Below are 285,170 nucleotides of genomic sequence, written 5' to 3' on the forward strand. Positions count from 1 at the left end.
CATTGGTGGCTTTCGAAGTCCTCCTTGGATAGTAGCTTCAGCAGGTTGTTCTGGAACCTCGTAGTAGTTGTGGAACTGTCCCTGACTCTTGCTCCAACTCTTACAAAAATCTTGTAACCCGTGCCCCTGGGTCACAACCATGTGTGCTCCATACTATGAGATTGCTCATTTTGTACTGAACACTGAGAACCCCAAGGCAGAGCTGACAGGAGGGAGGCCAGGTCAAGGAGGGTACGGGTATGCTTTGCTTCAGTAAATGGAGGGGAAGTGGAAGACACGGGCAAGGCATGGTTGGCAATAAGAAAATCTAGTAGGTCAGCTGGTCCTGACAGGAAAGCGAGTCCTTTATTGGAGAAAAATGGGCAACGAATAAAGTCCACAATGTATCCTGCACACAAAAAGCAACTGACAAGTTTTTGAATCCATTCATTTTTCTGATTGCTTAATAAAAAACCTCGTTTGTAAAAAATAACGCTAAACATTTCATAGATAACTTTATTCCACTACTAGTTCTGCCTTGCCCTGGCCGGGGGGTAATCACTCTTGATAAAAAAAAAAAAAAGTTTGCTTTGTAGGAGAGCAGTAAAGCAAACCTACAGAAAGATGTAAGTAAAAGAGGACTGGGGAGCTTGGAGTACTTCAGGCAGCAAGCAGTCTCCGGAGAATCCGAATTGCAGAATGAAAAGCTGACCCACACACTGGGGAATTCGGCTCTTTGTATTCGTATTTGGGCTAGAGGCAAAGGGGCAGCCTAAAGCCAACTGAGGTTTCTATCTGGAATAAAGGTCATCCTATTCATTAAACCAAAGAAATAGGTGCCTCCCCACCAGCTTGATAGCCTAGCAGCTGAAGTCCTCACCTTGAACATGCCAGGATCCCATATGGGCACCTGGTTCTAATCCTGGCAGCTTCCTATCCAGCTCCCTGCCTGTGGCCCAAAACTTTGGGATCCTGCTCCCGTGTGGGAGACCCGGAAGAAGTTCCTGGCTCCTGACTTTGGAACAGCTCAGCTCCAGCCATTGCAGCTGCTTGGAGAGTGAATCATCGGAAGGAAGATCTTCCTCTCTGTCTCTCCTTCTCTCTGTATATCTGCCTTTCTAATAAAAATAAATAAATCTTTAAAAAAAAGAAGAAAAATAGATGGGAGCCATGAACTTGAGGGTGGGGGAGGAGTAATGAACTTGAGTTAGGAAACATGGAAGGTTGTAACAGCTCGCAAAGCTGGAGGAGCTACTAGATGAAACTGAAAGCCACCAGGGTAGTTAAACATGGATGTGGCAGTGCTACCTGGAGTATGGGCCAGAACCCCAGCTGGGTGAGGAGGAGTTGGTACCTGTCCAGGAAGTCCCCTTGGGTATAGAAGAGCTCAGTACAGGAACAGAACAGGGCACGGGGTGGGGGGAGAGATACCCCCCGTGTCTGCAGGAATTCCATGTGGCTAGTCAGATGCCCTGCACAGGTGAGGACTGACCAGTATGGGACTGGGAATGCCTTACAGAACAGAGTTGTTTATTATCACACATGTGGAACCCCCAAAGTCGGGGCTGAGGGTAGGGGAGGAATGGAGGAGAGCTCAGCAGGGCTATAGTGCAGGAAATAGGGAGGCAGGCCTTGTGGAAGTGGGCAGGCCCACAGCACAACGGCATGGAGAGAAAGCACGCTCATGGGTACCGGAGGCTCATCCTGGTATGGAGAGCAGGAGTGGTTTGGGCAGCTCCTGACAGTAGCCCAGAGGGCCAGCGGCACGCCGCACTGAGCCCCGCCTTGCTGAATCTCATGGTCATAGATATAGGTCAAGCAGCCATCTTAAACTCTGTCTTCCTGCTCCCTGTATATCTGACTTTGCAATAAAAAAAATAAATAAATCTTTTAAAAATATATATGTGGAAACTTCTACGCTTTGGGGTTCCATGTTATAGCAAAGCAGGTTAAGCTCACCAGTTCCAGTTCTGGCTACATCACTTCCAGATCAGCTCTCTGCTTAAGTGTTTTGAAGAGCAATAGGGCCCAGCGCAGTGGTGGCCTAGTGTGGCTAAAGTCCTCACCTTGAACATGTCAGGATCCCATATGGGTGCCTGTTCTAATCCCAGCAGCCGCGCTTCCCACGCAGCTCCCTGCTTGTGGCCTGGGAAAGCAGTGGAGGATGGCCCAAAGCCTTGAGACCCTGTACCCGCGTGGGAGACCCGGAAGAGGCTCCTCCTGGCTCCTTGGCTTCGGATCAGCTCAGCTCTGGCTATTATGGTCACTTGGGGAGTGAACCAGTGTATGGAAGATCTTTCTCTCTGTCTCTGCTGCTTTCTATATCTGACTTTGCAATAAAAAAAAAAAAAAATCTAAAACAAAACAAAACAGAAAAGCAACAGAAGATGGCCGAAATGCTTGGGCCTCTGCACCCACATGGGAAGCCCTAGTAGATTTACTTCTGACTTCCACCTTGCTCAGTCTCACCTTTTGCAGCACATGAAAGATTATCTCTGCCCACCTCCTCCTCTTGCCAGCCCACACCCAAATTCTTTGTAACTCTGCCTTTCAAATACATACTTTTTTTCAAGAAAAGAAACCTTTGTGCTTCTGGGTTTTCTACTCCTTCAGTAAATCTCATTGTAATGCGCTTCCTATCTGGGTCAACTTGGACCCATCGCCTGCTCAACATTGTTCTGTTGTGTCAAAATCAACCTGAGGGCTCAGGCAATGCAACAGTTGGCTAATCCTCTCCCTACAAGGGCTGGGATCCCATATGGGCACCAATTCATGTTCTGCCTGCCCCGCTTCCCATGCAGCTCCCTGCTTGTGGCCTGGGAAAGCAGCTGAGGATGGCCCAAAGCCTTGGGACCCTGTACCTGCATGGGAGACTTGGAGGAAGGTTTTAGCTTTAGTCTGGCCTGGGCCTGGCCACTGTGATTACTTGGGGAGTAAAGCAGCATATGGAAAATATGGACTTTCTGTGTGTGTATGTAGCTTTGCCTCTTCAAACTAATAATAATAATAATAATAAAGAAATGGCTCTCCTTGTGGGGAGAGGTGTACTGGCTGTGAGGGAGAAATGGCAGCTTTGCTCCAAGTATTGGCACAGTATAGGCTGCTGTTTAGACTTCGCGTCATTATAGCCTGAAGCAATACCTCCAACAGGAAAAAGCACAACAGACCCAATTCAGCCTATGCATGCAGTGGCCAGCACAACCACACAGGAACCATTTCAAGTGACCAAAATCCCCAAAATTGATACTACAATCTCTCATGTACTTACCCTAAAGGCAGACTTGTAGAAATATTTTAGCTTGGGCCCAATGCAGTGACCTAGTGTCTAAATCCTCACCTTGTACCCACCAGGATCCCATATAGACGCCAGTTCATGTCCTGGCTGCTCCACTTCCCATCCAGCTCCCTGCCTGTGGCCTGGGAAATTAGTTGAGGATGGTCCATAGCCTTGGGACCCTGCACCCGCATGGGAGACCTGGAAGAAGCTCCTGGCTTCAGATTGGTTCAGCTCAGGCCATTGAGCAACTTGGGTAGTGAACCAGCAGATGGAAGAACTTATTTTGTATTTTCTTTCTGTATATCTACCTTTCCAATCAAAATAAATATTTCAATACAAACAAAAAACATGAAAATGGGCTCAACACAATAGCTTAATGGCTAAAGTCCTCTCTCTTTGTATACCCCGAATTCCATATTGGCGCCGGTTCATGTCCCAGCTGCTCCACTTCCCATACAGCTCCCTGCTTGTGGCCTGGAAAAGCAGTCAAGGATGGTCCAAAGCCTTGAGACCCTGCACCTGCGTGGGAGACTCCTGACTCCTGTCTTCAGATCAGCTCGGATCTGGCCATTGCAGCCACTTGGGGAGTGAATCAGTGGACAAAAGATTTTTCTCTCTGTTTCTCCTCCTCTCTGTATATCTGACTTTTCGATAATGAATAAATAAATCTTTTAAAAAAATGAAACCCTGAAATTGATCAAGCCTCTACAGTTAGCAGTGTTCGGTAGCAACCCAATCTCAGCCATATGCGTGAGTCCAAGTTCTCTAGTATCTACATTTAAAAGAGATGTATAATTAACTTCTATGATAGTTTGTCTCAACTCAGTATATCCAAAGTATTACCATTTTGACACACAATCAATATAAGATGTTATTAATGAGATACATTTCGCTTCTTGTGGTGTTAAGATTTGGCAAATCCTGCTGCAATTTTGTATTTAACAGCACTTATCCACATGAACTGACCACAATTTCAAGTGCTCTACAGTCATGTGTGGTTACTGGTTGCCATGCCACCTACTTACCAATTGACAGGAAATATACAGGGAATGGAGAACATACTAGAATAGAGGGCAAGCATTTGGCACAAGTCAGACCCTTACGAGGCTCTGTAAGATGTTTGCCTTACTTTCTTCAACAAATAAAGTGTAAGGAGATAAAAAGATGTAGGTGAATCCTGAGGCTAAAAGACACTCGGGACAGTCACCAATAATTGCAATGGGCACACCAGAGTCCAATTTGAAAGACAATTAAAAAAAATCATGAAAACCAGGAGAAACAGGAATCCTTAATATATATTATTTCAGTCCTTGTCTTTTTAGCAATACATGCTGGGGAGGGGTGGGGAGAATCCCAGCACCTATGAAACTGTGTCACATAATACAATATAATTAATGAATTTAAAATAAAATTTAAAAAAAAAATGAAATAGTTATTGAATAAAGAAAAGATATCCAGGGGAAAGAGAAGATGGAGCCATAGACAAAGCCAACCTCATCATCAGTTTATAACTTAAAGCTTAGTTATTTTATTATTAGAGAGGCCGAGAAATTGAAAGGCAGAGCATTCCCATCTGCCAGCTCACCTCCCACATACCAGGTGCTGAGCCAGGGCGGAAGTCCATCCAGGAAGCCAATGAGTGGAGCCATCGCTGCTGCCTGCCAGGGTGTGCGAGGGCAGGAGGCTGGAGTCAGGGGCTGGAGACGGGATTTCAAATGAGGTCAGCCGCTGCCGCCTTCTTCTTCTTCTTCTTCTTTTAAGGTTTATCTTATTTTTTATTGGAAAGTTAGATATACAGAGAGCAGGAGAGACAGAAAGGAAAATCTTCCGTCCGCTAAGTTACTCTCCAAGTGGCCGCACTGGCCCCAGCTGAGCCAATCCGAAGCCAGGAGCCAGGAGCTTCCTTGGGGTCACCCATACGGGTGCAGGGTCTCCAGGCTTTGATCCTTCCTCAACTGCTTTCCCAGGCCACAAGCAGGGAGCTGGGTGGGAAGCAGGGCTGCCGGGATCAGAACCAGCACCCATATGGGATCCTGGCTCGTACAAGGCGAGGACTTTAGCCACTAGGCTACCACACTGGGCCCCAGGGTCAGCCTTCTTAACCATGGGGTCAAATATTCATCATCAAGTTTATAATTTTGGAAATGAGTGATGAACTCTTCTCTGTCTCTCTGTGTGTTAGCTTGCGATTTTCCACAATGAAAAGTTAACTTTTTGAAATTAAATGTTAGCAACCGTCCCGTGGGCTGTTGTGAGTATTGAATACACTCATATGGGCAGACTGAGCAGCCCAGGCTCAACAGATAGTATACAGTAAAAAACGGCTTAGAACCTCCTTTAAAAAACAGACAAACAAAAATTCTCTACTTAATAAAAACAAACAAAACAAAACAAAAAACGAAATGAAAATGCTGAGAAGAACCTGTCCCTTTACACACAATTTTTAAGCTCCTACTTTCAAGTTCCTTCTCATCTCTGCCACTTGGTTGGTTCCTAGGGGAAACTGCGAGGAGCGAGCATGGTGAATGCCCTCAGTGCCAGAGGCCCGAGTGTGCAGGAACCAGGTGTTTCTGGCTGTATCTGGCTTTTTACCGGATCCTACACATGCTTAAGTACTTCCTAAAATCCCAAGTAAATATAAACGGAGGAATAAGGGCAAATACTGAACTTGAATTTAACAAGAACAAACAGAACCACATGATCCTAAAGGCATCACCAACTTAGAAGCAGCAGGAGCCTGATTTGACAGGAGCGTTGGATGCAGTCAGCAACACGACCCTTGGGACAATCGCATCTCCCATCACGGGGCTTGCTCTGCTTCCAAACTTCTCCTCCTGCCTTCCAGCTTCCTGCCGATCCCAGAATGTTGGGAGGCAGCAGGTGCTGGTTCAAGGATCGTGATGCCTGGATGGAGCTCCCACATCCTTCCTTCGGCTGGGCTCAGCCACTGCTATTAGAGGTGCTGCAGGCATTTGGAGAACAAACCATGGGATGGAAGAACTCTCTCATTCTCCTTCCTCCCTGTCCCCCTGTTTTTCAGCATTTCAAATTAAACAAAAATAAATCAAAAAGCAAAACTTTACCTCAAATACGTGTTTTAATATCTTAAAAACAAAATTTGTCCTGGGCCCAGCGTGGTAGCCTAGCAGCCAAAGTTCTTAATCTTGCACCTGCTGGGATCCCATATGGGCACTGATTCTAACCTTGTGGCCCCCTGCTTCCCATCCAGTTCCCTGCATGTGGCCTGGGAAAGCAGTGGGGACAGCTTGGGACTTTGTACCCGCCTGGGAGACCTGGAAGAGGCTCCTGGATTTAGATCAGCTCGGCTCTGGTCCTGGCTGCCGCTTGGGGAGTGAATCAACAGATGGAAGATCTTCCTCTGTCTCTCTTCTCTGTATCTCTGACTTTCCAATAAAAATAGATAAATTTTAAAAAAAATAAATTATCCTGGGACTGGGCATGGTAGCTTAGTGATTAAATCCTTGCCTTGCATCCAAGGAATTCTATATGGGCTCCAGTTTGTGTCCCAGATACGCCATTTCCCTTCCAGCTCCCTGCTTGTGGCCTGGGAAAGCAGAGAAGGATGACTCAAAACCTTGGGACCCTTACTTGCATGGGAGACCTGGAAGAAGCTCCTAGCTTCTGGCTTTGGATCGGCTTAACTTCAGCTGTTGTGGCCACTTGGGGGTCAACCAAAGGATGGAAGATTCTTCTCACTGTCTCTTCTTCTTTCTGTGGATCTGCCTTTCTAACAAAAACAAATCTTTTTTTTTTTTTTAAAGATTTAGTTATTTTAAAAAATTTTTTAAAGATTTATATATTTTTATTGCAAAGTCAGATATACAGAGAGGAGGAGAAACAGAGAGGAACATCTTTTGTCCGATGATTCACTCCCCAAGTGACCGCAATGTCCGGTGCTGTGCCGATCCGAAGCCAGGAGCCAGGAACTTCCTCCAGGTCTCCCACATGAGTGCAGGGTTCCAAGGCTTTGGGCCATTCCTCAACTGCTTTCCCAGGCCACAAGCAGGGAGCTGGATTAGAAGCAGGGCAGCCGGGATTAGAACTGCCGTCCATATGGGATCCCAGCGCGTTCAAGGTGAGGACTTTTAGCTGCTAGGCCACCGCACTAGGTCCAAAAGATTTGTTCATTTTTATTGCAAAGTCAGATATATATAGAGAGAGAGTAAGAGAGAGAAAAACATCTTACGCCCACTGGTTCACTCCCCAAATGGCCATGATGGTCGAAGCTGAGCTGATCCAAAAGCCAGGAACTTCTTTCGGATCTCCCATGTGGATACAGAGTCCCAAGGCTTTGGGCTGTTCACTGTTTCCCAAGCTACAAGCAGGGAGCTGGATGGGAAGTGGAGGAGCCGGGACACAAACCAGTGCCCACACGGGATCCCAGTGTTTACAAAGGGAAAGATTAGGCACTTGAGCCATTGCACCAGGCTCTATTTGTAGTTTTTCATCATGCAGCTTTCCACTGACTTTTTGAAGACCATTGATACAAAGCAGACGCTTACTGAATGATCAAAGCGTCATGTATGCCACCTGTGCGACCGAGCGGTCCTTCAGATGCCACAATGCAGATCTTCATGAAGACCCTGACAGGCAACACCATTATGCTTGAGGTGGAGCCCAGCGACACCTTCAAAACCATTTTTCAAGGCGAAGATCCAGGACGAAGAGGGCATCCCCCCGGACCAGCAGCGTCTGATCCTTGCCGACAAGCAGTTGGAGGATGACCGCACTTAACATCCAGAGAGAGTCCACGCTGCACCTGGTGCTCCGCCTGCGGGGTGGCATCATCGAGCCGTCCCTGTGCCAGCTGCTCCAGAAGTACAACTGTGACAAGATGATCTGCCGCAAGTGCTACCCCCGCCTGCACCCGCGCACCATCAACCGCCGCAAGAAATGCGGCCACACCACCAACCTGTGCCCCAAGGAGGCCAAATAAGGCACTACCTCCTGGGGGGCTCCCGCACCCCTCAGCCTCAATGAAGTTTCCTTTGGTTGACCTGAGCAACAAAAAAAAAAAAAAAAAGAAAAAAGAAAAAGAAAAAGTCACGTGTTTACACAAAGAATACTATTTGGCAATAGAAAGAAGGATGAGGTTCTGGCACTGTGGCCTAGCGGCTAAAGTCCTCACCTTGAAGGTGCCAGAATCCCATATGGGCACTGGTTCTAATCCCGGCAGCCCCGCTTCCCATCCAGCTCCCTGCTTGTGGCCTGGGAAAGCAGTCGAGGACGGCCCAAAGCTTTGGGATCCTGCACCAGCATGGGAGACCTGGAGGAAGAGGCTCTGGGTTCCTGGCTTCAGGATTGGCACAGCACCGACCGTGGCGGTCACTTGGGGAGTGAATCGTGGGACGGAAGATCTTCCTCTCTATCTCTCCTCCTCTCTGTATATCTGACCTTGCAATAAAAAATAAGTAAATCTTTAAAAAAAAAAAAAAAGGAAAGAAAGATAAAACACTGACTCACTGTGCCACAGGGCTGGGCAGGGGGTGATGGAAGCGGGAAACTTGAAATCACTGCTACGGACAGAAAGGCAGCCCAAAAGACCACAGGTTGTGTTTCTGTCTTTAAAACAAACAGACATAAAAAATTATTTGTTTATTTGAAAATCAGAGTTACAGAGAAAGGGAGAGACAGAGAAATCTTCTATCTGCCGCTGGTAATAATGACCAAGGCTTGCTTGGTCAGGTGGAAGCAAAGGAGCTAGGAGCCTCTTCTGGGTCTCCCACACACATAGGGGATGCGTATAATCAGCTTCCCCTGCTTTCCAAGACACATCAGCAGGGAGCTGGATCAGAAGTGGAAAACCCGGGACTCAGATCTGCCCCCATTTGGAATGGAAGGTCAGCAATTAAGGCGGTAGCCTTACCCATCAAGCCACAGCACTAGCCTCATGTGATTCTTTTTATATGAATGATCCAAAACAGGCAAACCTATCCAAGCAGACAGTGGCTCGGTGGTTGCCTGGGACTGGGGAGGGAGGAAAGGGAACAGGGGTTCCAAGGTTTCTAGGGAAATGATGAATGTGTTCTCGAATTGATTGTGGAGACGGTTGCACGAAGCTATGAGTAGACTGAAACCGTTTAAATGCACGGTCTAAATGAGCGGATTTTATGATATGTGAATTATGTCCCAATAAAGATTTTTAAAGGGAACTGCATTTCTCAAAGCAGGAACATTTAGCTTGCTTGTGAGTCTGCAGGTTGAACAGGCCTCCCTGGGGACAGCCCACCTATGCTCCACTGAGCTGACTTGAGGGCTGCAGCTGGAATCTTCTGGGTGTTCCTCTCCCTGCCTGGCTGGTGGCTGACGCTGGCTGCAGGTTGAGATCAGCGGGGATCCCTTCACTGGGCATGTGCAGTAGAGTGCTCTTTCCCTGCATAGCAAGATGTGATGGCTTGGTTCCAAGTGCGAGCATCCCTTGAGCAAGGAGTGGGAAGCGGCACCAACCCAGAAGACCCAGTTCTGGTCCTGACCTCCCTTTCAAAGTCTCACATTGTCACTTTTACTGCCCTTGGCTTTTGGAAGCTGGGAACTGAGGTCAGCCCACATTCGCCAAGTGATGAATGAGTGGGTACCTCTTGTGGGAAGAGTGTCTGAGCACTGGTAGACAAGTTTGCAAAAACACGCTATACCCTTCTTTCCCGACATTTGCCACTCCCGGCAGGAGCAGGCCAGTGTGTGCTGTGCATGAGTGTGAGCAAGGGGCATGGCTCCTACACACACCATCTGCATTTGTGTCTGTCAGTCTCTCTCTTGGGTGTTTCCAGAGGGCTGCAGGGATGGTGCTGAACCACCCAGCATAAGCCTTTGTCTAAAGGGGCTGATGGAGCTGGGTGGGTCGGAGAACCTGGTTTTGGATCCTAGCTTTTGTTCCCTAGCCCAGCTTCCAGCTAATATAGATAGCAGGTGGCTGCTCAGCGAGTTGAGTCCCCGCATCTACTTGAGGGATTCAGATGGATGCTCTGCTGTTGTGTCCATTTAGGGAATAAGCCAACACATAGAAGATTCTCTCTCTCTCTTTCCCCATGCTTTTGCCTCTCAGATAAATAAAACACAACAAGTCAAAAAAATTTTTAGTACCAGGGCCAGAGCGTGTTCTAGACAGCCTGTTGCTGCAATGGCACACCTGATCGCCAGGTCTTCGGTTTTGCCAGAACAGTAAGTAGGAGCCAGCAAACTGGATTTGGAAGTAAACTTGCATAATTGCCCTTGACACTGATCAGATGATAGGTGGGATCAAACAAAAGCAGGGGCAAACAAGGCAAAGGTGGGAAGCCACGGAGTTGTTCACACGTATGATGATAAGGAACGGAAGAAGCTTCCTGTTCTCCGAGGGCCTGTTCACACCCTCTGTGTTTGGACAGAGAAACCTCTGTCCAAAAGTGCCCCCTAGATTTGGTGTGCATTGGGTTTTCTTTATTTCTGATAAATTAAGTAAATTCAGTACAGAAAATGAGTTTAATAGTTTTTAAAAATTTTTATTGAAAAGTCACATTTGCAAAGAGAAGGAGAGACAGAGAAAGATTTGTTCGCTGGCACTCCCCAAGTGGACACAATGGCCAGAGCTGAGCCGATCCGAAGTCAGGAACCAGGAGCTTCTTCCGGGTCTCCCATGCAGATGCAGGGTTCCCAGACTTTGAGGCATCCCCTACTGCTTTCCCAGGCTACAAGCAGGAAGCTGAAACTTGTTGTTGTTGTTAAGACTTACTTTTTAAACTGGAAGATGGAGAAATTCACACGTCACACACACATAAACACTCATGGAGAGACAAATACTCTTCCAGCTACTGTTTGTTCACTCCCCAAATGCCCTAGGCTAGAGTGAAACCAAGAGCCAGGAACTCCAACCAGCTCTCCCCGACGGGGAGCAGGAAGCCAAGTACCAAGGTCACCAGCCATTGCTGGCCAGATGCATTCGCAGGAGGCTAGATGGGAAATGGAGCCTCTGGTTCAGAATTGGCACTCCGGTGACAGGGAATTGCTGGTGTCTCAGCCCTTTGGGCCACAATGGCCGCACCCTGAGCATTTTTCATTGTATGAATAAACCATCCATCAAACAGGGTTTCTGCTGATATACCTTCAGTCTTCTCTTTCTATGCATGTGTCTGGGATTTTGTTGTTTTTTTCATCTCGCCTGGGTATTTCCTAATTAGCTTTTTAAACTTATTATACCATGAGTATTTTTCTACATCCATAAAGATGCTTCTCTGTCTTTAATTTCTAGACTTAACATGACATTTTACTGCACAAGGGTTTATTTCAACAACACCCCGCTTTACCAGTCAAGAATAGCTTTGGATTTGAGAGCCAAAAACCAAAACATGAACAGCAACCATCAACACAGTAACAGCAACAAAACATGAATTAAATAAGTGGCCTAAATAATTTACAAGTTGAGGCCTCATTCATTCTGGGGAAGTCTGGAGGGAAGCAGGGCAGTGCTCATGTGGCAAGCGTACCACTTCAGGGAAGCAGACAAATACACCAGTTCAGGGAAGAGGATAAAAATACCACTTCAGGGAAGTGGGTAAGTATACCATTTCAGGGAACTGGGTAAGTACATCATTTCAGGGAAACAGATAAGTATATCAATTCAGGGAAGCGGACTCCATTGATCTCTGTCTTTCTCAATGCACATGAGTTTTTGTCTCAAGATCCAACAGAGGTACTGAAAGTCTGGCCATCCTACCCACATCCCAGACCACAGGGAGAAAGAAAAGGCCAAAAAGCAATAGCTGTTTCCTTTAATACTTCCTAACAGGTTCTCTCCATCAGCTCCATGCATGGTCCATTGAGCATAACTGAACAATATGTCTTGGCTAGCTGCAAAGGAGCCTGGGAAATACAGTCTTTATGTTCTATCTCCTGTGCTTACAGAAATCCTCATGACCCAACAGTAATCTCATCATTTACCATGGAAAAGAATAAAGAATCAGCACCATTTACACTGGCTGATTCCATATTTCAGGTGGGGAAACAGGGCTGGAGAAGTGCCTGCAATTTTTTTTTAAACTTTGCATATTTTTATTGCAAAGTCAGATATATAGAGAGGAGGAGAAACAGAGAGGAAGATCTTCCGTCCGATGATTCACTCCCCAAGTGACTGCAATGGCCGGTGCTGAGCCACTCCAAAGCCAGGAGCCAGGAACTTTCTCCAGGTCTCCCACGCGGGTACAGGGTCCCAAGGCTTTGGGCTGCCATTGACTGCTTTCCCAGGCCACAAACAGGGAGCTGGATTAGAAGCAGAGCAACTGGGATTAGAACCAGCACCCATAGGAGATCCTGTTGTTTCTACACTTGATCTTAGCCTAAAGAAGCAATGATCCTGTTGTTTCTAAGGAGAGGACTAGCTAACTGAGCTGCGGCACTGGGCCCCAGGCCGTAAGCAGGGAACTGGAAAGGAAGTGGAGCAGCCGGGATACAAACTGGTGCCCATATGGGATCCTAGGTCTTGTACGGGGAGGATTAACCAATTGGACAACTGTATCAGACCCCAAAATTAAATAAATCTCTCTCTTTTTTTAAATTTGAAATTAGATATACAGACAGGAGCAGAGACAGAGAGGAAGATCTTCCATACACTGGTTCACTCCCCAAGTGACCACAATAGCCAGAGCTGAGCCTATTTGAAGACAGGAGCCAGGAGTCTCCTGCAGGTCTCCCATGCGGGTGCAGGGTCCCAAGGTTTTGGGCTGTCCTCAACTGCTTTCCCAGGCCACAAGCAGGGAGCTGGATGGGAAGTGGAGCTGCTGGGATTAGAACAGGCACCCACATGCGACCCTGGCTTGTGCAAGGTGAGAACTTTACCCTTAGGCTACTGCGCTAGGCCCAAAATAAATATTTTTTTTTAAAAAGTAACTGTGATGGATTGAAATGTGTTACCTATGCTCACTTGTATTATGAGTTATGATGAGAGAGTGAACACACCACTTGGCATGTTTCAGGGTCCCTAGGAACACTAATGGGAAAGTCAAGTAGGACGAGCCATTCAAGGAGGAGGCACTTCATCGTGCAGACACCAAAAAGAAACACAGAACAGTACCACTGGGCACTTCTCTAAGGAACAATGCGTCTCATGGTAGCTGTCGAAACCACCAACATCACAAAAACAGGCTTATTATTGTTATTATTATTTGAAGGTGCATTTATCCAAAGTACAGAGTAACAAAAAGGGAGGGGGGAAGAAGAGAGAGAGAGAGATCTTCTGTCCACTGGTTCATTTTCCAAATGGGTGCCAAGCCAAGAGGTCAGAACTCCATCCAGGTCTTTCATGCAAGTGCAGGGGCCCGGACACTTGGGCCATTTTGCATTGCCTTCTCCTAGGCCAAAGGTGAGAAGCTGGACTGGAAGAGGAGCATCCAGGACTCAAACCAGTGCTCATATGGGAAGCTGACACTGCAGGTTGTGGCTTACTCTACTACACCACAAGGCCAGTCCCAGGGAGACAACTTCTTGATTGTATAGCTTGACCAAAAAGAGAAAACTGGAATCCAAGTCTGGGGGAGCTCCTTACTCTGTATCCCAGTTTTAAAAGAAATACAGTGGTCAGAGAAACATTAGTCACCTCCACGGGGAATGCAAACAGCAAAACTCAGATTCTGTAAGTCTCGATAAGTGATGTGGTGTCTTGCACACACCACCTCCTGGTCATAAATTTGCCTTTTCAGGTTGGTGTTAGGATGTCAGTCTCTGAACCCTGTGTCCTGTGCTGACGTATGTGGCCCTTCCCATCGTGTCTTCGGTCCGTCAGCATCACTGTCTGGAGCCAGCAGGCCGACTAGAAAAGTGACATCCCTGTAACCCAGAACCGAGGTGATGGCTATGTGGTTCAGCAGGAGTTCCCCACCTTCTGGACTCAAAAATGGCCTTCCCTTAGGTCCTGTAGGCGCCCACAGATCTGATCTTTTCACATTGCTCTTCTAGAAATCTCTGCCTTCCCTCAGATTCTTTCCTTTCCCTGACGACCTCTCACTTTTAGCAGTGCCCTGTGCAAACCCTCCCCTCGTCCAGCAACATCTCTACCCACCAGCCCTGCCCTCTTGACTTTGCTTCTAGATTTTTTTCACTGGGCCTAGTTTTACTGGCTGGGCCTGGGTTCTCGATTCACTGGTGCAGCCCCAAACCGAAGTAGCACATGAAGGCCTTAAGTACCATCATCTTGCAAGGGAAAGGTGTGCCTAGGGGCAGGCTGGTGGGGTGGCAAAGATGGAGGTCTGCTTAGGTGTGGTCCTATCTTGACAAGGAGTTGGGTGGCTGGGGACGGTGGGGTGGTAACAAGTGTTTCATTCTAACCTTGACTCTCTGGAACCTTGGAGTGGTCCCGTGTCCACACATTTAGCCACATCTCCTCCGACCTGCAGCACCGGCCTCCTCCTGCCTGTGACCTGGGTGATACTTGGCAACTCCAATCAGAGACATCCTCTGCTTTTTCAGCTGAAGTTCATAGTCAGACATAGCGCCTTCCCCTCCCTGACTGTCAAAGTACCCCAACTCCATTTGCCAACCCCCCGAACCACACATGCCACACAGCCCTGTCTCTGAGGACTACTGATCAGCCACCGCATCAGATGGTGGCTGGCCCAAACCTTACTTCTCAGTGGCCTCAAGTGCTCATTCGCACAGCCCTGCCTCCTGCCAGCTATTTTGTCTGATTCTCCCTGGCCCTGAGCCTTCTGCATGCTCCTCTCTCCTCTTGGAGCTGAGGCCTCGCACACATCCCTGCCTCTGCTCACAGCCCTTCCAGAATCTCTGTTCAATGGTACAGCTCCAAACCGTGGTGGGTTAGGGCTGGCTGCTTGATGCAACCATGAAAATGATGCGTATACACTTGCTTCTTGTGACAACTTGCCTGGCTTTGAGGTCTGGCTCCTCTTTGGATCCCAGCTCCCTACTCAAGCACATCTGGGAAAGCGACAGAAGATGGCACAAATGCTGGGACCCCTGCCACCCAAGTGACATGACCCTTGCCACCCAAGTGGGAGACCCAGATGACCTGCATGGAGTTCCAGGCTCCTGCCTTTGCCCTGGCCCAGACATCTGTATCTCTCGCTCTCTCTCTCTGCCTTTCAAATAAAAATAAATAAATCCTTTAAAAGCAAATAAGGTAAAATTTAAGCCACTGGCACAAACCTAGGCTGAAAACGAAGCTTGTAGAGGTCCCGGATCAGCAGTCTGTTGGCTTCTTGCCCTTCCTCTCATTGAGCCACAGGCTCACTACTTGGTTGCACCCTGGGGCATTCCAAGTTCTTGTGGAGAGCACCCCACTTCCGCTCAGCCCTCTGCACACGTTGCTGCCTTGGGTGAGGATGCGGCCTGACCCACCCTGAGTTCCTTAATGATGGGTTTAAAGGAGGGAGACAATCCCATTTCTCAACCCTGGGTCACTGGCTCTCCACTGGCCACTTTGTAACCGGGCAACCTACCTGGAGGAATGCCTATTGTCTGGGTGAAATGACAAGATCTCCTTGTGGCTGGTTGTGGCGCCTGATTTTTTTTTTTTTTTTTTTTTTTTTTTTTTGAGTGCACTTGCTGCTTTAGTACCAGGGTAGACTCAAGACAGCTAAGCCCTGGCTAAACACGTGTGGCGACATCTCTGTCCCTGCCAACAGAGAAAAGTAGTCAGGGGACACTATTGCCTCAGGGAGGTCTTGGGTGCCTAGGTCTTCGCTGCTGCCTCAGAACTTGCATGCTAGGTCAGCTATTCCAGGGTCTTCCTGCAGAACTGAGGTATTATCCCACATCCTCAAGACAGTAAGGCTTTTGACCCAGAAGCTTTAGTTCCTCTGTGCTGGCGTTTGGCACAGTGGTTAACAAAGACACCCTCTAAGGTGCCCACCTCCCATGCCAGGGTGCTGTAGCTCCAGCTCCCTGCGAATGTGCACCCTGGGACACAGCAGGTGACGGATGGCTCAAATGCTTGGACTCTTGCCACCCACATGGGAGACTCCAGCGAAGTTCCAGGCTCCTGGCTTTAGCCTGGCCCAGCCCTGGTTTGATCATTTTTTTTTCTTTTTTTAAAAAAAGATTTATTTATTTTTATTGGAAAGACAGATATAGAGAGAGGAGAGACAGAGGAAGATCTTCCATACACTGGTTCACTCCACAAGTGACCGCAATGGCCGGTGCTGCGCCGATCCGAAGCCAGGAGTCAGGAACTTCTTCCAGGTCTCCCACATGGGTGCAGAGTCCCAAGGCTTTGGGCTGTCTTCGACTGCTTTCCCAGGCCACAAGCAGGGAGCTGGATGGGAAGTGGAGATGCCGGGATTAGAACCGGCGGCGCCCCAATGGAATCCTGGCGAGGACTTTAGCTGCTAGGCTGCCAGGCCTCCTGGTTTGGTCTTTAAGGATTGAAGCAGCAGGTAGAGGATCTCTCTCATTCTCTTTCTCTCTGACCCTTTCAAATAAAAGGAAAATGAATAAATAAAAAGATGTAGGAAGACAGTAGGACACTTTCTGCTGTGTACATCCGCTCACTGGTGGCTAGGACATCTCCTTTGCTTCCTGCAGCCAGTTTCCGCTGTTGTTCGTGCTGACAGCCTTCCCGCCCTCCACAAGCTCACCCCGGTTCTTCCTGCTCCCTGTTTTCTATCATTTTAATCGGGCAATCTGCAGAGCACACCCGGCCTTCTCTGGCAAGCTGCAGCACCACAGCCAATACATAAATAAGAAAAGAAGCTTGCCATATCCAGGTGCACATGGAGGATATGGCAGTATGCTGGAGCCTGCAGGGGACACCTGGTACCACAACAGAGGACAGAGGACAGAACAAATCAATCAACTACCCCAGCCAAGAGTTGGCAGTGAATACCTGGGCAAACAGAGACTCTGAGGTGGACTACGTCAATCAGTGGAGTCTGGAGAGATTTCGTTGTGATTGGAGTGGCAAGATCAGCAGCAATACAGAACTGCTGAACTATCAAAACCACTTGCGCAGGACCCTCGGAGCATGCCCGCCCCCGGAACCCTGGGATGGGTGGGAGGCTGGGTGTGGCTTCTCCCCTTATCTCTCCCCCTCCCCCCAGATACAGGAAGGAAAAAGAGAATGTGAAAACAATGGTCTCATCCACTTTCCTGTAGCCCTTGACCCTTCGCACCCTAATCAAGGCTGTAAAAATTATCAAAAAGAAAATTTATACAATTTAAAAAAGAAGAAGCAGCTTGCATTTTGTTGCTTGGCTTTGAACCAGCTAGCAAGGTATGACACCTCTTGCACTGGAAGGGGCTGATTCTCTTTTTTGGGTTCTTGTTTTTTCAAACATTTCTTTTATTTACTTCAAAGGCAGAGAGACAAACACACACAATCACACACACAATCACACACACACACACACACACACACACAGAGGGAGAGAGAGAGAGCGAGAGAGAGATTTTCCATCTATTGGTTCACAGCTTAGGTCTGAGCCAGGCTGAAGCCAGGAGTTAAGGAGCCATGTGGGTGTCCCACATGAGTACACGAGCCCAAGCACTTGGTATATCTTTTTTTTTTTTTTTTTTTTTTACTTTCCCAAGCGCATTAGCAAGAAGCTGGATTAGAGGGGAGCACCTGGGACTTGAATCGGACTCAAATCAGAGTGTGAGATGCTGGAGGCTTAACCTGCAATCACAGTGTTGGCCTATCTTTCTTTTTTTTCTTTTCTCTCTCTCTTTTTTAACTCCATGAAAGAACATCAAACACTGCATAACTCGGGCTTGGGATCACTTCGCGTCCTTGTCGAATTTACACATAGCCGCGAGACCCGACCGCACCTCTTTGTCAGACAGGATGAGGGCGGTGGCAGAGCCATCCTTGTGCAGGGTGATTTTTCACTGCCTGTGTAACAAAGTGTAAACAGGCCAAGGCTGGGAATTCTGCGGGCATCTGGCCCCCTGCAGCTAAGTGGCTCACACCCCATATCAGAGAAGCTGCCTTAGATGCCAAGCCCTGCTCTGAGTTGCAGCTTCCTGCTGCTGCTGCAGACCCCAGGAGGGCATGATGGGAGCTCAAGTATTTGAGCCCCTGCCACCTATGTGAGAGACGTGGATTGACTTCCAGGCTCTCAGCTCCCAGCTGCCTGGGCTTTGTGGATATCCGGGGAGTGAACCAGTTGATTGGAATTTTCCTATCTATCTCTCAAACAACAGTAGAAATCTATCAATAGGGGCAGGCATGATGGCTTGACTGGTTAGTCCTCCCCCTCCAAGTGCTGGCACTGGTTCATGTCCTGGCTACTCCACTTCCCATCCAGCTCCCTGGCTGTGGCCTGGAAAAGTAGTGGAGAATGGCCCACATCCTTGAGACCGTACACTCATATGGGAGACTCAGAAGAAGCTCCTGGTTCCTGCTCAGCTCATGTCTGGCCATTGAGGACGTTTGGGGAGTGAACCAACCGGCAGATGCATGCCCCAGGAGCTGAAGGCCAGGTTCATTTTCAAAGACACTGAGAGAAATGCTTTGGAAGCAGCTGCTTTTGGCAAAGCCAGTTAAGCTTCCACCAATTCCATTTCTGGCTACTCCACTTCCCATGCACTCCCTGTTAATGTGCCTGGGAAAGCAGTTTGGGCCCCTGCACCCATGTGGGAGATGTGGAAGAAACTCCTGGCTCAGCTCAGCTCTGGCCATGGCAGTCATTTGTGGAGTGAATAAGCAGACAGAAGATCTCTCTGTCTCTCCTCCTCTGTGGAATTCTGCCTTTCAAATAAAAATGTAAAAATAATAATAAAATAAATAAGTAGTAAGACACAAATAATTAAAGAGCGTATGATCAAACGCACATTTAAACTCAGAGTTGGAGTCCAATCAGGGTCCTCCTTAAAAGGAAACTAGGCTAGAGACATGGCTACCCACACAGGATTGCTGCGGGAACGGGGAGGCAATTAAGTGAGGTCATACATTGCTTCACGGTCCCTGCTAAATCCGCCATGGCTGCTGCGTGGTCGCCACGACTCCCAGGGACCCACCTGCTACTACTTCAACAGGCTGTCCCTGCTGGGTGACCGGCTGGTTAAATGGCAGTGCCACCTTCTTCCCAGCTGCCCAGGCTTGACAGGGCTGGGGGTGAGGGATGGGGAGTGGGGTGGCAAGGGGGGCCTCATCCTCTGCCACAGACACTGTGCCGCCTTGCTGTCGGCCTCCGCCTCTGCTTCTGTTGCCTGGACGCCCCCTGTGCGCATGCTCCCTCTTCCGATCCCTGCTCTGTGCTCTTCACAGGCGAAACCCCTCCTGCTCTCAACTCTTCCTAGAGCAGGGAGGGGAGCTTACTTCTGCCAGGGGCCATGGGGCTATTTATAACACCATCCGCGGGCCACACAGCATCATTGACTGAAAAATCAGCCTGCTCTAGATGGATGGAATTTCAAGTCCCACCAGCTGTTGCCTTGGCAGGGCCAGACCTATTGATTTCCTGGGCCTTATAAGGCCAAGAACTTGGCCTCCTGTCACCAACATGGGAGAATGAGATGGAGTTCCTGGGTGCTGGCTTCAACCTCACCCAGTCCAGGCCATTGTGGTCATTTGGGGAGTAAACCAGCAGATGCAAGCTATCTCCCTTTCTCTGTGTTGCTTCTTCTCTCTGTAACTCTTTCAAATAATATTTTTTTGAAAGATTTATTCATTTTTATTGCAAAGATAGGTTTATAGAGAGAAGGAGAAACAGAAAGATCCTCCATTGGCTGGTTCACTCCCAAACAGACACGATGGCCAGAGCTAAGCCAGCCCAAAACCAGGAGTTTCTTCCGGATTTCCCACACAGGTGCAGGGTCCCAAGGCTTTGGCCAGTCCTTGACTACTTTTCCAGGCCTCAGGCAGGGAGCTGGATGGGAAATGGAGCAGCCGGGACACAAACTGGCACACATATGGGATGCTGGTGCTTGTAGGTAGAGAATTAGCCAGTTGAGCCATCGCACGGGCCCTCATTCATTGATCTGTCTGCCTATCTATCTATCTATTTATCTATCAAGTGGGATCACAGGAAGCTTTTTCCCAGGTTCCTGCAGCACTGTTTTGGGGTCTGTGGCTAGCATGTGAGCAGTCTGCGTTCAGATCCACAGCGTGGAGAGCCCAGGAAATGGCCCAGAAGATGTGATTCACATGCTCCCAAGGAATCCCACAGTCATTTGGGCCAACCGGTCTGAGACCTCTGACATTGCCCGCAACAGAGGGGGAGTATCTCACTCTGTTCTAAGCTACAGGTTCAAGTGCAAAAGAACTGATAGTTGCTATTGTTAGCCACTCAACGTTGCTGTAATTTGTTACATATCACAGATAGCCACAATGCTCATGGATGAGCAAAGACGCTTTAATTCCCAATTAAATAAAAAGATCTAGCAGCAGGGCTACGAAACACCATCATTTTGGATTAGGGATGGAATCTGTACATGGAGCTGTCTGCCTGCGCTGTAACATGAGGTGAAAACAGCTGTGACTTTGACTGGTGACAAAGGCTTCCAACGTTGGAATTGTTGCCTGTGTATGGTGATAGGAAATCTAAACTGCAGTTCCAGTTTAATGCGAAGAAAAGGAAAAATGGTTCGCATCCATATTGCTGAGTCCCATAAAATCTGCCTTGGCATCCCAAAGGGCGAAGTCCAATTTCATAGAGAAAACGGGGCATTCCTCTGATGACTGTGCTTTTTCCTTTTTCCTTCCTCCCTCCCTCCCTCCCTCCCTCCCTCCCTCCCTCCCTCCCTTCCTTCCTCCCTCCCTCCCTCCCTCCCTCCCTTCCTTCCTTCCTTCCTCCCTCCCTCCCTTCCTTCTTCTCTCCCTCCCTCTCTCTTTCTTTTTTCTCTCCCTCTCTTCCTTCCTTCCTTCCTTCCTTTTCTTTTCTTTTTCTTTCTTTCCACTTATTTATTTACATTGTAAAGGCAGATCTCCAGAGGCACTCCCCAAGTGGCCGCAGTGGCCAGAGCTGAGCCGATCTGAGGCCAGCACTGTCATTGCCCACTACTATTTTTGTCATTGTTTTCGTCAGTTAGTGAGCACTTTTCACAGTGAGTTGTGTCCGCATTTTATTTACTATTGATTTCAAAGGCAGATGTGCACACATGTGTGCATGCACACAAAAAGGTTGTGAAAGATTTTTCCATCTGCTGGTTCACTTCCCAAATGCTTGACACAGATGGGTCTGGGCCAGTCAGAACCCTGGAATCCAGAACTCTCTGTGGGTCTCCCATGAAGGTGTCAGGGACCAAAGCACTGCCTCTCAGAGTGTGTGTATGATAGCAAGCAGTTGGTATTGTGAGAGGTGGAACAGAGACTCAAACCCAATTATTTGTATTCCAATATGGGTTGGGGTGTGTGCAGCACTACCTGCCAACCTCTTTCATATGCAGGACTTTCCCCATGTAGGCTCACAGCAAGGAGTGGAACTAAATCTTCTGCATTAAAAGATGATCTACTTACCTCTTTGGTGGAGGGGAGTCTTAGCCCCATCACGTTGTCCCTGCTCTTCTTGGGGCAGGAAGCAGCCTGAGTCATTTAGGTCACACTCCACATGTTTCATCATTTCGGTTGTTGAAAAACACCAGGGCAGATAGAAAAGAAGCCAATTTATCTTTGAGCAATACTTTCGGGCATACCTATAGGAGATTCACTCCTCCAGAATTTAATCATCCCAGTCTCATTCTTTACATTTTTTTGGTAGCTTCTTGTAGGGGATGAGAGTGTGTTTTGTTTCGTTTTGACTCTGCCCCCAAGCATGGTTCCTCTCTGTAAGTTAAAATGCTAATGAATTCTTACAAAGATCTGACTTTCCGCTGTAAAGTGATCAAAAGAACTATTTAAAACTGCTTTACTGCTTCTGCTATTCTGTCATTACTGTTCCTGCTGGAGACTTGATTTGGCTATTTACTTTCACTCTTCCCTCGGTTTCCCCACAATATCACGTAGCTTGTTCTACGTGGCTTCCAGAAAACCAGATGCGTTTCTTGGGAGGCTGTGAGAGGGTCAGCCATCCCCTCAGACCAACAAAAGTCTGCATTCCTTTGTTGGCCTGTCTTAGAGCTCTGTACCGGGTACAAGATCGACTCGTTTATGAGTTATCTATTGTTGCCTAGTTAATCAACCCACAATCCAGGGGCTTGAAACAGAAGATTTGTTGTCCGAGTTGATCTGAATAGTGGTGGCTCAGGGTTTTTCGGAGGGTCTGGCCACCAGGCTGGCTGTGGCCACAAGGCCCTGGGAGCTCTGACCCTGCGAGTGTGGGAGACCTCAGTTCTTTGACACAGAGCTCTTTGCCATGGCGCTGTGGGAAGGCTCCAGGCCATAGCAACCAGCTTCCTCCAGATTAGCAAGGAGGAAGCCGCAATGCCTTTAGCTGCTTTATAATAAATGTCACATAGCGTCACTTTTGTCATTTGAAGTGAGTCAAGAAGTCCAACCCACCAACCCACAACTTGGGAAAGGAAAATTCGGTTCCACCTTTCCAAGGGAGGAGTGTCTTAGACTTTGGGGTCTTATTTAAATGCATGAGCGCAGGCAGTAAATGGCTTAGTTGCATCCAGTCAAGAGCTGTGGCCACAGGGTGGGTGCTGCTCAGTTTCCTTTCCGCCAATTATTGGAGAGAGAGGAGGTTCAAGTGAATCAAACAAGAATTTATCTTGAGGGCCCGGAGTGGTAGCCTAGAGGTTAAAGTTCTTGCCTTGCACGTACTGGGATCCCATATGGGCACCTGTTCACATGGGATACAGGATGCTTGATTTCCCCTCCAGCTCCCTGCTTGTAGTCTGGGAAAGCAGTTAAGAACGGCACAAAGCCTTGGGACCCTGTACTTGCATGAGATACCCAGAAGAAGCTCATGGCTCCTGACTTGGGAATCGGTTCAGCTCCGGCCATTGTGGCCACTTAGGGAGTGAACCAGCGGATGGAAGAGCTTTCAGGTTTATATTTTTAAAAAAAAGTTCAAGAAAAATGAGTGGTATAAAAAAAGAGAGAGAGAACTTTATCTGAATTGTATGAACTCAAGGTCAAGGAAAAACATTCCACCCCAAAGGGCATGGCATTGAATCTTTGGTTGTCATAGCAATTACAAATAGGATAAAAGGACTCCACTGGTCATCTGAGGCAGACGGTCCTCTTCTTGGAGATTTGCAGGCCTCCTATCCAAGGTTCCAGTTCCCAACTGGCTGCAAATATCTTCTATAGGGAGCCACAAACCATTGGCCAACAGGAAAGGATCAGTTTGAAAAGCAGGTCGACTCCTAACTCTCACGCTAATGGACAATGACCATGTGCCAGCCATTTTATTTAATCCATTAACTAAGTGGAAGCATGTCCCAAGAACAGATGGGCTTCTAGATCAAGGAGTATGGAAAGGTATTTGCAAGCAGAAGTGAATGGCTTTGGGGGACAGGGTGGGTGGGTAGGATCACTCCTAATAGCGGTGATTTGATTCTACCAGGCAAGAAGTTTTCCCCATCCTTGCTATCTACACTCACAGAGGTGCAAAATAGCTTGGGTAAAGACACAGCCTTCCCTCCCTGGGGGTTCAGTCTTCTCCCTGTCCCAACATTCCACTGGAAAAAATAATAGTGATCTCTTTTGCTTACTCCAAAGCCTTACATTTTTTCCTTGGCTCAAGTAACCTCAACTCCCCTGAGGTGGCAAAAATGTGTTCTTAAGAGGGTGTCCTTTTAACCTTGGGAAGGAGGAGAATTGCATATGGAGCTGATGCAATGAGGCAAGGTACTGCTGCGTATTCACGGAACAGTCTGGGAATGGGATGTAATGTCTAGTGTTTATGAAAACTTGTGGGGGGTGGGTACTAGAGAATCTGATAGGCTATTCAGGATTGCGTGATGGACTGGCGATTTTAACGTAAAAGGAATGAGAATTTGACTTCAACCCAGGGTTGCTGGGTTGAAGACAATTGGATATTCAATATATTTACGGATGTAATGATTCAACTTACACGTTTAGGTCCCTGCTAAGGTCTTGTTCACTAGGACCATAAATTTGTCAAATCAGCCATCTGAGTATTTAAAAAGAAAATAAAAATAGATTATATATACATATAGTGTTTAGTAAAGTGTAACTAAATTTATTTAGTATACTCTGATGTCCTCAAATTTTAGGTAAAAAATGACCAAGTTGGGGCAGGTGTTTGGACAGTGGATGAGGCTCCCAGCTCTGCTCCCCATTCTAGCTTCCTGGGAAACAGTCGATGAGTTCCAGTAGCTGGATCCCTGTCACCCATGTGGGAGGCTTGGATGGACCTCCCAATGTTTTGCTTCATCTTGGCTGAGCACTGGCTGGTATTTAAGGAGTAAGTCAGAACATTTATACCAAAGAAGCATTTTTCTCTCAAATCAATCAGATTTTTTAAAAAAGATTTATTTTTGTTGCAAAGTCATATATATAGAGAGAGGAGGAGAGACAGAGAGAAATATCTTCCATCTGATGATTCATTCCACAAGTGACCGCAATGGCTGGTGCTGCATCGATCCGAAGCCAGGAGTCAGGAACTTCCTCCAGGTCTCCCACATGGGTGCTGAATCGCAAGGCTTTGGGCTGTCCTAGGCTGCTTTCCCAGGCCACAAGCAGGGAGCTGGATGGGAAGCATGGCTGCCGGGATTAGAACCGGTGCCCATATGGGATCCCGATGAGTTTAAGGCAAGGAGTTTAGCCGCTAGGCCACTGTGCTGGGCTCAGATTAAAGAAAAAAACCAAAAACTAAAAAACCAAAAAACAAAGCCAATGTTAACAAATTAAAGACTTGTAGGAGCTAGATTTTTAAAATCTGGAACTTTAATAAATGAATAGTAACTTAAAATCCACCATGTGGATGATGTTATCCATATATACGCACACAAAGTTACAGGGATACTAACTTGCTTCCGTTGTTGGGAGGAAGGGCATGTGTGAGAAAGTCAAAGTGGATGAGGGGTGTGAAGCAAGCAATAAAGTCATATATATACATATATTTTAAAGATGTGTTTGTTTATTTCTTTTTGGAAAGGGAGATTTACACAGAGAAGGAGAGACACAGAGAAAGCTCTCTTATCCACTGGCTCACTGCCCAAATGACCACAATGGCTGGAGTTGAGCTAATCTGAAACCAGGAGCAGGGTCCTAAGGCTTTGAGTCATCCTGTACTGCTTTCCCAGGCCACAAGCAGGGAGCTGGACGGGAAGTGGAGCCGCCGGGATTAGAACCAGTGCTCATACGGGAACCTGGCTCATGCAAGGAGATGATTCAGTCACTGAGCCATTACACTGGGTCCCCATGTAAATGATGTATGTAGTGGTGATCCAGTTGTGTGGTAGTGCACCTGGAAAGGCACCTGAAGCTGGCCAAAGTGCTTGGAGTCCTGCTACCGATCGTGGGAGACCCAAATGAAGCTCCTTCTCTTGGCTTTAGCCAGGCTAAGCCCTGACTATTGTGGGCATTTGGGGACATGAAACAGTGGAAGGAAGAGTTCTCTGTTTCCCTCTCTCTCTGTCACTCTGCCTTTCAAATCAGTCAATGAACCTCAAAATAAAATGATGTGTATAATCGTTCTAAAACAATAGCCCCCCCTAGTTCTTTGGCATGTTTCCTTTTTAGCAGTGGAATAGAGCCATCTGTGTCCTGCCCTTGACTTTGAACTGGGTAACAGTTTTGACCAGAGGAGTACGGCTTAGGGGCTTAATACCTGTAGTCAGGCCTAGGAGGTCTCACTCAGTATTTACAATCCTAACTCTTGTTGAAACCAGCATAGGCCCAAAACAGGCTTTGGGGAGTGTTTAAACTGAACGAAGAAGATTGCCCCAAATCTGCTTCAAGTCTCACGCCCGAAGTAACTGGCAGGCTCCTCTCTTGGCATGCTGGGATCTCTCCTGGGATGCTGGCTTTTGGCACCCGGCCACTATGCTGTGAGGAAGCCCAAGCCACCCTGGGGAGAGGCCTGCATGGAGAAGAAATGCGGCCAGCTCCTATTTGCCAGGCACGTGTGTGACCTATTGGAAAGTTGAGTCCCCAGCTGACAGAGCGTGGAGTTGAGATGTGTTGTCCCGGCTCATAGTGCACTCTCTTTTATAGACAGATCTGCCATCAGCTGGTTTATTCTCCACACATGGAGCTGATGCAGGCTGAAGTGAGGAGCCCAGAACTCCATCCATGTCTCCCATGTGGGTAGCAGGAGCCCAAGGGTCAGGGCCATCCTCTGCTGCTTTCCCAGGTGCCTTAGCAGGGACCTGTATCAGTCCCTAGGCCCATAAGGGATGCTGCTGGCATTGTAGGCAGTGGCTTTACTAGCTGTGCTGCAATGTCGGCCCCATACTGCAGATTCTTGAGCAAAAATAAGATTATTGCCATTTTAGACCACTAAGTTTTGGGGTGGCTTTATACAGTGATAACTAACCCAGTTAAGGGTTTCCCTTAGGCCTAGCAAAGTCCACAAGCTTTAACTGTACAGCCTGATACGTTTTTTACTTATATATAAAACCATATAACCATTTACCAGGTGAGCTGTAGAATATTCGTTAAATCAAAAATTCCTCTCAAATTATGGTCTGAGCTCCTGAAACTCTTAAGTCAGTCCATGGCTAAGGGCAGCTCAACAGTCCCCCTCCTCCCCAGCAATGTTTCCAAACATAACCGATTTAGAAACACTGTCTTCAGCACCCATGGAGAAAATAAAAAACAGGCTCCAATGGGGAGGCCAGAAAAGCACAGGGAGGTTCCAATGGAAGACAAGCTGACTTCAGTCCAGAATTTCTGGGGAAGCAGATCAGCCGGAGCAGGAGCCCGTCTGCTCTTAAATCTTCCGTCCGCAAAGCCGCCTCGTAAAACCCAAGTGCATACAGGACAGACTGCTGTCCTAGTACTTTCCCATCAGGCCCGGGAGTCCTAATGCCTGTTTCCCGCAGCCCTCAACCCGGTCCAAAGTTACAAAAGGAACCAAAAAGGCTTGGAGAGGAATCCTCAGCTGGGTAAAGGAGACCCCCCCCCCAAAAAAAAACCTGCTTGGCCAACTGCTTTATTTCCAACTGCGGGCTGATTTCCATTAATCACACTTGGCCCTAATTACCCTGGAGCAGCCGGTCTTCCTCTGGCTTCCAGCAGGAATTTGAAGGGGCTCCTGACAAAAGTAGGTCCCGGAGGCCAAACAATAGTGCAGGCTCCAGGAAAAAGGCGGGGTGAGAAGGTGGCCGCCTCCAGTCCTCCCCTTCCGGGAGCCCCAAGTTCCAGGCGGCCTATTTATCTCCCCAGGTAGGAACCCGAGTTCCTCCACTAAATAGATTTTCCTTTTGTTGTCACATTAATTTGCAACTCATTAATAGTGACAGAAGTGAGGTACTGAACTGATGTCATTTGCATATTCATGAGTGACTTATTATTAAACAAATAAGATTTCCCTATCTTCGCGAGCACCCAAAGTAAGGCTGAACAGTGCATTACACCGGGCCCGATGCTTTATTCTCTCTTTAATATGTTAATAGATGCAGTTGATTTCTTTAAGTAAATACGCATCTATAAAACAACACGTACTTTCTAAAAAAGAAATCATTTAAATAATAATCTATTAGCAAAGTTGGCAACAATTTAAGAACAGCCCATTAATACCAACGCGTGGGAATCAATTTGCGAATTTTAACTCGGGTGGGTGATGGGTTGTGGACGACCGAGAGGGACCTGCGACAGAGTGTGTGCGTGCTTAAAAAAAAAAAAGCCAAAACATTTTAATGAGTTTCCGCAGACGAGCCCTGGGCTGCTTGGCGTCGTTCAGGTGCTGCTCCCAGGAGCTGCAACCTGCGCGTCTTCTCCCAGTTCAGCGTTTTTTTCCTGGCGTCAGCTGGGGACTGGAGTGGTGGGTTGAAAGCAGGCCTGAGCGCCACTATCTCACCCCGCCGCCTCCTCCATAGCGGCTCCCCAGTAACACCGGGTTGAGCAGAGTGGGGGTGGGGCGCAGCCCGGTGTCCCCGGCAGAATCACCCCCCATCCCCACGAGGCTGAGACTGCTGTCCTGCCCTGGTGGCCCGCCACTTCCCCGGCTCCCTCCCCCCGCCCCCCCCAGCTCCGGCACGGGTTTCAGCGCAGCCGGTTCTTTCCAGCCGGGGTCAGGGTGGGCTCCGCCCGCGGCGGCTCGGAGCGCGGGGCCAACCGCGCACCCTTATCTCGGCCGAGTCAGACACTCGCCGCGCGGAATCTGTTGACATTTACTATTGTTCGCAGGAGTCCGGAGCGCGGGGTGGGGGCGGGCGGCCGGGCCGAGGCGAGGCGAGGCGAGGGAGGGCGGCGAGTGTGGGGCCTGCGGTTGGTCCGGGTGACTCTGTGTGTGTGTGTGTGTGTGTGTGAGAGAGAGAGATCACGAAGTGGGGGAGGGGCTGCCTTCACGGAAAATAAAAGTGGCCGGCGGGCCCGGAAGCCTCCAAGCCGACTCACCGGCCCGCGCCGGGAATTGAGGTGCTGGTGGTGATGGGGGCAGGAAGGAAGATGGGGCAGCCGGCGGTGGGGTCCTTGGGTGGGGGTGGGGTCGGCTCCAGCCGCAAGGCCCCCGGTGACCCGTAGGACACAAGTGCATTTGTGCCGAGCCGTGGCGGGGATTAAAGTGCCATACGGCCCGGGAGAGGGGGGCGAGGCGGGTGGAAAACAACTCCCCGCGCGCACAAAGCGCGCATTGTTCCAGCCACCTCCATTATGCCGCGCTGCAGCCAAGAGCCCGTTTCGCAACTGCCCTCTCGACGCGCGCGCGCGCTCTCGTGCACGCGCGCGCGTACACACGAGTTTGCCCTGGCGCAGGCCGGGGGTGGGTGCGCTACGCCGGGACTAGGAGGGGCCGCCGGGGAGGAGAGTGTGGAGGGGCGGGCTGTCTCGCAGGCGTCTTTTTCAGTTCCGATACGTGTCTATTCAAGGGCTGGGCTTTTTCTTCTCCCTAATCTTTTCCGTGGCACTTTTCCGTTTCTCTGGTTCCTGGGGCCTGACCCGAGTACATACGAGAGCCCGGAGCTTACCCGGGGACAGGCGGCGATGGTGGGGTTGGGTGGTGGTCTGGAGTGGGGTGCACTATTGGCCCCATGTCACTCGCGGATCACAGCCTGGGGCGCGCACAGCGCTTGCCTTCCAAGCTGAGGACACGTGCGCGGGAGAAACGGGGGAAAGCCGACCGCCTTCCCAGGAGAGGCTCCCGGAGCGCCCCCATCCCCCTCACGAGGCTCTCGGACACTCCCGGACTTTCCCAGGCCGGGAGAGGGAGCTGCGGAATCCCGTGTGTCGGCCTCCCTGGCCCGCCCGCCCGTGCGTGCCAAGTGGGCCAGCTCGGCCACCCCCACCCTACCAGGGAGGCCAGGGCCCTGTCTTCCGCCCTCTGCGGCCTTCACTGCACTGGCTAGGCGCCCCGAGAGGAATTTAAAGCTTGCCAGCCTTTTAGGAGCCTCTTCTCTCCAGGGAGCAAAGCTCGGGGGAGAGGGGGACCCGGGCCAGCCCCCCTTCCCCCTTCGCCGCCTCCCGCTGCGCCCTCCTGGTGGGCAGGTGAGGGGCAAGAGAGGCCGAGCGCTGCGAGCTAGCGCGGTCTGGTTTCCTTTACGTTTACAAGCTATAAATAAACTTCCCCTTGGGCGGATGCGCGCCGAGTCCAAGGGCGGCTTCCCGCCGAATCGGCCGGGTGGTTTACGAGCTGGGCCGGGAGCTGGTCTGCGCGCGGCTGGAGTCCTGGGTGGGGCGCTGGCTCTGCTTGAGCGCAGAGGTCGGCCAGGACTGGCCGAGTGACCCTCCTCTCTCCCGCGGGGCCGGGGCGCCTCTGCCCCGAGGCCTGCGGGTGGGGCTGGGTGATTTATGAGCCGTCACCCCACCCCGCCCCTCCCGTTTCACTTGTTTTCCTCGTCTCCAGCTCAAACCCAGCGCTGCAAAGCCTCGGCCCCAGCCTTCGCCAGTGACGATTTGGCAATTTCGGGCTGCTAAACGCGGGCCCCGGCCCCGGCTGCGCGCGTGTGCGCACGGCACGAGTGAGGCCCTTCGGGATTTTTCACTCCCTGCGCCCTCCCCTACGCGGGGCGAGATGAGGCTGGGTAGTCCGGGGGCGGCTTTGGCCCGGAGGGCCTGGGAGGAAGGGCTGGCCTCACGGCTCCGGAAACCGCGGGCCTGCCGGGTGGATCCCTGACCCTCAAGGTCACGGGGCGCGGGGAAACCGCCGGCTCACAGCGGAGCCTAGGCCACCGCGCCGTTCGAGATCCAGCCGCAAGGTTGCACAAGGCCCGTGCCTGGGTGTGCAGTTCGGTGAGGTCTCGATAGAAGACTTAGCGTGGAGACCGCCGCCACAGAGACAGTTTTGCTGGGCCTCAGCACGCACACTACTGAGCGCTGGAGGCCTGGCCTCCTGAGTCTCCAGCGCGCGCACACGTGTGTGTGTGTGTGTTGGGGGGTAGTGTTCGTGTATGGGCCTACCGCAACAGGAAAAAGGTTGACTCTGACAGCGGCCACATTCGCTTCCCCCTGAGACTTGGAAGGCCAGAAAGGAGAAGCGAGGCGTCCCGCGGGCGAGACAGCCTGGCCTTCCGTGGGCCTTTCCCGGGGGCAGGCTCCAGAGCCTGCGTCCCCCTTCCCTCCCCTCTTGGCGACCCGCCGGCCGCAGGGCCTCGCAGGCCTGCTCTTCGCTCTTCGGGCGGCTGTTTGTTTAACCCTCAACCTCTCCGCAGCAGCTGCGGGCAGAGGGGGGGATTCTTGGTGGCTCTAATCCTGGGGCTGGACCCCAAGTGGGGGTATCCGGAAGCGTCTCTCCTGCCACCCCGCCCCCTGCACCTGCGGTGTGTGTGTGTGGTGGGGGGAAATAAGAGGTGCCCGAGTGAAGTGGCGCTGCCACCTAGACGGGTGTAAGAGCTGTCAGGGGTCGGCCGGAGGGGGAGCCTTGGCAAGATCCCCATTGTTCCCCGGAGGCTAGGAAGCTGACTCACTCGGAACGGAGAACGTCGCCGCGCAGCGCTTTCTCGGCAGCCTTTACCCGAGTTCTTTATTTAGACAGGCTTTATTTACAGTACACATGTTTTCAGGCTCGTTATTCTGAGGCGGGAATGGAAACTGGGCAAAGCCGTTTCCCCGTGTGCCTGATGGATCGGAAGGGGCTGAGGCGCAGCCGAGTCACCGATCCTACTACCCCAGCTGCCCCGTGTTCCCTAAGTGAGACGCCGTGGCCGAGAAGGCTGCAAGGCACCGGTGGTAGAGGGGGCCCGCAGCCAACAGGGGAGGGGGAACACACCCAGGGAATCACCTCCCTTCCGGGCCCCCACGTGCCCCGCTCCCATTCCACAGGTTTGGAGAGGGTGAGAGCCGCCAGGATGAGCAGTTGAGTATGCCAAGTGACTCCATTTCCTGGTCTTCCTCGGCGGGCGGGTCGTGCATGCCTCCAGGGTTCCCCGTGGTCTTGGTATCTTGGGACTCTGGAAGGTCTTGTCTGGCTGCCAGAGCCCCAGACCCCGCCAGGCCAGGCCGTAGTCAGCAGGCTTTTGGCAGTGGCTCAGTCCGTGGGGGTGGTCCGGTTAGGGACTGCAGGAAATTGTCTGAGCTAGATTAAATATTTTACCAAACCTTCGGGGGGCCTACGGTTGACTTGAAGCTGGCAATGTTAAACCAAACAAAAGTTAACGACTTCTCTCTCCTGACTTGGGAGGTGTAGTTCAGAGAAAACTGGGGCCTGTGGCAATCTTTAGAGGAAGCACGTTTTAATGGCGTTTCCTCTCATTTTTCTTCACATCGTTCTCCCTGCTGCTGACACAATCCAGTAGCCTCTCTAGGATTGAGGTGGTACTAAGGGACGCAGTGGGGTTCCTGCTTGAGGAGGGCAGCAACAGCCTTGAGTTCCCCCCAAGCCTTAGCCTTCAGCTGACTTGTAACCCCAGTTTGTGGGATGCGTGGCTCCTGGAAAAGGCCCCGGGATAGCCCTTTGCGGGGGGGGGGGGTGTTTGTGAAAGGTGTATAGTTAGAAGCGAGTGCACAGGGAGCCAGTGCCTGTGCATCCTAAGCAGAAAAACTGCCTCCTCCCAGGGGGGCGGGGCAGTGCAGTCCCGGGCCCTCAGAGGAGTTGGGGGTGGGGGGCAAAATTGGGCCTACAGTGGAGGATGGGGCCCCTGGAGAAGACCAGCTAAAGGAAACCAGGAGAAGGAGGCCCGGTCACCAGGAGCTGGCGCAGCCGATGGGGTGGGGCCGGCCTGCGAACCTGCAGCCGGCTTGGAGTGGTCAGCATTAGTGTTCGGCGTGGCGTGGCTGAGACAGGACTTTCCCAGGGAAAGCAAGATCTTTGCTTCTAAGTTCCAAGAGACTGAACGCAGATACACTCATTTTAGAGCCAGCTCAGGCTCATCCAGGGTTTGCGTCCTGGGTAAGGGGTTCCAGGCAGTGCAGGCCACGTGTCAGCCTTGTTAAGTTGGGGAGGGGGGAGGGGTTGGACAGGGAAGGGGTGTGCCCCAGAGGCAGCCAAGAGGCAGTCCGCTATTAGAGGGTGAGGTGGAGAAGGTGCAGCCTTAGCTTTGGCGCTGCAAAGTATTGTTTGAGCCTGCACCCAGCGCTTCTCCAGCCGGGCTAATTCTCCACGTGTCCAATTTTCGTGTTTGGGAAAAAAAAAAAAGCAGCAGCACAGAAACAAAACCATATGACAGGACGGGCTGCAAACCTTGAACAATCCAGAGGGTGGGGGAGGTGGCGGCTGGGAAGGAGGAGGAGGGTAAATTATGCGCGTGGGGTGGGGGGGCGGGGCGGCGCACTACACAAAGTTTCGGCGATTTCCTACCCGATCTCACCTCCCAGCGAGCTCATCTGATGCTGTTCCAAAGTGCCTGAAACGATTCTGCAGCCCCGGCGCTCGCGGGAGTGTGGAATTACAGTCTGCAGGCGCTGCCGCGGGAGGCGACTCGTCGAGCCCGGGAGTGGCGGAGGCGCAGCGAGACAACCCACCCCCCAGCCCCGGTCTGCCGCGAATCACCGCGGCCCCACGCCCTCACCCGACCTCGAGGGGATGGGTCGGTGCACCTTAGGGTGGGGAGGGGTGCAGGGTTTCTTCCAGAAAACCCAGAATAGCCAGCCTACCTCTGGGGGGGGGCGACGCCTCCAGCCCCCTCTCCCTCCAACTGCCCCCCCGCCAGACCCATTTTCTTTCAAAAGAACCCCCAAGAATCTAGGGGAGGATCCGTTTCCAGCTCCCTGTGCCCTGTCAGCGTTCTCTGAACCCACCAGGCGCCTTGGGCCTGGCCTCTGCTCGGTCCCCATCCTCGCTTCCGCCTGTGCACGAGTCGGTGGCTGACGGCCCGGAGCTTTGTTCTCCCGCTTCTCTCTAAGTCAGCCCGGTCTGCACACTTCTGCGACCTCCTCTCCTCTCCGCCCACCCCATCCTCGCTCCACAACCGCGCACACAAACAACGCGACTCCTAATCTCATTAGCATAGGCCTGGGTCCGGGTGGCTGCTAGGCTCCCCCGAGCGCCAGGGCGCAGGGCTCTTCTTCGCTGTGAGCCGGCGTGCCTCCCCTCCGGCCCCGCACCATGCACGCTCAGGAGTGGGGGTCGGGTGGGGGTGGGGACAGGCGGTATTGGTTTCGGGGCCGCGGCCAGGGAAGGGGAGGCCGCCTGGGGCGGGGGGAGCGGCGGGAGGAAGGCCCCTCCCAGCGCCCAGTTGCCGTGGTCCCCGGAGCAGATGGCAACTTTGTCTCCTGGTGTGCGCGCAGCGACTTTCAACACATTCAAAAGGCAGCGCTCAGGCTGTCGGGGAAGCCTCGCTGACATTCAGAACCGATTAAAGACCCGAGACGGTGCCAGGCGCAGTGGAGAGTCATGAATTAATCATGGGGGTTACCGATATCTGAGGCTCCCCAGGGCAAACCCTCTATTATTAAGTAGCCCCCACTGCCCATTCTTGACTCACACTCCCGGCTCTCCTCCCCCTCCTCCCCCCCCACCGCAAAGGAGTAGGCGTGGTGTCTTTTTGCGCAGTCCCAATTAACAGCCACCCGGTAATGTGAAAAATGTTTGCCCTGCCACCCTTGGTGAGGGCTCTGGCCGGGCCTCCTCGGCCTGCCAGAGGCTCGGAGCCAAAAGCTCGGGGTCTGGGACAGCCTCCGGGGAGAGGTGATCTGGGAAGAGGGGTGATGGTACTGGAGGAAGGCTTGCCTCCAGCCGGTAAGGCCCAAGGGCTGGCTCACTCTGACCTGACCAGGCTGGAGGCCCTGGCTAGTGGGCCATGCCAGGGGCCACCCACAGCTGGGAACAGATCCTGGGTCTTGGGGGCAGCAGCAGGCTCGTGGTTTCGCCTTGTGCCTCTGGCGATGTTCCAGACTTGCAAAAAACGTGTGTGAAAGCCAGTGTAGCCTCCCCTCCAGCCTTCTCCAAGCTCGGTTTCCTAAGAGATCATCCGACTGGAAACCTAGGTCCGAAGCAGGCCTGAGTAACCCGAAATGACCTGCACCCTTGGGGACCCAAGCACCCAATCCTGAGACTCGCAGACTGCGCGAATTGTTAAATCCCTGCATACCGTTCTAGTTTCCCCTATTTATTGTGCAGGCCTGCCTGGCCACAGATTTCTGCAAGACGGAGCAGTCTTCGAGTTTCTCCTGCTTCCAGAGGGGCCATAAAAAACAGATGGTCTCATTAGGAACAATTTATGCATATATATTTCGAAGAGTTCAGCAGAGCCGGGGTAGGTTTGCAGCCCCTGCGTCAGGCAGGAGCGAAATATCACCACTTGCAAATGTTTCCAGTTTGCAAAATAATGGCCTATCCAAAGTAGCTAAGCAACGAATTACTCAAACACTAGAAGGTTAGATGCCAATATTATCACATTCGTCCTGTTCCTTAAACCCTTCTCCTCCGCGGTCATTGGATTTCCGAGGGAGGCTTGCAGGCCTCACACCCCTCCGCCCGCGGCTTCCTTTCAATGACTATTTCCAATCTCCAAGTCAAATCACTTATTAATTATAGAGGCAACTCGAGCGAACCCAATTACCCGTAGGCAGACCTTCCCAGATGGGAAGTCTGTCTTGCACGACTCCCACGGTGGCCCAATTTCTGGGAGGTTTCTCCTGCGTTCGATTTTCTTTTTTCTACCCTCTATTGGTCAATGGTTGGTCAGCGGTCCCGAACATTTCCTCTCCCAGGGTTCCAATTCCCAGCGACTACTCCCGTTTCCCCAGTCCCCCACCCCTTCCCTTTCCATTCTGGAAGGAGAGGGGCCCGCCCCTTAGGAAATGCTGCCTTCAGGTTAAATTTACCGCCGCGCCAGGTTTTAGCCTCAGGCAGTGCAGAACTGGCGTAGGAATGGCGGAAGCCGCAGACAGAGCCTTATTCATTTGCAAAGGCGGAAGGTTGAGCGATTGGCTCTGTCGCTTACCCCCTGTATCCTCTGTCCTCGCTTCAGGCCTAGCCGGTGGTTTTGGCCTCACCTCGCTCTGGGGAAGAGTTGCCCCAAGACTTTATAGGATTGGTTGGAAAAAGGCCTCCTCACTTTTAAGGTCGCCACCCGTCTGGCCATCTGATAATTCTAGTGCTAACTGCTAGGAAGTTTTACGCATCCGTGTGTCTATTTTCAAACTTCGCAGCCACAGACAAGAACATCAGTGCTCCCATTCCATAGATAAAGAAACTGAGGTTAAGAAGCGTATCTCAAGTCACACTACTAGTTGGAAATGAAGACCTTTATCCAAAGCCTGATGTTCCATCCGCGGTTTCAAAGACACCTTCGGGATAGCCTAAACCGTAGGTTGCGGGACTACAGATCTGGGTGTACATTTGGGAATGTGAAAAGCACGCTAAGCGTAGCTGCGCTGGCGAGAAGGCAGGGTTGCAGCTTTCAGGATGAAGGTCCATCCTCTTCATCGCGTGTTAGAAGGTGGTTTTCCAGGGAAGCACTGCAGGGTGCGACGGTCTGGATCCCACGAAGGGCTGCCGGGACGGGGGTTGGGGGAGGTAGGCGACTCGGAAAGCCAGGAGCCCCAGGAGGTGGCCAGAGGCAGCCGGCCTGAGCCGCGTCCCCCCGGCGCGCCGGCTAAGATGGAGCCAGCAGTTGCGCGCCTGAGGCGAGGGGAGGGGAGCCGGGCGCAGGCTACGCGGGCGAGCTGGTAAGCGTCTGCAGCCAGGAGTGTAATTGCCCCTGTGACCGCGGGCGGCGAGGGCGGGGCGCTCGCGCCGCCTCCGCCCTCCCCCGCCGCCCGCGGCGCCGCCGAGCTGGCTTTTGGCTGCGAAGGCGCGGAGCCCTTCGAGGGCTTGGCCAGCTCGGTGCGAGGCGAGGCCAGCCCCAGCTTTTGTCGCCGGGACACTTGTCCTCGGCCCTGTCTCCTGCTCACGGATCACTTCCTTTAGGCCCCGGACCCATTTAGACAGCAATCTTGCTTCCCCCCCGGGGGGGTCTGTCAGTTGCGCCTAGGTGACCCACCCACCTCCCGTCGCCCGTTACTCTGCAGCGCATCATTGAGGGGCGCGGTAGTCAGCTTCCAATGCCAGGTGGCCTATGGGCCATAGCAAGCTCGGTCCGCCGGGGCGGGCCTGAATGTTGGCACGCTTCGGGTCGCCCTAGGCCACCACTGCTCGGCAAGACCGATTTGGGCTGCGCCGTCCTCGGCCGCAGCCACCTTTCCCTCCCGGATCAAGAGTGGGGATGGGTATTATGGAGGCTTCCTGCATTCTCCAGGCGCTGCTGGCGGGGGTGCCTTGCTCTGCGGTGGACTTCTGGGCGCGCGCGGCGGCGGATCGCAGGGGGCTGGGCGGGAGCGGGGGTGAATGTGGGGTGGGTGGAGGTGGGCCGGGCCCGGGGCGGCCAGGGATTCCGGAGTTTGTTAGCCGTGTAGTTTCTGGCTTTCACGGCTCGTTTGAAATCCTCCCACAGGAAGATGTCTGCCAAGGAGGCCTGCGCTGCTCCGAGCCCCGCGCGGCCACCCGGGTGTGAGTGTGTGGGGTGTGTGTGTGTGTGTGTGTGTGCGCGCGCTCGCCTAAGAAACCCCAGAGGGATTGGGGAGCCGGCCCCGGCACTTTGCCGGCGGCTGGTGTCCGAGCCCTGGCGGGCCACCCGGGGCCTTGTACGCCGGGCTCCCGGACCGCCCAGGTCTCGGCTCCACTGCATCCCAGCACCGGTCTGGCGCCTTCCTCGCTGCTTGGGTAGTGGGAACTGTTAACCCAGGCAGGTGACGGCGCCCCGGAGCTCGTCGTGCCGTTGGTCTTTCTATCTCGTGAGTTCAACACTAATGAGTTATGGGTTGGCCCACGAAAACATAATGTGTAAATTAGGAATTTAATGATGTGTAAGATTAAAAGCTGCGCAGGGTTGCATTTATTTAAGGCTGCCATCTTGTGTTCGCGGAGAAATTACTTGAACGACATTGACCCCCCCCCCACCCTGCCCAGAGGACTGGAAATGGCACTAGGGCGGGCGGGGGTGGGGGAGCAGGGACTGTGGGAATGGAGGCCCCTCTCGGCTTTTTGCAGGCCTTGGAGCCCTCTGGGGCGCTGGAGGGGCTGATTTGAGGTGGGCCCCTTTGCAGGAAGCCTGAGGGAGGTCAGGTTCTCCGGGGTCCTGGATTACCAAGGCTCACGATTCTTGGAAGAAATTGCCTACTCCTTACCATCATCTGACTCTTCGTTTTGTAGGGCTTGTTTCAAGAGTTCAAAAGAGCCTATTTTAACAAGTGCTATTATTATCATCATCATTATTCTTTACCCACTGCCTTCATTTGTCTAAACTGCAAGGATTGGGTCTGTCCTTGTTGGCATAAAATCCATCCCACGAGACAGACAAACCAGGGTCTCCTGGACCCCTGAAGACCAGAACTCTTTGGGGGCATCTCGTTGTTGTTGTTGGTGGTGCAAACCCCAGGGGGAGATGGTACCCCTTGCTCTTCTGCCTTTGCACTCTGGCATTGCAACTGCCTGCCTTGTGTAGCATGCCTGGGCACAGATCAGCAGGCAGCCCAACTTGGAGCTGCCGGGCCCCTGAGGTATCTTTGCAGCTGGGGAGATTCTGTGTGCAGTCTTCCTTGGACAGGAAAGGCTCCTGAAGATGCGCACATGTGCCTTGGAGGCTCCGCACCAGGTGCTCCTGGGAGCCAGGGGGAACCATGTGAAGCTGGCCATGTTGGGAGGTCCCCCAACCCGAGTGGCCATCAGCTTACACCGTCCATCTGGTTCTGCTGCTCCCGTGACCTTAGGTGACATGCCTCGCGCTGCCACCTGCTGCAAGGCTTCTTGGGAGACTCTCTGGCAGGTCTTACCCCAGCTGAGACCAGAGCCAGGACAGGCTGGGCGCGCTTGGCTCCAAGGACCTGGCGTGCGCGCGTGCTTTGCAGGCCTTGCAAGAGGTACTGGCAGAACTGCTGCTCCTAGCTCTGGTGTTTGCTTTATCTGCGCTTATCTAACCAATCACCGGAGGGTTATAGCTTCAGAAGTTTCATTCTCTTTGCCACTTGGGTGGTGGGCAGTTTCAGAAAGCTCCAGCTTAAGTCATCATGATAATCCGTTCAAATTCCTTAGAGTTTGAGGCCATTTGGTGTTGCCACTTGAGTCCTGTTTAAAAAAAAAAAAAAGCCAAAGGAAGGGGGGGGTGTGGGCAGCTGGTGCTCCAGAACGTGGCACATGGCCCTCGAGCCCTCTCTCCCCAACAGGGATCTGCAGTCGGCCGGGATCAAAGGGAAGCCAGGCCAGCAGATGTGTGACCTCCTGAGGATGCGTGGGGAGCAGGTCTGAGTGCTGGTCCCTTGAGAAACTACTGATACAGCCCCACAGCTGTAGGCATCAGAAAGATGGCATGTGCTTTGCCCTGAGCGCCTACAGCTGACTTCTTCCTCATCGGTGTGGCTTTCCTAACGTCCCTGCTGCTGTCTTGCTTGCATCCCTGCCCTCTTTGGCCCGTATCAGCCGGTTTGTGGGAAAACCGCTATTGCGGTTGCCACTGTATCCTGGACCTTGGGCTGTGACAGCCTCATGTGTCCTGGCCTTCTGTACAACCTGGCCTCCTGCAACCCACCAGGGATTTCTTTTCCCCCAGAGACATTCTGCCCTGAGCTGTTGTAGCAGGCTGTGCAGGACCTATTCCTTTGGGTTCCTTTTAGATCTTTATGCCTAGGCCTAGGCGGTCTGCAGGTGGAAGGGGCCTCTGAGTGTTTTTGCTGAAATGTACTACCTTGCTCTGGCCCTGGCCACCCTCCCCCCTGCCTGCTTAGGCAGGCCTCCTCTCCTCTGGGCACCCTGGTAAGAGGCCTGGAGGGATGTGCCAGGGCCTTTTCTGTCCAGTCCATCCTGACAGCCTCTGACAAGGCTGCAGGCAGCCAGAGGTTTTATCCCGGGGACTGTGCGGAACGCGATGTGGGCAACAGGCAGCTTGTGATGGATTGGGAGCCTTGGGTGTTTACGGCTTTTTGGCAGCTCCGCAGAACCACCGTGCTAGACAGCTTGGCCTGTTCTGCGCTGGGCCTCCTTGTGAGCTGCAGGTGCTGTGCTTGTTTAGAGCCACCTGCTGTTCTGTGAGCCTCAGTCCCATGCTTCACTCCTGCCCCAATGGGGGCAGATCTACTCTGTCACCTCCAGCTTGGCCACAAGTGGTTAACTCACAGTTTCTTACCGGTGTTGCCAAAACAAATGAGGCTTTTTCGTCTCCCCAAGAACAGAGAACTCCATGGCAGTCTTGTGACTGAGCCTTCATTGGCTGAGCCCCTGGATGTAGTTGAACTTGAAGCTCAACTTGTCACAGTGCGTTTTAGTTTTTGTGTGCTCCAGGTTTGGAGGTACTTAGTCCACGAGATGTAGAATCCAGATGGAACCCCAGACTTCACCTGCCACCACTGGTCACAGCCCAGGGAGCTTGGTTGTCAGTGTCATTTTCATTTTCTTCCTCTGGCTCTCTTTCCTAAGGGTGTGTCCAGAACTGATGCTACTGGCCCTGGTGCGTCACGCCGTTGTCATCCTGGTGGATGCTGAGGACAAGGGTTTGCCTTTGTTTGTAGTGAAACTTGTTTAAGATGTCACACGTTGCTCTTAAAACCCTTCTTGGGGTTGGCACTGTGGCACAGCATGTAAAGCAGCTACCTACAATGCCACTAGCATCCTACACAGGTGCCGGTTCAAGTCTTGGCTGTTCCACTTTCTTTTCTTTACTTTTTTAAAAAAGACTTATTTATTTTTATTGGAAAGACAGATATACAGAGAGGAAGATCTTCCATCTGATGATTCACTCCCCAAGTGACCGCAACGGGCCGGTGCTGCGCCGATCTGAAGCCAAGGAGCTAGGAACTTCTTCCAGGTCTCCCACGCAGGTCCAGGATCCCAAGACTTTGGGCCATCCTCGACTGCTTTCCCAGGCCACAAGCAAGGAGCTGGATGGGAAGTGGAACTGCTGGGATTAGAACCAGCGCCCATATGGGATTCTGGCATGTTCAAGGCGAGGACTTTAGCCGCTAGGCTACTGCGCCGGGCCCTGCTCCACTTTCAGTCCACCTCCCTGCTTAATGTCCTAGGAAAGCAGTGGAGGATGGTCCAAGTCTTTGGGACCCTGTGCCTATGTGGAAGACCTGGAAGAAGCTCCTGGCTCCTGGTTTTGGACCTAGCCCAGCTGTAGCCATTGTGGTCATTTGGGGAGTGAACCAGTGGAAGGAAGATCTCTGTCTTTGTTCTCCCCCCCGCCCGCTGCCACCCACAACTCTGCCTTTCAACTATCTTAAAACACACACATACACACACATACACAAAACCCACAAAACACCTTTCCTAGGGCTTCACATATCTTCTTTTGGTTTTCTGTTTTGTTTTCTACCCTTTTTTCCCAGGACATTTTCTCGATTCGCGTCCATTCCCTTACTGCGATCTATATTCTACTTGCAGGGCACTCTCCAGGTCTGGCTCTGGGCACTGGGTGGGCGGAGTGAATGACAGCATGCTCTTCCCCTGGGCTGCCATGCAGGAGCCCTGGTTTTGAGCAGGTCCTAGGGGCTCTGGGCTAAGGAGGCGTGCCCCGCTCCCTCACTCCCCGGCCGCACTGTGGCCTACTCAGTCTCTGCGAAATATCTGCGGCCCTCCACCAGGAGGTAAGAGAACCCATGGCAGGTATATTTGTCTGCTAGTCTCACTCCAGTGCCTTTTCATCTCCTCCTCTTGTGGCTAAGTGGTGACATTTTTGAATTCCCAGCCTCCTTTACGCTTAGCGGGGAGTAGCCCAGTATTGGTCCATGCGAGGTTAGGTAGAAAGCTCTGGGGAAAGGTTTCCCTTCCCCAGTAAGGCAGAATCTTGGATAAAGATTTCTGTGTTCTTTCTGCCTGGAATTTAGATGCTGTGTCTGGAGGTACAGCAGTCATTCTGGGGTAGTAAGGATGAAAGAGAAAATCAGATCCTGTGGCTAGGAGAGCTACAAGGTGTGTGGGTCCTGCATAGCTTGAGCCTGGCTTCTGTTTATTCCACTGGACTTCTCATTACATAAGCAAAAAGAACCTCCTGCCTCATCACACCTTGCACATCCAATGACTCCATTTGAATCCATTGCATAGAATGTTAGTGCCGGTCTGCATTTTTAAAAAATATTTATTTATTTTTTATTGGAAAGGCAGATATACAGAAAGAGATACAGAGAGAAAGATCTTCCGATCTGCGGCAGTTGACACATAACGTATCATATGCAGCAGGTGGTTAGCAAATGATTCATTGATGGAGAGGAAGAGTCAGCCAGACCCTGCAACTGACTCGGGTGGCCTTCTGTGTTTGGCCTTATTCGCTCACTTGTGACACAAGGTATATACCTACTTCTTTTTTTTTTTTTAAGATTTATTTATTTTTATGGTAAAGGCAGATGAGATTTATGGAGAGAAAGAGAGACCGAGAGGAAGTTCTTCCATCTGCTGGCTCATGTGCCAAATGGCTGCAACAGCCAGAGCTGAATCAATCCAGAGCCAGGAGCTTCTTCTGCGTCTCCCATGCAGGTGCAGGGTCCCAAGGCTTTGAGCCGTCCTTGACTGCTTTCCAGGCCACAAGCAGGGATCAGGATAGGAAGGACTGCAGCAACTGGGGCATGAACCGATGCCCACATGGAATCCTAACACTTGCCAGGTGAGGGTTTAGCCTTTGAGCCATTGTGTCAGGCCCTACATACCCATTCTTTAAGTGCTGTTGTAGCTGCTTGGACATGTATGTGCATGTAGTTCTCTGAGACCACATTGGTGCTGAGCCTTCCCTGGAAACTAGTTGGTAAATGCTCTGTATCCATTCATTCATTAAAAAAAAAAATTATTTGTTCATCTGAGAGGCAGAGAGTGTGGGCGAACTTCTCCTTGAACTGGTTCACTTCCCAGAGGATCACTATAGGCAAGGCTGGGCCAGGCTGAAGCCAGGAGACCAGAACTCAATGTGGGGCTCCCACGTGGTTGGCAGGGATGCAAGTACTTGAACCCGTACCTGTTGCCTTCCAGGGTGTGTGTGAGTGGGAAGCTGGAATCCTAGCCCCACATGGTGGGTGATCCTAATCAGATTGTGTTTACTGTCACACAAGGCTTGATGACAAGGGTACATTCTGAGAAAACGTGTACTCAGGGCTGGGTTTTTGGGGGACACCACAGAGGGTCCTTGCATAAGCTTGGATGAATGGTATATGCCAGTCACTCCACTTGGCCTCTGGATGTCTCTGATTATTAGGTTAGCACACACCTTAGGCAGTCTCTGCGGCAGACCATGGCATGCTGTTGCCCAGCCAACACTTACCCTCTGAACTCATGATTAGAAGCTCGCACATGGAGCAGTAAAAACAGTCGCCAGCCCCAGAGGGAGATGCTTGCCACAATCTAGTATGAAGGACTGCCCACCGTTGTACAGGAGTGCTATCGGTGTGTTTGTAGCAGTGTCACCCCCCCCCCACACACATACACATGTGAACCATGTAACGTGACTAGGCAATGGGAATTTTCCAGCTCCATTGTCACCTTACGAACGGACTCTCGTTGACCAAAATCATTATGTGGCTCATGCCTGGATTCTGATGAGCACAGCGAGCACTTGAGGGTGGAGAGGGAGGAGGAAAGGGGAAGACTTAAGAGTGCAACCACAAAAGCCTGGAAGCAGAAGGGTGGACAGGATGCACTTGAGGCTAGGTAGGGGACTGCGGGTGGAGGGAAGGCGTGGCGTGGTAAGGATGGCCGCCAGGACTGTGCCGGACCCTGTACTGGCATTCACACACAAGAATCAGGTCTGGGATCACCTCAGACGAAGTTTCTCTGGGGATCCCTCCAACTGAACTGCTGATCTCAGAACCCCAACCATGAAGAGACTATGTCAGCCAGTGGATTCTGAAGAAATTTCATCGCTCTTGGAGTGGTGAGATTGGCAGCAATTCAGACCTGTTGAACTATCAAAACTGCAGGACCCTCGGGGGCCTGGGATGGGTGGGAGGTTAGGAGGGACTTTTCCCTTTATCTCTCCCCTTACCCCAGATACAGAAAAAAAAAAATTAATGTGGAAACAATGGTCTTAACCACTTTCTCGTAGTCCTTGACCCTTTGTGCCCTAATCAACTATATAAGGATTATCAAAATAAAAGAATAATAATAATAATAATAATAATGAAAAGGATGGCCGCCAGGTCAGGAGGAAGGGCTGCATTGCAGGCTGCCGTTAGGACTCACCCTCCCTCTGCATGCGCACCCCCCACCAGCTCGTCCGCGGGCTGGGTAGGCCATCCACTGCATGGTGGATATTGCGGATCAATTTTTTCCACCTCAGTGGTTTCTCCGTCTCTCATTCCACTGCGCGTCGTTAGTGGGGGAGAGGTTGGATTTCTGTTTTCTCATTATGAAATATTGGACTGGGGTGGGGGGAGAAGTGTAGGGTTTAAAAAATCACAATTAAGTTTCTGGAGTATGGAGTATGTCCCTGTGCCTGCAGCCTGGGCCTGCGGGCAGCAAGAGGCGAGCAAACCCAGAATGTTGGCTAGCACTGGGGGCAGGAGGTGAGTCTTGAACCGCAGACTCTCCAGCTGGCCTCCCTACTGGAAAGTGGAAGGCGGGGCAGGGCTGCCCAGGGTGTCCAGGAGAAGGTGCACCTTTCTTTGCCTTCATTTCCCCAGAGCCCCTGGTCCCAGGCTTGTTTCTAAAGCTGACTGTCACCTGCCTGATCCCACCTATAGCTTCCCAATGCTGCAACTGCTGGTGCCATGTGGATGTCGCTTCTCCATGCTCTGTTGACTGACGCTCTCTCAGTTTCATTTAGTCAGGATCCTTTAGGGCTTGGGGACACACAATGGGGGCTCAAGAAGTATCCACTGAACAAATGAGTGACTGAAGGAATGAACAAGTGAGGGGGCGGTAGGTTCTTAGGGTGTCCCCGCTGATTCTTGTTTGTGGTATCATCCTAGCAGATGTTCTTTGCTATGTGCCGTGTGCCGTGTCCCCAAGAGCCGCAGGACTGCAGCTGGTGTGTGGCTGCGCCTGGCTGTGGCCTGGGGCCTCACCTGGGAGAGCCAAGAGCAAGGGTGGTCCAGCTCCCCGCCCTGCCCACACAAAGGCCGGCAGGAATCCTGGCTCACCCGCCTGCCTGCCTGCCTGCCACCGCCCCGCGGCCCCCGCGGCCGCCGCCCATCCTTTGCCATGGTGTTGGCAGTCTCCTAAGGAGAAAGGAATCATTTTGTCTCCTGTCACGTAGCAAAATAAAAGCTTTTGGCAAGCATGAAGACGGGAAGGCTTTCACTGCCGCACATATAATTAGGACTTTGGGCTAAACCCATCCCTTAGGAGTGAAATGTTAAATTGGAAGGCACATGCTTTCTGTTTGTTTATTTTTTTCCTCCAAATGAAAACACACACAAAAAAAGCAGTTTCTTTCACGCTGTCCAATGATGTCACGCCAAGTCCCACCTGCCCTCGATTGGACACCGCCTGTGAAGGGGGCACAGCGCCCCTTGCCTTCCTTCGGATGCCTCACTCAGGCATCTTCTGAACCTGCATGCGGCATCCTGGGTGGGCAGTTTCCTGCAGGTGTGAGGCTCGTTACCAGGAACGCGTGTTCTGAAACCAGGCCGGCTCCCAGCACACCATTTCCACATATGGATATTAATTTATGTGATCACTTGAATACAAACGCTCAGCTGTCTCCATAAGTTATAGAAGCGATCATCCCAGGGAGCAACGGAGACACCGAGAGTCAATTCTTGTGTAATAATTTCATATTCGAGCCAGGGATGCCAAATCACCGCCCCTTTGGATAAAATGTGAGCCTGTACGAATGCTCCCCTCCCCCTTTTATTATTGTGCATTTTATTTCTCCATAAAATACGTTTATGCCCTGGAAAAACAAACCAACCCGGGGGGGCCAGACTGACAGTGGATTATTGCTGGGGGTGGGGTAGGGTGGGGAGGCTTCCTTATCCATGCTGCTCAGAGCTTCGACCTGCCCACTGGCTGGAGGTGTACACCTGCAAGGAAGCTCTCTTGGGGTGAGTGGTGCAGTGGCAGGGGGAGGGTGGGTGGGGGCAGGGAGTGGGAGTGGATGGGTGTGATGGTGGATACAGCAGCTTGTCCAGGAATCTGGGCATGGAAAGGCATCATTCAACCACCATGCCCATCTGCTAGTCCTTTAAGGAAACAAGTACAAAGAAAAAAGAAATCCCAGCTTTTCTGGGTCTGATTCATACATCACATGATTCACCCTTTCAAAGTGTGTAATCTGAAAGTTTCTAGTACCTGCGCACATTTGTGCAAATATCACTATTCGAAATTTTATTTATGTATGCATTTTTAAAAATGTATTTGCGAGACAGAACGAGACAGAGTTCCAACTGCTTGTCCATTGTCCAAATGGCTGCAACAGCAGAGGCTGGGCTGGCCTTGAAGCCAGGAGCCTGGAACTCCAGCTGGTGCTCCGCTGGGAGTGATAGGGACCCAGCTGTTGTCCCCTGCTGCCTCTCAGGGTGTGTATTAGCTGGAAGCTGGCATCTGGAACAGAGGCGGGAGTCCACCTAGGCCTTTAACATGGGATGTGGATGTTCCCACCAGTGTTTGAATGGCAAACAAAAGGCCTGCTTTAACACCACTGTTTGTTTGTTTGTTTGTTTCTCTTTCGCTTCTAAATTTAAAGATTTATTTAGTTATTTCAAAGACAAAATGACAGAGCCAGGAAGAGAGTGAGGGAAAGGGAGAGAGACATTGATCTTCTATCTGCTGGTTCACTCCGCAGTCAGGACCGTATCAGGCTGCAGGCAGGAGCCAGGAATGCCATCCTGATCTGCGTGGGTGACTGGCTGCCTCCCGCTCCCCCGTGCCATGCTCTGCGGATGGATGGGAGTGGGCTGAGCAGCTGGTCCAGCTGCAACCTGCCAGTCAGCCCAGGTTCCAGTCACACTGTCCACCCCTGCCCTCAGCCTTCTCCCTGCCCCCAGTTCTGTGCCTCCTTCCCTGGGAGGGTTCCAGCTGTGACTCACAGTACACCGTGTTGCCTGTCACCCCTTCCCTTCTGTTCTCTGACTTCCACAAATGGGTTGAAATCTCTAACCTGTTGACCCTTGAGGACTTGAGGACCTTTGCTTTCTTCTTATTTATTTTTTTTTATTGGAAGGTCAGATATACAGAGAGGAGGAGAGACAGAGAGGAAGATCTTCCATCTGCTGATTCACTCCCCAAGTGGCCACAATGGCCAGAGCTGAGCCAATCTAAGGCCAGGAGCCAGGAGCTTCTTCTGGGTCTCCCACTTGGGTGGGAGGCTTTGGGCCATCCTTGACTGCCTTCTCAGGCTGCAAGCAGGGAGCTGAAAGGGAAGTGGGATCGCTGGGACCCATCTTGGGTCCCGGAAGCTAGTGCTGGCATCAGCTGGTGGGGACACGTTTTGTATTGGGGAGGTATGATCTCTCTCATCGCAGGTGGAGAAGTGAGCTGGGGCAGGGAAGAGAAAGAAAGCTATAAAGAGAGGGCAGTCAAGGGACGATCAAGGGCATTAACCAGGGCTGAGCACAGTGGAAAGCTCTGGAAGGCAGCAGAGGGAGATGCAACAGCATTGGGGCAGGCCTTGACCGTGCTTGCTCTTTGCTGGGCTCCATGTGGGCTCCTAATTCTAGAGCTAACGGTGTTCTACTCACCGCTAAAATTCCTCTTGAACGTGTGGGAGTGCTTGCGCTGTCATGCAAATTGGCATTTTTTTTTAAAGATTTTATTATTATTGGAAAGCCAGATATACACAGAGGAGGAGAGACAGAGAGGAAGATCTTCCATCCGATGTTTCACTCCCCAAGTGAGCCGCAACGGGCCGGTGCGCGCCGATCCGATGCCGGGAACCTGGAACCTCTTCCGGGTCTCCCACGTGGGTGCAGGGTCCCAAAGCTTTGGGCCGTCCTCGACTGCTTTCCCAGGCCACAAGCAGGGAGCTGGATGGGAAGTGGAGCTGCCGGGATTAGAACCTTTGCCCATATGGGATCCCGGGGTGTTCAAGGCGAGGACTTTAGCTGCTAGGCCATGCCCGCCGGGCCCCAAATTGGCATTTGTAAACACCTGGGGACACAGAAGGGTCTTGGAAAGGTAAAAGGAATTTAAACAAACAAAAATTATTGATTGCTTGGGAATCCTCAAAAGGTGTCAGTGCATGGTGGAGCTGAAAAGTAGGGATTGTGTCCGAGTCAGCTTGGTAGCATCCCAGAAGCTCCTTCGAAGCAGAGAATTTTCTCTGGCTGGTGGCAGAGGAAGAAAGCAGAAGTCAGGTAAAGCCTTAAGATTAGAAGTAGTTTTTCTGGCCTGAAGATGAGCAAGAACTTGAACTTGAGTGTGACCTCTAGGAACAGAGTAGCCCTAGTTGACAGCCAGTGAGGCTATGGAACTGCTTGGCAGCCACAATGAGCTGAATTCTGGCAACAAGCTGAACGAACTTGGAGGCTGATTTTCCCAGTGACCCTCTGGATGAAAGCCTAACCTTGACTTTGGCCTTGTGAAAGCCGGCGCAGAGGAGGCAGAGAGGATCCAGGGCATGCGGGCTCATGACCTACATATAGGCAGTGCATGGTGCTGGTTGCGGCCGCTAAGTTTGTGGTGATTTGTTACACTACAGTGGAAAACGAAGACAGCTATGCACTAAGGTGTTAATGGTGGTGATATCTGGGAGGTGAGAGTGTGAAATTTTTATTTGAGCATTTTTGATGGTCTACATTTTCTAATGTTCTCCTTTGCACCTGCTATATGAAAAGGATATTTTGAATGAAGCCTTTCGGATAACTTGGGAACAGATGATTCCTTTTACCTGCTGCATGATATTTGCTCTATCGTGTACCCCCTATGTTATTACGAACATAATATTTTGTATTTAAATCTTTTCCTTTAAAAAAAGAGAAACAATTCTAAATACTTTAGCCTCCTCCTGAGCAGTAATATTTATGAAGCTCTGTGCTAGCAGTGCCAGTTCTCTTTTTTCCTAGCACATCAAAATACATAAGCATAATTATTAAAAACTATGGCTCTCTGTACCTCCAGCGGTATACAAAACAGGCTCTGGGAACAGCTGATCCTGTATAATCCTTTCAACGCGTTGGCTTGGGTTGAAAACAAAAGCCTGGGAGGAGGCTGGCTCCTGGGTGCCTGTTAGCTTCAGCTGTGGCCCTACCCCAGAAGCTGGAGGGCTGGAGGAGGACGCTGAACCCTGGCTTGTGGCATGGGCCACGGAGGAGGGAAGAGAAACTGTAGCAGGATGGAGGAAAGTCTGATTCGTGTTTCTGAACACTTCCCTGCTGGTAGATGCAGAGCGTGTGTGTGGCGGGTGGGGAGATGGGGTTAGTCAGGGCCTTGATTCAGCCCTTCTCACTGCTCCTGGGTTCATGGCACTTTGCTTCCTCTGGAAAAGACCAGAAGGAACTGGGCCCGTTTCCTTGTCTTGGAAATGGGAATAGTGTTGACAGTGGGTTTTGCAAGGTGTTCAAGGCAAAATTGCCAGCAATTTCCGCAACCCAACCGTTGACCATGACGTTAGTGAGTCTCGTATCTGATGATGCAGGATTATTCAATGTGGCATCTCTTTACCACTGTCCCCCTTCTCCCTAACCTCACTTTGGTCCTCACCTCTTTACATTCTGCTCTGAAAACAACAGCCAGAGGGGACCACCCCCATCTTACTCCAGCTAAAACCAGAGTCAGATCCTGTTCTTTTGGCACAGAATCTTTCAGAACCTTCCTATGTCATTGCAGTGCAAGGGCTGTGGGTTAGGAAGGCTCGCGATGATCTGGTGCCTGCCTCTTCCCTTCTCAAAGGTCACGGCCAGCCAGCTGCTCTCCTCCCCTCCAGCAGTGAGGTCCCTGCGGTTTCTCGGGCGGAGGGCACTGAACTCTCAGGGGCCTTGCACTGCTGTTCCTCCTCTGCTGCTGGGCTACTCCCTCACCTGCCTCCCCTCCTCCTTCTTGTCCACAAGACTCCCTTCTTCAGCCTCCCGAGGGTCATCCACAAAGTGGCAAGTCCCGGATGAGTCTCTTGAACTTTGCCATCTTTTCCAAAGCTCCCCAGCTGTTTCGCCCTCTTTGCTCTGCATCCCGCTTTCTCCCCCTGCCCTCTGTCACCACCGTGAAATACACTGCAGGTTGAGCTTGTTTATTTGCTACCTTTCTCTCCCGCAAGAATGCAAGCTTTTAGACCGCAGGGATTTTTTTTTTTTTTAATCTGTTTTGTTCATGCCAGTTTCCTAGGGCCCAGAACAGCGAGTGACATATAGCAAGCGCCTGGTGATTATTCGTTGCATAATGAACGCCTGAGCAGCGAATGACGGGTTGGGAGGATTAAATGAGACCATGCGTGTGAGGCGCGGGGTGGGGGCCCGGTGGCCTGGTTTGCGCAGGGTCTGGCCTGGGGCTTGCGCCTGCCTTGGCCTGGAGAGCCAAGGACTTTCTCTCCCAGGATTCCTTGCGGTTTGAATGCCCGTGGCCATGATGTCAGAGCAGCCCCCAGCTGGCTCTGCTTTCACTGGCTTTTCAATACATGATTTCCCCGCACGGACAGAGCAAGAATCATTTAAAATCATTCATGAGAAACTCATGCAGGCCACGCGAGCCTGGAAGGGTTTGTGGGCTGAGCAGAGAGGGACAAACATTCTGCCTGCTTTGCTCTTGTTGTTCCCCTGCCATCTGCCCCGGAGGCTGGGGTCACAGAATTGCCGTTTGGAGCAGACATCGTTCTCAGGCCCATGACGGCTGATGTGCAGGCACGCTTAGGTATGATGCGTGCCTAGTGTTAGCCCCCTGGTAGGGGATGCAGTTATGCTCCACCAACCTGCCTGCTTTCCCTGCGGGGTCTCCCTGTGCCCACAAGCTGCTCCCTCAGGTGCAGCCTGGGGCTCCGGGTCTGCCCCAGCTGTTGGCCCCCTCTTCTGATCTCAACCTGGCTCCCAGCAGCCCACCCCTGGGAAGCGCAACCCCAGTTTCTGATTCAAAAGGATGGTACGGTGGCCCTAGGGGTTCATCTATGTGATCCCACGTGTCCTTCTGTGCCCTCCCAGCGGTTAAAGCTGTGGCTTTGGGCTTTTAGCCAGAGGACCTCTGCCTGCCCCAGAACGTGCTAGGACCTGCCCTTGGGACCAGACACTTTCTTGGGTGTCCCACCCGCGTGTCCTGCCCAGAGCGCCTGAGGACTGCTGACTGCAGACACCCAGGGCTCTGCCTGCAGCGGTGTGTCTGGCAGCTTCTGTTCCTGCGTGCCAGGATGGTGCGGGCGACACTCCAGCTGCCTCAGCTCTTGGCCAGGAAACTGAGGCGTGTTCTCCAGCGTCTCCCGGCCAGCGCCCTGGAGCATTGAACCCTGGGTTGCCCGCAGTAACAGCTGCCTGGATGACGTCGCATCATTGCTTTCCTTCCCTTCCTTGCTCACGTCCTTGCCTGCCTCCTTGGGCAATCTCCAATTGCGGTAGATTAACAGTGGTTGTGAAGTCGTTTATTGTTCCTCCCACCAAGAAGAACTATATTGCCCAAAAAGAGGTGTGTGGAGGTCCCATCCCTCAGTGCCTGAATCCAGTGGCAGGTGTCCTTGTAAGAAGAAGAAATAGAGACATCTAGCTGAGTAGGTAAGACACCCACCTCCCCTATTGCAGAGCCTGGGGTTGCTCCTGGCTCAGGTTCCTGACTCCAACTTCCTTCTAGTGCAGACCCTGGGAGGTAGCCCACCTGGGTGAGAGAATTAACTGGTATTCTCAGCTTCACCCTGACTTTGCTCTTGTGTGCATTTGTGAAAAGAACCAGTGCAAGGAAACATTTTATTTCTGTGCTTCCCAAATAAATGAATTAAAAAAGGGGGTGGGGGCGGTGCAGAGGCATAGCAAGCTAATCTTCAGCCTGCACTGCCAGCATTCCATGTGGGAACCTGGTTCAAGTCCTGGCATCCTCACTTCCCATCCAGCTCTCTGCTTATGGCCTGGGAAAGCAGCAGAGGATGGCCCAAGTCCTTGGGACCCTGCACTCATGTGGGAGACCCAGAAGAAACTTTTGGCTTCAGATCGGCTCAGCTCTTGCCTTTGCAGCCATCTGGGGAGTGAAACAGCAGATGGAACACTTTTCTCTTTCTGTCTCTCTTCTCTTTCTTTAGAACTCTGACTTTTAAAAGGGGAGGATACAGAAATAAATGCAGAGAGGACAGGGGTATGTGATGATGATATGGAGATAGATATACTGACAGGTCTCAGAGCCACGGAGGCCAAGCTGAGGCACAGATGGGGCGATGCAGCAGAAATAAACCTGGCAGCCATGGGAGCCAGAACCGAAGCTGGGAGCCAAGAAACCTGAGTTCCCACAAACCCAGACAAGGTGCTGGCCCCCAGGACTGGAGGAGATTTTCTAATGGCCTCGGGTTATCCCATCTGTGTCTTCCTCCGCTCCTTTGGATCTAGGCTAGCACTCCTTTGGCCAGTGGCGTAAGGTGGCAAGATACAGCGTGGAGTTCTGCCTAGACCCTAAGATATTTGGCAGCTCTGGTGCTGTCTGTCCCAGAGGCGAGTCAGTGTGCTGGGTTGAGATGGTATCCCACCAACTGCATGATGAGCCTCACCTGTGGGAGACAGGAGGCCCCCCCCCCAGAGAGGAGAGACAGATAGGAAGATCTTCCGTCCCATGATTCACTCCCCAAGTGAGCACAACGGCCGGTGCTGCGACGATCCGAAGCCGGGAACCTGGAACCTCTTCCACGAGTGCAGGGTCCCAAAGCTTTGGGCCGTCCTCAGCTGCTTTCCCAGGCCACAAACAGGGAGCTGGATGGGAAGTGGAGCTGCCGGGATTAGAACCAGCGCCCATATGGGATCCCGGGACGTTCAAGCCAAGGACTTTAGCCGCTAGGCCACGCTGCCGGGCCCTACCCCAACTTTTTAAAAAATTTTATTTTTGATGATGCTTACATAGTTGATTAGGGCAGCAAGGGTCGAGAATTTGGGAAAATGGGCAAGACCGTAGTTTCCAAATTTCTTTTTCTTCTTCCTGTATCCAGGGGAAGGGGAGAGACAAGGGGAGAAGCCACACCCAGGCTCGCAACATACCCCAGGGATGGGGAACGATCAACTGATGTCACCCCAGAGTCCCCGATGTGGAGCATGCTCCTAGGGTACTGCTCAGGTGGTTTTAATAGTTTTGAAATGCTGTTGATTTCACTGCTCCAAGGATGAGGAAATCCTTCCAAGGTCCATTGGCTGACATAGTTCACCCAGATATTTGCTGTCAAGATTGGCTGGGGTAGTTGAGCAATTTGTTCTGTCCTCTTTCCTCCGCACTGGTACCAGATGTGCTCTGCAGGCTCCAATGAACTGCCATATCCTCCACGTGCATCTGGGTATGCCGTCCACTGCTCTATCTAATCCACTGAGGAGGCCCAGTTCTGACACACGCACTCCATGGTAAGACCACAGATCCTGCAATTCTCCCCATGGTTGGAGTTCTAAGCTCAGCGGTTCATTTGGGAGGATCCCCAAAGAAATCTTGACTGAGGTGATTCCTGACCTGACTCTTGTGTCTGCTTGCCAGTACAGGGTCCAGATTTGTCCATCACCCACATCAACCTACACACACACTAGTAGTTGCAATTGCTGGGTCAGTTCTGTCTCCTGCCCCATCTCTTATGCAAACCAGTGGATGCTGTGGGCCAGCCCAACCCTGCCCACCACACACTGGGACCTCATGTATACCAGCAGGAGCTGCAGCCTAGTCAGAGCGATCCCCAATAATCCCCACTAGGTCTGCCCCCAGCCCTGGTTCCTGTGCTTGTCAGCATGTGCAGCAGACTGGGCCAGTCTGTCCCACATCCCATTCAGCTCTTGTACATGTCAATGGGTGTTGAACAGTAGCTCAACCCAACTGACCCCACTATCCAGCCCATACTCTGCCTTCAGCCCTGGATCTCATGCTCACCGGTGGGAGTTGCAACCCATTGGGGAGATGCCTAGTTTCCCTACTGGACCCACTTCCAGACCCAGATCTTACAGATCTTGTACTTTCCAGGTGATTCTACAGTCTAGCTTGATAGGATTTACCCACAGTCCCAGCACTTGCCAGCTGATGCTGCAGCAAAGCCCAACCAGAACAGAAGCTTTTACTCTGGGCTATGCATGCACCAGTGGGTACAGTCGATTAGCCCATCCGGACTCTCAACCCAGTGCACATGTAAGGCAATAGGTGTTGTAGCCCTGCCTGGCCTGGTCTGCCACCGACTTGCTGGTTCATTAGGAAATGGGTTCTGTCCAGTCCCAATGAGGCAGCCATAGAGGAATCTCTTCAAGCTGTAAAGCTGTGAGTCAATAAATGATTATTGCTTATTTTAAGCCATTGGGTACTGGGGGAGGAGAGTTCATTGCCAAGCATTTGACAATCAAGTTGCACCTGACCTGGACCTCTGGCAGGATCCTTTCCCAAGTATCTGCTATGATTTCCACACGGTGTTTATCTTCAAAACTCCTGTTGAAATGGAATCCTTCAATGCTGGGACAGTGCTGGGAAGTGGGCCTGACGGAAGGTATGGAGGTCGTGACAACTTCACCTTCATGAAGGGCTTGCAGAAGTGGGTTCCATCTCTTCTGCTGTGTGAGGAGATAGAATTTATTCCTCTCTTGCCCTTTTGGACCCTGCTGTGTGAAGCGACAGCACAAAGGCCTTGCAGCCTGTGCTGGTACCTTGAACTTTGAACTTGGACAACTTTTTGTGCTTTCTAAATGACTCAGCCTTTGCTATCGTGTTTTAGCCACAGAAAATGTACTAGCATGCCCTCCCTGTGGACACTTGGCTCCCTTATCTCCACTGGGTGTGCCCTGCTGGTCTCTCTTCAAGGGAGCACATGTAGTGGCACACACACTGCTCACAGTCCTGTAACTTGTGGTAAGGATACATGTGACATTACTGTCGCATCCTCCACCCAATGACATGGACCCTTCCCCAGGGTCGTTTGTTTTTCCTTCCTTCTTCCCTCTTTTCCCTTCTTTATCCCCTCTCTTTTTCTTTCTCTCTTTCTTGATCTTCCATCTGCTGGTTCACTTCCCAAATGGCCACAATGACTGAAACTGAGCTGATTTGAGGCCAGGAGCCAGGTGCTTCTTCTGAGTCTCCCATATGGGCACAGTATCCCATCCATGGCTTTGGGCCATCCTTGACTATTTTCCCATGCCACAAGCAAGGAGCTAGCTGAATGGGAAGTGGAGCAACCAGAACATGAATTTGGTGCTCATATGGGATGCTGGTGCTTGCAGGCAGAAGATTAGTCAGTTGAGCTATTACATTGGCCCTGTTTGTTTGTTTGTTTGTTTGTTTCTTTCTAGGATTTATTTATTTGAAAGGCAGAGTTGGAGAGAGAGAGAGAGAGAGAGAGAGAGAGAGAGAACAAAACAGCTTCCATTTGCTGGTTCACTCCTCAAATGACTGCAATGATTAGGGTTGGACCAGGCTGAAGCCAGGCACTGCGTCCAGGTCTCCTATGAGGGTAGTAGGGACCCAAGCACTTGGACCATCTTCTGTTGTCTTTCTAGCAGCTGAGATTCAAACTGGCACACTGGTAAGGGATGTGGGTATCCCCAGTCAGGGCTAAGCCACTGTTCTGGCCCTGGTAGCTCTTCTTGTTGGCCTTTTCAACCAGCCACATGTCCTCAGCTCTGCCTTAACCCTGCAAAGCCCTTCACTTCTCTCCTTCTCCTTGACCCATCTTACGTCTTCAAGTCTTAGCTCAGAACTGTTGGGTTCTGTACCTCCTGTATGCATTCAAGATCCAGAATGGTTAAGTGTGGGTACTTTGGGGTTGGTATTGTGGCCAAGCAGATAAAGCCTGCAGTGCCGGCATCCCATATGGGCCCCAGTTCGAGTCCTGGATACTTTTGATCCAACTCTCAGCTAATAACCTGGCAAAAGCAGTCGATGGCCCACGTTCATGCTCCCCTGCACCCATGTGGGAGTCCCAGAAGAATCTCCTGGCTCCTGGCTTCTGTCTGGCACAGCCCTGGCCATTGCAGCCATTTGAAGAGTAAACCAGTAGATGGAAGATCGATCTCTCTCTCTCTCTCCCGCCCCCTGGAACTTTTAAAAATAGAATAAATAAGTCTTTTAAAAAAATGAAGTGTGGCCTTTGAAACCACATACCCTGGATTAGAATTCTAGTCCTGCCACATCTCAGCTCAATGACTTTGGACATGTTAGCAAACCTCATGAGCCTCAATTTTCAGTTGTCTCATCTGAAAATTGGGGATAATGATAGTATCTTTCTCAAAGGGGATTAAATAAATTGACATTTGAAAAGTGCTAGCGCAGTACCCAGAACAAAGTGCTTTGTCAATATCTGTGCACTAAAGTACGAATGTGGCAGGTGTCATTGGGGAGGGGTATGTAAGTATGCCCATGCCAGGACGCTCCCCTACACCTTACCTTCATCATTGACCTTGTTGCTGCTGCTTGGTTGGCCACCCTTGATGTTCAAGGGTCTTTTTTTTGCTTTTAACTTTTATTATTATTTTTTTGATTGAAAAGTCAAATTTACAGAGAGAAGAAGAGACAGAAAGAAACATCTTTCGTCTGCTGGTTCACTCTCCAAGTGGCTGCAATGGCTAGAGCTGAGCTGGTCCAAAGTCAGGAGCTTCTTTTGGGTCTCCTACATGGGTGCAGGGTCCCAAGGCTTTGGGCCATCCTCCACTGCTTTCTCAGGTTACAAGCAGGAAGCTGGATGGGAAGTGGAGTATCTGGGATATGAAACAGTGCCCACATGGGATCCTGGTGCATGCAAGGCCAGGACTTTAACCACTAGGCTGTCATGCCAGGCCTGTTCCAGGGTCTTAGACTTCTCTACAGGTTCTCTGGTAGCCTTGGATTCAGCTTTCCTCTTTCCTCATGTTTGGCAACTTCCCTGCTGAATAGCCATACCCACCTTCTGGCTGCCCACTGCTTGGAACTGCTTGGATTTCTCTTGGCATTCTGGGTGGGGACCCTGGAGATGGCCTGCATATGCCATCCTGGAATATGACACATCAGAAGTTCTCCCAAGGGGGCAGCAATGCATAGTTCAGTATCATTTCTGTATGAGGAAGGTGGTGCGAGGGATCTTTTTGCTGCCTATATTGGAGAGGTGTGGTGGTGGCACTCATGATCATTAGAAAATGACAGTGGCTCCCCTGAGTAGCCACTGAGTGCTGTGTGGTGCAGCCCCACCAGCTGCACATCACTAAAGCTGTAGCCCACTGAGCCATAGACGGGACAGGTCACTTTTAGGGTTTCAGTATTTGTTGATTTATTTCAGAGGCAAAAAGACAGAGAGAGGGAGAGGGAGATTCCATGTACTGGTTCACTTTCCAAATGCCCACAATGGCTGGAGTTTGGTCGGGGCTGAAACCAGGGGCTGTTTAACTCAATCTAGGTCTTCCGTGCGGTTGACAGGGATCCAATCACTTGAGCCATCACTGCCGCCTCTCAGGGTTGGTATTAGCAGGAAACCAGTGAGGGAAGTGGAGTCAGAGCCAGAATCAAACCCAGGAACTCCAATGTAGGAGACGGATGTCTTAAGCAGTGTTCCAGCAAGCGGACCAGATAGTCGCTGCTGAATGGGTCACTTCCGCAAAGTCACACAAGCCATTAAGAGGCTGGGCAGGGGAGGAGTTGAGGGAGACTGCGTGAAAGTTCAAGGGTTGATGCTTCCCAGAGTTCAAGTTCTTTTTTATTTCCCTTAAGGACCTTCCTAGACACTGGTCTGGGTCTTCGTGAAGGTAGGGCTCCACGGTGGCATTCTGGTACCTTCTTTTCTGCTTTATACCTGACTGGGGGGCTACCCCTGCTCAGGCTAGCTGAATGTTGTTGCTCTAGGAAATGTGACTAACGTTGGTCCCTCTAGAGGGGACAGTGTTCAAGTATGGAAAACTCGAAACCAGGAGAGTGTTTGTAAATGTTCGTAGGGATCTTTACCACTTAGGGTAGTTTCTAGGGCCCCGTGCTTGGAAACTAGAGTGCACAGCAAACACGTGCAGGCTGGCCGGTTCAGGAACGGAGAGGTGAGGCTGAGGATCCAAACCAAACCCCAGCGGCAGGCAAGGCCTGAGATCGGCGGGTTGCCAGCCACCTTGGATTCTTGCAGTGGCAACCCAGAGTGGGGGAAAAAAATAGATGACCGTGAGTGCAGGAAGCTCTCAGGCTTGCTTGGAAATGCACGTGGAAAGCAGTTTTATATCCCAGCCAATTTCTCCATCATCTTTTGCAAATCTTGGGCTGTTCAGGTCCCTGGGGGTTTGGGTAATAAAACGGGATGGTTAAAGGCCATGTTTGTGCATTAACGAATCTCACTATGCAGACTGGGCTTGAGCATTATGTAAATGTTTACTGTAATTAAGAGATGAAGTTGTCAGGGGGCAGTGCTTTTGGGCGGCTGGTTGGGAGTTCTGGCCATGAATAGCTGAGGAGGAAGAGGAAGGAGAAGAGAGAAGAACAGGTGAAAGTGGGTCCAAGATGTGTGGCCAAGCCTGGAATTGGCTGCCTGGTTTGTCTCCCTGTGCCTTTTAGCCTATAATGTCATGGAGGGCAGGAACCATCTGGGGCAGGGAGGCAGGTGTGGGCTCACTGTGTGTGCCTGCTTGCGTGTAACTATCTTGGGCTGACAAGTGGGATTTCTGTTTATCCCCAAAATGGGGTATGAGAAATTTGGGAACCCATATTTGTTACAATGAGTGGGGAACAGAGTAGTGGGGGATGGTGAATTTCAGTTTTGAAGAAAATTGAAATACACAGAAAAATAAAATGCTATTAAAATTAAAGAAGGACTTTGTCGGGGCCAGTGTTGTAGTGTACCACGCACCCCAAATCGGAACAAAGCTTCATGTTCTGGCTGGTTGGTCTGCTGCCAAACCTGGCACCCGAGAAAGCAGTAGAAGGTGGCCCAAGTCCTTAGGCAACTGCCACTCGCATGCAAGACTGGGTGGAGGTCCTGGCTCCAGGCTTCTGTGGTCATTTGGGAGTGAACTAGTGGCTGGAAGATCTTTCTCTTTCTTGTCTTTCAGAGAACTGAATAATTTTTAAAATAAGAAAAAAAAAATTCTGTTGCAGTAGAATGAATACAAAATTGCCCAGACTTCATGTGTACAATTTGATGTTTTAACAAACACACACACTCGGAAACTATTACCACAATCAAAACAGTAAAGAAATTCATTGTTCCCGACTTTTCTGCCAGTCCCCTTGGGGTCTGTCCACAGCCTGCCTCTTCCAAGCAACCACTGTAGAGGGGTCTGTGATGTGTGCAGTTGCCTAGCTGTGGCCTCACACAGTTTGGGATTTTTGGGGGCCACCTTTTACTGCTTTCCCATGCTACAAGCAGGGAGCTGGATGGGAAGTGGAGCATCTGGGATATTACTAATAGCTCCTTTTTCATTTTATCTATGCCTGCTAGTGAGTGTGTGTGGGGGTGGGTTTTAATTGAAACCTATATGCACTTTTTTTTAAAGATTTATTTTATGTTTATAGGAAAGGCAGATTTAGAGAGAGGAGGAGAGACGAAGATCTTCCATCTGCTGATTCACTCCCCAAGTGACCGCAATGGCCGGAGCTGAGCCGACCCGAAGCCAGGATCCAGGATCCAGGAGCTTTTTTCGTGTCTCCCATGTGCGTACAGGGTCCCAAGGCTTTGGGTCGTCCTCAACTGCTTTCCCAGGCCACAAGCAGGGAGCTGGATGGGAAGTGGAGCATCTGGATACGAACTAGCGGCCAAATGAGATGCTGGCTCATGCAAGGCAAGGATTTAGCCACTAGGCTATCGTGCCGGGCCTGGAGCCTGCATACTCTTTCAAACTTTCCATGGTACATAGATGTGTAGGCATGGGTAAAAACACAGCAAGTTGTACATGCAAGACTTTTGTGTTTGCTGTGGGCCATTTTTTTCCTCAGTAGTGCTATGTCCTGATACATTCATTTTAAGTGGAAAATGTTGCAAGTTGAAAATATAGTTAAACCACCAAAGCGATTGAGCATTTTAACCTCAGCTTAGCCTCTCCTAACACTTACTTGAAGCACTTATACTAGTTGGCAGTTGGGCCAAACCATTTAGCCCCAAACCTGCTTTCTAATAAGGTGCTGAATGTCTTATGTGGTTCACAGGATACAGTACTGAAAGGGAAAACCAAAACTGTTGCATGGGTTCTGCTCTTGTACCCTTGTAAAGTTGAATAAATTGGCGATTGAATCATGGCAGTTCAGGAAACGTCTTACAATAAAAGACCGCACAGAGAGAGAAGATTCCCTTGACATTGACACCTCATCTAGTTGGATCCTCGAAATGACCTTCCCAACCAAGTCAGGGACCCAGCTATGACACATAGACCCCCCCCTTTTAAAAAATATTTCATTTTATTGGAAAGGTAGATTTGCAGAGAGAAGGAGAGACAGTGAAAGATCTTCTATCTGAAGATGGCTACAATGGCCAGAGTTAAGCCAATCTGAAACCAGGAACCAGGCGCTTCTTCTGAGTCTCCCATGCGGGTGCAGGGTCCCAAGGCTTTGGGCCATCCTCCGTTGCTTTCGCAAGCCACAGGCAGGCAACTGGATGGGAAGTGGGATCCCTGGGACATGAACCGGCACCCATATGGATGCTGGCACTTGCAGGTAGAGGATTAGCCTGTTGAGCTACTGCATTGGGCAAATAGGTTCTTTTAGGAAGGCTTGCTGGGAGGTGGTGGCAAGGTGAGGACTGGTAGGTGTGGCTCACATCCAGAAAGGCAAGCTGGGACCCCAGGTTGGTGCCAGTGCACGTGAATCATCCAGTTTCCTAGATCCTGGAAAAATTGTACCCTGGGCCTTTTTTTTCCCAAAGATGTTCTTTGAAGTCTTCAAGATGAAAGCTTTCAAGCCGCAGCCATGCCCCACTGCAAAGGAGGTGGCAGCCTACTCCTGGCCACAGCTTGAGAGCTGTGGGGTAAGGCTTAGGGTACTGCTGTGGCTCACCTTGTAGAGACAAACCCCAGAGCCTGATGCCTTCCCAAACACCTGGGCGACAATGGCTTGGATCTCTGCCCTCTGCCTTATGCCTTGGCCAAGTCCACACTGACATTACGGTATACCCGGATCAGGAGTTCCACTCCAAGGCTTCAACTTGCCACCACCCAGGGGCGTTTGGAAATGAGTCTTTGTGGTTTCAGTGGTCACAGCATTGGGGGCAGGAGGGCTCTTTCAGGAGTTAGTGGCCAGAGATCATCTTGTGCTATGCAGGAGCACCCTCGCCCCTGGCAAATAGTAACAACGCCAAGGTTGAGGAACAGGTTGCATCTGATAATTGAGTTAGTTGACTGCTTAGGTGGTAGATCTTTCTGTTCTGGCAGTATCTCAAACTCAGGCTAGCAAGTCCATCAAAGCCTTCCGATTGTGTTGGTTGCATTCAGAGTGCACTGCCGCTGGTGACGATGAAGTGTGTCTGGAATAGCAGCAACACGCTAAAACACTTGGAGCAGCAAATCCTTCCCACCTAAGAGGTTGCACTTAGTCCTTGCCCTGCTTCTAAAATTCTCCAACCTTGGAGGCGTCGTATTAGAGATGTTTAAAGAAAAGCGTTGATAGCAAAAGCGGTAGAGAAGTATCTCTTGCTGTGATTTAGCTGAGATGCTCTCTTTCTGACAATTGGTTTTTGCACCTGATATGTCAAGTGAATCTAAAGTTGCTTGGCTGGCGTTGGCGTGGAGCTCGAGGGGAGCAGAGCTGCGGGAGTACTGGTCGGGGTGACCCGAGCAGGTCTGATGACGGTGCAGAGAAGGGAGCTGCAGTTTTCTGATATTAAATATTAATGCTGGGTATTAATAATGAAGGCTGCCAGATCCTCTCGCCGTGTTGCTGAGCGCGTTTCTCCCCAGCCCGTGAGTCCAGCAGGCCCTGAGCCCTCCCGCTGTCAGAGCCATGAGACCAGAGCCGCCTGTTCTGGAACGTCAGAAAAGGTACAGAAAACAAGTCTTGAGGGTCACCCTGAGAGGCAAGGCCCGCAGGCTGGCCTGGGCCACAGTGCAGCACCAGGCTTCCCCATTCATTGTCTTCCCTGTAGGCTGGCCGCCTGGAAAGCAGCCGGGTGCAGGCAAAAGCAGGAGGTGGATGTGCAGGGTGGAATGGACTGTGAGGCTGGACAGGAGGAAATCGCTTCCCTGTGCCAGGTCCTGGGGCCAGGCTTCTGGTCTCAAGGACTACCACGGACGCTTATTGCCTGGGAGAAATTGGGTGCTACCCGCACGTCTCCAGGCCGACTCCCCATCCTCACCCCTTTATGCCCGTGTCTCAGCTATAAACTTCCTCATCTGGCTATGAAGGCCTGCGGCTGGTGAAGGGAGTGGTAATGGCCTTGCCACATTAGACTCTGTCCATGCACACCTTGGGCAGACAGCGACTAGCCATGCAAATCTGAGTTCCACAGCCCCTTGTCCTACCTGGCTGCCTCCAACTTCCTTGCATGCTCTAGGACATGTGTATGCATGTGCACATGTGTGCCAGACTAGCTTCCGGCCTGCTTAGCTCTGGTGGTGCTCTGAACCAGGAAGGCCAAGGCAAACTTGAACTTACATCCAGGGAGCTGGGCTGGCTGAAGTCTTTGCTTGGAGCTGGAATAATTCAACAGCCACTGATGTCTCAGGCAATGGAAGGTTCAGAGAGACCAATGTAAAAGGAGTGGCATGATTGCTCAACTGGCTAATCCTCCACTTGCAAGCACCAACATCTCATGTGGGCACTGGTTCATGTTCCAGCTGCTCCACTTTCCGTCTAGCTCCCTGCTTGTGGCCTGGGAAAATAAGAAGAGTCCAGTATGAAACAGACCCATGCTACACACTCTGCTGGTGGCCTGAGTGGGTGCTCATTTTGCTTGCATTTGCTAATTAAAGCGCGGTCCTGTTTGGTTAGTTTCTTTTTTACCTCTGTCCCTAACCCCAGTGACCATGAGGGCCGTGGCCATTGTCATTGAAGGACGTGATCACCTGCCCGGGCCTCTGCAATGGAGCATGAAGGTTTTAGCCAGGCTCACTCCCAGCCCAACAACTCCCTCATTCCTGCCCGCCTTTGCCCCAGGAGAGGGCGAGCTGGCGGAAATGGAGGAAGTGGCAGGGTCCGCAGCCGCCATTAGTGGTACTAATTAATCAGGCTTGTGGTCACCTTGCACCTTTCCTGTGAGGCTGTCCAGGTGCAGATGATAATTAACTAGGTCTCCCGCCCCTCGCGTGGGGTGTGGACAGATCTGTGGTCCTGGAGGGCTGCGTTCCCTGTGTCAGGCCACGGGGCAAGGTTCCCATGGTAGTGGTGAAGAAAGCAGAGACATGCCTGAGCTGTGGCTGTTGCGGAGGCCCGGGGCACAGGGATAGCCACTCAGCAGCAGTACCCAGGGGCATCATTGCAAGAGCAGGTGCGTGGTCCCTCCCCTCAAGCTGCCCCCAAGGTCTTGCGGAACTCTCCTGTCAGCCAGGGGAACGCAGTTGTTGGGGTTGCACCCAGTTCTTCCATGCTGCACAAATGTGGCCAGGCATGGCTGAGTCCTTCTGTGGGGGATGGGGAGGGGTGGACAGCCATTCAGAACAAGGGAAATGTTCTCGTCATGGGTAAGGAGTAATGGGTTCTGGAATTCCTCCTCGAGGAGTATCATGGAGATATCTAGGCAAGACCAAAAAGAAAAATAAAGAAGGATTTTTTTTTTTCTCATTTTGCTAGCTAGCTGCCCACCTTGGAGATGGCAGAGTGAGGAGGTTAGCTAATAATATGCAAAGGCTTTCTGGAGATTACTTTATTAAAAAAAAAGATTTATTGGGCCCGGCGGCGTGGCCTAGCGGCTAAAGTCCTTGCCTTGAAAGCCCCGGGATCCCATATGGGCGCCGGTTCTAATCCCGGCAGCTCCACTTCCCATCCAGCTCCCTGCTTGTGGCCTGGGAAAGCAGTTGAGGACGGCCCAAAGCCTTGGGACCCTGCACCCACGTGGGAGACCCGGAAGAGGTTCCAGGTTCCCAGCTTCGGATAGGTGCGCATCGGCCCGTTGCGGCTCACCTGGAGAGTGAATCATCGGACAGAAGATCTTCCTCTTTGTCTCTCCTCTATGTATATCTGGCTGTAATAAAATGAATAAATCTTTAAAAAAAAAAGATTTATTTATTTTTATTGGAAAGTCAGATATACAGAGAGGAGCAGTGACAGAGATCTCCCATCTGCTGGTTCACTCCCCAAGTGGCTGCAACGGCCGGAGCTGAGCTGATCCGAAGCCAGGAGCCTCTTCCAGGTCTCCCACGTGGGTGCAGGCTCCCAAGGCCTTGAACCCTCTTCCAGGTCTCCCATGTGAGTGCAGGGTACCAAGGCTTTGTGCCATCCTCTACTGCTTTCCCAGGCCATAAGCAGGGAGCCGGATGGGAAATGGGGCTGTTGGGATATGAACCAACAGCCATATGGGATCTTGGCACTTACAAGGTGAAGACTTTAGCCACTAGGCTACCGTGCTGGCTGGGCCCTTTCTGGAGGTTTCTAATAAGTGCTTCTGGCCATGGCCCAAGAGTTGGGGGAGGTCCCAGCAGGGGGACAGAGACACACCACGAATGATGAGAATGTTTCTCTCATGCTAAAGTTCTCAACTCGTAACAAACTTGTTTGCCCGGATGTGCACTTTTGGGAAAGAGACAGTGGCTTGGGTTCAGCATCTACTTCAATTCCCTATAGACAGTTGTCCATTTCTCCAGAATCCCTTGCAGCTAGGGTACCGGGTATGAGGAGGTTCAGCCAATCAGATGTTCCCAAATGTTCTTATGTGAAACTTGACCTTAAATCTGAGATAGAGAGAGATGCATTTTGTCAAACTGGCAGTGGTGGCTTGACATTGGGTAATGACTTCTTTAGTGTGGCAAGGGTAGCTGCACACTTTTGAGTGATGCGGCTTTGGGGCACTTCGTTGTAAGCTTAGCCTACAATGGCCTACTTCAGCTCTCCAAATAATAGACTCTCTCTCTTTTTTTTTTTTTTTTTACAATTTACAACATCATGAAGTTAATTGACATGGTATTGAGTGACCCATACAAATAATAGACTCTTTTTTTTTTAAAGATTTATTCATTTTATTACAGCCAGATATACACAGAGGAGGAGAGACAGAGAGGAAGATCTTCTGTCCGATGATTCACTCCCCAAGTGAGCCGCAACGGGCCGATGCGCACCTATCCGAAGCTGGGAACCTGGAACCTCTTCCGGGTCTCCCACGTGGGTGGCAGTGTCCCAATGCATTGGGCCGTCCTCGACTGCTTTCCCAGGCCACAAGCAGGGAGCTGGATGGGAAGTGGAGCTGCCGGGATTAGAACCGGTGCCCATATGGGATCCCAGGGCTTTCAAGGCGAGGACTTTAGCCGCTAGGCCACGCCGCCGGGCCCAAATAATAGACTCTTAATACCCCACAAGGAATCTGTCCCTTTCAACAAACTACATTAAATTCCATTCTCTGGACTTGACCTCTTACCCCTGACACTTCTGTTTTTTCATGATCTCTCTATCTCATTGGCTGCATTCTACCTTCCCCCCCACAAAGATTTATTTATATTGGAAAGGCAGATTTAGAGAGAGAGAAGGAGAGACAAAGATCTTCCATCCTCTGGCTTACTCCCCCAAGTGGCCTCAACGACCGGAGCTGATCTGATCTGAAGCCAGGAGCCAGGTGCTTCTTCTAGGTCTCCCACATGGGTGCAGGATCCCAAGGTTTGGGCCGTCCTCGACTGCTTTCCCAGGCCACAAGCAGGGAGCTGGATGGGAAGTGTAGTAGTTGGGACATGAACCGACTCTGTTATGGGATCCTGGCATGGTCAAGGTGAGGATTTAGCCACTGAGCCATCTCGCTTGGCCCTACCTTCCTCCTTTGTAAAATGAGAGGTGCCACTTCTTTGGTATTTGCATCAAAGGCTACTTCTTAAAGTCGTTGTGGGAAAGAAAAGGTTTCCACGGGAAAGTGAGTTTGGAGTCAGCATCACTAAAAGGTTTCATTATTACAGGGCTTCTTAGGCAGTTTTAAAATTAATTGCATTATTTATTTGAAAACAGCAAGTGTGTGTGTGTGTGTGAGTGAGAGAGAGAGAGAGAATCTTCCATCCAATAGTTTACTCCCCAGATGCCCAGGAACTCCATCTGGATCTTTCACTTGGGAGTGCAGAGGCCCAAGCTCTCAGGTACGGCACTGCTTTAGCACTCTTGTGCGTGCCAGTCCACTCTGTACTTTGGTTTCTAGAAGGTACTGAGAGCAGGTCTGATTGGAACTGGAGTTGGAGTGAGTGGGTGAGTAGTTAGCTGAGCTAATCTGAAGCCAGGAGCTTCTTTCACGTCTTCCACGTGGGTAAAAGGTCCCAAGGCTTTGGGCCATCCTCAACTTCTTTCCCATGCTGCAAGCAGGGAGCTAGCTGAATGGGAAATGGGGTCATTGGGGCTATTCAAATGGGATCCCAGAGCACGCAAGGCAAGGACTTTAGCCACTAGGCTACCGCGCCGGACCCAGAGCCCCTTTATTTTTTTCGGACTCCAATCCCTCAGCAGCCCCGCCTGCCTTCCCTTAGGCGCGGTGGAAGTGCTTCCTGTTTATGCCTCTGTGTCTTGAAAACCCAGAACTCTCTGGAAAGGTGGGGCTTCCGCCTGTCAGCATGGTGGTGGTGGGGTGTGGGTGTGGCACAGTTTTTATCAACTACCCCCCTCACTCTAGCCCCCTGGTAAAAGTCCAGCGGTGGCTTTGTAGTGTGTGTGGGGGTGGGCTCAGGGACACCCCGGGGAGACACATCAATTTGGCCTTGTTAAGAAAACCTGCTGGGATATAAGGAGTAAGGGTGATCGTGTTACCAAGAGCAGCTGGGGCCAGACAGAGAGCTTGCCCAGGGTGGGGGTGGGGGCTGAAGCCGAGCAAGCCCCCTCCCCCACAGGGGACGCCTTTCCAGTCCTGCAGCCAGGGGAAGCGGAGACTGAGGTCAAACACCTTTCCCCCTTTCTGGGTGGGAATCACCTGGGACGTGATGGGGATTTTATCGGAAATATACACAGCAGCATTGGGGCACGGGGTTGGGGGGAGGCTGTGTCCCACCCAGAAAATCCTTTGCGTGCAATTATAATTTATGGATGTATTTTATATACTCCCCCCCACTCCTTTTTTTTTTTTTTTTGTGATGGTGGTGGTTGAATTTATAATTTTCCACAGGGGCCACATGCTATTGTCAGGAAAAAAGTGACACACACAAAAAGACTAGAGGGTACATTTTAGAGAAATCATTGTTTTGGATTTCAATAGAATCCTAGTCTTAGAAAACAGAAAGTTTAGAGAGAAAGATTGAAAGGAAGGGCGTGAAACTGCGATCCGAGTTTATCTTTCTGAAAATATGGTTGGTTAATTATTGTTATTATTATTTTTATTTTTACATTTTCGAAAGGAACGCTTTCCTTTTGGACATTAGGAGTGGGTAGTTGAAAGTGAATGTGTTTTTAGTCCTACCTTTATGCGTTCAAGAAAGAGATAGGGAGACCCTGTTCAGCAGAATGCCTTGATTGGCAACGAGGCTTCCACGGAGAAAGCAAACATCAGGAGTTTAAAAATGACTCTCTCGTAAAGGGGGCAGCTGTTGGGTTGCACATGGGAGAGACCCGGATGAAGCACCTGGCTCCTGCCTTCCACTTGATCCCCTTTGGGGAATGAACCAGAGGATGGAAGGTGTCTGTCTTTCCCTCTCTGTCATTCTGCCTTTCACAAAAACAACAAAAAAATTTAAAGCAGTTTTTGGAGAAACAGGGTTTATGTTTTTTCCATGACTGTTTTAAAGGAACCCCCCCCCCCCCATGCTAGCAGCCTACACCTGACCTCCCGGACTTACCAGATGCATAACTTGTTGTCCTGTAGGGGGCTTAGTCTGAGGCACTTGTCCATAGCAGTGCGTCCTGCCTGAAACCATAGCAGAATTCAAATTGGAGGAATCAGAAGTGGCTGTCTACAGGAGACCTGGGACGAAGGTCAGAGGGGGCAGTGCAAAGGCCCTGAGACAGGATGTGGAGAGACCCAGCGATAGATGCAGGTGGGAGGACAGCCCAAGCGAGTGTCAGGACCCTCGACCATGCGGCCCTTCATCAGTGGGGCTCCAAGTTCCGGTGGCTGTAGATGCACGCCCTGGTCCCCTCACCCTTGCAGCCATCCCATTCATTCCTGGCTCCCCTTTACTGGGGTTTTAAAGGCCTTGGTTGTGGCTATTTTTCTTTTTTTTAAGGTTTATTTATTTTTATTGGAAAGGCGGATATACAGAGAGGAGGAGAGACAGAGAGGAAGATCTTCTGTCGGATGGTTCACTCCCAAGCGGCCGCAATGGCTGGAGCTGAGCCAATCTGAAGCCAGGAGCCAGGAGCTCTTCCGGGTTCACTCCCAAGCAGCCGCAACGGCTGGAGCTGAGCCAATCCGAAGCCAGGAGCCAGGAGCTCTTCCGGGTTCACTCCCAAGCGGCCGCAACGGCTGGAGCTGAGCCAATCCAAGGCCAGGAGCTAGGAGCTCTTCCGGGTCTCCTACGCGGGTGCAGGGTCCCGAGGCTTTGGGCCGTCCACTACTGCTTTCCCAGGCCACAAGCAGGGAGCTGGGAAGTGGGGCCCCCGGGATTAGAACCGGCGCCCATATGGGATCCTGGCGTGTTCAAGGTGAGGACTTTAACCACTATGCTATCGCGTCGGCCCCGGGTTGTGGCTATTCTGAATGAGAAAGTGAAACAAACCTGCAGACCCAGGCCTAGAGAAGGGTGCAGGGGTAATGACAACACCAGGCCTCAAACTGCAGCTGCACCGGCCAATGAGATGGGGGCGGCTCATGGGTTCAGTGCTGAGCCAGCAAGCGAGCGTCATCCTGCCTGCCTCCCTCAGGCCGCCACCCTATGCTCCTGGGAACACAGACGCCAACCTCATCAGGAAAGGCCGTTGATTCACCTTTGCCTTTTGGGAGTTGGAAGTCCCCAAGAAGGTACAGCCCTGTTGCTGCATCATGTGGTGAGAGCACGCATGTCTCTCTCTGTGGCTGCTTTCCGTTGTCTCCTCTTTGAAAAATGCTGATGTATACATTTGAAAGGTAGAGTGCTGGAGAGAGGTCTTTAATCCACAGGTTCACTCTCCAAATGGCTCCAAAGGCTGGAGCCAGGAGCCTGGCGCTTCTTCCGGGTTTCCCATGTGGGTACAGGAACTCCAACAACCTGAGCCGTCCTCCACTGGTTTCCTAAGCCCTGCCTCCACCTGGCATGGTCGGATGAAATCTGCAGCCTGTTGGGAGCGTGAGCTTGGGAAGGGGCATTCAAGCCTTGCCTGAGTGTAGCACCACAGCAGCTTCCTTCTGACAGTGAACTTGGCTGTGAATCACCTGCCCTGCCACAGCTCCTGGGACTCCCTGGCAGCTGACTTGCCTTACTCAATGCCTGAGCTGTCTGTCTTGAGCGCTGGGATCCTCACATCTATACTGGAATCTGGCTGTCTGTTCGCATATAGGCTGAATAAATATTATGTCTCATGTGCATACACACGACCACGTTCCAACAGTGTGGCTGTGGTGAGGGGCAGATATGTCATGGGCAAGCCTTCCAGAATTTCCAAATTGCTTTATACCGTTTGGCCTGGTTGGGGCTTGGAGAGGCAGCAAAAGCAGAACTTACTAGACCTCATGAGAAGCCGGGCCTGGGCTTGCACAGGAGAAGGGTGGGGGAGGGGCATTCTGAGCATGATCCTCACTGCCCCCCATCCTCCCACCCCCCCCCAAACAGTGTCTATGGGCCTATGTGTCAAGGCAGGCAGCATCTGTCTTGCGGAAGGGTGTTCTTGATGTACTGGTTGCTTCTCCGAGGTTAACAGCAAGCAGCCTGGCACCTCTGTAGGCCCCAGTTCCTGACTGGCAAGTGCAGGTTGTAGACGGGGGCCCCGGGGCTCTGGCCCAAGGCTTAGCCATGTCCTTGGAGTGGGCTGAGTCTCTACCAGTTAGCCCAGCTTGCAGCGAGGTTGGGCAGGCTCCTGTTCCAGGGGATCCACGCCCATCTGTCTCGTTCACTCTGCAACCAAAATTCCTGTGCAGGGTTTGGCGGCGTCAGAGCGACTCAAGTAGCTGGCGCTACCCGTGAGATCCCATGCTTTGGCTGAAATGCCCTCTTCCATGTTTATTACATACCTGTGTTTGTTTTTTGTTTGTTTTTTTTTAAAGATTTATTTTATTTCCATTACAAAGTCAGATATACTGAGAGGAGGAGAGATAGAGAGGAACTGGAGCTGCCGGGATTAGAACCAGCGGCCATATCGGATCAAGGCGAGGACCTTAGCCACTAGGCCACACTGCCGAGCCCCATACCTGTGTTTGTTACAGCTGTGTCTGAACATTGGGCTGGCCTAACATGGTAGGCACTGCAGCCTGGCTGTACACACTGGTCTTGTTCTATTAGAAAGGCCAGGAAGCATCGCTTCTTGGCCATTTGGCTAAGATCAAGCGTAGAAAGGCCAGAAAGCAGAAATGTGTGATCTCCCAGACTCCTTTGCAGCTGGTGGTGCCCATGGGACTCTCAGATCTGGCCAGCTGGATGTAGTAGAACCAGCAGGCCAAGAATGAGAGACTTCTCTCCCTTCTCCATTGTCCTCCACGTGTGGATTTTTTCCTCATGATCACAGCATAGCTGCTGCACCCCCAGTCATCAAGTCTGCATTGCAGATAGGAAAGCAGGGGCAGGGAGGAAGGCAGGAAAGAAGGGCATGCCAGTTGAAATGGTCATTTGTCCAAAGCTCCCTCAAAACCCCCGCTCAGGGGCTACTGGCAGCAAATGGAATCAATGGCCTGTGGCATGGGCACACAGTGGACACTGCGCCAACTCCCAGAATCCACGGTGAGCAAGAAAGCCAGAGGTGGGCATGCACTGCTGTGACCACAATGCTGTCTCCTGTACACTTGAGTATGGGACCCCAGTCCCAAGTGTGTTGGTCTTGGGAGGTGGGGCTCTTCAGATGTGGTGAAGGGGGTAGAGGCCTTCATCAAAGAGACACCAAAGGGACCAACATTGTGGCACAGTGGGTTAAGCTGCTCCTAGTGACACAAACATTCCCAGATCACAGCACTGATTTGAGCCCCGGCTACTCCACTTCCCATCCAGCTCCCTGCTTGTGGCCTGGGAAAGCAGGTGAGGACAGCCCAAAGCTTTGGGACCCTGCACCCGCGTGGGAGACCCAGAAGAGGTTCCTGGTCCCGGCATCGGATTGGCGCGTACTGGCCCGTTGCGGCTCACTTGGGGAGTGAAACATCGGATGGAAGATCTTCCTCTCTGTCTCTCCTCCTCTCTGTATATCCGGCTTTCCAATAACAATAAAATCTTTAAAAAAAAAAAGATTTATATATTTTACATGAAGGTGTAGTTACACACACAGAGAGAGAGAGAGATCTTTCATCTGTTGGTTCACTCCCCAATGGGCTGCAATACCCAGAACTGAGCCAATCCAAAGCCAAGAGCCAGGAGATTCCTCTGGGTCTCCCACATGGGTGTAAGGACCCAAGGACTTGGACCATCCTCAACTGCTTTCCCAGGCCATTAGCAGGAAGCTGGATGGGAAGTGGAGCTGCCGGGATTAGAACCGGCGCCCATATGGGATCCCGGGGCGTTCAAGGCGAGGACCTTAGCCGCTAGGCCACGCCCCGGGCCCAAAATATATAAATCTTTACAAAAGAGAAAGAGAAAGTGCAACAAAGGAGCTTGATCTTGTGCAAATGCAGAGGGAAGGCAATCTATCAAGCCGAACAGGCACTTCGCAGACTCTCACTTGCAGGCACCTTGATCTTGAACTTTCCAGCTTCCAGAACTGTAAGCAATAGGTTCCTGTGGTTTATGAATGACCTAGTGTTGGGTGTTCTGTTATAGCTGCTGGAAAACATGAAGGCAAGCACATCCTGTCATATTTTGTTGATGCCAAGTTCAAAACCAAGGCACAGCTAGTTTCTGGTAACCAGGAGAATGGTTATCTGCGAGAAGCTGGGCTGGTCTCCCAAAGGATGCCCGAGGCTTGCGTGCAGCTCCAGCCGCCATCCTCTGCTTCTCGCACCACAGGCTGGTTTCACAGGTGTCAGCTCCTTCTGTGAGCTGTCCAAAATTGTCTACTCTTGACCTGCCTGACATCTGGATTTATGTGCTTTCTGCACATTTAGAAAAAAATCTTCCAGTTTGCTGTGTAGAGAAGGGATGTGGGCTGAGGGTAGAGACAGGTCCACCTGTGAGGGAGCAGGTGTCGCTGTCCAGGTGAGCAGGGACACAGGTGGAGGCTTAACGTGATCGCTTACTTGGGCCACAGGTCAGAAAAAGAGGGAGTGGGGAGGGGGAGGGGAGGCAGGTGTGTGTGTGTGGGGGGGATCCACTTGTGGGCTGGGGGGAGTGTTCAGAGGATGAGTGGGGGTGTGGTCCCAGCAGCACCTAGGAGAAGCTGTGGATGGTGACCTGTTCTCCACGGCTGTTGTCCCAGGGCGCCTTCCTCAGAGATGCAGCGTGAGACCAGTTTCCTGACCCGAGCTGGCTTTACTTTCTCAGAGAATTCACCACCCCTTGTTTCTGTTAACCTCTCCTGTTGCCTAAGCAGCCACTGCAAAGCCTGGGGATGGAAAACACGAGTGACACCAAGCACGAATCACACCAAGCATGAGTGACACCGAACACAGGTCACACCAAACATGTTGGGACAGGGTCTTGCTTCTAATCTCCTGTGACTTGGAGACTCAGCTTGGAATAGCCAAAGGCTGGACAGTGACTGGCGGCTAGGGCCTGAAATTCTCTGGGGGCTCCTTCCTTAATGCGTCCATCCCTCTGGGCTGTGGAGACTCTCATGGGCTCAGTTCAGCTGGGACTGTTGACTGGAACCTCCGCCTGGGGTGTCCCGGCTGTCGGGCTTTCCCACAAGCATGGCTGCCTCAGGCAGGCACGTATGCGCTAGTGCAGCCCAGAAGTGCAGTGCCAGTCCTTGTGGGGAGTGAACAGAAGCTGCCCAGGCTTTGTCAGTTAGCTTTGGGATTCTCTTAGCCTGTCTTGGGCTACTTTCTGAGGTGGAAGTAGTCACAAAGATAACCAGATTCAGTGAGAGGGGAATTGGGATGCCACTGCTCGGTGGAGGATGAGTATTATAGGACTTTGTCCCCAGGTCATTTTTAAAGGTTGATTTATTTTCTTTGAAAGGTAGAGTTACAAAGAGAGAGGAAGACAAATGGCCATGATGGTTGGCATTGGGCTAGGCCAAAGTCAGGAGCGTGCAACTCCATTCGGATCTCCCACTTGGATGCAGCAGCCCAAGTACTTGGTCTATTCTTTGCTGCTTTTCCAGATGCATTAGCAGGGAGCTGGATCAGAAGTGGAGCAACTAGGATTTGAACTGGTTCCCGTATGGGATGCTAACACCGCAGGCAGAGGCTTGACTTGCTGTGCCACAGCACCACCACTGTCCCCATGGCACTCTGACAACACACTTATTTTTTAGAGGTAAAGAGAGTGTGTGCTCAAATAATGATGACAAAGTATAGCATAGTAAGTACATAAAAAGTCTCAGAATCATTTGCTCTCATTGGCAGGTGCTGATGAGTGAATGTGATAGCAACTGTGTGAGTGGCACCTGGAGATGGCTGACAGTGTGGTAAGTGTGTTCATACCAGCATCGCCATGAAGTCTGTGCTGCTTGGTGACACTGGGAGGGCCATGACATCACCAGGCAATAGGCATTTTCAGCTCCATTTTTGTCTTCTGGGGCTGCCCATCACACGCACGATGTTTTGTTGACCCAAGGGTGTTACTTGTCTCTCGGTGGGAAGCGACTTGTGTGTCCAGATGGAGCACTCAGCAGGTGTACCCGGTACCTGGGGCCCAGCTGAGGCGCCTGTAGTCCAGCCCCCTTCCCCTCCCTCCAGAGCTACCTGTTCAGTGTGTGTTACTGGGAGGTGTTGGGGAAGAGAGAATGGTGGAGGGTGGTGGAAAGCCCCATGAATAATTTTAAGCTGATATTAAAATGACAGGATCAGCCCAGCTTTTTCTGAAAGATCATTTCTCGCAGGTGGACAGTAGCCATGCGGGGCAGCCCTGGCAGCCTGGCCTTGCATGCAGTGCTCCACCAAGCTCCCTTCTCAGTCCCTCATTAAGCTGCACGCACGGCTTCTGTGCTGGCTGTGGGGATACAGGCAGGCGGGCGGCAGAGGATTGGGAAGGCAGCATCCCGGGCCTCCTGGGGACCGGCTGGGAGGCTGTTCATCTCTTGGTTTCAGACAGAGGGAGGGCTACACACACAAACACACACACACAAACACACGTCTCACTCCTCAGCTGCCAGCCTATACATTATTAACCCAAATGAACATCTTCCACGGACATGGGGTGGGTGGTGGTGGGGGGAGTGTGGTGCCTGGAGGTGGTTGCAAAGCCTCATGGGATACAGGGTGAGGAGGGTGCAAGATCATCACTGGATAGGGTCACAGGACTCCTCTTCCAATTCTCTGGACTTTGTGTGCAAGTTTAAGATTTTCCATCATCACAAGTTTGGAAACGCATCATCCTCTTCCTCCTGTTAATTTGGTTTCCTCTTCCTCCATGTTCCCTTGCAATAGGTTTTTTTTAAAAAAGCAAGCAAGCAAGCAGCCATCATGCTGGGCACACTGCATCGCAGTAATGTAACAGCAATATCTTTGGCCACCATGTAAGGATAACAGCAAGATTATTTGCAGCTCACACAAGAGGTGCAAGCAGTAATCTTGTTTTTCAACTTATTGTAGTGCCTTAATGGTTGTATATTTTATCCTGAAGCATGGAAAATGAATATTGAAAGTATACACTCCAACACAAAAGCTGTGATTTTTAACATTCAACTTCATGTAGAGTACGAAGGGTCTACTTTCATAAGGCAAGGAGGGAGAATCAACAGTGGGCTATTGGTGGGATTGAAAGAATAGACCCCCAAGCACTGGCATCCAGTTGAGACGACCTGGGGCTCCTAAGACTCAGAGTTAGAGGTTGTGGGGGCAGAGAGTGGCACCAGCATTTCCGCCAAGACCCCCAAGTGGCCTCAGTGACGTCATCTCAGTGTCAGTTCCAACTTGGCTGCCATTTCCAAGATGGCTGCCAGCTAGGGCACAGCCAGGCCTGGAGTCCTGAGGCAGAGATGTGTCTATGAGGCTAGTGAAGTGTTTCTCTCTCTAAAGGACAGATCTCAGAGGCCTATGTCCATGTGTGTGCTCCTAGGGGCTGAAGTAGACGGATGCAATTGAGGCTCTGGCCCTGAAGTTGGTTACACTGGGCCTGTGAGTTCCAGGAAACAGAACATCTTAGGTATGAGGGTTGGGACAGGAGTGTTGAGGCCACAACTGCTGGGGGATGGCTGTGAGGGGGCAGGGCTGTGACTCCTGTTTCTCAAGTGACACCAGGAGTGCGAGCAGAGCTTGGAAGCAAGGGGCTGGGGGCATGGTGGTGGGAAGGGAAGAGATGTTCTGGAATATCCTGAGTACTTTGCACTGTGGGCTTAGGGGCGTGGCACTCCAGGTGCATGCCTCAGCGGGGAGGCTTCTGGTGTGTGCTGGCATATCCCAAGGTCCTTGAATGCCTTGACCGAGACCTGGCAAAGGCCCATGGTCATCCTTGGCCCTGGCTCTGCCCCGCCTGCTCTCAGCAAAACCATTTGTTTCTGAGTACCTCTGGCCCAGCTGGGCCTCCCACAGGAAGGCTGCTGGCTGCTGTAGCTAGCTTGCCAGGCCTCAGATCCCTCCTCTTCCCTTCTCCTCCTGACCCCACTGCATCACTGAGTCACAGCGTGGTTTCCCAATTCTCTGAGCCAAGGGCTCACATCCCTCCTTGGCTGTCCAAGGCTTTCCCTGGGCCGGGCCCCTCTCCCTGTCCACCTCAGGCAGCACTCCAGCCAGCCTTAACTCACCGTTCTTCGCCGCCTGGAACACAGCAGGCATACAGCTCCCATTTACGGCTGTTCCTTCTGCTAAACATACTGCAGCCCGCCATTCTCCCCGGGGTTCGCTTCCCCACCTGTTTACATCTCCATTGAAACTATTCCCAAGCATCATTATATAATTTGTTTACTTTCATCAGAGAGGTGGATTTTTATAGAGAAGAGACGGAAAGATCTTCCATCTGTTGGTTCCCTCCCCAAATGGCTGCAGTGGCCTGAGCTGAGCTGACCCGAGGCCAAGAGCCAGGAGCTTCTTCTGGGTCTCTCCCATGCGGGTGCAGGGTCCCAATGGTTTGGGCCATCCTCAACTGCCTTCCCAGGCTGCAAGCATGGAGCTGGATGGAAAGCGGAGGATGCAGGCACGAGCCAATGCCCATAAGGGATGTCGGTGCTTGAAGGTGCAGGATTAGCCAATTGAGCCATCACAATGGGCTCCAAAGCGGCCTTCCCAAGATGCCATCCAGCTGCTTCATTAGGTCTCGGCCGGTTGCCTATGGCCCTTTATTGGAACAGAAGTTCCAAGCGGGCAGGGACTTTCCATGCATGACTGCATTCCAGGGAGTGTAGAAACAGTCCTGGCCACCCAGGGTCACTCAATAAGCTCTTGGTGAATGAGTAAGTGAGTGAATGACTGAGTGAGTAAGTGAATGAATGGACATGTTCACTCTTGCACTCATGGGCCCTGGGTCTTTGCGTCTTTGCTGGGACTCCTTTCTGCAAGTTCAGATCTGCACATGCCTTTCCTTGTCAGACTCTTGTGAGAGCTGCCCCTCAGGGCCCGCTGCCCCTACACCTTGGGAGCCCTTGGGTTTGGCCCCTCCCTCTCTGTGGAGCTCCCCATTCCGCCTTGTACAGCACCCACCCCTCAATGGCTGATGTGCCCCTGGCTCTTTTCTGGTGCTCCCGCAGGTACCCCTGGTATATATCCCCCCTCTACTCTGCCCCCCCGCCCCCGCTTGCCGGTGTATGCTGGCTGTGGCTCAGGGCTGGAGGGCTGGCCTGGAGGGCCTTGTCTGTAGCTGTCTCTCTGCTGTCTCTTGCTGTGTTCTCCCTTTAGAGGTCTCTGCCAATCTCCTGAATCCAAAATCAATAAGGAAAAGCCCGACAGCCAAGTGTGTGGATTAAAGAAGAATGGGGGTTGCGGGGCTTGAGGGGTGGGAAGCAGGGGGCGGTGAGAAAAATGATAAGAAAGCAAACAAGCATGAAGATGAGCCTGGCTCATCAACTGGTGACCTGTGCCACTTCAGCCCTGCTGACAGCCTGGCCACACCCCTGGCACTCAAGCTGGCAGTCAGCCTGGGCTTTGGTGCTTCTTCCCCTCCGTGGGCACAGCCCTGCCCCGTTGCCTGCTCTGGACTGGGGCCAGTTCCTGGGGCTAGTCAGGCCACCACAGGCTTTCCTCCCCGTTGCTGGGAGTTTATGAAAACTCGCAGAGAAACTTCTGGGTCTTCTGTTCCCAGAGGGCTGAAGGCTCTGCCAGGAGCGGGGAAACCACTCTCGCTATTGACAACAGGCTTGGAGGCCGCGGGAGCTGAGCAACCCAGCAGGGACCTATGGCATTGGTGGCTCTGGGGTTAGCAGTGGCGGCTAGAGGCTTATGAAAAACAGGGTGCGGGAACAGAGGAGACACAGCGGGGAGAGTGAGATGCTGCCCATAGGCCGAAAGTGAGGAGAAGCATCCCACCAATGTCTCCCATTGGTTGCACCTTGAGCGAAGCCACTTGCAAGGGATCCTGGGAAGTGTAGTCCTCCCCCGCCACCTTTCTCAAGCCCCGCCAGAGTCGGACAGGGAATGGATGTGACAGCAAACAGACTATAGATGGATACACACGCCTTGCGGACCACCTTGTGCAGCTGCTGGCTGTCTGCTAAAGCAACAGCCGAGTCCTCAGTGCGACCTCGTCCCTGAGCTGGGGCCTGTTGCTGTTTGCTTGGCTAGCTATCCCCGCCCCCGCCCTGGAGATAGATGTTGCAGGGACTTCTGCTTGTGGCATTCACCCACCTGGATACCCTTTCTCACTCAGCATCCTCTGTCCAGGGTGCTTTTCCTTCCAGCCACACTTGTGCTATCTCACCAGACTTCAATGCCCGGGTGAAATGCCACCGCCTTCACGAAGCCTTCCTGGTCATCCCCCTCCATCCTCGGCCTCCCCCAACCATCAGCATCACCACCACCACGCGTGTGCCCCGCCCCATTCTTTTCTTCCTTCCCGCACTTCCTGCTTTCCTGCCTCGTTTCTCCCTGTAGCTCCGTTATTAATGGGCTTGTCTCGGCTTCCCCATTAGACTGCAGCCTTCCTGAAAAGCTTGTTCAAAATGAAGCTTCCGCAGCAGCCTGTGCTGACAAGGGCTCACCGCACTTTAGTTTAATGAATGAACAAATAAGTCGCAAGCAACACATCAAGCACGTGGCAATGCCCTGTCACTGTAGGTGAATTAATTTGGGCTTTGGCAATCCCTGCCTTGGGGGGAGGGGTGGCGTGTGTGTGTGTGTGTGTGTGTGTGTGTTTGAGAGAGAGAGAGAGAGAGAGAGAGAGACAGACAGACAGACAGACAGACAAGGCCCAGGCAGAAGCAAGGTGCGGAATCATTCAGGGCGGGGAGCAGATGGCCACACTCCGCCTCTTATTGTTCCAGGTTTTTTTTTTTTCTCTCTCTCTTGGAGGGAAAAGAATCCGCCCATGTTTTCATGTTGTTTTCATTGAAATACACCCACAGGCTGTGGGCGAAGCCACTGGCAGGGTGCAGGCAAGGGGGGAAGGTGGCCTGGTCGTTTCTTCCCTGTGGTTGCAGGAGACAGCAGCTAAGCCCCTCCCCCCTCCCGGCAGGCAGCACTTGTCACAGGCTCACCTGTTCCAATGCAGCAGGTCCCCAGAGAGCTGCAGGTGTGCTGCTGAGAGGAGGTGGAGGTGTGAGGCCCAGGTGTGAAGTGAGGGTCCACTGGAAGGAGGAGACGTTTGGGTTCCCCCAAGCCGCAAGCTTAAGCGACCTGAGCTAAGTCACACAGCCCTTCTTTAGCAGTTGCTAGGAGGTTCGAACCTCATTTGGCTGCCTCCACATTCAGTGGACTTAGGGCGGCTGCCTGCCACAAGCCTTTCCGCGCTTTGTGGGTCCCTGCAGCACGCTGGGGACACGTGGCTCCCACTGAATTCCCACTTGAACCTGTCCTCCCCTGCCCTGCCCCGCCCTGCCACCCTCCCCCCCTCCGTTTGGGGGGGCGGGCCCTGTTTGGCTGATTCTGTCCTGTGCTGTTTATAAAGCTGTGTCAACTTGGGGTGTGGACGGGAGTGACCTGTGCTGTCTAAACAAACTGTGAGCTTCTGGCAGCCTGCCCGCCCATCCACCCGAAGGTCTGCCTGGGAGTGTGTGACATCTCCAGCCTGCGGGAGTCACCCGGTTAGAACCTTTGGGCGTCACTCCTTGTGAGAGCCCTGCACTGTGAACACAGGTCCTAGCTCTCTTGGGCACTACATGGAGCCAAGGCTGGTTAGTTTCTGACATGTGACATGCCCATGGCTCATCGGGGGCTGCATGTTGCCTCCCAAACTCCCCGAAACCCACTCCCCAGTCCTGCCTGCCTGCCCTGTGGCCCTCCCTCCCTGCTCTTCTCTCTTTCTCCTTCATTTTCTCTTAATCCCCGGGACCTGTAAGGAGGTGGTGGGAAGGGGGTTGGGGGAATCCCAGGCGATTTTCCATACCAGAAACCACAAGGAATTGGCATATTGGAGCAAAATGAAGGCCTGCTTATTTCTTTCCAAGGCTCTGGCCCCAAATAATACAACTTTGGTTTTTCACCCTGAGCTGTTGTTTGAATGAGCCGGCTTAAGTCTGTCATTTTCAACAGCTTTTCAAATGACACAGAAATGATACTATTTTTAGGTCAAACGCCTGGTAGAAGTTGGCATTTTAAGGTTGGGCTATGTGTGAAAACATCCACAGGCAAACACGTGAGTTCTCTGTTTTTCCCAAACAATAAATAAGAGGTGCCTCCTTCGTGGAGTCTCGTGCGTGGTCTTGCTCCTCTCAGGCTGGCACCTGCAGGGTTTATTGGTGGCATTTGTTCGGCGACATACCCAACTGTGGCGATGTCACCTGCAGGCTGCCCTTTGGCGACGTGGCGGCCCCAAACAAGAGCAAGTCGTTATTACCAGACCTGGCTTTTGTTTCCTTGCTCCTGCGTTTTTTGCCCTGCGCACGCGGGCTCGCTATATATAAAGGCATAACCATTCAGAGTCACACGTGTCCTATGAAAGGCACTGCTGGGACATGAAAGATTTTTTAACCTCTTCCTCTCTTCTCGGGCCTTGATGGCAGCCGCGAGCGCTCAGTCCCGCAGTGCCAGAAGTTTCCTTCTGGGCTGCTGTGGGGTTGGCGAGGGGGGAGTGGAGGAGGAAGTAGGTACGTGTGTGTGTTATCAAGTGATACCTCCAACCCACTGCCCTCGCTGGTCTCTTCTCGCCTCAGTTCGGAGCGACTGGTGGTTCGCACGGGTGGGGGTAGGGGCGGCAATAGGTGAAGCTCGCTGTTCTGGGAGTTTTGCGTGGGACGCTGTACTGCGCCGTCGTGCTGGGCAGGTGCCGGGCACTTTAAGTGTTTGTCCGCGCCACCCGCCGCCGTTTATATTGAAGCAAGCACAGGGCCCGCCTGAAGGAATGCAGATGGCCGTGAATGTCACTGCCAAACAGGGAAATGCCAGCTTGCTGAAAGTGCCACTGCTAGCTCTAACTTCGGACCTTCAGTTAAGCCCTTCCCAGATGCCTGATCCAGGAGCCTGCTCCAGTCCTTCAGGGAGAACTTTTTTTGGTGTTTTTGTTTGTTTGTTTGTTTGAGAAGCCTGGTCAGAAAGCATGCGCAGATCCTGGTGCAATAAAGTGTTCCAGTGTGAGCCCTATGAGTGGGGCTGGTCCGCTTTTCACTCGCTGTGTGACTTCAGCTGAGTTCCTCACCTCTCTGAGGCGGTTTCTTGCTCTGTGAGAAATCGCCATCAGCTGCTACCTGAAAGGGGGATGTGTGAGGATAGGACAAGATGAGCATTGGAGCCCCTGGCCCCAGAAACAGCTCGATAGTGAAAGTGTTAAGCAATGTAGAAATGAAGTTAGTTGCCTAACCCAACTCTGTTCGCATGGGGAAGCTCAAAACTGACCCCAGGGTTTGGCGGAAGGCTTCTGTGCTCCTGGCCAGCTTGTTTCCCACCCCTGGGCCTGTGCTTGGGAACACCCTCCCTCCCCCCCCCCCCCCCCCCCGCGACCCTGAGTCTCTCTTGGGAGCTGATATTTGCAAGGGGCTGCCCCTGCAGGGACACCTGTGTGGGTTAAACAGCCTTTATCCTGAGAGCACAGCTGTGCTGGCTAGCAGCAGGACGGGTGTTGTGGCACAGTGAGTTAAGCTGCCACTTGCGTTGACAGCATTCTATGTGAGTACCAGTTCGAATCCTGGCTGTTCCACTGCTGATTCAGCTTCCTACTAATGTGCGCGGGAAAGCAGCAGAAGGTGGTCTGAGTGTTTGGGCCCTTGCACCCACCAGAGAGACCTAGATGGAGTTCTAGGCTCCTGAGTTCAGTATGGCAAAGCCCCAGCTTGTTGCAGTTACTTGGGGGAGTAAATCAATGCATGGAAGATATTCTCTCTCTCTGTTTTTTAATATTTATTTTTTATTGGAAAGCAGATATAGAGAGAGGAGGAAAGAGAGAGGAAGATCTTCCGTCCGATGGTTCAATCCCCAGGTGGCCGTAATGGCCAGAGTTGAGCTGATCCAAACCCAGGAGCCTCTTCCAGGTCTCCCACGCTGGTGCAGGGTCCCAAGGTTTTGGGCCATCCTCAACTGCTTTCCCAGGCCACAAGCAGGGAGCTGGATGGGAAGTGGAGCTGCCAGGATTAAAACCGGTGCCCATATGGGATCCTGACACGTTCAAGACGAAGACTTTAACCGCTACACTATCACACCGGGCCCAGAAGATATTCTCTTTTTCCCTCTCTGTTATTTTGCCTTTCAAATAAATAAATCTAATGATGATAATAATAGTAATGATGATAAAAGGAGACCGTATTGTTATGATGTGCCTATGATGGCCAAGGCCCAGTAATCACCTCTGTGGTTCAACCTGTACCTGCAACCTTCCTGCTCCCCTTTGGTTCTTCTGTGTGACCTGCATGGCCACTTTTCATGCAAGGTGCTATGCTTCTGGACCTAACTTTCTTTTTCTTTTTTCTTTCTTTCTTTCGTTTTTTTAAAACCACAGTTTATATATATATAGGGAGAGTTCTTACATCTGCTGGTTCACTTCCTAAATGCGTGCACAAGGGCCTGAATGAAGCCCATCTGAAGCCAGGAGCCAGCAGCTTCTTCTAGGTCTCCCACGCGGGTGCAGGTCCCGAGCAGTTGGACCATCCTCCACTTCTTTCGTAGGCCACGAGCAGGGAGCTGGATGGGAAGCAGAGCAGCCAGAACACAAACTGATGCTCATATGGGATGCCAGTACTGTAGATGGAAGCTTATCCTACTATACCATGGCACTAGTGCCATGAGACTTTCTTGGCTCCTGAGAGCTGAGACAGGTGAGAGAGGGATCAGGGAGCCCAGCTGCACAATCACATGGCGGGGAGGCAAGTGCTGGGGTGCACCTGCTGTGCTTCATGGGCTCGCTCTGTGTGTTCTTGGATGCTCTTCCCCTGGGGAGGGAAGCCGGCGGCCTAGTGGTGAGCCCCCACATACTGGTCACAGCCTTCTGGTGCAGCCCCATGAGGGAGCTATCCTGGAAGCAAATCCTCCAGCCACAGTCCAGCCTCGGGTGAGTACAGCCCCAGCCACAGGTTTCATGGAAACCTCATGAGAGACCCTGCGTTGCCGGAAGCCCCAGTTATCTGGCCCATAGAAACCAGCTGGGGCCAGGGCCAGGGCAGGCCGGGGGCGGGATCAGAAGCAGCTTAGATTCCAGTAGCAGAAATGTGAGATGAGGTGTTAGGGGCCAATGGCCAGCCCTCTCCTTGTTCTGCAACATGCCTGCCCTTTCTTCCTAGCCTGTGACAACGTGGGAAGTGGGAGCAAGAAGAGGCTTGGTTTGGTGACAGGGCAGTGTCTCCCATTCATTTGTTCCCCAAGAAGTTGTCAATCACAGTGGCCCAAGCTCCCCTGTGGCTGTAGGGATGGAGCAGGTGTCTGCAACTTGGCTAATCGGAGGGCTTCTTTCCCTTATCACAGTGATTGGTTATGGGAAGGGCACGTGACCGCACCGGAGCCAATCCACATCTCCCTCAGAGGGTCCCTGTTGAGAGCCTCTCTGGGCTAGCTAAGCCAGAGGGCTGTGAGTCTGGTGTTCGCCAGTGTGGCGGGCCTGCCTGTCTACGCAGTGACATTGAGCCAGGTCCTGCAAAGAAATTGTGCTCTGGAGCCACTTGACTCCATGCATCTAGCCATAGCTGAAGTCATTCTTCTCCTTGGACTCCCTGATTACCAGCATGAGAAATGCTTCAGCTGTCCCCTTTTGGCCTGGGCTCAGCTCCTTTGCCATGGGCTAGTGTGGTGGGCGAGGCAGTGGCCAAACTCTGGAGTTGTTTGGGGCAGTTTGCTGTGGTGAATAAACAGAGCGGGTGCTGATACTGCTGTCTCCTTCCAGGCCAGGCGCCTCCTGCTTGCCTGGCTCTGAGTACTGCCTGGCTTCAGGACCACGTTTAACTTGCACAAGGTGCAAGGGCAGCGGGGAGAAGGAGGCGATCCTGAAACGCTGGAAGCAGCCTCTTCCTGGGAGCGATGGAGGCAGCTGACCATGTGCCCCCCGCTCCATTGGCCCCACTGTACACCGTCCCTCCAAGCGGTCCTGGCAAGATCAAGCCTGCTGCCTGCGGGGGAAGGCACAGCTTCTTGCCTTTCCTGTATTGTCACCTCCCCCAATTGCTCACATGTGTCTCCTGGGATTGCCTCTCAAATGTACCACCTGAAATTCTATCATAGAGCCTGCTTTCAGGAGGCCTTCAAGGAAATGCTGGATGGCGGGGAGGGGGTCAGTTTTCTGAGATGTGCAGGTCTGGAGACAGCCATGGTGACTAGGAGAAATGACACTGCAATTGTGTGTGTTCCTGTTCCCAGTACTGGACATGTGGGGTACACATGAGGCCTGATCAGCCACAGTGAGACCCCCCACGGGATTGGAGCAGCTGTCTGTCTGTCTGTCTTTCTTTCTCTTTCTTTCTTTCTTTCTTTCTTTCTTTCTTTCTTTCTTTCTTTCTTTCTTCTTTCATTTATGTATTTGAAAGTCAGAATTAGAGACACAGAGAGAGAGAGATCTTCCATTTCATGGTTCACTCCCCAAATGGCTGTAACAGCCAGAGCTGAGCTGATCCGAAGCCAGGACTTTCTTTGAGATCTCTCACTTGGGTGCAGGGGCCCATGGACTTGGGCCATAGCTAGGAGATGGATCAGAAGCGAAGTAGCTGGGACTTGAACTGGTGCCCATATGGGATGCTGGCATTGAAGGCAGTAGTTTTACTTGCTATGCCCCAATGCTAGCCTGTAGCTGTTATTTTTTAAAGTTTTATTTATTTTTAAATAGTTGAGGGGACTGCAAAAAAAAAAAAAAAATTGAAAGGTAGATCAAAAGAGAGGAGAGGGTGGCCAGACCAAAGTTAGGAACCTGGAGCTCCATCTTAGCTTGAACCATGTTGCCTGTTGCCTGCCCAGGTGCACACTGGCAGAAACCCTGATCGGAGGTGGATGTGGGACTTGACTGCTGGTGCTCAACCCAAGTGGTGCCTTCCTGTGCTGTGCCATGCCGTTCATCCCATACCAGCCATTTTGAAGCACAAGTTGGTGGGGGCAAATGGGGCTGGAGCATTTGGGCAATTTGGGGTTGCTTCCGGTTGGTATTTGGTAGGGTGCTTGCATTTTCCCATGCATCCAGATTCTAGAAACTTCTTTGGCCATCCAGGAGCCAGGAGCAGTTCAGATTCCACTTGGTTTCCAGTCTTGGGCTTGTTTGCCTTCTCTTGGCCTTTGTTATCGCTCTTTGCTTTTCGCTGCTTCTGTTTGTTTACGTTCCAACTTGGCCTGTGTCGCCAGGCGGCTGGGGAGGGGGTGACTGGGAGGGAGACAGGCTTGGTCCTGGCTTCCAACAGAGGCTCATCTGTGGCAGCAGGGGTGGGGGTGGGGATACTGGACCATTGGGTCAGTCAAGCTCTGCCCCCCCCACCAGGCTGGCTGGTCCCCTGCTGTGCTTCCTGGTCACTTCCGCAGTGGCATCTGGAGCACAGACATGGCCCTCCCTAATTGCATTTCAGCCAAGGAGCACTCTGCTAATAGAGGGACCGCTGGAGAGGGCTTGCCAGGGCTCAGCTCAGCAGCTGTGGCTTCTGTGCAGGACTTGAGCAAAGAGAAAAGAAAGAAGGTTCATTGTGGATGGCTATAGTCACTTTCCTCAACCTGGGTGACTCCCCCGACCCCCATTCTGTTTCTCAGGGGGGGTGTGAAGTAGACCCAGGGCATCTCATGTGTGAAGTGGACATAATTACCACCTTCCAGAATAAGATAGAACACACGTCCATCCTTCCAGAAGGTTCCCCAGAGTCCTTCCCAGTTGGCCTGGCCAGCCAACAGAGGCAAGCACGTTTTGGCCCCATCCCTTTTCTTCTGCATCCACCCTCTGCCGCCAGCCAGCTTTGTGACCCCGAGGGCCAGCCACGCTGTTTGCATGAAGGGCTGTTGCTCACGTGCCCTGGGGGCACCTGTCTTCCCACCTTCAGGAGCCCTGTGGGCCAAAGTCTGGCTCAGGCATCCACCTGCTTGGACTGGAAACTTGCCAACTTCTTCGGCTGCAGGGAGAGTGGAGTAGCCCCCGAGGTGGGCTGCAGCTTGGAAATCATAAATGATGATATGGCACTGGAAGACTGGTGACTCTCCCATCCTCATGGCAGTCCTTCCAGCTCTTCCTGCATTTGGGTGATGGCCCCAGACTGCTGCCCTGTGACACGGTGACACCCTTCCCCTCCTGTGATTCATTGGCTCACAGCCACCAGCCAAGCTCCAGGGCTTCCTCCTTGCTAGCCACTCCCCTGCTCACCAACCTGCTGTGACTCCACATTCCCCCCTCCAGACATTTAATTAAGAAGCTTCACAGATTGCTAGAGCCGCCCCCCTCCCTTCCCCTCTGCCATTGTTCCTGGGTGGATGTCGCCTCCGACTTTGAGCAGCTGGGACTCTGAGCCGGGATTGTGCCTGCCAGTGTGACCTAGTTGTCTGTCCGTGCCTGTCACTCTACTGTCGGAGGATATTGCTGTCTGCTCCGACTGTGTATAATCTCAGTTCCCAGGACACTTTCTGAACCAAGAGGCCTGCTCTAGGCCCAGCCATTGTGACTGGGTTCCAGCCTCCGAGATGGCCTGAAGGGAAAGAGGACTTGCTCCTTTCCTTTAGAGTTAGTAATAATGATAATGGTGATAGTAGCAGCAAGCTGTCTGAATCATTTCCCCTGTGCCTGTCACTGTTTTCACACAGCCTTATGAGGAATGAGGAAAGGGCAGCACAGAGAAGTTAACCAACTTGTGTGCAAGATCGCACAGTTCAGAAGTGGCTGAGGCAAGGTTTGAGTTCCGGCAGTTTCAGGCAAGTGTCTGGGCTCCTAAAGTTTCTGTTGTGCTTTTTGCTGCCTCGTCATAGTTCATACTCCTCCCTCCTCTTCCAACCCATTGGCCAGCATGTTGGCATGTGGCTGTACCTACCTGCAAGGGAGGCTGGGAGATAGAGTATTCTTTCTTTTTCAGGAGGTCATGCACATAATCAACTTTGCAAGTTTGATTCCTTGGGAAGAGGGGAGAACAGATCTAACACAGGGAGTAATTGCCTGTCTTCGCATTGCCCAGCTAACTGTGACTTGTCACCTCCGCACTCAAGTCTCTAATTCTCACAGAGGGTGTCACGTGGACCCTGAGTGGGGAGTGGCCTCCTGGTCTTGCTGTTGACGTTGAATCCAGAATAATTGTGGTGATTCTGCAAATGACCCAAAATAGGAAGTCATGTGGTGTCATGTCTTTTTTGAAGATTTATTTAACAGAGAGGAAGAAGAGAGAGATTTTGCATTGGCTGGTTTACTTTGAATAGGTCCAAACTGCCAGGGCTGTGTAGGCCAGAACTATGAACCTGGAACTCCGTCCAGGTTTCCCATGTGAGTGGCAGGTACGTGCACTTGGGCCATCTTCCACTGCATTCCCAGGCGCGTTAGCAGGAAACCAGATCAGAAGTGGAGCAGCCGGGACTCAACCTGAGCCAATACAGGATACTAGCAATGCAGGAAGTGACTTAACCACTGTGTCACGCCTCCAGTGGTGTCACTTCTGCCACTTCCTATTGGTTATAAGCCACTCACAAGCACAAACAGATTCAAGGGTGAGGAGACATGGATCCCATAACTCCAGAGAAGGAAGGCCAAAGTCACCTGGCAGAGGAGCCTGCTGGGAACAACCCTGTGTCACTCCTGACCGGGGTGCTTTGTTCTCAGGCTCCTTGCCACATGGGTCTTGAGAGCCCAATGCTTTTCTTCTTTAGCTGCTTTGCACATGCTGTCGCTTTAACTTATGCTCTTGGCTTCATTGTCATAGTCACCCTCAGTCTGAAGCAGGGCCATTAGCTCCTGTTGTAGTACTTGTCGCAGTGTCTCCTGATAAGTATTCAGTTAGGTGAGTTGCTTAGTCTCCCCAGCGTAAGCTCCCCAGGCATGGGGACCAAGGCTGTTCACGGTGCTGGTTCTAGAGTGTAGGACTCTGACAGATAGCAAAGAAACCTTTACAATGCTCTAGAATTCTCAAACCGGCCTCGGGGAGGCACCGCTGACGGATCAAGAGCAGCTATGCAGGGATCTCCATTGTGCCTCTCCCAGGGTGTGGAGCAACTTTGGTTGGGAACAGAGGAGATGGCCACAAGACAGGTGCTGGTCCTGTTTGGCTCCTCCCCTGGGACTTTGTGCTGCCAGTGCATACCCAGGGCTGCCCATTGTGCCCCATGCCTGCTCTCCTGTCTCTCTGGGGTCTCTGCACAGTTCCTTCAGACTTGATCCCTTTGGCCTCTCAACTTGTGCCTGTGCACCTGCTGGCTCTCCTGCTAGGCACATCTTGTCAGGTGCTCCTATCAGGCAACTTCACAATTCTCCTACACCTTCCAATCCTCAGCCTGGGGGTTTCTGCTTTTTCTTCTTCTTCTGTTTTATTTATCTGAAAGTCTAAGAGAAAGAGAAAGAGACAGAAGGAGAAAGAGAGAGAGAGAGAGAGAGAGAGAGAACGAACAGAAAAACGTCTTCTATCCACTGGTTCACTCACCAAATGGCTATGACAGGGCTGAGCCAGGATGAAGCCAGGAGCCAGGAACTCCATCTGGGTCTCCCATGTGGGTGACAGGGGCCCAAGCACTTGGGCCATCTCCTACTGCTTTTTCCAGGTGCATGAGCAGGGAGTTGAATCAGAAGTGGGACAGGTGGGAGTTGAACTGGTGCTCGTATAGGATGGTGACATGACCTTCAAGATGACTCTTAATTGCTCTGCCAAATGCCTTATTCCCGGAAGTTTGTTAAACACCAAGCCTAGGCACATAGCGGCTCCATCAATTTTGCTGGGTAACAGGTCACACTGCCTTGGTGGTGCTCAGCCTTGCCCAAACCTTGGGCACTGTGGTGGAGGTGGCACCTGTGAGAGGGTGCTGTGGGTGGAGGGAGCCGGGCAGCATCTGGAAGCTGAACTACTCACTCCTTGGACTGTTCAGCTGTTCTCTGGCCATGGTAGTAGCAGTCGCGGCAGCCAGGGCCTAGCCTTATTAGACTGCCTCCTTCAGGCCGACCCACGAGGGAGCTCCTCGTGCATGCGTAATTACCTTAAGTTCTTTGATGAGATCTAGACACAGGGGTGGGCCACATTCTTGGAGTCTGGGTTTACCTGTTCTCTTAGTCTGTGGCCAGCCATGCCGAAAAGGGGAGGAGCCTGAGTGTGTGCGTGTGTCCCCTGCCAAGGCTAGTTCTAGCTGTGGGGTCCCTGTACCCCTGAACTACCCTCAGGATGGCCTGAAAACCCAGCGCAGGCCAGAAGGCTAAACTAGTGCCGCTTGTCCAGCTGACATTTGCTTTGTGGGTATGGCTGTGTAGAGGGCGGGGAGTTGGGGGTGGAGGAGGGGCTGCCCCAGGCTGCTGGAAGCCCATGGCTTGGATATCCAGGGACAACACTGCACTTTGTTTTCCCAGGTACTAACTGAACTGGTTGTTTGCTTCACATACACAGCTGGGGGGGGGGGGGGGTGGGGTGTGTGTGTGTGTGTGTGTGTGTGTGTGTGTGTGTGTGTGTGTGTGTGTGTGTAGTCTTTCTTTTTAAAATCACTTAAACAGCTTTTCAAGAAAAACCATTGGTAAACAATGCTAGCGTCAAATTAGGCCATAATCTCATGCTCTTACACAAAAACAAGTACCAGGTGGATTCAAAGGCTTAATGTTACCTAAGACAACACGTGCCTGTGATGACCTTTCCCAGTGTACCATTTAGTAATCATGGGGGTGTGGCCAGCACTGTGTTGCAGTAGGTTTAGCCCCTACTGGCCAACACCTACATTCCATCTTAGAGAGCCAGTTCAAGTCCTGGCTGCTCTCCTTTTGATCTAATTTGCTGCTAAGGCATCTGGGAAGGCAGTGGAGGAGGGGCTCAAGTGTTGAAGTCCGGGAGAGCTGGATGAAGCGCTCGGCTCCAGCCCAGCCTCAGGCGTTGCAGCCACTTGGGGAGTCAACCAGTGGATGGGAGATCTCTCTCGATCTCTCCCTCTCTTGGTCACTCTCTCTCTCTTTTTAAAAGATTTTGTTTATTTTTATTGCAAAGTCAGATATACAGAAAGGAAGAGAGACAGAGAGGAAGATCTTCTGTCCATTGATTCACTTCCCAAGTGGCCACAACGGCCAAAACTGCACCGATCAGAAGCCAGGAGTCAGGAGCTTCTTCTGGATTTCCCACATGGGTGCAGGGTCCCAAGGCTTTGGGCCATCCTCGACTGCTTTCCCAGGTCACAAGCAGGGAGCTGGATGGGAAGTGGGGCTGCTTGCATCAGAACCTGCTCCCGTATGAGATCCTGGCGCATTCAAGGCAAGGTGATGACTTTAGCTACTAGGCTACCGCGCCGGGCCCTACTCTTGCTTTTCATGCAAACCCAAATCATGGGAGTGAGAAGAACCCCTTGTTTCAACTCTCCAGCTGCACAGGTGTGGAGCTGGACTCCTCGGCAAAGAAAGCTATGCCAGTGTGCCACAGGATGCTGGTTTTTACCTGTAAGGTTGGCAGAAGTACCAGAAAGGTGTTTGAGAGGCTGGCTCTGTCATGCCCTGCTGGTGGGACTGGAAGTTCAGGCCTCTTTGGATGGGGGGCAGTTTGACTGTATCAAAGGTGGTCACATGCTTTGGGCCAGCATTTCTCTCTCTTGGTCTCATCCCTTGTAGCTTCCCTCCTGAGCTGAGACAGGGTGGGTCATGACCTCCATGGCTTTTTGTTTGTTTGTTTTAGGATTTATTTATTTTCATTGGAAACTCAGATTTACAGAGAGGAGAGGCAAAACGATCTTCCATCCGCTGATTCACTCCCCAAACGACTGCAGTGGCCGGAGCTGAGCTGATCTGGTTGGAAACCAGAAACTTCCTCCGGGTCTCCCATGTATGTGCAGGGACCTAAGGACTTGGCTCATGCCCTGGTGCTTTGCCAGGCCATTAGCAGGGAGATGCCTCAGAAGTGGAGCAGCCCGGACAGGAACTGGTGCCTGTATGGATGTTAACACTGCAAACTGAGGCTTCATCCACTACACCCTGGTGCCGGCCCTATGGTTGCATTCACTGAGTCTGCTGTCCTGTTCCTGGCAGTGCTCTGGGATGCCACTGTGTGTAAGCTCCTCCACTCCTTTCGCTGCTGCTGAAACATGCACTATTTTAAGGCCACAGTTGACTGACGAGGAAGCTGAGTCCAGTTGTCACTCTGCTTCCATAGGGGTTTGGTAAGCCCTCCCACATTTCCCTTCCCGCCTGCTTTCCCCTGTATGCCAAAATCTGTGGTTTGGGTGCTCAAGTCTCTCAGAGGAACTGGAGTAGAATTTGGGATTTTCTGTCTAGTCAGTGCAAATATTTCAGTATCTGAAAAGAAAAGAAAAGGAAAAAAAAAATCCCAAAGTGAAAGTGCTTCTGGTTACAAGCCTTGTGGATGAGGGCATCTCATCCTGTGCATCTAATCCAGGGCCTGACCAACACAACATGCCGTGGCCGTGCGGTCCCCAGGAAGCCATCGTACAACTGACTGTGAAACCTGGAGAGGCACGCGGAGGGGCAGCTGTGGAAGGGCGGGCGGCGCCCGCAGCAGGTGATCGGCCTACAGCGAGCTGAACTGCCCTGCTCTAGAGGGGCTCTTTTCCTGGACACTTTCTGTCCGGGGATGATCCCATGAGTGAATGTGGAACCCGTGGATACCCAGATGATGGCAAAGCCAGCGATGACTCCTAAATCACACAGCTGGTGAGAGAAGCTGGCACGGAGACCAACCAAAGTCTCCCCCAGCACCATTTCACCTAGGCATGACTGCTGTCACCATCATAGCATGTGCTGGGTTACGTGTCCGTGTGCATGTGCTGGTGTGAGCACACACAGAACAGCCTTTTAACTCCCAAGTCTGACAGATCTTGTGCCCTGACCATCTCCCTCTTCATCCTTCCCTTCTTTCTTGCTTTGGCACTGCCTGGAGCTTTTTATTTGCTTCCTTTGGGGGCATTTTTCCAGAACACATCTGGAGAGTTTCCTGTGCTCAGGTCATGATATTGGACTCTTGAGTAAAATAGCATGTCTCTGTTGGAACAGTCAATCTGGGCCCAACGCAGTGGCCTAGCGGTTAAGTCCTTGCCTTGAATGCGCCAGGATCCCAAATGGCTTCCAGTTCTAATCCCGGCAGTCCCACTTTCCAGCCAGCTCCCTGCTTGTGGCCTGGGAAAGCAGTCGAGGACGGCCCAACGCTTTGGAACCCTGCACCCACGTGGGAGACCTGGAAGCAGCTCCTGACTCCTGGCTTCTGATTGGTGCAGCACCGGCCGTTGCGGCCACTTGGGGAATGAATCATCAGATGGAAGATCTTCCTCTCTGTCTCTCTTCCTCTCTGGATATCTGACCTTGCAATAAAAAAAAAATAAATGTTTAAAAAAAAAAAAGAAAAGAAACAAAGTCAATCTGGAAGACTACCTGGTGGCGGTGTCCTGGAAGGGAAGGGATCTTCAGAAGGAGGACACTTGCTGTGCATGTGGGAGGCAAACAGGTTGCCGGACCCTTGGGACTCAGCCTTGGGGTGATGTGGTCAAAGACCTAGGCTGGCTTCCTAAATGCCCGCAGCAATGGGGCTAGGGTCTGGTCAGGCTCAGTTGGCCCCCACAACAGTTTTTAGTGAAGGGCTGTCTATGGACAATGTAATGGAGATGACACTGTAGATGCAGAAGCCACGAAGTCGTCTGTGCTGTGAGGAGGGCTAGACAGGAGCCCGCAGAGCATTTACTCTCTGGCCGTGTCCTTGGCTCCCCAAGTCTTGTGTGCACCCAGTGCAGCCCTGGCCCACAGCTGTGCACTGCGCATTGTTCAAGAACAAAGGCAGTTCCGTTTTTTTTTTTTTTTTGCAAAAGAAGGAAACAAACTCCGCTGGATTCATCTTGCACAGAAAGGAGGGTTGGCCCTGGCCCCTGAACGGCCGGGGGTGGGGAAGATGTGCAGGGTGGGTGGGTGGTGGCAGAGGGGTGGAGGTGGGCCTTGGCACAGCTTGGCTGTAAGGGAGTGGGGGCAGGGAGGTGCAGGAGGATGTGAACAGTTGGTGATTTATGGCGCCAATAAGCAAAACAGCTCAGTCTTGCGGTTTCCCTTCAAGATGTGCCGGAGCGCAGCCCCCTTTCAGAGCATGCCCCTTGGGTGGCTGGGCCACAGTCACGACCTCTCTGGGTTTTGAGGCACAGCATCTGTGCGTGCCACCAGCCGGTCCTCCCTCAACTGTGGGTCTGAAGGGGCGTGGCGGTGGCACCATCAGGAAGGATCCGGGGACCAGCTGGCTCTGACTTGGACAATCCCAGGCTGGAGAGCAAGAGGGATTCACGTTTCCGGCTTCTCTTCTCTGTGCCTGATCCTGAGCTAAACCCTGGACGCTTCATGTGTGCTCTTCATTTATTTATTTTATTTTATTTTATTTGTAAAGATTTATTTATTTTTCTTTGAAAGGCAGACCTACAGAGAGAAGGAGAGAGAGAGGGAAAGATCTTCCATCCATTGGTTCACTCCCCAAGTGGCCGTAATGACTAGAACTGAGCCAACATGAAGCTAGGAGCTAGAAACTTCTCCTGGGTCTCCCACGTGGGTGCAGGGTCCCAAGGCTTTGGGTCATCCTCTGCTGCTTTCCCAGACCACAAGCAGGGAGCTGGAAGGGAAGTGTAGTAGCCGGGACACGGACCAGCACCCATATGGCATGCCTTTACTTGAAGGTGGGAGATTAGCCAGTTGTCCACGGGTGCTCTTTAAACTTCACAGCTGTACCTGTCATGGCAGAGGTCTTACTGGCTTTTTTTTTCCAGAAGAGGAGAGTGAAGCTGAGAGACCTAAAATTTCTCACACAGAGACCGCAGCTAGCACCTGGCAGAGGCGTGAACTGAACCGGAGTTTGTCCAAATCTGGAGCTTTTGCTTTTCTGGTTTTCAAAGATTCATTTGTTTGAAAGGCAGGGAAAGAGGGAAAGAGAGAGAGAGATATCTTCTATCCACTGGTTCACTTTCCAAGTGCCTGTTAACGATCAGGGTGAGGACACGTTGAAGGCAGGAACTGAGACTTCATCAGCCTCTCCCTCATGAATGCAGGGGTCCAAGCACTTGGCCCGTCCTCCGATACCTTCCCAGGTCCATTAGCGGGCAGGGGGCGGGGGGGGGCAGATTCAAGCACTGAGCAGCCATAATCTCCAACATGGAATACAGGATCCCAGGCAGCTTAACGTTCTGTGCCACAGCGCACACTTCTCAAGTGATTTTAAGAACGAAGGAACTCAAACATACCTCAGTGCCCAGGTGTTGAGTTTGCTGAGAGGCAGGCCCAGGAGCACTCCAGTAGCCCTCCCCCCGACTCCACAGAGTGGACCGAAATTGCCCCCTCAACAGCAGAACAGGTCCTAAGCCTGTGCGGCGTGGGGTCCGCTATGGTTGCTGGATCTTCTGCTAGTGGGCAACCCGACCATCTGCCTTGGAATCTGAAGTTTTTTCTTTCTGAAAGTTTGACTTCACAACTGACTCCATCTGCTCTGTTGGGTTCCAGGGCTTTTCCTGACCGCAGGAGAGATGGAGGAATGGAGGGAGGAAGGGAGGGAGGGAGGGAGGGAAGGGGAGAGAGAGAGAGAGAGAGAGAGAGAGAGAGAGAGAGACTCTGACTGACTGCAATATTGACCTGTAAGCTAGCAGTTGTCAGACCCTGGCTTTCCAGCCACTGACTTTGGCCCTGACCACTTCCAGTTGTCAGAGTCACAGAGAAGCTCACGTTTGGCCAGTTTTGGAGGGAGAGGGTGAAGTGACCAGGCAGGTGATTCTTCTGGGCATGGGTGATCATCCTGCCCCTGTGTCCCACAGCCTCAGTCCCACCCCCACCAACTCTGCAGGCAGGCAGTGAACAGCAAGGTCCTGCTCTCCCCAAAGAGCTCCGGGGCTGGAAAGAGCACCAGCTCAACCCAAGGGAAAGATGAGCCAGCCAAAATGGAAAGCCTCTGTAGAATTCCCCTCCCCTTCACTTCCCTTCTGCCAGTGCCAGTTCAGCAGCTTGAGCCTTCTCCCCATGTGTTTACTGGAACAGCTTCCTGGCAGGCCTGGACCATGACACCTGGCAGGCTGGTTGCCAGACGGGCCAATGCAGTACCCCGGAGTGGCTCCACTGAGGTTGTTGTGTGCAGGTGCTACTGACTGGATATCTTCTTTCTCTGTGCACCTGCTGTTCTTTACATCTGTGCTTTGGTGAGATAGCACTTGGATAATGTGTTACAGGCTTGGTCCCCAAAGTCCTGTGCTAATGGCTAATGGCTTGGAGGTGGTGGGGAATGAGAGGCAGAAACATAATCCAATCATGGTGCCCAAAGGTGGGGCTTCAGGAGGTGGTTAGATTGAATTAGGTTGCCAGGGTGGAGCCCTATGAATAAAGCATGGCGGCTTCAAGGGGAGGGTCCACCTAGATATGAATGACTAATGTGCCCCCATCTCCCTGCCATCTTGATCTTGACCTGCAAACCTCCAAAACAGGGGTCTGAAATGAACCTCTTTTGTTCCTAATAGTTTCTCTCAGATATTTGTTATAGTGTCAAACTGACTAACAGAAGGAGCAGGGGGTCCCACAGCCACTTGCCTTTCCTGGGAGGGCTGTGGACAAGTGGCTGAGCACCCTGTGGTTCAATCTATTCTTCCTCCTGAGTGAGCGTGTGGGAGAGGCTCCTGCCTTCCACGTCATAGTTCAGAGGTAGAATTCTCTCTGGGGCCCGGCCACCAACAGCCACGTAGACCCAGACTCCTATGACAGATTTCTTTGTCATCTGTGGCTGTCAGGTTTGCAGATTCCTTTGCCATCAGGATCCCTCCCTAGTGCTTGGGGAAGCAACACATGCGGGGATGTGACAGACAACTGGTGCCATCAGGCTGGGGCTGCCCATAGCCATGCGGAGGCCCAGCTCCAAGGCTGCTTGGCAGTGCCAATTTTGGTGTCGGATAGAACTGGGAGCAAATCTTGCCTCTGTGAGCAGAAACTGAGTGAATTTCTTGCCGGGCTTGATCTCTGCTGTCCTAATCTGTAAAGCGGGGCCCAGGGAGAGTCCTTTTGGAGTGACCAGAGAGTTCCATTGGATCCTGCTCGCCCAGGGGAGTGATCGCCATAATGTGTTTTGTGTGGCTGTCCTCCGTGACAGATCTTTGCTCTTCCACCTGTTCTACTCCATCATGTCCAGTGACCTCAGGCAGGTTTATCAGGTGGTTGGCTAAACCCTCCCTACCTGGCATCTGACATTGTCAATGTCAGGAGTATTTCCTTTGAAATGCTTCTCATTCCCTTGGGATGAGTTCATCCTAAATGGTTAACATCACCTGCTACTGGCCCAACGTACTTGATACCTCATTTCATCTTTATACCAGCCCCAGTGATGATATTGATGCTAGTCCTATTTTACAGATGAGAAAACTGAGACTTGGGGGCCAGAAGTTTCACACAGCTGTGCTCGGCTATAACTCACTCCAGTGCCTAGTTGTAAAGCCCAGGCCCTAGGCTCCCTTCTGGGATTGTGGAGAGGAAGGCAGTGTGTGAGGAATCCCCTGGCCCTGGGGTCATGATGCACCATGAAGTCAGATCACTCACACCCAGCAAAAGGAGTGGGCACAGGCTGGTGTGGGCACAGAGCTGAGAGCCTTAGGGACCTGCAGGGTCGTGGCATCGGAAGCGTTGGTTAATGTCCCTGTTCTGCTGTGTGAACCCCAAACAGCACAGAATGCTCACAGAGAATATTCTTTCCCATGTGGAGGGACCAGCCCTCCTGTACGGTGTGAACCCTGGCCTGGGAGAAGAGTCTCTGTCTCAGTCTCTCTCTCTCTCTTAAAGAAAAGATCTTATTTATTTGAAAAACAGAGTTAGAGAGAGAAAGAGAGATTTTCTATCTGTTCACTCCACAGATGACTGCAAGTCAGGTCTCGGTCAGGCCAAAGCCAGGAGCCAGGAACTCCATCCAGATCTCCCCATATGGGTGGCAGGGGCCCAAGCACTTGGATTCTTGGATTGTCTTCTGCTGCCTTTCTGGGTGCATTAACAGGGAGCTGGATTGGAAGTAAGTACAGACGGGACTCTGGCGCTTTGAGACAAGAACCCTGGCCACAGAACAGTCTTGTTAATACAGCAGACTACTTTGAGGACATTCATTGGCATCAAAAGCAGTTCCTCTATGCTGCCCCACACTGCCCAAGACAGTTGAAGCACATATGAGGCTAGATATGTAGGGTTACAAAAACACAACCTTTTCAAACAGCATGAGTGGTAGCACGGTGCAGGTGCACAGAATAGCAGGAGTGATGTGTACAGAGTGCAAAGTGAGCCATGCTCCCACCCAACAGCTGTCCCTGTACCAAACCATAGTACCAGGAAGCTACACATACCTAACCTCTATGCAAAGACAGGCCGGGGCATACCATAAACATCCCATAGCATTCTGCACTTCTGCACTTCTGCACTTCTGCTTGGCACGTCACCTCACAGCGCAGTCTGCCTCAGTGACTTGCGACTCTGTTGCCTTCTTTGTGGTGGGTGGCAGCATCTTGATCTATGGTGAGGCCACGCCAGCCTTGGTCTCATTGGCTTCTTATGAATGGACACACGTGCAGGTTGCTTCTGGTGTTCAGCAGCTACGAATACTTCTGCCATGAATATCCCTTTATGTAAAATTTTGCTCACGTGCGCTGTGTCTATACACTCTGAGAAAAGCATGTGCCTGTTCAACACGGAACATCGTTAAGGTAAATCTCTTGTCAAATCCATGCCTACACTTCCATCCAAGAGATGAATCACTAAGGGTGGAATGCCAACCATCCACATCTCCCCAAGCAAAGCCTGCCGCCCACCTTGACTGTGGTCTTGCTGGCTCTCCAGCTTCCAAGCCCCAAGCGGCAGTGAACTGAATCAGTTGGAGGATCCAGGCATTCAAATGCCTCGAGCAAAGGCCGGCAACATTGTATGTGTGTGTGGTGTGGGGTGGGGGCAAGAGTGCCCTGTCTAATCAGTTTTCCCACTGCATTTCATTGGCGGCCAAGAGAGAATTTCATAACTCTTGCTATCTTTACAATATGTCGTTCAAATTTAAAACATGCTAAAAGGGAGAAAATATTTATAGAATTTTTCTCTGGAAGGAAAAAAAAACCCTACTTTTAAGCCTAGCCAATGACATTTCTGGAAACCACAGAGGAAAGCAGCAACAATTCGCAGAAGATAAAATGGACTAATTACACAACAGATCTCTAATTTAAGAACTAGCTACATTCTTCTCTCTCTTTTTTTTTAAGATGATAGAGAATAAAAATACTGCTTTACCAACTTATTAAAAAGAGAATCCCGCCGTCTCTGTCTGTCCTCAGGTGCTGGCCTCAATGAGGGTCCGGGAGGAGAGGGTCGCTTGTGGTGGGCTATCTTGGCCCAGGAAGTAGTTTCCCATGGGAAGGAACAGGGATTGTGCCGCCTGAGTTATTTAAGTCTCGGAGATCTGGGAGCGTGTCCATGGCCACAGCTGTTGTGGACGCCCGGCCGGGCAGCCCCTGGCTAACCTGCACTTGGCTCTCAATCCTTGGAGCCGCCACTGGAATCCTACTGGCTCCCTTAAACAAGTCCCCAGGCTTCTAGAACAAGTGCTTGGCTGCAGGGTTGGGGGGAGGGTGGGCAGGGGGGGCAGTTTTTGGCTTCTCTGGGTACTGTGAGTTCTGCTTCAGGGCACTGCCAGCCAGGCCAGCCCCGACAGAAGGAATCTGGACCCCGCTAGAATTTCCAGAAGGCAGAAAGAGACTGCGGCTCAAACCTCTCCGTGACTTGGGTTTCTGTTTGGATTTTTATGGAAACCATTTCGCCCAGACATGCATCCTGTGGGACCACACGGCTTCCCTTCCCCTTATTTTTATGTATGACCGGATTAGGCCGGCTGTTTAATGGGATCCCCACCAGCCTATGGCTTTTGGATGCCTTGTGAGGCCTGGATCACAGCTTTTCACTGGTGCCTGGAGGGGGGTGGGGTGGATTTGTTTCTTGCTCTCTCTTTGGGAATGTGGGCTGCTCCAGCAGCAGTTGCTCTGATTTGAAGGGGAGGGGAGTGGATGAGGTGGCAGCGGGGAGGGTGAAGAATTTACGGGCTGTTCTGTAATCTTCCAGGTCTGCATTGTAGACCAGAGCTCACTTGCACCGGCACCACACCAGGGCCCTCAGCAGAATCAGCAGACTGCTGGTAAAAAACAAAGGAGCCACGGTGCTGGGGCGGGGGATTGTGGGGGGGCACTGGGAGGGAAGAGGCTGTGCCTGGCCGGAGCTCTCCCAAGGACAGGGGTCTAGATTTGAATTTATAGTGCTGACATCAGCTGGAGTTGATTGGGCCTCAGTTTACCTAGTTTGTCTCCTCTTCCTCAGGAGACCGCAATGTGTGGATCTGTGGACATGCCCACCTGCGCAGCACGCAGAACTCAAGAGGCTGGGTGGGGTGAAAGGCCCCGGGAGAAAATCGGATGGGTCAGAGAGGGTTGGGGAGGCCTTTATTGGCAGTGCCAGGGATCTCCTGTGCAGGCCCACACCGCTGGGGCTTCCCTGGGCCTCTACCTGTGATGCCAGCATCCCATGTGGGTGCTGGTTTAAGTCCTGGCTGCCCTGCTTCCTATCCAGCTTCCTGTCATGCCCTGGGGAAGCAAAGTAGGATGGCCCAGGTCCTTCAGATTCTGTATACCTGTGTAGGAGACCAGGAAGAATCTCCTGGCTCCTGGCTTTGGATTGGCCCAGCTACGGCTATTGTAGCTACTTGGAGAGTGGTTCAGTGCACGGAAGATCTTTCTGTCTCTCCTTCTCTCTATAAATCTGCCTTTCTAATAAAGAAAAATCTAAAACAAAAATGCACATTGGACTTCCTGTTGTTGCCTCCTGAGAACCCTTTGTGACACTCCCATTGCCTGGAGTTGAAAGCCAAGTTCTTTGTGGTAGCTTAGCATGACCTCCCCATACATTATTTTCCTGGCGCTGTGCCTCCAGGTGTGTGCCTCCAGGTGTGTGCCTCCATGAGCCAAAGTGACTTGTGTGCCCAGCATGCGCCTTGTAGCCACCATGCTCTGTAGATGTAAGTGCCTCAGCCTCCCCCTGATAGCCTTGAACCCCCTGGCAGGAGACAGCCTGCGTGCTGTGCAGTCATGAAGGCTCTCCTTTTATGGTTTTGAGAGCTTCAGAGACATACAAGTGACAAGTACCTCCGCTAGTCCGTCTTCGTGGTCACGCCAAGCTTGAGCCCAGTCAATCATGAAACAGGAAACAGTGAGTCCCGGACCTGCCCTTCTTTCTGCACACTGCACACCAGCAGCTTTCTTACTTGGCAGGAGATCTCACAGTGTGCCCAGCCTCCCCATTCACAATGGGGCAAAGGTTTGGTGTGTGAACTCTGTGTTTTGTGTGTGTGTGTGTGTGATGTGTTCCTGGTGGCAGCTGTAACCTGCTAAGTCATAGCATTGGCCCTGGCAGGTGCACATCCTGTGATAGAGTCCCTGGTTTGAGTCCTGGCTCTGCTGTTGACTCCAGGTTCCTGCAAATGCACACCCTGGGAGGCAGCAAGATGGCTCAAGTGATTGGAGCTCTGCCACTCTAGGTGGGACACCTGATCCAATTCCCAGCTCTTGGCTTTGACCTGGCCTAGGTTTGGCTGTTGCAGGCATTTGGAGAGTGGACCAGCAGGTAGAAGATCTCTCTCCATCTGTTTCTTTCTACCTTCCAGATAAATACACAGGGGAAAAAAACCCAAAAAACAAAAAAGGCTATGGTTAAGTTAAAACGAGGCCATCAGGTTGGGCCTAATGTTGACAGAAAGAGGCGGTTTGGATACAGTGATGCCCCAGGCACATGCGCACAGAGGGATGAACGTGTGAAAGAGCAAGGAGAAGACAGCCATTTTCGAGCCAAGGAAAAGAGGCCTCAGAGGAAGCCGGCCTCGCTGAGAGGCAGATCTTGTGCCCTAACCTGGTGTTTGGTGGTAGAAATGCAAGCAAACTAACCCGCTGCCCAGATCAGCCACGTGGTCCCAGAGGCTTAGCTCAGAGTGCACTTCAGAGGAGAAGCAAATGACCATGTCAGCCTTCAGGGACAAGTGGTCAATGTCAGGGTATAGTCTAATTGCTGTTATTTTGGGCGCTGAAAGATCCAGACCCTGAGAGCAGTTTGTAAAGAAATCAGCTCATCCTCTTTTGAGCAGAAGAGAAGACAAAGATTCTGAAGTCATAACCATTGTCATGTTCACCTTCTCGAATGGGGATCTGGGACTGGTTCATGGAGAGGCGCTGGAGTCACGTGGAGATGTCCACGCGGGGAGTCGGGCCTGGGATAATGCGCTGTCCGCAGCGTGTGAATACAAATGCAGTTATTCACGTGAAATTGCTTCAGAATGAGGGCTGCTCGAACACTGACCCCCAAATGGAGCATTTTGTGTTACAAAATAAAATTGCATCCCTTCGGCTCGGAGAAAAATGCATATTGCCCTCATCTGAAATGTGGTGATAATTATATACCACATTATTCATCTCGTGTCATTTCTGGTCACATTCAGCATTTGGCACAGAGGCAATTTAGGGTGGGCTCGAAACAAAGGCAGTCACGGTGAAGGCAGCAGGAGTGGATTCCAGGCAGCCAAGGTAGCTCCGCGCTCCTGCAACCTTGAGGCTAGCTCTCCCACTCCCGCCTCCCGGGGATGGCGCTGTGGCTGCTCTCCATGGAGGACCTGCTTGCCCATGCTTTTTAGGGCTTGGGCAAGAGAGAAAAGTGGCAAAAAAAAGAAACCAACTCTCAGAATACATCAGTGTCAAGGAAGGTGGAGTATGTGTGTGAGGCCATGAAGGTCAGGGTCTCCTGTTCTGGCAGATGGTCCCTCATACAGCCTTATCTCAGAAGGACCAACTTGTCAACCTCTGCTGCATGCCCCACCCCCCTGCCCCCTGACGCCTCCCACCTGCTTGTCTGTAGCAAGTCTCTGAGTCCCCAAGAAGGAGGGGAATCACCCAAGGACAGAATCCCCACTCCCAGGAGGTGGGTGTCATGGGCTAGCCTCCCCCACCTGAAAGTTCTCGGGCCTGAGAAGTTCACTGTCATGACAAGTGAACGTGGAGCACAGGACTCCCTGTATGGGGAACTGGAAGAATCTTGATTCTTGCCCCGACTGTCCCTTCCTGCCCACCTCGCCCACAACAACCCCTCCAAGACTCAGTTTCCCCATCTGGAATGTACAGTCATGCTGACATCACAAAAGCAGGGCCAGTTGAAGGACCCAAGTTGCAAAATACTTCAAGGTGGATGGAATTCCACTTGGTAGCCTTGAAACATGCACCCAGTGTTGGGGCCCAGAGGGACCTGTGTCTTTGTGCTTTTAGGGGTAAGTGAACCTTATCACTCTCCAGCTTCGTTGGGTGTCAAGGCCAGAGCCCGGGCAAGGTGGAGGGCGGTGTGATGGTTCATCTGGCTAATCCTTCATTTTCAAGCATCTTATGTGAGTGCCAGTGCGTGTCCCAGCTGCTTCTCTTCCAATCCAGCTCCCTGCTTGTGGCTTGCAAAAGCGTTGAGGATGGCCCAAAGCCTTGGGACCCTGCACTTGCGTGGGACACCTGGAAGAAGCTCCTGGCTCTTGGCTTTGGATCAGCTCAGCTCTAGCCATTGTGGCCATTTGGGAAGTGAACCAGTGGACGGAAGATCTCTGTCTCTCCTTCTTTCTGTAAAATCTACCTTCTTTAGAAAATAAATAAATAAAATCCCAGAGCAATAGAGGCATGAACAATAAGATGAACGTGGCGCAAGGGGACACACCGACACCTTGTGTCTCTCAGAACCTTGGTCTCCATACCCACTGATTTCTCCCTGGCTCTGCCCCTGCCTCTTCACTGACCACTTCCAGTGAGGAAGAAATCCCTCTAGTACTTTCTGAATGAGGGGTCATGGGTCGTAAGTCTTCCTGGAGGAAAGGGAGGCCCTCAGGTCTCCCGGCCACCTGCTGGCCTTGGGATCTGCCATTGTGCTTGGGACTGGGTTGGGGAGGGGTGGTGGTGCAGGGTGGGGATAGCAAAGGGGAATCTCTGCTCCTGCTGAGCTCTGTCACTTATTAGCTCTGGGGCCAGCTGACACCTCCCTCCCTCCGGGCAGGGTTCTGTCTGCCCTGCTTGCTACTGTATCCGCAGCTCCTGGCTGAAGCCTGCCTGTGACTCTTTTTAATTTAATTTTTAATTAAAGCATCATTTACATACATTGAAATGCACAGAAGGTGTGCAGTTTGATGAGTTTTGGCAAATATATGCATCAGTGGAACTCCACTCTGCCTCACCCCTCTCCCCCCACTAACTTACAGACGTTTCTAGTGTGGAAGTTCCCCTCCCCACTCCATTCCCAATCTATTCCCTTGGGTACCACGGGCTCTGTATTTTGTCACTGTGGGTCACTTTGAAGTCTTCTGGATTTCATATAGATGGGTTGTATGGCATATGTCCTTTCTCTCTTTAAGAATAATTTATTTGAAAGGCAAAGAGAGAGAGAGACAGACAGAAAGAAACTTTCATCTGCTAATTCATTGCCCCAAATTCACAGAATAGCCAGGGGTGAGCCAGGCCAGAGCCAGGAATTTTGGACTCCATCTGGGTCTCCCACATGGATGGTAGGGGCCCAAGGATTTGGGCCATCTTCTGTTGCTTTTCTAGTGACATTAACAGGTAGCTGAATAGGAAATGGAGCAACCAGAACTTTAACCCAAACAATCCCATTTGGTTTGCAAGGATCCCAAGTCACATCTTTAACTCTGTGCCGAATGTCCGCCACAGCCATGCTATTTTATTTTATTTTTGTATTTGAATGTTTTAAAAACTTTAGTTTAAAGATTTATTTATTTATTTGAGAGTACAACAGAGAGAGATCTTCCATCTGCTGATTCACTCCCCAAATGACAACAGTGACCTGTGCTGAGGCAGGAACCTGGAACTCCATCAGGGTCTCCCATGTGGGTGCAAGGGCTCAAACATTTGGGTCAGCCTCCATTGCTTTCCCAGGTGCCTTAGCAAGGAACTGGCTTGGAAATGGAGCAGCCAGAACTGTAATCAATGCTCTGATACGGGATGCCAGTCTCATAAGTGGTTGCTTAACCCACTGTGCCATAGCTCTGGCCCCTTGGGATTTGAATCTTGAGTGGAAGGACAGGAACAGCAAAATGCCCAAATGCCCAAAGCTTTCTGCTTGCCCCTGGCTCTGTTCTGGCACTTGCTGACAGTTTTCTTCTCTTGATTTCCAGTCAGCTATGCCAACCCAAGCATCTTCCAGTGAGTTCCCTGTTAACTCAAAACCTGTTTTTACTATTTGCAATGAAAGAAATGTGTGTAACTGACACACACCTGCCGTGTAGTGGGTCCTCAGTGATTCATAGACCTCATCTGCAGTGCCTGTGACCGGAAGCATCTGTACAATTGGGATTTTGGAATATTTCCATTGCACAATCTATTAGGGATGGCGCTTAAATATAAACTTGTAATTCAGTTTTTTTTTTTAAAAACTTTGCATGTAGTTGGAGGTAACTTTGTAGACAAGGTTTTAAGTAATTTTGTTCACGAAACCAACTTCCAATGCAGATTTCTCCCTCTGTAGTGTCAGGTCAGTGCTCCAAGTTCTAAAGTTTGGAGTGTTTTGGATACACGCCTGTGCAAAGTGCGGGGGCACAGCCTCCTTGTCATCAGCATTTTAGCTCCTTTTAAAGTGAACTGAGAGAGCCTCCCAGAAAGGAATGCCTGTCTCTGAGACTTCCCAGATATCTGCGTGGCCATCTTTTCAATCTTGCAGTGAGAGGATGGGGCGGTGTGGCTCTGAAGGGCTCCGCTCTGGCAGCGGGAGGATGGCGCGGTGTGGATCCCAAGGCCCCGCTCTGGCAGCGGGCGGATGGCGCAGTGTGGATCCGACAGGCTCCACCCCTGCTTGTGGCCTTGACCTCCTCTGGCAGGATGTATGGAAGCACCAGCTGCTTTGGATTTGCAAGACAGGAAAAAGCCCCTGCAACTTTTGAACATCTTTGCTTTTATAACATCCTGGCCAAAATGAGCCAGAACCCACTGGAGGGGAAACTCACTCCCACTTGGAAATGGTTTTTTTTTTGGGGGGGGTATACATTTTAAAGATAAAACTAAGGAAGACTGGCTCACTGCTGTATTCAGTACCTTTGCGAATACTGTTAGGAAAGTACTGAACAAGGGAGCACGTTGTTTGTGGACATGTGAGCACCAAAGTGGGAGTCCAGAGAGAAGGCATTACTAGCCCAGGTTCTCCAACCTAGCCTCTGGGTGACAGTTGTCCAGGCCTTGCCTTCCCAGGGCCTCAGTTTGACCCCTTTGTGAAATGGGGAGCAAGTGGGGATATCCCACAGGCACTGCCATGTGCTGCACCTGCTTCTGCTCCATGCCAATCACGCTGTTGGTTGCTATGGAAAGTGCACCAGCTGGAGTCCTGTGCCTTTTTGGGAGTAAGTTCCTCCAAGTGGAGGAGCCAGAGAACTCGGGGTGGCTCAGGAATCAGCCTACTAGCATTGTGATGGTTACTACCTGCATGTTGATGGGCAGATCTCAGCGCTACTTGGCTTGGGCTGCTTTGGCTGCCCCAGCATGCACTGGGGCAGAGGTGGTGGTGGTGGTGGGGGCTCTGCACTCCAGGCAGGCAGGCAGGCAGTTGCCTAGGGCTTGCCCTAGGCGTTTTGGCAGGTTCATGAAAAACAAAACAAAACAAAAGCATGTTTAAAGTCTGGGTGTAGCTTACACATGATGAAACACCCATCTGAAGTGGTGGGGTTCGGGAGTTATGACAAATGCCTCTGCTTTTGTGAGAGCCATCCTGTATCAAGAAGGAGCTCATGTCCAGCCTTCCAGAACCTTCTCTCATGTTCCTTCTTCTCATTTTTGTCACTGTTGCTTAATCTCACCCCTTCTAGAAGTTCGTGCACAATCACACACCCCATGATGATGCATCAGTCAATGGCTCCTAGTAATGGTTGGGGAGGGGTCATATATACAATGGGGGTCCCATCAAGTGGTAATGGAGCCAAACCATCCCTACACCTGGTGACATCACAGCCAGCTCAGCTGTGACTCACCTGTGTGTGATGGTGCTGGTGTGAACATACCCACAGTGCTGCCAGTCTCTAAGGGCTTAGCACCTGCAGTCATTTGCATGATGTAATAAGTTAATAAGTTAAGGAATGACCATGTGACTGGTTTATATACTTACACTGCTATACTTATTGGTCATTCTTGATGAATGTCCTCTAATTTATGAGAATAGTTTGCTATAAGCCAGCGTGCCGTGTCATGCTGCCAGAAGGTGCTTACATCTCGTGTCTGTAGTATCTCTTGATATTGCATCAAGAGGCCACACATGTGGTGGGAAGTGCATTGTAGTGCAGCAGGTTCAGCTACAACTTGGGACACCCATATCACATCTCAGATCAGAGCACTGGTGGAGGTCCCAGCGACTCTGCTTCCAGTCCAGCTTCCTGTTAATGCACAGCCCAGGAAGCAGCCCGAATCCTTGAGTTCTTGCCATCCACATTAGAGATCCAGATGGAGTTCCAGACTCCTGGCTTCAGCTTGGCCAAGCTCTGGTCATTGTTGTCATGTGGGGAGTGAAACAGCAGGTGGAAAATTCTCTCTCCTCTTTTTTTTTTTTTGTCTCTGCCTTTCAAATAAATATCTTTACAAAAAAAAAAAGAGGCCATGTTGAGCGGTTGGTCTGCACCATGCCTGCATGTGTCAGCGCACTCTTTGATGTTTGTATAGTCGCAACACCTCCTAATGCCACACTTCTCTGAACATGTCCCCGTCAGTTAACAAGACGTGACTTTCAGCGGGAGCGTGCTTGTGTCGGCCTCTGGGCTGGTCTTGCAGCACACTGTATTTGGGATTCAGCTATACTGGAACAATGCTGTACTCTTCTGTTCAGCAGATTAGTTGTCCACTGTATGGATGTACCATCTTTTCTAGATTCACCCACTCCACCCATGGGTGGGGGTTGTTCCCCATTTTTGGCAGGTGTGATTAATGCTTCTACCAGAATTTGTGTTTAAATCTTCCTGACAAATGCGTTCTATTCTTTCTAGTGTACATTCCCAGGAGGACAGCTAAGTCTATGCATGTAAGCCTGTGCATGTAGAACTTCCTAAGAAACTGTTGTGGCCAGCATTGTGATATAGCAAGTAGAACCACCACTTGAAATACAGGCATTTGCTATGGGTTCTGGTTCAAGTCCCGGCAGCTCCGCTTCTGATCTAACTCCCTGTTTATGCACCTGTGAGAACATTAGAGGATGCCCCAAGTCCTTGGGCCCCTGCACCCACATGGGAGACCCAAAACTCCTGGCTCTTGGCTCCTGGCTTTGGCATGGTGCAGAGCTGGCCAATGTAATGTGTAGGGAGTGAACTAGTAGATGGAAGATTTCTCTTTCTTGTTCCTTCTCTACCTGTATCTGACTTCCAAATAAAATAAATAAACCTGGGACTAGTATGGTGGCTTATCAGCCTAGTCCTCCACCTGTGGTGTTGGTATCCTGCATTGGCACCTGTTCTAGTCCCACCTGCCCCACTTCCCATCCAGCTCCCTGCTTGTGGCCTAGGAAAGCAGTAGAGGACGGCCCAAGGTCTTGAGACCCTGCACCCACATGGGAGACCAGGAAGCAGTTCCTGACTCCTGGCTTTGGACCAGCTCAGCCTAGGCTGTTGCAATCATTTGGGAACTAAACCAGCGGGTGGAAAAATCTCTCTCTAGCCGTCTCTGTAACTGACGTTCAAGTAACACGTAAAGAAACCCTAAAAAAAAAAAAAAAAAAAAAAAAACCTTAAAAAACTCATCTTAAAAGAAACTGTCCAACTGTTTTTCTTTTTTTTTAAAGATTTATTCATTTTATCACAGCCAGATATACACAGAGGAGGAAAGACAGAGAGGAAGATCTTCCGTCCGATGATTCACTCCCCAAGTGAGCTGCAACGGGCCGGTGCGCGCCGATCTGAAGCCAGGAACCTGGAACCTCTTCCGGGTCTCCCACGTGGGTGCAGGGTCCCAAAGCTTTGGGCCGTCCTCGACTGCTTTCCCAGGCCACAAGCAGGGAGCTGGATGGGAAGTGGAGCTGCCGGGATTAGAACCGGCACCCATATGGGATCCTGGGGCTTTCAAGGCGAGGACTTTAGCCGCTAGGCCACACCGCCGGGCCTGTCCAACTGTTTTTCAAAGTGGCTCTACCCTGTTCTGTTGTCACCATGTGTGATAATTCTACTTATTATTTTTCCTTGCCAAGACTTAGCATTGTCACTCTTATGTTTTAGCCATTCTTGTGGATGGTCTTAACTGTGGACCATTCTCCAGTTCTAGGTGAATTTGGGGTCGCTGGTAATGCATTGAGGGTGGCTCCATGAGTGCTGGCAGAGCTGCTCTTCCACCATCTACAGTGAAAATGGGTTGGGAACTCTGAGGAGCACTGTTAAATGATTCTTCTTCTTTTTTAAAAATAACGCTTTTATAGATTATGTTTAACTTGAAAGTCAGAGTTGCAGAAAGAGAGAGAGACAGAAGTAGAGACAGAGAGAAAGATCTTCCATCCACTGATTCACTTCTCAAGTGGTCACAACAATCAGAGCTGAGCCAATCCGAAGCCAGGAACCAAGAGCTTTTTTCGGGTCTCCCATGCAGGTGCAGGGTCCCAAGGCTTTGGGCCGTCCTCAACTGCTTTCCCAGGCCACAGGCAGGGAGCTGGATGGGAAGTGGAGCTGCCGGGATTAGAACCAGCATGTCTGGGATGCTGGTGCGGCATGTGGAGGATTAGCCTGTATGTGCCACTCCCTGTTGGCTGATTCTTGACAATAGCAATGGGAGTGTCTGCGTGTCATCGTGACACCACCCCATCTTCAGACTCTGCTTAACAGTCTTTGTTTTGCATAAAGTTACTGAGAGAGAGAGAGAGAGAGAGAGAGAGAGAGAGAGAGAGAGAAAGGTGTACATTTCTCTATACCAGTGCAGTTTTTCATGGAATGCAGATTGGGCAGGGACTGGTTGCAGCTGTCCACACCTGGATGGGCAAATGTGGTGGGCCTGTTGCTTGCCCTCTTACAGGGGTCTTGCCCAGAAGGTCTGAGTTAGCACTGCTCATACTTTGAGCACAGAGGCGGGCCTGGCCAGAGCTGCAAGGGCTCTTTGAACAATATCCCTTGTGCCAACCTCAAGGTGTCCATGAGCCCTCTGAAATTGTACACATACTTTTGTGTGTATGCCATTTTTATTTTTTCTTTCTGGCTGGAATGTAGATACGATGATTGGAGCTGAAGCAGCCATATTAGACCATAAGGCAAAGAAACTAGTAAGAAGAGATTTGGATCCCTCTGAAGATGGAACCATCATATTATGGCCTGTTTGCATAGAATAAGTGAAGCACAGGGAAATACATTTTTCTCTTGCTTAAACTACTACTATTCTTTCCCCTCCAATAATTCATATTTTTCTATAGCCTCCTCCCATAGTCTAGCCAGGTTGGTCTGTATGACCAGTAGCATATGGCAGAAGGGAAGGCATGTTGTTCCGAGAGTGTAGGAAAACTCTGGGGCAGGCAGTGCAGAGCACGGTTTTGGCCACTGTTTGAGACAGCTGCATTTCATATCTGAGGGCTGGATTAGCATCCTGTCTCCATGTCTGGCTCAGTGGCCTGCTAAGAATTCACTCGTGTCCAAGACCCAGGGTCCTGCTTGTGCGGCGAGTGACGCCTAGAGTCCTTGGGCCTGTGCCACCCCACGTGGGAGAAACTTGAATGGAGCTCCAGGCTGTTGGTGTTAGCCTGGCCCAGTCCTGGCTGTGGTGGGTATTTTGTAGAATGTATCAGTGGATGGAAGCTCGCTCTCTTTCTCCCTCTCTCCCTCTCTTGTTCTCTCTTCCCCCTCCCTTTCAAAAACAAACAAATGTCAAGTAAACCATGAAAGATGAGCCGACTGCCGTCTCGGGCTGTCTCCTTCTGTCGTGGATTGCTGGCCGTGGGGAGCTGTGTCACGCGCAATGCGGAGAGGGGGTGTGTGCAGCACATTTATTCATTTGAAAGCAAAGAGAGAGGATGTGTGTGTGTGTGTGTGTGTGTGTGTGTGTGTGTGTGTGTGTGGAGAAAGAGAGATGGAGAGATCCAAATGCCCGAAAGAGCTGGGGTGGGCCAGGCTGAGGCCGGGAGCCAGGTACTTCTCCCCAGGTCTCTCTGGCAGGTGGCAGGAACCCAAGGACTGGGCTCCTGTGCCCTGAGGCCTCTCTGTGTGCATGCCAGCAGGAAGCTGGGTTGGAGAGCGAAGGTTGCACTTGACTTCAAGTACTGGGCAGGTGTGGGATGATTGTGTCCCACACTGCATCCTCACTGCGATACCGAGACCCCCCGCAGGGCAATGTCTTCCCTTGGACTAGAGAACTAGCCCAGGTTTTCTGCCACAGTCAAAGCCAAAGCCAGTGCTGCTGTCCCAGTGCACAAAGTGATGAGAAGTACCAGGTGAGGGAGGGGCTAGGCCGGTCCCTAGCCTTGGGTTCTACCCCCAAGTCTCTAGTAAGGTGCTCCTTGGCACTGGATAAACAATGTAGCTGATCAGGGTCATATGTACAGAGTCTCAGATGGTGGTAGGTAAGGCAGGCAACAGAGCCTGGCGGGGAAATAGGGTGCAGGCGGGCAGGCACATCCCATGACCTACTTCGCAGAGCCTTGTTGGGCCTGTCCCATCTGGAAGAGGGACTCTGTGAGGTTGACTAAGAACCAAACTGCTTTGCTTAAAAACAAGTCAGGTAGTACGGGCTGGTGCTGATGCATAGCAAGTTAATTCTCCACCTCTGACGTCGACTTCCCATATGAGTGCTGGTTCATGTCCCGGCGGCCTCACTTCCCATCCAGCTCCCTGCTTGTACCCTGGGAAAGCAGTTGAGGACTGCCCAAAGCCTTGGGACCCTGCACCCACATGGAGGATCCAGAAAAAGCTGTTGGCTCTTGGCTTCGGATCGGCACAACTCTGGCTGTTGTGGCCACTTGGGGAGTGAACCAGTGGATGGAAGATCTGTCTCTTTCTGCAACTCTGCCTTTCAAACAAATAAATACATTTCTTAAAAAAAAAATCATGCAGAAGTGTCCAAGGAAATCTGCAAGGAGAGAAGGAAAAGGGTGGGAGGAGAAGGGGGGGTTCAAGGAGAGAAGTCTGATTGTGGCCGTGAACTCGGGCCAGGGAGCAGTCCCTTAACGTGGGGGACTGCTGATGAATTTTGACAAGAGTGAAGTGTCATGGAAGTCATCACTTGTGCTGACATCGGTGTCTACCGCCCAGCTCCCATGCCCCAATAGACCTACCGCTTGCACATGCACACTGCAGTGCCGTGGCTCTCACAAGCTTAGCATCCTGGAAGAGTTACAGGTGCAGGTGTGGCTGCAGACAGGCCCGGCTTTGCATGTGCGTTTGGCCGCTCTGGCTGTGTGGCCTAGAATTGCTCTCCTTCGCTCGCTGAGCCTTGCAGCCTCTACAATGGCTAGGCTGAAGACTCCAGATACCGCTTGTCAGGCCCGGGGAGCTGTGGGCCTCCACGTGGAAGTCCGGCTTGCCACCCTCTCCCCCCTCCAGTTGGATGCACTGCAGGCTAGCCGCACTTCTGCAAAGGGCAAGCTGAAACTTCGCCTTCTGCTTGCCTGGGGCTCTGCTTTGGACATTAGCCTGGTGTCCCCCAGAGGCTTGTGTGTGAAGCCTGGGTCCCCCAGGGCTGATGTTAATGGGTAATGGATGAAGAGTAGAGACCTTGTCTGTTTCTGGGCTCTGGGAGGTGGGGCCTTGTGGGAGGCCCACAGGGCCCTGGGTCCTTGGCCTGAGAAGATGCGGCCTAGTCTCTCTCCCTCAGTTGCCTGGCTCCTCACGTGATTTTTCTTTCAAAAGGCAGAGTTACAGAGGGAAAAGGAGGGGAGAGAGTGAGAGCGAGCTCTTCCATTTATGACTCACTTCTCAAATAACTGCAAAGGCCGGAACTGAATAAATCTGAAACCAGGAGCCAGGAGCTTCTTCTGGATCTCTCCCATGGGTGCAGGGTTCCAAAGCCTTGGGTCATCTTGCACTGCTTTCGCAGGCCATGTGCACGAAGCTGTATAGGAAGTGAAGCAGCTTTGGCTAGAATTGGTACTCCTATGGTATGTTGGCATACTATGCCACCGCACCAGGCCCATGTGGGTTCTCCTCTAAATATTCTGCAGCATCAGCACACAGCACTCAGCTAGGCTTGCCAGACCTTGGACCTTGAGCCTCCCAAACTGGGAGCCCAAAATCAACTTCCTTCCTGCCCTATAGGAGAGTGAGAGAGAGTGAGAGCTCTCCTAGCTTTGGTTCACTCCTTGAATGGCCACATTGGCCCCCCATGATAAGACTGTGCCGAAGACCAGGAACTCCATCTGGGTCTTCCACTTGGGTGCCAAGGGCCCAAGCACTTGAGCCCATCCTCTGTTGCTTTCCCAGGTGCATCAACAGGGAGCTGGATTGGAAGTAGAGCAGCCAGGACTCAGTGGGTGCTCCTAGATGGAATGCCAGCCTCAAGATGGTGGCTTAACCTGCCACACACAGCACCAACTCCTGCTTCTATTTCTAGATATGGAAACCTCCAGCAAGCGACTTGACCCCCAATGGGTGACAACAGGGCACCCTGGCTGGCAGTGTGAGTCTGGGCAGGGGTTGGGGAAGAATGGCAAGGCCTGAGGTGAGCGCAGCTGCCTTGCTCTGGCAAGGCGTCACTGGCGAGGTGGCCAGCAGCAATGGCTTTTCTCCTCCTCTTGGCACTCAAGCCCTCTGCAGACACTGTCTCCATCCCCTCCACCCCTCCCCCTTGGCCACTACCTCCATGTGGGCGGTATGGCTTGACCCCGGATGACAGCCATCGCCACACGCAGCCGGGAGAAACCAAGGCACAGAGCTATGCAGGGTACTGCAGACACTGCCAAGAAAAGACAAGCCCCGGAGGAGCCTGCTGGGGCCTGCGTGGCGAGCACCTGTCGCCCCAGCCGATGCTTAGCTGCTCTGACTGCTGAGCCACAGCCCCGCTTCCTTTCTCTGCATCTTTCCAACAGGGGCCTGGGATCTTCGCCAAGGGTCCCCACTGAGGCTGACAGCTCCCGTTCGGACCCTGGGATGGGGGGCCTGGCAAGGACAGGCTGGCCCTGACTGGCTGCTGCCTGCCTGCTCTGGTCTGCCACACACACTTTGACTCTACCTGCCCAGCTCTTCAAGGGACCTGGTCCAAGCCTCAACTGGGTAGGACTGGACCCTGCTGCCCTGCTCCACCTCTCTCTCGTTCTCTGAACTTTCATCAAATCCTCAAAGCAGCCAGCCATAGTCTCTTCAGCACATACTAGGAGGCATGGAAACCAAAGTGCCAGGACATACGTGATGTGTAGGAGCTCTGTCTCCACGCCCTAGGGCAGCCATAGCAGAACGCCACTGACTGCGGGCTGCAACCACACACGTTTATTTTCTCAGTTCTGCAGACTTCGTGTCCAAGATCAAGGTATCGACAATGGTGGTGCCTCCTGGGACCTTTCTCCCTGGAGTGTGGATAGCCACCTGTTCGCTGTGGTCCTGCCTATGGGTCCACCACACATCTCTGGTGCCTCTGTGTGCTTCTTCCAGGGACACCTGTCACACTGGATGGAGCCCACTCTCATGACTTCATTTGAACTTCAAAGTCTTTATCTTCCTGAAAGGTCACATGCTGAAGACCTGGGGTTAGCTCTTCAGCATATCAACTTGAGGGGACACCCTTCAGCTCATAGCAAATGTAGTCTGGAGTGAATAATTAAACTGACCTTGGCCACAGACCTGTCTGATGGGGCAGCCTCTTGGGAAAGGTTGCAATGCCCCATGAGAAGGCTGACCCAGGCTAGTGAAGCTGGGTCCTGGTCCCGGCTGCGCCTGTGTGCAGCATCAGCACTGCCTTGTTAGCACAACTTCCAGATGAATGAAACCAAGTGGCCTTGGGCATTGCCACATGTCACTGAGGTGTCACCCCACCCTGATTTTTTTTTTGTAAGAAAAGATTTGTTAATTTTTATTTCAAAGATTACAGAAAGAGACAAAGAGAAAGATTTTCCATTTGCTGGTTTACTCCCCAAATGTCTACAACAGCAGGAGCTGAGTCGATCCACAGTCAAGAGCCATGGATACAGGGGCCCTAGGACTTGAGTCATCCTCCACTGAATTCCCAGGCCATTGACAGGGAGCTGGATCAGAAGTGGGGCAGTAGGGACACAAACTGGTGCTGCCATGTGAAATGGCAGCATTGCAAGGTGGAGGACTTGCCCATTGAGCCATTGTGCTGCCCTTCACCTCCCCCCCGCCAATTCTTGATGTTCAACCTCATGAAAGATAATACAAAGGTTATTGTCTTAAGCTGCTGAGTTTTGGGGTCATTTGTTATGCAGTAAGAGTTGCCTGGGGATTGTGGAAGGAGATCATTGCCAGGCTGGGGGAGCGGAACTGGTGAGGCACATACCTCTAGCAAGAGTAGGCCATGACTCAGTGTGCTGGGCTCTGTTCCCTTTCTGTGCAGGGCTAGGAGAGCAGATATTGTCTTCTCTCCCATGCTTCATCTTCTGGAATCCAGAAGCCCTGCACTGGGCATGCCATCATCCCGAGGGCTTCAAGGGTCAGGATGAGTACCGAAGGGGAGCAGCCACTTACTGGGTCCCTCCAGGAGTTGCTGAGTCCCTCAAGGATGAAGGTTCTTTCCACCTGCACAGATCCCTTGCCAGGAGAGCCCATCCAGGCTTCGCATCCACCCAAGCCCACGTCTGTGTGCGGACCAAAAGTTGGCAAGCTCCCTAGTAGTTTGCAGGTGGGTAGTGGAGTGTAGCAGGTTAATGAGCCAAGCTGGGCTGAAACGTGCAAGTTCAGAAAGACCCACAACAGGGTGGGGGGGAGGGGTTGGGGATGTGTGTGGAAGGAGGGGTGAGACACACTCATTGCAGGCTGGCCCAAGGCACGGAGGTGGGCCCTGGCCACTGGCCCCAACAGAGCTCATGTGAAAGGAGCGAGGCAGGGAGGAGTATGGTGTGAGTGTGGTGGGAGACCCAACTTGAATTGTCAGTCTTGGAGGGCCAAAGTCAAGGACAGGGCTGGCTTCCAAATGGCTCTGCTTCTGGGGAGTAGGGCAGACCTAAGAACCCAGGCTGGTGGCAAGCGTCCCCTCCCCAGCCCCTGTCAAGAGAGAGGGACTAGACGTGTTTGAACTGATTCTGAGCCCTTGCATGGGACATGCAGAGCTCTGAACCATGCTTATTTCAGTTGTGGAATGGGAGAGGTAGACCAGATGATCCCCTCAGTGGCTTCTAGCTGTGACTAATCTATAAACTCTCTTTGTATCTTTTGCAATAAAATTCTTCCCTCCCTCCTCTCTCTCTCTCTCTCTCTGTCTCTTCTTCCACCCCTTCCTTCTGTACCAGCCAATGCCTGCTGTCCCCTAGGGTCCTGCAGTCTGGGAGGGGAACATGGTTGATTGTACGGGGTACACCTCAAAATTTTCATGGAGAAATGGAATTTAAAGTGAAGTTCATTTTTTTTTTTTTTTTTTGGCTGCAACATTTTGAGTATCTGTGCCTGGTTTGCTCATCATATGCATTTTTTGTGGACCTTTCAAGAGCTCCTTGTGGTTCCAGAAGGGAGCGGTATAGCCATCGAGTGAGAAGACCACGTGGTCTACAGGTGATGCCACAGCGGGGGGAGGGGCTGTACCCTCTGGAAACCATCACCACTCTGGGAGGGAGGGAGCCCAGTGGTCACTCACCTAGGTCGTAGTTGGAGCTCCCCCCACCCCCAGCCACTCCTGCCAAATCCCAGGCTGTGGCTGGTGTGATTCTCCCCACCCCCCCTCAGGCTATAGCACTCTGCTGAGGCTGCACGATGGTGAGCAAAATGAAATCTTGTTGTTTTCAACTGGTAAGCTTTGGCTGATTCGTAAAGAAGCGATTTGCAGAGGCTAGTGCTACAGTGCAGTGGATTAAGCTGCCGCCTGTGAAGCAGGCTTCCTCATATGAGCAGTGGCTCCCATCCTGGTTGCTCTGCTTGTGATTCTGGCTGCCGGCTAGTGTTCCTGGGAAGGCAGCAGAATGGCCCGAGTGCTTGGGTCCTTGTCCCAAGGGTTAATCCATCCAGGCTGAAGCGAAGAAGGTGGAATTCCATCTGGGTCTCCCATGTGGGTGGTAGAGACCCAAGTACTTGAGCCATCAGCTGCGGCCTCCCAGGGTATGCATTAGCAGGATGCTGAATGGGGAAGCTCAAGCTGGGACTCAAACCCAGGCAATCTGATCAGGGATGTGGGTGTTCCAAGTGGTATCCTAACCCACTGTACCAAATGCTGCCCCACCCCCACCAACAATTTTCTTTTTTTTTTTTTTGAAAGATTCATTTATTTTTATTGGAAAGTCAGATATACAGAGAGGAGGAGAGAAAGATCTTCCATCCGTTGATTTATTCCCCAAGTGATCAGAATGGCTGGAATTCAGCTTATCTGAAGCCAGGAGCCAGGAACCTCCTCTGGGTGTTCCATGTGGGTGCAGGGTCCCAGGGTTTGGGCCGTCCTCAACTGCTTTCCCAGTGCACAAGCAGGGAGCTGGCTGGGACACGAACCTGTGCCCACCGGGGGTCCCAGTGCTTTTGGGGGAGGATTAGCTAATTGAGTCATAGCATGGGGCCCTTGAAGGGGTTTAGAGCTCTGTATGTGAAATGCAGCTAGCTCTGTGTGCACCCTGGGTGGAGAGGCACACAACCCTCTATGCACTCCTCTTCCTCTTCCTCAGGGCAGCCGTGCCTCACCATGGGGGCTGCACTGGTGCCACTGTCTGCATTTCATTGGGGGCAAAAAAAAGTCTCACAGAGGGCAAGTGGCTTGATCAAGGTCACCCGAGGAAGGCTGTAGGTCTCCAAGACCCAGGACCCATGCTGTCCTCTGCTTCCTGGATGCCAACACAAAGACTCAAAATGGTCTCTTTACCCCTTTGTCTGATCCCAGGGGGCAAACTCTGGGAGCTAGGCTGCTTGGGACACATCTCTGTTTTGCCTTCTGGGACTTTGGGCAAGTTACTCAATGGCTCTCTGACTCAGTTGCCTCATCTGTGAAATGGGGCTAACACTGCCACCTGCCTGGGAGCTCTGATGAGGATGAAATGAGTTAGAATGCAGATAGCACTTGCACGGTGCCCGGACGGGTGGGCCATGTGAGTTTCCCCTCAGCACTTCTCCCTTGTTGCTAAGTAGAACGCCACTTAGTCGCCATACCTGATTGCATTGTGGGTGGTCAAGAGTCTAATATCAGCGGTCCCCTCCCCTGCTCCTCATCCCAACCTGGCCCCCCTCCCCCCACTGGTCTGGGACCTCCTGGAAGACAGGAGGAAGGAAAGCCCTGGAGTTGCATCACAAAGCTGGCCCTCCTAATGCACCCCTGTTTTTGTAGGCGTTCCCTGTGGATGCTGATGGAAAGAAATCAAAGCAGGCTAGCTCTGCCGCGGGGGCTCGGCAAGCCAGAGTGTGTCACGTAGGAAGGGAGTTGGGTTGGAGGGGGGTTTACTGTGTGTGTGGAGGAGTGGGTGCTGTTGGCTTCATGCCCAAGTTCCCTCCCTGGGAACCAGGGCTCCTTATCCCTCTCCCAGTTCCCCACTCTCCTCCCCGACCAGGCAACCCAGGCCTGCCCTTTGACCCGCAGCCCTGCACACAGCATGAGCAAGTATGACTGGAAAAGAAAGGCTGGCAAGAATCGGGCTGTCTTTGGAAGGGTGTGATGACTGTCCTGGCCTCTCAGGCCACTGCTGGGAGTCCGCTGGAGGAGAGGACGGTGAGGAATAGGGCACTCGGAGGATGCAAGAGTGGAGGGCCCCGTGTGCACATCACACAAGAATGACAGAGGGAGTTTGTGTCCTGCTGGTTTGGTGCCAGGGCCTGGTGAGGTTTCTCCCTGAGCCATCACCATCTGGCTCTCTTGTCTGTCGTTGTGTGTCCTCCCATGATAGTTGCCATTCTCCCTTACTTTAAGGAACCTCATGGACAGGCCACAGGGGATCCAAGCATGTATGGTTCTGGCCATGGGGGTTGGGAGGGAGGACTGGCTGTCCACTTTGTGTGCATTCTCTCCCCACAGTGTTGCTGCAGGTTGGGGGAGAGGGGAGCAGTGTGGCCAGCCCTTGCTCGTGTGCTTCCCCATGCCTCACAGCTCTCGCTCTGGCTCTCCTGCACGTGCAGCACTCTCAAATCGAACCAAGTCACGAGGTCACCTTGCCTCAATGTTAGCCTTGCTCCGATCTTTCTACACTGTAGCCAAGGCAAGCTCTCTGAAACAGACCTGCACTCCTAAAGCCTTTCAGGACTCCTATGTGCTGGCAGGAGAAAGTGTGCGCCCCTTAACGGAGGCCCCTCAGGCGTGCAAGTTTCTACAATCTCATCTCTGGCTACCCTACGTTTCAGGCAAATCCAGCAGCTGGCAGCCCCTGGGGTCACCTTTTCTCTGAAGCCTTTCCTGATTCTGCCTACACCTGCTCAGCCCATCACTTGCGGCCCTCATGCTCCACGATGGGGGTGGGGGTAGGTGCTGAGCATGCCTCTGTGGTAGAATGGAGAATGCTGCTGCTTCTAGCAGGTCAGAAACCTTGGAGGGCAGGGGGTGCAGCTCTTTTGCTCTGGTTTCCCCAGGACAGAGCACACGATTTCAAATGAGAATTCTCTGGAAGTGAGGCTGAGAAGGGCAATCCCATGCCTGTGATTTATGGAGTGTGTGCTCCCAGGAGAAAGCAGAGTGGCAGTGCGGGAAGTGGAGAGAGAGACAGGGAGATTAGCTGGGGTTGGGAGTAGGGATGGAGGGGTGGAATTTCAGAAGAAGTCAAGCCTTAACCTGGTTCCTGGGGGAGTCCCATGGTGGAAATGGCCACAGACAGCAGGAGAGAGCAAGCGAGCAGGAGGGCGAGCAAGCGAGGCAATGAGGGGGCAAGGAAGTGGGGCAAGAAGAGCAGTGAGCGAGAGAGGAACATGAGAGTGAGGAAGAGGGTAAGAGTGACAGGGTGGCGGGGGGGCATGCCAGAGTCAAACAGAGGGAGAGGAACTACATGAAAGAGTTCAAGACACAGCAGGAGGCAGAGGAGGAGGACTGGAAAACCCAAGGCAAAGGGGAGATGGGTGGTCAAGTACTTGGTGTAGCTATTAAGGTGCCACTGGGAGAGTCTCCATCCTGGATCACAGTGCCTGGGCCCAGTGCTGGCTCTCCACTTCCCATCCAGCCTCCTTGCAAATGATGCCTCAAGTATTTAGACTCTTGGGACTTTCTGGCTTTAACCTGACCCAGCCCTTAGCTGTTGGGATCATTGGGGAGCATGGGGGGTTGGTCAACTAGAAAACAGAAAGTCTTTCTCTTTTGCAATGTCCTTCAAATAGTATGAAAATAATTAAATTAAGACTGAAAATAAAAAAGAAGACAGCAGGATGAGAAATTGTGGGCGAGTGCACATAAGACAAAAAACCTGAAAAAAGAGACAAGGTAAAAGTGAGACAGAGAGTAAGTGAGCTGCAAAAGCAGAGGACAGACTGAGGAAGCTCAACCCAAGCCTTGCAGCCCGGGCCACAGAGTCCATGGCTGTCCCAGGATTTTTGGGCAGGATCAGAGGTTAAGGCAGTGCTAAGGGGCTGAGACACAGAGCAGGGCCTCCCTATGGGCTGTCAGTGCTGCTTGTGACAAGTGTTGCCGAGGCCCTTTGGCTTTGGAGGACCGCGAGGGCCTTTGGCCTGAGTGTGTGGGAGTCTGCTCTAATTGCACAGCCCCTGGAGGAGGGAGGGGACCCCAATAATGGAGTTACTGCAGAGAAATCTGAGGCCCCGGGGGTGGGGGTGGGACTTGACTGGGTGCAGAAGTGAGTCATTGAAGATGGCAGAGGGCAAGTGCATGGAGTGCTGTGGGGGCAGTGTTTGCTTGTCCAACACAGACACCCAGGGCAGACAAGGGGGCAGCAGATGGTACCACTTGTCCCCACCCCCCAGACCTGCAAGAAACCTTGTCCAAGTCCTAAGTGAAGAGCAAGCTCTCCTTTCCGCCTGCTTAGAATTGTTCAGAGGGGACAGGATGGATCCAGGGTGCAGTGGAGCAGTACCAGGATCTGGGTCATGTCTCTTTTAAAAAGTCCCAGCATGGCCACAGAACAGAACAGGGCATTGAACAAGATGCTGAGTTTCTTGGAGCCCATATTTCCTCATCAGTAAAGCATGGATGAGGCCCACCTTGCCCGTTAAGTCCTAAGTGCGCTGTGAAGTTCATTAACGTCATACAAGGCAAGTGGCAGTCCTCGAGGACTGTATCCCAGTGGTCTCCTATTGCTGTTCTAACAAGGAGCCACAAATCCGATGGCTTGAAATAAGAGGCGTGTGTTCTCTTATACAGTCCTGCAGGCCAGCTCTCTGAGATTAGCCTCACTGCGGCAAAATCAAGTCATCAGTCCAGCCGCCTGCTCCGTGCCTCTTTCAGTGTTCCTGGCTTGGTGGCTGCCTCCCTCCAAACTTCCAGACCAGCACCTTCGAATGCTTTTCCCTCTCCGTGACTCAGGCACCAGGATGGGGCGGGGGGTGGGGAGGACAATCCACAGTCAAAAAGCAAGGAGGGAGTTCTCCATGGCTCCTCTGCCCATGCCTGCTGGAGCAGGGCCTGTCTCTTTGGGAGAGCCCTCTGGAGCCAGCCAGTGGCCATCTGAGGCTCGCTCTAGCCCGTGGAGCTGGGACTTGAGGATCAGACCGGACTGCCGTGTCTAAATAAAGGGCATCCTCAGGATTAGACCATGGGTCAGCAGAGGACGCTGGCTGTAGCTGACCAGCCTGCCAGGGTGGCCTTAGCGACCGATCAGCGGGACCCCACAGGAGGCGGGGGCTGGCCTTTCTGACTGTGAGCGCCACCCTGCAGCAATGCAGCCAGCAGGGGCAATCTGGGATCTTTAGAGCTGGGGTCAGCCTGGGGTCAATGCCGACATAAAACCCAGCCAGCTCCAGCAAGACCACCTACATATTTAAACAGATCTTTGCCAGTGAGCGAGCTGTGCCGTCACTTGCTTGCTGATGGAGTCAGCATGGGTCTCGGGGCTGGAGAACTTGCTTTGCTTTCACAGTCCTGCCTTTTCAGAGTTGAAGCTCCAAGAGCCCTTCCTGCATTCTCCTTCTTGCCCTGTAGGGAGAAACGATGGGAATCTGTCCTGCGAGTTCTGGGGAAAGTCGCTACCCACCTGTGCATGTATGTATGTGTGCGAGCAAAGAGATGGAGCCATGTACTTTCTTTCTTTTTTTTAAATAAAAGCCCCAATGGACCAGCTCATCTCAGCATTGCTTACTCAATTCAATGTTTCTCATCCACAGGGGGGAAAAGACAGAATGAGAAAGTCAGGAACAGCGGAAGCACGGCTGTGGCTGAAGTCTTATCTGGGTTAAAAACCCCAGGAGAGCGCCTCTTTAATTTTTTGGTGTAGCAGGATCAAGGAATCGATTCACTCTGGCTCTGCTTCCTGCCGTTGTTTCTGTGGTGCGTGTTTGATCTGGGTTTCACGTTCGGATCTGCTAGCCATGCGTCGCACCAGGTCAGCCTCCATGATGGAAACCCTTTGCGGGGGGCGAGGGGGGAAAGTGATTTCAAAGCTCCCCCCCCACTCTGTTTGTATAAAGGATTTTTTTTTTAGAAGGAATAAAAGGGCCAGTTCTAGAATGTGACCAGGGAATCCTGAACATAACAGTGGGTAAGGCTGTGGCCTTCACCCGCCAGCCTGGTCCGGCCACACAGCCTCACAGTGGCATGCCAGTCCCACCCCAGTGGGCAGGGGGCATCGGGCCCTTTGATCGTATGTCCCAGAGAGGTTATTCTTAGTAACAATGGTTTACAGTGAAAGAGAGCTGAGAATGGGGACAACAAGGCTCTTGGGCCACACGGAGTATCCTGAAAGGGTAATCCGGTCCAGGACACACACATACGTGTACACACACACACACACACTGGCATGCACACACTCATTCCCTCAGCATTTTAAGGGCCAGAAGGAAGTGGAAGCCACGGTGGTGGTATCACATATATGAAAAATGTGAAGGCAGACAGGCCGGGCAAATAAATAACATGGCGCTGGCAATAAGAGACGTGCCTGGAGTTTTAGCACGGGGTTGTAAAAAGTTGACAGGAGCCGTTTGGACTGGAAACGGCCGGGTGGGTATGGCTGCCAGGTTCTGCCAGGCGACCGGCTGTTGAATACTACAAAACGGAATAGATAAAAAGGAAAACAACGGCTACAGAAGAAACGAAACACACACACACACAGATACACACACACATCCCGACGCAAAACCACCCACACAGTGTGCACCCAGCCCTTCCCCTGGAGCGCTGCGCCCTCTCCCTTTGTTTAGATAAGGTGTCCGTTGCCCGCCGCTGCTCCTTGGCCATCAGCCAGCTTTCTGTCTCCAAACTTGGGCTTTCAGCGCTACACAGGAGACTCCACTCGGCGGCTGCCGGCCCCGAGTGTCAGCAGCACCCCGAGGGTCCCCGCGGCTTTGTGTTCCCAGAACGATGATTTGTTTGACAACGGGGCTTTCCTTCCAGACGGTTCTTCAGCCTGCCACAGCGTGTGTGGGTCCTCGGGGACATGGCAGGGCCGTGGAGAGTTGGAGCAGGTACCTGGAACAGTCCCGATGGATCGAGTCACTGTCTAATTATGATAGCCACATAAAAGAGACCCAAGCACAGTCAAAGGCCAAGGGCTGCGGTGGCCTGGGGCAGCAGGAGGGTGGGGTGGGCAGGTGGGGATGCCATGGAGGATGGGAGGGGCGGGGGGGGGGGAGACAGGAGAGTCTTCGGTTTCATGGACTAAGTGAGACGTTTAAGCTCAGGAGGCCTGAAAAAGAGAAGTGCTGGAGGGAGCAAGACGGACAAGATTGGAGTTATTCTACTCCACACAAAAGATTTTTGATAAGCTCCAGAGATGGCCCCTCCCCCACCCCCTCACATTTGTCTTTCTCACTCTCCCTGCCTCTTTTCAAAACTGTGCGGGGGGGGGGGGGGGGGGGGGGGGGCTAAAGAGATGACTGCTTCCAGGAGGCCAACAAGGGCGCCCCTGGTGAGTGGCCCACTGAAAAAGGCTGAGGTGCACCTGCAGACAGGTCTGGCAATTGGCCCTGGACAGATGGGGAGATGGGGGCATGACAGACAACTCTGTCTCCTTTCAGGTTCTTTTTTTTTTTTTTTGGCAGGGAGAGAGGGGAGCTTCTAGAACTTTCCATCAGTTTGATGATGAACCTTTTGGGTTCCTAGAAGCCGATGAAGAAAGCTGGAGGGTCTTATTTTATAAGTATCATTTAGAGTCAATTTATAGGGGCCTTCCCAAGGAGTGACGGAGCTATAGAGCTAGGAAAAATGAGGACCCTATTTCAAGTGTCACCAAATCTATCCTGTTTAGTCACCAAAGTCTCTGCCCTGGTAGGTTGGGGAGAGCTGGGACATTTGGTCTACCCCGGGCATTGGCCTAACTGTCATGTTGTGATCAGCTTCTTAAACTGTGTAAAAGGCAGAAATGTCTGTTCTTGCCAGACAGCAGGGAGTCCACAGATTGGAAGGGTGAACATCAGCAGGGCAGTTTCCAATGCCCACCCAAGGTAAAGATACTTGCTGTGACATCTGGTCCTCTCCTCCACGGCACATAAGCAACACCATGATCATTGACTCAGTTTCCCAGGAACATCAAAGAGGATGGCTCAGAATCAACTCTGGTTTTCCTGCCTTGAGGAACAAATATACCCCATCGCTAGTGGGAGAGTTGGCATCCAACTGTTTTATTTATTTATTTATTTATTTTTACAGGTTTTTTTTATATTGCATTTCATTTTATAACATCGTTTCATAGGCTCTGATGTTCCCCCATCCCCTCCCCGTGCCCTCCCCCCATGGTGGGTTGCTCCACCTTATTGCAGTATTACAGTTCAAATTCAGTCTTGTTTCTTTCATTGTAAGCGGCATCCAACTTTTACATTGATCTCTTGAGTTTGGTGTGTCAAGCTCAAAGTCAGGTCTGGTGGACCCTGGCCTGTGCCCGGGGTGCTGACCTAGTCATTTCTGTGCCCACTCCCTGTTACAGTAGTTAGCTTGGGTGGTCTCCTCTGCTTGCTGGTCTGAGAGCTGGACTCCCTTCTGTCACTTTAGCAAGTCTCTTATTTGGTGGATGGGGAGCAGCCCTTCCCTACTGCCCTGACCTATAGGAGTCACAAGGCAGGTGAGGGGTGCTCTGGCGTGAAGGAGGAAATTGAAGGTCCCATTTGCACTCATCCTGGTCCAGTTGTTCCTCTTCCCCATGTGGAGTTCTGTGTGTGTGTGTTTAATCTCTTTTGGGGGATGTGCACTGGGGGAATTAATGAGCTGAGGAGAGAGAATGAAAGGTCTCGCTGTGCCCCTGAATTGCAGCCTCTTCCTGAAGGGATATTACATTAATGCCCCAGACGAAAGGAAACAAACAAAAATCCACCAATGCCTTGCTTAATAGATGTGGACAGGCGTAGTGGTGCAACAGGTAAGGCAGCCTCAAATGTTGGGAGCAACCAGGAAGTGCCAAACTATTCCAGGAATTCCCTGCTCTCCAGTTCACCGCCTGTCTTTGTCACAGCTATGCTAGATCCTTTTCTCAGCAGGATGTCTTTATTCTTGGGGCCAGTGTTGCGGTGTGGTAAAGTTGCTGCCTGTGATGCTGGCACCCCATTTGGGCAGTGATGGGTGTCATGCTGCTCTACTTCTCATCCAGCTCCCTGTTCATGGTCTGGGAAAATCAGTAGAAGATGGCCCGAGTGCTTGGGCCACTGCGTCCTGCATGGAGGACCGAGAAGAAGTTCTTGGCTCCTGGCTTTGGCCTGGCCCAGCTGTGCACATTGCAATCTTCTGGGGAGTGAACCAGTGGTGGGAATATCTCTGTCTTTCCCCCTCTTTCTGTGACAGTGACTTCCAAACACATAAATAAATATTTTTTCTTTTTAAAAAAACATTCATTTATTCTCATTGGAAAGGCCAATCTACAGAGAGGAGAGACAGAGAGAAAGAGCTTCCATCCACTGGCTCACTCCCCAAATGGCCACAATGGCCGGAGCTGAGCTAATCTGAACCCAGGAGCCAGAAGCTTCTTCCAGGTCGCCCACACAGGTGCAGGGTTCCAAGGCTTTGGGCCATCCTCGACTGCTTTCCCAGGCCACAAGCAGGGAGCTGGATGGGAAGTGGGGCTGCCGGGATTAGAACTGGCACCCATATGGGATCCTGGCATGTGCATGGCAAGAATCTGGCCACTGAGACATTGCGTTCAACCCCCTATAAGTCATTTATTTAAGACAACCTGTTCTGTCCTGTTTATTTAAGACAACCTGTTCTGTCCTGATGCTTTTTAAATGAGAGTTTAAAGTTTTCTTTTCACATTATTTATTTATTTATTTGAAAGGCAGTTACACAGAGAAAGAGAGATCTTCCATTCTCTAGTTCACTCCTCCCAATGGCTGGGGCTGAGCTAGGCTAAAGCCTGGAGCCAGGAACTTTATCCAGGTCTCTCGCATGAGTGGCAAGCGTAGCCAAACACTTAGATCAGCTTCTGCCACTTTTCCGGAGCAATAGTACAGAGCTGGATTTGGAAATGAAGCAACCAGGACTCAAACCAGCACTCTGATACGGCATGCTGTTGTTGCGGATGACTTTACTCACTGGGTTGCAACATCAGCCTCTCAACAATATGTCTTAAAGATAAACAGTTCCTCCCTATTGCCTGAGAAGATGCACTCACTGGCGCTTGGCTCAGGATACCTGGCCCTGTTTTAAACACAATATATAAGAAGCAGGCACATCGGCGCATCCTTTAGCTGGGAATGATTGATTTAGAGCACTGTTCTCTGCATTCCGGGGTGGAAGGGGGTGCTAGGAGATGAGGAAGCACACCCCCACTCTCCCTCTGCTCATGACAGTGGGGAGGGGACTCCTCTGTTCATCCAAGGTCTTCTGGATGTGGTAGGAGTCACCCCGAGCCTCCCCGCTTGGTTATGCGTGGCTACGAGCCTTGGGGTTGAGCTCAGGCCTTGGTGGCTGTGTAGCTTTCTCCTTTTGGAGAGATGGGAGACACCTTAGAAATCGAATCTTTCCATCCTGGGTGCTCAACATCACATCACGCCCTGGAGCACCCATCCCAGGGTCTGCCTTTGTCCCGGCCCCTGGTGCAAGCCTACTCCACAGGGGTAAGGGTTAGCCCGCACCACTCTGGGTGACTGTTCATGGTGCGGGGTACTCCCTTATGCCTCTGCGAACTCGAGCTGCAGGAGGAAGCCCGCTTAGTGAAGGCTTATGGGTCTGGCATTGGCATTGACCAGGCCCTCTATGTGCATGTTTGTTGGAAGGAGGGGAGGAGAGGAGACTGATGACCACAGTGCTACTGCTGTCCACCTGGACATCAGAGTCTTTAACGTGCATCTGCACCTCTGATGCAGCCCTGCAGTTCAGATCTCTTGGTTCTGGGGTCTGTTCTGGGCCTGGGGTTTCTAAAAGGTGCCTTGTGAAGCCCAGGGGAGGACTGCTGGCGTCAAGGGGCTGGCTTGAGTTAGAAAAAACAAAGTGCCTTTGCATGCCTTGCTGAAATCCAGACTCAGTTTGCACATCTGTTGAGTGGGTGGTGGTAATATGCACCTCCTGGTGTCCTTGGGATGAGAGATCCAGACTGTGTGTGTGTGTGTATGTGTGTGTGTGTGAGAGAGAGAGAGGGCGAGAGAGAGCGTGTGAGAGAGAGAGAGAGGTAGGAAGCATGGGGCAGGTACTTGGGAGTGGTGGATAGTTGCTGGTGTTCTTGTGTTAGGAAAAGCACACTGACTGACATCAACCCCCACCCCTTCCCATACTCCAGGACTTGAGGCTGCCTATTTTCTCTTTTCTTTTTGCCTGCCTCATTCCAACTCAAAGACCTGCATGTGGCTGAGGCTCATTAAGTATTTGCAGGCCAGCGGAGGAGACAGAAGGGCCTCCCAGTGCAGAGCTCGGGTTCTCCTTTTCAGTTTTGGGGAAGTGCAGGTTTCGGAGGCCCCTAGTGATTGCTGTGAAAACAAACGAGTGGTGGCTCCTGCAGCCCTTTGGGCAAGCCCGGGGGCAAACACAGTGCCTGGGCACTGGCCCAGCGCTCTGCCTTGCAGCCCACACCCCCGCGCCTTTGATGAGAGGCTCCGGGTGATCCTCAGCCCTGGGGACTTGTTCAGCTGTTCGGCATTTAGCAAAATCTGGCGTGTATTCTGCAGAGCCCTCCATTCCAGCCCCTGCAAGCTCGTAACTTCCCGCTGTTTCCCAGCCACCTCGGATTGCACAGCGAGGGGCGTGGGCAGTCTGCCGGGGCCCTACTCTCTCTGGCTTTGGGTGAGTTTTCCCTGCTGTCTATACTTAACAAAAAAAGGGGGGGGGGCGCTGACTGCTCCCCAGCTGAGAGAGCCAGAGCTGGCAGGCACACTAGGGGGCTGTGTGCACTGGAGGCCTGGTGCCTGGGCTGAGACTGAAATGTTCCGGTGATGATAATGACTACTACGCCTTGTCTGTAATTATGCAGTCTCTAAGCCCCCGGGGTGGGGATGGTGTATTTGCCTGTGCTGTTTAGGGGTTGATCCTGCTGTCAGCGCTTAGCAAGAATTAACAGTGACGCTCTGCGCACCACAGTCATAACACTAAATCTGGTCTGCATGTTTATGATTCATTAACAACAACAATAACAACAACAACAACAAAATCCACCCCACCGTCACTGAAACCCCTCCAAGCCCATCCTAAAAGGAAATTATGCACAGTTGAAAGAGTGATTTGACGTCATGGACCTACGTGCCTTTTCATGAACGGCTGGAATAGGAGGCTGCGCTCTGGCAAGTGGAAAAGGGAACTGCGCTCTGAGGGCTCTGGCTGGCGGGCATCCTGAGTCCCAGGTGCCTGCCGCTCACTTTCCGGGTTCTCTGAAGTTGAGTGTTTGAGGATCCCAGGAGGGTCATCACCAGCACATTTATCACACCCTTCTGGGCCACTCCTTTCAGGCTGTGTAATCTGGGGAGGCCAACACTCTATCCCTTGTTTTTTACATTTAGTAACAAATTTTATTTGTCCTCCTCTCAACCATAGATGGGAAGAAGAGTGCTTCAGTGACAACATCCCAGCATTCTGAAGTCAAGAAGAGATGAACTGTGGGTGATGGGTTATGGTTCGCTTTCTGGGGGCACTCCTCTACTTCACTGCTGCATGAATGAGGAGTTTCCTATGGAGTCCTCTCCCTTAGAGGACCTGATGGCTTGTCCTGCAGGAGAAGCAGGGGACTGGGTGGCAAACCTCCTGGATTCAAATCTTCCCCTTTTTTCCCCCATGAATTTTTAGCGCATTATGGTTACATATCTACAAAGCTGGATTATGAGAAATTCTACCTCACCATGTCTCATAAGATCAGGTTAGGAATAAGGAAACAAGGTGTGTATGTGTGTGTGTGAGGGGGGTTCTGATCTCTTGATACAGGAACTTGATAAGTAAACATTTTTTGTTCCAGTTAGTACTGCTCTGCAACAACCTATCCCATATTAGTGGCATAAAGCCACAGCCATTTTATGATACATAGAATTTATGGGTCAGGAATTTGGGCAGGGCTCAGCTGGGCGGTTCTTTTGTTCTTTATGGTGTCTACTGAGGTTACCCAGTAGTAGAGGGGTTGGTCTGGAGGATCCAAAATGGCTTCTGGTGCATTGGTGTTTAATATCGGCAATAATTTTTCTCTTAACCCTTGTAATAATGTGGGTGATGTTATTGTACCCATTATGCTAACAAAGAAAGTAAGACTGAGAAGTAACTAGGTTACACAGCAAAAAAAAACCAAAAACAATGAAATGAATTTTGTAGAGACTGGATTTTGAAGGTGGATGTACAAAAAGGTTTTTTTCTAGTATATTCCATGCTTTTTTTTTTTTTAAAGATTTATTCATTTTATTACAGCCAGATATACACAGAGGAGGAAAGACAGAGAGGAAGATCTTCCGTCCAATGATTCACTCCCCAAGTGAGCCGCAACGGGCCGATGCGCACCGATCTGAAGCCGGGAACCTGGAACCTCTTCCGGGTCTCCCACGCAGGTGCAGTGTCCCAATGCATTGGGCTGTCCTCTACTGCTTTCTCAGGCCACAAGCAGGGAGCTGGATGGGAAGTGGAGCTTCCGGGATTAGAACGGGCACCCATATGGGATCCCGGGGCTTTCAAGGCAAGGACTTTAGCTGCTAGGCCACGCCGCCGGGCCCTATTCCATACTTTCTAAAAACAATCTTTTGAAATTTCTTATGCGTTGTTTGTAAGACCTATCTCCTACACTAACACTCAAGATTAAACAGTACCCATTCTTCATGGAGAATCTCTTAGCCTTTGGTTTTCCATCTCTCTCCTTTGAATCTTAAACCAGTGGGCTCACAATAAAATGCTAATTCATCTAATACAGAGAATCGAAGAAGTCAAGCTCAGCCAGACTGGCAGCTCACAGGGTAAATATTTGATCAGTGAGTAAAAATTCAAATTTGCACTATTTGCTGAAGGTGAAAAGTATATTAGGGAATGGATGTAATGGAGGTTAAGTAGACCTGGAGGAGGTCTCCTCTAGGATCCTGTACCTAGAAGCCACAGCTTCCCGATGACCTGACTCACAGGCAAGTGTGGACTGGGCAGCTCTAGCCAAGACCATTCTCCTGCTTCAGTTTGAGTTGGCCACACCCTCCCTGGCTGCTTCCCTGGTTTGTTCCAGAAAAAGTCTCTAGGCATTCCTTTCCTACAATCACACAAGCCAGAGGTTACTTCTGGTTTCCTTGGTCAGCCCCCAGCACCGGTCATTTTGTGGCATAATTTGTGCCAGGGAAAGGAGCCACCCTTGGCTGGGTTTTGAAAGGCTGTGACATGCGGAGGTTAGGACAAATGTCAGGGAGGGCTGGTTTTTGCCTGGAGGTTTAGCTCAGTCCCCACAGTTCCTCTTCAGGACCCTGATGATTAGTCCCAAGGGAGAAGTCAGACCTCTGAACAGCTTGGGCGAATCGAGAAGTTGGCAGGCATCGGGCCCATGTGCCTGTTGTTCCAAGAACTGGGCTCCAAAGCAGAGCTGGAGCTGTGGATGCTTTGGAGGTGAAGCGACATGGCTGGGAAACAAGTGACAGCTGGCTTCCAGCAAGGCTCGCTCGGGAGGAAAGGGACTGAACTGGTGCCTGGGGAGAGCCATGCTTGCCACAGCTGCTGGGTCGGGCCCAGGACATTTTTGTGGCCCTGATTGGCTTGTACTATTTAACTGCGGCTGGGCCCCAGGGCTTGTCCTGGGCTGGCTGGTGCCCTGGTGGGTGGAACAATGGAGTCTAATGACCAGCACTGGAGTCACCACCAAGCCCTAAACAAGCTGGCAGCATTAGGCCCCCTGCAGTTGCAAGCTGTGATGGCCCTGGCTCCTGGGACTCCAGGCCTGAGTGTAGGAAGAAAACACAATGGGGAAATCGGCCCAGGGTTTTCAGGCCAGGGCCTAGGGTCATTTAACAAACCACAAACCTTGGGCTGGGGTCAGCTAGGGTTTCAGACATGCATCAGCCTGTACAGGAGTAATAAGGGTGCAGGAGGGCCTACAGGCAAGAGAGAGAGAGAGAGATGGATCAGTCCAGATGTGCTGGAAGCAGGGAGGGGAGAGGGCACAGTGTTCGGGGAGGAGTTGTGCCCACACCCCTCTCTCCGAGGGATCTCTGGCTGCCCAGCTGCCTGGAGCATCTTGGCCAAGGCTATTCTCTTGGCCAAGGTCACTCTCTGCTGGGGAAGTCATATCCAGTAGTTGGCCTGGGTGGGGGTTGTGGGAGCTGTTACAAGGTTTTGTCATTTTGGATGAAGGCAAGACATTGTGCCAGGCAATCATTCCAGAACACTCTCTGTGTCTACACCCTGCTCTGCTCAGGCCTGCTTCTCCCTGACCCCCCTTTTCACTTTTCTAACCTTTTGCAAAAGTTCCTCCCTACTTAGTGCTGGTTTTTGAAACAGCCCAGCCTGGGGCAGGAGTGGGGAACCTACACCTTAGGGCCATGATTGCATGCCCAGATCTGACAGGACAACAGATGCCATTTCATTAGTGTCTCTAGGGATTTGGTCCAAGTCCCCTTAAGTTGTTCCAGAAGCTTCCTCCCGTGGCTTGTACTTTATTTCCATTCACTTTGAAAGATCCTTCCCAACATAATAGCCTCTCCTTTAGGCACACATCTGACCTGCACCAGGCCTTTTTCCTCTGCAGGGCCCCTCTGGCCCTCGTATCTGCTCTCCCTTCTCATCCTTTGTGATGGTGGCTTGCTGCCAGGGTCAGGCAGAAGGTGTCCTTTCACACACAGAATTCCATCTCCTGCTGGTCACTGTGCCTTCCCCACTGGCACAGGGACAAGCCAAATGGCTTGTCAAGAAGCATGCCACCCTTAGTTGACTATCTCATCACTGCCGACCATGCCTGCCCCTTTAGGCTCTCAGTTCTCACCGCATCCTCTGCCCTTTTTTCCTGGCTTTGGCGGGCCAGCCTGGGAACTCCAGTTGTTCTCTTCCAAGGGCCTCAGGAGGGCCCAGCTGGTGGCTCATCAGCAGGAACTCCTTTGACCTGCTTGGCAGCCACCTCCCTAGTGCCAGGTGCTTAATTAGTAGCTCAGGATTCCCCTTCCTGCCCCCCCACCCCCGCCGCTTTTTCTTCTCTTCGGAGCCCCATCACTGTCCTGGTGGGCACCCCAGGTGTCACAGTGGAGCAGAATGATTATCAGAGGTGAAGGCTGTGTTTTCTGCCAGAGATGTTTCCAGACCACGTGCCTGCTTACAAACTTATGGAATATCTCCTTGTGGGATGCCATCCAATGCTGTGTGTGGCTGATCTACGCCTGCCAGGGTGCTGTGGGCCACACAGGGAGCTGTGCCTCTGAGCATCAGCTAGAAGGGGCAGCAAGAAGAGCGCATTGCAGGGGGATCCAGTAGCTGCTTGGAAGGGCTTATTCTTCCTGGGGCTGCCTCCAACCCTGCACTGCAAGGCCTGAGACTACGGAGCGGGGTTCAGGGGGCACATACTCCCCTCCTCCAGCCCGGACAGACTCCTGAAGGCTTCATTTACACAGACAATCAAAGAGCCAACCCAACCCAAATGAAATGCCTGCATTTTATTGCTTGCAGTGTTTTAGCTCTCATTTGGCTTCATTTGGAATAGAGGTTTTACTAAGTGGCATAAATTGAGCCTAACAAATTTTAGAACTAAAACAGTAGCACCCTAAATGCTTAAAACTGTAATTGGAGAGAGATAAAATGTGAGTCCTCTGCAGGGGTAGGGGTTGGGGATGGTAAGGGAGGCAGGGAGGAGGGGGAAAGAAAATTGCAGTTCCCCTGCTTGTGGTGCTTGGCAGGGCTTCAGTTCTGCACCTCCTCCCTCAGGCTCAGCCCCATCCCCTCCCCACTAGAGAACGCACACCACACTGCGCTGGGAAGCCTCCAGCAGCCTGCCTGTGCCGTATCCTGAAGGATGTCTTATACGCAGTGGGTGCTTGGGAGACTGCATGAACTCGATCTGCTTGGACAGGGCCTGTGGGAGGAAGGACAAGTAGATTGCTTAGAGGGAGGAACTTGCTGGCCCTTCCAAGAGGACGGGCCGGGAGGCCGTGGCCAGCCTCCCTCCCTCCCTGTGGCTTCTCCCTTTCTACCTCCAAGACCAGCCCGCCCCACCTGCCTGAGTGCTTTGACCTTCCTTTGAAGGATTCCATAAGGCCACTGCAGATTCCTGGGCCCGTATCCTGTCAGGAGGGAGAAGGTTTGGATGGCAGGGGCCCTGAGGCTGTCCGCTTGCTGTGCTATCCCCTCTCCCTGCTTTCGGGATGAAAGACAGCCAGGGATGGGGAGTGGATGGCTGGGTGTGTGTCCCTGGAGAGATGGCCAGGTCACCAGTGTGTCTGCTTGGGGGGATCAGTACTTGGCTTTCCCTTTAAGGTATCAAACTTCCTTTAAGGAAGCCCCAGGGGACCATGGCGAGCAGCCCCAGTGTCCCCTGAGTGGGCATGAAGTCATCTGGGGCCAGGCTGCAGAGTCCCCAGCACCTAGCACTGGTGGGTACGGGGAGCCTCAGGCCACGATTCAACAGGTGCTTTTGTTGTGCTGTGGTGTGCAAGTGCAAGATGGCCTAGAGACACATCCAGCCAGCTGCAGAACTCTGCCCTCTATGTTTAGGGTGACCTTGGCCAAATCACCAAGTTCTCCAGTCTCCCTTTCCCCAGCTGCACACAGAGGGCTGCCAGTAACCATGAAAATCCCGAAAGCAGAAATATGTCTTCCAAGGTGAAACTGTGTCATTATCTTTGTCAGTTGATAGGAAAAGGCCTTGTCTAAGGATACTCATGATAGCAAGGATCAGAGCATTACTTTGATTAGCTCAAGGAGGTAGGGAGTTTGATTACAGGATACAAGGCCCCTCATACAAAGCCAAGCGCAGGGCAACAGTTGTCGGTCATGGTCATGGACAGGGGTGGGAGTTGGGAACTGAAGAACTCAAAATGAGGCTGGCTGTATTTCTCTGTAACCATCTCTCGGTTGGTCTGGAGTTTATGGTCAATGTCTTCCCTGCGGACTCTGTTCACGGGATCTTGTTTGGTCTCATGTGGTTCAGTCTGGCTGTCTCAATGGCAAGACAAGCTGAAAGGCTCTGGGAGCTCCAGGCCTTACCTTCTCCTACTGACTTTCACCTCTGAGTCCAGAATCTCACAAGACAACCTCAGTGATCAGTTCCAGTTAGGGCCTGCTTCTGTCCTAGGTCAAGTACATTGTCATGGTGAATCAGTAATGACCAGACAGGTTGGGTTGTGAGGAATACATGGATTTCCTAGCCTACCCCCCCAACAGGGCCTTTGGGTAGATTCATGCATTATGAGGGGTTTAATGATTGTCACCTCTAAAACATTTCTGAATACTGTTTCATACACACACACAATTTTTTTTTTCTGAATACACTGGGATATCCAACCCAGAGCCATTGAGAAACATGCCATTGATTGATTTTGTTATTACATAGATCTCACAGAGTGTACATACATGAACCCAGGAGGGGCAGGTGCATTCCTCACTGTCGCCCTCTCGAAGCTGAGATGCAGGAGACTGCTGCCCATGTGATATGCATGCTGCTGTACAGTCGACTGTTTTTGATAACGAGAAGGAGGATACTGCAAAAGAAGCACCACAAGTCCCACAAGTCTAGCAAACACATACACCAGTGGTACAATTATCTATGATTATGGTCGAGTCACAGGTGTTGTCCAAAATTTTTGGTATTGTAGCTTCTTTAACCGGCAGTGTGGTTGGTTCATCCACAGCATGTGAATACTGCATTGTGCTCATATGTTATGATGGCTGCGGGAGTGCCTGGCAATAGAAATCTTTCAGCTCCAAGGTGATTGTATGGGATCATGTGTCATGCTTATGTAGCACATAAACTAGTTGCCTATGGTTTTTGATTGTCTTTTTGAATTTTATTTTTAAAGATTTTATTTATTTATTTGAAAGGCAGAGTTACAGTGACAGAGAGAAAGAAAGGATCTTCTATCTACTGGTTCATTTCCCCAGTGGCTATAATGTCCAGAGTTGGGTCAGTCTGAAGCCAGGAGTCAGGAACTTCTCCTGGGTCTCCCATGTGGGTGCAGGGGCCCAAGGACTTAAACCATCCTCTGCTGCTTTCCCAGGCTGTAAGCAGAAAACTGAATGGGAAATGGAGCAGCTGGGATTCGACCTGGCACCATTATGGGATGCTGGCACTGCAGGTGAAGGCTTAAGCTACTGTGCCACGATGCCTTCTGCTTGCTTTGTACTTGTTTGAAGAAAAGTTGTTTCCCACACAAACTCTGCTCTTTGTGTTTCTTTTCCTCTGCTTGTCATGAGGCTTCTTGTCTGGCATGGCGGGCTTCAAGAACGGTGATCTTGGTCCAAAGGCGACTCTTTCCAAGATATAAAGACTTGCCATAAATCAATAGGAAAAGTATTAATGAGGCCATAGGAAAAATACACAAAAGATACAGACACCCAGCTTGCTGAAAGGGAGCTACGGATGACATTTAAATATATGAAGTATTGCTGACTTTCATTCAGGACAAGAAAAATGTACATTAAAACTACACAGACATTTTCCACCTGGCAATCGGCACACATTGGAAAAATGTCACAACATACTTTGGTGGCGAGGTACTCTCCTACACTGCTTGAAAAACTGAAATTAGTCCAAACCTTAAGCAGACAAATTGGCAATATCTATCAAAATCAACATTTCAGATACAACAGCATTTGGTCCAGCAATTCTGTTTCTGAGAATGTATCATACTGGCATGTGTATTGTGTGCTAGGTCAGCTGGCTTTTGTTGTATAATTGAGTTTCCCAAGTTGCAGAACCTTAGAGCTACAACCACCTTTCGGGGCTGGTGTGGTGACTGGGTGGGATACTCTTCTGTCTGTAGCTCTGGCATCCCACATGGGCTCCAGCTCATGTCTCAGCTGCTGTACTTCCCATCCAGCTCCCTGCTTATGGCCTGGGAAAGCAGCAGAGGACAGCCCAAAGCCTTGGGATCCTGAACCCACGTGGGAGACCTGGAGGAACCTCCTGACTCTTGGCTTCGGACCAACTCAGCTCTGGCTATTGCGACCATTTGGGTAGTAAGTCCATGGATGGATGATCTCTTTCCCTCTATCCTTTCTGTAAATTTGTCTTTTAAATAAAAATGAATAAATCTCTCTTTTTAAGCTAAAATGACTTACTATTTCTTACTGTTTGGATGGGTAGGTGAGCCTGTGGATTTCGGGCACACTAGGTTACTAGTGGCTCGGTTCACTTGTGTGTCTGTGCCCAGTGGTCAGATGGGCCAGCTCTAGCTCATCCCTGCTCTTACCCACCTGCAGGCTGGCTTGTTCTCAACCTGACCTGGACATGTTTCGAACAATTGCAGGCAAAGAAAAAGGGCAATGGAAGCTTCAGGAGCTTTTATAATCTCCTGCTTATCTCAGATCAGCTAGGCACCTTGCATGGTGAAGGGGTCAAGCAGCCACAGCTAGGGTCAAAGGGCAAGAGTGTAGGGTGTTCCTGTACTCAGTCCTCCACGTGTGTGTGGAGTAATATTGAGACCTGGGTACTTACCTGAGGCATTGCCAGTTGATAGAAGCAACTACAACTGCTATCTGTGGGGACAGGCCAGATCAACTCTGAGTTCCACCCTGCAGAATGATCTGCCACTGGCAGAGAGGATCACAACTCCCCTCTGTGTCCTGAGTAGGTAGATTGTTAAGTCAAAGCAGCCAGGTGCAGGGCTGTGTATCTATAGCACTGTACCTTGTATGTAAAAAGGGGAGAGCAATAAGAATACATGTGCTCCTATTTGCTTGTATTTGCATAAATCAACTGGAAAAAAAAGACGAATGGGAGTAGATGTTTGGCAATGGCGTACAGGGTAGATTGGAGATGAGACGGAAGGTAGGACTTTTCATTGTATAAATTAAAAAATACATCCTAAATGGTTACAATAATACATGTTAAAATTGACATAAACTACTCTCATGCCTAAAATAGTGAATTAAAAATGAGAGGAAAAGAAGCAAAGTGAACATAACAAGCCAGCATGGCTTCCAGAAACTTCTTCAGATCTTAAAAAAAAAAGGCCCCGACCTGTGGGCTCTGAGTCATTAGACCTAATTTAAGCCTTCCTGCCTCACCTGCTTTGCCCTTTGTGGTTGTTCTGGGAAACACCTGCTTTCCTAAGGCAAAAGAGCTGGCGTTTGCACTCTTGTGCTGTGCTCTCCCCGGGAAGTGACAGGCCACGCCCCTGCCCCTACTCATGGCCAGGGGCTGGCATTTCCCAAGGATGCCACGTGCATTTTGATTTGAGCTGGGATATCTTCCTCAGCTCTTCAAATGTCAGCATCCTGGTCTACTGGAATCGGACCCCTTTTCTCTGCAAATGTCGGAGCCGCCTGGGAATGAGTTTCAGAGACAGATGCCATTGGCCTCGGGCTCCAGTGATGGGAAAGCCTTGAATAACGGCAGACCAGCCTTCTGGGCCTGTGCAGGGCGTCAGGTGGCCAGCCCTGGGCTGCACCAGGCTGCTCCTTAGGGTGTCTCCAACAACTGTCTGATGCCCCCTTGGGTGCTTAAAGCCCCTGAGCTCCAGCCTCCTCTCTGCTCGCCAGCTGGGCACAACACGGGCTGTAGGAACTGCTGTCCTGGCCAGCCTTGCCTTCAGGGAGAATAAATGAGCAGTCTGTGCCTGTCCTGCTATCAGTGAGCAGACGCTACCCTCACCATTCCACACATGCGGGCTGAGCACCCACTCTGCCAGGAGCTCTGCCTGGAGCCCCAACTCCCCAGGATGGAAGACAGCAGTGGGAACCTGCTCCTGGTGGAGCACATGGTCCCTTGGACAAGCACATGCAATGGTGTTTGCATGCTAGTCATTCTTTCGTTGCAAGGAACAAAACTCAACTCTGGCTATAAGGGGAATGCCCTCATTTTTAGAGACATGGGCATCTGATTGAACTTCAGGGAGCAGTGTGGCTGGGCTCAGGCTGTTAGGCACCCAAGGACGACTTCTCTCCATCGTCTCCTGCTGTCATATCTCTTCTCTTAGTTTTCTTCATGCTTGCATCCTCATAAACCAGTTCATGCTTTGAAACATCCAAAACTCACAGCTTCAGCTACCCAGTTGGAGATGACTTTTAGTCACCATCCCTACCCATATATGCTTTATTGTATTATTTCTTTTCTCTCCCCCACTGAACTTATTTTTTACTATTCTCTGTTCTTGTTTCATGTGGTAGCTATCTCCACTTCTCTCCTGAAGGCTATGGCTCATGCTGATGTTAAATACTAGGCCCTTCTGGAGCGATTGGCTGGTTCTGTTGTCCGCTCTGTGGCCTTTTTCTCTGACAGGTGTTCTCTCTAGGGACCTCATCATTTGGTCCCAGTGGGGGAGGGGGCACATGTAGGGAGACAGGGCCTGCCTTGGATCTTGTGCACTGGGGAAGTTCTGAAGGTCAGGTCTTACGGAGATCAGTTCCAAGAAGGTAAAACAGAGACCCTTGGACTGCAGAGCCGATATCAGTCACTAGCTTATAGCCTCTTCACAGACAACCCCTATGGCTGGGGGAATTCCTCTCAGCCTTTGGCACCCATAGCTGAGGACATGGCTTCCCAAGTTCTAGCCCATTGACCCTGGAGACTGGAGAAAAGGTAGGAATAGCTATCCAGGACCCACTTCTCTGCCAATGCCTCTTCTTATCAGCTCCTTATCCAGGAGAACTTGTGATACCCAGTCACCCTTTCGGGCTCAGGGCTATTGTCACTGATGTCTGCCATGCAGGTGACTGGGAAATGACAGTCCCATGTCTTCAAGCAGGTGGTGGTGGGGAGCAGTGAAGACCCAAATTTACAAAGTTTCTCTTTCATTTCTGTTTCTAGCGATCCACCACCGATCCAGATACTACTTGGCGATGGCATTCAGTGTCTCCTGGAGTTTTGGTTGGCTTTGGCATTGTGTGTGACCCTCTCACTTCTTTGGCATTTCCAGGTTTGGGAGAGGGATCCAGTAGCCCAGAAGAGCTTACCTTTTGTGTGATTGATTTTGACCTTACATTTGTCCTAGAACTAGGTATCCTTTGGGCCTCCTGATTAGGTCTAGCTCTGGTTGAATCCAGTCCAGCCTCCAACCTGTCTCCCGGCAAGTTAACAGACGAGTCTCTTCTCAGCTTTTGGATCCCTGGTTCTCCTCTGGTGAATGGCTTTGTCTATCTTCTGAGTGTGGACAGCTTGAAGCATGCACCCTTAACCTATAGCTGGCACAAGATCCACACATCTGCCAGGGGCCACGCTCATTGGACAAGGCTGCCTAAGGACAGGGCACAGACTGATGGAGTCACTGTTTGGCAGCTAGAGAAAGAGTGCTGAGAGTGTCTGTGCTGGGTGACATTTACACCTGGACACTGAATATTTAGAATAGACTCTGAGGTTTGGGATCTGAAAGTCCCTTGTGTTCTGGATTGGAGAGGAGCCTAGGGGCTCTGAGAGGATGGTTTAACGGTAAGGGTGGCAGGTGGGGACCCTATGGAGGCCAGGGACAGTGGCTATTTACTATCCAGCAACAGAAGCATTTCAGTATTTTAACCACCTGTATGGCTGTTGTAGCAGTACATTTGGGCTCGATGTCAGTCCAGGTTGTAGGTGGCAGTGAGCAGCTGGACTGCCACATTGGCATTCCGAGCAGATGGAGTGCTTATAAACTGAAATGGAAGAAACTCAGGCTCATCATTGGGAAACTGACATCATTACCTTTTAACACCAAGGGCCTGTGGACAATCCTGCAACCTGGGGGAGAGGCAATTTTGTCAGGTAGGCCTGCCCTCGGGTAGGGAGTGGTGATGGGGATGGGAGTGGGGAATGCAGATGGGGTGAGGGGCGGGACTTCTTCTTTACCTGCTCTTGAACTTCCACTGCAGCCTGTGGTGCTGGGTGCTGAGGTGACAGAGTTAAAGAAAGCAGGACTTTGGTCTCCTGGAGTTTGCATTGGGGGCACAGGAGGTTAGGAGAGAAGCTGCAGATCCATACAGCAGCAGGTGACAAGCAGTAGGCGGCAGGTGCGGCATGCTGGCTAAGTCCAGGAGGCAGAGTGACAGCAGCTTCGGAGCCCTTGGGGATGGCAGTGGGGCACTGGTGTGGCTGAGGAGAGGCCTTCCTGTGGGAACAGGGTGGGATCAGCCTCTGCATGCTTTTCCTTTGCTGCTAGAAATAGCGAGGGAGTGCCACTGGGCTCTGATTTGCCCCTCCCGGTCACAGGCTGTATTTTGTCCTTGAGACATTGGGTTGGCCCCGCCAAAGTGAAGTCAGTGCCTGTTAGCTCTGCACGACTGAGATCAGAGCCTGTCTTCCTGCCAGCAGCCAGCCAGCAGCCAGCCGGCCAGCCGGCCAGCCAGCCAGCGCCTACACCAGGAGTGTCCGCAGCAGCTCGGCCAGCTGCTGCCCACACCCACATCCTTTCGCAAGGTTGACCTCAAGGTCCATTCCAGCAAAGAGGTACCCATACAGACCCATGATGGCCTTAGCTCCAGCTGCCTTCGAGAGAAAGAGAGAGAGAGAGAGAGAGAGAGAGAGAGCGCAAGAGAGAGAGCAAGCACCAGTCTCGGGCTGCCCTGCTGGGTGGCCCCTGCCCATGTCTGGAAGGGCGAGCTGTGGCCTCATAAGGGCTCTGCTCCACGGGGTCCACAGGGATCCAGGGTCCTCCCAGCTTGCTGTTCTGTGGTTCACAGGATGGCACCTTGGCCCCACCATCTAGGTAGGCAACCCTGATAGCCACATTTTCTGCAAACAAGATAGAGGCAGCTAAAAAGAGCCAGCTGCCTCCCACTCCTACCCGCATTATTATTATTATTATTTTAATTAATTTATTCATTAATTACATTGTATTACGTGACACAGTTTTATAGGTACTGGGATTCTCCCCACCCCTCCCCAAACCCTCCCCCCATGGTGGATTCCTCCACCTTGTTGCATAACCACAGCTCAAGTTCATTTGGGATTCCTTCATTGCAAGCATATACCAGACATAGAGTCCAGCATCCTATTGTCCAGTCAAGTTCAACAGCTTCTTAGGGAGACCCCCTCTGGTCTGAAGGCAGAGCCAGCAGAGTATCATCCCGATCAATTAAAAGCCCACATTATTTTTATTGTGGTGAAATATGTGTAATGTAACAGTGACCATCTTAAGTATTTAAAACATTTAATCAAGAGGGAGAGAGGGGCTGGTGTATTGACTTAATTTGCTAATTCTCCCCTTGCATGAGCTGGGATCCCATATGGGCTCCAGTTTGTGTCCCAGCTGCTCCACTTCCCATCCAGCTCCCTGTTTGTGGCCTGGGAAAGCAGTGGAGACTGGCCCAAGGCCTTGGGACCCTGCACCTGCATGGGAGACCCTAAAGAAGCTCCTGGTTTCAGATCAGCTCAGTTCCAGCTGTTGCAGCCACTTGGGGAGTGAACCAGCAGATGGAAGATCTTTATCTCTGTCTCTCCTTTTCTCTGTAGATCTGCCTTTCCAATAAGAATAAATAAATCTTTAAAAAAAAAAAGATGGAGAGAGAGCATGAGAGAAAGGGGAGAGGGGAGGAAAGGCATGCCCATCTACTGGCTCACTCCCCAAATGCCTACCACAGTGGGTAGGCATTTAGGATCCTGGCATCTTAACTAGCATTTTTTAAAATTTATTTTATTTACGTTGAAAGAGTTACAAAGAGTGAGACATATACCCAGAGAGAGAGAGAAAGAGAGAGAGAGATCTTCTATGCACTGGTTTACTTCCCAAGTGGCTGTAATGACCAGGGCTGAATGAGACCAAAGCCAGGAGCCTGGAATTTCATCCAGGTGGCAGAGGCCCTGGCATTTGGACCATCTTCCACTGCTTTCCCAGCTGCATTGACAGGGAGTTGGATCAGAAGTGGAGCGGCCAGGACCAGAACTGACACTCATATGGGATGATCGCATCTTAAACAGCAGTTACACCTGCAGTGTCCTTGTGGTGTCAGAAAGCCCAGTCCTACACCATTTTTTTTTTTTTTTTAAATCTTGTAAACCTGAGACCCTGACCACCAGCATTCCGCTTTCAGTTTCCCTGAGTTGCATTACACGGAGTGCTTTGTAGAGACTGGCTGTCTTTTTAGGAAGATTCTGGGAAACTGACACAACATGCTTCCAGTTCCATACCATTTGCCAGAACTTAGTCACATGACCAATACCTGGCTGGGTAATTGGTCTTTGTTGCAGGTGGCCACTAAGGACGATATGCAGGGACAGCTAGCTGAGATGACAAAAAATAGTTCAATCTCACCCAAATGCTGGGGTTCTTTGATGCAAATGATGTGAATGCTGTGTAAAAATCTGATAAGCAAAGAGACGAGCTGTAAGTTACATAGAGCTTTATGTTTAATTTTAGCTATTGATTTTTTGGCCTCTCTTGGATCTTTGCGAGTCCTTTCAATTTGCAAAACATTTTAACGAGTATTTCTCCTCTCATTTCTCCATGGGCTTCTTCTTTTTTTTTTTTTTTTTTACACTTTTAGCTTTTTTTGTTGTTGTTGTTTTTAAGTCTGTCTTGTTGGGCCAGGCTCAATCGCTGAATGGCTAAATCCTCACCTTGCAATCCCCAGGATCCTGTGTGGGCCCTGGTTTGTGTTCCAGCTGCTCAACTTCCCATCTAGTTCCTTCCTTGTGGCCTGGGAAAGCGGTGGAGGATGGAACAAGCCTTGGAACCTTACATCCATATGGGAGACCCAGACGATGCTCTTGGCTTCTGGCTCCTGGGTTTGGATTGGCTCAGCTCTGGCCATTGTGGCCATTGAGGGAGTGAAGCAGAGGATGGAAGATCTTTTTCTCAGTCTCTCCTTCTATCCATAATTCTGATCTTCTTTCCAATTAAATATCTATATATCTTTATACATACATACATCTTTAGAAAGTCCATTTTGTTACTCGCAGCCAAAGGCCTTTTTGACAGTTACAGGTCCTTGGATTTGCCTATCCTACCTCTGGCCTCCTGTTGGGGGAAGCCTACGTTGTCTGGGCCTGTCTTCTCCAATGTCTGTTCCTCTTAATACCTTACCATCAACTTGTCACTTTATTCCTGTGAAATCCAGTGGCTGGTTTTCTTCCTTGGCAGCTTTGTTCTTATTGATACTCCCATTTCCTTTGGTTTCTAGGGGATGGTGTAATTTACTGTAGTGCTTATACATTTTATACACTGGGGGACATTTTATATGCTGGGGGGCCTCTTTGTCTTAACCCCTAGTTCTAAGTGTTTTAATCTTTAAACCTTAACGTCAGTCCTTTTATGACTCACTAGCTCTGCTACCATCCCCACCATCTTCACCCCTTCTATTACCATCACCACCCTCATCACTATTTTCACTGTTAATACACAAAATAATTTCCAGTTGCCCAGTCATCTCAATGATGCAGAAGGTACCTGAGATTGTGAGCATAGGCCAGTACAACAGCAGCCCCGCACCTCTGCTTGCTTATGGGTATACAGTCCTGATTGTATCACCATGGCTCCTGTCTAGTCTAGTTAACCTTTTTTCCCCGTAAAGATTTATTTATTTTCATTGGAAAGACAGATCTACAGAGAGATGAGAGATGTGAAAGATCTACCATCTGCTGGTTCATTCCTCAAGAGGCCACAATAGCTGGAGCTGAGCCTAACTGAAGCCAGGAGCCAGGAGCTTCTTCCAGGTCTCCCACATGGGTGCACAGTCCCAAGGCTTTGGACCATTCTCCTCCACTGCTCTCTCAGGCCACAAGCAGGGAGCTGGATGGGAAGTAGAGCAGCTGGGATATGAACTGGTGTCCATATGGAATCCTAACACATGCAAGGCGAGGCCATTGTGCTGAGTCCATCCAGTTACCCTTAAACTGAGCCTTCCTCATACCCTTGCCCTGTCCTGTCCTTCTAGTGGCTTCCTGATGCCTCATGGTAATGTCCTCACCCATGTGCATGCTCTCCACACTGCCCACTGCTTGCCAGCAGTGTTGGACATGATTGATGCTGTCAAGAGCCAGCTCTTTGCCTCGACTTCACCACAGGTCCCACTTCCTATCCCTTTGCAGATAGGGTTGATAATTTGTTCTGGCCAATGAACTGTTCTGTATGTGTAACTGATGAGTGATGCTTTCTATTTTACTTTTGAGATTTATTTATTTGAAAGGGGGAATTAGAGAGGAGAGGCAGTAGAGGGGAGAGGAGAGGAGAGGAGAGGAGAGGAGAGGAGAGGAGAGGAGAGGAGAGGAGAGGAGAGGAGAGGAGAGGAGAGAGAGATTCATCTACCTTCTGGCTTATTCCCCAAATGGTACCACAAGCTGAGCCAGGTCAAAGCCAGGAGCCAGAGGCTTCATCTGGGTCTCCCATGTGGGTCCATGGGCCCAGGGAGCCAGGTACTTGAGTCATGTCCTGCTGCTTTCTCAGGGGTATTAGGATGCTTGGAAGTGGAGCAGCTGGAATGCGAACTGGTGCCCATATGAGATACTGGCACCGCAGGTGGACACTTAATCTGAAGCATCACAGCACTGTCCCCTGTTGTGTGGTATTTTCAAACTGAAGCAATTAAAAGGCGCTACCGGACCCTCTGACTTTTCTGAGTCCTTGCTGAAGGGACCAGTGCCAAAGACCTAGCTGGTGCAGCTTCCATTAACCTGAGTCCCTGAGTGACACTGTGGAGCAAAGCAGGTTTCCTTTGTCAGCTGTTGGGCTTGCAGTGAGGTTGGCACAGACATGGGAATTGTTAAGCCAGTGTGGTCTTGGAGTTGTTCACTCCTTCAGCATAAGCCTGGCATGTTCATCAGGAGAAACCAAGGTGTCTGTAGTAATAACTTCCAAACCTCCATGGCCTACAACCCATGAGCAGGGGCTCTTTTCTCGCCTGGGCTGTGTGTTCTGCTTGGGTCAGCAGGGTGACATTGTTCTCCTGGTTGTCACTTAGGAGTTCAGGTGAGTGAGGAGTCGGTGTTCACTGGTGCTTTATAGTCACCTCCAAGGGGGAAGAGTGAGGGAGGTGAGTGACTCACACTTTGGCTCCAAATGCTTAGACAGGGCATGAATGACTACCATTTCCTTCACCCCACTGAGTCACGCAGCTGTGTATGACTTCAAAGGGAGGCTAGTAAATACATTTCTACCAAAATGCCAGAAAAGCAAGGTATGGAACACATCACTGGTGTTGGCATTAGCCTACCAGGTGAACTGTTTACCTGCATGCCCCATGCAGTCCTGCCTCCGAGACTTATTTCATGCCATTTCTGCACCTTTCCCATCTTTCTGTAATGTTTCTTTAGGGGTCCCTAGTATGTCTTCTTCCTGCTTCCAAACTCCTAGGATATTTAAGGTAGTCAAAACGCAATTGGTTACTCAACTGGTTTATGTATAAGTAAGGAGACTATTTTTTTCTTACATTTTTCCTTGCACATTCATGTATTTATAAATCCATCTAGCTTTATCTTTTTCTCCCTAGATACAACCACTTGGGTGGCTGATTGTTTATGCCAGCAATGGTTCATTGCTGCAAGATGGTTGTGGAATTGCCTTGGAGTTTGTGGCACATCCATTTCCTCATGTGTGAAAGGGATATGCTAATGGTGCCTGTATCATCCACATGTGGGAGAACTAAATGGGTCGGTGTACGTCAAGTGCTGCGAACAGCAGCTGCCACATACTAAACACCCGATAGATTGCCGCAGCTGATCTCTGTTCATCCCCATCTTCTTCTTCCGAAGGTGGATGTGATGGGTCAGAAGTCTTTCAGCTCGGTATCTGCTGGGCCTTGCACCCGTGTGCCCTCTGACAGGCCCCAATGCCTCCTGCAGACAGGCTTGTTCAAGGGCAGGGCTACCCACAGGCACCTCCACCGGGAAGTGTGGTCTGGCCTTGGGAAAGAGGTGAAAAGACAATGGCTCCATTTCTCCATTTCAGCATTTCTCAGGGAGGCATATTTTTTTTTTTCTTTTTAAAGGTTTATTTGATTTATTTGAAAGGCAGAGTAAGAGGGAGAGAGAGATCTTCTATCTGCAGATTCACTCTACCAGCAACTACAAGGCTGAATCCAGCAGCCAGGAGCTTTTTCCAGGTTGCCCACATGGGCGCAGGGGCCCAAGCACTTGGGCCATCTTCCACTGCTTTCCCAGGTGCATTAGCAGGAAGCTGGATTGGGAGTGCAGCAGCCAGGACTTGAATAGGCACTTGGATATGAGATGCCAGGGCTGTAAGTAGCAGCTTAACCAGGGTGCCCCAACAATGGCCTAAGGGGGACCCTTCTGAGGCATGCCCCCATAGTCTCCCAAAAGGGACTGGGCTTCTATCGCCCACAGTGGCAACCTGTTCATTAGCATATTCTTTTTGGCTTTCTCAACTATGTTTCCTGGAGTTGTTTTCCACATACATTGCCTGTAGTCAGGGATGATGCTTCGGGAAGGGGACAACCCTGGGGTGAAGCTGAATGCAGTGTACCCTGTTTCTTCATGTGCTCTGTTAGTGGCCTCTGTCCTCAAAATGGGGTTTCAGGATGTCTTGAATCATGAGCACAGTTACCTAAGTTTGTGGGTGTGGGCAGTGAGGGAGACCCTTTTGGGTTTATGTGTCCTGGAATATACTGATGAGGGCTCTGGGGCTACTCAATGGGAACAGAATACTGTCACCTGGTTGGGTGGCAGGGTTTGTGAGCTCTGGAGGAGCCTAGTGCAGGGATGGTCAATAAATGCTTTGATTGATGTTCGGCTGTCTATGGTGGGCAGAGGACACAGGTTTCCCAAACATCTGTAGCACTCCTCCCCCATTTCCGGAAAGCCTGCAGGGCGACGAGTGGCAGGAAATATTCAGGATAATTCTGCTGGTGATAGTTTGTTTGCAACCAACAGAAAAGATATTGAGTGGCTTATGCCTGTGTGCATTAATGTCAGAAAAAAAAAATGAAAAAAATCTCTGAACCAAGGAGAGATTTACCCCCATTGCTTTTGGGGGGTGTTTTAATTTTAATTTTTTTCTCTTTATTTTTACTTTGTTGATGACCTTTACATAGTTGATTAGGGCACAAAGGGTCAAGGGCTAGAGGAAAGGGGGGGTTGTTTAAAGAGGGAGCTTTCCTGAGCAGGGAGGAGGCGAGCACAGACAGCTGTGAGAAGCCCTTGGAAGCCTGCTCCTTGGCCCGGCTCCCCCACCCTTCCCATCGGATACAACATCCAGGAAGCTGGCCGCCTGCATGCATTGTTGTCCAAAGGCAGTGCTGTTGGAAGGGCTATTTAGGATCATATGGGTTTGCAAAATATATAGGCCCGGAGAAGGGAACATTGGCAATTACAGGAGAGAGAGAGAGAGAGAGAGAGAGAGAGAGAGAGAGAAATGAACGCACAGGAGGATTTTTCCACATTTCTGGAATGTCAAACGCTCATTGTAATATCTACATCCCCTGTTGTGAAGGTTCAGAGAAGGGAGGTGTGAGAAAGCCTCCAGCCTGCTTCTGCTCATGGCATTCATTCCAAACTGCACAGGAGTCTAATAACAGCCATCCTATACAATCCGTGCTGAACTTTCTCTGATGGCAGTCTGGTTTTCTAAAGATTTATTTGTTTACTTGAAAGGCAGAGTCAGAGGAGAGAGAGAGAGAGAATATCTTCCATCTGTTGATTCAGTCCCCAAATGGCCACAATAGCTGGGGCTGCGCCAGGCTGAAGCCAGGAACGACACTACATCTGAGTCTCCGATGTGGGTGGCAGGGGTCCAAGCACTCGGGTCATCTTCCAGTGCCTTTCCAGGTGTGTTAACAGGAAGCTGGGTCAGAAGTGGAGTGGCTGGGAAGTGAACCCATGCACTGATCATGGAATACTGGAATTGGAAATGCGGCTCAGTCCACTGCACCATAATGCTGGCCCCAACATTTTGATTTAAAAAATAATAATAATAAAAGTCTTATTCTAACCTTGAGTACTTTGAGAGCCACCTTGAACCAAGCATGGCCCCTTAAAACAAATTGAACAAATTGTCCCCATTTCCCTGGGGCAGTCCAGACCATGACAGGCAGAGTTATTCTCAGCTCTTTCAGCTCTTTTCTTTTTCTTAAATTTATTCATTTGAAAAAGGCAGAGAGAGAAAGAGTGTGTGTGAGAGAGAAAGCTTTCTTTGCTGATTTACACCCCACATGCCTGCAATAGCTTGGACTGGGCCAGGCCAGAGCCACGATAAGCCAGGCGCTCCATCTGAACTTCCCATGTCAGGGACAGGTTCCCAAGCACTTGGCTCATCATCTGCTGCCTCAGGGTTGCCCATTAGCAGGGAGCTGGATTGAAAGCAGAGCTGGGACTGAATCCCTGGCACTGTCCCAAGAAGTGGCTTGACACGCTGCGTCACTATGCAGCTGGCTTCTGTCAGTGTACTTGTAGAAGTATATGACGTCACTGACAGGTGCTGCGCACGTGCCTGGCATGAAGAAAGTAGACAGGGGAGCCACTCCCAGAGTGCAGGCAGCCAGGCAGCGTGCAGCCTGTGGGGCGCCCTGGCCTGGGGACTGCAAACAGGAACGCGCAGAACCCAAATTTAGCCTGTTCCTATTCTCGGTGTGGAAGCTGGCTGAGAATATGGAACACTGTGAGCTAGACACAGCCAGGGGGGCCTCCCCAGGCCAGCCAGCCAATGTGGAACGATTGCTGGACCTTGCAACAAATCTTGGGATATTTAGAGTTTTGGGGTCAGAAAAAATCTGTTCAAGCCCTTTCTTGCTGCCCGTGAACTTCAGCGGGGGAAAGAGAGAGAGAGAGAAATCACGCTTCTGCAGGAGCCAGCCAAAAAGCCGAGCCCGCCAAACCGCAAATGCAGCTGTCTCCAACCTCCACGTTATTAGGCTGATTGAAATAATCAGAAAACAGCTCCGGAGTGGCGGCTTTCAGAAAAGCAGGCAATTTCTGCCTGCCGGAGAGCGAGGCGAGCCACCCCAGCGGGGGGAATCGAATGTTGTCTGTCTCACCCTCTTTCTTCTCCTTCGGAGAAACTTGCCTGCATCATTTGATTTTCACATCAGTCTGGTGAGAAGGGACTGTTGGCACATTCCCCCCACCTGCTGTGTTGTGGAGGTGGGGGGCCTCCCAGCTTCCTGGGTCCCCAGGTTGACAGAGGAGGTACAGAATGCACCCTCCCCCCAGGAACACGGTGGCTTTGGCATGTTGAAATTGGCTTTGTTCCTGGAGACTGGGTGTCTCTCCTGGCCTCTGCCTTACTCGCCTTGTCATGGAATAGATAAAAGGGCAAAAAGCCGGGGGTGGGTGTGGGGAAGGGAATCTCACTTACGAGGCAGAACTAACAGTCCCTATTTGGTAGGGGACAGATGGAGCAGGAGCCTGGGACTGGAGGAAAATTATTAAAATCTCCCTGTGATAAAATCGAGTTAATGCTAGCTGCATTAATGCCCGTTTAGAGTGTGGAAGGAGCTGTGACCAGGTCAGAGCCTTGAGGGAAGGGTGTGTGTGTGTGTGTGTGTGTGTAAGAGCCCATCCCTCTCCAGCCCTGCAAGCTGGAGCCTGGAGCACTCAGCATCCCTACACCTCCTTTAGGCGGTCCCCCATTCAATGTTCCTGATTTGCCAGAAGCATCCTCTCCATGGGACCTCCATGTGTTCCTCCTCCCTCCACTGACCCCACCTATGCAATTCTAGAGAAATCTGGGAGGGGAATGGGTGAGAGCAGTAGGGGGCATCTCGGATGGGTGTCCATCTGCAGACTTTGTTACTGTTACATGTATTTGTTTGTTTGTTTTTATATATATATTTTAAAGATTTTTTAATTGGAAAGGCAGATTTTTACAGAGAGAAGGAGACACAGAGAAATTTCTTCTGTTTGCTGGTTCATTCCCCAAGTGGCCACAATGGCCAGAGCTGAGTTGATCTGAAGCCAGGAGCCAAAGGCTTCTTCCAGGTCTCCCACATGGGTGCAGGGTCCCAAGGCTTTAAGCCGTCCTCTACTGCTTTCCCAGGCCACAAGCAGGGAGCTGGATGGGAAGCAGAGCAGCCGGGATTAGAACTGGTGTCCATATGGGATCCGTGCATATGCAAGGCAAGGACTTCAGCCACTAGGTTGCTGGGCTGGGCATGACTTTGTTGTTGTTAGTATTTATCATTGAGTTGAGAAAAAGAGAATGAATCTTGTCTGCTGATTCACTTTCCAAATGCCTTGCAACATCCACAAGCGGGCCAGACAAAAGCCAGGAGCCCTGGTTGGTTACGCTATCACCACTGGCTCATGGGGTCTGCATGAGCAGGAAGCTACAGTCAGGAGCTCGAGCCAGGAACTGCGGCCAGAGGCTCTGAAGTGGGCGGTGAGCATCTTCAGTGGGAGGTGCACGAGTGCCTGCTTTCCAGCTGGACTCTTGATACTTTAGCGCAGCATGGAGAGGCAGGAGGACCGGGAGGGGGAACAGAGGAGTTGGGAGGCAGGACCTGTCTGTGTGCTATTTGCATGTTGGAGGGGGAGCGTGCTGCTTCCAGCTTTCCAGCAATAACAAGGCACGTTTGCTACTGCAGGTTCATTAATGAGGCCTGCGGGAGGGAGGATTGGCTTGTCCACTGTGTTATCCGAACGGGAGGAAAGTAGGAATGTCAAAGAGGGATGTTCAGGGTCATGTTCAAGTATTGCTACTCCTTGTGGCCTTGGCTATCACTGGGGTGGAGTAGGGAAAAGTGCTTGTTGATACCGTAGGGAGCCCCTGATTCTTCTTCTTTCTTTTGTTTTCAATTTGTTATGTTTCTGGGTCACTCTTGAATATTTCCTGCCCCTCCAAAAGAAGCTCCCCCTGGTACCCAGACTGAGACATTGTGAAACCGACAGGCAGTTTCCCCAGGATTGTACTAGCCCAGGTCTGGAGCCCTGAGGCCTGTGTGCCCTACACGTACAGTGGAGAGAAAAATCCTAAAGAATCCTGGCTGGGCAGAAGCCAGGAATCAGGGAGTGTCACTGTCACCCCCTCTTCCCCTCATTCTCCTTCTCGCTCCAGCAGCTCACCTGCTGTCCCTTGGCTCTGGAAGTAGACAAAGCAAGGAGCCCTGGATCTGTGAGACACATGGGCATCCCGTGGCTCCCTGTGCTCCCGTGGACCCCTCCCTGCCCTGGAACTCGTGGTCCTTCCTTCCTGTCCTCCAAGGTGGCTCAAATCTGCAGCCAGCCCTCCTGTTTGTTGCGCAGACAGTGAAAACAGCACAGTGCAGCGAAGCTTGGAGCTTGGCACCCAGCCAGGGGCCCTGGCAGCCACGGCCCAGCGTTGGGAGGAAAGTGGATCCAGTGGGGAATTCTGGAGGGCCCGTCAGCCCTTGCCCCTGCCTCCATGGAAGGCGGGCAAGGGCAAGGCGAGGAATCGGGGCTCATTTCTGTTCTGCGTCTTGTCAGGGGAGCAGGAGTCCTGGCAAGAGGTTACTTGGGGAGGCTGGATGATGTTATCGACCAAATTGGGGTTTGGGGATTATCTGCGGATTTCATTTATCTGTGTTTTCCCTGGTCTCTCTTGTTGTAGGTAATTAAGAGCTGATTGCTGGTAATTAAGAGTTGTTGAGAGAGGCAGCAGGATCCAAAAAGGAGGCCCGTGTTTTGTCTTCCTTTGGACAAGACTCCTGACCTCCTCCCCTCCTCCCCTGCCGCCTCGCCTGCTCCCATGTGTGTACCTCCTGTAGGGACGTGGGCCCTGGAGAACGAGTCGCAGCTTGTCAGCGGGATTATTTATGAGCAAGCTGCGCTCTGGCTTAATTCCCTCCTGTTGGTCCCCAGCCTTGAGGAAAGCCTTGCACGTCGGCTGTTGAAGCTCCACCCTCCTGCCGCTCCAGGGTACTAAGATGGAGCATTCCTTGCTTTCTCTCTCACTGCAGCCTTCACTGGGCTCCTGAGCCCCTGCTTCTACACACGGTGGTCAGCTTCAACTTGCTAAGTCAAGGGGCGGGGGAAACAGTCCCTTCTGGTTTCTGTCATGGTCACTTTGAGGTCCACACTGTCTCTTTAGGAGCTTCGCTTGCTCGCTCCTCCCCCAGGTAGGAGCTGTGCATGGGTTGGGAGGTAGGCTCACAGACCTTGAACTCATACAAGGAACCGTGGTGTCCTGGGTGGTCCTGGCCTCTACATTCTGCCTGCTGCTCTGCTGCTGGCCCTCCCACTAGGTCTTCTGGGTGCCCTGGGTGGGGTGGGGCAGGGGAAGAGGTCCTTGGCTGCTCTCTGCCAAGATAGTTTATTTAGCTGTGGAGACTTCACCTCTGTAGCGCTTCTCCACTGGTAGCTGCTGTCCAGTGACGCTCTGTGCCCCTCCCTCCCCTGCTCTGCCATGCCCATAAGCCTGTCTGTGGTTTCTGTGCTCCTCCCATGTGGGACCCACAAGAGCTTCTAGCATGTTTCAGGGCTGCAGGTGGCACGTTGACCCTTCTACCTAGCCAAACCTCATTAATTGCTATCCCTTTAGCCTTCTTAGTGGCAGCACGACTGCTTTCATTTCCTTCCCTCTCCCCCATTTATTGTGGTATAGAATGAATATTCCAAATCCAAGGTGTCTGATACAGAATTAATGTTCCAAGTCCAGAGCACCTACAAAGTCAAGTTCAGAATTCTGAGACACCATCATAGTTTCAAGTTCTGCCCTTCTCGTGCTTCCATCCCCAATCCATGAAGTTGGTCAGTGATAGATTGGCAGAATCTTCCAGAATCCTGGAAAGTCTGGTTTGTTCCTAGTACATCTACATTTATTGAGTGTTTCCAATGTGCCTGTCGCTTTGTGTGGGGTAGGATAGGGACATCTCACAAGGGGACTGGTAGGATGCCCAGTTTACACATGAACAAATGAAGACAGAGGACTTTAAGAACTTTGTGGATCAAGTGCCCCAGGAGAGGCCTGGCTTACTTCCTCATGATCTCCCTTGCTGCTTCTTGAAGCTGTGGTTGCGGCAGGTGCCTCCAGCAGGGCCTTGACTCAATTCCCTCTAGTCAGCTTCTTAACCCAAAGTGAGTGCCACACACTTGTGCCTTGTGCTGTGGGCCCCTGTACTGCTCTGCCACTGCAGACTCTGCGGGAGCCTGTATCTGCACAGCCAGCACAGAAGGCTCCCTCACTCACAAGGAATGCTGTCTACCTTTGAAGCTGTGAGTTGTCCAAACACCTATGCATGAGCTTTCTATGTGGCTTGGGCTTCTGCACAGTATGGAAGCTGGATTCCAAGCGTGGGTCTCAACAGAGAATGACAGAGCAGCTAGTAAAATTTGCCAAGGCCAACATTGTGTAGTGGTAAAGCTACTCACCTGCAATGCTGGGATCCCATATGGGTACCGTTTGAGTCCTGGCCACTCTACTTCTGATCTGCTCCCTGGGAAAGCCGCAGAGGATGGCTGAAGTTCCTGGGCCCCTGCTCCCACGTGATAGACCCAGAAGAAGCTCTGGCATCCTAGCTTCAGACTGGCCTAGCTCTGGTTATTGTGGCCATTTGGGGAGTGAACTAGTGAACATAAGACCCTCCCACCCCCCACATCTCTCTCTGCCTTTTCCTCTCTGTGTGTAACTCTGACATTCAAGTCAATAAATGCATCTTTCTAAAAAAATATTTATTTATTTTTGTTGGAAAGTCAGATATATAGAGAGGAAGAGAGACAGAGAGGAAGATATTCCATCCAATGGCTCACTCCCCAAGTTACTGCAACGGCTGGAGCTACACTGATCCGAAGCCAGGAGCCAGGAGCTTCTTCCAGGTCTCTCACGTGGGTGCAGAGTCTCAAGGCTTTGGGCCGTCCTCAACTGCTTTCCCAGGCCACAAGCAGGGAGCTGGATGGGAAGCAGGGCTGCTGGAATGTGAACTGGTGCCCACATGCAATCCTGGCACATGCAAAGTGAGGACTTTAGCCACTAGGCTACCATGCCGGACCTGCATTTTTTTTCTTTTAAAGAAGCTGTTGACAGTTTATGAACTGACATCATAACCGCCATAGCATGACTTACAACATGTCTAATTGTCTGGATGGTCATAGTACAGCCAGATTCAAAGGGAGAGAAAAGAGACACTAGCTTTTGATGGAGCAATATGATTCTTGAAGCTGATATGGGACTGAAAATATTATGGTGGCCTTATTTGAGTGAAACACACTTTTGCATCTCAAGTGTCTCGGAAGAATTGACAGGACATGGTGTGCGCATGTTAAAATTCTTGGGCTGGTGCTGTGGCATAGTGGATTAAATCACCTGTAACCCCAGCATCCCATACAAGTGCCAGTTCAAGTCTTGGCTGTTGTTTTTGTCATGTGGCACCCTACTGATGTCCCTAGGAAGGCAGTGGTTTTGATAGTTGTGAGACATTATTGGTTTTGTTGCTCCAGGGTTGAGAAAATCCTTTTAAGGTCCATTGGCTGACCAAGTCCACCCCAGTGTATCCACTCATTCACTCAGACACTTGCTGCCAAAGCTTGGTCAGGAGAGTTGTCCAACCTGCTCTGCATTCCATCCTCTGACAAGTCACTCAACATCATCTGTAGGCCTAAATGAGCTAGCCACTATGTCTCCCATGTGCATTTGGGCATACTGTTCACTGCACAAGCATGAGCAATTGAGGAGGCCCAGTCCCGATGCATGTACCCCAAGGTCCAAGCACAAATCCTGTAATTTGTCCTGTGGCTAGAGTTTTGAGACCAGTGGTCCAGTTGGGGGATTCCCCAAGAAACCTGAATCTTTGTGTGCACCAGCCGGTGAGGGGTCCAGTTTAGTCTGTCCACCACCTGGGTGCTCTCTGTTGCCAGTTTGCGTCCTGTAGTTACTTGTTCACTGTTTCCACCCACAGCCACATACTGTTTGCCCTTACATCATCCTACTTAGTTCAGCTTCCTTTACACATTTCCTCACCTTAACAAATCTATTTGTTGTAGGGGGCACAGTGTCACATCTGCAAGTGGATCTATGGGACATCACATTTGAGAAGCAGAGTCCAGCATGGTCGCTGCCATATGCCACTCCCTGTCCTGCTTCTTCCTGCCCATCCACCATCACTTCATGAGTCTTGGTGTTTGAGCTTGCTTCCACACCAGGGACAGGACAGGGCAGTTTGCTCTCCCTTATATCGGTCAGGATGAGGCTGGGCTGGGAGTCCCCAGGACACCCATGATGGTGGCAAGTCCAAGGTTCACTTGGCTTTCTTGTTCTCCTGTTTAGGAAGTGCAGACTTAGGTGGTTGTGGCATTGCACGGGTCAGGGATGTGGGCTCCTTGCAGTTCTGCCATGCGCAGTTGAATTCCCCTCTCCCTTGCAAGTGGGTGGGCCAGATGTTCTTCCAAGGGATTGTGTGAGGTGGAGAGATGCCCTGGGTGATTTCCAAGGTGGGGTCATTGAGGGTAATATGATTTCTGTCTGCTCTTCACCTCCTCCATGCTCCTGGGTCTTTGGCTCCCTGAGCTGTCACTTGAGAAGTTAGGATACCCTGAGGTCCCCATGTTAGAGTTTGCTGACTGGAGGTTTCCTGGGACGAGAGGGGAGGCACACACTCTCTGGCTTCCCATCAGATGTTTCAGTCTTGCTAGCACAGCCTCTGGCTGTGTGAACCTGTTCCCATGTTTCTGATCCCTTCTGGACCCTATCAAGCCCACCACCCAATAAGAAGATCACCTTCCTGGGCTTGGTGCAGTAGCCTAGTGGCTAAAGTCCTCACCTTGCAGGCACTGGGATCTCATATGGGCTCTGGTTTATATCTTCGCTGCTCCTCTTCCCTTCCAGCTCCCTGTTTGTGGCCTGGGGAAACAGTGGAAGATGATACAAAGCCTTAGGACCCTGTGCCCACATGGGAAACCCAGAAGAAGCGCCTTGCTTTGGATCAGCTTAGCTCCTGCTGTTGCGGCCACTTGAGGAGTGAATCAGCAGACGGAAGGTCTTTCTGTCTCTCCTTCTCTCTGTAGATCTGCCTTTCCAATGAAAGTAAATAAATAAAAAAAAAATCACCTTCCCAAGGGGAGACGGCTCTTTCGAGTAGGCAACAGGGCTCCCCAAGATCCTGGGGACAAAGAATGACGTTTGCCACCTGGGTTGACAGTGGCCCACTTGTCTCCATGCTAGCTTCTCTCAGCCCCCAGGTAACACAGTTTCTGCCTGTCCACTCCTCTGGCCTCCTGACTTACCACCAAGTCTTCCCAAGTATGCTATTGCTCTGGCCCCTTCATCTCGGCCCAGGGATGTGGATTAGGGGGCAAGGGGTGGGGAGGAGGCCTGGGGATCCATAGCCCTGGGCTAGTGGATTCAAGAATCAAGTCTAGACGGAATACTGTCCTACAGGCTCTGCCACTGATTGACCAGGAGACAGGGCTAGTCCCTGGACCGTGGTTGCAATGTCCTTGCCTATAGGCCCTACGCAGGTTGAAACTTTTTGATTGTGTAGTACTTACTGGATGTGCATCCCATTGCAAAGCTAGGCTCTTTGGAGGCTCTGCAAGTGATTGCGTGTATTAGTGACTTTTTCCACAGTGAATCCTGTCTAACCCAATGTTACCAAAAGGGAGAAGTTACTGGTTTATGTTACAGAATGCTTTAGAGACAATCTAATTCTAGATATGACTTGATTTAGGGCTTGACTGATGCCACCAGCACCCATTCTGAGCTCTATTTCCACTGCATCAGCTTCATGGTTACATCCAGAGGTTGTTCTCTGCTTCCACCCCTCCTCAGCAACGTCCAAATCCCTAGAACTTCCAGCATCCTGTCATCCTTTCTGCCACCCACCAGCTGTAGTTGTGCTACTCCATGTCTTGCATACCACCAAACCCAGCCCAGAAGAGAGCCATTGTGTTCTAGCATTTTCAGTAAGAGTCCTTATACTCAACATGATTGCACCAAACCAGGCACGTGTGTCCTCCCTTCTACATGTAGCCAGTCAGACTGATGCTGATGTTGGATGTGTAATCACAACCATCCCCTTCCCCCAACTCCCCAGAGCTCCAGACTGGGAGAGGAGAAAGTGGGCACTGGCAGTGCGTAGTGCATGCGTGTATGCTCCAGGATGGTTTATATCCTCAAAGATCTTGCTAAGAAAGCAGCTTTATACCCAGGAGGCAGACAGTTGCATTCCTTAGGTCCTTCCTTCCTTGGGGAATTTTGCAAAAGTCATGCCCCCACCCCAAAGCAAGCCCTGGCATCAGAGAGAACTTCTAGGAAGAGGCAGGACTTGGGTGCTAAGGAGAATTTATGCAGGAAAGAGCCTGGCAGGGAGGGCGGCCAAGGGTGCTCTGATGTATGATCTACAACCCAGCAGCTTCTCCAGGCCCGGAAACTCCTTGACTGCAGTTGGAAGGAGTTGTAGCTGCCGGAAGCTACAGTCAGTTTGTGCTGCCTGGTATTGTTGCATGAACTGTGTCCCGCCCCCTTTCTCCCCAACCAATTCCTGGCTCCTCCTCAAATCCTGGGCTCCAGACATTGAGAATGGACAGCAGCCTTTGGAGATAGGGGCTTCCGAGAGGTGGCTAAGTGGAAACGATCTCCCACAGGAGAGCTCTGATCTACAGCCATCAGGGTGCTTCTAAGAAGAGGAGCCATAGACACATGCCAAGGGCCTACTGCATTAGAGGGCAGGGGGGCAGCCCTCTGCAAGCCAGGGAGAGGCATCAGAAAGCTCCGACCCTGCCAGCACCTTGATCTCAGACTGCCAGCTGGCACAATAGGGAGAAAGAAAAGTTCTGCTGTTTTAAGCAGTGGGCCTTTGTTAGGGCAGCCCTGGCCAGCTAATTAGAGCAGGTTTCAGAAGTTTCCAGGAGGGGGCTGCTGTTGTGGCATAGTTGGTCAAGCCATCACTTATACTGGCATCTCATGTCGGTGCACTGGTTTGGAGCCCTCGCTGCTGCTCTTCCAATTGAGCTCCCTGCTGCCTATGTGGTACAAACGGGAATAAAGCTCCTAGCTTCAGCTTGGCCCAGCCCTGGCTGTTTTGGCCATGTGAGGACTGAACCAGCAGCTGGATGATCTCTCTGTCTCTCTCTGTCTTCCTGTTGTTCTGCTTGTTAAATAAGTGTTTAACAATTAGGGGCCTGGGGCCCGGCGGCGTGGCCTAGCGGCTAAAGTCCTTGCCTTGAATGCCCCGGGATCCCATATGGGCGCCGGTTCTAATCCCGGCAGCTCCACTTCCCATACAGCTCCCTGCTTGTGGCCTGGGAAAGCAGTCGAGGACGGCCCAAAGCCTTGAGACCCTGCACCCACACAGGAGACCTGGAAGAAGTTCCTGGCTCCTGGCATCAGATCGGCGCACACCGGCCCGTTGCGACTCACTTGGGGAGTGAATCATCGGACGGAAGATCTTCCTCTCTGTCTCCTCCTCCTCTCTGTATATCTGCCTTTGTAATAAAATAAATAAATCTTAAAAAAAAAAAAACAATTAGGAGCCTGGCATACAGATGGCTCAATTGGCTAAATCTTCGCCTTGCAAATGCTGGGATCCCAGATGAGTGCCAGTTCATGTCCTAGCTGCTCAATTTGCCATCCAGCTCCCTGCTTGTGACCTGGGAAAGCAGTGGAGGAGAATGGCCCAAAGCCTTGGGACCCTGCACCCATGTGGGAGACCTGGAAGAAGCTCCTGGTTCCTGGCTTCTGATCAGCTCAGCTCTGGCCATTGTGGCCATTTGGGGAGTGAGCCAGCAGATGGAAGATCTCTCCCTTTCTGTCTCCTTCTCTATAGATCTGCCTTTCCAATAAAAATAAATAAATCTTAAATAAAAATTAGATTCTATGAACCCTTTATTGCCTCAAGCCTTGGCGGGGGGAGCACTAAGTCTGCCCCTCCCTGCTGTCACCCCAGCCTGACTGCTGTCAGTTGAGTGTGGCCTGGAGGCTCTGTCCTGCCTCTTCTTGTCCCTCCCTCTTCCCAGCGAAGCTCTATTAGATCCTGCAAAATGCTCTGCGGCTTCTGGGTGCTGGCTCTGAACTGTCTCAGCGAATTAAATCTTCTCCCTCCCCCCCTCAGTGGATTCAGCCGTTTTTCTTGAAATAGGAGATGGAATTTTCCCCCAATGTAAAAGTAATGGTGCCCAATTCTTGTGGGAGGTGGACGAGGCTGGTGCTGGCACGGCAGGCCTTGCCTTCCCTCAGAAATAGCCCCATGGTGGCCTCATTTTCTAAAACTTGCAACTCAGCGAGTACTTAGCCTTTAGCAGGAAGAAGCCAGTCCGCTAAAGGTTGAAAAGGGAGAGCAATCCATTTGTCAACAGAGGCAGCCACTCCAGGCTTGGGACTGATGATTCCGCCTCCTCCCACTCCAGTGTTCGTGTGATGGTCCTTGGGGTTAAGGCAAGGGGCCTCATGTATCAGGGACACATGTATCAGGGTTCGGCTTCCCCCACACCTGATGGGGCCATGCAGAACCACATGGGGTATAGTGGTAGGCTTGGAGCCTGAGAAGCCAGCTGTAGCAGGAGGGCTCTGGGGCCACATGGGGAAAGCATGGCACAAAAAGTATTCCATAGTTATGCAAAGTCCCTGGTTGGGAGCTGATCTTGTTTTGTTTGGTTTTGAATTGGAGAGGCAGAGAGAGTTTGTTCCCATTGACTGCTCTGCTCCCCCAAGACCTGGGTTAGGGTGGGACACCTGAACCATCACCATTGCCTCCCAGTGTCTGCATTAGCTGGAAGCTGGAGTCAGGAGCCCGAGCCAATGGAGCCAAGGCACTGTGATGTGAGGTGTGGGCATCCTACTCTTCAGGTGACACGCCCACGCTCTATGAGCAGACCCTCATATATTTGACCCTCACAGGGAAGCCCTGATCCCCACTCCCAAAATCTCACACGGAGCTTTACCTTGACAGTGAAGTGAAGGCAACAGGGGTCGGGTGGGAGTAGGGCAGTCCTACTGCAGGTCCTTGCCTTCTGGTTAGAGAAGCATTCAAAGCACAGGCACACGTATGGTGCACCAAGTGGTAATGTTGATTTAAAAGGTGAGAAAGCACACACACGCACACACAGGCACAGTTGGAGTGGAATGGGTCATCCAGGCAGAACGGGGGAGTGAAGGGGAGGAAAGAGAGGTTGTGCCTTGGAATCTTCTCCTTGTGGCCTCTTTTATGAGTTCTGAAGGGCCAGCCACACTGCCTCTCCCAGGTCCGTGGTGAAGGAGACACATCTCTGGTGAAGGGGGCCGTTTAAGAGGTGGATAGGATTACAGAGGGTGGGGCTACAGGTTTCCAGCTCAAGGCTTGGAATTAAATGTAGCCTGTGTTCCAGTGTTCATGTGTTGGTCATTAAAATGTAGCCTGTTTATCCCACAGCAGCATCTTGCGTATTAAAAACCGACAGAGGACGCTCATCTGACCTCCATCCTATTATACTCTAAAAGGATCTCTGAGTCCTATTTGTTTACAAAATGCATTTAATTATTTGAAAGGCAGATGGACAGGGAGAGAGAGAGAGAGAGAGAGAGAGCGAGCTTTTTTCCTCAGGTTCACTCCTTAAGTGACCGGGAAACTAGGAGCTTCTTCTGGGTCTCCCATATGCATAGCAGGAACCAAAGCACTTGAGCCATCTTCCGCTGCTCTCCCAGGTGCATTAGCAGGGAGCTGGATGGGAAGTAGAGCAGCTGTGAAGCAGGACTTGAAGCTTCACTGCTGGTTTTTAAAAGAGCAATGCAAGTTACGTCAATCAGCCTGTTCGGGTCTCATTGCAGCGGAAAAGGGTGGCGAAGGCTTCAGGGCAGGGGCTATTGTTAGTTGCTGTCTTTGAATGGGAACCGGAAATGTACTGTTTCTGGAGCATTTAGGGTTTTCCTTCCATTGTTGTGTGGTCTTGCCACCATCCTCCAACCTTGGCCTTGGGGATCAGGGAGCAGTATGGAGGGAGGGGGTGCGGGGAGGTGGTGGTGGACACGTGCTTAGGGGTTCAAGTGTCCAAACTTTCTTGGTCATCATGGAGGTGGGAGACGCGGGTGCAGAGAGCTCATAAGAAAGGCTAGTAGTACCTGACAAGGTCCATTCCCATTCCCCATGGTTGCTGGGACTTCTACTGCTATGCACCTTTTCCAAGCGCCCTTTCAGACTCCTTGGCTCCTCCCCTCCCTCTCATCCACCCGCTCCCCCGCCCCCAGCCTAAGCCCAGCAACTGTCTTTTCTGTTCCTGCCACTTTCTTGTGTACCCTTTGGTCTGATGAGTGACGAATCAGCAAGTGCTGCCCACCTTAGGAATAAGTCTCCTGCAAACAGGCAACCTTTTTTTTTTAACGCACTGCCCGTTATTAATTGTGGTTATTTCTGCTGCTTGTTACCAGCTCTTTTCCTGGAGCAATTCTTAGGAACAAAGGCTCTTCCTAGCATTCCCCACCCCCCAACCTGCTGGGCCCTGCCCTCAGTCCTTCTCCCTGCTGGCTCCATCAGACCTGCAACAGGGCTTGCTTCTCCCAGCTGCTGCTCACCACCCCAAACAAGGCTGCTGTGCTGTCCAGAGCAGCCACACTATTTTTATTTTATTTGAAAGGCAGAGATGAAGAAGAGAGAGAGGGAGCATGAGATCTTCTACCCACTGTTTCACTCTCCACATGCCTGCAGCAGCCAGGGCTGGGCCAGGCTGGGCCAGGAGACAGGAGCTCCGTCCAGGTGGCCCACATGACTGGCAGTGGGGTCAAGCACTTGGGGCATCACCTGCTGCCTCCCAAGGTGTGCCTTAGCAGGAAGCTGAATGGGAAGCAGAGGAGGGACTTGATTTTAGGTGCTTAAAAAAAAAGAATAAAGATTGAATAGGGCCCTTGAAAAAGTTTGTGGAAAAGTGGAATCAAAACCTCAATGTATTTTGAACCAAAATGTATGAAATCCACGCCTAGGGTTTTCATGCAGTGTGTGTGTGTTTTAAGATTTATTTATTTTCATTGGTAAGTCAGATATACAGAGAGGAGGAGAGACAGGAAGCTCGTCCATCCACTGGTTCACTCCCCAAGTGTCCACAAAGGCCAGAGCTGCACCAATCTGAAGCCAGGAGCCAGGAGCTCTTCCAGGTCTCCCATGTGGGTGCAGGGTCCCAAGGCTTTGGGCCATCCTCGACTGCTTTCCCAGGCTACAAGCAGGGAACTGGATGGGAAGCGGAGTCGCCGGGATTAGAACTGGTGCCCATATGGGATCCCAGCGCTTGCAAGGGGAGGACTTTAGCCGTAAGGCCACGGCGCCAGGCCCATGCAGAGTGTTTCCATGAACTTCCTAAAGACTCCTCATAGGTATGCATTTGAAAATCTAAGGTTATGAGTTTCTACATCTGTATAGACTTATAATCACCCATGTCATGAAACTGGTTCTTTGCAGCACCTTTCCTGAAAGCTTCCATTAAAAATGATCATTATTCCAACTTCTTACAATATAGACTTGTTTGTTTTGAACCTTGAATAAATCTAACTATCATATGCTTTCTTGTGCATGTGGCTGCTTTTATTCGACTGTGTCTAGGTTGTTCATCCTAGCTGTTACCTGTCGCAGTGATGTGTTCCTTTTCAAGGCTGTGTAGCATGAGTACCCCACCATTTGCTTATCTGTTCTGCTGATTGACATTCAAGCTGTTTCTGGGTTATGATTGAATAAAACCTCGATGTGCTTTTGTGTGCGTGGGTTTTGGTGGACCCAAGTACTCACTTCTCTTGGCTGCAAAGTTCAGAGCAAAAAGTGTTGTAGCATAAGAGATGCAATAAAGCCATGCTTGATTTTTCAAAGGGCAAATCAAAAGAGGGCAATGCTTAGGCCAAAGGTCTGGAAGATAAATGGTGGCATTGCAGTCATTATGTGGGTGGAGTGATACTTTTGCTCATGTTTGTGGTAGCTTGTTGCAATTACAGCCTGCGATGAGTCATGCTTCCTACCATCCACAGCCAAGGGTTGTCACCTGTCATGCAGATCTTGCATTTAGCCATGTGATTGGTTTGGCCAAGGGGACATCAGTAAGCCTGTTGCAAGCCAGCTTTGATAAGCACTTGATCCCTGAGGCTTGCCGAGTGCTATGGTTTGCCTGTTTTTAGTCCTCTGAGGTTGTAGAGTCAGAATCCAATACTCAATGTGATGGTATTAAGAGGTGAGACCCTTGGGAAGTGACCGGTTCAAGATCACTCATCAATGATAGTAGTGCTCTGATGGAAGAGACTTGAGGGAAGCCATCGGTCCCTTGTTCTCTGTGAAGGTGCTAACAAGATGCCATCTAGAAGACAGAGAGCCCTCAGCAGACACTGAACATAGTGGCATCTTAGCTTGGCATCTTGCACTTCCCAGCCTCTGGAAGTATGAGAAGCACATTTCCGTCATTTATGAAGCTCCCAGTCTAAGGTATCTCATTGTAGGAGCAGAAGCAGACTAAGCCAGCCACTTCCCTGACTGCTCTCACTGTGGGCAAATGTCCGGATTAGCCTCCTGGAGACGCCAGGGTCATATGGAGAGAGTGACCCAGATTGGGCCGACTGGGGAGTGAGTTCTGGCATGGCAGGCCACAAGGAGGCTGGAATGGTAGTCCCCTGAGTTAGGCAATGGCCAAGCAGTAGATAAAACCAGGACTGGGTCTTTCTCTGATCTGTGCTTTCTCCTGCCACTGCCTTCTCACAGATTCTACAATCTCCCCGCGGCTTTTGATGGCCCTTCCAACTCCAACACTCCCTGTATTAGTCAGTTTTTGCAGTGTTAGAGTGAAATACGTGAAATGGGGTAAGTTTAGAAATAAAAGAGACTTATGTAGCTTATAGGTCTGGAAGTTCAAGAGCATAGTGTTTGACTCTGGTAAGCATCTTGTGGTAGAGGGAGAGATCACGTGGTATGATAAGACATCAGAGCACAGGGAGGAGTCAGTAACAACCACCTCTTAAAGGTCCCACCATCTGTTGGCATCACCACGTTGGAGACCAAGCTTCTAATGCAGGAGCCCTCGGGAGACAAATCACCCTAAGATTTTAGTCTGATATGGGAAAGAGAAGAGGAAATATAAGGTGATAAAACTTGATGTTCCTGGGCACCAACTTCAGAAAGGAACCTTTAAGGGGATTCCCTTTCATGATTTGAGTCTAGGACAGGTAGATCTTTAGCGATCAAGGTTACAGAGTGTGCCTTTTATACAACTTGTTAGTGGATTGCCCCACAACAACATATATTACCCTGCTACAATTCCCTTCAACATTGGACTTGAGCTCAGCTGCCTCTATACCCCGCCCCCAGCCCTACTGCTACCCAGCAACATGTCCTTCTGCAAGCATCACTTCAACTCTTCGAGCTCTGCTTCTTCTTGTTTTGTCAGTTTCACTGGGACAGTGACACTGGCCCTGCCTCCACAGAGTAGCTCTAAGACTGATGGGTTCATGCCAGTCAAGGGCCCTTGAGCTGTGTGCAGGAGTCATTCTAGTGTCTTCAGGAACTGCCATCAGTTCAAGTTGTTTCACTTTGGGGCCATGGGCCTGGGTTTCTCAAGGTCAGTTATCATGAACAGCCGCTCTCTTTAGCAGTCCACATATATTTGGTGTGTTCAGGAGTGACAGAGGCCTCCGGAAGCTTTCTCCCACTATCTTTTGCTGCATTTTCAAACCAGTGGAGCTATCTAGCAGGGCCATCATCTCACCAAGGCTCTTGACTCATTTCTGGAAGGACTGCTGGACAGCTGACCTCTTCCACACAGGAACAGAATCCTATCTGTGCGGGCCACCACTGCTGTTTGTGCGTTAGATTTCCTCTTGGGCTAAACTGAGGAGAGGGGTGGGTTTTAACCCATGGGCAGGCGTCAGGGGGTTCATGATTATATGCAAAACCCCCTGGGAGAGACATGCGTTTGGTGCAGCCGTTTAAGATGCTGGTTGGGGCACCTGCATCCCATATAGAAGTCCTTAGTCTGAGTATTGGCTCCACTTCTAATTCCAGCTTCCTGCTGTTGTGCACCCTGGGAAGCAGCAGGTAATGAATGGCTCAAGGACTTGTGTGTCTGTCACCTACCTGGGAGTCCTTGTTTCCTGACTTTGGCCTGACCCAGGCCTGGCTATTGTGAGCATTTGCCAAGGAGGGCAGCAAATCAACATATAGATTTTTCTCTGTGACTCTTTGTCTTTGAAATAAAAAAGAAAAGAGATCAACCAGCAACACCAAAGCTCACAGCTGTGTGGGAGTAGTCGCACACATGTACATGACCTTGTGCGAACACGTGTGCATCTCCTTCTGGGCAAAGAGCCCACAGAGTATTCATCAGATCCACAAAAGTAGACCCCAGAAGACAAAGCCTCTAAACCTTCAGGCTGCGACTGTAGTGGCGACATTAGGAGTCTGCCATACCAGCAAGAAGCAGCCACTATTGAGAACTACTGTTCCCCAAAGGAAAATGGCCCAAGGCGCCCGGCTGTGCTATAGCTAGGTCCTGCAGGTAGGCAGGCAGGTGTGTGGGCAGGTGTGTGCCAAGCCACAGCCCTTTGGAAGCAATACGTGCCTCTCTAGGCAGATCCCCTGGTGTGGGCATTTTGTGGCTGGCAGGCAATGGGTTTTGGTAGAAAGGAGGATGGTACTTGAACTCCCATGCAACATTGAGAAGCACAGGTATGGAGAGAGAGAGAGAGAGAGAGAGAGAGAGAGAGAGAGAGAGGCTTGATTTCATTTTCTCTTTCTTTGAACGACTCTGTTTTCCCTTCTTTGTAAGGGTGCCAACAGCCGAGCTCACGTTAGAGACGGGGAGCCGAAGCACTCAGGGTTAAACTGGGAATTTGCACTCAGTCGACCTTGACGAGCAAACAGCTCCAGTGGAACTCTTCCAACAATGGTTGCTCTGTTATGTTATTTTATTTTTTAAAGTGATGCCGGCAATGGAAAGAGACGATGCAGAGTTATACAAGTGATTTCTTGGGAAGTACCTTGCTTGGGAATTACCTTTTGGGGACAAGTCACCCTTAATCTTTTATAAAGAGGAATAGATTTAGGGATTGAGCTCCTCACATGACCTGGGAGCCTGCGAGGGCAGGACAGGAGGAGGGAGCCGCTGTGCTATCACCTTGGCACGGGTTCATGGCCATCAACGGCTCACAAGGGCCCCTTCAGGGAGATGAGTCCTGATGATGCTGTAGAGCAGCAGGAACTGCATCCAGAGAGCCACCAGGCTTTCTATTCAGGGCCTGTTCCACAACCTGGCAGGGGGCACTTGGAAATGGGGGTGCATTTTTGATGATCATAGTGACTGGGGCATGCTATAGGGGTTTGGGGAATCAAGGACCAAGGACATTTGCCATCCTGCACTGGGGGTGGGGGATGGATGGCCAATATTTACAATGGGGATTTGTGCAGGCCCAGCTCCTAATAGTGCTGCCATTGACGTGCACCGTATGGCCACTGGCCACAAAGAAAGTTCCAGGTGTACTTTCTGCAGAACCAATTGGTTCATTGGAGACCAATGATCATTTTTCAAGGTGACCCAAGGGGAGCCAAATCAAAGGTTAGGGACTTTCTCAGGAAGGCTAGACAGCCTGCAGCCCAAGGGAGTTGGGGAAAGAGGTGCCCCTGTGCTATTGGGGGTTCAGGTTGAGCCTACCTGTATGAAGAAGAGAGGGGAGTGGGGAGGGCTAGAGGAAAGAACGGTGATGCTGGTGGGTAGAGATGTCAGTAACAGCAATGGAACATGAGAGAGGGGGCTTGTAGGGATTAGTGGGCTAGTGTTTCACTGTGAGGCTGCCTTGTTCCCCCTCCCTGCCCCCTTCCCCTTCCTTGCTATCCCTGCCCCATGGCAGCAAGATAGATGGCAAGTCAGAGAAATGAACCGGAGTACCTAAGACAAGTGGTTTAGAATAGGGCAGTACTGAAGAGGCATGGGGAATCCTTGCAGAGGCCTACATTGGATAGACAGAGTCCCTGCTGCTGGCTTTGTTCTGTCCTATCTGCTGCATCCCCGAGTCTCAGGACTGGGGGAGGGGGTGCCTCAGGGGACCCAGGGAAGTGAGGAAAAGTTGCCAAGGTTGCAACAGTACTAGTGTGGCCTTGGCCGCTGCAGGCCATGGGAGGGGATCACCCCTGAGAAATGGAAGAACGGTATGTAGGAGGACTTGTGCCCCCCATTCCCACCCCCAAGGGCTGCACCCTCTAGTCACCCACAAAAAGGAGAGGCAAGAGGGTCTCATAAACCCAGCCCACTGTGCTCATTCCGCGTCTCACAGCTCCCGTGGCCGGGCTGGGTCAAAGGGACTCTAAAAACAGGTATTGAGGTCAGCCATAGCCGGCTGTTCTGTCTTCTGCTAATCTGTGGTTTGCAAGGCAAACGCGTGAGATGACAGCGGCGGGGACACACTGCAGGGGGAGGGGAGCTGATGTGCCACCAGCACTGGGGCCCAGCTGCTGACAGCTTTACAAAACAAATAAGTGTGGGCCGAGCTGGTGACCTCAGTGTGATGGAAAAAGACAGTGCTGTTTCGCAGCCCACCTGTTAGGAAGCAGACAGGCTGGTGTTGAGTAATAGCTATGTGTGAGCGAGCAAAGCAGGAGTGGGCGTCTGTTGTGTACCTGGCCTGGTTCTGAACACTGGTTCGCTGACCTCGTGCATGCCTTCCAGCTGGGCCTTTGGAGGGCTCCAGCACCATTTCCCCACTTCGGGGTGAGCAAACAGAGAGAGGGACTGCGTTTCCTGCTGTAAGCTTGAACACCTGAGCAAGAGTGTAAGGGGCCATGAATCCTGGCGCCCAAATGGATGGAGGGAGTGCCTTGCAGTTAGGCGCCTTGAACGAGGTCCTGTGAAGATCATGCATGCGTATGCATGTGTGTGTGTGTATACACTCCTATGCAGTTGCCCTGGCTTCTGACTGGCTATTGCCGGGTTATACCATAACTGCAAAGTCTAGTGGTAGAAAGGGAAAGAAAAAACTATGGTGCTCTTAGGACCTGTTACTGCTCTAGAAGTTGATGGCATGCTCTGGATCACTGTCTGTCTCAGCCTCATGCAGTTGCCACCAGATAACACCTGAGGCTGAAGCCGTCTTCTAGGCTTCCTATCTTGTGCATATGTCTGGCCATTGATGCTGCCTATTGGCCAAGATTTTGGCCAGAACATCTCCACGTGGCCTCTCTGTTGAGTCTCAGTTTCCTCACAGTATGGTGAAAAAATTTTTTTTTTACTTAGAGTAAGTATCCTGGGGGTAGGAGGGGAAGCTGGCATCATGGTGTAGTAGGCTAATCCTATAGGATGCTGGTTTGTTTCCCAGCTGCTTCACTTCTAATTTGACTCCCTGCTGATAGCCTGGGAAAGCAGTGGATGAATGCCCAGGGCCTTGGAACCCTGCACCCACGTAGGTGAGACCCAGAAGAAACTCCTGACTCCTGGCTTTGGATCAGCTCAGCTCTGGCCATTGTGGCCACTTGAGGAGTGAACCAGCGGATGGAGGATCTCTCTCTGTTTTTTCCTCTGTCTCTGTAACTCTGATGTTCAAGTAGAAATACATCAATCTTTAAAAAAGAATAAGTACCCTGGGCCAGGCACTTGGGATGGTATTTAGGATGCTCTCACGGATGCCCTTATACCATAATAGAGTGCCTGAGCTCAAGTTCTGCCTCCTTTTTTGGTCCAGCTTCCTGCTAATCCACACCCTGGGAGGCAGCCAAGGAGGACTCAGGTCCCTGGGCCCCTGGCCCTCATGTGAAAGACCTAGATTGAGTTCCTGACTGGATGCACGCTTTGGTCTGGCCTGCCCTGGCTGTTGTGGGCATTCGAGGAATGAACCAGTAGATGGAAACTCCCTCTGCCTCTCTACCTTTCAAATACATTGAAAATAAGGAAAATATATAGAAGAAAAATAAAAGAGGCATCTTGAGAAACAAAGGAAGTCATACACGGACACTCCTCCCCCTATCACAAATCCACCCAGATTCAAAGGGAGGGACCGTGGATCCCAGCTCCCACTGGGAAAAGTGACAGCCAGTTGTAAGAAGGGAGTGTGCCATGGGAGTGCCCTCTTGGATAAAGCACTATGTCATGGCATTTTTTCATTTGCTTTTTAATCCTGAAAGGCTCCTGACGCTGGGAATGAAGCCCTAATTCATTCTGGAGTCACATTATTGCTGAGAAGCTAAATGAGTAACGACCCTGATCCTTACCTCCATCCGTCTCCCTGCTCAGCCAGGGACAGAGCTAGCAGGTGGGGGCCTAACCCCCACCCCTCCTGGGGAAAGGCAGCAACTGCCAGCTGTGAGAACCTGTGCGCTCAAGGATCCTGGCTTTCAGTTTCTGCAAACTGTTGGAAGAGGCTGTGAGCCCTGGACCTTCTCCCCCATCCTTGTGTGGGTCTGGCCTTGTCATTCTCTGAACTGTGTTCTTGTGGTCTAAACTGTGACCCTTCTGTTTCAGGTTCATACAGTCTCAAGTCTCAACTTCCAGGACTCAGAATGTGCCTGGAAATGGAGCTAAGGTCTGTAAAGAAGGGGTAAAGGCTGTACCCATCTCAGGGCTAGGAAAGTGCCTCTTCCCTTTGTTCTGCCTCTGTCTCTCTGCTCTTCTCTCTGTTTCTCTCCTCTCTGCCTTCATTTTCTGCCTGCCCCATGCTACTTCCCCCGCGGAAATAAAGACCTCACGTGTGACTCACTTATTGTGTCTGGTGTCTTGGGTTTGTGCAAAAAAGCTAACCAGCAGGATACTGGGACACCGGAAGAGACCCTCCAGGATTGCACAAGCAGAAAAAAAGACCAGGTGAAGGCACAGCTAGAAAGTGGCCACCTGCAGGGCTGGGGAGAGGCCTCAGGAATAAGCAAATGACCTTGGACTTCAGCTTCCAGAGCTGTAAGAAAATGTCTGGTGTGGAAGAGAAGAGAAGCTCCCTTCAGGCAACATGGCGAAAATCAGTAAAACTCCAAGGCCTCTTGCTAGATCTAATGGGGGAAGGGTGATGAGGAGGTGGGGGACCCCTGGGGCAAGGGTGACCCCTTTGCCCCCATTCTGTCTAGGCAGCACAGATGACAGCTTTGATGCAGGGGACCCTCAACTTGTCAGCAAGGGGGCAGGTCAGGATGGGCAGGAGGCTGGCACACTTGCCAGCTGGTGTGGGGCAGGTGGAGGTGATGGACCATGTAGCAGCCTCTAGGCTGGCGCTAGAAGATCTGCCGAGTCTGATTCATTGAGCTTCCCAAGGGTCCCTGGCCTGGCCCTGGCTCTGTTCCAGAACCCTGAAGCCCAGGCTGTTTCCGGGTGCAGGGTGTGTATGTGTGTGTGTGTGTGTGTGTGTGTGTAACGGGGCAGAGGGGGGTAGTTCTTCCTCTTTTGGGACTGTTTGTGCCACACACAAACAGGGCTTGTGTGGCCCCAATGCATTTTTTATTTTTATCTTTCCATTGTCCTGACGTGAATAATTTAGGCTGACACAGAACAAAAGGGCAGCCCTTAGCGCTCAAGGGAGGCTGTGGGCTCCCCGAGACTCTGTTCTCGCCTCTTGCACTCATGATGCATTTTGTCTGCCTGCCTCCTTCTCGAACCATTCTCAGGAGCTCTGGCTCTGCGCGCGCACACATGCATGCACGCATTCACACACACGTGCATGTACACGTGCAGCCTTCTCCCCTCCCCCAGACCTCAGGGGGCGGAGAGTGTCTCTGGGATGCAGTTGCTGCCTCTTAGCATGCATGATCTGTGCTGTCTGCAATTCTCATTGCGCTCCTGGTTGGCCCTGCCTGCCTGCCTGCCTTCTGCATTCCTTCCTGCCTCTCTCGTGTGTTTGCACGGGAAGTGTGTGTGTGTGTGGGGGGGGAGGGTTCCTTTATTTGGAAAGACAGCTTCTTTTATGGTCTCTTCGTAATCAGCCAGTATGCAATCAGTTGCTTGGGAGCGGGAAGACCGAAGACAGGGCCAGGAAGGAGTCCTTGTCCTTGCCTGGCAAGGCTGTGCATTCTTAGATAGCAAGGGGCAAGTGTGGGGGTCACGGATACTGGGGCCTTCTGTGTGCCGCCGGGGCTTTCTTAGGATGGAGCCCTGGAGCTGCAGCTGGTCACTGGCATTATTTGGAAAGCAGCCTTGGCCTCACTCCACCTTGAACCAGGAAGTAGGCCATGTTTGCCCGATAGCAATAAAATCTCATTGTAAATGTCCGAGAGCCCTCATGAGAGGAGTAAGAAGAAACAGGTGAAATGAAGTTTAAGGATGTCTGCTTTCACCCAGTTTATCCAAATCATGAGGATTTCAACACGGACTTAAAAAAATAATAATTAAAAATTCCCTGAGATATCTGACACTGTTCCAGGAAGTAAATCTCCTGAATGTATGGTGGCTTGTAGCAGTACACCGGATCTCAGCGTGCACCGGCCACTGCATGAGTGCTCCCCAAACGCAGGTGGCTAGGGGCTGCTGCCCTGCAGACTGCAAGCGTGGCCCAGCCGAGCCTGGGGGTGCGGGAACCTCAGAGTGGGCTGCCATTAAGAGGAAAGTCTTAGGCGGGCGCGACGTAGTGTCGGCAGGGTGAGGTGATGGGAAGACTGTGGAGGCGCATTGCGGGAAGCTCTCTGAGCCACCCCCCCCCCAATCATTAGCAGTCATCATCATCATTAGCATGCTGGCATAACCCACGTCCGGCCCTGTGTTCACGTGGCAGTCTATGCTGGGTAATTGCTGACCCAGATTCTGTGTTTTTTTTTTTTAAGGGTGTGTGTGTGTGTGTGGAGCTGAGGGGGTATGAATTTTAAGTGTTCTCTCTAGGCCTGCCCTCGGCTGGGGCCTCACCTCCTAGGTGCCAGCTCCTCCCCCTTGCGTCATGTACTGATGGCACCCTTGTGGCCTTCCCGTGCTATATATAGTGTTGTGTGGTGACAGCTGGCCATCCGATGACTCATCCGTCCCCGTGGGTGTCTCTGGATGGAACCCTGAACATTTATTCATAGGGTGCTTTTGGCAGTGTCTGAACTCCTTCCTAGTCATTCTTGCTTTTTAGGCGTTGTCTTTGAAAAATCACACAGGGAGGGACAGGCATTTGATACAACCAACGATGATACTGTTTGGGATCCCTGCAGCTCTTTTCCAAGTACCTGGGTTTGAATCCTGGCTCTGCTTCCAATCCCAGCTTCTTGCTGCTGCGCAGCCTGGAAAGCCACAGGTACTGGCCCAAGTGCTTGAGCTCCTGCCACCCAGGTGGGAGAGCCTGATGGCATTCTAGGCTCCCTCCTTCCATCTTGGTTTTACCCAAGCTGTTGTGGGCATTTGGGGAGTGAAGCATCAGGTGGAAGATTTTCTTTTTCTCTCCTTCTCTCTTTGTCTCTCAAATAATGAAAATGGTTAAGTAAGCATCTTTTAAAATTCCACAAGAATGAGGGATTTGGATTGCTCAGTAGGCTCCTAAGCAGAGGCCTAATGGGCTCAGCAAATCCAGCAGAGCTCTGAGCTTTCATAGTAGCCTATGAATGCTGCAGAAGCACTTCCCAAACTGAAGGCCGCTCTCACCTTCTTGTCTTCTGTCTCGAGTACCTGGCTGGCCTGAGATTACCCATGGCAGTGAAGCCAGGGAGAAGCTAGCTCCTTTGAGGAGTGTTGGGATTCCCCTGCGGGGCCCATCTCTTTGCAGTGTGTTATGGAAGAGTGAAGGTTGACCTTGGAGCTGGTTTTAGAGACTATTTGCCCCTGAGGGGGGCAGACCCCATCCCCATCTATGTAGGCTGATGAGCGGTAATGGAAACTTGGTAGAGGCGTGTGGGGAGAAGGATGGCGATGGGCAAGCAGGTGGTTTTGGACAAAGTCCCTTTACAGACGTGTATCTTATTCCATTGTGACTGCTGTGCTGAAGTAGCCTGGCCTTGGGGGCTTCTAAGCCGCAGACATGGACTTCTCGCTGTTTGGAAGCAGAGTGCCCGGGTGCTCGGGTATAGGGACATGTTTGGGTGCAGGCAGCTTCTTCCCCTACTGGCTCCACAGTTAGGGGCAGCACTGGGTAGAGGACAGAAACCTTCTTAGAGTGGAGGCAGCAGCTCCAGCACACAGGGGGAGGTCGCCAAGCATGGCAGGTGCAGGCTGTCAAAAGAGGGAGGGGGCACTTGTAAGCAGAAAAAGGGGGCTGAGAGCATGTGGGTGGAACATCCCCAGCCTTCTAGCTCCTCTACCCCTCCCACCTGTGGGAATGGAGCCGAGGCTCCCCACACCCCTTCCCTAAGGGGGCTGTAGTCAGAAGGAGGGGACTTTGCTTTTTCCTTCCTGTAGGGGTGGGTGAGGAAACCTCTGAAGCTCCCTGACACTCGGTAAGGCCAAGGTCAGTGCCCTCACCCAAGATTCCAGCACCTGTTGCTCTTCCTCCTATTGTACAGGCAAATTTCTGCAAATGCTTTGCAACGCAGGTCTGGGAGATGGAGTAGTGGCAAGCAGAGGTGGGGGGGCGGTGGAGAATGTAACCCAGTAGCCTCCCTGTCAGTTCCTTGTCTGACACTTGCCCAGTGTCGTCGTTGAGTCACCCTGCTTGCTAGGGCTCCATGGTTTCTGTCTCCAGCTCGCCAGCTCCAGGCTCTTCTCCCCAAAGCCCCCTGGACACTTCTGTCAATTTTTTTCTTTCTTTGATTTTGTTTACAAATTTAATATATTGCAAGGGAGAGAGAGAGAGAGAGAGCGAGCGCGCAAGTGACCAATATCTTCCACATACTGGTTCCTCTCCAAAAAGTCTAATACCCAGGGACAGGCCAGGCTAAAGCCAGGAACCAAGAACTCTATCTGGGTCTCCTACGTGGCCAGCAGGGACCCAAATACTTGGACTTGGAGCCAGTACTGCTGCCTCCCAGACTGCACATTAGCAGGAAGCTGGAATGAGGGGGGAGGACTCGGATCCTGGCATGCTTGTATGGGATGCCAACATATTGTGCAACCTGAACTGCTGGAGCAACATCCCTCTCCCCCATCTCTTTCCTTGCCCCCTTTAGTTTCTCTGTGACTTGCCTTGCAACCTGCCAAGGGCATTATTCTCTAAGAGCATAGGTCACTTTTTCACCCTGCCATGGCTTGGGTGCCTCAGACCAGACAACTCAGGGCATGCAATCCAGAGTCCCCGACAGCGTCGCCTTCCCCAAGTTTCCATTCACCAGCAAAAATGACTATTTTTCTCCGGGCCAGGAATTTGAGGTCTGAATGATTTTACCACCTTTCTGTTCTCGGTGCAGCTGGGATTCCGTTTATCACGGGGTTAGGAATTTGATTTCCTGCCTTTTCCATGCCAACAGAATTCTCTCCCCTCGCTGTCTCCTCCTGCCTCCTCTTTCTCTCTCCCTTTTTACCTTCCCCATTTTTCCATCCCCTCCCCCTCTCCTCTCTTGCCTCCACCTTCCTAATTCTCCCTATTTCCTTCCTCCCCTCAGCCTTTTTCTTCCCTTTCCCTCACTCTTGCCCCTTCCCTCTCCCCCCACCCTCCTGGGATTGCTTTACTGCCCTCAGGGTGACGGTGACCCAGGCCAGGCCCCCTGGGATAGGTGAGGGGGAGCCCTGCAGCCCGCAGCCCGCAGGCAAACCCACACCTCAGGTGCCCGGAAAATCTGTGTTGACAAGTGGCCAGGGGCTGCTGCTGTTGTCCCTCATTCTCTCACCCACCCGCCAAGCACTGTCACCACAGTGGCAGTCATTATTATTATTTTTCACTTAAAAAATTGCTCAACCCAGGGCACGAATATATTTGCTATTCAGTCACAGTCGAATTGGAAAAGGACGCTTTGAGAGGGTCATTAGGACAAACACTGTTTGCAAATTTTACAGTGTCCTATTTAGCTATTTGAAAATGTGAGCATATTATCGCGTCCTTTGTACAGACTCCGGAGCTCAGGAGTGCCTGTGTAGCCTCACCCTGGCTCTCAGCTGCGCTGCAGCTCGGTGCAGTCAAGCTTCGGGAGGACGCTGGTGCTTGCCTAGCAGGCGGGAGGGTGGCAGGAGCCTTCTCCGGGAAATCTGGGGTTGTTAGCAGCCACCGGCCATCAGCCAGTCCTGACATTGAAGTGTGCAGTGTGTCCGGGATGTGAGCTCCAACTGCTGGGGCTAGCCCTCGGCAAAGGGGAATGCTTGCCAGTTTTCTTGGCAAAGGCTCCCTTCCCATGGAGTAGCCTGGGCATGAAGCATGCCCCCCTCCCCGTGCCGGTGCCCCTGCCCCAGGAATGGATTACTAATAACTTCAGCTGGGCCAGCCTCATGAGCTCAGCTGAGGTCAGAGTTGTGGGGTGGGGTGCACACAGCTCAAGCCGTTAACCTTGCACAACGGGAAAGCAAAGCAAAACAAAACAAAACAAAACACCTCTCCAGGTACAAACAATGCTGCTTAGCCTACCTGCCCAGCGCCTGCCTGTGGACCATTTGGCCAGTGTTTCCCATGAGTCACCAGGGGAAACGGCCGGTGGGGGCCAAGCTGGTTGGTGGCAACAGGCATCGATCACAACTGCACAGGGCTGTGGAGGAAAACCCCAAATGCATTACTGAGTGCAGAACTGAGTGCTTCCAGTGGGGATTGGCTAAATGTACAATGTACAGGCTGCTTCCTAAGGCCATGTTCTTGGCTCCTGGGCTCCTGAACTCCTGCTGTGAGAAGATCACCTGGTGGTGCAAGCTTCCTTGAGCCCTGGAGCAGGTGCCCTGGGTCCCTGGTTCCTCCAGCCAGCACCTGCAACCTTCAGCCTGAAACTCCAGTTGCTTCAGCAGGCAAAACCCCTAGGGAATGTAGGCCACTCCAATTCCCCGATCAGGGCTCTTGGCTCAGTTTCCCAGCTTCCTTACTATTCAGGTGGGATCATCTGAGGTGTCTTGCAGATTGTTAACCAGGAATGTCTCACTGGACCCTGTCCCCTTTGGGGCACAGTGGTGGCCTGCTTCTCACTTTGTCCTTTGGCTTCCGGGTTTCTGGCGCCTCCTGTAATCAACTTCCAAAGAAATGACACTCAACGCCTCGCATCTGATGTTGCTTTCGGGGGAGCAAGGTGCATTCTAGTCTCAGTCTCCCTGTTCTCTTACACTGTACCTTGCACCCGCCTAACAGTGCTCCCCTGGATCTGTACCGAGGCACTTATTTGCATGTTGCTGGGCTTAAAGTCTGTGTGAGTTGACATTTCATCACTCCGATGACATCTCCGCAAGAAGCAGCTGCTCATGAATGAAGGGTTGCGGTGGCTCATGGTTTTGTGGTTCACAGGCCAAGATGTGGTGGCGGCTCCACTGGTTCAGTGTCCAGTGCTGGCGCTCTCGCTGGCAGAGTCCCGAGGTGGTGCAGAGCATCCGGGGGCATGGTGGAGAGGGTGTGCCTGTGTCTCCACTTATCAAGCTGGCAACATTAGGTGATGGAGGCTCTTCTCCCAACCGAGCCCGATCTAATTACTTCCCAAAGATACCACCTGGCCACCCTGTAAATTGGATTATGTTTCTACACTCTTAGTACCGTTAACATGAGATTGTGACCAAGCCTTTGACACCCATGGGCCTCTAGGAAGGCAGTTAACATCCAAACGAAGCGATGTTCAGCTTTCTCCAGTAGAACACAGGCTGTGTTGTGCGGACAGAGAAAATGAGTGTTCTGTTCCTTGTTAAATCCCTACATGTCACTGACCCTACATCTCAACGTGTGGCACACGCACAATATAAATTCCATTGGAAGAATGAGTGCAAACTCCTTGGAGCCTCCTAATCTTTCAGGTGCCTTTCAAACATGACCTCCAAGTTCTTTGGCATGCCCTCCAATGAGATATGGGTCTTTCCTTCTCTTAGGCTTGGCCGTACCAGGGGCTTCTTCAGCTCAGAAGCTTGGATCGTAAGAGGCCATAGCTGCATGGTTGGCATGGAAGAAGTCTGTCAGCCCCAGGTCAGCCATGCTGTGGGGAAACCCAGTGCATGTGGAGGGGGCACATGTAGGAGCTTGGGGTCAGTGTCATCAGAACCCAATCCCCAATTCGTTCATTTTAGCCCAGGTGCCAGATGTGAGAGTGAAGGAGCTTCTGGAAACTTCTAGGATACCTTCCAGGCTTCTCAATTGAGGACTCCGGATACTGTGAAGCAGAGGTACAGTCGTCTGAATTTCTGATTTCTGGAACCTGCCAATATTCAGGGTGTTGTCAGGGTGCCAATGTTTGGAGGAATTGGTTATGTAGAAATAACTGGAGCAATTCCCTGGAGGAGTTTATTAATCCTCATTCATTCGACAAACGTCTATTAAGCTTCCACTGCGTACCAGGTGACGCTTATACCATAGAGAACAAGGTAAAGATCGTTCCCTTCCGGAAACTTACAATCGAGGGGGCTGCTGTGAAAAGCGTATCTTGGAGAAACCTGCGTGATGCTTTTTAACAATAATGAGTAGGTTTTTCAAAAAAACCACTTCCAGATGGTGTAGGGGGAGGGGCGCTTCCTGCATGAGTTGCCAAGGGAGGCTGCCGAGGTAGGTGGATTAGATAACAGGGACCCCGGCGGGGCTAGGTTATTTGCTGCCTGTCAAGCTCTTCTGTCCTGTAATGCGTCCACACACCAGCCTGCACCTTCACGCTGCCAGGGAGAGGCTTGGGGAGATGGGAGGTGCCCCCTCCGAGGGGGTAGGGGGCAAAGGGACAGGCCAATGACTCCTCTGCCCAGGTCCTGGCAGCTATGGCACCCACCTCCTGGAGGAGAATGGCATTGGCTGGCTCCAGGCAGGAGTGGGGGGACTTAGGCACAGACTGGTACCTTGGCTCCCTTAGCCAAGCCCGGTTGGATGGCTGTTCGGGAGCCACGTGTGTAGGCTTGCTTTCTGCCTGTACGCACGACTTGAGAGTGTGAATGGGATTGTATGCTGCTTCTATTCCCGCTCCCCTTTTTGCTTCTTTGAGCAAAGTTGAGTTTTAAAATACCCACTCAGGTGAAACGAGAGAGAGGCCTCTGGCCTGCTGAGGGTCCCTCACTGAGAGTGTTTGGCTTGGGGTAGCCTATTGTGTACAGGTGCAAACAGCAAGAGGAAGGGAGCTCTAGGACTTTGGCTTCCCAGCTTTCTCTGGAGTTTTCTGACTGCTTCTAGAAGGTTCTACGGCTTGTATGAGGAGGAAAGGCCATGTTAGAGCATTGTGCAATGAAACAGGATTGCAGGATTGCCCCCCTTACCCCAGAGATTGACAGTGGAAGCAGTCAGCAGCAAGATGCCAAGAACACAGCCAGCATGTGAACCTTCAGAGTTCCCTCTGGGGCTCCTGGCTCTGGTCACCCCAGGTCTACCACACTGGTCTCACAGGCACTTTGTGTTTGTAGGATAATGCCTTTCTAATCGAGTAGCTTGACTGAGCGTTCAGTTAGGTCTTCACTAGCTGTCTATTCAGCAAATACTTAGGGAGCCACGAGTCAGGGACATTTCTAGCTGCGGATGGAGTCGCGAACAAGACCAAGGAAGACTCTACTCTTTATGCAGCTTTGAATCTCTCATTTGGAAGCGGGCAAAGAGAAAGTCACAGAAAAACCTGAGTAGGTGGATTGCAGTGTCATGAGGCATCCTCAGCGGGGTGTCCCTCACCTCAGCTCCTCAAGTAAATATTAGTTCTGCACCTCACTGCTGCTGCAGGCCTTCCAGAATATTCCTTCTCAGGGCTGGCATTATGGTGCAGTGGGTTAGGAGGCCACCTGTGACATCAGCATCACATTTCTGAGGGCAAGTTCAAGTTCTGGCTGTTCCGTTTCCCATCCAGCTCCCTGCTGTTGCACTTGGAAAGGCAGTGGAACCTGGCCCAAGTGCTTGGGCCCCTGCACCCATGTGGGAGACCCGGATGGAGCCCTTGGCTTCTGGCTTTGCCCTGGCTTATCCCCGGCTGTTATGGCTATTTGGGGGAGTGAACCAGGGGATGGAAGTCTTTCTCTCTCTCTCTCTCTCTTTCTCTCTCTTTCTCTCTCTTTCTCTCTCTCTCTCTTTCTCTCTAACTCTGCCTTTTAAATGGATGAAGAAAGAATGTTCCCTCTCTAGGCTGATGAACGTCCACATTTCCTGTCCTATTGTGGCCACTTTTTGCCTGAGTGACAGCGCAGGTGAGGCCATCTTCGGAGGGCATTCTGTCCCCAGCACAGGCTTTCCTGGGATGGTCCTAAGGAGGGGATATAACATTTCCCAAGCAAACGATTTGGAGACCTAGCACCTTCTGCGGGGGTCCTCCAGCTGCACCTGCACCAGGAGGGAAAAGCGCTTTCAGCTGGGGACTCTCATTAGCATGACGGGACATTTCCTCTGTGTTGTGGCTAATTCCGGGTGTTTCTCGCCTTCCGATTCCCGACTTCCTCTCGTAAGCCACTCTGGATTAACCTGTCACACTCTGTCAATCTTGATGCAGGCGGCTCTCTGGAACCCGGGTCCTGGTGGCATTATATTATCTCCAGTTTCGGAGTGGCGCTATTTATTTTCCTTTGGAAATTAGACCAGTGGCTTCCTAGAGGTGGGGGTTGGGATTTATTTCCTCAACCTATTTCCTATCTTCTAGGATCTAATTGACAGTGCATATTGGGCACGGCCTCCCAAAGTTGGCAAGCTGCTTTGTTTGTTTTTGTTGTTTTTTTAAAGATAGATTTATATTGGAAAGGCAGAGAAAGAAAAGAGAGACGAGAGAATGTGACATTTTCCATCTTCAGGTTTACTCTCCAAAATGGTTACAAATAGCAAGAGTTGGGCCAGCCCGAAGTTGGGAGCCAGGAGCTTCTTCTGGGTCTCCCATGTGGGTGCAGGGTCCCAAGGTTTTGGGCCATCCTCCACTGCTTTCTCAGGCCATAAGCAGGGAACTGGATGGGAAGTGGAGCAGCCAGGACATGAATCAGAGCCTATATGGGATGCTGGCTACAAAGGGAGGATTAACCTGCTATTCTATTATGCTGGCCCCAGCCAAGCCAGTTTTTAAAAAGATTGATTTATTTGAAAGGTAGAATTACAGGCAGAGAGAGAGAGAGCGTATCCTCTATCCTCTGGTTCATATCCCAAATAACTGCAACACTTGCGGCTGAACCAAGTTGAAAGCAGGAGTCAGGAGCTCTACCTGGGTCTCCCATTTGGGTGACAGGAGCCCAAGCACTTGGGCTAGCCTCTGCTGATTTGCCAGGCATGTGAATAGGGAACTGGATTGCAAGCAGAGTGGCCAGAACCTGAACCACTGCTCCTATGGTTCCCGACATCCCAAGCGGTAGTTTAACCCACTGTGCCACAATGCCACTCCCAGGCAAACTGTGTGCAGCACGGCAAGCAACAGCTGAGTAGCCCTCCATCATCAATATCACCTGGTCCTTTGGAAGGGCCTTGCTGTTCTCTTTTAAGTGGAACGAACGTGTGTGTGTGTGCAGCCACGCATGTGTGCACTGGAAATAGGATGAGGGAGGGGAATGGGACACCCAGGACTGTGGCCTTGCCCCTTCTACAGGCTGTAGAGCAGAAAGCACTCCCCTGAGAGGCAATGTCCCTCTCCCTCCATATGGAGGGCCTGCAAGCTCCTTCCACTTCCTCCACTGTTGCTACTGCAGGTTCACTTTGGGTCTGATTCCTAGGGCTGGTTTTATGCTCTTTGTCACGTGGCTCTTGCGGCTCCTAGAACAGGCGAAATGCCAAAAAGCAGAGGCCCGGGCATAAGGGGTGGAGCTGAGTTCTCACCTGCTGTGAGTGGCAATGAAAATGAGGTAGCCACTCCACCCTAGGCTTTCCCCTGGGTGCCAGCCATCCCTGGTGTGCCACTCAGGACAGAGACTGCAACACCTCCTCTCCCCCGCACCGTGCACACAGATCTGTGTGTAGAATATTCAGAGCTACTCGACACACACAGCAACCCTAAATGGAGTCCGGCCCCGAGGCTCATCACTGACTGATACACAAACTGGGCACACAGGTGCCATGTACTGGTTCTCAGGCACAAAAAGGGAGCCTGTTATGGATGCCTGCTGAGGCGTGGCTGGACCTGGACTGAATGCTCAGGCAAGCGTGTAGACACCAAGTCATCAGCATGAAACTTAAGCAGAGGCAAAACTGAGTCTGGGCAGGCCATGTAAATCGGAAGTGACTCCCTCCCCGACCCTGGTCTGCCGTCCATGAAGCGGGGGGCATTTCATCATGGCTGGGGATACTTGGTGCTTGTCAGAACTGGGGTGCGTGAGAGCTACTGGCATATGTCATGCACCATGTGTAGGACATACACAACAGACTCATTCTGCCCCAAACTGTGATGAGTGGAAGCTCTCATGAACATTGACAAAAGTTGGGAGAGAGGTGACTTCTTGGGGTGAGCTTGAAAGCATGAGAGAACTTTCTGGAATGATGGAAACATTCTGTATTTGTGCTGTCTAGAACAGTAGCTGGTAGCCACGTGTGGCTGTTTCAATTCAAATAAAGCACCTTTTTAGATTCAGTGTTTTGCTAGCCCTGGCCGCGTTTCAAGTGCACATGAGTCATTTGCGACAGAGTTGCCTTGGACCGGGCTGCTCTGTTTCTGGAGGGAAGCTTTGGCAAAAGTCATTGAAGCTACACTTGAGATCTGCTTCTTTTATTGCATGTTAATTACGTACCTCGGCACATTTAATCCCATGGAGGAGACAAAAAAAAAAAAGAGTCCTTTCTGTAAGCAATGCTGGGGCAGGGGGTGTGGGACCTGTAGGGGGTGAAGGAGGGTGCGGGGGAGGTAGTGTAGGGGACATCGCAGCCTGGGCTGGGGTGTGCATATCTGTCTCCAGGTCTTATTGCAGGTCAGGTCTGAGCTGTGCATTCAGAAGCCAGGTGATGGGGTGGGGGTGGGGAGTGAATAGGAGGGGGGGCAGGGTTTGCTGGGCGCGCGGGGGGGGGGGAGGGGTAGGGTGAGCAAATGCCAAGCCATTCCTTTTACAGAAAATGCAAGGGCTGCCTTGGCTCCCAGGGGACTGACTGGCCAGCCAAGTGGCCCCAGCAAAGCAAAGGTCCTGTTTCCCACCTCCACCCGCCTTGGCCAGGTAGCCTCACCCCAACCCCCCCAACACACCGTTCTGGGTTTGCAGGCTCTCCTGGCAGAAATTGCTCTATTCCCAGTCACCGCCTCTCTCTCGCTCTTCTGGTGTGAGGGTTTTACAATAATAGCATTGTAACCACTTTGAGAAAACCAATAAAAAGGCGGTGACAAAAGAATAGCGAGTCGGCTGGAAATTGCACGCAGTAGCGAGGGCCTGGGCCTTTTGCCGCTGCGTGTTTAATAGTGCTCCCGGGCTGCAGCCTGCAAAGACGCACGTGTTTATTTGGGGGCGGGGGGGGGTGGCAGTGGTGGCGGTGGTGTTGCGCTGTCCCTTAAATAATGAATGTCGCATAAGCATTCAGATGCATGTGGGGAGCACTGGCTGCTGCTGGCCACGGCTTGCTCAAGCCTTCTCATCCAACTGGGGCTCGTCAAAACGTAGGCCCGGCTGCCCTTCCAAGCCCCGGTCAGACTGGAAGAGCATGGTGCTTCGTGGTGTGTGTGGAGAATGAAGTAACTTGCTCATTCATTTATTCAGTGAGTCACAGAAACGCATGCATGCACCACTTACTGTGCGGTGAGCTCAGTGACACGCCCTGGGCCATAAAAAAAAAAAATGCTTACCCAGCTTGCTGCGGCTTGCACGTGGCAGAGAATCCCAGAGGCAACTTCCGGCTGAGATCAGCACCGTGCTGGGTCATGGCCACCTTGTCTGCCAACCCTTGCGGGGTGGGGGAAACGCTCCTGCTCACATGGCTGACTCTAGCCCACTCTTCAGCTCGTCCTTTCTTTGCTGTGCCAGAGAAGCCTAAAGTGTTTTATTTGCTTATTAACCGCCCTCGCCCCCCTCCCCAGTCATAGATAAATTGCAAACATAGCATGAGGAATTCTGAGGTTTCCTTCACCCAGATTCTTCAAGGTAAGTGAATTTTGAAAGATGTAGCGGGGCCTCGTGTAGTAGCCTAGTAGCTAAAGTGCTCGCTTTGCATGCAGGCACTGGGATCCTGTGTGGGTGCCGGTTCATGTCCCATTGGCCCCGCTTCCCATCCAGCTCCCTGCTTGTGGCCTGGGAAAGCAGTAGAGGATGGCCCAAAGCCATGGGACCCTGCTCCTGCTTGGGAGACCTGGAAGAAGCTCCAGGCTCCTGGCTTTGGATCAGCTTAGCTTTGTCCGGAGAGTGAATCATCAGATGGAAGAATTTCCTCTTTGTCTCTCCTCCTCTTGTCTCTCCTCCTCTCTGTATATCTGACTTTCCAATAAAAATAAATAAATCTTTAAAAAAAAAGTTTGTTCATGTTGTTTGAGAGAAAGGGAGACAGAGAGATCTGCTGCCCTCTGTACGTGCCTGCATAAGTAGGGCCGGGCTGGTGGTACCCGGGGAGCTGGAACTCTAGCCAGGTCTCCCAGATGGTGCTAGGGATGCAACTAGTTGAGCTACCACCTGCTGCCTCCCAGGGTGCAGCACAACAGGAGGTTCGAATTGGGAGCAGATCTGGGACTGGAACCCAGGCACTCCAACACCAGATGTGTGCCTGCCAAGTGGAATCTGAACAATTCTGTCAGAGAAGCACCTCAACCCTGACATTTGAAAAGCATACGGGTTAGTTATTTTGCAAAATGCCCCTCTGCTAGAGTCTGTCTGTCCTGCTTTTTCTTCACAATTCAATGCAAGCGTACATGTCTGGCAGGAACACCATGAATCGGGGGTGGGGTGGGGTTAGGCACGATGGCTCACTTGACTAAATCTTCGCCTGCAAGCACCGGGATCCCATATGGGTGCTGGTTCGTGTCCCGGCTGCTCCACTTCCCATCCAGCTCTCTGCTTGTAGCCTGGGAAAGCGGTGGAGGACGGCCCAAGGCTTGGGACCCTGCACCCGTGTAGGGGATCCAAAAGAAGTTCCTAGCTTAGGATCAGTTCACCTCTGGCCGTTGTGGCCATTTGAGGAGTGAATCTGTGGATAGAAGATCTTTTTGTCTGTCTCTCCTTTTTGTAAACCTGCCTTTCCAATAAAAACAAATAAATGTTAAAAAAAAAAAAAAAAGGAATACCATGGACATGATGCCAGCTCCTCTCTTGGTGAGTCTCACCAGGTGACGCATGGTGACACCAGCATCCTCACTGAGTTAATGTGATACCCACTGGGCTTCTCTGATGGTGAGAGACAAAAGTTTGCTTTGCAAGGACTAGCTACTTTGTGGGCAAAGCCTTTTGCTCTTGGGAGGATTTTACTCCCCAGAGGAATGGCTAGCACACTACCTGATTTAAAAAAAAAAAAAAGATTTATTTATTTGTTTGTTTATATTGGAAAGTCAGATATACAGAAAGGAGAGACAGAGAGAAAGATCTTCCGTCTGCTGGTTCACTCCCCAAGTGGCCAGAACTGAGCTGATCCGAAGCCAGGAGCCAGGAGCTCTTCCAGGTCTCCCATGCGGGTGCAGGGTCCCAAGGCTTTGGGCTGTCCTCAACTGCTTTCCCAGGCCACAAGCAGGGAGCTAGATGGGAAGGGGAGCAGCCGGGACACAAACTGGACCGTATGGGATCCCAGTGCATGCAAAGTGAGGACTTTAGCTAGTAGGTTGCCATGACAGGCCTACCACCTGATCTTTTTAAAGATACATTTTATTTCTATTTGAAAGGCAGAGTCACAGACACAGGAGAGATGGAGAAAAAAAAATCTTCCATCCGCTGGCCACAGCTGAACCCATCTGAAGCCAGGAACCTCCCCCGGGTCTCCCACACATGTGCAAGGGCACAAGGACTTAAGCCATCCTCCACTCCTTTCCTGGACAGTAAGTGGAGAGTTAGATCAGAAGTGGAGAAACTGGGACATGAATTGCCACCCAAATGGGATGCCGGTGCCGTAGGCGGAGGCTTAGTCTACTATGCTATGGTGCCGGTCCCATAAGACTTGGTTTCTAGCTCCCTCTCAGTGAGAGGGACTTGAGGCTTTTCTAGGCTTTCACAGTTTTCTTAGTGAGGCCAAAGCTTCTGGAACCTCTCAGCAGGACTCCCTCTCCACCCTCCCACCACAGACAGCTCGACTCCTTAACCCAGAGGTCAATGTATCAATGTCGGCCCAGCAGCAGGGTTCCAGGCCTGCAGGTGACACACCCTCCCCATGGCAACTGAGCTGTGAGGCCTCCCCTCCCCACCACCTGGAAATAATCTTTTCCAGGCACTGCCTTTCAAGCCAGTCCTCCCAGCTTACCCCCGTCAGCTGTTCCATCAGGTGTGTGCATTCCCAGGTTAGCAGCGAGCAGGTGCCTGAGAACGGAAGGAGTTCAATCACAGTCGACAGACTCTCCCTAGGGTTTTCTGCAATTGTTTGCGGTCCCCAGCCCACTCCAGAAGCCTCCCTTGGCAGCTACAGAAGGATGTGCTGCAGAGCCACATTATTTACTTCCCAAGATGGCCGGCATTGTAACCCGAGTGTGCGCCATTGTTGCTGATGCGGGAAGAAGCACTTTGACATTTCTGGTTGTGATTTCAAGTGTTCTCATGTGATCGTCCTAGCTCTTGTCCCTCAGAGCGTTTAGACACTGAGGGGGAGTATGGAAAATAAGAAGCTAGAGACCAATATGAAGACATCCAACTTAGAAAACAGCAGGGTCCCATTTGGTTGAGAGCAGCACCAATTGTGTGTGCACATGCATGCACGTGTGAGTGTATCTGTGTGTGTGTTATGGCTAAACTGTATCTAGTATTCTTAAAAAAAATACAGTATTTTGCTACCTTTTATAAACATGGTCCGGAAACCGTGTCACAGGGGTACTGTAGTAGCCACACTCTACATGTGTGTGCAATCTGGGTGCTCCTATGCATGTGTGTGTGGGCACATTGGGCATGTATTTTTGCATGGGCTCATAGGTGGAGTGATAGTTACATGTGCTGTACTATGCAAAGATAATGGATCATATGGGACTATGCTGAAAATGTCGAGACTCTATGACATCAACAGTGTGTGGCTGTGTCGTTGTGAATCTGAGCTCTCTGTAGCAGCAGGTGAGGGGAAGCACGTGCCCCGAGGAGCTGCCTGAAATACCAGTATTGGCGACTTGCGACCATAAGTCAGTACACACAGAAACTACACTTGAACTAATGCCTAAAACCTGACGGAGACATACTTCATAGTTAATCTGGTTACTCGGGGTTTATTTCACAGTCAGAAGTTCTTATGATGGAAGGGGCCCCTGCTGGCTTTGCCCAGACACATGACTGAATTAATGAATGAATGAATACAACTTACCAGAGCAGATTTAAACTGCTTACTGAAACAAAATCTGGTCATTTTTCTTCCTTCCGTTTTCTTTTAAGATAAATACAAGCCTCATATGGATGCTGTAAGAGTCATTAATCCTTGATAACCGACTGTTTTATCTTTTGATTAAAAAAAGGCGAGTTGACTGACAGCGAGCTTACAAGCCCGGCTCATTAACAAGCTGGGTTCAGACGTGGCTGGCGAAGAAACAGCCAGCCGCTATTCCATTAACCGGGCAGCACCCACACGCCACCGAGGCCTCCAGGCCAGTGCTCCTGGGCTTAAAACGCAGGGGACAGATAAACCAGCCCTATCCTGCTGAAGCAGCAGAAAGCACTTGAATTTTATTTATTTATTTATTTATGATTATTATTTTTTCAAAATGAGCACTTTCTGCGTGGCTCTCTAGTTGTCAACTTTTAATGGGTGCTTGTTAACGGAGGCTCTGAGATAGTGTGATGTATTTGACCATCAGCAACTTTCCGGTCTGCTCTTGGGGCTCACCATGGCTGTATTTTAATAGGTCCCTTAACAATCCAGAGCTCGGCTGTTTAAGCTGGTCCCCGGGAGACGGGGATGCAGCGAGGTGTGGTGGGGAGAGTGTATCTGCTTCTAGCAGGTATTGGAGAAGGGCAGGGCGTGGCGAGGAGGAGAACCCTGCTGCTGGGAGGAGGGGGCTGGATTTGGGAGAAGGGGACTTGTGGGAAACAGAGCAGGAGCTCCCTCAGCCCACGACAGCTCTCATGGGTTTGGGAAAAAAGATTTTCCCAGCGACATCTCCTGAATGTGGCTGGCTCAACCTGGGAGCTGCCAGCCACCAGCTCTGCCTGCCCTACCAGCAGGTGCAGGAGAGGTGGGCTGGCTCCTACCCCCGCCCCCGCCTCTTTCCTTGTCTTCCTTCTTTCTCAGTTGGGACTCCTTCTCTCCCTTCTCCCTCCTCTTCCATTCCTCCCTTTCTCTTTCCTTCCCCTCCCCATTCCCCTCCTCTCCTTGTCCATTTCTTCCCTCCTTTCCCTCTCCTCCCTCTCTCATCCCCTCCTCCTTGCCTTCCTTCATCCTCTCTTTCTCCCTCGGGATAACATGGAAGAGAATCCCAAAGTATGGTGGCCACTAACGAAAGAAAAAAAAAAAAAACTGGGGGCGGTGGGACAGATGACGCATGACTCCAGGGCAAAGGGCGGCTCTGCCCCAGACTGCAGGGTGTAGTCGGCACTTGGGCTAGAGGAAGTGTGCTGCCCTGGCAGCCTCCCTCCACACCCCACCTCATCCTCATGCTATTCTGAGCAAGTGGGGCTCTTGGCTGGGTCAGAACCCTCTGCAAAGGAAGTCTGTGAATGGAGCTCTCAGATGGAAACTGTTTGCTGCACCTGGCAGAAGATGGAGGTGCACGCAGGGTGTGTGTGCATACACACATGTCTGTGTGTGTGTGTGTGTGTCTTGCATCCCTGGGAACAGGGAATGAAAGCTTCCATGGGGGATGAAGGCAACATCGTGCCTGCAGCTGCCCAGGAGACCTCGGGCACCACCGTGCCTTCAGAAGAGGCATGAGTGCTTTGCCAGTGGAAAGCTTATTTTGCTCAGCAGGACCAAAAATCCAATTAAAGGAAGAATGAGGGAAATGTGAAGTGTGGACTGAGTATTGGCACCTCCCTGGCCAACTTCCTTGGCAGGGAGCTCTGGGAGAGGAAGGTTCAAGGCCGGGGCTAGGGAATGACCCAAGTCAGTGGCTCCCACGTGCCATAGCCAAACACAGGAGCCATTGCTAGTGGCCCGGTTCTGCCCACCACCACTCTAGGGCTGCGGCCACCCACCGGTGGGTGGCCCTCGGAGATGAGGAGAGCCAGGCTGCCTAGCGGAGGTGCTGAGACGCCACCCCAGACTCTGCTCTCGGGCCATTGGAACCGCCCGCCCGCCCCTATTGACATCGGGGAGAATGGCACAGGCAGATTAAAGGCAGCATATGGTCCCCCAACTGGAAGCCAGTGGAGCTGAACCAACACTGGCAAATTGTGTTCAAACCGCATTGAGAATCCTGGCAGCTGCACCTGGCATGGGGAGCAGCCGGCGACCTGCATACAAAGGGAGTTTTATACACAGGGGGCCCTGCCAGGCGCCTCCCCACAGCCCACTCTTATTTCCCCCTCTGCTGGGATCTGGGCACAGCCCTGCCAGAGGGTAATTATTTGTCCAGGTTTCTGAACCTACAGGATACGCCTCTGCCTGGAGCTACAGAGCTGGAATGAATTTATCAGCCCCCATCCCCACTTGAGCAAACCACCTAGCCCTGCACCCAAGTGCCCTCCCCTCACCCCCTACCCATGGCAGGTGGGCAGGTAGCAAGAGCACAGCAGACAGTAGGGGACCTGTAGTCCTCCTAGCTTTACCGCTAAGGGACAGGTGGCAGCTCATCTCTTCCAGCCCCTGGGACAGTGTCTGCCAGTGCCAGGGTGATGCTACCGTCGCTCGTGTCTCTCCCTCCCTCTTCATCTAGGTGAAAATTAGAGGCAGAGACAAGCAGGAAAACTTATGTAACGTAAGCCAGTGTGATGGGATTGGGTAATGGTGGAGGGGGCAACCAATGACCTTGCAGTGAACCAGTGAAGCCAGGCAGGCTCAGCATTCATAGTCAACATGTAAAATGAGCCTGCGTTCTGGCACCTGCTTCATCAGGTGTATGCTGCAGGTCAGCTGGGGACATTCTAGCAGGCTGAGCAGGGAAGTCTGGCAAATACAAACGGATGTACCAGCAGGCTGGAGTAGAATGGTAGTCAGGGAGGCTATCTCTCTGGGTGGCCATGACACAATCCTACTCGCTGTTTCCCTAGCGTTACTTCACCCCCAAAAACTTGCCACTACCCTGGCAAGTCATTAAGAAAGCTCTCTTGTTCCCACTTACCCCTGGCTGGCATTTTGTGGGGGACAGTGTAGATTCAGCGAAGAGGAAAATCACCCCTCTTTACGATGTGATTCATTCCCACATGCAGGAATGCTGGAGCACAGGCCAGAGCCAGGCCTGCCTCCAGGACCCCTTCTCTGCTCAGAGCCCGAGGGGTTCCCTCCTGGCTGGCCACCTGCCATGGCCCATGAAGTAAGATTTCAAGGTTTAGTTGGAACATCATTAGACAGCATCAGGCTTGAGTGATTTGTGGGGAAAGCAGAAGCAGGCTCCCTTGCATTAGACCCCGGGGGAGCTGGGGGGAACCACAGCCAAGGTCAAGACCTTTGGGAAGAAAGCTAGGCTGTTCGACTTGCTACCCAGACAAGGTCTGAAAGCAACCTTGGAGCACTGGTACCCTGGCCTTCATCACAGAAGCTATCTTCTATTGAGGCTTGGGACACACAGCCATTTCAAACAACAGGTCGTGATGACCTTGAAGTTCCTCACAAGTGCTCTGGACCGTCTTGAGCAAGGGCCAGGGCACAGGCTCCTGAGAAGGGCTGCAGGAGTACTTTATCCCACCACCGCTTCACTTCCTGAAGTTGCTGAGTCGCCTGCTCAAGGTCCTTCCAGGCAGTGGGTACAACACACCGAGACTGCCAGACCTGCCAGCGTGAAGTCTTGTGTGGCTGTGACCGCTCTCCTTGTCATCTGGCTTGCTTGTTGCAGACAGAGGTTGACCCTCTAGCCTGTATTGGCTTGGAAATATGAAGCCATACAGGGTCAGTTCTGAAAGGGACCAGCCAGCCTGGGGGTTGGCCATTTTCCTTCTGGGCAAGGCAGCGAGGACTGCTGGTGCCCCAAGGGAGGTGCCATTCTGGGTGTGAGTGTGTGTGTGTGTATGTGTGTGTGTGTATGTGTGATTTCTGCCCATCCCTCCTCTGTCAGAGCCTACTTTCAGCACAATGGCAGGGCCTGGGAATCAGAATTCTCTGTAAAGAGGTGGATGGGCTTGAAGCTCCCAGTACTTCCTAGTTCCCCCAGATGTGGCAGAAATCCCTAAGTGCTGGGAGTACACGCGGGCTCTGTTTGCGAGGGAAAGGGGAAGGAGTGGGATTTCTCCATGAGAAGACTTCCTGCTAGAATATTCTCTCCCTTTGGCCCTCGTCTTTGACAAACCACACTTCTCCCTTAAAGTGTCATGCACCTTCAAAGATCAAAGCAGCTGCTGGAGTGGGAAAGCAGCTTTCCTTTCTAGCTTGACAATGAATGCGCCTGCGAGGGTGCACATACACTTAGTAGTTGCATCCGTCATTCATGGAGAAGCTGTGTGGCAGTAGCGGACCTCATCTTGCTTGCACCTGCTTGCATTCAGCTCCTGGGGAGGTCCCCTCCTACTCTAATTCTGGGTTTGGTCCAGTGGCTTGCAAGCCTATCAGGTGTTGTGGCACAGTCGACTAAACAGCTGCCTGAAGCACTAGCATTCCACAGTGTTGGTTTGAATCCTGGATGCTCCACTTCTGAGCTATCTCCCTGTTCATGCTCTTGAGAAGGCAGCAGAAGGATGCCCCATGTACTTGGGCCTCTGTACACACATGGGAGAGTTGGATGGAATTCCGGGTCTTTGGCTCAATGCTCTGGAAGCTGGGAGGTCTAGGAGCATGCTGCTGCCATTAACTGGAGGACATCATAACATGGCACAGGATATGCCTTGGCAAGACAGCAAGTGTGCTAGCTTGGGCCTCTCTCCTTCTAAAGTCAGTAACGTCATTGCAAAGGCCCCCTACCCTCAGGAGCTCACATAATCCTAGTGCCCCAAACTGCCCCACCTCCAAATTCTATTAACATGTGATTATGGAGATTAAGTTGCCTCCATGTGAACTTTCGGGGGACACATTGAAAGCATAGTACATGCTATCTGTGGGACTCTCTCGACTGCCAATGTGTACACATACTTGAGAAGACAGATGGGAGAGATGTGGCTTAGTCACCTCTGCCACCCAGGTGGCAACCAGCGCCAACCACCAGACAAGGGTGTGGCCATCCTAGAACCATTAGTCCCATGCAACCTGCCAATCAACCACCTGCATGTAAATCAGGCCAGAAGAGCCCCTCATGACTCCCTATCTCAGCCCAGCCCAGCCCAAGTTGGCCATATGCAAAACCAGGCACTGAGATATGGGGGCTGCTTATCGCAAGTTATGGATGCCTTTATGTTTAAAAGGCAGATGTTACAGGGCCCAGTGTTGTAGCCTAATAGGTAAAGTCCTCACCTTACATGCCCCGGGATCCTATATGGGCACTGGTTCGTATTCTGGCTGCTCCACTTCCCATCCAGCTCCCTGCTTGTGGCGTGGAAAAGCAGTCGAGGACAGCCCAATGCCTTGGGAACCTGCACCCATGTGGGAGAAATTCCTGGCTACTGGCTTCGGATCAGATCAGCTCCAGCTGTTGTGGCAACTTGGGCAGATTTACATAGAGGGAGAGACACAGAGAAAGGTCTTCCATCTACTGGTTCACTCCCCAAATGCCCAGGATACAAACCAGTGCAGGCAAAGCGAGGATTTAGCCATTAGGCTACTGTGCCGGAGCCCCCATTCTACTTTTCTGTTGATGCATGAATACTTGCTCCCTGCCAACCACATAGGAGACCTAGATTGAGTTCTTGGCTCCTGGCTTCGTCCTGGCCAATCCCTGGCTATTGTGGCCACTTGGGGACTGAAAACCAGTCTCTTTGTTTTTCAATTCAAAACACCCAAGCAGGCAGCTTTGGGCTCCCTCAGGCATTCTCCCCTGTGATCATGTAAGGCAGGAGAGGGGTCAGCAGGGAGGACAGAGCAGGGTGAGGGAGGTGCTAGGAGTTAGTGTGCAGAGCCACCGCCCCGGCCTGGCCCTACCCTGGCCACTTCTCAGCCCTGGAATGGGAGATGGGCCTTTAAATGTCCTGACTCTCAGGTTTTCCATCCACGAAAGTGAATTTCATCTCAGTGCCCTTCCCGAGGGTGATCGGCCAGGGAGCCTATGCTAGATGTACTCCTGGATGCTCAGTTAACAGGTGGGGCCAGCCAGAGTCCCTGTCCCCTTCAATTTACTGTCTTTCTGTAACTTTTGTTGGAAGGGAATTATAGAAAGCCAAGAGACAGGCCCAGTACAACAGCTCAATGGCTAAATCTTTACCTTACAAGTGCCAGGATCCCATATGGGCACAGGTTCATGTCCTGGCTGCTCCACTTCCCATCCAACTCTGTGCCTGCAGCCTGGGTAAACAATAGAGGATGGTTCAAAATCTTGGGACCATGTACCCGTATGGGAAACCTGGAAGAGACTTTGATTTGGCTTGGCCTTGGCTGTTTGCAGCCATTTGTGGAGTGAGCTTTTCTCTGTGTCTCTCCTTCTCTCTGTAAATCTGATCTGCCTTTCCAACAAAAATAAATAAATCTTTTGAAAGAAAGAAAGCCAGCCAGCCAAGAGACGGGGACTTCATTAGTCATGAGAAACGATGCCTTCAGAGGTGTTCTCAGCATTTGCCGTGGAAACACTCATTTGTCCTACAGGTGTTTATGTTGAGGATCTAGAACATTCTCCAGCTTCAATTCAAGTTAGGACTCTGGGATGGGAAGAGTGTGGAAATAAAGAGGGAGGCATTCTGGGTAGAGGAGAGGCAAGGGAACCTTTAGGTGCTGTTGTGAGTGGCTGCTATAATATTCATCTTCTTTCTAAATGGAACCTCTATTTTCCAGTTAGACATAGAAGCTATCCAGAATAAAGGTGATGTTTTCCAGCCTTGTTTCCTCCTAGGGATGGACAGTATTATGTCATGTCCTGTCCTGAGGCATCCTCCAGGAACTTCCTGAAAAGACAGCTGGGTCATGCTCTTTTTATTCATCTTGCCCAACACACTACTGTCTGGAATGCAGATACAATGGCTGGAGTTCTAGACACAATTCTAGACAGTGAGAACAAAGCTGCCATCCCAGCCACCAGCTTTGGCAAAACAAATGAGCTAGATGGAGCCTGGGTCCTGGTCCCGGTTACTTTTGGTGTGTAACAAACTGCAGGCTCAGTGGCCTAAGATGACTGTTTTCTTGGGTTCACAGATTTTATGGGGCAGGGCTTAGGGCAGGGTTTGGCTGGGCAATTTTTTTTTTTAAATGCTCCTGATGGTGTTGCTGAGGTCATTCCGTAGCACTTGGCTGACTAAAGGACTGGTCTGGAAGCTCCCTAAGCGCTTCCCTTGTTTGTCTGGAGCCTGGAATTGGGATGACTCACAGATTAGGCCTGTCATCAGATTACGTGACCATGTGTGGCCTCTATGTGGCTCGCTGTTCTATAGTCTGCTGGCCTCAGGGTAACTGAACATCTTACGTGCTGTCTCTGAGCTCCAAGCAGGAATGTTCCAATGAACAAGGAAGCCATGTGACCTTTTATGGCCCACAATTTTGAAAAGTTTATATCTATTTACTTGAAAGGCAGAGTGACAGAGAAAGAGGGAGAGATACCTTCCCCCAGAAACAACAAGAAGAAATAGCAAATTGGAAGCAATGAGTATACCCAATTTTCCCTAAACCTCATTCCTTCCCACCATGAGCCACCATGTAATCATTATAAACAAATAAAATTTATAATAAAAAAGAAAGAGAGACAGACAGAGCAAAAAGAGATCACACATCCTCTGGTCTACTACCTGAACAGTCACAATGGCCAGGTTGGGCCAGGCGGAAAACAGGAGCCGGGAGCTTTATGCAGGTCTCCCATATGGATGGCAGGGTCTGGAGCACTTGGGTCATTTTCTGCTGCTTTCCCAGGCTATCATCAAGGAATTGGATAGGGAGTAGAGCAGCTGGGACTTGAACTGGTGCCTTGATGTGGGATACCAGGATCAGAAGCAGTGGCTTAACCCACAGTGCCATAATGTTAGCTCCATTCTGGCCTGAACAGTGGCCATGAGATTCTAGCCTGCTTCCACTCAAGGGATGGGCAAGTAGCCTCCCTTATCCATTGGAGGGCTAATTATATGACAGAAGGGAATGAGGGATAGGAGACACTGTTTTGTCCAGCTCTGGAAAATTCTGCCTGTCTCAGTCCCTGAGGGGCTTGGGGCACAGCACAGCAGCTCCAGACCTCCAGGCTCAAGAACAAGAGTGACAAATTCACTTTAGACTCCTTTCAGCAGCTTGTTTTGACATTTGTTACTTGGAGTCAAAACCTGGGCTAAGGCAGGGACATTGGTTCAGTTTGGGCTTGAAGGGACTTGAGGAGAAAAAGGAGGGATATTTGACTGTTCCCAGGACTTTGCAGGAGTTGGCAGCCGGCTAAAATGTGTCTTCTTTTCCAGCAGTAATAGACAGTAGTAATCCCTAGCTCACACTTCCAGGCCTTCTTGTCAAAATCAAGACAATGTCTGTTGCATATTTTCTGTGTGAACACACGTGTTGGAAAAACCATGGGAACATATCCAGGCATCAACCAAAGAGGGACCTTTCCTTCTAATTTAAACTCCCAACACTGTGTCTGCAGTTCTTGGGCTAGCAGAATCTTGCTCCAAGAGCTCATGATGAACTTGAGGGTTCTGCAGATGACAGCCAAGGGTATGTCAATGTAGACCCATGACCCTGGCTGAGGTTTCAAATTCCAGGATGACAGAGGATGGGGCCCACCAGTAGGTCAATCCCAGGGTCCTCTTGAGGGATCATGAGAGCCACAGAAGCAGGTGAATGTGGTGGTGATGGTGGCAGCAGTGGGCAAGAATATTTCAGGGCTTCACACAGCCAGTGTTTGAGGTGGGACACCGTCACCAGGTTGTCACAAACGGGGAATGCTCCCTTTGTCCTGCACGTGGCTTGGGAGACCAGATGGCACCGGTTGTTGACCTTCTTAGGGAGTTGGGAGATAGCGCAACTGGAAAGTTCTAAAACTGATTGCTGAAGTCATATCCTCCCTTGGCTGTATGCCCATGGCTGTGTAGCCTTGATCAATGACCCTCACTGCGGTCCCATTTCCTCACCTGACAAATGAGCCCTGTTTCATGGAGTGGATGCTAGCACACCCTGCATGGTGCCTTTGTCACACCAGCCACGGAATCAGGCAGAGGTGGAATATGTGTGTGTGTGGGGGGATATGTCTGGGTTGGCATGTTGCACTTGCTAGTAAACTGGGCCCAGTTCTCCTGACAACTGCAGAAGCGTAAGAAACCAACCTCCCGGGTACATGGCAAATCTCTATGTGCTGTGCATCTGCTAACATCGCATGAGTGAGGTTCCACATCAAGGGCAGGGCCTAAGTTAAGGAGAAGGGAAAGATACTGCACTTGCAGTGAGGCAAACTGCCAAGTCACCTGTGAAGGGGTGAGGGCTGAGGAGAAGGCCTGGCATCTAACACATGTGTGTTTGCACATATGTGCATGTGTATGTGTATTTGGAGATGGTATCAGTGGTAGAACGAGAGAGAAAAACCAAAGAATCTACTGTTCTCCGACCCGCCACAAATCCCTGTCCTGATTGAAGTACCTTGTCACTTGCTGCCTTGGGCTCAACAAATATTTGTTGACTGACTGATAAATACATGCCGACATTCACGGGGACAAAGCAAATCCCACGGGGGCTTAGCCTGAATGGCAATGAGCCTGAAGATGCCCTCCTAGCTGTGAGTCATGGAGACTGCACCTGCAGGCTCTGGGGCTGGGATTCTTGCCTGCTCGCCTGTGCTTTCTAACCTTCCGACCAACCGGCCAGGCCAGCGCTTTATGTCTGAGGCTCCCTGGAATGCATCCTGTCCTCCTCACCCAGACAGGGATGTGTGGCTCTGGAATCAGGCGCCAGCCCCCTGATCCTGAAATGCTGAACCTGTTTTGTGGGCTAGCACAGGATGGACAGATGTGCTTCCAAAGTCTGGGAATTCTGTTGAGATGCCAGGTGCCATACATGGGTGCTGTGGGTGCTGTGGATGCCAGCAGGATGTGTGTAAGTCACAGTCTGCACTGGCACACAGTGGATGATTAAATCGGGCAGACACACATGTATGCCGGATGCTGGGGCCATGAAAGCCAGGGCGGTGCGTGATTGGGAGCGAGGCAGGGAGGGGGGAAGTAGCTGTGAGGTCTGGTCCCCTGTGGACTGGGAGCTTCTGTGAGCAAGGCAGTAAGTGGGGGCCTCTCTGAGTTCTTCCCCAGGAGGAATGTTAGCAAGGGGAGGGGAGGAGGGAACAGTGGAATCGTCCTGGCCTTCTGAGGATCAAAAGAAAGAAGGGTGTGAGTCTAAAGTCTAGCCAGTGAACTGGTGACGGCCAAGGAGCCCATTGTTTTTTTTTTTTTTTAAAGATTTATTTGTTTTCATTACAAAGTTAGATATACAGAGGAGAGGAAGATCTTCCATCCGATGATTCACTCCCTAAATAGCCGCAACAGCCGGTGCTGTGCCGATCCAGAGCCAGGAGCCAAGAACTTCCTCCAGATCTCCGACATGGGTGCAGGATCCCAATGCATTGGGCCGTCCTCAACTGCTTGCCCAGGCCACAAGCAGGGAGCTGGATGGGAAGCGGAGCCGCTGGGATTAGAACCGGTGCCTATATGGGATCCCAGCACGTTCAAGGTGAGGACTTAAGCCACTAGGCCACCACGCCGGGCCCAAGCCCGTTAGTTTTTACTCAGATTGCAAAATGATGCTTCCCTCTGCACAGTGATCAAAGTAAATTACATTCTGTTGTGGAAGACTTAAAACACGGAGAAGTGTGCAACAAAGACCCTGGACGCCCCCCATAATCCCTTGCTAGAGAGCCCTGCTTGCACCATTTGGACACATCTTTTCTCCAGCCTGTAACAGATGTGTGTATACTGCCAGGATTAAAAGTTATAGGACAACAATCCCACAGTTAAAGGTTTAGTTTGGTGCTTTGTAGCATCAAGCTCTATCATTTGAGCCACCTTATGAGATGTCTTTGTGCCTCAGCTTTCCTATCTTTAAAATGGGTATGTAAGTAGTTACTCTGTGGAGACAGTGCAAGGAATGACTGAGATGGTTCCTGGAATACAGTAAGTGCTCAATAAATGTTAGCTCTTTTTATTATATTTCTACACACAATTTTAGATCAAACTTTTAGACTAAACTTTCAATTTTATTCCAAATTGGGCCTTTCTCACCTAACATTTTCCCATGAGCATTTTTCCTCTATTGTTAAAATCATTTTTTAAAGAAAATTACTTAATTTATTTAAAATGAAGAGAAAAAAAGATTTCCCATTTACTGGTTAACTGTTCAAATGCCCACTCTCGGTAGGACTGTGCCAGCCTGAAAGCAGCAACCTGGCACTCCATCCAGGTCTCCCACATGGATGGCAGGGATCCACACACTTGAGTGATCACTTGTTGCCTCCCAGGGTGCACGTTAACAGGAAGCTGGAATTAGAAGCAGAGCTGGAATTCAAACCCAAGCACTGTGATACAGGGTTTGGGGCATCCTAAGTGAAATCTTAATCACTGCATGAAATGCCCATTCCCTGTTATATCCTTAAAAACTCTTACAAGGCCTTATTTTAAGTGACTTCAGAATTTTGTACTCCATAGACTTAGCATAATGTATTTCAGAATGTTCTTGTAGCTAATCCTCGGCGTTGTTGTCAGGTTTTGGCTGATATAAATAATGCTATAAAGGAACATCTTTGTCAGAAACTCCTTTATTTTGTTACTAATGTTTTTCCTTGTGATGGCACTCTATTTCCACACTTTATAGAAAACCATTAGAAAAAGGCAGGAGGAAGAAAAAATTAAATTTAATAGAGGGAAAAGGGAGATTCTCATTAGGGTAAGGGTATTCCGGTTCTGGCTACAGGCAGGCTTGGAGGTTCTACCAGATGTGTGGCAGCATAAACACAGCCGGAGTTAAATCACAGCCTGAAACAACATGAAGAACATCACCAACCTCCAATTTCTAACTACCAGCTAGGCTCTACAAGTTCCTTAACCAGCAGTGTTTGCTCCTGGTGACCAGCTGGGATGTGGAGACTCTTGAGATTTTGATGAGAAGTTTTATAACAAGTGTTTTGAATTCTATATCCCCCATTTTCTCGATGTCTTTCTCAGTGAGCTCTGAGGTTGGCAAAGGGTTTTGTACCTTTGCAGGGGAGTCTTCAGTAATATTCATTGTGCCTCTGTTTCTTCTTTTGCTCTTGGTCATTGTACTTCTGGTTATCAGACTCCCTTCCTTGGGGCAGGTTTCTAAGCTGTGTCACCCACAGGTCTACAGCTCGATTTTACTTATTGCAGTTGGTACACGGTTCTTTGTTTGCAGTCGGTTGTGCCACTCCTTCTAGCGAGTTCCAGGTCTGGGTTCTTATGTTAGATTTCGACCATTGTCTCTGTAGCCCCAGCTCCTGGCTCACCCTTCTCCTCCTGTGATACCGTGATGAGGCTGCACTGTTGTCCATACAACCTTTCTCCCACTTCTGGTTGGAGCAGGTCCCAGGATTAGGGAGACACCAGGTGTCCTATATAGCTAGCTTGTTGATGGTGTTGATCTTGTCAGAACCTGTTGGCCCTTAGGCCTGAGGGCCACACGGACCTATTTTGACCAGTACAATAAAGTAGTCGGTATTATTTTCCTGTGGGACCAGTGCAATGCACTGAGCTCAGTGAGTTCTTGCCAAGCTCAGCGTATGTACAGCTCACCGCTGTCCCTGCAGTCTTAAATTCTTTGCCACACTGTGCAAAATGGCACCTGATATGCCACTACTAGAGTTCTTAATCTGTTGGCTGTCAGGTATGAGGGCTGCCAGGATCTATCTTGGGTGAAACCTGTAGGATGCCACGTTGTTGCAATTCCCTGAGCCAGAAATGAGCTCACTCCCAGCTCAGTGCATGCACAGTTCTGTCCATAGCCCTTGCTTCCTTAAATAAAATGGTGCCCAATACGGCTCTAGGGGGCAGATTGGGTTGTGAAATCCACCGTGTTCCTTCACTGCCCATCTGGGATCTGCTGCTCTGTCTCTGCTCCTGGTCAAATCAAACAAGCCAGCAGTATGGGCAGTTCTTTGTCTGGGTTCACCTCCTGAGCTCCCTGGTGAAAGTCCCTTCCCACCTGGCTACTGGTGTAGTTCTGGCTGTTGATGCGATTCAGATCCGCCACTTCCTGAATGCCGCTGGGTTATAGGTCACTGCAACACCACACCATTGTGTCCACTGCTTGCCTGTGTCTGTCAGTCTCCAGGTACCCCTCTGCTGTTGTTCTGTCCTCTCCAATTTCCTGGAATGTGCCCTCAGGCTATACTTTCTCCATCTGTTTAAACGTGCCCTTACCTTATTCTGCCATCTTGATCCTCTCAGACTCTTGAGATTTTAAAGAAACAATGGGGGTTGGCACCTATGGCATAGTAGGCTAATCCTCAACTTGTGATGTTGACATCTCATTCGGGCATCGATTTGAATCTCGGAAGCTCTACTTCTGATCCAGTTCTATGCTTGCAGCCTGGGAAAGCAGCAGAAGATGGCCTAAGTTCTTGGGACCCTGCACCCACATGGGATACTTGGAAGGAGTTCTTGGCTCTTGGTTTCAGATCAGCTCAGTTCCAGCCATTGTGGTTATTTGGGGAGTGAGCCAGCAGATGGAAGTTTCTCTCTCTCTGACTCTGCCTTTCAAATAAAAGTGAAAAATAAAAAGTAAAAACACATTGTTCTGGGCCCGGCACAATGGCATGGTGGTTAAAGTCCTTGTCTTGCACGCGCCGCGGGATCCCATATGGGTGCCAGTTCTAATCCCAGAGGCACCACTTCCCAACCAGCTCCCTGCTTGTGGCCTGGGAAGGCAGTCAAGGATGGCCCAAAGCCTTGGGACCCTGCACCTGTGTGGGAGACCTGGAGGAGCTTCTGGCTCCTGGCTTCAGATTGGCTCATCTCCAGCCATTACGGCCGCTTGGGGAGTAAACCATCAGACAGAAGATCTTCCTCTCTTTCTCCTCCTCCTCTCTGTATATCCACCTTTCCAATAGAAATAAAAAAAAAAAAAATCGTTCTGTTGAGTGAGATGTTTTCCAGAACCTTCCCCAGACATCGTTCTGTTGAGTGAGATGTTTTCCAGAACCTTCCCCAGCCAGGACTTTTTTTTTCTTCTAGAGGGTTTTTGGACGAAGCAGGCTCTACGTGTCTAGTCCGCAAACCCTTGATGAGCCTTGCTGTGTAAATGATTCCCGCCCCCCCCAATTGAGTAGGGGGAGCTGTGATTGGCCTAGAGGGGTGTCCCCAACCTGGAATGGGTTCGGAGGGCACAGAGACCTTAGGAAGGAACTTTGAGCCCACCCCCAGCTTCTGTAGGGATATGGACTATGCAGCCTACAGAATTTGATGGCTCTGGCAGATGTGCCACAAACCCAGCAGCCCGAAGTTTGCTCCAGCTGTGTATATGCATGCTGTTGTGGCCATAGCCCCCCTCCCTTTGAATTGGGCCAACTTCGTGACTTGGCCAAAGGCAAGCAGTGGAAGTGTTGCCACGTGACTTCTGGATGTAGGCCTGAAGAGACCTGGCAGTGTCTGGCTCTGCTTCTTCACATAACGCTGCGACATAAGGACTTCATATAACGTTGGCCATTGGGAGAGGTTGAGCAGAAGAGAACAGCAGCACTGTGGCCAATGGCTGGCATTGGTGGCTGTCTAGAAGGTTCCAGACCCAGTCCAGCTCCCAACTGCCAGCAATGGCAGAAGCCCCAGCTGCCACGTGAGACAGAAGCACACAGCTGAGCCTAGCACGCTCTTGGAATCACAGGGGGTGGCTGGCTGGGGAAAGCAGCTGTTGCTGTTACAAGCCACTGCGTTATGCAGGTGTTCCTCAGGCAGCGGGAGAGTCAGAAGCCAAGTCCAGCTGGGATGCCAGCAGGAGAGGAACGGGCCTTGTCCCTGCAGGGCTCAGGGAGAAAGTCGGGGTGTGGAACCTTTAGGGGCAGTACAGGGAGGAGACATCTAAGAAGGAAAATGCTGGGGCCAACATCGAGTGCAGCAGGTTAAGCCACTGCCTGTAATGCTGGCATCCCATATTGGAATGCCACTTCAAATGCTAACTGCTCTGCTTCTGATCCAGCTCCCTGCTTATGTGCCTGGGGAGGCAGTGGAAGATGGACCACGTGGGAGGCCCTGCCACCCATGGGGAAGACTCAGACAAAGCTCTGGGTTCCAGGTGTGCACCTAGACCAGCCCTGACTACTGCATCAGCAGGTGGAAGATCTCTCTCTCTACGTCACTCTGCTTTAAATAAACAAAATGACTAACAATGAAAAAAAAAAAAAAAGGACCCACATGTGACCTTGCTATATTTACTGCAGGGACACAGGAAAAGACAGAGGTTACTAACTGTCCAGAAGAGGGACATGGGGAAACTGAATGGCTGACCGCCACCCCCCCAGTACCACCTTGAGTTTTTGTGACTTCAGTCCCCTTCCACACTCATTGCATTCACTTTTCCCATAGGAAGAACGCCTGTCATAAGCCCCTGCTGGAAGACAGTGCCAACCTCCTTGCTCCTGTCTAATCGTGCTGGACTTTGGTCAGCCCAGAAATTTTTTCAGATTTACATATGCCACTTGTTTCAGAAGGCTTCCGGCGTGACCTTGGTTTCCTAGGCACATACCTTGATGGCAAGCTTGCTATTTGATTTCTTTGCTGGCACAAAGCCAACAGCCTAGACAATCACCAAAGCAGGCAAGTGGCACACCTGTAGGCTGGAGCCCCTCTGCGTCGCAGGCTCCTCAGCTTCCAGCTTGGAACATGGGGGTGAGGACAGGATGACGTCAGGAGGGGACCTCCTGAACTCAGCAGCTGGTGGCTGACTTGCCACGCCTGTTCTGCATGCCTCCCCCTCCTTACGCCCCCCCCAACACACACACACACCGCTGGCAGGGAGGAAAGGGTAGAAGCTAGGAGTATTGGTGGGGGCTGGAGCTCTGTCATGCTCCCTGCGAGGCCTGGGGAGTTTTATCCTCATTCGCAGAAGCCAAACGTGCGCGCTAACACACACACACGCACGCTCACACACACACATGCACGCACACACACGCACTCAAGCACGGAGACTGCCTCCGGGGAGACACTGTCTGCAGGAACCAGACTCCCCAGGCTCCCCAGGGACTCGTCATAGCGTCTCTCGTCAAAGTGTCACTTGTCAGGCTCGGCTCCAGCTCTGCGCAGTGCAGCCTCCGCTGCACAAGGCAGCCAAGGAGGGCCTCCGAGGAGGGTGGCGCGGTGGTGGAGTTTCCAGGCAGGCGCCGCCTAGCTTGTCCCTGGCAATTTCTTGGCCCAGCCCCAGAAACTCTAACGAGCTGTGGGCACGGAGAACAACCCCAAGGTGGTTTCTCGGAGGTGCCCACATGAACCTTGGAGGAGCCAGACCTGTCTCAGATGCATACTTGGTGATATTCAGTCTAATTTTCACCAGTTCTTAGACAGGAGCAGGTGTGAGCTGGACCTGCCTTCCTCTTCTTGTACAAAGTGAATGAAAAGAAGGGAGCAAGTGTCTCTGGTTAGCAGCACAGAGCATGGAGGGGCTTGGGAGTGAGGTAGACGGGCTGAGAGCAGGTGCTTGGGAAATGTGGCTTTTAGTTTCCTGGGGCCTCAAGTTCCAAGGGAATCTCTGTAGAGGAGGAATTCCTATATAAACCACTTTGGGTCAGAAACCTCTCACTTCAGCTCAATAAGGTCCTTGGCATCCCTGAATAAGCTTTAAATACATATTTATGTTTGCGAATTTAAAAGGCAGGGATAGAGAAAGAGAAGAGAGAGAACTTCAATTCACTGGTTCATTCTCGTAGCTGCTGCCACCAACCAGAGCAGGGTCAGGCCCAAGCCAGGACCTGGGAGCTAAACCGGGTATCCCATGCAGGTGGCAAGGGCCACCACCTGCAGCCTCTTGTTGTACATATGAACAGGAAGCTGGACTCAGGAGTGGAGTCAGGATTCGAACCCCAGTACTCTGATATGGGATGCAGGTGTCCTGGCTACTGTGGCAGATGCCTTCCCTCTCTAGGAAATCTTTGCCTTCGTTCAGCTCCTCCTCCCCGCCACCCCAGGGCCAGCCTTGGCCAGAGCAGCCAAACTTGTAGCCTGGTCATGGCATGGCTGTCTCTATTGTGTCTGGGAGAAAGACATCTAAGTGTGCCTGTGCAAACACACACACACACACACACACACACACACACACAGATACACACACACTCACTTCTCAGTTCTAAGTGTAGGGAGCACCTGCCACATGCAAGGCCAAAGTTCCAGCATATCATCAGCAAGAGACAGAGCAAACACTGGGCCAGAGCATACAGCAACACCCTGGGCTGTGATCTGGCAGGCAGTGTGACACGCCTCTCCCAGGCCCTCAGCCCAGCCAGCTGAAGCTCTTAACCCCTGCCCCTTCCTTTTGATTCCTTTGCTCCCTAGCCCGGATAGCTACACCGGAGTCTCTGGCCATCCCTGGGGAGCCCTTGCTCATTCAAAGCCCTGGAGCCAGCCCAGCCAGCTTTGCACACCTCTCCCACCTCTGGTGGCTAGGAACTGCCTCTGGGAGGAGGAGGAGGGTTTGCTCTGTGGAAACCAGCAGAAGGGGGTTCTCCCTGCCTCCCCCACCTCGTGGAACCAATTGATAATCGTTGAGTAGCACAGCACTGGTGAGAACCCCCAGCAGGCAGCTGACAGGGGGCACTGCTAAGGACTATACCCTCTCCGCAAGGGAGCTGAGCTTGCACCTTTACTTTTGTCACATGTACGGCCACACACTGGCTCGGGGGCAGGCCTTGCATGGGCTCTGGCCACCCCCCACCCACTCATCTCGAGAGGCTACCTGACCAGGCTCTGTCCCTCCAATTCCCACCCTCACTCTGCAAATGCCATCTTGTAGCCTCCTGCACTGAGAGCGCAGCCCAGCTTGTAAGCCTGTTTTTCCTTGGCTGCTGCACAGTCTTGGCAAGAGAAGCTTGGCTGCGGCACGAGACATGAGGAGCACCAGGTCAGTGGGAGAGTCAGATGGGCACCGTGGGAGGAACAAAATCATCTAAGATACCTGGGAGGGTGCACTAAGCCTGAAGATGGCAAGCCCAACCTCTTCACTCCTCAGCCAGTGCTTGCTTGTGCTCCATGTGACAGACAGGACTTTTGAGATCACCAAGTCCAGTCCCCCACATTTACTTGGCCACAGACCCCAGGCTCCCCACCATCAGGCCCTAAAGCAGTCACTACTGCAGGGTTAAGAGTCCAAGCGTTGGAGTCAGATAGTCCCTGGCACTGAGCACAAGCTGTGTGAGCGTGGACAAGCCATTTGTCCTCTTTCAGCCTCCAGCCACAGGTGCCAAGTCGAGATGACAAGGGTGCCCGGTCGTCAGAATGCTGGCAGGACTAGTGAGACGCTGCATGGGCAAGAAGCGTGTCCTTGGCATCCACGAAAGGCAAAGCATGTGTGTGTCCTTTATTCTGCCTGATGTCAACTGGGTCCCCCAGGAAGCCAATGAATGCCAAGATGCAATTCTATAGGCGAGAGGTTTAACAGACAGATGCATATGGAAGAGGAAGTAAAGAGAGAGCAGGAGCGGGGTAGAGGGAGCCCAGAGGCTAGGGTACAGCCTGTCCTCTGTGGAAGGACAGGGGGAAGGAAGGAGAGGTGGGTTTAGCCAGCTCCGAATGGCAACCGCAACATTAAAGATCACCCCTTCAAAAAGTCTGGAACTAGCTCTGAGGGGCTAGGTCTGAGGGGCATGCTCGGTCATTGGTAGTGCATGACCTTGGCCTGAAAGCTGAGGCAGAGCCCAAAGGCACCCGCAGCTGGCAGTTGGCCACGGATTGTACTTCACTGGAAAATTCTCTTTCAAAGGCAAGTCTGGGCAGTGAGCCTCCGTGGCTGCTGTCCTCCCTTCTCAGTTGGACCCTCCTCATGGCATTCCTTTCTGTCACCACGGTGCTTGGTGCTGTGGGGAGGCTGCGGGTGCCCCGTGCTTCCTGAATCCCCCCTCATCCGGTGGTTGCCCAAGCCCTGCTTCAGAGAACCCCCGGAAGTCCTTCCCAACTCCCCACCCCCGCTGCTCTGCACCTGCTCCTGCTCCCCAGCCTCCCCTCTCCTGAGTAGGGCCCACACCCCAGTTTGGTCTCCACATTGCCTTCTCAGTTATTTGCTTGAAAATCCCTGGAGCTCTGAAGCCAACAGGCAAAGGGAAAACATCAACGTTAAACAGATCTTTCCTGGTTCAGGATCAGGTACAGGAGCTCAAGGCAGGAGCCCCTCCCCTGGGCCCAGATCTGTCACTCCCAGCTCCACTGCTCTGACCCCTTCTCCTTCATCACCACTTCGCATCTGGGTTTTTCCTCATGATGCTCTCCCTGGAATAACTGCATATCGCCCGCCCGGTAAACTCCTTCTGTCTTCTCAGGTCCGCTGAGGCTGCCACAACCCCCAGCTCCTCAAGTGCTCCCACCTACCCGCTGGGGCCCCTACTGCAGAACCTGGCCCCTAAGGTATTTAATTCTTTTGTTTTTATTTTCAGGAAGACAAGTGACAGTGTGAGAGAGAGACAGGGAGAGGTAGTTCTTCTATCTCACTGGTTCAATCCCCAAATGCTTGCAATGACTGGGGCTGGGCCAGGCTGAAGCCTGGAGCCAGGAACTTCGTCTGGGTCTCCTACATGAGTGGCAGGGGTCTAAGGAGTTGGATCGTCTCCTGTTGCTTTACCAGGTATGTTAACAAGGAGCTGGATTGCAAGCAGAGCAGCTGGGACTCCAACTGGCATTCTGTCATACAATGCTGATACTGTAGGTGGCAGCTTAAGCAGCTATGCCACAATGCTGGGCCCTCTTTTTCATTTAATCTAAAAACATTTTTAAATAATCTGTTTTTATTTACTTTAAGGGCAAAGAGCCAGAATAAAACACACACACACACACACACACACACACACAGATCTTCCATCTATTGGTTTACTCTTGAAATGCCCAGAACAACCAGAGCTTAATGAGATTGAAGCTACCAACCTGGCACTCCATCCAGGTTTCACATGTGAATGGCAGGGACTCAAGTATTTGAACCATTGCTTGCTGTCTCCCAGCATGTACAGGAAATAGGAATTAGAGGTAGAGGTAGGACTCAAACCCGGCACTCAGATGTGGGATGCAGGCATCTTGACAGCTAGACCAAATGGCGGCCCTTAAGGCATTCCTTCAGCAAGTATTTACTGGCCACCTGTTGTGTGCCCGCCGCAGGTACCCAGGTGTGATGATGGATAATGGAGACTGGCCTCTACCCTTATAGGCAACTGGTCAGCAGGAGAGCCTGGCAATTACCCAGGCAGGTGAGAGCCATGGTGGCAATAAATAGTCCAGGGAAGAGTCAGGAAGGCACATGGCAGGGACCGTCAATGATCTCTGGGCTGAGCGTGTGACAAGACATCTTTTTGTATGAGTGCAAAAAAGAAATATATATGCTGGACATGTTGACCCTGAGTTGTTGGAAACCAGACAGAGCCCAAGAATGGGGCTGGTCCCAAGGCAGGCAGACAGACACTTGGGACAGGAAGGCACAGGATGACATGGGCAGATGTGTGGCAAGATACCAGGGTGAGGGAGGAGTGGGCATCTGGTGCAGGGAGTAGGTTGTCAACTGGGACACCCACATTCTATGTTGGGAGTGCCTGAGTTCAAATCTTAGCTCCACTCTTGACTCCAGAGTTCTGCTAATATGCACTCTGTGGAGGCAGTAGTGGATGATTCAGGTACTGAGATTCTGCCAACCCACACGAGAGACCTGGCTTTAGCTTGGCCCAGCCTGGGCATTGTGAGGCATTTGGAGAGTGAACCAATGGATGGAAGATCTTTCTCCATCTCTCTCTCTCTCTCTCTCTCTCTCTCTCTCTGTTTCTCAGTGAGGCTGAGTGACAAGGGAGACCCATGGTGTCACTCCAGGGGGAATAGGGAATTGAAGAGAAGCTATTAGAGTGGGGACCCAGTTTTGTATACCACTAATAGCAAATCACCTCCAAACTTAGTGACTTACATCAACTTGAGTTTATTCATGAAACTGCTAGCTGGATTGTGCTCCACACAGACATCTTGCTGTTTCCACACAGGGCTGGCTGACACCACTGAGTGTCAACTACGGATGGTCATGTGACTCAGGCTGCTTTACAACATGGCAGCTGGGTTCTAAGAGCGTCAGTCTCCAAGAGAAATGGGTGAGGTGGAAACTGTGGCACTCCTTCTGACCTAGACTGGGAAATCTTCAAGCATCTCTTTGGTAGCCTCCTGTTCATGGAGAGAGTCAACAAAGTCTCAGCCAGGTTCAGGTACAGGGGAATCAGGTTCCTCTTGAAGGAGGATAGAAGCAAGGTCCTGGAAGATCAATATTACCATGGCCATCTTTGGAAAACACAGGGAGAAGTCACAGTGTCACCCTCTCCCAGGAGAGGAGAGGAAGAAGTTGGACCAAGTTCAGACCCTAAGCATTTGTTCCTGTGATCATTTGTTGAGCACCTAGTAAGTTTTGTTTTTAGGTGGATGAATGCTTGCCCCATTCCCTATAGAAATTATATCTGGGGCCCGGCAGCGTGGCCTAGCGGCTAAAGTCCTCGCCTTGTACACCCCGGGATCCCATATGGGCGCCGGTTCTAATCCCGGCAGCTCCACTTCCCATCCAGCTCCCTGCTTGTGGCCTGGGAAAGCAGTTGAGGACGGCCCAAAGCATTGGGACCCTGCGTTGCGGCTCACTTGGGGAGTGAAACATCGGACAGAAGATCTTCCTCTCTGTCTCTCCTCCTCTCTGTATATCTGACTTTGTAATAAAAATAACATCCTTAAAAAAAAAAAAAAAGAAAACAAAAAGAAATTATATCTGAGGGGGAGGAGTGACAATAAACAAAAAAAGATCAGGTGAATATGACATCATGGAATGCTAAATGTTATGCATGAATGGTGGCAAAAGCAAGTGAGTAACTTGGGGGGTTCCCCAGAAGTCCAGCCTTTGTTCTAGGGTGGAGGAAGGAAGGTCTGTGAACTTCAGAGGGAGTGGTAAGCTTTGCCCATTCTTTTGACTGTATTGCAGGCACCTAGCTTGCCTGGCTGCCTTAAACTTATGCAAGGTACAAGGAAAAGGGTGCTGAGTCCTCGTCCAAGGTCACTAGCTAATTAGCTGCAGGACATGGGGGGCCACATTTGACCCCTTACCTCCAGATCTCATCTGGTTTCTAGCAGTTAAGCATTCCGGGCGGCACGAGGGGGGATGGTTTCTTGCAAAATGGGCAGTGTGTACACAGTGTGTGTGTGTGTGTGTGTGTGTGTGTGTGTGTGTGTGTGTACACGCGCGGGCAGGGTTCTGTTCCTTCACAGAGCCGGAAGGGCTGAGTTGGAACGGGTCTGAGCCAGAGGAGTCCCAGAGAGGAAAGAACGTGCGGATTTAATTGGACTCAGCGAACCTTTCCCCGACCAACCGGCGCAAACTCTCCTCCTCCGAGGCAGCCGTCTGTGCCAGGTTCCCCTCCAAGCCTGGGGCGCTCGGCGGAAGCGTTGTCACGGAAGGGAGCCGGAGCAGGGCCATCCAAGGTCCGCCCTGCCCCTGAGCTGTGCACCTCCCTGCCAACCCGCCCTGGCTCCAAAAGCCCCGGGGAGATCGTATCGCTGGGGGTTAGTTTGGAAAGCAGGGAATGTTGTGTCTGCGGAGACGGAGGTGGGGGATGCGTGTTGGGCTGGAGGGATGTTCCGGGAGGGGAACAGGGTCTGAGAAGGGGAGCAGGGTGTAGTGTCCATGGAGGCCCAGAGGCGGCAATGCTCTATGTGCTCTGTTTGTGTGTGTGTACGATGTATGTGTGTGTGTGTGGCGGGGGGAGGCAAGGCAGCCGGAGATGGGGGCGCGATGTTGGTGCTGGAGAGATAGGGGCCCCTGAGGCATCTCTGACCACAAAGGGCCCCGAGTTCGGTCCCGCGGTCTCTGCGAGCCGTATTGATCGAGGAGCCTGCGCAGCGAACGCGCTGAGAGCTGCTCCATCCATTAGGGCCGCTGTTCGCCTCCAATTAGAAAAAAAATCATTACTCAGCAGCCAGCAGCGGCCTGCGCACCGCCCGGGACCGCCTGCGAGCGAGCAAGTGAGCCAGCCAGCCAGCCAGCCAGCCAGGGAACGGCGGCCTCCCCACCCCCAGCCCCCGGCGCCCCGCCTCCCCTGGCCCTAATGACAACTATTAGAACTGCCTCCCCGCACCCACCGCCCGGCGAGCACAAAAGCGCGAGATTCATTTGGTAATCGGGGTAATTACAGCGGGGCGCGGGGGCGCACGCGGCGATGGCGGGCGCGCCGGCGGAATGCTAAGGGGCCGGGCGCGCCGCCCGTTCCCACCCTGCCGCCCTCCCCACCCGCGCCCCGCGTCCCAGCCCTTCCCCCTCCAGCCCCCGCGGGAGGGTGTGAGTAGGCACGGCTTGGGGGATCCCGGGGGCGGCACCATGACTCCCCCACCCCACCGCAACCCCGCTCCAGGTTCCCTCGCCATCGGTCTCGGCTCCGCAGCCCTGCGGAGCTCGGGACAAGATTTGCCGCGTCCGGGAGCCGGAGAAGCTCTCCGAGGTGCAGACGCATAATAAATACCGTGTGTAATGTATTTACTCTGCTGCCCCCAGTTAATTTACACACCCGCGCCGCGCCGCGTCGTGCGCCCTCCCCCTCGCGCGCCCTGGCCTGACGTTCGTATTTACAGGCGCCAGGCGCCGTCCCTCGAGAGGGTTTTTCTCTCTCTCTCTCTTTCTCTCTCTCTCTCTTGTTCACGCGCGCTCTCTCTCTCTCTTTTTTTTTTTTTTTTTTTGAGAGAGCTTTAGGATGGATGCAACGTGTCATTAAACCTGAAAGGAGCTGTTACTTATCAGTAATGGTGTTTTCCACAGGCCTTTTTCCTCACCTGCGCTGGCACAGGTACCACCTGGGTGGTGGATGTGGGGCGGGGGTGCCTGAAGGCCCTGTTAGGGGCAGGGTGGTAAATTATTCAATTTACCAGGAGGAGGTTTGAGGCACTCACTGCTCAGGGCTCTAGCTCCAAATTGTGAGGAACATTGGGGGGGGAGGGGCATCCCCCAGCACCTGGAGCTGGTCCCTCTTTTGCCTAGCCCACCCTAGACTGGGTGGGGGGAGGGGCAGACTTGTTCCTGCAGAGCTGCCTATAGCAGGGATGTGTTCGGGGAACTTTGCGGTAAGAGCCTCCCTTGTTTATTTGCTGGCAAGGACGCGGCCTCTCTACCCTGTGCGGTTCTCCAGCAGCAGCCCTAGTGCCTGCCTGGGAGACCACACTTTACAGGGAGGGCAGCAACAGGACTCATCTGCTTGGGAAGCAAAGCTGTGTGCTGGAGGCAGGCCTTACTAGTGGAACACTCCCTCAGCCTTGTGTGTTCTTAATGAGTCAGGACAGAGTCCTCGGAGGCGAAAAAACCACACGTTACACCCCTTAACTCTTTCTGCTCTCACCCGGGACTAAGTGACCACTTCACACAGACTCCTCAGGGAACTTTCTCCCCAGCTCCCCACTCCCCCTCCCCTTGGGCCATTTTATTCCACCAGAGCCAAATCTTTAGGCTAGGTTCCCATCACTGCCAGGAGCTTGGACAGGAGCTGCCAAATCTTGAAAGGGTGGGCAACATCTCGAAGGGCAGACTTTTGAAGATATCTGTGTACCCCAAAGGTTAAGAACCTTAACTTGGGCTGATCAGTCATGACCTGGCTTCATTGAGACACCCCAGTATGATAACACTTTTGTATTTGTGTACCGTCCAGACTCCTACAAAGAGCAAAATTTTAAAAAGATTTATTCATTTTTACTGGAAAGTCAGATTTACAGAGTGAAGAAGAGACGGAGAGAAAGATCGTCCATCCACCGGTTCACTCCCCAAGTAGCCTCAAGGGCCAGAGCTGAGCAGATCCAAAGCCAGAATCTAAGAGCTTCTTCCAGGTCTCCCATGCAGGTGCAGGGTCCCAAGGCTTTGGGCCATCCTCTACTACTTTCCCAGGCCACAAGCAGGGAGCTGGATGGGAAATGGAGTAGCCAGTGTGAACTGGCACCCATATGGGATCCCAGTGGATGCAAGGCAAGGACTTTTGCTGCTAGGCTACCACGCCAGACCCCAAATATCACTTTTTAATGGTGCCGAAGATGGTTGTGCATATGCAGGTGTACTTGTGGGTTGGTGCAGGGGAGGTTGTGTGGTCATTGGAATTGCACTTTTTATTCTTGGGGAGGCTCTGTCCTGAACCCACTGCTGTCACCCTACTTCAAGACCACAGAGAACTGATCTTGAATGTTCCACCCCACTGCCCCCTTTGAGACCCAGGAAGCCTGACTGGGAACAGGGATGGAGTGGGTAGCTGGATCTTCTTGCTGCAGCCCTTCTGGTCTGAAGCAGACTTGGAGTTTCTGTTGGGTGCGTTGTAGGCATCTGCCCAGAACAGGCGCCTAGCTCAGGAAAAATCCAGTTGGTGGCTGGGGAGCTCCCTGAGCTGGAATCAGCTCTGTCTCCCCTATGTACTTGCAGCTGAAGGCCTCGCTTGCTTCTTCCTCATTTATGCTTTGGAAGCACCAGCTAAAAATGCTGCTGTCTTGCCATCAGCTCTCTGATGCACGCAAACTGCTACAGTGACTGACACTCAGGCACCTGTGCCCTCTGCTGCGTGAGGTTGGACCCTTATGTGTGCAGGGAGTTTAGCGTCAAGGGCAGGGCTGGGTATTCTTGGTTATGCCTTTGCTCTGTTCCAGAAGGTTCCAAGTTCTAGGCACTCTCCTGGGCTCTCTAGGGCTGCATGACCAACTGTCACACTCTGGCAGTCAGGTTGCTTGTGACTTGTATTGGTTCACCAAGGTCCTCCTGGGTCTGCTAGAGCCCATCTCTACCCAGGGCTTCTGCCTGTCCAAAGACTGTCTCTACCTGCAGTTTCCCTGGTTGCTCTGCGAAGTCGGACCCAAGACCCAACCTCCTTTCTGAGACCCAGAAGTCTTGTCACCTGGCCATGCCGAACATGAATCTGAGAGTCGCATGCCAGTCTGTAAATTCTGTATATTGACTCAAAGACTCCTGCCAGACCGATTTCCAGAGATGTAAGGGACACGGTGTCGGGGGAGGGGAGGAGACAGGAGGCAGCGAAGCCCCCTGCTCCATTGGTGACCTGGATGGACAATGAGCAATGAAGAGGAAAGGAGGGGAATGGAAGAGGAGAGAAAGAGTCCACTCCAAACAAAAGAACTGCTGCGGGAAGCCTCCGCTGCATCAGGACAGGCAGGCAGGAGTCCGAAGATGGATGAAGTGGAGGGCTGTTTTTGTAAGGCGAGGGCAGAGGTCAGTAGCTTGGAGAATGTGTCATATCTGACATCAGGGGGGCAGGGGGTGGAGGTGGAGAGCCCCGCTCAGTGCACCCTCTCTGCCGGCTGGTGCAGGGTGGGTGGGGGAGGAACAGGCCCCCACACCTGGGCACGCTGTGGTGTAGAACCCTTACTGCTGTGGTCTGATGCACTGCCTTCTCCCCGGTGCTTTGGAAAGGAGGAGACACCTGAGAATTTGCACTTCTGCAGTTCCGAAGGCTCATGGGACAAAACTTTCAGAACCAGCCAGTGCCACCCTTTCAGCCTAATTGAAAATATATATATATTTAAAATCCAGAGCCAGAGTTTTCTTGGAGAGCACCAGCCTTTTAGAGTGATCATACTGCCTGAGGGCTCCAGCAGGATCCTCTGCTGAGGTGGCTGGGTGGGGGCAGGGGAGCACTGGGTACCACGCTCCTGCTGCTTCCAGGGCCAGGAGAGTTGGTAAACAGAGGAGGGATGGAAGGGGGTGGGCGACTCCTGCAGCTCTCCAAGCGTTGGTTAGAGATGCAAGCCAGTTCTTTCCCCACCTCCATCTTGCCCCTCCCTGCTCCACCACCTTAAACTCATCCCACCAGCTGCACCCTGGCTCCCTGGGGACTCTTGGGGGGGGGGCTTTGCTTGAGTTGCATGCCTGGAACACTCTTATGTAACTCCTACTCATCCTTTCGCTTTCAGCTTAAGCCCTAGGAACGCTGGGCTGCCCCCACAGTAAACAAAGGCCTAAGTCCTTTCCCCCAAGCCTTGGGCCACAAAAGGTCTCCGCCTACCCCCATACCTATTAACCCTCTCTCCAACAGGGTGAGGAAGAGGATTAGGAGGAGGCCAGCAGAAGCCCCTCTTAAAGGGAGGAGGATCCCTGTTGTATAGCTTCTTTTGAGCCTGCCTACCCTGTGGTTGGGTACCATTGGAGAGAGAATGCCAGCATAGCAAGCCAAATACCTTGTTTTTGCATCCAAAGTGTCAGATCCAGGTTTGAGGCCTTCAAACTTTCATGGTTTTTTTTTTTTTGGGGGGGGGGGTGGCTTCTTTAAGACAAATAGTGTGGGGCTACAAATCATAACTACCCAGTAGAGCCTTTGGAAGGGAAATGGTGCCAGCTGGCAGGCAGCCTGGCCTTTCAGCTTTGTCGCATCAAGGTCCTAGCCACACCTGTACAGAGGTTGAACCATGGCACACCAGTGTCCACATTCACATGTGGGTCAACTGAGTGGCCCTGGCTGGTTCTGCTTGGATCCTTCAGGAGTGCTCTGCCAGGTCAAGGTCACAGGGCTGCCAGCCTGTGGTGTGCTGGGCTGGGCCTGCCCTCACATTGGCACATCTCCTTCAGACCTGCAGACTTGGGCAAAGCAGCATCACAGTGGTTGGGTAGCTCCATTTGCCCCCCTCCTTCCTCTCCCTCTCATCCACCTGCTGTGTCCAGGAGGCTGATCCTTGATCTCTTGCCCTGACTTGGCTCATTGGCTTCTGGTCAGGTTTGGCCCACAAAAGGCACTGATGGACCATGTACTTAGAGGTGAGGAGGAGTTTCAGTGTTCGGTCTCTGAGCCAAGCTGCACTGTGGGCAGTGGCTGCGTTTCCGGCCACCAACAGCTCTCTCCAGCTTCTGTGGCAGCTTCCCAAGTGTCGCTACTCCCCCAGGTCCGTGCCTCTCCCTTGCAGCTTCCTCAGCTGCCCACAGCTCTGTCAAGAGTCCCTTGACTAAGCTCTTCTCAAAGGAACCCTCTAGTTGAGCATGCCACCCTCTCCTGCAGGCAGGGGGAATTGTGCCTGGGGGCAGTCTCTGCCATCCCACCAATCACACGTGAGATATCTTGAGTTTCCCCCATGGGTCCATTTGAATATGCAAATGTGGAAACATCCATCACTTTGGGAATAAGCTTTCCCCAGCCATCCCGAACCCAGGGTGGGGGGGGGGGGACTCCCTGACTCACAGCATCCACCACTGCCACTGCCTTTGAACTGGTGTACGTGTGTGGGTTCCCTTTTTCTGGCTGTCCAGATGAGCGAGGCTGTGTGGGAACATCGCCCTTGTGTCCTCCAGTTGGCTGTGTGTTTTGGGGGAGGGAAGACACTGTAATTTGGGGGAATGTGACAGAACTGCCTGAAACCAACCCACATGAATCATGGAACTTAAATGATGGGCTGGCAAATGTTTTCCAAAGGCTCACTGCTTCTTGCCTGGCCTGATTTGAAGCCTGTGCTGATGCTACCACAGCTAGTTTCAAGCTACGCTTGTGACAGTGTCGACCGTGAGGTTGGAAAGAAAGGCGCACAGCTGCACACACTCTCTACCACCCGGCCATGCGGGACAAAAGAACTCCAGGAGCACCTCTAATGGTCCACGGTGGTGAAGTGATTGAGGTGGTTTGGAGCTGGAGGATGTGTTGTCTTGGCCAGGACTAAGCCCATTTCAGGTTTTCATTTTCCAAAGCGTCAGCTGATGCACTTTCATTCTTGTCAATGGCTGTGTGCGTTTACCAGCAACGTGCAAACTTTCTGAAACTGCCATGTGCTCACAGAGGACTGACTGCTGTTGTAGGGCTCCAGCAAGCCATGGCAATGGAAAGGCAAATCAGTTTCAAGACAGAAAACAAAAACAAAGAAAAACTACGAGTATTTCAATTGCGCCACCTTGTGGCACCACCTAACAGTACCACACCCCCAGTATGGGAACTCCCCCCCTCCCCGCCCCCACTCTTTTTGGCCAGGCTGTTACTATGTGGGGTGATGTGCCGGTTCATCTGATGTGCGGGTGTATGTCTATCACCCTGGCTTCACTACAAACAGCAGCCTTTCTTACCTTCTCCAAAGAGTCCTGGTTCAGACAATGAAAAAGACGGGCATCCAACCTCCCTCCTAGTTGACTGTATCTTGCTTGAGGGTAGGGACCCCTCTCTTTTACCCTCACTTCCCCTGCCAGCCAAGAAGGCAGCTGGTGGATGTTTGTCAAAAGAGCAGCGAAAGAAGGCTATAGAAAAAAAAATCGCGTCCCTGCCTTGTGGTTACACTGATAACCGCTGGGATTCGGAAATTTTTTTGTTGTGCAGAGATTTTGAGCGTAATGTGATTGGCTCCGCAATCCCTGACCCGGCCGTCCTTGTCCTCATGTATAAAAAGCCAGGCTGATAGACGTCACAGCCTCCTCTCCCAGGGAGCGGGCGGCAGCCAGAGAGTGTTGGTCTGGCCATCTGGTGCAGGCACAGTGGAGCCGTGTGGGAGCCCAGCTGGCAAGGGAATCCTTGGCTGTCCCCCCGGAAAACAGCATGGGGAGGAGAGCTGTGGGATCAATAGTAATTTCCTTCAGAAGAACGGCGATGTAGTGTGGTTGGCAATGGCGTTGGGCTTTCCCTGGCCTGGAGGTCTCTAAATGCACTTGGCCTTCTGAGCTAGGAAATGGACTTGCAGCAGAACGCTGGACAGGGAAGGGAGCAAGGACAAGACTTGTTTGGCTTGAGCCCAGAAAAGCTTGCCAGGTTGGCTGTGGAAGCAGGCTTTCTGTGTGCTTGTATGTCATCGGCAGAAGCCACGTAGACACTTTGAGATACTCAAAGGGAGCTGTGGAAGCTGGAACTTTCCCATGAGCCGGCTGATGCCTTCCGGGCCGCATGCGTCTGAGCACTGAGGGAGCAGCAGTTTCTGTATGCCAGGAGCCAGTGGGGAAGGCGGCTTCTGCTCCTCTCCATCGAGCGCAGGTGCCTTAGGAGTCCTCGAATGTTTCTGAAGTCGTGTGCTATTTCTGCAGTTGGAAACAGGGGTGGCTGCAAGGTGCTCAGCAGGGCTAACAGGCTGAGAAGGGTGAAGGAAGGAGGAGGAAGAGCTGCATATGGGAGGTGCAGGATGCCCCTCCCCCACAGCCCCCAAGATCCCTACTTCAAGGAACTGCTACCTGCTGCTCTGTCTGAACTGTGCTTGGCAAATAGGAGCTGCCTTGCCCACACAAATGCTCCTGTCCTGGGGGGACAAATTGTTTTCCTGTGGCTATTCCACGAGAGTGGCTGTTCCAGAGCTCACTCCCTTGTCTCAATTTTAGGATGTCTCAGAAGGGCCATCCCAGTTCCAGAACTTTCCAGGGAGTTGGCAGAAGCCTCTATGGCAACTGCATAGCAGTTCGACTTCTCCCTCTGCTTCTGCCTGTGGCCTGCCTGAGGGCACCTTCAGTCCAGCTCCCGTGCACATGGAGCTGGCTCCCACGGGCCATCTCCCAGGCAACCTGACCAAAGCCAGGACCTGTGGCTAGGAGGCACGCTTGCTCTCCAGGAAACAAGCAAGACAGGCCAACAGGCAGGGAGGGTGAATATGGCAGGCTGGGGACCAAGCTCGGGCTGTGAGAAAGATCACTCTGGGATGTGCATTCCGAATCCCACAATTTGGGCTGTCAGAGAGGAATTGTGACATGAAAATCTTGTCTTCTTGTGGTTGTGGCACTTCCAGCAATTCTGGCTTTTGAAGAATAATTTTTCATTCTTATGTTATGTGTATCTTTGAAAGACACACACACACAACACACACACACACACACACAGATGTCCTCTCTCTGTTGATTTATTCCTCAGTTGCTTGCAGCAGTGGAAGCCAGGTAAGGGATAAGGAAGCGGAGTAACCTGCACTTGAACAGACTCTGAGATGAGACACTCGCCTTGCAGCCAGTGGCTTCATTTGCTATGCTGCAATGCGGACACTGGCACTTCTTAATATAATTGGGCTACATTTTGCTCCAACCACTGAAGTCGATGCTGTGCCTTGGTTCGAACTAGGAAAGTGAATCAGGGTAAGCACTTTGAAACAACATAGCCCTGCGTTCTTTTTTTTTTTTTTTTTTTTTTTTTTTTTTTTTTTTGAGCGATAGAAACTATGGACAGATTCCCTAACCTGTTCAGTATTTGTTTCCCACATGTGAAATGGGGTTGGTGAGAAGGAGCATGGAAATGCTGCCCGTGGGAGCCAGCACGTAGTAGTAGCGGTAGTGGTAGTAGTAGTAGTAGTAGTTCCCTTTTTTTGCTTTCCTGCCATTTTTGGCCTGTTTACTCGGATTTGCACTCCTTTATCAGAAATGCTTGCTAAATGAGCATGGGGGAGAAGCAGGGGAAGGCGGGGATCTTTGGAGGGGCAGGAGGTGTCAACAGAATCCCAAGCAGGAATCCTTTCGGAAACTCACCCCACTCCTAAAGCTACCCCCACAGCAGGCAGCCCAACCTACAAAAAAGTTGGCTTTTTTATTACCTCCATTTCCCAGAGAGGGAAAACTGAGAACTTGACAGTTTCTGAGTTACCTGGTCAGCAAATAACGCCTCGCAATCCTGAGCCCAGGGCTCCAGTTGCCCCAGCCCTTGGCCCTCTAGACCTCAGGACAGCACCTGCTGGTTGATGTCATTTCCGGACATTTACCATTGCTGTTCCCACCACCAATTCTCCTGTCTCCTCCCCTCCCACCCCGCCCCCCCCCACCTCCCTAAAGACATAAAAGAACACAGCGGCTTGGGGGCGTGGGCAGGGCTGTCCCCAGAGCCCCTGAGCAGCCAGCAATTGCTGTTGTTTCCTCGGCTCTCTCGCCAGAAGGGCACTTCCCTCCTCCCCACTGATGTCAGCCGATGATGACGTCTGGGCTGCATTCAGGCCATGCTGTCATTTGTCCCATGCTCATTCAGCTGATTAAAAGTCATCAATTGTTTTTTAAGCCACCAGCAGGCGAGCCACCAGGCGCCATTTGTTATTGTTCGGCCATGCTGTGAGATACTGTTTAAACTTACTGAGCAAAGCTTTCGCAAACCAGAGGCCAAAAGCAGTTTTTTTTTTCCTGTCTCTCTCTCTCTCTCTCTCTCTCTCTCTTTGAAAGGAAAGAAAATAGGAAAGAAATGAGTGGGCCCACATCTTCGCCAGCGAGAACAATCGGGGAGGGTGGGCAGCTGAGGGGCTGGTCTCTGTTTCAGCAACTCCCACACACTTCTTTTCAGGGACCTTTCTCTTGGGGCCAGAGCCACGGGAAACCCCCCCTTCATCTCTCTCTCCATCGCGGAAATAATCTCTCTCGTGGCTACCTCACATTCGCTTGGCAGGGGGAGGTGGGGAGGGGGCAGAATTTTTACCTAGTCCTGCTACTTACAAGTTGTCCCCCCTGTTCTGTGATCAGATTAATAATATGCAATGCCAGCCCTGCTCAGACACCTGTAGTGGCTCCCCATTGCCCATGGAAAGAAGAAAAAGGCTGTTGCCTGGCGTGTGAGCTCTCCGTGGCATGCTTCAGGTCTCTCCTCTGACCTTCCTAGCCGCTGAGCTTCGAGCACGTCCCACCTGTCAGCCTCGCCCAGGCGTGACGCTTGATCACACTGGCCCTTCTGTTTTTACTTCATGCACCACTTCCCTACCCCGCAGCATTTTGAACCCCCAAGGATCTGAAGAGAACTGCTTTGGAGCTCGTCGCTGCACTGGCACACTGGCGTCTCCCTACGTCCATATCCTTTTAAATGTTTTCCAAGCTTCGCCCCGGGTCCCTTTGTATTTACCACCTGTGTCCCTGCGCCTGGGGTCTGTCTCCAGCCTCGTGGGCCTTCTCTGTCCACACACAGCAGGTAGGCAGTACCGGGGGTTCATGCTTCTTTGAATACACCAGCTTCCCTGTCCATGGGTGCAATATTCAGGAGCAATTGTTCTGTGCTGGCTCCGGGAGGCTGCCAGTGAAATGGAACTTCAGTTACCTCCAGGAGTAGCCTATCCTTCGGCCTTTCCTTCCCTGCCTTCTCCCGAAGACAATCACCTGTACCGAGACCTTTGTCTCGGGGTCCACCTTGTTAGGGAAGAGCGGAGAACCCTGACTCGGACAATATGCTACTTTGTTCATTCCGGTTTTGTCTGGTTGAACAAGCCTTGGCTTGCCTGCGTGGTGCCTGGGCCATACAGTGGCTACTTCATCGTGGGTGACTAGCAGATGATGAATGGCTCAAATCTGTGCAGAAAAGCCTCCAAATGAAATAAGCAAAGCCTGTTGTTCTGTGGATTGCTCTCCCAGCTCTCGTGCACTCTCATGCCTCTCTCCTTTGGCCGGCCGTCAGGACATGGAGCTACTTCAAGACCTAGTGGGAGCCTCCACGTCGGCCTGAACACACTTACTACCACTTGTCTCGGAACTATAGTGCAATCTAAGCTACATCGTCTCGCTTTGTCTTTGCCCCATATTTTTGCTTACGCGCATGCATTTTCTCTCCTCTCTGGGTTCCCTTATTCTCAAGAGTAGCTTTCCTAATCCCAAAGGCTTCCTGCTACTCACTCCTATACCCAGGAGGAAACTGAAGGTCTGACTCCAGAGGATTTGGCGAAGGCCAGAGTCATTGGCAAAATTATCTGTTTTCCCCAGCCTTTGCTGCAGAAGTTTGCGAGTGCGCTCTGCACGGAAGCTGTGTTTCATATTGCTGGGGCACAGTGGCGTGATGCACGGAGAGAGAGGGAAGGGAGAACAAAGACAGCTTCTCCCTCTTTCCTCCATGAACTTTCTAGCTTTGTTCTTGGACTTGGAGATCCGAGTCCCACGGTGACGTCTCTCACCTGGCTGAATAGGGTCCCTGCCAGAGCCAGGCTAGGTGAGGCTGACAAAAAGTCAGCAAGTCCAAGGCTACTAGTCTTGTGTAGATGGCGCATCTCCAATGCTCCCCCACTGGCTGCTTCCTCATTTCCCAGTTGCCTCCTCAGATGGGGGAAGCGTGTCTTGGTCAAGCCCGAAGAACAACAGGCCAAGGCGAAGGGGACACAGGCAAGCTCTCTGGGCCTGACGTGTGCCATACCCCCGGAAGGAGCATTCCATGCGCCCCAGAGACAGCTCCCGTTCCCCCCTTGCTACAAACCAAGCCAGGCGCTGCTGCCACCGCCACTCCTCTTGTATCCCCACAGACTTCTCCAGACCACAAACTGGGCTACACTGATGACCAGGTGTGGGTGGATTGATGGCGACACACCAGCACAGGCTATTTGCTCAACGTGGGAGGTTTGGCCCCTGGGGCCCACAGGACTCGATGGGGTGGCCCTGGCCCTGAGTGCCAAGCGTGTTGGCTGAGGACATGATCCTCTGGCCTGGAGTGTGGGGTTCTTCTGCAGTAGCCTGAGGAATTGGAAGCTAGGGGCCTTGCGTCTTAAGTGTGAACTTGGTGTTAACCTGGAAACATTGCTGCTACTGGCCTATGGCGCCTAATAACATTCCCCCAAAGTTTTCAGGGGTAGCAGGTTTTTTGTTTTGAATGATTTCCTACATGTGCCTTTGTGTGGGTAGCACTGGGCCCCAGGAAGGCTCAGTATTGGAAGTTAGGCCAGCAAAGAAAAACACAGCGAGACAAAAAATATAGCATTATAGGTGGTGGCTTTACCTGCTATCCCATGGTGCTGGCTCCAGATTTCAGTATTTTCTAATGAAGTTGGCTGTCTGCATGGCTGCAGTAATGCCGCTGGGTAGGATGGCAGAAATGGTCATGTTACAGAAATAGCCAGTGATGAGCTACCATGAGACATTTGCCATCCCTTTCTCCTTTCCAGCTTCCAATGTCCTGCTCTTGAGCTCCTGGGCCTAGAACCCAGTGTAGAGGGACTGGACCTCCTGACGTCTGTGAGGGCAATGCCAGAGAACTGCTTCTGCTTCCCGAGGATTTCCTTGGGAGAGTTGGTGCCATTGTCCACAAGCAGGAGGCCAGCTGGGAGCTTCCAAAAGCAACACCTTCGAAGAACCAAGACTCACTCAGGGGACATCCTTGGGAGAGCTGGGAGGACCCAAACCCTTTCTGCCCAAATGACCCTCTTCGGATGGTGCACAGAATTCAAGGGTGAGCTGGAGCTGGAAGTTTCTTGTGTCAATGGCGGGGGGGGGGGATATGAAGAAGGGGAGAAAAACTTTGAACTTCCCAGTTGAACTTGTTCCTATCAGTGAGTGCACAATTGTTTTTTAGAAGCTCTGTGCTCTGAAATTAAAGATAAGTTTTTTCAGCTTGATTGAGGTATGATTGACAAAAAATGGTGTTCTGTTTCAAGTGTACAAAGTTTGATGTGTGTATTCCTTGTGCAATGGTGACTAGAATCAAGCTAATTAGCATACCTGTCACCTCATAGAGGTTTTTTTTTGTGTGTGTGGTGGTGGGGAGTGAGAACAATTCAGATCTATTTTCTTTTTTTTTTTTTTTAAAGATTTATTCATTTTATTACAGCCAGATATACACAGAGGAGGAGAGACAGAGAGGAAGATCTTCCGTCCGATGATTCACTCCCCAAGTGAGCTGCAACGGGCCAATGCGCGCCGATCCGAAGCCGGGAACCAGGAACCTCTTCCAGGTCTCCCACACGGGTGCAGGGTCCCAAGGCTTTGGTCCGTCCTCAACTGCTTTCCCAGGCCACAAGCAGGGAGCTGGATGGGAAGTGGAGCTTCCGGGATTAGAACCGGCACCCATATGGGATCCCAGGACTTTCAAGGTAAGGACTTTAGCTGCTAGGCCACGCCGCCGGGCCCCAGATCTATTTTCTTAGCAAATTTCTTTTTAAAAATGACTTAGCTATCTGTTTATCTGTTTATTTATTTCCACTTCATTTGAAGGGAGAGAGAGACAGAGAAAGATCTCTGCAACCCAACCAGGGTTGTCTGATCTGGAACTCTCTCAGGGTCTTCCATATGGGTGGCAGGGACTCAAGAACTTGAGCCACCACCACCACCTGCTGTGTGCGTGGGTAGGAAGCTGCATTGGATATGGGGCTGGCACTTGAATAGGATGCTCTGTTGTGGTGGGTGGGTATGGCACTCTGCCGCCCTGTTCTGGGCCAATCTCACATAGACAATACAATATTATTAATTTAAACCCCACCCCTGTCACCCCGCTGCTAGACCTTAGAGCTCTAGAACTTGCTCATCTAGCATTAATTGATGTCTTGTACCCTTTGATCAGCATCTCCCCATTTTCTCCCTCCAGGCTCTGGTGATGGCCATTCAACTTTCTGCTTTTGTGGGTTCAGCTCTTTCAGATTCCATATAGATGTGAGATCAAAAAGGAGGCAGTTTCAAGATGCAAAAAGCACTGTTTTCCAGGTCAAGTGCCCGTTCCACATGGTCCCACTATTTCCTGGGCAACTTGGCTCTCTAGCTCAAGTGCTCTTGCTGCAAGTGTGTGTGATGGTAAGGGCCTTTGCTGTCCCCAGGAGCTGCCAGGCCCGGGGGCTCTGCTGTGAGGATGCAAAGCTCAGAGGATGGAGGACTCTAGGCCACCTGTGCCCAAACCCAGGGCAGGGGTTTGTGCTTAGGGGTCTGAAGCGCAGAGGCAGAGCAAGAAAAACCTGCTTGGCTGGCTCCCGATGTGCTGTCACAATCCCCTTCCTTTCCCCCACCATCCATCCTCAGTGCCCAGGTCCCAAAACTTTGGGCTCTCTCCTCACATTTTTCTCCCTTTGCTTTCATCCTGCCTGGTTAGCATACCCTGTAGGCCTCACTGGCAAATGCCCCTCCAGGCTGTTTTCATGAGCAGCTGCCATGAGGTTGGCCTGCACTCTGGTTCTCTCTCTAATGCATCCTCTCTGGCCTCACCACGTCACCCACTGCCCTTGGCAGTCATTGAAGAATCCAGCCTGCTCCTGGTGGGCCTTGGCACTCACTCCTCAGCTCCAAACCTCACTTTTCCCAGCTCACTCCCTCTACATCAAAGCCGTGATGCTGTTGGTCCAAGGTGGTGTCCTATAAGGCCACTACAACCCAGTCCCCATCACCTGTCTGATGTCGCCTTTTTGTTTGTCCTTCCTCCTTCTATTCCAGCCACACTGCCTGGGACAGAGCTTCCAGGAGTGCCCTTCCCCCCATTCCAAGCTGGCTCCTTGACTTCAGTTTGGGTGTTCAAGTCACTTTGCTCAGCTCTACCTCTCCAATACCAGCCCCTCCCCCACTGTGTGGGCCCTATCCTGCTTCACTGTTTGCTGTGCCCTTGACAGCCGTTCTCTGACTGACACACCACATGTTTGATTTGCTCATCTACCTTAAGTCTCTCTCTCTCTCTCCCACCAGGATGGTAACCCTGGAAGTCCCCTAAGTACAGATTTCAGGGGCTTCCCCTCAGTCATCCATAGCTGCTGGGAATCTTTGGGTGGGGGGGGGGGTGTGGGCATCCTTCAGCTTTCTGGAAACAACTATGGGGCCCTTTGGCAGGCAGGTGACATTTCCTGCTAACCCACGCCAGTGGATCAGTCTCCCTAGGCCCCATTCTGTGTCCCCATGGCCTCTAGGCTAGATGCTCTGGCCCTGCCAACTGGCTTTTTTGCTGACAAAAAGGGAAACCAGCACACCTCAGCAGGTGTCTACACGGGTCCACACCGGGGGAAGGCAGTCACGAGCAGCTTGCCTGTTGAAAGCTCACAGAATTTGCTTTGTGTCTCCCCTGACCTCCCCTGGTGGCTTTGGTCTGGGGCTTCCCTTGACAGCTTCTGCTTTTGAGACCACCTTCGCCGGGCAGTGTTCCTTTCACTGCCCAAGGGGAGCAAGGGCAAAGCCGCATGTCTCCTGTGACTGCTGCTTGCACTTGGCTGTGGTCCTGGCTCGGCTTGGCAATCTTCCAGGGAGCTTTGCAAAAGATTTCCTGGGGCCAGTGTTGTGGTGCTCCAAGTTAAACCACTGCCTGGAGGGCCAGTTTAGTTTGAGTCCCGACTGCTTTACTTCCAAACCAGCTCACTGGGAAGGAGTAGAGAATGGTCCAAGTACTTGGGCCCCTGCCACCCTCTTGGGAGACCCAGATGGTGTGTCAGACCTCATGGGTAACCTAAATGGTGCTCCTGGCTCCTGGTTTCAGCCTGGCCCAGCTTTGGCTCTTGTAGCCATTTGTACAGTAAACCATCCAATGAGAGTGCGCTCTCTCTGTCACTATGTCTTCCAAATAATAATAAATCTTCAAGGCCTAGCACAATAGTTCAATTGGCTAGTCCTCCCCCTTCAAGCACTGGGATCCCAAATGGGTGCTGGTTCATGTCCCAGCTGTTCCACTTCCCATCCAACTCCATGCTTATAGCCAGGGAAAGTGGCAGGATGCCCCAAACCCTGGGAGATCCGGAAGAAGTGCCTGGCTTCAGATCGGCTCAGCTCAGGCCTTTGTGATCACTTGGGGAGTGAACCAGAAGATGGAAGATCTTTCTGTCTGTCTCTTCTCTTTGTAAATCTGCTTTCCCAATAAAAAGAAATCTTAAAAAAAATTTCCTAGGGTTCAGACCCTTGTAGGCAGCAGCAGATGAGCCTAGTAGTTGGGTGTCTGCCAACTGTATGGGAGACCTGGAATGAATTCCAGCCTTTCCGGGTTCCACCTGGCCCAGCTCCAACAGTTCTGGGCATTTGGGAAGTGAACCACTAGATGGGAGAGTTTTTTCCAAAAAGAAAAACAACAACAACACCTTGGGTACCTGGGCTTCCACTTCACTCCAATCAAATCCTCGGATATGATGATGATGGGCTACAGGCATTGCTGGGTTTATCAGAGACCACAGGGGATTCTGTCTAAGGCCGTGGGTGACACGGATGGGGTGGGGCAGATTTGTCCCAAAGTCTGACCTGCTTCTGGTTTTGCTGGCGTTCCAGCTCTCTGGCCAGCCACAGGGCCTGACTCCACAGAGGCTGCCTCTGGCTGCTGGGCTTGTTTTGGCCACTTGGTAATTAATCATTCCTTCCTGGGTCCATTATCTGACTGTTGCTTTGTTATTTATCTTCCACAGTAATAGCAGCCACAGCCACTGCCGCCACCGCAGCAGCAGCGCTTACTGAGTCGCCTCCAACCCGGAATTATACGTTCCCTTCTCTCATTTAACCCAGGGTTCCGATGGGTACCGAATCTATGACAACAAGAATTTGGAAATGTAAGTGCCTGCGATTGGAAATGAATGAGGTTAACAGAAGAGAAGAATGTCCCAGACCCTTGAAGGTCTGTTGGCAAGGAGCAACCTCAGTTCCAGGCAAGGCACCCCTTGCATGAGAGAGCAAGCGAGCGTGTTGGGGGGGGGGGTGCAGGTAGAGGCTAAGAGAGGACTTCTCCTCAAGGCTGCTAATACTCCTGGACTGGGGTGAGCCTCATTAAACATTTGTAGCTTGGCTGACAACAGCCCTGGAGTTTCCAAGAAACTTCTGGGGACAAGCGGCCACAGTCAGAGATTGTGAAGCGTGCTTCACTCAGACCTTCCTCTGTGGAGGAGGGGACTGGAGCCAGAGGGAGGAAGAAAGCTCTGGAAGGCCACCCAGGGAGCTCCTGGGAGAGCCAGACGGAAAGCCAGTCCAGCTGCCCCTCTCCAGGGGCCTCTGGCTGTTTTCTGGAAGGCAGGGTTATTAAACTGATAGACGGCAGGAGGTCCGTGAACTTGGATGGAGAAACCAAAATTACGTCTTTATTTTCACTAACCTCAAGCTGGAACGCCGCGTATCCTTGAACGGAGGTAGAAAACAAAGCTTCGTGATACTAGCAGGGGCTGTGAGTTTGTCACCGAGAGAAATCACAGATATTTTCATATCACATTGCAGTTATTACAGATACGTCACATGCCTATTGTTGTTCTGAAAGTGCCGTAGATATTGTTACCTCATGATCTAAGGCATTAAATAAGCACATATATGATGAGATCCCCAGATGCCTGATAATCATTCCCCTATGCTTGGTTTGCATTGTAATTCTGGTCTATTTTTTCCTTATTTATTTTCTTTCTTTTTTTTTTAAAAGATTTATTCATTTTATTACAGCCAGATATACAGAGAGGAGGAGAGACAGAGAGGAAGATCTTCCGTCCGATGATTCACTCCCCAAGTGAGCTGCAACGGGCCAATGCGCGCCGATCCGAAGCCGGGAACCTGGAACCTCTTCCAGGTCTCCCACACGGGTGCAGGGTCCCAAGGCTTTGGGCCATCCTCGACTGCTTTCCCAGGCCACAAGCAGGGAGCTGGATGGGAAGTGGAGCTTCCGGGATTAGAACCGGCGCCCATATGGGATCCTGGGGCGTTCAAGGCGAGGACTTTAGCCGCTAGGCCACGCCGCTGGGCCCTCCTTATTTATTTTCATTGGAAAGGCAGATCAGATTTACAGAGAGAAAAGGAGAGACAGAGAGAAAGATCTTTCATCCACTGGTTCACTACCCAAGTGGCTGCAATGGCTGGAATTGAGCCAATCTGAAGCTAGGAGCTAGGAGCCAGCAGCCTCTTCCGGGTCTCCCACGTGGGTACAGGGTCCCAAGGCTTTGGGCTGTCCTCAACTGCCTTCCCATGTCACAAGCAGGGAGCTGAATGGGAAGTGGGTCCACCGGGACATGAACCATAAGGGATCCCAGGGCTTGAAGGGGCAGGATTAGTCAATTGAGCCCTTGCACTGGCCCCCGCTTTGCAAGTCTTGCTCCTCCAGGGAGTTTTGCCTGGCACTGCTGAGTACCTGTCCTGGGTGTCAGGGCAGCCAGAGAAGAGATTTAACTTACGCCTGCACCGAAGTAGGACATGATGTAGGCATTATTGATTTTCCTATAAAGAGTGAGCTTTCTATTAAAACAATCACATACATTATTTAACTAAACCCCACATAGCAGTCTATGGCAGTGTATAACCAAGAGGGACAGGCTCAGGCAAGCCCTTGAAAAAGGGCTCGAGTACAGAGCCTGTGGCATGTGGCTTGTGTGTGTCAGTGGGGGTGCAGGGAGGTGAGGTCACGAAGTCACTTCGTAATTTTTTTTTTTTTAGCACTTTGAGATTCCATGTGATCTCACCGCTTTGCATAAATGGTTCAGGCACCAGAAATGCAGACTTTTTCGATTCCTGGTCACTCTGGCTTTACCGAGAACAATGGCACCTGGCGGCTCTTGCGGTTGTAGCCATCTCCACTCCCCCCAACCCTCTCTTGTTTTCGGCTTTGATCACAGGGAGGTTGGAGCTACAGTAGGGTGGGGGGCAAACAGAAGATGCTACGCATCTCAAGATGTCATCACCTCCCCAGACGGCCATCATCCCAGAAGCATTGCCTCAGAAACTCCACTATTAGCTTCTTTCCACAACCCATTCCCCCACCGTTCTGCCGGTCTGGATAGAAAAGCCTTTTTTTCTTTTTGCATTGAACAGCTAATTATTATCTGGTAAGTGCCCAGCACTCCTTAGCAGCTTAACATCTGCTCATCTGCTTCAAGCCTGTTGGATTTTTAAAGACTTTTTTTTTTTTTTTTTTTTTTTTTAGCACTTGTCCTCAAGAACATTTAGAATTATGGCACATTTGGTTGAAATATAGGATTAAAACAAAACACAATGAGTTATACAATGAGTTATATTGTAGATCCTTTTCTTTTTTTTTTTTTTTTTTTTTTTTTAGATCCTGGTGTTAAAAAAAAAAAAAAAGCCATTTACTTCTGCCCAGGAGGAGGGTGGACGTCTGGCCTCTATTGAGCCCAGAGAGCCTGTTAGTCTCTGCCTTTTGTCTCGAGCTGTCTTGGGTAGAAGGCTACCGCACATGGGGTTAATTGCCCAGTCGTAACTCTGGTCGTTAAAATTCAAGAGGTGTGCTCTGTAAGACACTTGAGGTAGATGAACTGTCCTGTAACTTTTTATATATGGCATCCCCCTCCCTGCTGTGGGTTCCCACACTACTGTTGGCCTAAGCCAATAAGAATGTCGCACAAGGCCAGGCCACATTTCCCAGTGCAGGCTCTGCTGGGAGGTCCCAGCAACCAACTGCCTGGCTGGTCTTATGTGTTCATTTGAGTTTCGGACACCAAGTGCTTGTTTTTGCAGTGAGGGAAAAAATAGAGCCATTTTTTCCTTTCCCTCTACTCCACAGGACCAATTTAATAGCTTATTTCTTGTAAAGATTTTATTTATTTGAAAGGCAAAGAGAGAGAGAGATCTTCCATCTGCTGGTTCACTCCCAATATGGCCACCATGGCCTGCAGTGGGTTAGGTCACAGCCAGGACCCTGGAACTCCACTTGAATCCCTGACATGTGTGGCAGGGGCCCAAGTTCTTGGATCATCTTCCACTGCGTTCCCGGGTGCATTAGCAGGCAGCTGAATTGGAAATGGAACAGCCGGAGTTCAAACCTGTGCTCATATGGGATGCTGGTGTCATGGGTAGTGGCTTAACCTGATGTGCCACAGTGCTGGCCCCAAGATCTTACGTATTTTTCATTATAATTTTTTTTCTCCTTCAAGATTGCTTTCACACTCTTATTTGAAGACAAGTCTTTTTGAACAATTCACAGTAGTTGAATGAAATATAAAGCACAAAGAACTTCTCCCCTCTCCTCAGTCTATTTGCCTCCCTGTAAAGAGTCCACCAGATTCTCCCTTTGTGGCCAAGATTTTTCAAACTGATCAGCATACAACTTCCTTGGCTCTGTCACTTGGTGTCTTCTGTGTCCCTTGTGTGGCCAGCTTGTGAGCCTGTGGGAGAGAAATAGAGAACGGTGAAACTTTATCTGCCAGTTTTTCAGAAGTGAGGCGTTGAATTCTGTCCCCTGTCTGTGGGAAAACTCTCTTTTCCTTCATACAGGGCTGCTACCCACACAGATGAGATTTGTGGCTTTGAGAACTAAACCAGCAAGACATATAGGTAAGGTGGTAAGAAGGCCGTTAGTGTCACTTATGGTGGAACACAGCAGCCCAAGTCCTTGGCTCACTTCTGCCCCTTCTTTCTGCTGTTCAGTGTGACCTATCAGTAGTGATGTACTGGAGTTGGCTTGTTCCAACTTATAAGAATCGATTGGACACATTTCTTCCCATCACATCACATTGATAGCTTGAGACTAGCCACCGTGAGAGTATTTACACTGTAGAAACTGGCAGCTGCTACAACCTGGGACTTTTTTGAGGGGCTAGAGGTGATGCTTATCTCCCATGTGCACCTGTGTGCCATCCTGGAGGGCAGAAACTAGAAGGCTGCCAAATCCTCCCTAGACTTCAGTGCAATTCAGGAGGATGCAGAATAGTACACTAAATTGGTGTCTGCTCCAACAGAGAGGTGAGGTGGAGCTTGAAGCCCTGCACCTTTGGCTGTCTTTCTATATACAAGTGAGCTTGTAGAGACAGTTACCATTTCCTTTCTTTTCATTTTATCTGAAAGGTGGAGACAGAGATCTGCCTTTTACTGATTTCCTCCCCTACATGCCACCAATAGCCAGGGCTGGGTCATGCCGAAGCCAGGAGCTTGGAATCCTATCCAGCTTCCCAAGTGGGTGGCAGAGATTCAAGTATACTTGAGCCGTCAGTTATTGCCTCCCAGGGTATGAGTTAGCAGGAAGTAGGATCAGATTTGAACTAGACACTGTGATTTGGGACGTGAGCATCCTGAGAGCACAGACTTGACTGCGTTACCGTGTGCCTGCTCCGAGACCTGCAAGTTTCTGTGGCAAGATTCTAAAATCCAATATCTAGCCTCATTGACGAAGAACAGTGATTACAGCAGCCAGGCGCGATGTTCTAATTTCCCGAGTTGGGTATTTGATCCTTTGATCACACCTCTGGCTTTGTTCTTGAATTCATTAGTCACAGAGGCACCTTCTGATGGCTGTTTTTCTGACTGTGGTTTCCTCTGGGAGCCAGTTCTGGAGATGATTTCAGAAAGAGCCAGCTCAAGCATTTGCTCCACAGTCCTTCCACTACTGTGCTAATATTCAACTCCTTGAACTCCATCCTCCTTCTGTTAAGATCCCTGAAGCAATGTTAGTTCTTGGCCACTTCCAGATTTTACTCCCGCCATCACTCCGGCTAAGACCATTCCTTTTGGGGAGAAAACTATGTTCTCAGATATTTAAACTGTTTTAAGAGGTGAAGACGAGTAGTATGAGCCTTTTACACAGTGGAACACAACAGAGGCCACAATGAATGACCAAGTGCATAAGCAAGCGCGTTGCTTATTGGGTATGTGAGTGATGCTGCTCTGTGATCAGTCTCTGATCTCAAATGCCTGCCGTGATCCCCCCTCTCCATCCATGTAGTATTGCTTACTGCAGAAATGCCAGCCTTGGCCTCACACTTCAACTTGGTCTTCATTTTAAGATTATCAGAAAGTTACTCTGTAAGCAGTTTCCTTATCTATAAGATGGGACCCGTGTTTGTGATACCTGCTTTTCTGGGTTGTTGGGAGGATTCAAGTGAAGCTCCACTCGTTCAGCCCAGGGCAGGGCACTGGAGTGCACTATTTGGACTCAGACTCAGGTGGCCTTCTGGGCCCTCTTCTACAGCACCGACTGAAATTCCACAAAAACTTTCTTCCTAATTTTGCCCTGGGAAAGAGAATGGGCAGGCAATCGAAAGCTCCAGAAATAGCAGGTGACAGTGAGTCAAGCCAAGCGGGCTGTGTTTCCCCCTTGTGTTAACAACTCCTGGGTCAGCCCAGCTGCCAGTCTGAAGGTGTTGGAAGTCAGGGAACAGGCTTCTGATTGCCAGTAGCCTAACACGGGGTAGAGCCTCGTTCTGCTACTCATAGTTTACTAGGCACCAGCAATGCTGTATTTGAGTCAGTGATGTCACTTCCTGGCTCCGTGAAGACTGTCATGGTAGCAGGTGTCAGGGAGAATCCCCTGAGACTTCTTAGGTACAGAAAAGAACAGATAGTCTGCTCGGGCCTGCAAGTGCCCCCTTTGAGTAGGATGTGGGTCTGTAGTGGCCTGTTCCAGCTTTGTGGTGCCATCACCAAACTAGTCCTTGGCATTGTCCCCCAGCAGACTCCTCCTCAAGCCCTCTGGATTGTTGCTGCTAGCTTCCAGCCAACCCTTCTTGGCCTTCAAATGGTGGGACCATCAGCCCCATTTGTGGAGAGCACTCACTCCAGTGGAAGACAGCCAGCTCTTTCCCCAGATCGTGGGCAACCCTTTCCTTACACTGCTCTATCAGGCATGCTGGGCTCAACTTGAACATCAAAAACATTGATTTAAGGCTCTCAAGGCCTGTCCTTGGAGCCTGAGTTTTTAAGAATGGTGCCCAAGAGTCCGTGTTCCTTAATCCTTGGAAGCCCTCAATGGGATGAGAGATTTCATTCCTGTGGTTGTCAGATGTTCTACAGCACAGCTGATCATGAACAAGGGAGATTATTCACATGGGCTTGCTCCAATCACATGAACCCTTAAAAGCAAGGAATTTTCCCTGGCTGGTGGCTGAAAAGAGCAGGGAAAGGTCACTCACATTTAAAGCCCGAGAAGAGCTTGCTGTACCCTGGTAGGCTTGAAGGTAGAGGGCATCAGGTGGAAAACATGAGGAGGAAGTGTGTTCTGTCGACAACCAGGATCAGCCTCAGAGTGTGTCCTTCCTCAGCTTCCAGACAGGTGCAAGCCTTGCCAACACCTGGATTTTTAGCATCGTGAGCTTCATAAAGAGTCAGTGCAGTTCAGCTGTTCTGTCTCTTTCCGACCCGTGGGAATGGGAAGACAATACATGGGTGGGGTTTGAAGCTGCTGAGTCAGTTTTCTTTGGGTACCCAGCAAAAGAAAACTGACTTAGAGGTTAAGGCCAATTTCATGCAAGTTGCACCATTGAGAACAAGGGAAAGAATGGTCTCCTAGCTAGGATGGCCCGAGGAATAAAAATGTGAGACTCAGTTAAGTTTGAATTGGAGGTAAAATATAGTTTTTTTAAAATTTTGTTCCCAATTTAAATTTCAGATCCATGGTTAATTTCCTTGCTTTTTTTTTTTTTTAAGTATCTTACTAGTTGGGATATAATAAATTATTATACTTCCAGTTATAGTTATCAATTGTACTTCTACAAATTATTCATTATTTAGCTGAAGTTCAAATTGCACAGCCCCAACCACATGGGAAGGCCACATACAGGCACTCTGGTGGACAGCTGACCTCCCAGATGGCAGCTGGCATCAACCCCACAGTCCTGGGTAGGAGCCATCTTGGCTGTGCAACCCAGTTGAGTCTCCAGAGGACTCCAGTCCCAGCCAGCCGCTCACTGCAAGTACATGAGAGTGCTGCCATACGAGCCGCCCCCCTGAGCCCAGTCACTTGACAGAACAGCGGGGAAGAGGCTAGCATCAATTACTGTTTTATAGGCTGCGATTCAGGACACGCTATGCCAAAGTATGGCACCTTGGCATTTGAGAGAGAGACCACAGAAAGGGGAAGGACTCTCTGCCCTTCTCCTGCCCTTCCCCCTGCCCCCGCCTTCCCCCAAGCAGATCATAAAACCTAAAAAGAATCTTCCGACCTTCGCTGGAGGAGGTCATGAGCTTCTCATGGGAGAGGTGCCTACCTTTCACCCAGAAGAAAGGAATGTGCTTATCACACAAGGAGAATCTGAACCAACAGGCCTGGCTGAGTTTCCCACACCCCCCCCCCAACTTTATTGCCATGGTTTTGAATCTTCTGTCCAATCTTTACTTGTCCATGCCTCTCCAGATAAGGTGGCTTTCCGCTATCTCCGGGGCCTTCATTTTGAAAGGCTCTAGTGTCACAGAACACGCAGCTGAATTATCTTGCGCACTTTTATCTTTATTAACCTGTTTTGCTTCAGGGGCTCCTTCTAGGAACTCCGTGATAATTAACCTCCCTCCCCCACCCCATGTGCCTCCACTGTTTTGGGTGTGGTGTGGAGACTGGACCCCCAATCGATGTGACAATTACTTTAGGTGGGGGTGAGGTGGGGAAGAGGACTTTTCTTCTCTCCTCCCACAGCCCCTTGCTGCTCGCCTTTTAAACCCATCCCTTACCCCTGGGAGTGAGCTGAGGGCTGTAGAGCCCTAAGTGTGACAGCATAGTAGTTAAAGCAAGGATAGACACATCAGGCAAATACTGGCTCACATTTTGACTGTGCAAATCCCTTTACCTCTCAGGACCTCAGTTTGTCAATCTGTTCAATGGGAGCAATGGACTAGTGTCCCACTTAGAGCGCTTCTTGTGAAGATGACACGAGAAAATACACATAAGAAGTGCCAAGAGTGTCATTCACCAACAACCTCTATCCAATTATTGGCAGGAAGAAGTGTGGTGGTTCTGAAGCCACCGTTTGTGATGGAGGTGATCAGCACTTCACCGGGCCTGTCACCCCCGCAGCTAATCACACAAGGGTGGTTTGGAGAACTCTTTGTGCTAGTTCAGTTTGGAAAATTCATTAGGATGTCACACAGAGTTGAATGGATTTTTTTTAAAGATTTATTTTATTTTTATTGGAAAGTCAGATATACAGAGAGGAGGAGAGACAGAGAGGAAGATCTTCCATTCATTGATTCACTCCCCAAGCAGCCGCAATGATCGGAGCTGCATGGAAGCCAGGAGCCCAGATCTTCTTCTTGGTCTCCCACGTGGGTGCAGGGGCCCAAGGCTTTGGGCAGTCCTTGACTGCTTTCCCAGGCCACAAGCAGGGAGCTGGATGGGAAGCCGGGCCATATGGGCACCAGTTTGAATGGCTTTTAAGGGATGTTAAGCTAGCTTTATCTGAAACAGGAGAAAAAGAAAAAAGATTCCTCTTAGAGATCGATGTGTTCCTGCTCTGTAGCCCAGAGCCACGGCGACATCACCACAGCGACATCATGCTCCCTCGCTGTCTCCAAGTTACAGGGCCCCTGGAGGATCCTCTGGCAACCGTCTGGCCACAGGTGAGGGCCTGCGTGGGGGACTGTGATTCAGCCCAACCTCTAGGGAGGATGGGTGTTTCCCCCTTCCCCTCCCAGTGCCCTAAGATATTAAGCCTGCATTTTACCCCTCCCTGGTGACCCCAAAAAGTCATGCGCTAGCGATCAGAGATCACCAAGGGCTTAGAGAAGGGCTTAGATTTTCTGCCTCTAAACTTTCTGCTCACACACCAGTTTTATTGGGAAACAATACTTTCCCTCTATTTCAAAGTTTATTTATTGAAGGGCAGAGTGTCAGAGTGGAGCCACAGTGAGGCGGGTGTGGGGGATGTGGTAGGAGGGGAAAGAGAGAGAGAGACTCTATCCACTGGTTCACTCTCCAAATGTCTGCAACAGCTTTGGCTTGGGCTGAAGCCAGGAGCTGTGGAATTCAACCTAGGTGTACCACGTGGGTGGCAACGGCATGATCTGTTTGCGCCATCTCCGCTGCCTCCATCTGTCTGCATTAGCAGGATGGTGGAGTTAGGAGCAAAACCAGGTACTGAACCTATGGACTCGGACACTGGCTGTAAGCGTCCTTACTGGTGTTTTAGCCACTCGGCCTGGGGCCTGCCCTGCCACCTGATGGTAGGAGAAGGAATTCCCTCCACAGGGCCAGCAGGAACGCCGTCCGTCCGAGGCGGCCCTCCCGTGAGCTGGTCACCTAAGTGAGCATTTACCTTACTGTCTTGCTCTAGGCCCTACCTCATCACCTGCCACCAGTCCAACCCTGCTACAGTGGGGACCAAGCTTCTAGCACAGAGAGTTTGGAACAACGCATCCAAACCCTATGCAAACCGTAGCACCCCTAGACAACATGCTGTGCAGTCATGTGGCATGGTGTGGGTGAGTTTTTATGTTTCATAGCTGTGCAAGGATGTGATTTCTATGTAGTATTTATGCCATTCTGTGTTGAAATCTGCCTCCCTCATCTTCATCTTGACTACCCTTTGTTTTTATATTACCAAATCCATGAGTCACAGGGTGATACAGCTTCCTTTTGTTGCCTGGGCTGCTGGGGAACTCAGCCTCAAACTGCTTTTTGCCTTTTAGGGAGTGTAGTGAATTTCACTTAGATTTTTGTGTAGTCACCCTGTACTTGGCCCTGTCTTATTTTCCTATCCTTATGTTCCCTTTGTCTCATTTGTTCTTATTTACTTGTAATTTTTTTTAAGATTTATTTATTTTTATTACAGCCAGATATACACAGAGGAGGAGAGACAGAGAGGAAGATCTTCTGTCCGATGATTCACTTCCCCAAGTGAGCCGCAACGGGCCGGTGCGCGCCGATCCGAAGCTGGGAACCTGGAACCTCTTCCGGGTCTCCCACGTGGGTGCAGGGTCCCAAAGCTTTGGGCCGTCCTCAACTGCTTTCCCAGGCCACAAGCAGGGAGCTGGATGGGAAGTGGAGCTTCCGGGATTAGAACCTTTGCCCATATGGGATCCCGGGGCTTTCAAGGCGAGGACTAGGCCACGCCTCCGGGCCCTTTACTTGTAATTTATTTTATGCTGTCCTAGTGTATGCATCTTTGTAAACCTTAAATACATCCTTGGAACCAGGCGGATATAAATCAATAAAAGATGCATAGTGGCTAATGGAAGCTCTGGATAGCTTTGTTCTTGTGAAAACAATTGTCCCTGAATATATTGCTCCATGTCCTGGGGCTGTGGAGGGCAGCTGAGCAGGGAGGGGAGAGAAAGCCTGAAGGGCCTTGAAGTAGAGAAGTGCGTCTGACTAGGAAATTGACGCTAACTAGGACAAAAGGAAGTGAAGGGCATTGTGTTTGGGTGTGGCCCTGGCCCCCATGTTTCACTTAAAAATAAAGGTCACAACTGCCCCTTACAGTCACAGAAGAAAACGGTGCAGTTTACAAATAAAGTCACTTGAGGGGCCTACTGGCTATATTCCTCGTCTTGCATCCACCAGGATCCCATATTTCAGGATTTCCCATATCTGGGTGCCAGTTTGTATCCTGGTTGCTCCACACCCATTCAGCTCCCTGCTTGTGACCTGAGAAAGTGGTAGAGGATGGCCCAAAGCCTTGAGACCCTGCATCTGTGTGGGAGACCCAGAAGAAGCTCCTGACCCCTGGTTTTGGATCAGCTCAGCTTTGGCCATGGTGGCCACTTGGGGAGTGAACCAGCGGATGGAAGATCTTTGTGTCTTCTCTCTGTAAATCTGACTTTGCAATAAAAATAAGCAAATTTCAGTCACTAGAGAAAGTTACTTCATTATGGAGAAGTTTGAATACATATGGAATTAGATTAAACATCTATGGGATTGTCATGAACCTGTCATCTAACTCCAATACTCATGACCGCATAGCCAGCCAATCCCGCCCCATATGTATATGCTTCCTGTGTAATTATGATTGTTAATTTTCATTCAAAGTATATTATGCATACAAAAGAGCTCACCTGTCATAACTAGACGCTGACCACATTTTCATGTGTGGGACACATCTGTGAAACCGGCACCTAGTACTAGACAGTGAACATGACTATTCCATTCTTCTCCCTGGAAGCCCTCCATGTCCCCTTCCCAGTTATTGTTTTCTCTGTTCCAGGACAGCTACTATGCTGGCCTCTAGCCACAGAGATGAATTTTGACCTTGAACTATGGGCTCCTTGAGTCTGCCTCTTTGGTGGGATGCCATGTTGGTGAGAATCATCTGAATAGCATGTATGTAGCATTAGTAGCTCACTCCCTGTGTTGTTGAATAGTGTTCTGTTATGTAGATGTGTTACTGTGTGTGTGATCTTCCTTGGATCTGAGTCATGCTATCATGAATAGCTGCAATGATTATTCCAACACTTGTCTTTGGGTGAGCGCACACAGGGACATGCCCAGATCTTCCTTTGTTATTCTGAAGCACATCCCAGGCACCATATAATTTCACCCATAATTATTTCAGTACGTATCTTGGAAAGAGGACATAACCACAATTGCACTTAGGTGACAGTTTGGGGAATAAATATGTAAAGTTGATCATAGAAATGAACTCCTTAATACAATAATTGTCTAGTCAATGTTCCAAGGTCCCAATTGTAGGGCCCTTCTGAAGCCCTTGGGGTCAATAGAGGGTAAGATGGGGGGCCTAACAGTACCATTGACTGGTGGGTTCTTTTGAGTCCAGATGAACCCACAGGTCAACTTCCTATCTGGCAAAGGAGAACAGTGGTGGGGTGGGGGTGCTCCCTGCTTCTGTGCTTCTACCCTGTCTGCCTGAATAAAGGCCTCCTTTAAGTGAAGTGGCCTAGGGAGACAATGTGAATCTGATTTGAGAAGCACCTGTCTCTCAAACGTAGGTTTTTACTTTAAGGACTCTTTCAGACAACCTCACCAGTGGAGTGCGATTGGACCCATTGCCTAAGTCATCTCCTTAGGCAGTCATGAAGAAGCAAGCTTGGATTTCAATAAGGGCTGGTTTGTTGTTTGCCTTTCCCTGTCATACTCCATCAAATAATGGGGAAAAAATAAAAATAAAGAAGTCAATGAATATGTGAGGGCATGGTGGAATGAAGTGTGACTGTAGAAGAATGAACTGCTGTTAGTTCAAGGTGGCTGATGGGCTCATGGGCGAAGTTATTATATATATTACTATACATACACATGAGACATTACTAAGCTCCCACACTGTGGTGCTTTGTTGTAGCAGCTCAAATAGGCTGAGGCGCTCCCCAAACACCCACAAGGAGAGACGTACTGCTTCCAGCCCTTCTTCACCAATTAGCCATGACAGTCAGAGCATCCATAGCCAGACCTTGCTTCCACAGGCATTTTTCACTGGAGTGGAAAACATACTCACCAGCTTCCACTTTAGACAAGCCTGACCCTTCCTCTGTCATGGCCAACAGGGAAGCAGAGTTACCAACGCAAGGAAGTAAAACCAACATGGCAAAAGAGAGGGTCCCAACTATCGAAATGAAGTGGTCCCCCACCGAACACTCTCAGGATATAGAAGACATTGAAATGGACTGAGTACTCTTCATAATAGAGAGTTGACTGCTATCAGAGGAACAGGTCAGTGTCCTTGGGCTTTACAGAAGTGCAATTGCTTAGGTAATAAGCTCGTTGGAAGGTTGATGACTGATGGACCATGGCCGAGACATTCTCCCCGAAAGTACCAAATAGACAAAGGGAGTACAAAAATGTAGGAGAAGAATTAGGAGATGTGGCAAGCAGGGGGCGGGGTGGGATGTGGGATTCAATGCTGTGTCGAATCAGCCTTCTCAGTAGCCAAGAATCAAGAGCCCTGTAGGAGAGAGGAGAGTCAGAGTTGTAGCAGAATGTTCAAATGCCCAGAGCTGCAGACACGTTTTGCATCTTTCAACAGCAATTCAAATGCCAAACTCAAAGAGCCATGCAAGACCCATCCCTTAAAGGCATCCAGAGGTCTAAGGATGCTGAAGGAAAAGTCCAAGTCCTCCAGGAAGATTAAAAAAAAAAAGTATTCAGGGCCCGGCGCTGTGGCCTTAGGGGCCCGGTGCGGTGGCCTAGTGGCTAAGATCCTCATCTTGCACATGCCCCGGGATCCCATATGGGTGCCGGTTCTAATTCCGGCAGCTCTGCTTCCCGTTCAGCTCCCTGCTTGTGGCCTGGGAAAGCAGTCAAGGACTGCCCAAAGCCTTGGGCCCCTGCACCCACGTGGGAGACCAAGAAGAAGATCTGGGCTCCTGGCTTCCACGCAGCTCCGATCATTGCGGCCGCTTGGGGAGTGAATCAATGAATGGAAGATCTTCCTCTCTGTCTCTCCTCCTCTCTGTATATCTGACCTTGTAATAAAAATAAATAAATCTTTTTAAAAAAAAGTATTCTGATGTTAGAGACCTTGTCTGCAAAGCAAGAGGACAATGGGACCATGTCCTTAAACTTCTGAGCAAAGTCTGGGGTGTGAATTCTAGACTGAGCTCTCTGTCAGGGGCCAACCAAGAAGACAAAAAGCAGCAACTGTGTCTGATTAGAGCCAGCAGCTGGAAACTTTTCTTATCTCTTGCTTCCCAATCTCCTGGTGCCTCTTCCTGGCAGAACCTACTAGAAGCAATGGTGGTGGTGGTAGACAGCAGTTAAGCCACCACTTGGGATATTTGCATCCCATATTACAATGCCTGGTTCTAGTCCTGGCTACTCCAGTTCCAATCCAGCTTCCTGCTTAGGCAACCATGGGAGGCTCATGCTGATGGGTTCCTGCTACTCACATGGGAGACATGAATGGAGTCTCTGGCTCCTGGCTTCAGCCTGACCAAGCCCCTAGCTGGGGAGTCAACCAGATGATGGAAGATCTTTTTCTCTTACTCTCTTCCTTTCTCTTTCTGTTTCTGTGACTCTGCCTTTTAAGTAAATCGGCTTTCAAAAAAGAAGCACACATAAATGCTGAGAGGCAGAGCGAGTGTACCAGTTTGAGTCTCCTTTGTTCTTCTAAAAGCACTCTTTGCAGCCTGGGGCCCCACCCTCAGGACATCACAGAATCCTTCCGAGCTGCCCAAGGCCTCACCTCCAAATTACAGGAGCATGTGGTTTTGAGGAAGATGTCTCCAAATGCATGGAACTTGGAGACGCAGTCAAGCCATAGCACAGTTGAAAGAAGATGGGGCGATGAATGTATAGTCTTGTGAAAGGCTGGGATAGGCAGAGGTATAGGAGCTTTCTAGCAACTTGTTGATTTTGACCTAGCACCCTCCCACAGGCCATTTCGGCAGAGCAAGCAAGATGGGCCTGAGGTGTTGGAGGGGCCCCTCTGCTGGTAGCCCCACTTGGGCTTCTGTGTCCTCATTCTGGTTCCTCTGGCTGCTTTCCAGGCATCCTCTCTTCCTCCTCCTGCCCCCCAACTTATCCTGTGCTCCTCTCTCCCATCAACACCTGCTCTGGGCTCACCTCACCTAGACAGTTGCCAGTGTGTGTGGGCTTTCTTAAGGACAATGGAACAATCAGAGGAATGAAACTACGCTTTTGGGCTTCCAGGCTCTTGGCGGCCCATGGGTGGGATGTTTCCAGTCATCTCACGGAGGCTGCAGTTTTGCCAGCAGCACTGTTAGGGAGAAGCCTCCAGCACAGATGAGAAGGGAATGGAGACTGGCTCCTGAAGGATGTGAAGGATGCGGAGGATGCTTGTCCTCAGGAAGCTGCGTGATAAATAGTATCTGAAAAAAGAATCTTGAGAGTCCAGAGTGGTGGTACAGTGGCTTAAGTCCCCTCTTGCTAGGATAGTATCCCCTATGGAAGCATAAGTTTGATTACTTGGGATTCCATTTGAGTCCCAGCTTTGCTTATATCCCAGTTTGCTGCTAATGCATTTGGGAAAGAAGCAGAGGACAGTCCAAGCAAGTGCTTGGGTCCCTGTAACCCACGTGGAACACCTGGAGGAAGCTTCTGGCTCCCGGATTTGGCCTGTTCCAGCAGTGGCTGTTAGCGTTTGGGAAGTGAACCAGTGCATAGAAGATTCTCTTTTCTTTACTTTCTGTCACACTTTGCCCTTAAAATAAAGAAATGTTGAAAAAAAAATGGAATGCTGGGTCAGGTGTCTGGTGACATGGTGAAGACACCTGTGTCACAGGTCAAAGTGCATAGGGTCCAGTCCTCGCTCTGCTGCTGGTCCCAGCTTCCTGCTAACAGGCACCCTGAGAGGCTGTGTGTAATGACTGAACTAGCTGGGTCCCTGCCATCTGCAGGGGAGGCTCAGATTGAGTTCCTGGTTCCCAGCCTCTGCTTGTCTGAGCTCCAGCTGTTACAGGCACTGGGGACTAAACCAGCAGATGGAACATCTCTCTCCATCTACGCTGTTTCTCTACCTCTAATAAATAGTGTGTATATATTAAAATATCTTTATAAAAGTCTGCTAAGTTTTATAAGCTAGTTTGAAATGTCCAAGTAGCAAAGACAGGTCTACCCTAACGTGACTAGTACCACTTAATTGCCACCTTGTGAGCATTCTTCTCTCTCTCTTTTTGAGATTTATTTATGGATTTGAAAGTCAAAGCTACACATAGAGAGGGAGAGACACACAGAGAGATCTTCCATCTGCTCATTCTCTCTCCAGATGGCTGCAACAGCCGGGGCTGGGCCAGGCTGAAGCCAGGAGCCAGGAACTTCCTCTGGGTCTCCCATGTAGGTAACAGGGGCCCAAGCACTTGGGCCATCTTCCATTGTCTTTTCCAGGCCATCACCAGGGGCTAGATAGAAAGTGGAATAGCCGGGACACAAACTGGTGCCCAAATGGGATCCTGGCATCACAGGAGACAGCTTTCCTCGCTATGCCATAGTGCCCACACAAGTATTCTTCTGTTAGTCCTTCCTGCCCTTACCAGCCTGTTCGGCTGCCTTTACAAAGCCCCGGCCCCCAAGTGGCTGAACCAGCAGAGATTTATTGTCTCTTTGTTCTGGCTGAGCTCAGGGTGCCCCACGGTTGGCTCTGTCCTTGACTTGCCCAGAGTTCCCTTGTCATTGTCTTCCCTGGTCTTCCCTTTGCCCATGTCTGTGACCTAATCTCCTTATCAGGACACCAGTCATATTGGCTTAGGGCCCAAACTGATGACTTCATTTTTAATGTAATCACCTTTAAAAGATGCCCATCTCCAAACACAGTCACATTCTGCAGTGCTAGGGGTTAGGCCTTCAACAGAAGCACTTTCGGGGCAATAGTTCATCCCAGAGCACGAACAAAATCCCAATGTTATGCACAGTGGCAAGGTGTCCAGCCACTAAGCTTTAATTTCCCAGGCTTCTTTGCAGCTAGCTATGGTCCTATGACACAGATTCGCCACCAAGGTGCAGCTGGCAGAACTGTTAGACGAGATTGCTGGAAACACTCCTTAGAAGAGAAGCTGATTGTCCTTTGTTTTTTATGCTGTCTGGAATTCTTATGTGATGGTTGGCGTTCTAGCAACCATCTTCAGAGGAAGGGGTGATGATCACACCTTCGTAACGAATCCCAAAAGTGGTGTATCTTCAGTGTTCTCCTGGGGCAGCTGCTCTACCCCCTGCCCGCCTCCCTTTGGACCAATATTACAGGAGAGCAAAATAAACCTCTCCTGTAAGCCACCAGTTTCCAGGCTCATGTTGCCACAGTGGAACATAGCATCTAATTGTCGGGGCAATAAGGACTTTGATTTTTCCAGTCCTGGAAACGTATTTCCTGCAGCCCGACAAGGTAATCTGCAGGCTGGGGGCTTGGCTGGAGGAGGCGGAGTGGGCGGGGGCATCTGTGGCACTAAGCGGAAGGAGGCCGAGAACGCTGCTGTGCGCTGATGACTGTAGCCGAGAACTTGGCAGGCGGCGTGAACCCCTCTGAGGATCCCGCAACAGACGGTGTTTGAAGTGGGGTGGGGATGCCTTCCCGCGACTTCTCAGAAGCACCTGAGGATAAAAGCTCTGGAAGCGGAGGTGTCTGTAAAAGTGACATGTCGAGAATCACTGAATGACTGCGAAGGCTCCGCGGGTCCTTTCCTGTCGCCTCTGCATGGAGCACAAGGCCCCCTTCTGCTTGGGTAGATGGGGGTCCTAGCCTCGACGGGGGTCAGTGTGAGTGGCATTTGTCACCAGTGGAGAGGGAGGGCTGTGGCAGCCCCGGAGCTTGTGGGCAAGCCTCCGGGCTTCAGCCTCTCCCTGAGCACGCACGCACCCGACATACCAAATGAACCTGATGCTGGGATGCGGACATGACAGCTGCGAGATAAGCAAGGGAAGAAAAGGCACACGGGGGGAGGGTTCAGTGGGGGGATGATGAATATTCTATTTGTGACATTTTTCCTGTATTCAGTCAAATAGAAGAAAGTGTTCAAATAACGAGCAGTCACTTTGGTGGCTACTGTGGCAGTTCCTTGGTAACGCAGCACTTAACTCACCCCCTTCTGAGAAGGGGGTAGCCTCCCTAGGGGTGCTTGGGGCAGTTGAGGGGCTGTACCAGTGGGAATGTGGTTGGGGGGCGGTGCTTGGCGAATGTTCCATGATGCGAGTCTGAGTTCTATCATTCTGTTCTTCGACCTACGGAAAGAACAGAAAAGCTTTTCCGTGGCAGACTGGAAGCATGACTCTGGCCCAGCAGTGGGCAGGAGTGCCCTGGCCCCAGCAGTGTGCTCCCTGCTGCTGCTGTGCTCCTGGGCTACAGCAAGGCTCGGGGTCGTTTTGAGGGTGTGTGTCTTAGTCTGGCTCCTCTTAGAAGTAGGTGCCAGATAGGGACACTGGTATAGGAGTTCATCTGGGACCAGAATAGGGGCGAGATGGAAGGCAAGGAAGAGGTTGGTAGGATAGGATGGCAGCAGAAGGTTGGCAATGAGCAAACAGCACCATGAACAATGGGGCGGGGCGCGGTCCGTTGCCCCGGGAACCTCCAAGAGGCATCATAGAGTTGGCTGGAGGGGTGAGGAAGCTGCAGTAGGTAGCCACCACCTGCCCTGTCCCCGTGGGTAACAATCATTCCCTGGATCGCCTGCAGCCCAAGTTGCTCCTGTGACCAGGGAAAGCCTCGGGCTCAGTTGCAGGTGTTTCTAGGAAGGCACTTCTGTTTCAGAGATGGGGTCAATCTGGCCAAGGGCTTTGTGTGGCTGGGACACTGGTAAGGCCTGCTAACAGTGCTTTGCCTGGGTGCAGATCCTGCTCTGTTACACTCACCTGTGCCCTCGCACATCCACCACCCCTGCCCCCTTATGTACCCTGAGCTCCCTGGTTCTCGGACTATACAGGAGACACTGGTGGGAGTGACAGAGCAGGGTAAAGGAGGAGGCCTGGGTACCTCCTTCTTAATGTCTGAGTGCAGTGACATCCCCCTGCGGCCTGTCTCCCCAGTGGTCCTAACTTTTGCCAGGTAATCCAGCCTCAGGGCTGTACTTTTATTATCTCCTCTTTTTGTCCTTGGAGTGTGCCTCCGCTGGCCCTTCCGTACCTCTGTCACTGCTGTGAGAGCTGAAAAGGGGTGGGGAGAATTCCAGTACCTATGAAACTGTGTCACATAATACAATGTAATTAATGAATTTAAAATTAAAAAAAAAAAAAAAGAAAAAAAGAAAAGTGTGGGTGATATTCCCAGGCCCCACCATGCTGCCTGGAGGGCATGGCTTAAGCCCAACCTTCCCCATGGCCTGAGGCACAGCTTTCAGGCCTACACATAGAGTGTGACTCCAACAGGGCTAGAAGGTCGAGGGGAATATACCTGAACATGACCTGTGACATCCCCGGAAGCTCTAGGGAGATAGACGTGTCATACAGCCAATTGCAGTGTCTTTGCTGGGCGTGGTGTCTGCCGGAAGGCTCCCTTCTGCCCACCCCTTCCTTACCCTTTAAAACCTGTAACCTGCGCGTAATGAAGCGGACAGGTCTCACCAGCTTGTTTCAGCTGGTTCTCGCGGCCGAAGGGGCTGCTGGCAGGCCTAAACCCCGAGAACTGGCGCCTGAACAGGGACATCAAAATTTCGGGACTTCAGGACCTCAGGTAAAATTGGCTGAGGCTCCAGCCTCGGCTTGTGGGCTGAGATTTTGCGCCCTACCCAGCGGGCTCTTGAGATTTTGCGCCGTAATCAGTGGGTTCTGAGTTTTCTGCCAATGGAACAGGCTGGGTAGTTAGAGGCTAGCCAACTTTCCTGGATGTTCTAATCTTCTATATTAGTTTCTGTGTTTGTTCTAAATGAGAACAGAGGTCTTTATCTGAGCTAAGTTGGGCCCCTGAGAGACCCTTATGGTCACTGTAAGAGGAAAGGATACCAAAGCTAGAGCCAAGGAAAGAGAAAGCTGCTCTCCGTTGTCCAGAGGGAAAACTTTGTTTCCCTACACCATGAGGACCACCTGGGGCTCCTGGGTGCTGTCCTGGTGTGGCACCGGAGCCCGCAGAGAATTCTGGGCTGCTTCAGTCCTGAGTGAGAGACTCGATGGGGAGTGGTTGACCCCAAAGTTCTCGGCCTTCAGGGCAGTCAAACCTCCATTGTTCTCTTTGGCAGTTGGGACACGTCCTGGGTGTCCTTCTTGATAGCTCTTGGCGAAGTCTGCTGCTGCTTCTGCAGACACGGAGTGGCATGTTAGGGCTGCTCACATCTTTTTTTGGAAGCGATGACAGAAAGGAAAGAGTCCGATGCAGATGGAAGACAGGTGGTTTCTCTTTTGGCTTCCAGACGCAGGTCTGTCTCAGCCCATTTGGACTGCTATAACAAGCTACTGGAGACTAGGGAAGCTTATAAACAACGTGTATTTTTGAGACTGGGACATCCAGCATCAACGTACTGGCAGATTTGGGGGTGAAGACATTAGCATATGTGTTTTGGGGGAAGAGGACACAATGATTTGGTCTGTCATGGTACTGTCTGTCTGGAATACGGAGTCCAACCAGTAGCCCAGTCAAACCCAACTAAAATGAGTTGGCCTATAGAAGCAAAAGCAAGTGGGAATGAAATGTGGCGTGCCATGCAAGAAAAGCTGACAGGTGTACCAGCCAACTCCAGCTTCCCTCATAACCAGCACTACTGTGTTTTCAGGGCAAGTGCAAGCGTGAGAGACTCACCCAGGGTGATGAGAGTTTGGGGAAAAGCAATAGGAGTGAGCACATTAATGAGGCGCTGTTAGGTGCCAGGCACTGTTCAGGATGTGACGGTTGGATTCTCATGAGAACTTTGGGAAACCTGTGCTGTTTCCCTCCATTTTGCAGATGAAGAAGATGAGGTTGAGTAGCAATTGCATCACCTACAGGCTACAGGTGCTTCCCCTTTGCTTGCCAAGCCCATGCCCATTTACTGTTTGATCTGAGGCCTGAAGTTGCTTGCACCTGTTCTCTGTGGTTGTGCCCTAAGAACCAAAGCAAAGCAAAGCCCTCATCTTTCACATTCTGTGGGTGGGGAATACTTGAACTTGGCTCCCTTAAGGTCTCTAAACTGCTTCCCAGGAACTGAGACATTGTAGGCAGGCCTCAAGTGAATATGTGCCACCGAGACGTGCATGCTGTCTCTGTCTTTGAGGACATGCCCCCAAGAACCCAAGGAAAGCCACTGAATACTGATCACAGCCAGTGACATCTGTGTGACATCCGTGCTGTATGCAGCTTGGTTTGATGCCTGAAATTTACAGCCCATTTGGCAAATAATTACCCATCGCCTATTATGAGGGAGGCACCATGCTAGGGGCGAGGACTGCAAAGGCACCTCAGTCTCAATCTAACTGCAATTTGAATTGTACTAATATCATTTTTCTCTTGATACAGCCAGCTAAAATAGGCTTGTGATTTTTAATTCCCCCAGAAGGACTGAGATTGAGTGGTGTTTTGGGGACACCTCTGTCTCTTTTGGGGTGTCTGATACAGATGGAAGACCAGCAGTTTTCTTCTCTCAACTCCCAGCTCTGGCTGTTGTGGTCGTTTGGGGAGTAGATCAGTGAATTTGAAGATTTTTCTATCTTTCCTCTCTGTAAATCTGCCTTTCCAATAAAAATAAATCTAACACAAACAAGCAAAACATCTTAGTCTGTGCTGCTAACAGAATACCTGAGAATGAGCAACTTTTATGAAGGAGAGACCTGTCTTGTTCTGGCATCTGGAAAGTCCAAGTAGAAGGTGGCAGTGGGGTGAGTGGCTGAGAAGAGGCCTGGCCATGCTTCTAGCATGGTATCTGTTTGCTGTGTCTTCCTGTGGCTGTTGGGAGAAGGGATTCAAGAGGTGACCTCATCCGAGCCTTTTATAAGGACACCTAATCCCCGCACTATCACGTTGGAGATAAAGTTTCAATGGGAATTCTGGAGGGGACAAGAGCAATTCAAACCATAGCAGGCACTATAATGTGGTACTTTCCCTTTTGCATGCTCTCTCTCATATACATCTAAGTAAAGAACAATTCAGATTTGTAGTTATTAATATGAATGGACCATTTATTTATGTATCATGCAATATTAATTATTGTTTTGCTTTTATTTGAGATGCAGATTTACAGAGAGGGGGAGATAGAGATCTTCCATCTACTGGTTCACTCCCCAAATGGCTGCAATGGCAAAGGCTAGGGTGATCCAAAGCTGGGAGCCAGGAGCTTCCTCTGGATCTCCCTTGTGAGTGTAGGGGCCCGAAGATTTGAGTCATTCTCCACTGCTTTCTCAGGCCAGAAGAGGGAACTGGTTAGGAAGTAGAACAGCCAACACTTGAATTGGTGCCCATATGGCACCAGTTTTAATTGTAAACATATGAGCATTTAGCTAGTAGGCAGAATTGTCAAAACTACCATGCTTGTGTTTCATTGCTTGCACCTAAATATGTGTTATATTCTTTTTAAAGATTTATTTATTTTTATTGGGAAGTCAGATATACAGAGAAGAGAGACAGAGGAAGATCTTCCATCTGTTGATTCACTCCCCAAGCGGCAGCCAGGGCCAGAGTTGAGCCGATCCAAAGCCAGGAAACTCTTCCAGGTCTCCCAGGCGGGTGCAGGGTCCCAAGGCTTTGGGCTGTCCTTGACTGCTTTCCCAGGCTACAAGCAGGAAGCTAGAAGGGAAGCAGGGATGCCAGGATATGAACTGGCACCCGTATGGGATCCTGGCACATGCTAGGCTACCATGCCAGGCCCTGAATATGCATTATATTCTTACCAGAACAGTATAAATGCCACACAAAATTGACTCAGCTGTTTTATCTGGCTTCTGGACATGCTCACATTGTATCCACACTCTGTCTTTAGCTGACCATTGAGGAAGGAAGGAGTGGAAAGAGGAAGTACTATGGGTAGCCCTGTCTTTCTCTTTTCTTCAAGACCATACCATGTTTAAGGGAAGTGCTTGGCTAACACATGGAGACAACACAAGAGAGGCTATGAGAGACTTCTTGGTCATTTGTGCTTTTTCAAACACCACTGGCTGCTGTCTGTGTCTGGAGCAGGCCCTGTTTCGAGCGGGAAGCATACCCCCTCATGGCTCTCAGCCCTGGCTTCCTCAGTCAGAGATGGCACAGGCTTATTTTGGCCTGGCTTTGAGTTCTGTCAGATGTCCATGCTCTGTTTTCCTCCTCTCTCCACTTCCCAGGTATTGGTTCACATGGGAGCAGTGTTCAGAATTGGAGACAGAAACCCATTCAACCCAACACAAGGTCATTCTGATTGAGGGGCTCCAAGAGACTGCTCACGTGGCATGCCTGTGGAGCTGGCCTTGATTGGTCGCGTTTTCCACCATGACTGATCTCTGGTCTCATGGAGAGCAGAGTCAGAAAGAGATGCGCACAAGCTACTCTGGGAGCTGAGGTAGGAGATTCCAGAATACACCCGAGGCACACAAGCTCCTGGTATAGGGACGGAAGGTCTGGTGGCAGCCATCTTTGGAGACAAGCATGGACAGGCGCCATGACTGAGCAGGAGCAAGTGCTGTCTGCACATGCGTGCGTGTGCAGAATGGAAGGACACTGAGTGGAATTTACTAAAACATTGAGAGATTCTTTCTTGGTTATAGGAGTAAAAGCGATGATAATAAAATAATTACTTTTGCTTATCTGTGGTATCCACGTTTTCTAAAATAGATATGCATTACTCTTACAATGAAAATGATAAAAAGTATCCACAAAACGTCTAGCAAAAGTTAATACAATCTTAAAAAGCGTAGGTTTTGGTGGTGGGAGTCTATAATCGTTGCTACATGCCATGAATAATTTACAAATTAAATTGATTTTAAAGCACAGCTAAAATAAATTTGATAAGATGGGGCACAGTTATGTTCTTTCTTATCATTCACATTTGTACATTTTATAGTCAATGAAGAGTGACAAGCACTATTTAGAATTCCAGCAAAGAGCAACCATAACTATTTGTCACTTGCTCAGCATCTAAACAATGGCCTGACTGTTCACCTGCCCGGCTTCGGTGGAAGCGACAGAAGCCTGGATCCCCACTAAATAACAGTTTATGACCGCCCAGGCAGAGAGGAGGAAAGGATGCTTGCTTCGTAGAAGTGATGAGAACAGTAAGGAGGGGTTGAAATATGTCAGTGAGATGCGAAGTTGGGGTGTGGGGAGTGCAGGTGTCAGCAAGTATCAAAATCTCAGCACTGAGGCCAGAAAATAGAGTTTCAGAAAGATGAGTGGCTGGAGAAGGAAACTGGTGGCTTGGAGCTGCGGCGGCCGGGTGGGGTCCAAAGACCACTTTCCAGAGAGATGCCTGGACACTTGAACGCTCAGAGGCGGGCCAAAGAGACTCCCAATGATTGTGGCAGGGGGTGGGAACCGGCAGATTCCAACAGTGAGTGAGCTGTGGTCCCTGAGAAACCTGGCTGGGGTCATTAACTTGCCTTCATCGGAAGAAAAGTTTTCCAAGTTGGTTCCCTGGTAGGGGGCTGTACTTCCGGCCAGTTGAAAGGAGGGGCGTTAAGAATCTGACCCAGCTCAGCTCCGGTTGCAGCTGGGAGAAACACCACAAACCCCGCCCTGGCTTCTGAAGCTCCCAGGAGCTAAGAAGCGATCACCTGGGGGTCTTGTGAAAATGCAGGTTCGGTTTCTGCCAGCCTGGGGTGGTGTGGGAGAATTTGCAATTCTAACCAGTCCTCCGAGGCTGCTGGGGTGGGGGGTGGGGAGTACCATTAGTGAGCTGGGAAATGACGAGCTGGGCGAAACGGCTACTTGGGGCTGTTTTGTTCCTACAGGCCCAGCTTCGGATCAACCACAAGCCCCAGTGGTCACGTCCTTGTCCAAGCTTTTTTTTTTGCAAGGGGGCCCGGCTGTTAGTGGAGAGGAAGCAGCCGGTCCTATCCCCACATGCCTTCTTCCTGTTTGGGTATTCGATTTCTCTGCCGCCTGCTCGCACTCTGCCTCTCTCGCCTTTCCTTCTCTGCACGTCTTCCCCTTTGCAACAGCCTCGTCATTATTGCAGGAGATTTATTTTTAGAGTCAAGGCCACAGAGTTGCAGATTCGGCAAGGCCTAAAACAAATCGACAAACGGAAAGTGTTTGTCTTTGAAGCGGTGTGAATGAGGGTCCGCTAGCTGCCTGCCTGTCGATAAACTCTTATCTAGGCTTGTTTTCCGAGAGTCGCCCACGTGGGCTGCCTCCCCCCCCACCGCGCCCTGCCCCCCAGATCAGGAAGGAGGTTGAGAACAAGAAGCAGCGGAAATCTCATCATCCTTCCCTATGAGATCTTAAGATCCCACTTTTACTGACCACTCGGCTAGAGGTGGTAGGTCCCAGAAAGGGGGTGAATCATAACGAATCAGAACATCTGGGCTGGGTCTCAGCCCCCAGCTTCCGGATCCAGGGGGTTGGGTTCTAAAAGCACTATTATTGGCAAAAAGCAGTGAGAATGAATTGGCTGGGAGGTGCAAGGAGGTAGTGAGAATTTTCCTTTTTTTTCTCAAGGTTTATTTACTTATTTGAAAAGGCAGAATTATGGTGAGAGAGACAGAGAAACAGATTCCATTGCTGGTTTGTTCCCCAGATGGCCACCTTGGCCGAGGCCAGCCTCCAGGAGTGTCATCCAGGTCTCCCTCATGCGTGCAGGGGCCCAAGCACTTGGGTCATCTTCTGATGCTTTCACAGGCACCTTAGCAGGGAGCTGCGTTGGAGGTGGAGCAGCACTCCCAAGGGATGCTTGGTGTCACAGACAGTGGCTTAACCTCCAGTCTCCACAATTTTCTTCCCTTTTCGCTAAGTGGAGAATTCGGATGGATAAACAAGAATCCGCCTTGATGGGTGCCTTTCCAATCCCCTCTTTGGGGATTGCTGGGTGCGTGCAACTGAAGAGTAAGTCAGCTGATACCCACTCATCCTCCCAAAGGCCCCAAGTTAGCTGTTCTCCCAGGGTTTGGGGGCGCCAGCTCCCTTGTTCTCATGTCAAGTAGTAACGTCCTCCTTATTGTCAGATTTTACCTCCCCAGTGCCAGAGCCTCTTGGGCACATGGACCCAGGAAGAAGAAAAGGAATTCTGGGGTGGACATTAAAGTGGCAGGGGAGCAGTATCATTCACCTCAGTATCCAAAGACCAAGATACGTGCAATCGGGAGTGCCTAAGTGAGAATGAGCGCGTTCTAACCGTAGCTCAGCCTCTATCTTTGTGTCTGTAAAATGGCTATACTGCCTGCAAGCATTGTGGCTGGAATTAAATGAGCTAGTTGAGTCACCTGTAAATAGCATTGTATCAGGCAAGGTGGGGGTACTGGAGAAATGTTTTTCATTTTAAAAATATTTTATTTGTTTATTGGAAAGGCAGAGTGCCACAGAGAGAGTAAGATCTTCGACTGTCTGCTTCATTCCCTGAATGGCCATAACAGTCACAGCTAATATTAGCAGGGAGCTGGATAGGAAATGGAGCAACTATGTTCATGCAGTGGAGCAACTAAGCTAACCAGTGTTCATGCCAGACCCAAGCATCTCCGATAGCGGCTTATCCCGTTGTACTACAATGCTGACCGGCCCTGAGAGCCTGGGTGCCCGAATCACCATGTGCAAGGCTGCCCCTGGAGTTGCCTGATCAGAATGTCAAGTGAGCAAGAAATCAACGTGATGCGTGTTCCTTTAAGCCAGGGCAATTGGGGGGATGTTCGTCCCCAGCTCCTTGCCTGCCGTGACTAACTGAAGGGCCTGGTGGCTCAGGTGCCCCTCATAAACCTTGAAAGGCAGTGGCTGGGGGTGTGGGGGTAGGGTGAGGGGAAGGCCTGGGGCAGAGAAAGCAGCTTGCGAGACCTTGATGGCAAATGGGAGAACTTCGTCCTTCACCCCGGCTACCTCTGGGTTTTCTCAAGGAGCCTTTGCAAAGAACAATAAACAAAAATTCTGCCGCAGATCAGGGCCGTGCCAGCCACAGAGGCCTCTCAGTGTAAACCAAGATACCACCCCCCCCCCCCCCGCCGTTCCTGGCAGTGGGCAGCTGTGGCAGCCCCGATCCCCCAGCTCTCTCTCCCACCCACCCCCAACTTCATTTAATGATAATTTTGACTAAGGGAGTGTTTGCAGTTTTGCTTTTCACTGGTCCTTGCCCCCAGACAGATGGTTGCGATGCCCAAATTTTACATTATTTATGAGGCCGGGCCAGGCTGGGGAGAGCATTGGCCTGGTGCTTTGTAACCCTGGATTCTCATCCCAGGCTCGTGCCACGTGGCAGGTCATGTTCCCTCTTGCTGCCCTGGTTTGCTTGCTGTTTTGTAAAATGAAAGTGGAGGCCGGAGATAGGTGGGACAGATTTATTTTTTTGCGGGGGGAGAGGCTTTCCAGGCCTCATGCTCTATAATTCAGTATCTGTGCAACGGAAGGAAGAAGGGTAGATGCAATTTGAAAAAAATGCAATGGAAACCCGAGAGGGAGCCCACTGGACTGTGGCCTGTTTGTCTTGGCTGCCTGGGAGCCACAGTCACCCAGGCATGGTAGCCAGGTAGCCAGGTAGCTGGGCAGCCGAGCCCTTCAGCAGAAGGCACAAGCAGGCTAGAGCCCAGCATGCTGCTGAGCCTGTGACCCAGACTGGCCATCGCGCTGAGGAAGGGCAACTAGAGGAGAGACCTGGCACAGGGCCAGGGCTGTCCCCGTCTGGGCTTCTGAGCCCAGGGAGCCCCGGAGGTCAGCTGTCTCCCTGGAGTGGAGAGCAGCCAGTTCTTACTGTCTCATCTGCCAGCTGCTGCCAAATCACAGTGAAGCATTCAAGGTAACCAAGCACCGCAGCACTGCCCACACCCGCCTCTCTTCCTGGAGCTGGGGCCAGGCACTGCCCAGGACACAAGGGACTCGAACAGGGGCGCCTTTAATCCGTGGCGGGCACGCAGCCCTTTTACACCTGCTGCAGCCCATGGACCTTTTCTCCAAAGAATATACTTAAATGCATAGAATGGGATTGTGAAAGAACCCAATTATACGGAAATGTAGTTATTTAAATATTAAAAAAAACCAACTTGGTATGTTTGTTCGTCAACACATTAAATAACAAGATTTAGTAACAGATCTAATAAGTGCTATCATGTCATGCTTGCGAGCAGCAGCGGAAGGGATCTGTCCAGACAGCAGTTGGGAAGGCAGTTGGGATTTGTTCCCGTGGCTGACAGTGGTGGGTAGCACTGCTGCTTGTGTGGTGACTTGGTGGCAACAAGTGCCTAATTTCAGTTGGAGACCAGGGAAACTGAAAATGTGGGAATGTGCTGGTGGTGTAACTGGGGCTGCAGACAAGGCTGTGCAGTAATTCTGTCTTCGCTGGTTGTCAGCAGGGCAGGTTTCACTATATCTGGGATTGGCTAACCTGGGCTCAGTGCTTCCATTGTGCCATCCCCCATCCCTGCCCAAGGTAAGCAGTGCTGATGGATCTTGATTGTGGGTTCAAGGAGCCCTGAGACAGCAGAAAAGGAGCCTTTGACCCCAGTGCTTGATGGCTGTCACTATGTGAGTGTAACTAGCTGGCATTAAAAATGAAGCCCATTGCCCCTGCCTGGGTTGGAAGTCCTCCACTACCTGTTTGAACAGGGATGTGACCTGACTACCCATGATGATAATCCACTCCTTGCCCTCATGTAACTTCTCAACTGGGTAGCATCTTCAAGATCAGGGTCAAGCTGGTGGGGGTTGAGAGGGCAGGGGGAAGGCATGTGTCTGCAGAGCTGCTTACCAGGCTTGCAGTCATTTCACCGTCTGGGCATCGATTTTACTTTTCCACTGGTAATTTCCGCCTCCTGGGTTCCATTAGCACTCGCTCAATAGATGGCCATTCGCCACTTCTCTGGCCACCATGCTGAGAGGCATGTGTGGCTAAGCAGAACAGTAAGACACAGCCTGAAATCGCATTACTTACCTGGAAGCAATGATTGGGGCCTAACACAGTCGAGCCCTTGATGGCTTCTGTATGTAAGCCATTGTTCCACCTTCCTCGTTTCCCAGTCACTCGGACTTCTCTGAAGGGATGCAGGATGCACCATTAGGTTCTGAAGCCAAACACGGTGTCTTGTCCAAACTCCTTAGGTGTGAAATACCCAGCAGCTGGAGGCGGCCGCTCCTGTGTTGTTTCAGATACGCTGTGATTCACAGATCCTTTGGAAAAGACCCAAATCCGTTCAGCCATAGCTGCTGGGAGCACCTTGATGAACACAATCAGGAGATAACAATTCTGTGGCAAAAATTGTTCTCAAAGTGGGGTCCCCCTCCCGGTAGCGTCACCTTCATCTGGACACTAGCTAGAGCACTGCACGCTGCAGTTTGCTTTTTCTTTTGGAGAAAGATATGTAACGTAATAGGCTAAGTCGCCACCTGTGTTGCCAGCATCCTGTAGAGATGCTGGTTTGAGTCCCTGCTGCTCCACTTTCGATCCAGCTGCCTGTTAATAGACTGGTTAAACAGCAGAGGATGACCCAAGTCCTTGGGCTCCTGCACCCACATGGGAGACCCTGAGGAAGCTCCTAGCTCCCACCTTCGGAGCAGCACAGCTCTGGTTGTTGCAGCCTTTTGGGGAGTGAACCAGTGGAAAAATATGGTATTGAAATGTAATTGATACAATATATAAATAAAAAACAATGTTATACATTGTGGCCAAAACAACTTGAAAATATAAGGGTGATATCCAAAGCTTGACTGGTCACAGCAAAAGTACATACATAAGGCTTGTGGTTTAAAAAGGAGCCACAACAATAGCATCTGTCCTCGGGATCTGAATCCCAGGAATTAATCCCAAGCAAGGAAGAAAGTAGATTAGTTCCTAAGACATGCCTTGGCCCATCTATATGTGGCTATACCTGTCTGCCGCACTGCCTCCCCCCATGCCTTTCAAGTTTCCCATTGGTTCTGATACCTGGTCCAAGAGAACCCAAGTCCAGGGTCTTTCAGAGTCATCCTCTCTCTGTGTGTCTCTTTATAAGGATTTATTTATTTATTTATTTATTTATTTATTTATTTTAAGATTTATTACAAAGTCAGATATACAGAGAGGAGGAGAGACAGAGAGGAAGATCTTCCATCCGATGATTCATTCCCCAAGTGACCGCAACGGGCTGGTGCTGCGCCGATCTGAAGCCGGGAACCAGAAACCTCTTCCGGGTCTCGCAGGCGGGTACAGGGTCCCAAGGCTTTGGGCTGTCCTTGACTGCTTTCCCAGGTCACAAGCAGGGAGCTGAATGGGAAGTGGAGCTGCTGGGATTAGAACCGGCACCCAAATGGGATCCCGGTGTGTGCAAGATGAGGACTTTGGCCATTAGGCCACCATGCCGGGCCTGGATATATTTATTTTTATTGGAAAGGCAGATTTAGAGAGAGAAGGAGAGACAGAAAGATCTTCCATCTACTGGTTCACTCCCTAAATGGCTGCAACACCCAGAGCTAAGCAGATCTAAAACCAAGAGCCAGGAGCTTCTTCCAGGTCTCCCATGCAGGTGCAGGGTCCCAAGGCTTTGGGCCATCCTCTACTGCTTTCCCAAGCCACAAGCAGGGAGCTGGATGGGAAATGGAGTAGCCAGTGTGAACTGGCACCCATATGGGATCCCAATGCCTATAGGCAGAGGATTAGTCAAGTTGCACCAACATGCCAGCCCAGCCCTCACCTCTCTTGACCTCAGGGTGCATTGGGGTTTAATCCCAGGGTATTCACCGCTGGAACTATCAACATCTTCACACAACATATGGGCCAATAAACACATCGTTAGTCCTTGGGGAAAGGCACATGAAAATCACAATGACATGCCACTTCACACCTCTAGGATGCTTACTGAAAAACTAAAGAAAGGAAAGGAACAAGTGTCAGAAAGTGGAGAAAGTCTTATAGGCTGGTGAAAGTGTAAAATAGTGCAGCTCCTGTGGAGAACAGTTTCTCCGTTCTTCAAGAGGCTAGGCAAGAAGCACTCTTTGATCCAGTCATCCGACTCCAAGGTATACCCTGGGGGAGCTGACAACACACAGCCACACACAAAGCTACCCAATGTGTGTAGCAACAGGAGCCACAGTAGCTCAGACAGGGAAACAGCCCACATGTCCATCAATGGCTAAACAAAATGGACACTACCCCGCCCGTGGAATATTACGCAACCATCCGCAGCAAGCAGGAACTGATGTGGTGTGAATGAGCCTTGAAACTGCTGAAAGAAACCAGACACAAAAGGAAATTCTGGCAATGTCCAGAATAGGCCAATCGATAGACAGGAACAGTAGATGAGTGGTTGTCAGGGGCTGCAGGGAGGGGAGTGTGGGGAATGCCTGCTTCGTGGGGATGAGGGTTTTCTTTGTGGGTGATAAAATGTTCTGGAATGAGATAGTGGTGTATTGCAAAATACATTTATTCCCACTGAGTTGCATACTTTCAAATGCTTTTGATGCCAGCGCCCCATATGGGAGTGCTGGTTTAGGTCCCAGGTGTTCTGAGACAATCCAGCTCCCTGCTAACACACCTGGGAAGACAGCAGATGATGGCTCAAGTGCTTGGAACCCTGCCATCTATGTGGGAGACCTGGATGAGGCTCTTGGCCCCTGGCTTTGGCCTGGCCTGGCCTAGCCTTAGCTATTTCAGCCGTTTGGGGGAGTAAAGCAGCAGGTGGAAGATTTCTCTCTCTCTCTCTCTGCCACTCTGCCTTTCAAACAAATCTTTTAAAAAATGCTCACGGTGGTGAATTTTATGTTATGTGAATTTTACCTCAATCAAAACAATATGGTCAATTACCCTTGCTTTGGAACAGGCTTTAGGGTAGGAGGGTCACCCTACAACCCCTAATTCATCCAGTAAGCCTTAGGGGATTGAGATTGTGGTATTCAGCTACCTGTGCCCTGAGCCAGGTGTTACAGTGATAAATTTGGGAGTTGAATACAGATTGTCATTTCCTCTTTTTTGCAAAATAATTTTATTTCATTTTTTTTAAGGGGGGAGGGAGGGAAGGGAGAGAGAGAAAGACACATCTTTTATCTGCTTGTTCATCTCCTCAAATGCCCACATAGGCAGCGCTGAAACTACAGCCAAGAATTCAGTGTAGGTATCTTCCATGCGGGTGGTAAGGACCCAGGTAGTTGAACCATCATGTGCTGCCATCCAGATGTACATTAGCATGAAGCTGGATGGAAATAGGGCAGATGGGACTAGAACTCAGATGCTAAGATCTGAAATGTGGGTGTCCCAAGTAGCTACCTAAGTCCCTTTAGAAAGGGTCTCATCTACCTCTACAATACAGCTCTCGTCCCTCAAGGGAATCCCTACACAGGAACCATCACAACAGCCCAACCCTGTTTAAGTGACACACGCTGGTATGTGCATGGATCATGTGTATACTGGGGGAGGCTGTTTGTACCTCACCCCAACCAGTATCAGCACAGTTGCTAACAGGCTGAGCTTATCACAGACTAGCTGGAGGGTCTGGGATATTCCAGTCTCAAGCACTAAGTGAGAGGCAAACCCAGTAAGACTTCATACTCGCACAGAACTGTGGTCAACTTCTGCAGCAACAGTTATTGGTGCTCCCTTCCCCACCCTTAATCTCTTTGGTATTCATTCCCAAGTCCAGAACATTCTCTGAAGACATGAGAATCCCACCCAAGGGCTTGGCAGCAATGCTCCAGGGAGCAACTATCAGGCTGTCTGGGATGGGAACTCAAGAATTGATCCATAGCCAAGCTTGCTCACTTCCCAAGTCCTTCCAGGAAGCCTGAGATACTACCCCCCAGTGTCTCCCCTATGTTACTGCTTGCTTCCCTGGCCTACCTCTCTGCTGCACTCTGAGTGAAATCCCTCAGCCCCAAAACTTGCTTCTGGGAGAGGCCAATCAAAGACACCTTCCCTTGACCACTCCTGCTGTATAACCTTGAACAAATGCTTTCATCTCCTACTATCTCAGGGCTGTTGTGTGTTTACAGGGTCACTCGGGTGAGGTGCCCAAGGACATCTGGCTTATTAATGTGACTGGGAAAGATTTTGAGGGGAGATTGTTTATGATCTCTTCTGCACCCCCAGGCTTGAGGGCCTCAACCGATGGAAAAAGCAGTGAAGAATTTTCCAAATCAAACCTTAAGGGAGGGAACCTAATGCAATCTCAAAAATGTCCCTGAAAGCTACAGCTCCCTTCTCACCTTGTCCCAGCCCCACAGGACAACTTCCTGATTAGGGGCTGGAGGCATCAAGAGTGCTTGGAGAAACAGACACTTTCCAGGGCTCCCAAAGATCCTAGTGGCCAGAGAAGAGTGACCATTGGGTGTATTCTGCCTAGGCTCCCCATGGGCTGCCAAGAATGTTCCAGAATGTGAATGACAGACCTGGAAGCTGTGTCTGGACCTCACAGTTGGCAGATACCCTTCACCCTCCCGGGCCCTGGCTCTGCCTTCCTTGGCCAGGCTGCTGCTGGGCAGGCTCCTGGGGAGGGGTCCTTTGGACAATGGCATGCTTCTTTCCGGCTTCAAGCACACTGCAGGCCTGGCTGTAGACTTGCTGGTTTTCAGGCCTACATGCTGTTTCCCCATATGTACAGTGGATATCGTCGTTAGTGTGGGGTGGAGGGGGTGGAGGGGATGGTGTCGGGGCGGGGATTGTGCATAAATGGGAAAGAAGTACATCAGACACTTCAGGAGAGTGAGCCTCTGGCCCACGTGCTCAGCATGCAAACCTGGTAGCTATCTCAAGGGCTCCGGGCACAGCCCTGACCTTTGGAGAAGTGGGCACTGACCAGAGAATATAGGTGGAAGTGAGGGCTGTGGGTGCCTCCTCCTCATCTCCCTGTCCCTCCCTCTCCCCCCAGCCCCAGAGTGGCTGACTGGTTTTGGTGAGCTACTGAGGCAGTCTGAGCTTTCTGGGCTACTTCCTGCCTTGCTGCCACATTCTTTTCAAACAGGTTCCTTTCCTCATGGGGACAGTAGAGTGAGCTGGAGAAGCAGCTGTGAAGGGGGTGGGGTGCTGAAGGTTACTTTCTGGGCTCTGTCTGGACCCTCAGCTCCCTCTCAGCCACAGTGGGTGCCCTGGCCCCAACCCGGAACAGGGAGCGTGGCCTTGTCCCTTGAGTGCCAGCCTGTGGGCCTGCCCTGCAGCCACTGTTCTTACAAAGGCCATCCTTGGTGGCCTCCTCGTGGCCTTTGTTTTGTTCTCTAGCCCCCCCCCCCATCACCTGTGAGTGCTTCTGGACCTGGAGAGAAAATATTTACAGAAGTGGCCTCCCTTGCCTCCCAAACAGAGCTGGCTCTCGGGGTGCTGCGGTGGTCCTGGGTCGCTCCCCATACCCCCCCCACCCCCCACCCCCGTCCTTCAGAAGGCATGCAGCCCCGGGCAAACCTGCAGACGCTGGCTGCCTGACCATGTGGGCCAGAATTGTTTTCCACAGTAGATGAGGAGCTGTTTGTAGCTTGGAAGGTGGGGGAAGGGAAGATCTCTCAGGGTGAGCGAACCGAGAGCTGTGTAGCGCCAGAACACCTCAGCCTGGGTGGGAATGGCATGGCCTTGTTGGGCACACTGCCCAGGCCGCTTCCAGCCAGCGCTCTTCAGCAGGAATTGTCAGCAGACATCTGCTGTTTCAGCTGCCCCCAGCTGTAAGTGCTGAGTGGTCCCTGCAACAGCCAGGCCTTTTCCCCAGAGGATGCAGTCTTGGCCTGGCAGGCAGAGCTTTGAAAGGGTTGGGAGCCAGGGGGCTTGGGCACACAAGTCCCTCCCTGAAGGAGAACCAGCACAGCCCCCGGGGCGGGGGGTGACATCAGTGTCCTGAACGTCGAGTGCCTTGAAAGCAGAATTGTGACTGTCGAGAGAGCTGCTCTCACATCAGCCAGCTAAGAGGCCGTTCACTCCGCTGCAGACACTTGCAATCTTCCGGGGTGGTGTGGGTGTGCTGAGTATATCCAAAGGCCTGCTGCCTCTCCCTGGATAAGCTCCCAGAAGCCCTTGCTGTCTAAAATGTGCTCTGAGCACCAGCAGCCTCGATATCCCTGGGGAGTTTGGTGGGAATCAGAATCTTGGGCCCCACCCGAGCTCCTGCTAAATTAGCACCTATGCTCTAACAAGCTCCCCAGGGACTATGTGCCCATTCAAGTCCGGGAAACACTTCCATAATTCTCTTCTCTGGCCCTGTATACCTAAACTGAGTCTTATGGAAGACAGGGCCAGAGAAACCTCGGGCATTTCCCTAACAGGCCCGTTTAGAGAACTGAAGCACACTTGGCCTATTGCATGCAACTCAAATGTCATCACCCCACCCGTTCTGCCAGGGCTGAGAACCAGCAGGTCAGCCAAAGGGAAGAACTGGCGTCCTTCTTGGCGTTCCTGACCTGTGGGTCTACTACATGCAAATGAAGGGCGTGTGGCCCGCAGAGGAAAGCCACACAACCGGTTGATGACAGAGATGGCATCAGAACCCACAGACTTCGCCCTGGGTTTTTGCTGCCATTACTGTAAGCATGCACCAAGGACTTGTGCCAGTCCACGAACTGTCTGGCACCTCTCCTTAGCGAGCTTAGGACAGATACTAGGAACAAGTGCTTAGAAAGTTTGAGAACCAGTGGACAGATTTCTGTGAAATCGAATGCTAAAAGTTTGGGCTTGTATTTTGATGTATTGAATGTCTTTAAAAAAATTCATTTTCCTAGCAAATCATTTCTACTGTATTTTTTCATGAATTTGAGTTAATTAAATGACTCCAGGTCTTCCCCCCTTAGCTGTTTCAAGTTAAGTGGACAAAGGTGCTGGCGGCCAGGGGAGCACCTAAGGCTGGGCAAAACACGTGGACACTTAAGCTTGAGGGGTCAGGCTAGCTTAAAGGGCATGCGATATCTCTTTACGTCCCAAAGGTTGCTATGGGGGATGGGGGAGCAGGTATTAGTGGGAGCCTGGGGCTATGTCATGCCATCTCTCGGTGCCCCAGATTCCTCCTGTGCAAGTATGTCACCCGCAAGTGGGTCAGAGGTGTAACCCCTCCCTGCCGTGCTTGCCTCGTGTCCCGAAGAAGCCACAGATCTTCGCCAGCCCCCCCCACCCGAAAGGCGACATTATGTTGGGCGTGAATAGCCCGGCACCAGCAGTGCTTTTCTTCTCTCCCAGCTCGACCTGGCGCATTCTCGTCTGGCAGAGGAACAAGCGGTTTCTTTTTATGAGCCTACAAAACCTCCAGCCTCCCAGCTGGCCAGGCGCCAGGGCCTGGCCTGACACACAGGCCCGCAGCTCTGGCTGCTCCGGATTCTGGAATGGCTGAGTCACCAGGCCTGGACTGGCCGACGTCTCCAGGCTGCTCCTAGGGGCTGCTGATAGCAATCTATCGGCACGGCTACATTTTGGCCTCCTCCCCCTGCTGCCGCCTCTAATCCCAGCAAAGCAGACTGTGGGTGTCCCGTGGTGAACTGCTGAGCCGGGGAAGGGCTTCCATCAGAGTTCCCTTGCCGCGGGCAATCATGCGGGGTGTGGAAATCTCCCTCTGTCCCTCACTGTGCTGTGTTTGCGTGCACGCCTAGGAGAGCGAGAGTGGGGCTGTGGGCCAGCAGGTTGGCAGTGCTGAGGCTGCAAACCATTGAGCTTTCTCTGGGATGTTCGCAGACCTGCAGGGCACCATGCACCTGCAGGACCCTTCCAGTTTTGCCCCGCGGTTTGGACCCCTATTTAATGAGTGTGTTTGTGGTGTGTGGCTCTAGCCCTGCTTGGTGAGACAACCTTGCTGTCTGCATCACAGGTCTGTGCACCAGGCCCAGGAGGGGGCAACCCCTGGACAAACTCTGTTCTTCGATTCTTTCTGAACCAAGCTCTTGCTGCTTGCCCCCTCCAACCCCCTAGGATTTGGCTTCAAGACCTGCTGGGGCCCCAGAGAATCTTATTTCCTGAGGGGCTGATGACCACAGTGGGGGACCACAGCCAGGCCCCTTTCCCTGAGGGTCCCCCCACACCCCCTCCCTTACCTCTCGGGGAGCCAAGTCCCAGGCACATGGCTCTCTGGCTTCCCTGGGATTGCTTGGTGCATTGATTTGCAGTGTGGCTGTGAAGAAAGGACACAGAGCCATTTGGTGGGCACCTGCTGGCTGGGAGTCTTGTGAACATAAGGTGGGGGAGGGGTGGGTGCTGAGGTGGAAAACCTGCTAGGCCCAATCTCAGGCCGGCTGTGCCTCCTCCCAGCAGGCTTCCTGACTGTGCACAGCCCTACTTCTCCCCTGCTGCCCCTTCCCCATAGTGCAGCCCCAGGAGACCTTTGCATTTTTCCCTGAACAGAAGTTGGTTTTCAAACAATTTCAGACTTCTTCAGTGTTGCAAAGCTGATGCCCAGAGTGGTTGCTCAGGATCTCTCTCTCTCTCTCTCTCTCTCTCTCTCTCTCTCGCTCTGTGGTTACACACACACACTTACATGCTCTTAAAGTTTTTCCTCAAACTTCAGGGATGATGTCTCAGATGTGAATATGACGCGCCTTTACTTCTAAATACTTTAGCGTGCAGTCTTCGAAACAACGGCCACAAGGTCCCTTTGCTGTGAGCGAATTTTCCAGAAAGCTTCTGTGTTGGGAGCCTTAATCCATCGATGTGGGGCAGGTGGGGCCTGGGGCACGTGAATGTGCTTTGGCTCTGCAAGGACAGGGCTAGGGACCGTGAGACCAGGTTGCTGGCACACAAGGCTGTCCCTCAGGTTTTGCAGGCAGCCACTTGCCTTGCTGCTTTCGGCCGTGAGATGAAGCAGCGGTGAGTCACCTTCAGACACCAGCACCCTCAGCCTCGGGACCAGTGAGCTCACATGAACCCCTGTTCTTTATAAACTCCCCCAAGCTCAGGGATTCTGTGCTAGCACCACAAAAAATGAAGTGATAAAAATAAATAAATCTTTTTAAAAAAATCGAATTGGCGCAGCACCGGCCATTGTGCTCACTTGGGGAGTGAATCATGGGACGGAAGATCTTCCTCTCTGTCTCTCCTCCTCTCTGTATATCTGACTTTGTAATAAAAATAAACAAATCTTTAAAAAAAAATGAAGCGACACAACATTCTCTTAAATAACCAGAGTACAGTTTATCACAACCAGGAAATTAACACTGATGCAAGACAATGGTCTGATCTGCAGATCTTACTCAAATCTTGTCAGTTGTCCCAGTAATGTATTTTATAACAAAAGGAAAAGAAGAAGATTTTTGAGGTCCAAGATCCATTGTAAATTGCACATTGTATTTGGTTGTCATGTCCCCGTAACCTCCTTTAATCTAGTACGGTGCCTTCGTCTGTGTCCTGCCTTTCATGACATGAGCACTTCTGGAGACTCCAACCCTGTGATTTTGAAGACTGTGCCTTAGTTTGATCTTGCTGCTTCTCAAGAATAAATTCAAGTTTTGTGTGTTTGGCACGAGCACTGTTCCTGTGGTGTGTCCTGCCCACAGTGCATTGTATTAGGAGCCACACAATATTCATTTGTGCCATGACCGGTGATGTTAACCTTGACCACTTGGTTAAGGTGGTGTCTTTTAGCTGTCTTCACTGCACCGTTTTCTCCTTTAGAGTCAATAGACATGAGCAGAGTTGTATTTTTTTTTAACGTCTATTTATCTGAGAGAGAATCTTGCATCTGCTGGTTGATTCATTCCCCAGATGCCTCTAGCAGCCAGGGCAGGGTTAAGTCCCAGCCAGGAGCCCAGAGCTCCATCAGGGTCTCCCACCTGGGTGGCAGGGGCCCATGCACTCGGATCATCTGCTGCTGCCTTCCCAGACAGCAGGGAGCTAAAATGGGGCAGCCTGCTTGATCCATTCTACCACAATGCTGACCTCCTAGAACAATCTTTTGAAAAATAGAAATGCAATTTGGTCTCTTCCCCTTCCTAAGTGCCGTTGAAATCCTAGCTCCTTATTTGTGTGTGAGCTGCCTACCAGGTCTGCTATCTGGTGGGTGCTGTGATAGCACGTACTGTCACTCTTCTGTGGCCCTGCAGGCGCACCGGCTTTCCTCCTCTTTCCAGAACTCACCAAGTGCCTTTGTAGTAGCTGGTTCCCCTGCTCAGGATGCTCCATCTTAATAGCCATGCACTTGCCTTCCTTGGGGCCTCCAGATCTCTGCTTCGGGCTCATCTCAGGGAGCTCCCTAGCCACTCCACTGTGGCACCCTGTGCTTTTTTTTTAAACCACAGAACTTAATATCACCTGCCATTTGTTCCTTGCCTCTGTCAGGAGACAGCAAGGACCGCGGAGACCTTGCTCCATGTTGCGCTTGTGCATAGGACCTGGCCCTGTGGTTGTGGAATGAATATTGAGCGAGAATTTGCTGAATGAATGCAAAATGAGGGATGGCTCAGTAGCAGGATGCAAGTTGGGGTCCTAACCCGGAGGCCTTGGAGTGCTGCCAGATTGTCTACGTTGTCTGCTGCATGGCTCTGCTGGGCCTGGGCTGCTATAGGGGACATGGTAGTCGAGTGGCCAAGGGCTTCCTGCACGGTGCCCTCAGGGGGAAATGGAAGAAACAAGATGGTGTGACAAGAGGGGGTAGGACAGCCTCTCTGAACCTCAAAGCGCACATCCTGTACTCCCTCCCCCCCTTTCTTCTTTCCTGCCCTCTTTCCTCCTTGCCACTTCTTCCCCCCTGCTTGCCCTTTACCCTATAAACATTTGGGGGTGCGGCAGCCGGGATTCAGGCACAAACATACTCACGTTCAAAGCACATCTAGAAAGAAGGCAGCAAAAGTTCCAAACTAGGCTCTAGAATGGAAGCAAATGACCTGAAGGCAACCTGCCAGGGTACCAGCTTCAGGGACATGGGTACAAAGCCAGGCCCTTGTTTTCAGATTCTGTGTCCCCTCTGCCCTGGCCAGAGGCCCCAAGCTCTTGTTGCTTGGCTGTAGAAACACACACACACACACGGGAGGTAGTGGAGCCTCACTGGGAGAGTTTTTGTCTGAATCCAGGCCCTGTAATGCTTGATACCCATGGAAAGGGCTTTCCAAGCAAATGTGCCCTGGGTCAGGCTGCCTGTGGGGAACTCCTGCTTGGGATGGTGCTACCAGCCTGCGGCAGGATAAAACTATCCCCATGCCACCGGTGGAGAGGTGAACCATGCCCGTGTTCTTCTTTCCCCTCTGCTCTTTGCCACTTTGTTTCTTTCAGGGAGTATAGCAGTCAGCTCTGGCTTCTAAGGCCTTAGGTCACAGACTCCATGACTACAGAAGCAGACATTATTGTCTCACACATCTGGAAGGTACAAGTCCAAGATCAATGGACCAGCAAGGTTGCATGGTGGTGAGGCCTCTCTCCTACGCTTGCACCTGACTGCCACCTCAGCACTGTCTCTGGGTACAACCTTTGCTTTGCACAAGTACCACCTGCAGGGGGAGGTGAGCTCTCTAACATCCCACCTCCTCCTCCTTTTAAAAAAAAGAATTATTTTATTTGAAAAGAAGAATGAGAGGGAAAGAGGGAGAGAGTGCTTCCATTTGTCGGATTATTTTCCAAATGGCTGCAATATCGAGGACTGGACCAAGTGCTAGGAACTTCATTTGCATCTCCTACATAGGTGTAGGGGCCCAAGCACTAGAGCCATCCTCCACTGCTTTCCCACGCACATCAACAGGGAGCTGGATCAGAAGCAGAGCAGCTAGGGCTTGAACCAGTGTTCATACAGCATTCTGGTATCACAGGTGGTGGCTTCACCCACTGTGCCGCCACATCAACCCCACAGTATCTCTTTAAAAAACACTAATCCTGTTAGGGCCTCACTCTCATGACCTTGCCTGTAATTGCTTCCTCAAAGGCTTTTTATCCAAACACAGTTACCTGGGAGGTTTGGGCTTCTTTATAAGTGATTTAGGGGGACACAGGGCATAGCAGGGAGTGACTTTCCACTCTGAGAAGGGAGCTACAGAAATAACTTTTATTTCTTGGGGCCAGCACGATGGTTCAATTGGCCAATCCTCTCTCTGCCAGTGCCTACATTTCAAATGGGTGCCTGTTCGTATCCCAGTTGCTCCACTTCCCATCCAGCTTCCCGCTTGTGGCTTGGGAAAGCAGTAGATGACCCAAAGCCCTGGAACCCTGCACCTGCATGGGAGACCTATAGGAGGCTTCTGACTCCTGACTTTAGATTGAATCAGCTCCAGTCATTGCAGCCATTTGGGGACTGAACCAGTGAATGGAAAATCTTTGTCTCTCCTTCCCTCTGTAAATCTGCCTCTCCAATAAAAATAAATCTTTTTTTAAAAAAGTTACATTTCCTGGGGGGTATCACATCCCTCACTTGAAGTTTCTGGGCTTGGAAGTCTCATTATGAGAAATTGTCCTGGAAACAACCAGGGTGCCCCCAGGAAACTTCTGACTGAAATTCGTAGAACTGGGAGCCTGGTGGTGTGGCCTAGTGGCTAAAGTCCTCGCCTTGAATGCGCCAGGATCCCATATGGGTGCCGGTTCTAATCCCAGCAGCTTCACTTCCCATCCAGCTCCCTGCTTGTGGCCTGGGAAAGCAGTCGAGGATGGCATTGGGATCCTGCACCTGTGTGGGAGACCAGGAGGAGGTTCCTGGCTCCTGGCTCCTGGCTCCGGATCGGCACAGCACCGGCCATTGCGCTCACTTGGGGAGTGAATCATTGGGCAGAAGATCTTCCTCTCTGTCTCTCCTCCTCTCTGTATATCTGACTTTGTATTAAAAATGAATAAATCTTAAAAAAATTCGTAGAACCGAACTTGGGCCTTCTCAGGTGAATCTTATCAAGAGAATAGTCAAATGGCAAGAAGGTGGTGGGTGGTGTTGCAAGTAGACCCTGGGTCTGGAGTCTAACATAAGGGGTGTGTGTGTGTGTGTGCTGGTGCACGCACATGCTTGCTAGTTAAGGAGGTACAATCATTTCCTTGTGACCTCTCCCTTTTTGTAAACTCGATCCCACCAACTTGTGCTCCCTTTAACCTCTCCAGATGCAGCCCAGGACCCCTGCTGTCTTCTCTTGAATTCACTGAAATGAGGTTGGAATTTTCTAGAAGCCTCAGGAGTCGCCAGGGACCTTTGTCCTGTGACTGACACACAAGATGTGGGCAGAGCAGCAGTTGTTGCAATGATCTCTCGCCATGCGTATAAGAAACCATTGCAAAACTGAGTGATTTAAAAGAACAGTGGTGCTAGATTTACTCGTGAATACACCGTTTGGACGGTGTTTCTCATTGATGGGTTTTCTCAATTTGCCTCTGCATCAACTGGGGTGGCTGGAAGCTAGAAGTTGCACTGTCTGAAGGTCTGCTCACTAGCGTGACTGGCCCTTGACCTTGGCCACTGGCTGAGACTTGAGTTGGACTTGTGGATGAGAACGCCTAAACGTGATCTCTCCAAGTGGCTGTATGGCTTCCTCACTACACTGCAGCAGGGTTCCAAGAATGCAAGTCGCAAGGAGGAGACCCAGGTGGAAAATACTGCAGCTTTTCTACCCCAGCTCTGGGAGTCACTCAGCATGGCTTCCATCATACCTTCTTGGCTAGAACCCAGTCCTGAAGGCTGCAGAAGGATCCCGGCTCTGACCATTGGTGGCAGAAGTGTCAACGATGCTGTAGCCTGCTTCAAAGCCACCACAGTGGCTCCCACTGGCCCTGGGACTAATCATACCGCTTGCCACTCAGCAGGACCTCTGAAAGCCAGGGGAGAGAGAGAGAGAGAGGAGCAAGTGAGCAAGAACTGGTTCTTCCACAAATCAAGGCTACAACAAGACTCAGGAGGACAATTTGGTACATCTTCATATGCAGAATTAAAGGTTTCTTGAGAGCATCATTTGGTGGCAGGTGACAGAGATCTACACCAAGACCAAGGTGAATTCCTTTCTTGCACATTGATCTGGAGGTGAGCAGTGGGTGGGCTGATTGCTACAACCCCATGCCAGCCCCTACCTAGGCTCTTCCTATTCCACTGCTCTGCCACGTATAGCTTGTCTTTTCCAGGCTGTTTCATGGTCAAAGACAAAGGCTCCAGCTGCAGTCAGCCTTAAGTCCATGTTGTGGACAGAGGGAAGAGGAAAGGACCAAGGAGCAGGAGCAGCAGCAGGAGCAGAAGATGCCCATGGCAGTCACATGTCACTTACTACGTTCAGAGAACTGCATTATTAGGTGACTTCATCATTGTGCAAATGCAGTGTCCTTATGGAAAACCAAGATGGCTATGACCTCATTAGGAAAAACAACCTAATGGCAACACTGTCATATACACAGTTCCTCAGGACCTGAAATATCATTCAGCACATGGCTGTTTCGTAAGGTTGGGGTGGGGGGCCCAGAACTGTCATGTGACACTTCTGATGGTATGTCATTGTCCAGAACCTCTCCATACAGTCACTCCTAACTGTGAGAGGCCGGCAATGTAGTCTGTTCTGGGTGGCCATGTGCCCCACTACAATTGTGATTCTCTTAGTATGAAAAATGAAAATAAAGGATGCTACAGGTCAAGAAGTGGACTCTGACAAATTTGTTAATTAAGCAATTTTATGTATAGACAGATTTACTCACTAATTTATCTCTTGTGGTCAGACTAAAATGAGGAGCTGCAAAATGTTTTCTCCTTTCAGGAGTCCTTTGCCCTGTGTCTGTTCCCTTTGGCAATTTCTCAAGTCAGGCAATGTGTTTCTGTGTTGGGGATGGGGGTGAGTGGCTTAGCGGAGTGTTGTGGATTGAAAGGTTTACAAATTCCTGTATAAAGAGAACTCTGTTTGTGGTAAATAGGAAAGCTACCCCACACTTTATTTGGTTTTAGATTTCAGCTGATGGCAGCTATATGTGTGTATTACAAAAATATCCAGGGGGAAGGGTCAGGACCAGCCATGGGTGTTGTTAAAATTTCCATATAAGGTTGCTGTTTACTTTGGTAAGAGCTTATGGAAGCTGGCATGGGGATTTCTATTTATGCCAGTGGTATTCTGGCCCCTCTAACAGACTCATACCCTAGACAGCTGCCCAGCGGGCCTGCTTGGTCACCGCTGTGTTTGAGGACACTTGGAAGGACTTTACAATTGAAAGTTATCTTTGGTCTGATGATGGTTCCCAACAGGTGCAGTCTACCTCCATATATGGTAACAACTCTAGTAATTGTAGAAGGCATTTAATTTTGTTTGATAGGACTCCTAGGACAAAGTATAATATAGCTTGGGCATCCTTGGTCTGAAAATCCAAAATCTGGAACTTTTGGCATGCCAACATGATCTCATGAGTGGAAAATTCCACACCTGACTCTGTATGGCTAGTTGTATTCAAAATGTAGGTGAATGGAAAAAATGTATAAAATTACTTTCAAGTTGAGATATATTTGAAATATGAGTGAGTTTTATGTTTAGGCATGGGTCCTATTCCCCAAGAACTTCTCATGAATTTTTAAAATATTACAACATCTGAAAAAATTCCAAATATAAAAAAAAATACCCTCTGGTTTCAGGCATTTAGATAATGGTCATTCAGCCTGTATCATGGATTGGGTACTTCTCTTTTTCTTAAAGATAAATTTATTTTCATTGGAAAAGCAAATTTACAGAGAGAAGGAAAGACAGAGATAAAGATCTTTCATCCACTAGTTCACTTCCCAAGTGACCATAACGGTGAGAGCTGGACTGATCCAAAGCCAGGATCCAGGAGCCCTTTCCGGATCTCCTATGGGGGTAAAGGGTCCCAAGGCTTTGGGCCATCATCTACTACTTTCCCAGACCACAAGCAGAGAGAGAAACTGGATAGGAAGTGGAGCAGCCTGTATTTGAACCTGCACTAGTACGGGATGCTGCAATTGAAGGTGGGGGATTGGCCAGTTGAGTCAACGTACCGGCTTGACTGGGTACCTTTAAGTAACAGGAAGTCTTTGTTGCCCAGTTCTAGAAGCAAGACATTCAAGATCAAGGTTTTGATAGGACCACGTTGCCTCTGCAGGTGATGGGAAGGATGTATTCTAGATTTCTCTCTAAGCATCTGGTCATATCCCTGGCTTGTGGCCAAATGGCTCCAATTTTCCCTGTCAAGATTTCCCCTTTTTCTGAGGACAGCAGGCATACCAGATTAGAGATCTACCTGGCCAGTACAGCTTCCTTTTTAAAAAATTAATTACACCTGCGATGACTGTAGCTCCAACTAAAGTTACATTTTGAGGTACTGGGGAGTAAGAATTTGGGGGTCAGTGCCATGGCTCCCTTGGATTAAGCCACAACCTGAGATTCTGGCATCCCATGCCAGCAGTAGTTTGCTCCAGGCTTTTACACTCCCTGCTAAAAAGCCTGGGAAGGCAGCTGAAGACGGCCTGAGTGCTGGGGCCCTTGCCACCTACATGGGAGATCCAGATTGAGTTCCCTGGCTTTAGCATGGCCCAGCCTTGGCCAATTCCTGGCTGGTGAATTCAGCACTCATTGACATCATGGTCCTTCCAGTCTTTTTGGTCTTTTTGTTCTTTTTGTTCTTCTGTGCTCAGTATCAATGTCAGTGTTGGTTCTTTGCTTTGCCTCTTGGTCACAGGAGGGCTTCATTGGCTCCAGGCATCACATTCCAGCCAAAGTGCAAATGTTTGGCAAAAAGCATGTTCCTTCCTTGAGTCTTTTTCTTTAGAAAAAAAAAAAGCCTAAAAAAATGTATTTCTTGGAAGTAGGGGTGGGTGGGGACCGGGAGAGAGAGAGAATGAATTTCCAGGATGGTCAATCTGGGAGCCAGGAAACCCAGGTCTTCCCCATGAGTGGCAGAAAGTCTGTCACTTGAGTCACTATGAATAGAATCCAGGTACCCCAGTACTGGGTATGGGCCTCTCAACTGGCCTGCTCAATTACCAGGCCGAACACCTGGCCCCTTTGAGGCCTTTTCAAAGAGCCCTTAGCAGGTTTCTTTTCACACCTCATTGGGCTGAGTGGTGTCGCTGGGACCGGAAATAGCGGAAATAGTGTGATTAACTTTTTGTGATTAACTTTGAGTCATCAAACTTCACTCACTGGAGATGGGCAGGGAGTTCTTGGTGAGTGCAGCAACGCCCTTTTCCTGAATACAGCTGGAGTGAGCTTGGCAGGGAAGGAGCCATGACGGTAGGCTTTACCGGGAAGGTGACTCACCCAGTCTGCTACCCAGACTGCGGTTCAAATGGAAGGATGGCAGGTTCTCCTTGGTCAAAACGGGTGTTGGGTGGAATGAGGACAACGGACAGGGGGGAATGCCATGTAGAACCGTCAGTCAATACCTTCTTAGAATAACAGTTCTCATCAGGCACTGGGTCTGACTTTAAGCTGACAAATGATTTTCCTTCACAATAAAAGTACAAACAGAATCCTAATTAATGAATTTGCCAATAGCTGTTGCCTATTTTATGGGCTTTAGCCCGGATTCAGTCTGTGGACAGGATGAGTGAGTGCATGTGTGCAGCTGGGGCCATAAATCAGCCAGGGCCCTGGACAAGGGCAGCCTGCTCAGGCTCCTCCTCCGAGCTGGCCTTTCCCAAGGGAGCCCTGGCTTGCCCTGACAGCCTCAAGAGCCCGGAGAGTCACCATAGCTGTGACAGCCCTGGGCCCCATGGGACATGTGGCCTCTGGGACAGCCCCGTGACAGCATGGCTGAGCCAGCACACTGTGGCTGCAGGGGCTAACATTTTTCTCAAGAGACCGTTAGCCTGTCCCCTGCACAGGTGTTTTTTGTTGTTTTCCCTTTCCTGTTTCTACTCAGAGACAGTCCATGCTCCCTTCAGTAATCTACGTGGTCTGCAGGCAATGCCTGGAACTGTTTATTTGGGTTGGGGACGGCAGTGTGTCTGCATCTTTCGTTTCCCAGCCAGGAGGCGGGCCAAAGACAGGTGAAGCCCTCAGAGGCTTGAGGGTTTTGCCCCGGGCTGGTCAGAAGGACAGCAGGAGAGAAGGAATTCTGGGTTATCTCTTTGCTTTCCTGGGAGGCCAGCAGAGGCGGGGGAGGGGGTGGTATGGTGAGGCCCACAGTCACAGCGTGTACATGGCAGCTTGTGACAAGACCTCAGGCCAACAGATGTCAGATAGCAAAGTGAGCATGAGCTAGACATGGGGAAAGATTTGCTGAAGTCAGAGGGAGCTGGGTCACCTGCACACAGAATGAATTTTCCCAAGGATTCTGATGCAATCACCTGCCTCCCACAGGGCCTCTGTCATCATCCCCCCAATGACAAGACAACTAATAAGCCCTTACATGTGGGGAGACAGTGGAGTATCTTCCCTGTCCATAGCCTTCTTAACCCCATTGTCTTCCATTTGCCCTGTTTGCCAACTATTGTTAATGATTAATAATTTGTTGAGCATTAACTGAGCTTTTTTTTTCTTTTCTTCTTCTTCTTCTTCTTTTTTTGTTTCAGGCCACATTTTCCTGGCCATTTGCTGCAATTCTTCACAACCGACTCCTTGCCTTCCCACCACATCAATAAATTAGTTTCCTTTACTGGGTCCTTGATGTGGCTGAGAAAGCCTGGTATTCCATTCACAATAATTGGCCCTTTGGCCTGTTTCTATCTCCCCAGGGGTGAGACCAGTGGTGCAGGTGGGCGTTTAGTGGGGTAGCCTCTGGGGGTACCCTTGCTGTGATCTCCTTCAGGCAGCATGCTTCTCATTCCCAGGGTTGAGTAGAGTCCCCATCTCTGTCTACATGGTGCCATTTAAACACTTTATTTCCTTTCACATCTTAGAACTCCTATCGCTCAGTCCACTCCACTTCCAACAGTAAGATTTCCAAGTCCCCTTTTTTTTGTCTTTTGTGACATGTGTCGCAAGGGCCCTCATCAATGGCATTTCCTCTTTGCTTTCAGTTTCTCTTGGCTAGACGCTTCTGTGTCCCACAATGCCCTGTGACTCCCGTGATCTCATGTCTTCTTGATTGGTCTTTCTGGCAGTGTGTGTGTCAGCGAGCTAGCAGTTTGCACTTGGAATTCCTGTTTCTTCATCTTCAAATACTAGATGGAAGGATGGCATGTGATCATCCATGCCGAGTTATCTAAGATGGGTCTGGCACAAAACAGGGACTAACAGTCTACCACTTCCACTCGTGGCTGTCCACTCCCAAGGCCCACAACCTGCATCTCCTTGCTTGTGGGATTTCTTTAACCACCAAAGCCTTCTCTCTCTCTTTTTCTTTCATTTTAAAGATTTATTTCTTTTTATTGGAAAGACAGATTAATAGAAGGAGAGATAGAGAAAAAGATCTTTCATCTTCTAGTTCACTTCTCACATGGCAACAGCTGGAGCTGAGCTGACCCAAAGCCATGAGCTAGGAGCATCTTCCGAGTCGTCTACGTGGGTGCAGGGTCCCAAGACTTTGGGCCATTTTCTGCTGCTTTCCCAGGCCACAAGTAGGGAGCTGGATGGAAAGCAGAGCAGTTGAGACACAAACCAGCACCCATATGGGATTCTGGTGTTGGCAGGGGGAAGATTAGCCAATTGTGCCAGGCCCAAGGTTTTCTCTTTTTGTGTGGATAGCAACTTTGGAGTGTCAAGGAATATGTGATCTGCAGGAAGAGCCCACACGGAAGGATGAGTAGGAGTCAGCATATAAATACTCATCCCCCCTGATCCTCAGATGGACTAACCCTAAGGTGAACTTTCCCAGAGTGCCCCAGCACGATAAGCTTCATTTGGCTCCCAGCACTAACTGATTTATAAACCACCCCACACCTCCCCCTTAATTGCTTCCTTCTCTTCTTTGTCTCACCTCCCCTGCTCCCTTTCAGGGTTTCTGGAGATCAGCTTCCCATAAGCCACTATCCCACACGAGTCATTGTCTTAGAGCCTGCATTTGAAGAAACCCAAACTGGGAATGTTTTCTCCAGCCATTCTCCCAACCTCTACTAATCATTTCCAAGTTGTTTTCTGGGCTACCTGGGCTTACAGCAAACTTGATGTGGATAAAATTTCACTTCCTCTCTTCCCATTTGCTCATGGTTGGATATGGTTTGAGCATGTCTCCCAAGGTTAATATGCTGGATACCTGTGCATTCCCCCCAGTGTGAAGCCATCCACAATGAGGTTCTCAGCAACAAACCCTTGAGCCTCCAGAAATATAAGCAAAATAAAGCCTCTTTTCTTTATAAAGTACCCAGCCTCAGGTTCTTTGTTATAGTAACAGAAAACTGACTAATCTACCACTAAACCAGCCCATTCTCCAGTCTTTCCCACATGTCTCAGTCATCATATCATCTCTCTTTAGTCTTTCACTGCAGAAGCATGGGCAATATTCCAGCATCTTCAGTTAATATTGGCAGTGAATATTTACTAAGCTTCTTTAGCAGATCTATGTTGCCCCTCGGCCAGGACTGTTGCTGCTTAGTGGTCTTCCTTGTCTCATTCCCCCATGTTCTCTTCACCTCACATCCCACTTACTGGCCCCTTCCCACTGGAGTCTCCCAGAATGCATTTCTTTACATTCTTCATCTGACTTCTCATCTTTGCTGCCAACCCATCCATGGCTCCTCATTGACTGTTGGGTAAACTTCAGCTTCACAGCTAGATAGGGAAGGCTTTTTACTTCTTTAGTGGCAGGGAATCAAGTACTTGAACCAACATCCAACACAAAACTTATTTACAGTACAGTTTTGAGCATCTCATGTAATATTTTAGATATTTATACCCAAATGTTGACAACATAATCCATGTGGAATATGAGATGATTGTGTGGCTGATCAGGAGCTGTGATTGCTGGCCTTACCCCAGACCACCAGAGAAGATTGCACTCCATATCACTAGCCTAGGAAAAGATGAAGATTCTAAATTCAAAGTATAGCATATGCATTATGTGCAGCATGTTAAGCTTCTACTGAAGATGCGCATATCCCAGCTCTCAGTTCAGCTCTGACTAATGTGCTTGGGAGGCAGCAGATGTTGGTCTAAGTACTTGAGTCTCTGTCACCCACATGAGAGCCCTGGACAGAGTTCCAGACTGCTGGCTTTAGCCTGACTCAGTGCCAACCATTGTAGGTATTTGTGGAGGGAACCAGCAGATGGAAGATCGATCTCTCTGTCTCTTTTCGTCACTCTACCTTTCAAATAAAGAGCCTCTCCTTCCCCTTAAAATTTTAAAGTACAATTTCTACTGGTGGAATATTGCTTTCATATCAATCTCTGTAAAGTCAGAAGTCTTCAGTTGTTGGTGGCGCCATAGGCAGAACACCATCAGAAAGCCAAAACAACGAGGAATCTAATTTCTGTGGGAAGTGTTGGATGTCTGATTAAGTCCTGTCTGAGGAGGACTCATGAACAGGAATTCCAGATATAGAAGAAAAACCAAAAATAGTCTGGGTAGCATGAATTTTTCACAGAAAAACTCTAAGCCTTTGAGGCCCTAAAAAAGACCAGTGAGGATAGAATATGGTGGATAGCAAGTGCTGTAAAGAGAGATGGGGCTGGGATGCCCATCAAGGGCCAGATGACTCAGGGTCCTGGAGGCTGTGGTAGTCGGGTTTCTGTTGTAACAATGCTGCTTGACAAACAGTCCTCAAACTCAGGGGCTTGTGAGGACATTCAAGCCCACTTGCAGGTGTTTGGGCAGCCCATAGTTCAGTGGGCCTCAGTGGCAGCTCTCTAACATTTCTCTCATTCTGGGACCAAGACAGATAGAGAAGCAGCTGCCTGGGGTGGTCTTTTCTTACTGGCAAGGGGCGGGGGGGGGTGTTAACCCAAGGAAGCAATCAGAAACAGTGTCTCTTAGAGGCCAAGGTTAGTAACCAGTACACTGGTTCACATCCTGTTGGTCAAAATCATGAAGCCAGACCCCAAGTCAGAGGAACAAGGAAACCACCTCTCCCTCATCTACTAGGAGGTGGGCATTCAGATGGCAAATGATGTGTCTGAGGGGTCCCATCTTTAACAAAGGGAAAAGTCGGACACAGAAATCCAATTACCACAGGGACTGTGTTAAGGATTTTGCTTTTTATTCTAACACAGTTGGAAACCTTTGGCTCTTTATGTCTTCTTCCTCTGCTTTTTGTAATTTTTCTAATTTTTAATGATCCAATGAACACCACAGTACATTAGCAATGTAGATTACTGTAGCCACGTGACAAAGCTACAGTCCTTTGTTACTCCTAGTGGCCCCCAATCGAGGCCCTTTCCCAGATGTGACCCCTGTTATTGTTTTGTATGCTACTTCTCTAAGACTTTTTAACAACATATCTTTATGCACACAAATGTGTATGCAGAAATGAATTTTTGGTGTATGTGTTTAAAGATGAATGATAGCCTATGAACATGTCGTTTTGAAGCTGTCTTGGAGAAGGAGTTTGCAATCTGGCTGGGCTGAAGCACCAAGCTGCAAGGTCAATCCAGCATCATCAGACATGAGGCACTGCAGGTCACATCCTGGTGGATTTCAGAAAGAAGAGCGATGATAGTTGGTCATGCGGTCATGCGAAGTGATGACACTGAAAGCCACCAAAAGTTTGGGATGGGATGCTCCTAGTTTTGGGGAAAGTGATTGATTTGGTTATAAATATACAGAGAGTGAGGAGGTTTAGCTAAGGGTTGCAGACAGAGCACTGAATAAAAAAATCGAGCCTCTGGTCATCACCGGTGTTACCCTGGTGTGTCCACAGGGTCTAAGTTCAGGAACCTGGGTAGACATCTCAGTCCCTGGAAGTTCAAGTTCCTTATATGCAGTGGTAATAGTATCTGCGTAGAGCCTACACAGTCTTCCTGTAAATGTGGAACCATCCCTATATTAGTTATAAAGCCTGATACATGTTAATGTTCTGTAAATTGCTGTTCTGCTGTGTGGTCTAGAGAATCATGACAAGGAAAATTCAGTATAGACCCATTTTTTACCAAATAGTTCTGGTCCAAAATTGATGGAAGTCTTGTAGATGCACAGCCTAGTTGGCAGGAGGGCCAGAGAAAGTACCGGGCACCCAGTTAAAGCTGGATTTGAGATGAACAAATGCATATGTATTAGTACGGGTATGTCTCGAATGGACGAAGGCTCAGAAAACATGACTTCCAAGGCAGTGAAGACTTGAGGCTTTGCTGGCAGCGGACCAGATGTCCTGTGTGCATGTGGTCCCAGCTCTGCCGTGGTCATGCTGTGCTGTTGGGCAAACTACTGTCTTAACTTGCTCCAAACTGCATCTAAACGAGGAGGGCAACAGTGGCCCTTCCTTTAGAAAGTGGTGCAGGGAGTCCATGAGAACAGGTGCATAAAGTGCTTAACATGGCTGGCTGTGCAGCACATGCAAAATTAAAGTGAGATATTATTATTCTTTCCAGTGCCAAACCTCTTATGGCCCCAAAGAAACCGTTTATTCAGCAGCAGACGTCTTCATGCTTTGGCGGGTGAGGCTGTGTGTGTGTGTGTGTGTGTGTGTGTGTGTGTGTGTGTGCAAAGATAAAGATGCTGCCGCTTCATCCCCCAGGAGTGGGAACGTGGTGTCCAGTGAGCAGTAGTAGACGAATCCCACTCCCCACTGCATTCAACTCCCACAGTTAATAACCTTGCAAAATGAGGCTTGTGGAGGCATTCTCCCTTCCTCGGCATCTTTGTGGGCAGGTTTTTAATTTGAAGCAGAAGAAAACTCATCAGGTGTTTGAGGCTCCTGGGGGGCAGCTAATGCTTCCTGTCAAATGCTCACTCCAGGGTGCTTTGTTACCCTGCCACCTCCCGAACTCAGAGTCAGCGGCAAATTGCAGGACAAAAAATTCCTATGCTGCAACTTTATTGCATATTCATAGAATTTAGGCCATTAGGCGACGTTAGCTTTTTTCTTTTTCCTTTCTTTATTTCTTTTTTTTTTTTTGAGAAAAAAATTGTTGAAGTATAAGCTACATTTAGAGAAGTACATGTATTCCAAGCATGCAGCTTGCTGCATTTTTGCAAAGCTGAAAAGTACCCAAGCATGACAGCACCCAGGTGGAGACCCAGAGCAGCAGCAGCAGCAGCAGCTCCACCCACCCCCACCTGGAAGTCCCTCTTGCACACTTTCCTACTCATGATTTCCCCCACGGGAAGTGTCCTCACCCTGCGCTTTGTCTTTGGACTTTACTTACATGGAATCTTAGAGTCTGTTGTCTTTGTGTGCTGCCTTGTTTTGCTGAACACTTTAAAAAAAAACTAGGAAAAATTGTGTTTATATATGAGAGAGCGGGGGGAGAGAGAGAGAAACGTTTCCATTCACTGGTTCATTCTTCAAATGTCTCCAATAGCTCCTGTTGAGCTGGGCTGAAGAGGGAGCTGGGGCGCCAGGTACCCTGGGGAGTGGAAGGAACCCAATCATTAGAGCCTGTGCTGCTGCCTCCCAGGGTCTGCGCTAGCCAGAGTCAAGGTCACTCAGCATTGAGGGGCTGAGACACACCCACCAGGTCTGGGGCAGTGGGCAGTCCTGGTTTGTTCTTGTTACTGTGTGATGGCGCGGGTGTGATGAGGTCACCATGTATTTACCCATCTGTTTTTGGGCTTCTGTGCAGGTTCGTGCTGCCGTACTCGTGGTGGTACGCACCTTTTGGACGACACGTGCGACTCCTTTTTGTGCATGTGTACCTAAAAGTGAAAGAAAGCATATATGTAATTTTAGCCTTTGAATAAGACTATCTGGAGAAAGGGAGAGAAGTCACCCATTTTCTGGTTCATTTGCTAAATGGCTACACCAGATGGGGCTGGGCCAGGTGAAAGCCAGAATCCTGGAGCTCTGTTTGGGTCTTCCACGTGGCTGGTATTGGGGCCATTTTAAAGCTGTTTTCTCAGATGCGTTAGCAGAGAACTGGATCTGAAGTAGAGAAGCCAGGACTCAAACTTGTGCTCATGTGGGATTGCTGGTACTGCAAGTAGCAGTTAAACTCCCCACATCGCAACACTGGCCCCTACATGTTCAGCTTTGGTCGATAACATCAAAGCATTTTCTATAACATCATTTTTTCATTCTGAAGGCAGAATGTATCAAACAAAGGAAAAATATTAGGGGTCTTAACAAAGTTCAGGCAAAATCTATATTAAGAGAAAACTGTGTGGATATTAAGATTTTTTTTGCACCAAAATAAAGCTATTTTTAAATTCCATTTTCTATGAATACTTTGATCAAACATTTCTTCTGGATCTTTTTTTATATTCTAACAATGTGAATCAGTGTGAAAGTGGAGCAAAAATGATCATTTTCTATTTTTAATCTGTGTAGTAAAAGGCTTCAGATGTGATTTTTGAAAAGTGATCTCTGTCTGCTTTGTCCTTTTCTCTGGCACATCCTTGTGGAAACAGATGTTGAAAATATAGACGTTGAGCTGCCTTGTGGTGCAGTGGGTTAGCCTACTGCGTGTGATGTTGGCCTCCAATGTCAGGTGCCAGTTTGAGTTCCGGCTGCTCTGCTTCAGATCCAGATTTTTGCTAATACTTCCTGCAAGACAGCACAAGACGGCCCAAGTACTTGGGCCCTGGCCACCCGTACGGAAGGTCCAGAGGGAATTCCAGGCTCCTGGCTTTAGCCTGGCCCTGGCCCAGCCCCAGCTGTTGCAGTCATTTGGGAAGCGAATCAGTGGATAGAAGATCTCTCTGTGTGTCTCTATCATTTTGCCTTCCAAATAAATGAATAAATAAATAAATAATTTCTTTAATTGGAAAGTCAGAATTACAGAGAGAAGGAGAGACAAGATCTTTCATCTGCTGGTTTGCTCCTCAAGTGGCTACAACAGCTGGAGCTAAACCAATCTGAAGCCAGAAGCCAGGAGCTCCTTCTGGGTCTCCCACGCGGGTGCAGGGGCTCAATGCTTTGGGTTGTCCTCAATTGTTTTCCCAGGCCACAGGCAGGGAGCTGGATGGGAAGTGGGGCCGCTGGGATTAGAACCGGTGCCCATATGGGATTTTGGCGTGTGTGAGGTGAGGACTTTAGCAGCTAGGCTACCGTGCTGGGCCCAAGTAAATCTTTATTTATTTTTTTAAAAAAGATTTATTTATTTTTATTACAAAGTCAGATATACAGAGAGGAGGAGAGACAGAGAGGAAGATCCTCCGTCCGATGATTCACTCCCCAAGTGAGCGCAACGGCCCGTGCTGTGCTGATCCGAAGCCGGGAACCAGGAACCTCTTCCGGGTCTCCCACGCTGATGCAGGGTCCCAAGGCTTTGGGCCATCCTCGACTGCTTTCCCAGGCCACAAGCAGGGAGCTGGATGGGAAGTGAAGCTGCTGGGACCAGAACCGGCGCCCATATGGGATCCCGGGGCGTTCAAGGTGAGGACTTTAGCCGCTAGGCCATACTGCCGGGGCCCGAAGTAAATCTTTTAAAAAGTACATCCTCGTCAGAGGATGGAAATCAGAACAAATTGGAGAGTTCTCCTGGCCAAGCTTTGTACGTTTCTGGGTCGGTGGATGCACTAAGTTGGACTTTGTGAACAAATAGACCCTGGAAAGATGTTCTCAACCCTGGAGCAACAAAGCCAACAACTTCTTAGAACTATGAAAACCACTCCAGTAACACCCCCAGAACACTCTTCCCCACATTGGAATCTCTAAGGTGTCATCAGAGGACACTCCTCATCTCTAGGTGCTGAGGTAGTTTGACAGCAAGGAGAGGTCCCTCTCCTATGTACACAGAAAAACAAAAACAAAAACAAAAAACCAAACATTTGTCCCACCCACCTTCCTCCATATCCGACCCTCCGTGCTCTAAGCAGAGGCCCACATGAGCGTGCATCCTTCTCAACTATGGGAACAATATTAAAAAGAGAATCTTTACAAATCTAAAAAATAAAGAGCTTTGACATTACCTTATTCCAGTTTGTGCTGCTAAAACAGAAAAAAAAAAAAAAAACATAAGGAAGGAGGTTTATGTTGGCTCATGGTTCTGGAAGTTCAAGGTCATGATGCCCTCATCTGTTTGGCCTCTGGCGATGGCCTTGTGCAGCTTCACCTCTCACTGGAAAGCATGCAGAAGCGCAAGCAAGCAAATACGGAAGAGGAAAGGGAGGGCTGAACTCCTGTGGTAACGAATGTATTGTCGCTCGGATGGCATTCGTCTGTTTGCGAGGACTCTGAGCCCATGACCCGACAGCTCCCAATGCTGTCACACTGAGGAGCAAGCCTCGTGATGAATTTCCATGGGGATGACTTGTGTTCAAACCGAGGCAAAGGAACTCACGTCCCCCTGGCGATCTCATCAGGAGTGCAGATTCTGATGCAGTGGATCTTGCTGGAACCTGACATTGTGTTGAAGTTCCTATGTGAAACTCATGCTGCTGGTCCAAAGAGCATGCTCAGAGCAGCCAGGCCACCCACGGAGAGGGGCTCACTGTCAGGTTCATGATGTACCATCTGTCCTGCACCTGCTCGGTTAGCTGCCAGCGCATGCCTGGTGCATCTACCTGCAGGCAGTAGGAGCAGAACTGGAGAAGAGCTTGCAGCAGCAGTGTCGAGTAACCACAAAGCAGGGAAAGCCCTGGGCTGTAGCATCAGCAGGGACCACCCTGTGGCCTGGCTTGGTTTTTGTAGTTGGGCACTCCCTCGCAGAACACTCACCACCCTGAGGTTGAGTCTCTTTTCCTCTGTGACATACTTGAATAGTGTGCTCGTGCTGTAGGTTTGGCGTGGGCCATGCCTGTTGGAGGCCAGGCACACACATGGGGCTGCTGGTAAATGCCAGGGATCATTACTCCTGAGGCAACTGCAGATAACCCTTGTGAGTAAGTGGGACAAAAATCCCTAGGACCATGCAAGTCTCGGGGCCCATGAGCAGAGAGCTGTGGTTTACCTCAAGGAGCCGCAGTCCTGTAATGCAGTCCTGGATTCTTCCAGTCAATCTAAGAATCACCCTAGGTGGGGTGTAAGATATTGTGGGGAGACAGAGGAGGGGCAAGGAGGGAATCCGAGAAGGCATTCAGAGGAAAGGAACCTGGATTTTGAAGGGGGAGCAGAAGCCTGTCAGACAGATGGGGCTAAGGGTCAAGGCAATGACTGTGCCATTTCAAAAGTAGCATGTGCAAAGACACAGAGTCAGAGTGGTCTGACTGTGGACTGTTAAATTCAGAGGCCTGGGAGGTGAGCCACGTGATGGAGGTAGGCTGGGTGCTGGGGTGAGAGGGTACCAAGGACCTCGGATCAACCCTTCAGCAAGCCTGCCAATATAAACAGGTCCCCCAGCCATCCTCCTTGAGGAAGATCTCCACCTTCCACTTCTAGTGGAACAGGAGTCATGTCCTGTGATGGAATGCTCTCAACAATCTAAGGTGATATACCTTCTAGAAGGGACCCCAAGGTTGCCTTTAGAACTTGGTGCTTTGGGCCCTGCGCGATAGCCTAGCAGCTCAAGTCCTCACCTTGCACATGCTGAGATCCCATATGGGCACAAGTTCTAATCGCAGTAGTCCCGTTTCCCATCCAGCTCCCTGCCTGTGGCCTGGGAAAGCAGTCGAGGACAGCCCAAAGCCTTGGGGCCCCTGTACCTGTGTGGGAGACCCAGAAGGAGCTCCTGGCTCCTGGCTTCAGATTGGCTCAGCTACAGCCATTGCGGCTGCTTGGAGAGTAAACCATGGGACGGAAGACCTTTATCTTTGTCTCTCCTTCTCTCTGTATATCTGCCTTTCCAATAAAAATAAATATTTAAAAAAAAAAAAAACCTCGGCACTCTGAGGTCGGCATTGTAGTATAGCAAGTAAAGCCGCCACCTGCTGCGTCGTTGTCCTGTGTAGGCGCCAATTTGAGGCTCCACTTCTGATCACCCAGCTCCCTTGTTAATATATCTGGGAAAGCGGTGGAAGATGGTCCAAGTGCTTGGGCCCCTGCACCCATGTGGGAGACCTGGAAGAAGTACCTGGCATTTGAACAGCCCAACTCTGACTGTTGCAGCCATTTAGGGGTGTCAATTAGTGATAGAAAATCTCTCTCTCTCTCTCTCATTCTCTCTCTGTAGCTCTGCCTTTTAAACAAATAAATCTTAAGAAAAAAAAAAAGAATCCAGGGGCTCAGGGAGGGGGTGACACAGTCATTTCTTTACACGACTCCAAGTCACAGGTGGGCTTGAGCAACTCCTGCCACCACACTCTCACTTGTCCACTCCAGTGGCACATGTGGCCCACTGGGATGCCCCAGGCTTGAGCCCAGCACGTGACTCTGGGATGCCCCTTGGGGAACAGTGACAGCCTCCTGGGGTGCTGGGCCCAAGCAGAAGAGCATCCCATCTGCCCTGGGGCCACTTCTTCTGCCAAGCAGCGTGCTGGCACACAGCTGAGGACACTGTTGCCTTTGGCTCCTGAAGGTGGCTCTGGGCCAAGGCATTGTGTCCAACCAACCCTTGCTGGAGAGCGAGCCACTGTGGGGTGAGCAGGGCCCCTGGGCCAGGCCCCCTCCTTCAGCATCCTGAGTTTCAGCCAAATCAAGCCTCCTTGCCTAGCCTGGGGCCTCAGGACACGGGGCAGTGGGGCAGGGGGTGTTGGCAGAGCCCTGTGTTCTGGGGTTCTGCACAGGCAAGAGGTTGCCTGCAAACCACAATCCTCTAACACGCCCCAGGCGGGCTGGCTGTGAGAGAAGCAGGGTGGAGGCCCACGTCCACTTTTGCCTTTACCAGCTCCCTTCCCTGCCCATCCCCACCCTTGCTCTTCCTCCTGCCCAGCTTTCAAAGCCACAGCCTCTCAACCCTTCTGCCACTGAGGCCAGTGGAGGCTTTAGAAAGCTGCTGGGAATGGTCAGAGGTCGAGGCATGGACTGGGATCAGCTGTCCTGTGGGACTGTGGAGAGGAGGCGCAAGTTCAAGTTCCCTCCTGTCTGAGAAGACCAGGAGTTCAGCCACAGTGCTGTGGGAAGGGAAGGCAGCTGTGCTTGGGTCGCTGGCAAAGGGGGGGGGCAGGGAAGGAGGGGGGACTTTTTCTTCCAGGCCTCTCCCTGCCTGGCACAATCTTTTCCCTGCCAGGGGCTCTTGATTAAGGGCCCTTTCCCTCCCCCATTTCCACCAGCTTCGCTCCCCTCCCCCAGCCATTAGCCGGGAAGCGGTGTTGTGTTAATGTCCCTTCCTCATTCTGAGCAGGCCAGTGGTGTCCCTGCCAGGTTCCTTCCCCTCTCCTAATGATTTGTCCTGGCAGTAGAAATATTACAGTGATGATTTCACATACAATTTCATTTGCCTTTTTTTAAAAATCCCTTGCAGAAGGGGCTAAGGAATGAATGGGTCTTTGAGAGAGATCAAAGCTGGATGTGGCAAAGCACAAATAATAATCATAGCTAACATTGCTTGGGAACTTCGCATGTGCCCAAGGCTCCCAGGTGTGACCACCCTTTGAGGTGGGCACTGCAACGTTCCCATGACTGAGACAAAAGGACCAAGTTGTGGTCCATGGTCATCCAGACCCAAGCACGGGGCATCAAGTTTAGAAGATAGGGTGACATTATGCTAGTGTCCCTGGCTATGCCACCTTGTGAAAATATTGGCAGTACACTGGAGTGGGAATCCAGGAAACTGGACTGACTTAGCTCTCAGGCCCCCCAGCTGCTGAAGCCAAGTCCAAATTGCTGGGGAGGCCTATGGATTCCTCGGGGTTGCTGGGTGGGGATGAGGCATGGTCAGTGACACTTCTCAAGTTATCTTTGTGTGGCTCATAAGCCGTGGCTATGGGAGGGAGCCTGCTCCACATTATTCCACTGCCTGAAAGGTCATTTGTTTCTTTCTCCCTTTTTTTTTCTTTCCTTTTTTTTGGGGGGGGTTCCATTTCCCCAACCCCTTTCTTTCACAAGGTAATGTTTGTTAAGCACTTTCTGTGTATTGCAGGGCTTTACATAAAATGTCTACTCCTCATGGCAGTGTATTAGTAGTCCCTTTGAGAGATGGAGAGATGAGGCCACTTGGAAGATGAGGCAACTGTCACTGCCTTGGCTCAAGGCCACACAGGGAGTGAACATGCTCTGATCCAGAGCTGTGCCAGTGCCAAAGCCCCGGCTGTTGTCTGCTCTCCTCTAGGTCATTTACAGGCCCGCCCTCCTTCTGTGATGTCACATGTGTGGAATGGCAGCCCGAGATGATAGTTTCCTACAGGAAGTTACCTGGCTAGTGTGTTTTGTCTCAAGGAACAGAGGAGGAAGCATGTTAAAAGCTGTAGCTGGGCAACAGCAGTTGAGACACTTTGAAAATGCTCTATGGGTATTGAGCAAGAAGCCAGCAGAGTGAGTGGACTTGGTCTATTTGTCCATCTCCATGGCCATCCACCCGTCTATCTCCCCATCTATTGACCCATCAATCTATCCACCACCCATCTAGCCATCACTATCTACTGATTCACCTGTCCCCGATCTTGGAGGAGAGACCAACAATTCTGGGTATCCTTTTGGTTTGCCTGCTTGATAAGTGTATGTCACCTATTCTGGGTATGATCTCAACATTCCTCTAAGACCTCTTAACAAGAAATTATTATGCAAGGAAGCTCCAGGCCCCATTCATGAGGCAACCGGTTCTCCCTGCCCCTGCCCCTCTGCAGGCAGAAGTGAGGCCCAATGGAGCACAGTAGGAATGGTATGAGCAGCAAACTTCCATCTCACGGCCAGTCCTGAAGTTGGAAAACTTGGAAGGGGAAGAGGGCTTGTTGAGCTGCTAAGGTCTCTGTGAGAAGTTCCTCTTCTACTGGGCATAGGACTCAGGCTGAGGAAAGTACCATTTTGCCCTCTTCCTGCCACTCCCACATGTATGCAGCAAACGGGCATTTAGGATGTGATGGCTGGAAGGGAGACAAGTAGGAAGTTGATCTGTTTAGAAATTTCATTTGGCTTTTGTGGCTGTGGTTTAATTGCATTGATCAGATTTTCTGTGATCAGAAAGATTGCTCAGGGCATTTGGGAGATGTGTCCTTTAGAATTTCCTCCAAGAAGAAATTGATTCCCTTGATCTCTTTCTAAATCTGGTTCAGTCTTCATGTGGCACCAGATTCTGCACCTGTGAATTTATTATTATTTTTTTTAATGTTTTCAATGAATTTCTCTGAAAGGCAGATTGATGAGGGAATAGAGAGTATGCTCATGTGGGTCTCCAACTTGGCAGAGCCCTTAGACTTGTGCCATTACCTACTGCCTTCCAGGGTGTGCGTTAGCAGGAAACTGAATTGGAAGCTGAGGCTGCATTTGAACCCAGGCACTCTGCCATGAGACGCTGGTGTCCCAGTAGACACCTAAATTACTGTGCCAAGTATCTGCCCTGTGTAAGCTAAACTTGGTTCTTTTCCTTTCCTAACATCTTTCCCACACCACTGGCCCCTTGATTCTTTTCAAGAGCCTTCCGAGGCTGTTGCAGTTTTGTCCGTTATTTCCCCAAGAGTGTTGCTCAAGAGTGAAACCTTTTTAGTGGCACTGGTGTGATTTGGTTTAGCAAATATTTGCCAGCTTGGTCTGTGCCAGGCACCAGCCAATGCCCAGCATGCAAAAGCAGGCTTACAGCCAGCGGCCTGGGTTCCAAGGCCAGCAATCGCCTTACTGGTAAGCAGCCAGGGCCCGGAGAGTTTCTATTCTTTAGTCTCACCTAAGAAGTCTGCCTCATGTGTATCTCCCATGTGTACTGACACATTGAGGCATCATAAGACTTCATTTGGGTCTACTGGTTGCCCATCTTTCAGATGATAAAACCAAGGCCTTGAGAGTTTCCTTTGTAGTCCGGTTCACCCAGCTGGTACAGCAGAGTTGAGATCTGCACTCTAGTGGGTTGTATAGCCAACTCCCTATTTCTCCTGTATTCCTCTGACTCGCTGAAACCAGAGCCTCAGTTTCCCCAGCTGTGAAATGGTCACAATTGTCTAGGCAATCTTAAAAGAATGTGCTCTGAGTGCAATGAAGGTTTCAGAAGAAGCTATTGACT

The 285,170-nt window shown here is 51.0% G+C and overlaps 1 long non-coding RNA gene and 1 pseudogene across 2 annotated transcripts; both read left to right on the forward strand.

Moving 5' to 3' along the window:
- Positions 1–7,836: 7,836 nt before the first annotated feature.
- LOC101535614 (ubiquitin-ribosomal protein eL40 fusion protein-like) lies at positions 7,837–8,213 on the forward strand (annotated as a pseudogene).
- A 64,924-nt stretch (positions 8,214–73,137) lies between these two features.
- LOC131478511 (uncharacterized) lies at positions 73,138–219,767 on the forward strand. 2 transcript variants are annotated; one of them, XR_009244517.1, is made up of 5 exons: positions 73,138–73,198; positions 74,172–74,284; positions 199,882–199,977; positions 204,203–204,287; positions 219,660–219,767. It is a non-coding gene; the product is annotated as an uncharacterized LOC131478511 (long non-coding RNA). The 2 variants fall into 2 exon arrangements; XR_009244518.1 differs by lacking the exons at positions 199,882–199,977; positions 204,203–204,287; positions 219,660–219,767 and adding exons at positions 126,586–126,700; positions 127,445–127,568.
- The last annotated feature ends 65,403 nt before the right edge of the window (positions 219,768–285,170 follow it).

This window comes from Ochotona princeps, chromosome X (assembly GCF_030435755.1).
Source record: "Ochotona princeps isolate mOchPri1 chromosome X, mOchPri1.hap1, whole genome shotgun sequence".
Taxonomy (NCBI): domain Eukaryota; kingdom Metazoa; phylum Chordata; class Mammalia; order Lagomorpha; family Ochotonidae; genus Ochotona; species Ochotona princeps.